General features: G+C 33.6%; 1 long non-coding RNA gene across 2 annotated transcripts; it reads right to left on the bottom strand.

Moving 5' to 3' along the window:
* Positions 1-86,581: 86,581 nt before the first annotated feature.
* On the bottom strand, positions 86,582-278,287 carry LOC140625560 (uncharacterized). 2 transcript variants are annotated; one of them, XR_012024913.1, is made up of 5 exons: positions 278,029-278,287; positions 145,529-145,580; positions 115,239-115,349; positions 97,945-98,036; positions 86,582-87,637 (listed from the first exon to the last, which is right to left on the bottom strand). It is a non-coding gene; the product is annotated as an uncharacterized lncRNA (long non-coding RNA). The 2 variants fall into 2 exon arrangements; XR_012024914.1 differs by having other exon boundaries at positions 278,098-278,287.
* Between the last annotated feature and the right edge of the window lie 10,071 nt (positions 278,288-288,358).

Raw genomic sequence — 288,358 nt, 5'->3', positions numbered from 1 at the left:
TGACAACTAATTGTCTCCTGTTAATAAAATGACAGATAAATTAAGCTAATTTTCTATTTTCCCCAAATAGGGTCTAGTTAAGTTCAAAGCTCTCCACTATATAGACTCTTAAAATATCTTTGTTAATTTGAGTTAGAATCCTTAGCTTTCACTTTCTTTCCCTCCCACTTCCTTTATAGTAGTCAGCTTATGATAAACAGAAATAAAGGGAAAATTTTGATCATCTTTGCCTCCTAGGAGATCTACTTGAAATTTGCTTCACAGCATAGTGTGCCCATCTCTATCACTTCCAGCTGTGCTCAAGGAATACTCCTTTTTTCACACCTGGCACTCTATATTATCACTTCAGAAGGCTGAAAACTGTAAATAACTCTTATAACTTTGAGACTGCTAAAAATTAAATATAAGAGGAAGTCACCAAAATTTAAAATCTTTCAAATAGAAGTCTTTTGCTAAAAGGTCTTTAATTCCTAAGCTATCTTTAATGCCTTAAAATGGTGAGACTACACTAAACAGTTATCAACAGCTACAGTAAGTGCCAAGAGAATCTTCAAATCCTCATCGCCTTCATACTAGACATGTATGAGCATCAGTTCTTGGGACTTTTAAGACCACTCCTCCTAAATTTTTACCATTAAATATACCACCTGCAATATCCATAAATCTGCATCCTCTGAGCTAACATTTATAACCATAGACATGAGAGGATTTGGTTAAATATTTAGCCAATGGCTCTCAATTTCATTATTTTCTCTAGGATGAAGTGGGTATTATATTCTTTCAAACATGTCACATTTTTCACCTATTGAGTGAGTGTTATATTATGGACTGGATTCCATCACTTTGATATTTTCCTGGTATTTCCTCCCCAAGCTTCTATATATAAATGGATTTCCAACTTTGGGTGTAAATAAACCATGATTCATATTTATGTGCCTACAAATGAGACACTCCTAGTTTTTATCACCAAATACTTCAACTGGTTATTTCTTCCTTTTTGCCCAGTTATAAAATCTATCGTAAGAGATGTGATACATGCACACTAAAAAAAAAAAAAAAAAAAAAAAAAAACCTCAAATAAAATCATTAATGATTTTAAAGCATAGAACTGATCATAGTAATTATCTAAAACTAAAACCATGCAACAAAGCTAAACTGCCTTACAGCAATAATATTTTCTACTGAGTCTATTCTGAAACAAAATGTATCATAGCATAGCTTTATAAACATTGTTTTTCTAATTTTGAGTTCAAATAGGTTATGGAAACTGTCATTTCAGCAAAAGCATAGTTTAGAGATTCATCATATTGATACCAGCTCTCATAGTACAAAGAGTGCAAATTAACAATTATGTTATAAATGTTTTATACTCATTCTGTTGGACAGTATAGAGGGAAGATGTATGTGTATAAAAATGATTTTAAAACTATTGAAAAGTCATTGAACACTACATCTTAACTAAGTATGTACTTTATGTTGGCTAATTAAATTTAAATTTAAAAAAGTAAAGAACTGGAGGATGCAAATTTTTTTTAAATAAACTATTAGAAGAAAATAAGTAGAATCAATGTCTTATTCATTACCTAGGAGCAAATTTCAGAGACAAAAAAAGTCACAAGACATATATGAATAACTAATTCATTTCAGTGAACAATTTATTAATATCTAATAAATTTGTAGGGAACAGTCAGAGTTATACACCCCAAAACAGAGGAGTCAGCAATGCATTTTCACTTTTTAGCTTTCCCCTCCATATTTATATAGAAAAGGGCTCTGTTATGAAATATATTTTACCACTCAAATTTAACTTATTTCATAGTGACAGTACATGCATATGGCTTCTAGAAAACCAAAAGTTCCTTGTATTCATTTAATAATTTTTAAAGATTTTGTTTATTTATTTATGAGAGACACACACAGAAAAAGAGGCAGAGACATAGGCAGAGGGAGAAGCAGGCTCCATGCAGGGAGCCCAATGTGGGACTCTATACCAGGACCCTGAGATCATGCCCTGAGCCAAAGGCAGATGCTCAACCACTGAGGCACCCAAGTGTCCCTTTCATAAATTTTCTTGTCAATCAGGCAGATATTTGTTTTTAAAAATGTTAAAACAAGTTCCTTGTGTTTAGATATTGCTTTTCAATTTGTTTCAATGAATGTATTGAATCTTGATCAATAGGAAATATTTGGATTAAGAACTTCAATATGGCATTGTGATGCCCCCAGATATGGTTTTCTTTTTTAAAATTCCCCTGGCTATTCGGGGTCTTTTCTGATTCCACACAAATCTTAAAATAATTTGTTCTAACTCTCTGAAGAAAGTCCATGGTATTTTGATAGGGATTGCATTAAACGTGTACATTGCCCTGGGTAACATTGACATTTTCACAATATTAATTCTGCCAATCCATGAGCATGGAATATTTTTCCATCTCTGTGTCTTCCTCAATTTCTTTCACAAGTGTTCTATAGTTTTTAGGGTATAAATCCTTTGCCTCTTTGGTGAGATTTATTCCTAGGTATCTTATGCTTTTGGGTGCAATTGTAAATGGGATTGACTCCTTAATTTCTCTTTCTTCAGTCTCATTGTTAGTGTATAGAAATGCCACTGATTTCTGGGCATTGATTTTGTATCCTGCCACGCTACTAAATGGCTGTATGACTTCTAGGAATCTTAGGGTGGAGACTTCTGGGTTTTCTATGTAGAGTATCATGTCATCGGCGAAGATGGAGAGTTTGACTTCTTCTTTGCCAATTTGAATGCCTTTAATGTCTTTTTGTTGTCTGATTGCTGAGGCTAGGACTTCCAGTACTATGTTGAATAGCAGTGGTAAGAGTGGACATCCCTGTCTTGTTCCTGATCTTAGGGGAAAGGCTCCCAGTGCTTCCCCATTGAGAATGATATTTGCTGTGGGCTTTTCATAGATGGCTTTTAAGATGTTGAGGAATGTTCCCTCTATCCCTACACTCTGAAGAGTTTTGATCAGAAATGGATGCTGTATTTTGTCAAATGCTTTCAATGCCAGATTTCAGGTTGTACTACAAAGCTGTGGTCATCAAGACAGTGTGGTCCTGGCACAAAAACAGACACACAGATCAATGGAACAGAATAGAGAACCCAGAAGTGGACCCTCAACTTTATGGTCAACTAATATTAGACAAAGGAGGAAAGACTATACACTGGAACAAAGACAGTCTCTTCAATAAATGGTGCTGGGAAAATTGGACATCCACATGCAGAAGAATGAAACTAGACCACTCTCTTGCACCAGACCCAAAGATAAACTCAAAATGGATGAAAGATCTAAATGTGAGACAAGATTCCATCAAAATCCTAGAGAAGAACACAGGCAACACCCTTTGTGAACTCGGCCACAGTAACTTCTTGCAAGATACATGCACGAAGGCAAAAGAAACAAAAGCAAAAATGAACTATTGGGACTTCATCAAGATAAGAAGCTTTTGCACAGCAAAGGATACAGTCAACAAAACTCAAAGACAACCTACAGAATGGGAGAAGATATTTGCAAATGACATATCAGATAAAGGGCTAGTTTCCAAGATCTATAAAGAACTTATTAAACTCAACACCAAAAAAACAAAGAATCCAATCATGAAATGGGCAAAAGACATGAACAGAAATCTCACAGAGGAAGACATAGACATGGCCAACATGCACATGAGAAAATGCTCTGCATCACTTGCCATCAGGGAAATACAAATCAAAACCACAATGAGATTCCACCACACACCAGTGAGAATGGGGAAAATTAACAAGGCAGGAAACCACAAATGTTGGAGAGGATGCAGAGAAAAGGGAACCCTCTACCACTGTTGGTGGGAATGAGAACTGGTGCAGCCACTCTGGAAAACTGTGTGGAGGTTCCTCAAAGAGTAAAAAATAGACCTGCCCTACGACCCGGCAATTGCACTGTTGGGGATTTACCCCAAAGATACAGATGTAATGAAACGCCGGGACACCTGCACCCCGATGTTTCTAGCAGCTATGGCCACAATAGCTAAACTGTGGAAGGAGCCTCGGTGTCCATTGAAAGATGAATGGATAAAGAAGATGTGGTTTATGTATACAATGGAATATTCCTCAGCTATCAGAAATGACAAATACCCACCATTTGCTTCGACGTGGATGGAACTGGAGGGTATTATGCTGAGTGAAGTAAGTCAGTCGGAGAAGGACAAACATTATATGTTCTCATTCATTTGGGGAATATAAATAATAGTGAAAGGGAATATAAGGGAAGGGAGAAGAAATGTGTGGGAAATATCAGAAAGGGAGACAGAACGTAAAGACTGCTAACTCTGGGAAACGAATAGGGGTGGTAGAAGGGGAGGAGGGCGGGGGGTGGGAGTGAATGGGTGACGGGCACTGGGGGTTATTCTGTATGTTGGTAAATTGAACACCAATAAAAAATAAATTAAAAAAAAGAACTTCAATATGCCAAATATTTGGGAGAATATCTCTCCCCAACTATCATTACCAGGAATTTATATCAGTACAGAATTTTTAGTTTATGTAATTATTGGCCTTTTATTTGCAATTCAGAATTCTTAAAAATACAAACATAAAACTGCTCATACATTTGCACAATTTCACTTCCCAGTGGTTTCAATACAGTTTAGAAACACTGACTGCTAACTTCTCTTTTTTTTTTTACTGCTAACTTTCCTTAGTGCATTCAAAATTTTATTATACCCACACATATTTATTTTAATTTTTTGTAAGCAAGTATGGAAAAAAACAGGATGCATTAATTTCTTATTTGGAAGACTTTCATTATTTTAGTACATTTTGTTTTCATTTTATTTGTCCAAGTAATTTGACTTACAACTTGCAAAACTAAACAAATTTCACTGCATCTGATCCCCTCATTTCCTTCTCATCTATAACAGCAATCACTCTTCTCCAAGTTCCAACTTCCTCTAAAATATTTCTCATCACTTTTCAAAAATGATCTAAAACATCTCATCTTAAAAGACACTACCAAAATATGGGTTCTATATCATGGTAGATACTGTCTTTGCTGAAGCCATCACTAACTCCCCCCAGTTTAATTTATCTTATATATAATTTATATTATCATTTAAAATTTTCTTACTACACTTCCACTTTATTTCACACAGGAACATTTCTTTCATTTTATAGAGGATCTTCAAAAAATCCAAAGTGGGACAACAAATCAAATCTTGATATTAATACTACTAATGCACATTTCCTTGGTCACTATCTCATAGAATCCATCAAATGATTGGACAGTGAAGAAAAACTCTTCATTTCAAGGATGAACGTAAGGAAATCACAAAATATATTATATATGCAAAATAAACTAGGAAAAAAAAGTGTGGGAAAAACAAAAGATATGATCCTATAATTGAATGTGGTATTCAAAATGAAAATTTTGATCAACATACTTTTTGAAATAAGAAAATAGTGATGAAAAAAGGAAAGGATTATATTAAATTAAAAAAAATTATTATCTTGCATATTTCTCATAGGAAAATAGTGATAAAACACATCAAAGGTAAATGCTTTTAAAATATAAATTAATAAAAACAACATTTCTATTAAGAAAGACTTGAGTCCAAAGTTTGAAAGGACAGAAATTATGAGAAAAAAAACTAATAATGGCTTATGGTAGCCGAACAAAGGAAATTCAAGGTCAATAATTATACAGGTTTCTGAGTTGTCTATCCCACCACTCCCTCACTGAAAATCATCTCTAAGAAGTAATTTAACTGGTTTAAAACTTGTATAAAGTAATGTTCAACATATTAACTTGGGAATCTCTAAGTCTTTGTGGGAAAATGGAATCCAAACATTCAAAGAATTTCAGTCCTCATTCATGTATATAAAAGGAAAAAGACATATTGTTAAACATGCAGATACAGAAAATAGTTACCATAAATTTGTCTTTACAGATGATAATAGTAATAATGATAATATTGGATCAGCTTCACCAACCCTACAGGTAAAAGAAAAGAAATTGATTAAAAGCCTGTTTTGTTTAATTCATTTAAATCTGGACCTAATATTACAATACATAATGTAAATATTATAAGCTACTGTAATATAAAAATTTAGTAACATAATGAACAAGAACAGGGAAGAGTAGAAAGCAGAAAAAATGAGTAAAAAAAAACATATAGATCACCTTCTTTATGACAGAGGAAATAAATATATATACAAAAGTAATAAAAAAACTGGTTAGATTATTAAAAGTAAGATAAACATTAGATATAGTACTATAATAGGAAAACCCACATACAAAATTGCTTCTTGGAGGAAAAGACTTAAAATAAGATGAGTATAAATTATGAATATTTTTAAAAATTGGAAATGAGAACTCAATGGAATGATTATATAAAGTTATCCATGCATCCCTGCCTAACTGAACAGCTATATGCATACAGAAAGAGAACTTGAAAGAGCCCACCACAGAGTGAAAGCCAAGTTAGTCTTCAGAATTGGTTGAACTTTGAGTACACAACCAAACCCAAATTTCAGTTCTTACATAAATAAAATGAGAAGTGAAGTTACAGACTGAAAAAAAAAATTTGTAAATCATATACCCAATAAAGCATATTTATCCACAATATATAAAAATCTCTTAAAACTCAATTGTAAGAGAAATAAAACACCTAAATAAGAAATAGGCAAAACGGGATCCCTGGGTGGCGCAGCAGTTTGGCGCCTGCCTTTGGCCCAGGGCGCGATCCTGGAGACCCAGGATCGAATCCCACATCGGGCTCCCAGTGCATGGAGCCTGCTTCTCCCTCTGCCTGTGTCTCTGCCTCTCTCTCTCTCTCTCCCTCTCTCTCTGTGACTATCATAAATAAATAAAAAAAAAAATTAAAAAAAAGTTAAGAAATAGGCAAAACTTTTGCATTGAAATTTCCCCAAATGTCTATTAAGTACATGAAAAGGAGTTCTACATCTTTAGTCACTCAAGAAATGCAAATCAATCCACTGTGCAATGCCAGGAATAACCATTAGAATGGTGGTAATCTAAAAGATTGACAGTACCAAGTATTCTCAACAATTTGGTAGGTAGCAAAAGCTAAGGAGAATTGCTGGATCATATGATAAGTCAAAGCCTATGTCCATACAAGACTTGCGTGCATAAGTTATATAAATAAATATTATTCATAATACCTCCAAATCATTATATCCAATCAAACTCGCATTGACTAATCTGTGGATGAACACAAAGTCCTATATACGTATAATGTACCCCTCAGCAAAGCAAGAAATAAAGCTATTGGGGCACCTGGTTGGCTCAGTTGGGTAGGCATCTGACTTGATTTCAGCTCAGCTCATGATCTCAGGGTTATGAGATCAAGCTCTTTATCAGGTTCTACACTCTGCAGGAGGTCTACTTCTCTTGCTCTTTCTCCCTCTCCCTCCACCCCTTCCCCTGCTTGTGCACTCTCTCTCTCTCTCTGTTTCATAAATAAGTAAATCTTTAAAGAAAATAAAAGAAATAAGCCTATTGACACAGTCGGCAAAACAGATAAATCTTAAAAACATAATCTCAGGTGAAAGAAGCTAGACCCAAAATAATATATAATTTAGGGTTCCATTTATAGGAATTCCAAGAGGCAAATCTATAGAGAATGGTGGTTGTCTGGGTCAAGGAAGGAAAGAGAATTGATTATATAAGCAGGAGTAATGACTTAAGATGTCAGGTCGAATAGCATCTGGATAATGGAACAATAATAAGTCAACCTGCAATTAAAGATTCCTATTTAGCACATGCTGTGATAGTTATTAATGTATATTTTCATGAAATTTTATTTTTATGAAAGTATTTAGAAAACTCTGATAATATTTTATGATATATGTCACATATTTCAATGAAGTTAGATAAATAAGTCTAAGCAGCCAATAGGATAGTGGTGTAAGTAAAACAAAATATAATTTTTGATAAAAATGTAGACATACTCTTCATTCACTAATACGTTATCTTTCTCCAGACATTGTGCCAAGCTTTTACATTTGGCCATACATACATAAACTGAGTACACATACATATATGCATGAGACCATAAAAACTATACATTTTTCCTTGTGAAATGTCTTAAAATATACAGGCAATGACATTTATAATAAAGTTTTATTTTACATATTTTACTGTATATTTTACAAATTATATATTAGATTCAATTGTATATATATTTTTAAATATTTTATTTATTTATTCATGAGAGACACGGAGAGAGAAGCAGAGACATAGGTGGAGGGAGAAGCAGGCTCCCCATTGGGAGCCCGATGTGGGACTTGATCCCGGAAACCAGAATCATGACCTGAGCCAAAGGCAGACGCTCAACCACTGAGCCACCCAGGCGTCCCAGATTCAATTATATTCTTAATTAACATATGTAATATAATTTATATGATATGTTATAAAATATATTAACCTTAATTTTAAAGCCAGAGTTATCTGAAAATATAAAATAGACTGTTATTAATTTTAATAAAAAAGCAGTATTTTACTTTAAATTTTATGCAAATGCATTACTTCAGAATGCCTTTTACCTATTTTCTTTGCAATGTCAATACACTTAAACCTGGATGGAATATTAATGAGATCAAGGATTATGTCCATTTTATTCATTTTGTAATTTATTTTAAATGGTGCCTGACATACCATGAGCTCTGAACAAATATTTTTAAGCTATTTGATAAGAAGTTGCATGTGTATTTGTATATATTTAACCTGCCTGCTGTATATAATTGATCAATTTAAATACTATACACTTTTCTATTTAATCCATTCCGAAGCAAACTTCTGTTTGTGTGATACCCATTTTCTAGATGCCAAATACATATAGCTTATATGGAAGTGGAGGTTACCTCACTACTGTATAAATTAGATATAGTTAGAATATGTATCACATGATATTATAAATATATACAATTCCATATAAACATTAGAATTGTGACAATTATTTGATAGGATATTTTATTCAAGTTGTATAGTTACAAATCTGAAATTTATTTTTTTTCTGTTCTCCACTTAAAATGTTGACCTCAAAAACAGCTATTTATCATGAATTGCTTTCATTTAGATATTTTCTCACTTAGATATATTTGGTTTTCTCAGTAAGTTCAACTTATGTTTTTGTAGATTTCTTTTAAGGATTTATTTATTTTAAATAAGCTCCACATTCATCATGGAGTCTAATGGAGGGCTCAAACTCATGACTCTGACATCAAGAATTGAGCTGAGTTCAATAATTGAACACTTAACTGAGTCACCCAGGTGTCCCAGATTTACTTGAGAGAAAGAAAGAGAGAGAGAGGAAATGAGCACATGAGCATGGGAAAGGAGTAGAGGGAGAGGCCAAAAATCTTAAGCAGACTGCCAGCTGAGCACAGAGCACAACATGGGGCTATGTCCTACAACATGAGAACATGACCCCAGTAGAAATCAAGTCACTTAATTGACTGAGCCACCCTGGTACCCCTTCAATTGTGTTTTTATAGTCATGAAGTCAATATTTATATGAATTTTACTATTCAAAAATGCTTCCTCCTTCATGTTCCATGGACTATGTCTTCTAGCATGGAAGCTGACAGTTTTAATATTTTTCTCTGTCAAAAATAGAAAATCATATTAAGGAATAAAACCTGAGGGATGCCTGAGTGGTTCAGTGGTTGAGCGTCTGCCTTCGGCCAAGGGCATGATGATCCTGGGGTCCCGGGAACAAGTCCCACATTGGGCTCCCTGCATGGAGCCTGCTTCTCCCTCTGCCTCTGTCCCTGCCTTCTCTCTGTATCTCTCATGAATAAATAAATTATTTTTAAAAAGGAATAAAATCTGAGAATATCGTGTGACAGTTATTGACACTTAAAATAAATTATGTATTTTTCTGACTAGCAAGTTTTGACTAGATATTTTTAGTGATACACTATAAACTACCTTGAACTACTAGTGTTCAAACTCTTGAAAAACATCAATGATCATTTTCTTTCATTGAATGATCATTTAAAAAGTTGGCAGTGGAGGCAATTTTGTGAAATCCTACCATACATATAGAATTTATCACTCTACTTTTATTTCATATGCTTTGCATTTCTGCCATATCTAAGAATTTTAAATACCAACATGTAATAAAAACCATAGAGATGGCCAACATTGTTGCATGTGTATATGTGAAGATGGTAAAGCTATCCTTTGTTTAATAGTTAAAATTAATGTCATGAAAATTAGAAAACTTGACTAATATTTTATAGTTTATGCACTAAATGAGAAAAGGTTAATCATGAGACACATATGTATCTGGTGTGTAACAAAAATATTAAAACTAACACTATTGCTTTACTCTGTTAACAGTATACTCATTTTATTTTGGCACAATTTTTATGATACAGTGAATTTTTTATTTGTTTCTTTAACATGTGTAATTTAGCATGTGGAAAAGTGACTCTTAAAATATATTCCTAAATCAGGCATTTATTAACAACCCTTCAAAATACACTAAAAATTGAATCCTACTTATAGAAAGTACATCAAGATAGCAAAGATCTAGCCCAGTTTATTTGGAATCAAAGGACCTATAGTCTCAGTATCATTTATCAACCAAATATTTTGAGCAATTTCTGTAGAAAAAAAGTGATGGCTGTATTTGATGGAAAAAAAAAATGATGGAGTAAACTGCTCCCTAATGCACTATTGTAAAGTCATTTTTCTGCTAGCAGACTTATTCTGGACTGTGCAGAGTTCAGATTATAGAATCAAGATTTGTTAGATAGCAATTTGAATATTTGGGCCAATTGAAAAAAGTCCTACAATGTCACCTATACTTCTGTTAGCAAGCGAAATCAGTGATTTATGACTGCCTTCACATAGCACTACATGTGGATATTATGATCAGAAAATTCATGTAGGACAGGAAATAACTAGGAACCCTCAAAAGTGTAATCATTCCCAAAACACACAGCAAGATACTGAATCACAAGAGCCAACCAACAGTATATTCAGAATGTTTCACAAGATCACCAGGTATTTGAGAATACTGCTACAAAGATTCAGTGCAAAACTAAGAATTAACAGTGTTTGAAGACAAATGAGAAACTCCAGAAACAAAGGAACTTATAGTTTCATTGAAATAGTTAAAGGACCCATTTTAAAAGGCTGTTAGATATGTCTGCTCTGTTTAATGTGGTGAGATCTGAAATTATAACAAGAAGAGATAATAAATCAAGGTCAAGTCCTAAGTAGAGGAAACTGAAATCCTTAACTAGGAAATTCTTCCAAAGTATGTGGGTGATAAAAGTGTAGAATGAGTAAAGTAAAATATAAAGTCATGAAATATAGAGCTAAATGTTTGAATATCTAACATAAAAACAAGAGGAAAAAAGACAGTTGAAAGATATTTGAAGAAATAATGTAAGAATTAAAGTCCTCAAAGCTTAATAATCCACTGAAAATTAGAAGGATTAAAACTCAAAAACAGAAATCAAACAAAATTAGGATAAAAAAGGAAAGAGGAAAGAAAGGATATAGTGAAACCTGCACATTTAGTTTGATAAAAACATTCAAAGAGGATCACAGAAGAAAAAAACTGTCTATAAAAAAAGGATTTACAGTATATTTCTCATTACCTACACGGATATTGATAATAGTTCAACATCTCCAATTACAGAGGGAAAAATATAAAACTAAAATACAACTGCAAAATAACACCACTTATGAACATTTATGAGCTTCTAAGGATAAGGAGACTAAACTCAGGTACTTTCTGAGGGTACACTAAAGACTTTGCATTATTTAAAATGAAAAATTAAGTCAGAAGGTCACATATGCTTAGAGTCAAGAGAGAATACCAAGTGCTTAGATTTATTCTCCTCTCTGAACAACCCAAAACGTGACACAGTGATTTGGGGATACTTCACATTGGCCACAGAGTGTAGCACTCATTGCGAGATGGGGGAACATGAAAGGAATTTCATGGGCTTACTGTCTTGTACAGGAGAGCTCCCTGCCCTGGTTGCCAGTGGACATGCCCGGAGAATGCATCTCTGGTGGAAAGACAGAGCAGTGTGTCTGTTACTAGGGCGGCTAGAGGGCACAGGACAGAAGAACAGAGAGGGGAGAGCTCCACAGAAAGCCTCCTAGAGTCTGCAATTAAGTACTAATCAGAAAGTTTGATATGAGGAAACCACTCAAGGTAGGGGAAGAACCACATTAAAAAATTAGTGCCTTTTATCACCCAGACTGGAACGATTCCTAATTCAGGAGGGATGTAGAAGAGTACTCAGGAAGGTGGTGTTTCCCTGGTAGGTCACAGTTAGCCTTACATGGGGCACTGCTCTAGGCCTGCAGGTCCTACCTTAATACAGAAACCCCCAGAAAAATCCAAGAGAAAAATAACTAGCAAATGATGTCTCTCATGTACCTAGATATAAAAATTATTAACAAATATTTAGCAACTAGAATCCAACAATATATTAAACTAATAGTATATATTATAGCCGCTGGAGTTTGTCCCAGGAATGTAATCTTGATGTTACATCAAAAAAAAAAAAATCAGTCAATGCTAAATTCTATGTGATGTCTGCATTATTTTCAAAGAGTAAAATAAAAATTAATGGAAGAATTAGAGAAATCTCTGTGAGGTCCGTAGCTTAGGTAGTTGCTACATACCAAAGATAATTTCTTACTTTTTACAAATATACTGTGGCTATATAAAATGTTAACATTAGGGATACTGGTGGGTGCTGTACTAGAACTCCATAATACCTTTACAACTTTTTTTCTGCTTTTTTTTTTTTTATTCTTGAATAGTTTATTTAAAATCAATCAGTGCAATGGACAATATTAACAGACTATATGTGGAAAAAGAAAAAAAAAAACAACTTATGATCTTTTAGGGTTTTTGCGTTTTTTTTAAGGCACCTTACAAAAATCCCGTATAAAAGCTCTCAGCAAACTTGGCATAGATGTGAGGTTTCCTAAGCTGAATCAGAGCATCTATGAAAAGTTTTCCATCTTTTCACCAAATGGTGTTGGAACATATTGCTATCCACATGCAAAAAAAAAAAAAAAATCTAGATACAGACTGTATACTCTTCACAAACATTAATTCAAAATGGATCACAATGAGACTGAAGAAAGAGAAATTAAGGAGTCAATCCCATTTACAATTGCACCCAAAAGCATAAGATACCTAGGAATAAACCTCACCAAAGATGTAAAGGATCTATACCCTCAAAACTATAGAACACTTCTGAAAGAAATTGAGGAAGACACAAAGAGATGGAAAAATATTCCATGCTCATGGATTGGCAGAATCAATATTGTGAAAATGTCAATGTTACCCAGGGCAATATACACGTTTAATGCAATCCCTATCAAAATACCATGGACTTTCTTCAGAGAGTTAGAACAAATTATTTTAAGATTTGTGTGGAATCAGAAAAGACCCCGAATAGCCAGGGGAATTTTAAAAAAGAAAACCATATCTGGGGGCATCACAATGCCAGATTTCAGGTTGTACTACAAAGCTGTGGTCATCAAGACAGTGTGGTACTGGCACAAAAACAGACACATAGATCAGTGGAACAGAATAGAGAATCCAGAAGTGGACCCTGAACTTTATGGGCAACTAATATTCGATAAAGGAGGAAAGACTATCCATTGGAAGAAAGACAGTCTCTTCAATAAATGGTGCTGGGAAAATTGGACATCCACATGCAGAAGAATGAAACTAGACCACTCTCTTTCACCATACACAAAGATAAACTCAAAATGGATGAAAGATCTAAATGTGAGACAAGATTCCATCAAAATCCTAGAGAAGAACACAGGCAACACCCTTTTTGAACTCGGCCATAGTAACTTCTTGCAAGATACATCCACGAAGGCAAAAGAAACAAAAGCAAAAATGAACTATTGGGACTTCATCAAGATAAGAAGCTTTTGCACAGCAAAGGATACAGTCAACAAAACTCAAAGACAACCTACAGAATGGGAGAAGATATTTGCAAATGACATATCAGATAAAGGGCTAGTTTCCAAGATCTATAAAGAACTTATTAAACTCAACACCAAAGAAACAAACAATCCAATCATGAAATGGGCAAAAGACATGAACAGAAATCTCACAGAAGAAGACATAGACATGGCCAACATGCACATGAGAAAATGCTCTGCATCACTTGCCATCAGGGAAATACAAATCAAAACCACAATGAGATACCACCTCACACCAGTGAGAATGGGAAAAATTAACAAGGCAGGAAACAACAAATGTTGGAGAGGATGTGGAGAAAAGGGAACCCTCATACACTGTTGGTGGGAATGTGAACTGGTGCAGCCACTCTGGAAAACAGTGTGGAGGTTCCTCAAACAGTTAAAAATATACCTGCCCTACGACCCAGCAATTGCACTGTTGGGGATTTACCCCAAAGATACAAATGCAATGAAACGCCGGGACACCTGCACCCCGATGTTTCTAGCAGCAATGGCCACGATAGCCAAACTGTGGAAGGAGCCTCGGTGTCCAACGAAAGATGAATGGATAAAGAAGATGTGGTTTATGTATACAATGGAATATTACTCAGCTATTAGAAATGACAAATACCCACCATTTGCTTCAACGTGGATGGAACTGGAGGGTATTATGCTGAGTGAAGTAAGTCAATTGGAGAAGGACAAACATTATATGTTCTCATTCATTTGGGGAATATAAATAATAGTGAAAGGGAAAATAAGGGAAGGGAGAAGAAATGTGTGGGAAATATCAGAAAGGGAGACAGAACATAAAGACTGCTAACTCTGGGAAACGAACTAGGGGTGGTAGAAGGGGAGGAGGGCGGGGGGTGGGAGTGAATGGGTGACGGGCACTGGGTGTTATTCTGTATGTTAGTAAATTGAACACCAATAAAAAAAAAAAAAAATAAATCTGTGTACTAGTTCAGCAAAAAAAAAAAAAAAAAAAAAAAAAAAAAAAAATGGATCACAGATCTAAATATAAAACACTATAAAACTCCTAGAAGGTAGTATAGAAAATCTAGAAGACCTTGGGTTTGACAATTACTTTTTAGATATAAACCAAAGGCATGATACATGACATAAATGATAAACTGGATGTAATTAAAATAAAAAAAATCTGTTTTGCAAAAAACAATGTCAAGAGGATGAGAAGACAAATCCCAGACTGGGGGGGAAATATTTGCAAAAGACATACCTAATAAAGTAATGCTATCTAAAATATACACAGAACTCTTAAAACTTATCAATAAGTAAATAGACAACTCAATTAAAAAATGAGCCCAAACACTTAACAGAAACCTCACAAATGAAGATATGCAGATGGCAAATAAACACATAAAATGATGTTCCACATCACATGTCATTAAGAAAATTCAAATTAAAACAATGAGATACCGTTAGACACATATTAGAATGGCCCAAATCTGGAACACTTACAACCAACTGCTGGCGAGGGTGGGGGAACAACAAGAATTGTCATTCATTACTGGTGGGAATGCAATGGTACAGCCACTTTGATAGGTGTCTTGGTGTTTTATTTTTAAAAAAGGAAGAAAAATAAAAGAAACATACTCTTATTATACAATCCAGCAATTGTGCTCTTTGGTATTTTCCCAAAGGACTTGAAAGCATATGTCCACACAAACGCTCACAGTACCTTTATTCACAATTTCTAAAACTTTGAAGGAATCAAGATGTCCTTCAGTAGGTGAATGAATAAATAAACTATGCTTTATTCAGACAATGGGATATCATTCGCAAAAGAAGTGAGCTATCAAGCTATGAAAAGACATGAAGGAAATTTAAGTGCATATTACCAAGTGAAAGTAGCCAATGTGAAAAGGCTAAATACAGTATTATTCAACTCTTTGACACTCTAGTAAGAGCAGAACTTATGGAAATGGTAAAAAGCTAGTGGTTTTCGGCATTAGTGGTGAGCAACAGATGAATAGATGGAGTACACAAGATTCGTAGGGCAGTGAAACTACTCGGTAGGACACTATAGTGATGGCGACATGTGATCATATATTGTCCAAATCCATAAAATGCAAAACACCGAGAATGAATTCTAATGTCAGCTATGGACTCTGGGTGATAATGATGTGTCCATGTAGATGTACGTTCCATCAATTGTAACAGATGTACTATTTTGGTGGGGGGTAATGATAATGGTGGAGGTTATGCATGTGTGGGGTCAGAAGTCTCTTTAACTTCCATTTAATTTTTTGTGAACCTAAAACTGCTCTAAGAACAATCTATGAAAAACAGAATAGATCTTAGAAGTTCTCTTTGCAGGAAAAAAAAATTGTATAACTATGTCTGGTGACAGATACAACTAGACAAACTAGACTTATAGTGATCATTTAACAATATATACAAATACCTGTTGTGTTGTATATCTGAAAATGTTTTGTGTCAATTATACCTCAATAAAATATGGAAAATGCATATCAAAATATATAACTGAAAAAACAAAGCCAGAAATCTTCCATTAACATCACATTTAATGGTGCAAGACTGAACTGTTTGCTTCTAAGACAGAAACAAGACAAGGATTTCTATTTTCACTACCTTTGTTCAACATTGGTTTCGAAGTCTAGCCAATATAATAATGCAAAAGAGGTGTACAAATTGTTTTAAAGATTTATTTATTTATTTTAGACTGGGGGAGGCAAGTGGAGAGAGAGAATCTCAAACAGATTCCACACTAACTGCAGAGCTCAACTCAGAATTTGATTTTAGGACCCTGAGATCATGACCTGAGCTGAAATCAATAGTAAGATTCTTAACTGATGAACCACCCAGGTGCTCCAAAAAGATATACACATTTTAAAGGGCAAATTAAATGTAGTCTTTACTAATAGACAACAGGTTCTTTTACAAAGAGAATCTAGTAGAATTTACAAGAAAACTATTAAAAGTTATAAATGAGTTTAGCAGGATTTCACAATGCAAGACCAATATACAAAAAACAATTATTAAAAACCAATAATTGGAAATTTAAAAATATTTAAGTCCATCAATATCATCCTTTACAATAGCATCAAAAGTTTAGATGTACTTAAGGATAAATCTGATAAATGATATGAAAGAACTCTGTCCTGAAAACTACAAAAAACATTGTTGAGAGAAAGTAAATATTACCTCAAGAAATGGGCAGATTCTTTCTGTCTGGAAAAGTAAAAACTTCCTGAAATTGAGTTTTATCTTTTTTCTTTTTGAAATTGATTTTTAAATTCATGATTTTCAATCAGATTATGTTTTCTTTTTAGAAACTGAAAAATTAATTATAAAATTCATCTGAATATTCAAAGGACCTAGTATAATCAAAACAACATTTAAATAGATAAACCAGATTTGGAGGACTTGTATTCTTGAAGCTATACTGATCAAAATAAATTATCAGTCAAGACAGATAAATAGTTGAACAGAAGTGAGTGCAGAAAGAAAAGACACATATGGTCAATTATCTTTCAACAAAGGCATAATAAGGTCAATTTGATGGAAAAAAGATACTCTTTTCCATAATTTAAATATCTATAAGCAAAAAAATAACCAGCCCATAACTCATAATATACACAAACATTATCTTAAAATGGTCATTGATTTAGATGTGAAATTTAAAAATAAAAGTCTAGAATAGATTATGAGGGAAGTTACTTTTTTACTTTGGGTTAGGAAAAACGTCTTAGATAAACTCATAGAGGGAATCCAAAAGAAAAGTATTATAAATATGACTTTATCCAAATTAAAAATATTTGCTTTTAAGACAGGAAAATGAAAGGACAAGCCTTTATTAAAAACTTATAGTTCACATTTTTCACAAAGGACTTTATTCAGAATATATAAGGCACTCTTAAAACTTGACAATAGAAAACAAAATAAAAAGCCTAGCAGAGATCCTAAAATTCTAAACGGACACTTCACTAAAGCAGCTGCATGCAAGGCAATCAAACACATAAAATATGTTCAAAATTATTGATAATTATTGCAAAACATCCTATTATGATGTCAAAAAGAAGAGCCACATTGTGAAACCTATTAGAATGACTAAAAAAAAAAAAAAAAAGATTGGCTACATCATATATTGGCCAGGGTGTTGAACAACTTGAACTCTCATATATTGCTAGTGGAAATGTAACATGATACCAAACACTTTGTCAGAAAACAGTTTGTCAGCTGCTTCAAAATTTAAGCATGTGATCTTGCCATTCCATTCTTAAACAAAGGAAAATAAATGTCCTCACAAAATAATGTACATGTACATGTTATACAACTTAATTTGTAGCAGACCAAAACTCAAAAGAACCCAATGACCAATAGGTAAACATATATAGATTTTATGTATCAGCAATTAAAAAATGAACAATATGTGCAACATGGATGCATCACACAGTAATTATGCTTACTGGATGCTATTCAAAACACTACAGAAAACAATGTGCTTGAATGTAGAAAGTTTTTTTTTACATACTTTGGAGTCATTTGAGGCTATAAAAATACACCATTTTTGTAATTGTCTAACCTTCAATGATATATCTAAGAGAAAAAATGTTAAAAATATCTTTACTGTTGTTTTAAGAAGCAGTGACACAATATTTTTTATCAGGTTATTATGGCTAGAAGTCTTCTTTGGCATGCCTTTCGTACATTAAGCACGTAAGGCTACATAAAAGTTCTTTATCATATTTGTAATCTACTCTAAAAGGGTTCATTTTAGTCTCCAGGAGATTCACTTTTTAAACCTGTATTATGATATAGTAGATATAAATATTGCTGAAAAGTTTTACATTACTTTCAAATAATGTCATATTGAATTACTTATCTGGAATCATCTATCTATTTTATCTATCTATATCTTAAACTTTGAATAATTGAAACTAAGACAATTCTGCATCTTCGGTAGACCATTCTACACTATAACAAAGCAGAAGGTTAAGATTACATTCCCTAGTCTTTCTCATTTAGGTAGGTCCAGGTGACTAGTTTTAGCTCATGAAACTTTTTTATTCTTGGGAGAGAGATTGAGAGAGAGAGAGAGAGAGATGTGAGTGCAGGTTGGGGGTCGAGGAACAGAGGGCGAGAGAACATCTTAAGTAGGCTTCATGCCCAGTGCAGAGCTCAATCTAAGGACCCTGAGATCATGACTTAAGGTGAAATCAAGACTCTGATGCTCAATGGACTGAGCCACCTAGGTGCCCGGAGCCAATGAAACATCTAAAAGTGATGTATCACACTTCTTAAACTGCCCCAACCCTCAACCAGGTCATCCATGTGCAATTTTCTTTCCTCTTTTTGTGGAGATCTTATTGACCACCAATAAAAATAAGTCATCAGAGCTATAATAGAAAGTATTGGTATTTCTGAATCACTTCTTGTAGAAATTCTGCCTACAAGAAATATCTGCAGTGTGTTTTGCATGAAGTAAGAACAAAATCATTCTTGTGTAAATACGTTGCGATTTTATTATAGTTTATTAAAGCAGGAGGCATTTTTACTAGATTTTGTAGTATTTATCCTGAAAATTTTGTAGATATCTTGAAGCAAACAAAAACTCTGCCTTTGCCCACAAGCCTGGAAAGGGATAGCTGCCTATGAAAACATTTTGATTTTGAATTTTATTTTTTACATAACCTTTTAAAATAACAATAAAGGAAGCAAAAAAAGAAAAATTAAGCTGTGTGCCCTGGGAGTGAATAGCCTCTTTTCATATTCTACGTGAGGTAGGGTTAAGAGAAGGCTAAAAAGCTATAGGAGACTATAATATTATGTCAGAAGTGAAAAATAAAATGGGGAAGTATACCCACAAAGTACAGTAAACTTGTAAATTGAGGGGTTTTTACTTATTTATTTGCCTTTGTTGTGGTAATGACTACCTTGAGGAAAATGGCTAACAAATTATGAATTCTTATATCTGAGTAGTTGAAAAGAGGTATGGGTCAATTTAAAAAGTTGCATTGTATTTTAGTAACCTGTTTTTTTGCCCTGATTGATAATTCTTTAGAAAATCCAAATCTATTTATTCTGATAGTGCTCCAAATATGTGTCTAAATGATAAATAATACAAAACCGGTGTTATTTCTGACTCTTAAAACTATTTATAACTCAACCATCTTTCAACTCTAAGGTGCCAGTTCCTCTATGTTCCTCTTTGGCATGGATTTTAATGTTGACTTTAAACTGATTTTACTATAATAAAGAGCATTTTTGGGATGCCTGGGTGGCTCAGTAATTGAGCACCTGTCTTTGGCTCAGGATGTGATCCTGGAGTCCCAGGATCAAGTCCCACATTGGGCTCCCTGAATGGAACCTGCTTCTCTCTCGCTTGTGTCTCTGCCTGTCTCTCTGTGTCTCTCATGAGTAAATAAAATCTTTTTTTTTTTTTTTAAGTATTTTTAAGGCAGTAAGCAAAAAAGAAAGGATATGGTCTGGCAACTTTTTTTTCTGATAACTTCTGTGATCTTGATTTGAACAAAATTTTAGAGGATAATAATTTAATAAGAGTGAAAACAAAACAAATGTAAAGTGTTAAATGCATTTTTTAAAGATTTTTTTTTTTTTTTTTAAGAGGGAGTGAGCCAACAAGGAAGTAGGGGCAGGGACAGAGGGAGAGAATCTTCCCAGTGGACTCCCCACTGATCGGGGCTAGCTCTCAGGATCCTTGCAATCACAACCTGAGCTGAAATAGAGTCAGATGCTTAACCGACTGAGCCACCAAACACCCCTATTAAATGTGTTTTTAAAATAGAATATATGCTAAATAATTCCAATATTAGTAAAAATGGAATTTTAACTAATTGCCTTATGTTGGTCATAGACTACAAGTTAGGTAATATTGCAATATACAGTGTTGTGAAGCAATTTCCATCTAAAATAGAACTGGAAAATATAAAATGGAAAATCTCATGTTATTCAGGAAAACAAAACTTAAGGGCCAAGAAACTGATTCCCTTAAGTGCTTGATTTATCAAAAATGGATAATACTGGAATTTTCTTAAATGACAGTGAGGTATCCAGGGGTTGCCTTATATCAAACTTGGGAAGTTTTTCATAACATTTCCAGAGGCATAAACAAGAAATTACCCAGGTCAGGTTGACCTTGCAAAATGAACCAAATTTGTTTGTATGACTGGACTGGTTTTGTCTGCTCAGGCAATCTTCAAAGTGTTTTCCATTTGTTTTCATTTTAACAGACTATCTGAACTCTCCTCTCTTTACATTCCCTGTCCATGAGTATAAACTACCCCAAATCCTCTGCAGACTCACCTGTCACTTCCTACATACAGTTTGTGTGTATGGAATTATGATTTTTCTGCTATTCTGAATAAACTCATTTTTTTCAATGAGTTTTAGCTTGTCTCTTTAGATAGGTTAACAATGTAAATAAACTTAAAAACTTGAATATCCACATTCAAATTAGAAAAAAATAGGCCTGTGACTTAAATGATTATTCTTAAGTCTAAAGTTAAAGATTTATTTCTTTTAATTATAGAAAAGCTAATCTTATCACTTGATTTTGAAAAAAGGAAATATGGACCATGAAACCTGATTACTTACTAAGTGATATTTTGTAATTCTCAATTTACTCTAAACATCAGCAAATATTGAATGTGTCACCACCTAGCTAGAAAAAATGTATTTAGAGTTTCTAAGTAAACATTTTTGTAAAGTGGCAAACATGATCACATTTCAGGAGGGAACTATGTCACTAAACATCTAAGCTGTGCTTGGTACAATATACAAGAAATCCAAATTAACACGCAACTAGTAAGGTTGCTCTTTCCTGATCCTTATCATCAGAGTCATATACTCCTGACTTAGTCTTGGCTCAATTGATAATTAATAATAATATTTTTGAAAGATGATAAATTGTTTTTAGTTTCTCTTCCTATCTATCCCTAAGCCCATTTCTGGAACACCTATAGTAAATAACTGCTATTTCAGTTTTAGAAGTTGAATAACAGTTTACTAACTGAAAGAAGCTATTGCCCAAGTATCTTCATTAATAACATGATTTATATTTTTCAAGTTATAAATATACAATGTCAGAAAAGGGAACAAAGTAACTATCTTTGAAGGGAAAAACATGTATTGTGACAGTTATAACAATCCTTTCTAAAAACAATACATATTTTCTAAAATTCTATGTGCATGCACATGTAAATATTACATATTTTTCATACAGACTCCAAATTCCAAATTATCAAAGAAAAAATATTCAACAACCTTTGTTAAAGATGGTAGGGCAACCTTCTTCCGTGATGTCATGCTACTAGGTACAGGGGCCTCTGCAATGGGATTTCATGGTGGGAGAAAGAGATCAATCAGACTCAACTCTGAAAACAGCACATGCATGTGGGAATTTATAGCCAAAGAGCAAAATGGAGGTCGGTGGATGGAACATTATTAGAAGAAAACATGAGGGGTGAAAGGCATTCTGGCTAAACCAAGCATTCTGGCTAAACCAACCTAACAGGATTCTTGCCGAAGAAAGGCCAGGGTCATTAAGACATCACCTGAGGGATGATGAATGATAAGAATCCCTAATCAAATGTGATCATATATCAAGGGTACATGCCTCCAGTTAAATGACTTAGCAGATTTCTTGCTAAAATTCAATTTTTTAAGGAAGTGCACAGATGAGTCCAGCAGAAGGTTCAGGAGACTGTTAGGTCAGGTGAAGAATCTTTGACAAAGTGAAGGGTCATGTTTTAGCTTAAAGTATAATTTTTTATCTTGACTTGTTCAATTGATGAGACATTTATATCAAATATTAGTCTAAGAATGCTTACAAGTGTTTAGAAATTTAATTAGATGTGAAGATACATTAATCCATATAAAGATAAATTAATATTTACTACTGAGTGAGCTAAAAAAAGTAATAGGAAAAGGATAGATGAGAATACAAAGACAAGGCTAGAACTGGGAGAGTCAAAGTTTGGTCAGAGAAGTAGGGGATGTTTATGCAATTAGGGAGAGGTTATTTATATTGTGTGGTGGGAAGCATACTATGGAGAATAAAAATCTTATTTCAAATAGAAATAGAAATCAGAAAGAAGTAGTAATGCAAAATCAATAGTAAAATGAAAAAGAAAATTAAATCCCTGGAGAATAGAGTAAAATAATACACCTTTAGGATACATTTGAAAGGCAAATGAGAAAAGAAAATGAAGATGGAGAACGTCAATTACTGTCAAAGTTCAATCACTTGAGGAAGGAAATAAGAACATGAATAGAGTGTGAAGCCCACGTAAGAATGGTGGTATATAACACCAAATCTATTCAGTAAAATTGGAAACTAGAAACCTGGGGATTTTTTTTTTTTCTGTTAGAGTTCTAAAACTAACACAGTTTCTAAGTATAAAAACTTTAACCCTCTATAATAAAAGTTGCCAAGTTTGAAAATATATATATATATATACACACAAAATTAGTCTAGAAGGTTATCTGAATGCAGCTAGCTTACAATCACAACAGGTACAGGAGGTAACACCCAAAATTTCACTTGAAGTATACTGACACAGAACTGCTAATCACGTAGTTGCCCAGAAACAAAGGTAGATATATGTGGGTACTGGGTTATTAGAATAGCATTTTTAAGCCATACATGTGTAAGAAAGTTAAATGCATTTACTAATTTATAAATTTTAATTAAAAGAGGTGGCTTTGCTATCTAATAGGTAGGAATGACATAAGACATAGGTCTGCATGAACACTAAATTATTTTTATTTTTATATCATGATATTTTAACTTTCTTCAATGTTCCTGCAGCCCTATTTCTTTGGCTTCCATACTGCATAGCCATTATTTTCATATTATATAAGAATCCATTATAAATTATAGAACATTTGCCTGTTCTGCCAAGAGAATGATTTGATTAAAAAATAAGCAATGTCTTTTCAAGAGAAATGTCTTTTCTTAAGTTTGCAAAACTTTTGAACTCTGTTAGAAGTTTACTGCGTTTATTTAAACTAAACACATGGATAACAAAAACATTTCTTTAAATAAGTCTATTTGTCCAGAGGTCAGAAATAAGATTCAAGTCTAATTGATTTTGTTTCATTTTATACATATAACTACGTTACCATCAGAATAAGAAGTGCTCAAAGGCCCTAGGTGATGAAATATTTCAGTAAGTAAGAGCTAATGTACAGACAACTAATGCACAGAATCAATTTTATTTAGCTTAGAATGAAAGACAGCAATAAAATAACACTGAAAAATAGGACTTTACTTCAAGGTAGTACAGTTTACTGAAACAGTAAAAACATTTCACTAAACTATCCTTCCATCCCATTTTTCTGCTAAGTATAAATAGAAATATATGTGTAGAATGCCTCATTTTGTTTGTTATATAATTTATTTTCTTTATAAATATATGTAGGGCATCTGTATTTATATCCCTATCTTTAAGTAAAATAAGGTTGCTGGCATGGAATCAGAAAGTAGAGCAAGCTAAAGTGCAATATGAGAAAGTAATACAAAGAGGCACCACAAGACTCTAAAAAATGAGAAATATGTATGTTTGTAAAACATGTATTTTGAGGAATAGGTAAATGTAAATTTTATAAATATAGTGAAAGGAAAAGCCGATAATGTACACAATTTCTAAAATCTAAAGGTTTTTTTTTTTTTTCCAACACTCTGATGGAGAATAACTTCCTGATAATGGCTGAAAAAAAATGATATGATCTCATAGAAAAGGCACTATGAAATTATCAAACAGAATCTCAGAAACTCACATATTTCATAGATAAAAGAATGAAATTCATTGTTTCTTATGGGACTTCTAGCTATAAATTCCAGAGAATTTTTAGATGACAAAAAGAGATCTACCAAAACAGTTGCCATAAGTCAAAGAGAATTTTCATTTTCCACATGCAGTTGATAGACACAATAATGAGGAAAACTGGAGAGAGTTACTTGTGAAATTTGATGGGAGGAACCATGAATATACTGAACATCCTAAGGCATTAGATCAGTCCTTCTCAAGGGAGAATTGTCTCACTCAAATTATCAATACTGCCTTGGTGAGAAACTTGATGTCTAAACCCTTCCTTGACCATTCATTACCCTTTGGACTTTGAACAACTATTAATCCATAATTTCCACATTTATAGATTGAGAAGTAGTATGTCAGCATGTTTTACAGTGTTGATGCACTATTAATTAAATTATATAAAATATTTGAAATCCTATGAAACTATTCCCCACTGTACGTTATATTCTAGAATTACACAAGATCAGAAGTCAGTTAAGTCTCCTCAATCTCTCTCAAAGTATTCCTTTAGTAGCAAAACTATAATTTAAAATTAATCTTGAAAAATCCAATGGAGCCTAATCAGTAGTGATTCTGATAGGATATCCTGTAAAATAAACCAAATCTATCAGGTTCTCTTCCACATATATAAAAGGCTTATTTTCTTTTAAAATCATAACTTATTTAAAATAATCCCTGGTTATGGGATTCAAATACTGTCAAGCTAATTAAAGCTTATTTTATATCTCATATCTGTTTGGAACAAACCACTTTTTAAAATTAAATTGTTTATTTTTGTGAGAGAGAGAGAGAGAGAGAGAGAAGAGGAAACCATGAGGTGGGGAGGGGCAGAGGGGGAAGCAGACTCCCCTCTGAGTAGGGAGCTTGAGGACTCCATTCTAGGCCCTGGGATCATGACCTGAGCCAAAGGCAGATGCTTAACCAACTGACGCATCCAGTCATCTGACCAAAACATTTTTAAAAGGACAGAAAACCATTAAACTCTGTGAAACTGTGAAATAAAACTTTTTTTTTCCCAATAGAGTACAAGATTATCCATTAACCATAACAACTCTACTGTTTAAAAACAAAAAACAAAAAAAACTTCACTGTTTCAAGCAATCTGTAGATTCAAAGATATCTATCTGCCTTTGCATCATAGGCATCATGAAAAAATAATTTGAGGTAACTAAGGCTTTCACAATTAATTCTAAACTTCTAACTCCAGACTTCATGAAGTGGCATTCTGTCTCCATTGGATAGCCCTGCAGTCTTGCCCTCAGCTTAAGACAGTGAACTGCTGCACCATCGCCATTCAGATTTAGTAATGAAGAGTGTGATGATTTAGTGTGAGTAACAGATCTGAAGGGAAAATAGACAGCAATACAACAAGAAACAAAGGACTTCAGTACCTCACTGTCCACAATGGATAGATCATCCAGACAGAAAATCAATAAGAAAATAATGGACTTAAACTATGTTAGACCAGACAGACCTAAAAAGCACATGCAGCATGTTCCATCCAACAGCAGCAGAGTGCACCTTCTTCTCAAGCACACATGACACATTCTCAGGATAAATCACATGTGAGTCCACAAAACAAGCCTTAATAAGTTTAAGGCATTGAAATCCTATCAATCATGTTTTCAAAAGAAATCAATTATGAGAAGAAAACTACAAAAATCACAGAAATAAGGAGGTTCAACCGCATGCTCTTAAAGAGATGATAGGTCTAAATAAAAATCAAAAAGGAAAATGATAAAATATATTGAGATGAATGAAAATGGAAACAAACATACCAGAACGTGGAATGCAGCAAAAGCAGTTCTAAGAGGAAAGTATATAGTGATAACCTACTAAGGACAAAAGAAAGAAATCAAATGACCTAATTTTATACCTCAAGGAAATATAAAAAGAACAAGCAAAGCCCTGTTAGTAGAAGGAAGGAAATAAAGATAAGAGCAGAAATAAATGAAATGGAGACAAAAAAGACAAAAGAGAAGATCAATGAAGTTAAAAGCTGTCTTTTTGAAAAGATAAAATTGACAAGATTTTGGCTAGACTTACTAAGAAAAAAAAAGACTCAAATTCATAAACTTAGAAAACATTATACCTGATGCCACAGAAATACAATGATAAAAAACTACCATGTAAAAGTATCTACCAGCAACTTAGATAACCTAGAAGAAATAAATTGTATCTACATAAAATCCATAAAGATTGAATCATAAAGAGAAAATCCCAACAGATTAATAATGAATAAAGTACTGAATCAGCAACCAAAAGCATCCCAACAAAGGCAAGTTCAGGACCAAATGGCTTCTTGGCGAATCCTACCAAACATTTAAAGAAGAATTAATGCCAGTCCTCAAAATCTTCCAAAAATTGAAAAGGAGAGAATACTTCGAAACTCAATTTATGAGGCCAAGATTACCCTAATACTAAAACCAAACAAGAACACCAGAAGACAAGAACATTACAAGCCTGATGAACTTAGATGCAAAAATCCTCACCAAAATACCTGCAAAGTGAATTCGACAGTGTAATAAAAGGATCATACGTGGGATTTATCCCTGAGATACAAGGATGGCCAAATTATGGAAATCAATGAACGTAATACACCACACTAAAAAATAAAGTATAAAAATAACATGATTACCTCAATAGACTCAGGGAAAGCATTAATTAAAATTGAATACTTTTTCATAATGAGAACTCCCAATAACCTGGATATATAAGGAATATACCTTAAAACAAAAAGGCCATCCATGACAAGTTACAGTTAACATCCAGCTAAATGATTAAAAGCTGAAAGTTTTTTCCTATAAGATCCAGAACAAGAGGATACATGGTCTCACAATTTTTGTTCAACCTAGTACTGAGGTCCTCAGCAGAGTAATTAGGCAAGAAAAAGAAACTGCTGAAAAAATATTTAAAACAATGTTGTAAGTTTCTTCTGTTGTTTAGTATTTGCGAAGGCATAATACTAGACCCAGTCACATTCAGCAACAATATCTTAACCCTAAAGAGAGACATTCAACACTTCCTCACAAGACTTGCTAGCATATTCCCAAGCACATCTTTGGGCTGTCAAATACTTTGTTTGCCTGAGATAATTTCAGTTCTACCTGTGATCCTAGTGTAACCTTTAATTCCATAGGTTAGTATAAATTATCCTAATTAAAGAAAAGTGGTAGAAGAATAAAAAGATACAGAAAGTATTTAATAAAGAAGTGGGACAGAGTAAAAGATTGAGTGTGTGTGTGTACGTGTGTGTATATATATATATCCCAGGAGGAAGGGGGGTGGGGATCAGACATAGAGAATTATTTACTCTTTTTTAAACTGGTCTCAGCCCACAGAAGTAAGGAGATTGGTAAACTTCAAACAGGATCAATAAAAATAAAGTCAGACACATCATAATCAAACTGCAAATCACTAAAGTTCAAGTGGAAAAATATTATGAGAAGCCAAGAAAATAGACTTGTTTTCTTTTTTTTTTTTAATAGACTGTTTTCATAGGAGCAAGAATAAGACCTTTCTCTGATAGCTTTAAGATATTATGAAAGTCAGAAGATAATTCAATGGTATATTTAAAGCGCTTACAGAAAGGACCAAAAAAAATCCTAAATTCAGTGTTAATGTGCTTCAAAATTGGGAGAGAATTGAGAGTACGTTTAGACAAGCAAATTGAGATAATTGTGTACCAGCAGACCAGCACTACTACCACTAGTACTCAACTTCTAATGCAAAAACAATCAACACAGAGGAAAAACGAAACAAAAAAAAATTGCATTAAGGAGTGTAGAGGAAAGAAAAAATTTTAAAAAGATATTTGGTAAATATTAAAAAAAAAACTTGACTGTTGACTCTACAAAACAATGAGGTTATATCTTGTAGATCTTAAAATACATAGAAACAAATGTTCAACGACAAAAGCAATACTTTATATTCAACCATAATAAGTACATTATGTGTAATCGCAAAGGTAACAGAAGGTTTATAACAATCATTGACCTTAATACAAGTAATGAATAATAGTATAAATAGAGGCACGGATTATACATTCTCATGTGTACATGCTTCTATATATGTTTCAAAGTTTAGGTAAAATCAGTTTTTTGATAAAGAGGTGCCTCCTCAAGGAACTGAACCTGAAGAAGTTCATGGATATTGATATCTGATGATAATTAAAAGATCAGCGGTTTTAAATTTGATGGTGTAATTGGGTGAAGCTTTAGGGATTATTGAGAGAGGGTATGAATTCTCTCCATACAAGAATAATGTAAAGCATTTTGCTCAGAGCATTGGCTGGTAAAGAATGGAAAAGTAATGGTCAAGATCTTCCCAGATTTTTTCAAATGTGACTCCATCAAGAAGTGAAAGCCAGGTCTCCAGCCCTTGAATTTAGACTTGGTCAGGTAAATTAATTTGGTTACAATATTAATAAATGAATGATGTAAGTATAATCATGTGGTATGTTCTCATCGGAACTGCTGTAGAAACCCACATGCCAGGTGAAGAAGCCCATGCTAGCCTGTTGGATGAAAAGATGTAAAGATTCATAATCCCCCATTGCTGCTATTGTCCTAAACTACTGTTGGACACGTGAGGGACCCCAGTGGGATGAGCTAGTCCCCATCTAACCTGCCATGAGACTGCAAACACTTTGAAGTTTGGTTGGTCAGCACAAAAGACAGTAGATGCGGTACATTCTCACTGAACCATGCCTGAGGTTCCATCCCAGATAATCACAAGCCAGTAAATAATATTTTAAAACACTATGGTTTGGGATGATTTGATCTGCAGCAAGATTGGATTTAACAAGCACCATTTGAAAATTATCCAAAAGTTATCACAGGGACTGAAGAAACTGGATTTATATCATGCAATTCATGTTGCCATGTATATGAATAATCTGCAGCTACAGAACAACGTTGAGGAAATTTATCTGTCTAAGATACAGGAAAGAAGTCAGGCACCAGAAAAACAAACAAAAAAAAGTGAGTACATAAGGTTAAAAATAAAACTCAAAAAAATAGATAAATCTAATCTTTATGATAAAAATAAGAACAGTAGTTGCTCATCAGGAAAAACTAACTAGAATGATCATAAGAAAATTTTCAGGGGCAACAATCATATTTAATATTAAGGTTTGCAAACTTTTCCATCAAAAGTCAGATAATAAATGTATTAGATTCAAGGCTCAATTGTGGTTATCAGCAAACACCACCAGGCTGCCTTTAGAAGTACAAATTTGGAATCATGTTTCCTCTTCATTTTTGTTTTATTAATTCTTCCTTTTTTTATATCTTCTCCTATATATGTAAAGTTGATCCTTTGAGATCCAAAATTACTAGTTAGGTAAAAGTTACCTAATCATTCATATTACATATAATAGAAGTCAATTCTTTCATTTCTAAAATCAACCACTTCCTCTTATCTATCCTTGTCTAGAACCTCTAGGACAGCATGGAAACTACTGTTTTCACAAAGATCTTTGTATTTTATTTTGATGGATTTTTTAAAAATATTTTGCCCATAATTGAGATGTTTTCTGGATATTTCTTATTCAACTTTAAGATATTTTGAAATTGGTAATGTCTACTTTTGTCAAGACAGAGTATAGGAGATTGACCCTAAGAATAAATATTTGTGTCTGTAGGTTTTTCAATACATATGTGTGTAGGGGAGAGTATTAAGGGAGGGTATTGAGGTTCTATGGGTTCTAAGGTTCTATGGGTCTCATCAAGAGGAAAAAGTCAGGGAGTTGAACTTTCAATTCAAATGAAGGTTGTTTTTTTTTTTTTTAAGATTTTTATTTATTCATGAAAGACACAGAGAGGGGCAGAGACACAGGCAGAGGAAGGAGCAGGCTCCCTGTAGGGAGCTCAATGCAGGACTAGATCCCAGGATCGTGGGATCACTACCTGAACCAAAGGCAGATGCTCAACCACTGAGTCACCCAGGTGCTCCATCAAATGAAGTTTCAAAGGAAGGAAAAGTAAGTGTACGGCAACAATTGTAGTCCAAAGATCCTTATTATTCATGCAAATTGCCAAAAATTACAAAATTTAAATCTTAAAAAGAATCCATTTTCATCCCTGGGTGGCGCAGCGGTTTGGCGCCTGCCTTTGGCCCAGGGCGCGATCCTGGAGACCCGGGATCGAATCCCACGTCGGGCTCCCGGTGCATGGAGCCTGCTTCTCCCTCTGCCTGTGTCTCTGCCTCTCTCTCTCTCTCTCTGTGTGACTATCATAAATAAATAAAAAATAAAAAAAAAGAATCCATTTTCATCTAGTCCATTTAATTACCACAAGCATTGAGGTCTGAATGCTTTATGTGATTTTATACTTACATATATCGTATTTACATATGTATTCACACACACATCGTTCTCAGTGATTTGTGAGTATATTTTCCTTTTTTTTTAATTTTTTTATTTATTTATGATAGTCACAGAGAGAGAGAGAGAGAGAGAGAGGGGCAGAGACACAGGCAGACGGAGAAGCAGGCTCCATGCACCGAGAGCCCGATGTGGGATTCGATCCCGGGTCTCCAGGATCGCGCCCTGGGCCAAAGGCAGGCGCTAACCCGCTGCGCCACCCAGGGATCCCTGTGAGTATATTTTCCTAATGGTATTCCTCACAAAGATATTTTTTAATAATCAGTTCCCTAAGCTTAAAAAGGTTTATGATTATATCAACCTTCTATTTAATAGGAAATTAGCCCAGTGTTATGATGATATCATGAAGCAAGCATTCCTTCTAAATAGGAAACAAACAAAAATACTCTGGAAAGTGTCCTTTATAAATTCTACTTCTGTATTCTTACAAGTAAGTATTTTTTTTGATATTATATAAATGTCTTGGGTGTTTAAAATGCTCTTCTATCCATTGGACAAAGTGATCATAATTATGTAGTATGTATTTTACATACTTGGAATGGTTCTTTTCAAAGAAGGATAAAAATTCCTACCATTTTATAAAGGGCAAATGGAAAGAGAAATAATTGTGGAGCTTTATGTATAGGATATGTAGACAAGTCATTCAGTTCCTGTTCTTCTTCATATGTATTAACTTTGAGGTATCGCCATTAAATACATCCAAAATTATCACAGCTATTTGTGTTTGAAAACTAAGACTAGAAAATCAGTTTATGAGGCCGAAAACAGACTATTTTCCCTTTCAATTGTACTAGCAATGGATGCAAAATTTACCTGAAGGAAATGATGTTTTGAAGTAGCCAAGGCCTATTAAATTAGAACAATCTAGGACCAAATTCTAACACCTTCCCTACAAACTGTGTGATGTCAACACATTGATTTGTCATGCCTTGTGTACTTATGCTTTAAAATATGACAATTAATTGTTACTGCTGTTATGATGATAAGGACAAACTCTGTGAAGAGCCTAACAAGAATGTGGGCCTTCAACAAATTTGTTTCACTTCTGTTATGTCACTATGGCATTTTTGTCACATGGTATTCTAGATCTTCCTCCCATATTTTCCACATTCTGAAAGATTAGGTCATGATGATGTCTGTTACATATTTTCTTCTCTCTTCTTATTTGTCCTATGTTATTTAATTTTATATATATTACAAAAATGAAACTTAAAGGAAATTAAACCCACTTTAAGTAATAGTTTTGTTTTCTTACTCTATTCAGATATCCATTCGCTAAGTTGTGTTTAAAAACTCTTTACTGAGTTAAATGGACTGGAAAGTATTAAAATCAGTACAGGGATCCCTGGTGGCGCAGCGGTTTGGCGCTTGCCTTTGGCCCAGGGCGCGATCCTGGAGACCCGGGATTGAATCCCGCGTCGGGCTCCCAGTGCATGGAGCCTGCTTCTCGCTCTGCCTGTGTCTCTGCCTCTCTCTCTCTCTCTCTGTGACTATCATTAAAAAAAAAAAAAAAATAAAATAAAATCAGTACAAATGCTAGTAACCCTGTTCAGTAAAAACAAACAATGTTACCCTTTGTTCAGGTCAAATATACAATCAATTTACACAAGATTCTTTTTTTTTTTTTTTTTAATTTACACAAGATTCTTGAAACAGATCCTACTGTTAAGGTCAAGCTAAAATGTCTGCTTTCTGTCTAATATATGTTATTCATGAAGATAATATATTATGTGTGCAATTATTCATTATATTTTCTTCAGGAACTACTTTTATCTGGAATCTATTTTCCAGTTTCTATATAGGAAACATTCTAAAAATTCCTGAATTAATAAAAATTGTTAGGAATATGTTGACATTATTTTTAGTGTGATAATTTTTACTATAATATGGATGTCAATATAAATGATAGAAAAACAAGGATAACCCTCTAGTCATATACTTCTGTTACTAAAAATTCTATTAGGAAGTTGTTTCTCTTCTCTCATTTACTTGTGGTTTATTAATTTAATCCAATTTGAATTTCTGGTCACCCTTTGGTTATTGTTTATGTTGCTTAAAAGTAACACACTCCTTGGATTTCAAAAGCTTAGAAATAATCAAAGAAAATCTGATTTGAAGAAAATTGTGCCAATCCCATCCCAATATAAACTTCAATCAACAAATGTGTTGAATAACCAAAAAGATATTTTTAATAATGTGTGTGTTATAGAAACCTCCAAAACTTATAAATCCCTTTTTTACATTGCATTTTACTTATAAATCCCTTTTTTACATTAAAAAGCTCTATTGTAAGTTAAAAATTTACAATGATGGCTAGTCTCCCAGGATATCTTTCAGTGAATCCTGTACTGATAAATGTTTAATGATTGGTTTTCCAAAATATTACAAAATAAATTGAAAATTCTTAATTTGTGATGTGTGTGGATTTCTGTGGTTTATTTCAGATGGTATCACAGAACCCAAAACTGGGAAGACATTATTATACATATATTGTTATATGTATAATAACCTCTAGAGAGCCAAGAGTACTTTTTTTTTCTTTTTTAGGTAGACAGTGCACGTGTTGAGTGGAAGGGTGGGAGCCAGAGGAAGAGGGAGAGAGAGAATCTCAAGCAGGCTCCACACCCAGTGCAGAGCCCATGTGGGTTCGATCTCATGACCCTGAAATCATGACCTGAGCCAAAAAATCAAGGGTGGGATGCTTAACCAACAGAACCACCCAGGCACCACTACATTTGATTTTTAATTCATTTAGTGAATAGTGTAATTATTGCTAGTATATTTATTTCATGTAACATGTAATTATTACTGGGTTTAGCTAAATAGCACATTACAGATCCAGTACTCGTAAATTGATATGCACTTTTCCGTCAATAAGGGAGTTATCAAAGCCTTTCTACAATTGTATTTACATAGCTAATGAGATTTTAAATGAGTTTAATTGCCAATAATCTCTAGAGGAACAATACTTTAATGTGTCACTTTGAATAAGGCTTTTTCAGAAGCAGTTTTCACTGCATTCTCCAATAATTGTTTTAAAATTGATAATAATTAAAATTCTTAAATTATGGTAACAAAATTACATGATACAAGGTATTAGAGATTATTGATTAGATGATTAATTACATTGGTTTTGTTAGATATCTATGGTTATGTTTTTTTTATCTATTTTAATATCATGTCCGTTTCTCTAGTCTAGGGTTCTAATAATAGAGTAAGTACCATATTCCCTTATGATCCTTAAAATGTTAACATAACTTAAAATACTCAAATAGGAACAACAATTTTATATTTCCATCCTTAATATTCCTATGTTTAATCAATTCCCATCCCATTTCCTTGAAAGTGTTTTTGATATTCAAACTGTATCATTCATTGTCTATTTAGGAACATAGAAGTTTCTCTAAATATTAAAGATAACACAGGTTTAATGTATGTAATAGGATCTTCCAAGCCTTGGCAGACCTGGGGGAGCAAAAGTTAAGGAACCCAACACTGAAGTCCTCAGTCTGAAACAGAAAATTCTCAAAAGCCAGAAGAACATCTGTATTTAAAAATATATATTTTTTGTTTTGAAATAAGTTTAGACTTACTGAACAGTTGCAAAAATAGTAAAAAAGAATACAGGGTTATTTCACTTAGCTTCCACTAATGTTAACCTCTCATGCAATCATACGATTACTAAAACCAGGAAACTGACATTGATATAACACTAATGACTAATCTATAGATCTTATTCAAACTGTACCAGCTTTCTAACTCATGTCTTCACCCCCAACCCCCCCTGCTCCGGTTCACAGTCCAATCTAGGATTTCACATACCATTAATGTTGCTATGTCTTCTCAGTGTTCTCTACTCTTTACATATCTTCAGTATTTTTTGTTTGCTCCTTGAGACATCTTGAGTCTTACAGAATCCCAACAGAATGCCTCTGAATCTAGGTTTGCCTGATGTTTACTCATGATTATATTGAGGTTATACGTTGTTGACAAGAACATCACAAAACTCTCAGTGCATCACACCAGATGGTACACCATTTTGATAGGTGTTATTGCTGGCAAAGTTAACAGTGTGCTACAATTCTAAAGCAGCTCTGAGAAGCATCCACCAAATGCCTTTCTTTGCACCGCTGAAATGACAGATTCTCAGGAGATCATCAGGAAGCTGCTGTTAATTTCATGTCTGCTCACAGCAGCCTGCAAATGCTTTTAAATATATATATATATATATATATATATATATATATATATATATATATAATGGCATTTCTCCTTTTTTGCCGTTTCAAATTTGTACACGTTTCTCACTGGGATTTTAAAGTAGAATTATGTGGTAAGGTGATTTTGATATATGTAATGCCTACATTTTCTCATGTAATATAATAGAGAGAATCTAGAATAGGTAGTGATGGGATCCATTTTTGACAACAAATAAATCAGAATGAAGCCCTACTTATGTGTTTACCCTATGTACTAGGAATTTTAAATGGGATATTTTGAGCTTAAATGATAAGGCAATAATTTTTAAAACCCATGCACACTTTTAAATTAATATCCTTGTTTATGACACAGTTTGAAATTAAGACAACATGTTCCCTATATATTCTTTAATGAACCACTGCAACCAACTTGGAATTTAGGCAGCAAAAGGATAGTTCCTCCTATCTTCCCAAAGAGGAGGACTGTTAACACAATATACTTAGGAAGTGGGATAGTTGTAAATTCTAGAATTAATCTAACACCAATCTAGTGCTTTTTTATACTTTGTTACACTTCCTCTAACTCTTGTCACATAGTGACACTTACTTTAGAAAGCCATGATACCTAATTTCTCTTTCTTACCAAAAAAAATAATAATAATAATAAGATCTATAAAAATAACTCTCTATATTTGGAATTACAACATTTTTGGAGGCACTGAAATTTACTAAAATGGAAGGATACTGAAAATGAAAATCCTAAGCCCATAGAGCAAACGAACTTACAACTTTTTGTGCTACTTAATACAAAATATAAAATGGTATAGGTTCTTATATAGGATGTGTCATATATGAGTGTACATTATATAATGTATAGGTATATATATGATATATGCATCTATTAAATATGTACAATTATAAATTTAAATATATGCTTATTCAAGAAAACTTTAGTTCTACATAATGACCATGCAATGAAGCAGAAAAATGAAGCTCAATAAGAAGATTGAGGACAGGGATCCCTGGGTGGTGCAGCGGTTTGGCGCCTGCCTTTGGCCCAGGGCACGATCCTGGAGACCCGGGATCGAATCCCACGTCGGGCTCCCGGTGCATGGGGCCTGCTTCTCCCTCTGCCTATGTCTCTGCCTCTCTCTCTCTCTCTGTGTGACTATCATAAATAAAAAAAAAAAATTAAAAAGAAAAAAAGAAGATTGAGGACAAAAAAGGACAAAAGAGAATAGAAATGGAAAAGTGAGTTGAAGAAACACAAACCGAATGCAAAAGACAAAAGCAGGATATAAAGCTTACTGAAGAAATCAAAGGCACACAACTGAAAAAGCATATTCTGTGTTCTAAAGACAACCTAATTCTTCTTACAACAATTTGTAATTCATCTGCATGCTAAGCTTCTAATTACCATTATTGTTTGTTTCCCACTGCTATAGTAATGGCTTAAACGTTGCTGCTATTTCCCATTGATCATCTGCCTGGGTTAACAGTAGGCTCAGGGCAATAAAAATTGCTCAAGAGGCTAGAGAAGCTGTCAACTGAATGCCTTCATTGTGAAAGGGTTAGAAAGCAAAATTCAGATTTGTTTCCATCATACAGTGTTATATCAAGTTGGATACACAAACGTTATCATTAAGATATTTTCTAAAGCTACAACTAACTTCATCAAAATTAGATTTTCTGGTCTTTTATTTATATCTGTACATTTACAGGAGAAGTAAAAAAGATAGTGTGGATAATATATATTTTAAAAGTACTAATTTTGAAACATGCATGACTTGTCTTCACTAATGACTTTAAGCTCATATGCTGTTTTAGACCTGCCATTTAGTGTATTTGTTTGATGGGTATCTAATTATTTTGTATTCCCAAATAAGAGTTATGTATTCTTCAGTTTCCCCTTCAAGCACACAGTGATTCCTTAGTATAAGTTTTAACCTATAGATAGAAGGTGTATACATTTGCAGAAATGGATTAAGATATAAATTACAAATTTAAAATATATTTAAGATTACTAATATATTTTGTTTATATTATAAACAAGATAAGAGAATGCTTTGTGTGTGTAGCTAAAATTTAGTGACCTTTGTCCATGCAAATTATTTAATTGATACCACTTTTAAGTTTGAATATTCATATCAACACATAAATTTTTACATGGAATAAATGATTTATAAATTTAAGAAGCTATTATGAACATAAAGATACTACATCAATTATTCTGGTAAATACTGATAAACATTTTTATTATGTCATCCAGGAAACACTACCAGATGTATTATAATAATAAGTAAAGAGAGAAAAATAAAATCTAAGTCTCATAAGACTATAGAAACACTTTTAAGAAAAGATTTTGAGGATACAATCCTAAAGGGATGAATAAATCAGGGTGGGATATTAATAAGAACTAATGATATGAATGTTAGTACCTAAAATGAGTCATTAGAACATATTATACTTTGATTTGTTTAGCTATTCTGATCCACTGAATTAAATTTTCTCTTCATATTGAATTACTCCAATGATGAGTAGTACAAACATTTAGTATGGCAAATGTTTAATTGTTAAATGTCATTGGCATTAGTTTCCAATTAATATTTTAATAAGCTTTATCTTATTAACCAGGCATCAGCCTTATGTTAATCTCATTTATAGTAGCTCCAGTTTTCATTCAATTGCTCTTAAATTTTAAAATATTTAAATAGTCTGAGGAGAGGTTGGGAAGATGGAGAATGAGGATCCTGAGGTCACCTCATTCCAAGGACACAGCAAGACAACAACTATGTCTGTACAACTGACTCTGAAAATGACCTAAAGACTGGCAGCACAGATCTGCAACTAATCATAGAGAGGTCAGAGAGAAAAGGAAAGCAGGGGTAGAGACATGATTGGGAAGCAAACCCCCAGTGCAACTAACTGCAAACAGGAGGGCTATCACAAGTATGAAGAAGTAAGAACAAACCCCACACAAAGCACGACCAGCTCTGAGGACCCACAGTGGGACGACAAGTCCCTATAATGTCTGGAGTTGAAGATCAGCAGGACTTTAACTCCAAGAATGTTAAAAATCACAAGGGCTTAATTCAGAAAGTTTAGAGGACAGAGAGGAACTGGAGTTCCCACTCTTCAAGAGCCAGTGAGCTAAATAACTCAGCTGAAAACACAGCCCAGAGAGAGCAGTTTAAAAGGCACCAGGAGTATAAAGGCAAAATCAAAGAGAGAGACAAACCATAAGAGACTCTTAATCATAGAAAACAAACTGAGGGTCACTGGAGAGGAGGTGGGTGGGGGATGGGGTAACTGGGTGATGGGCACTGAGGGCATGAGATGTAATTGAGCACTGGGTGTTTTATAAGACTGATGAATCACTGACCTCTACCACTGGAACCAATAATACACTATATGTTAATTCAGTTTATTTATTTTTTTTAAAGATTTTACTTATTCATTCATGAGAGACACAGAGAGAGAAGCAGAGACACGGGCAGAGAGAGAAGCAGGCTCCACACAGGGAGCCCGATGTGGGACTCGATCCTAGGACTCCAGGATCACGCCCTGAGCTGAAGGCAGACACTCAACCACTGAGCCACCCAAGCACCCCTTCTAATTCAATTTAAATAAATAAAAGAAAAATAACACTCCAAAGGAAAAATAAATTAATTAAAAAAGAAAGAAAGAAATGCACCAAGAGTATATGTGAGGGGCACTGATCAACCAATATTAGGATGTGTGCATGAAGGGTAGGGATATGCAGGAGGTTTTTCCAAGAACAGAAGGGCTGGCAAGTACCATTTTTCTTACTCTCCCCCAGCCTAAGTACCCAGATGCTTGTAAGACTCATAACACTCTCCAAGAGTTATTACACTGCATGCTTTCCTTGGTGTTACCTTGTACACCCACCACACCTAACCATCCCACCTTGGAAGGTATCCCTTCAAATTGGCTCCTGCCCTGCTACACCAGGCAGAACAAGTTTCACTCTAAAATGACTCTTGCCCTGGGGAGTTGGGGAGATCTACTCTCTATATCAGCCAGCCCACCCACAGCTCCTGCAGCCAGGCCTGTTAGCTGGCTGTGGAATGAACAAGCCCTGCCTTTGGTATACCTCCAATTGTGTCAGAGGCTAACTTCAGACAGTTAGATTAATAGTAAGCCATGCTCAGCAACAAGTCCACAGTAGACATAGCTAAGTCTCTCAACAGTACTGGGAGCAGATCCTGCCCAATGTGGACACAGTAAGCATAGTAGATATTATAGGTAGCTGGACTGAAGGCCAGCCCCATCCACCAGCATGCCCAATAGTCATGGCTCAGCCACAATAGGAGGATGACCATGGTCCACACAGGGAACACCCCTGATTCTGTTGATCAAGTGGGATTGCACTGTGGTGCACCATGGGATCTCTCCCACACAAAGCAGATGCTTTCAAGACCAGGATATATAGACGACCTACCTAACCAAAAACCCAACACATGTTAAGCAAATGAAGAGACAGAAACATATCCCAAATAAAAGATTAATACAAATTCAGAGAAAAAGAGCTAAATGAAAGGAGATAAGCAATAGGCCTGAGCAGAAGTTCAAAGTAACAGTCATAAAGCTACTCACTGGACTTGAGCAAAGAGTGGATGAACTCAGTGAGAACTTCAACAAGACAAAATAAAAGAAGAATCATAAATGAAAAATACAACTTAAATTATAAATACACTAGGAGTCAACAGATTTGAAGATGCTTAAAAATGGAAGACAGGGTAATGGAAAGTAATCCAGCTGAACAACAAAAATAAGTAAATAAGTAAATAAATCGAAATAAAAAAAATGAAGATAGGATAAATGAATTTAGAAATATTGATAAGCATAACAACATTCCCATTATAGAGATCCCCCAAGGAATGAGGGGCAGAAATTTTATTGGAAGAATAATTGTTAAAAACTTTCCAAGTCTGGGGAAGGAAGCAAACATCAAAATCTAAGAATCAGAGAGACTGTAACAAAATGAACCCAAGATGGTTCACACAAAGACATGTAATAATTAAAATGAAAAGTAAAGAAAACAATTTTAAAGCAGCATGAAAAAAATTACATATGAGGAAACCCTGTAATACTATTAGCTGATTTTTCAGCAGAAATTTTAAAAGCCAGATGGGAATAATATGACACATTCAAAGTGCTGAGATAAATTTAAAAAATAATAAATAAATAAATAAATACATACATACATACATACATACATAAATTATAACCAAGACTACTCTACCCAGCAAAGTTATTATTCAGAATTGAAGGAGAAAATTTTTTTTTAGACAAACAAAAGTTAAAAGACTTCATAACCATTAAACTGACCTTACAAGAAGTGCTAAAGAGAATCTTTAAGTTGAAAGAAAAGGCCAAAACTAGGAGTAGGAAAATTGTGACAGGAAAAATGTTCACAGGTAGGAGCAAACAGATAATAAAGGTAGTAGATTACTTAAAAAGCCAGTATGGAGGTTAAAATTCAAAAGTAATGAAATCAATTATATATAAAAATAAGTCAATTAATACACACAAACACATAGATGTAAAATGTAACATATATGTAAAATGTGGGGGCGAAAGGGAGTAAAATTTCAGTGCTTGTAGAATGTGTTCAAATGTAAGTGTCCAACAACTTAGTATAGATAGCTATACACAAGGGATGTTATATATAAATGCAATGGTAACCAGAATAAAAAAAATGTAATAGAAAAATAAAAAAGAAAAAGAAATACAGACATAACACTGAAGAAAGGCATCCAACCACAAGAGAACAAGGAATAGAAAAGAACTAAAAATAGCCAGAAAAATATGAACAAAATGACAATAAATATATATTTCTCAATAAATACTTTAAATGTAAATGAAATTAATGCTCCAAATACATAGAGTGACTAAATGGGTAAAAAACAAAACAAAACAAAAAACAAAAAAACAGAAAAAAAAAAAAGACCCATCTATTTGCTGCCTAGAAAAGATTCACTGTAGACATAAAGACACATAAAGACTGAAGATAAAGGGATATAATGACTGAAGATAGAGGGATTAAAACAAATCATGCAAATAAAAGTGAACAAAAAGCCAGAGTAGTGAAATTTATAACAGACAAAATGGATTTTTAAGCCAAACACTATAGCAAGAGATAAAGAAGGGCATTGTGAAATAAGAAAAGTGTCAATTCAACAGGAGGATATAACTATTGTAAATATCTATGCACCAAACCTGAAGCACCTAAACGCATACAGCTAATATTAATAGAAATTAAAAAGGAGAAATTAACATTAAAAGGAGAAATTAACATTAATGCAGTAATAGTAAAGGGCTTTAGCAGACTATTTACAAAACAGGACAGATTATCCAGAATGAAAATAAACAAGGAAACAATTCTTTAGACTAGCTAGACCTAAGAGATATATAGAGAACATCACATCCAAATATAGTAGATTACACATTCTTTCCAAGTGCACTTGGAACATTCTTCAGGAAGATCAGATATTAAGCCACAAAATTTAAGATTTGACAAGTCAAATTTAAGATCTGGTGGCTCAAATTTAAGATGTAAATGGGGGATCCCTGGGTGGCACAGCGGTTTGGCGCCTGCCTTTGGCCCAGGGCGTGATCCTGGAGACCCGGGATCGAATCCCACATCAGGCTCCCGGTGCATGGAGCCTGCTTTTCCCTCTGCCTATGTCTCTGCCTCTCTCTCTCTCTCTCTCTCTGTGACTATCATAAATAAATAAAAATTTTAAAAAAAAGATTTAAATGGACCACAATGTTATAAAATTAGAAAGCAATTACAAGAAAAAACAAACAAAACCCCCCACAAACATTTGAGGGCTCAGAAAGAAAGAAAAGAAAAACATGCTACTAGACAATCAGTGGATCAACAAAGAAATTAGAGAGGAAGTAAAAAAATATGGAAATGAATGAAAATGGAAACAATGATTCAAAATCTTTAGGACAAATAAAGGAAGTTTTAAGAGGGAAGCTTAATAATAATATAGTCTACCAAATAAAAAATCTCAATCAATAATCTAATCTTAATATTACACTGAAAGGAACTAAAAAAAAAGAACAAAGCCCCAAACTAGTAGAAAGATGGAAATAATAAAGATTGGAGCAAAAAATAAATAAAATAGCAACATAAAACCTATTAAAAAAAAAGTTTAATGAAACCAAACAATATTTTTGGAAAAGGAAAATAAAATTAAATCTTTAGTCAGGCTCAACAAGAAATTATTTGCAAGTGATATATTTGTGTACAGTAAATTTAAGAAGCCAAACAACATAAAAACTATAGCATAAATGACAGAGTTCAGTAATACAGACATAGATAGTCATTTAGATATTAAAACCGTTTTGAAAAAGAATTTGAAGGATAAATGAAAGAACAACTGCAGAATCAGGAAGCAGAATTTAATATCTGTTAAATAAGATGTTTTAAATTGTTGACCAAGAAATAAATTAATAAATAAATTTCACTGTACTAATACACTAATATCTTCAAAAAGCTAGATCTCTATTTCACAAAATATAAAAATTTTAGTCTGTATGAATTATGGATTAAAATACAAAAGATAATATACAATATAGAAATATTATTTTATAATATTATGTGGAGAAAAGCTTAGTATGATGCTATATCCATAAACTATAAATGAAAAAATAACTTCATAGCCACAAAAAATATAAACATTTTATAAACTTATAAAAAAGTTTTATACTTTTACAAAGTAAATTATGAATGATGTAGGAGTAAAATATTCACCATTTCAAGACCAATAGATGCCTAAATTCATTATTATAGCAGGACTTTTGATAAATGAATCACAAATATTATCAACATAAAAAAATGAGAAAGTGACCCAAATAAAATAAGAAATGAAGGAAAATAACAACTGACACTAAAAGAAATACAAGTAACTATAAGAGTATATGATGAGAAATGATATGCCAACAAATAAGATGACCTAGAAGGTATATAATTATTTCCAAGAAATGTCCAGTCATCTAAAAATGAATTAAGAAGAAATAGAAAATTTGAATAGATGGATTACTAGCAATGAAATTGAATTGGTAATCAAAAACTTCCCAATAAACTAAAACCCAGCATTAGATGGCCTTAAAGTTACATTTAAAGAAGAGTTAATACCTATTCTTCTCAAATTATTCCAAAATACAGAAGAGGAATTAAAATTTCCAAATTCATTCTACGAGGCCAGCTTTAACCCTGATACAAAATCAGACAGACACTACATAGAAAGAAAATTATAGGACAACATCCCAATGAACATAGATGCAAAAATCCTCAATAAAATGTTAGCAAACTGAATTACAATATATTAAAAGTATCATTCACCATGATTCGGTGGGATTTATTCTAGGGATATGAGGGTGGCCCAATATGATATGTAAATCAATGTGATATATCACATTAATAAGAGGAAGAATAAAAACTATATGATCATCTCAATAGATAACAAAACTTTTAAAATAAAATAAATATTTGACAAAATACAGAATCCATTCATGATAAAGACTCTTAACAAAGTGTTTAGAGGAAATACACCTCAACATAATAAAGATCATCTATGAAAAACCCAGAGGTAATATGTTCAATAGTGGAAAACAAGGATGTCCCCTCCCAGTTTTATTCACCGTAGTACTGGAAGTCCTAGCTGCAGGAATCAGACAAGAAAAAGAAAAATAGTGCTTCTAATATTTTAGAAGTAGATTGTCACATGACCACAGTATGAAATATGGAAAACTCCAAAGAATTCACCAAATAATATTCCAACTAATAAACTAATTCAGTAAATTTGCAGTAATTACATTAACATACATACATCTGCTTTTTGATTTTTGTTTTTTTTTAAAGACAGACCATGTTGAACGGCCAGATCCCAGGAGGCTAAGATAAAAAATCAAGGTCCAAGCATCCTTCCCTTCCCTCCCCCTGGAGAGAATTCATCCCTGAAGGCAACCAGAACTGAGCAGCCCTGTGCTGGAGGGTGGGTAGTCTATACCCACCGGCAGTAAGAGCACTTGAAACTGGGGTGGCCCTGCAGCACAGCCCTGGGCTGCACCCCACCCCCAAAGTCCAACAGTTATAGCATCCCTGCTGGGGACACACACGCCCTCAGCTGCCTTTATGAGCTCGCTCTTCCACATAGAGCTCAGTCTTTAAAATGTAGCAGAAAGAGAAATTAAGAAAACAATCCCATTTCCAATTGCACAAAAAAGAGTATATCTAGAAATAATTTTAAACAAAGAGATGAAAGACCTATATTCTGAAAACCATAAGACACTGATGAAAGCAAGTGAAGATGGCAAAAACAAATGGAAAGATGTACCATATTCACAGACTGGAAGAATTCATATTGTTGATTCATAGATTCAGTGCAGCCCCTACCAAAATTCCAATAGCGCTTTTCACAAAACTAGGACAGATAATCCTAAAACTTTGTATGGAACCACAAAAAAATCTGAATAGCGAAAACAGTCTTAAGAACAAAGCTGGAAAAAGAAAAAAAAAAAAAAAGAACAAAGCTGGAGTTGTCACAATTCCAGACTTCAAGTTATACTACAAAGTTGCAGTAATCAAAATAGTATGGTACTGGCAAGACAACAGATATATAAATTATTGAGACAGAGTAGAGAGCCAGGAAATAAGCCCAGGATCATACAGTCAATAATCTACAACAAAGGAGGAAAAACTATGCAGTGAGATAAATACAGTCTCTTCAATAAATGGTGCCGAGAAATCTGAACAGCTGCGTGCAAAGGAAAGAAACTGGATCACTTTCTTACACTGCACCTAAATGGAAATTCGAAATGGAGTACTGACCCAAATGTCATACCAGAAAGATTCCTGAAAAAGAACAGACAATAATCTCTTGCACATCAGCCTTAGCAACGTATCTCCAGTTATGTTTTATATACATATGTACACACATATATGTATAAATACATATATAATATTACTCATCCTTAAAAATAATGAGAACTTGCCATTTGCAATAACATGGGTAGAACTTAGAAGATACTACATGAAGTGAAATAAATCAGAGAAAAACAAATATGTGATTCACTTACATGTTGAATGTAAAAAAGCAAATAAAACAAACGGACACACAAACAAACAAACAAAAAAACAAAGCAAATGAACCAACAAACAAAAGCAGACTTTTATATACAGAAAGTAAACTGGTATTTGTCAGAGGGGAGGTAGGTGGTTAATGGGTGAAATAGGTGACGACGGGGGTTACGACACACAAACTTTAAGTTTTGAATTAGTCACAGAGATAAAAATATAGCATAGGGAATATGGGCAATTATGCCGTAACAATGCTGTAGAGTAAGTAGGGTTATTATGATGAATTTGAGGAAAATAGAATTATAGAATCACTGTTGTAGGCCTGAAAGTAATGACACTATGCTTTGATAATCAAAAATGCAATATTCTATACTTTCAAATATAGTGTAGACAATTCTGAGTTTATGGGCAAACATATTTATCTGGACTCAGCTCTTGTTTGTGTCAGAAATATCCCCACTTACCAACTTTTCCTTCACAGTTTTATACCCACAGTGAGAGTCACCATATATATATATCCAACATGGTTGTGAAAGTTAACATAAATCTCAGTAGTATTCCGCAATGGTACAGGTCATTTTTAGGATGCTGTTTGCCTAAGGGCCACTGCATATGTCTTCATAAAATAAAGCTTTGTCCTCTTCTCCCCAGTCAATAATTTTGCTGGAAGATTGAAATCAACTAGCCTAGAGAATGTTCTTTCAGGACACATCTAGAGAGGAAACTGCTGGTGAGCATTACTGAATCTTATATTACATTTCTTATCTTCAAAATCAGAACACATAGGAAATATTTATTAAAGGATAACACATATCCTTCCAGAAGGGCCAGAGAGGCTCTGAGACTGCTCCTTTGGGACCAGCATCCAAGCACCCTCCAGGGCTGCACTGATACCACTTGCCAGAGGACACCGGGAAGCTTCCAGGGCTGCGCCAGAGGAAGCATCATGTCCATCTGGCACTGCACTGGCCAGAGGATTGATGCTCCAGCGGGCAGACTGCTCCTCACTTTTTCCCTTTCTGAAGTTTCAGACAAATTAGTCTGATTGGCTAGGCCTACAGCTTCTTAGATGGAGGGTAGTCTGGAAAAGACAACTTTTCTATTTCTACCTTTGGGTGATAAAATCCAAAATGCAGAGAGGGAGTTGAAAGGGGTTTTGGTGTCTTCAAATCATCACAATCCCTACAGCGAGAGACCACAACTCTGAGACAGATGCAATGCGGTGTGTGTGTGTGTGTGTGTGTGTGTGTGTGTGTGTGTACGGGCAGTGAGGTGTGTAGGGGGTAGGTAGTTATATTAGATTCAGGTGCAAAGGGTCTCTTGGAGAAACTAGACAATTTGGAAGTGATTCCAGAGCAAACTGAACACACTGTTTTATTTTTTATTTATTTATTTTTTTTACCTCTTACCTAGCAAGTCTCCAAGAGAAATGCTGGCATTTAGCCGGAAAAGGAAAATGAATAAAAAAAAAAAAAAAAAAAGAAAAGAAAAAAAAAGATGAACGACCAGGCATAGTGATCTGACATTTGAAAGTGTGCAGAAGGCTACAGGTAGTTGTCAGCTTCTCAGACGTAGGATAGAATACAAACACTGGAGTTATTAAATGTTTCCGCGTGTTGACTCTAAAGCCTCAGGAGCTAAAGGAGTAACTAATATCATATTATCTAGGAATTTCAAGCATTTGTTTTAGTATTAAAATTGGTATTAAATGGCACTTTCCTCATATTAATCATATTAAGCAAAATTAATGTAAATATGAGACTCATTAATATTCATAGGTCAAATCTATCACGTATAATTACTATCCCTTAGGATATTTTCTCACTTATTGGAAAGTATTTTCTATATCCCCTCTCTTATTGTGATCCCGGCTTTATTTAAAGTCCTGCTCATCTTGCTTCTTGAACCTATTCCTAACAAACTTTTCTATCTCCAAGGGTGGATATCTATTCCGATTCTCACTTCATGGTAGAAAACCTTTCTGACCTCCATTACCAGTCTCCAATTTTTGATTATGCGGCTCAGCCCTCTCTAGAGGCAGGTTCACTATATCACACAAGAAGATGATTCCTTTGTGTTTACTAATCATGAAATTAGTCTGGTTGATGTCTTCTTGGCTGTTTACATGCTTGAGCACTCAAAAATCTGTCTTAGGTGGTAATCTTTCATAGAGAAATGCCAACGTACAATGCCTTGTGCAGAATTAAGCCATATTACCTAATTTTTCCAGGCAATTATAGTTACAGGCATATTGCTCTCAACAAGATCTGCACAGCCTTTCATAAGGTAAGCATTTGGGGACTTGAATGACTTCATAAAGATACTTCACTTTCCAAATAGATAAAGTTTTGTCTTTGATGTGTAACTAATGTGTCTGAAAGGCATTTCTTAAAAGGATCTCTAACCAACTCAGGGCACCTGATTTTTCTTAGCAGAGCAATAATGGTATGTTCAAGTTTCAAAGGCTGTTAAATGTAATTTGGAGGCAGAAAAGTTCCAAATATCCTGGCTTATTTAAATAACTAAAAACAAAAAGGCTATTATGGAATCACATGCAAATAAATAAAATAGATCACCTCAACCCTTTAAAAAGGTATGTCATTTTGGATGGTCTCTTAAAGAGTTGAGGGGGGCATTGTACCTAAACATATCAGAGACCCTAAAAATGTTCATTACTCAGTGTTTCAACAAAGACCACCTTTTCCACAACAGCTGCTCACCTTAATTTTCCTTTTTCTGTTCATTTTCTCATTACTCTCTCCTTCTCTCCCACATTCATCCTCATGCAATTTCTGAATATTCCTCAGATCTTTCTCCTACAGTAGATTAATTTGCAACCTTGGTTCTTTTGTCATGTTCCTGAGACTCACTTGATCACAGATTAAAATCATGAATGGAAGGAGAACTGCAAGCCCATGTACACAACCTGGACAAAATTGTCTATCACCTGCTACATACTTGGATTAAGGATTAAACATTCAGTTATTCATCATTCTATCTTATGCATATAACTAGTTATGTGTACATTTCATATTCTGTGTATTTACTATTTGTTTCATACCATTAACCCCCAACATATTGCTTTTTAACCTAATATTAACCAATTATGAACACTTTATAAAGACTCATCTTATTAGTAATTCTTTTCAATTTTATATATTTCCATTGATGTTAAGTAGCAGTCTTCAACACTCGAAGTGTCACTTGAAGCCAATTATGTAAGAACTATTTAACTTAATTGAAATTCGTACACAGAAATTGCTCAAAATACTTTGTTCTTTATAAGAAGAAAACAGTTTTAATTTTATAGTGTCCTTTACCATGTGAAGGAATTTACAGAACATTTTAATACCACTACGTAGAATATTGTGGATGAAGATAACAGTTTTTAAAGGCGTGTATGTCAGAAGCAACAAGGATATAAAAAGTTAATAGAAATTGCCTTTTCTTAATATGAATTTATGATTATTTAATCAAACATGGAATTCTAGGTGCCCTGAGGCATAGGTGATCAAAATGTGCTTGATCTTCAGAAACATCTAGATTATAATTTTTCTTATTTAATGGCGATTTTATGATTGTACTCTAATACAGCAGATATGGGACTCAACAATCTTCCTAGATTTTCAATTTCCTAAAAGATTTTTATTAGCTATGTGACTTGGTGATGCCTGTGCAACAGTGCTGTTTTAGCCCTAGCTGCTCATCCTTCTGACTTGTCAGATTCACAAAAAGCTCTTGCTGCCGGTGTGCTGTTGCAGTGGAGAATCTTCCTGGGCACTTGCTCCTATTTCCACTCCTCAATTTTCTTTCATTTTGCTGGTTCTTCATTTTGATCCTGTCCTTATTCTCAGAGCACATGCTTGAGTGGATACTCCTACCTGCTCAACACACACACACACACACACACACACACGCACAAAATGCTTTCCAGTCTATGCATGCCTGGAAACTGGATGTTTATGTTACATCCAATAATCAGTCTACCACTCACTTACCACACCCAACTGTAAGTCACTGCACCAAAAAGTGAGCAGATTCCGGTCTCAGTTTAGATTAAGTACTTCAATGTTTGAGGTTATTTTTTTAATTTATCCTGATTATCTGATGTTTGAAAAAAATAAACACATAGGTTTCTATGGACTGAATTGTGTCCTTCTAAATTCATACATAGAAACCCAAACTGCAATGTGACTATATTTGGAGATACAACCCAGGAGGTGATACAGGTTAGTCATAAGAGGAGTAAGAGACTTGGAGCTAGCTTTTTACTATGTGAGGACACAAGCAAAAAGGTGGTCATCTGCAAGCCAGGAAGAGATTCCTCACCAGAATCTGAATTGGCTGGCCCCTTGATTTTGAGCTTCTTAGTCTCTAGAATTGTAAAAAGTACACTTTCACTATTTAAACCATCTAATCTGTAGTATTTCGTTATGGCGGCCTTAACAGACTAACACATAGTAATATATGCAATCCTCTGATGTAGAAATTCTCTGTAAATAGAATAGGTATGACCTTGGGAAGATTATTAATTTTACTTTTAAAATACACTTTATAGTGTATTTGGGTGGCTCAGTCAGTTAAGCATCTTTCTTTAGCTCACAACATGATCCCAGGGTCCTGGGATCCCACCTTGTGTCAGGCTCCCTGTTTAGTAAGGTGTCTGCTTCTCTCTCTCCTTCCACTTACACCCACCCCTTCCCATGGTCTTTCTCTAATAAATAAAATATTTTTTTAAAATAATCAACTTTACAGTGTGAGTCACATATGTGAGTGTACTATAATATCTTTATTTGGGGGGAATCAGGCAGATTATACAGTATTTTATCAGCCTGAAGTCTCTATATAAATACCTCCTAGGCTGAAATTATTCAACTGGACTTTTTCATTCTAATTTAGACATGAAAATAAGTAGGTCAAGATATGTTCTTAAGCAATCTCTGAAACTGGACTAAGGTCTAATCAAATAAACACAATCATTGACCAGTCTTCCTTTGTGGTAATGTAATAACTGAGGTAAAAAATGACAATGTGGAGGTAGGTTATATACGTATAATTTAAATATATGTTGCATTTATTCATACGTATACAATTAAAGTCTAACAAGATTATTTGTCATTATTTAATATTCACCCCTTTCTTCTTTAAACACATTTATAGAACATCTAATATTTGCTTAACATAGAATGATACGTTGTGCATATCAAGAGGAATCAAGCAGTAGTCTGTGACCTCAAGGAATACAAGTTCAATTGAATAATATCCAAACAAGTCAGGAAAGGTGTAGACAGGGCAATCACAGGAATGCATGGATGAAGCCCTGAATCCAGAGTAGGTTTAGCAGAAAGAGAAAAAAAAAAAAAACAGAAAAAGCTATTCACCATTCACCAATAGAGACAAAGAAAGTCATGCAAAGCAGTAGAAGAGAGAAGGAACAGTACAGCTACGCCAGGATTTGGAAGGGCAAAGCAAGATAATGAAAGACAGAGGGAATTATAAACATATCAGGAATCAAATAGGTGATAATTGTCTGTAATATGCAAAAAGTCAATGGGGAGTCTTTGAAAAGTTTTAAGTCATTATATTGTCAGATTTACACCTTATGCTATTTACTGTGATCACTGTAGAAATTGATAGCAGTCTGATTATGCTGGAGGAAAAAGAGTCTCTTGGAGCTACTGTAATAGGATGGGTGAAAATTAGTTAGGGCTTTATATAGGAGAATAATAAAGAGGATAACATTAGTCACATTAATGGTCATGGAATAGATAAAATGTTAGAATCAATTAGAAATATAACAGATGGAAAAAAAGAATAGTCAATGACTAGGTAACTCTTTTGTGGTTTCTGTGACATAAAGAAAGCAGAAGAGAAGAAAATTTCATGTTATCAATAATTGGTGTCTTGTACTTTTATGATGTTTGAAATTTTAATTGATATTTCAGTCTAACACAAGATATTTAAAAAATCCTATATAGTGGAATTTTCTTTCATGACATCTTCCATGATGTGTATATTGAATTGTTTGATTTTTGTTGTTAAATGTTTATATGCCCCCACCTTTAAATATAAGTACCACACTTCCCCCTTTACCATTTCCATTTCTCAGAGGCAAGATTTTCTAACCTTTTCAGCTTTTTTTTTTTAAAACCAAAGATTTCTAAGTGTAGCTGTCTTGTAATCACACCCCTAAAAAGAGCTATGATTTCATCTCATCTCTTGTCCTTTTGAAACCGTGATGTATGGAGAAATTTTTGTTTTCCAAGGAAAACTAGAAGGAAATCAATCCGATCAGAAATACTATTAGAATCACCTCAACCCTAATTAGACTCTCCTCAAAGTCTTCAATAATTGAAAAAAGGGGTGACAATAAGAATTGAGGACCAAGGCCCTAAGCGACTCAATTATCAGCTCTTATGTGAGTCTATATCCAGTACTTTCATGACTGTGACTATGTAAGTGTTGACAGCTGGTCAACTAGTAAATTAAAAATACATTTCCTAAGTCTTGTTGTTGTTCTTGTTGTTAAAATAACGCAATCATTAATTTCAAGAGCTCTCTTAATCCTCATCACCTATGTAGCCCATCCCCCCACCACTCATCTCCCCTCTGGTAACCATCAGTTTCTTCTCTATATTTGACTCTGTGTCTTGGTTTGCCTCTGAAATTGTTTTTTAAATATCAACACTTAATTCTTCCCAATCAATTATATGAATAAGACATATTTTAATAAATTTTCGTATGACTAACCATAACAGGGAATCTCTCAGATTCCCATAACCCCCTCTCCCCATATCCTGCTCTGCCCTCATACTCTAAGAATTCCTTCTGGGCACTCCATCTTCTGGCTCAAGTCTGGACTGGTTTCTTTCTGAAGTGGTTTCTTTCACAAAGGTAATCTTCCTATGTTTTATATGTATAAATATCATGTAAAATATAGTCAATTTAAATTCTTCAGTAGGCAAACTCAGATTTTTTTAACATGAGTAAGATTTCATATATTCAAGTATGTAAGTGAAGATGGCACTATGCATTTTGAATGGCAAAGAAACATTTATAGCTAGTAATTCTAAGCATAATGAACTGGAGTTACTGTTTTCCAAAAGACAAAAATCAAGTGCAGTCTCCTATATGCCCCATCTTTTCTGAATTTGGGATTAGACTTTGATGTCTGTGGAAAATACTGGCTCTCAAGCATCCAATGGAAGGAAATCATTCTTATCTCTCTCAGGTAAGAATGAGAATTGGAACCGTCTTTTATCAGACTCTACTTGGGGACTCCAATAATTGAGGAGAGCCAATGAGAACTGAAGTCTTAAGTTGCCAGATTCATTTAGAAGCTAGAGAAAGGAGCATGTTGAAAACATACCAGTACTTAAGTAAATAAGAAATCAATAGAAGTCTAGAGTTTCCTAGAAGGAAGAAAGAGAGCATGGCCCTTTGGAAATGAAAACACAAGGCAACCCAAGGTGTGAGAAATCTTAGGAGAGAGATTTTAAGAGATTTGTTAAGAAATATCAATAAACCCTTTATTTATTTAAAGTTCTAAGTCTGTACTATATTAAATGATGCCCCCTGCCCCCAAGGTATGTTGAAGTCCTAACACCTAGTACCTTAGAATGTGACCATATTGTGCACAGAGTATTTACAGAGAAAAATTAGTTAAAGCCAAGTTATTAGGATGGGTCCTAATATAATAAGACTGGTATTCCTATAGAAAAGAGAAATTTGGCTATAGAATCAGATATGAGTAGAGGAAAGAATAAGTAAAGAGATGGGGAAAGTGTCACGTGAAAGCAGAAGATTGAGGGACATATCTACAAGCCAAGGGATGCCAAATATTGCTATAAAAGCACCAGAAGTTAGGAGAGAGACATCGTACTGATTCTCCACCACGGCCCTCAGAAGTAACAAACCCTAAAGACACCTTGACTTTGGACTCCCAGCCCTTACAACTCTGAGACAATAGTTATTATTTTAAGTCACCTGATTTCCAGTACCAGCCCTAAGAAATAAGTCTGCAGTGTATCCTCCATCTTGTATATTAAAGTAAGAATATTCTTGAGGTTTAGCTGATTCCTTGATACCTGCAATCCCATTTCAAGTAAGACCGCTTTTAAACAGATTTAAAGATTTTTCTGATAGTTTCATAATTTTAATACAATTTTCTTCAACCATATTAATTTTAGACAGTTTATTAATTCCAGCTATAGAAAATGTGTAATTAGCATACAGTGCTCTTTCTTCGTTTCTCCCTAGAGTTTGCTTTACATATTATTATATTCATTTTAAAGTCAATTACCTTGTAAGTATTTTTGTTCTAATAACTTCAGGCTTGTCAGCACATATCAGTTTTCTTATCTTTCCTTCTAACACTCTTCCACATGTTTTGTTTGCATTTTCAGTTAGCTATATATTTATTTTACAATGTGAAGATTAGTATCACTTATGTTACAACAAAATCTTCTTGGTTTTCCGTTTATAGAAATATAAATTATAACATATACATCATTTTAATGTTGTTACTATTATAATTTGGGGCCTGAAAAATATGGTATATATTTTATATATATAAACTTATTTTCTGCTGGTTCCAGTGACTCTATAGTTTTGCCACTTAGAAGAAGCACATTGGTCCTAGCATCAAGACTAAGTGGGTTCAGGAAACAATATCAATTACAAAAAGATATAGCAAAATACCACAAGAAAAGTTTAGAGGGAAAATAAATCACAGAAACTATATACAACATAAAAATAGTCATGTTTACAAAGCCACAACCTTAATAAACAACTGGCCATAGACACAGCATTGCATTTATCAGTCCTAAATCCCCTCACCTGTGTCGGAAGGGCTGGCTTCCAATGGTATTACCATTCATGAAAGCTCTGCCCTCATAGCCTAACCATCTTCCAAACAACCACTTTCTTCCTTTTTTTTTTTTTTAAGAGTTTAATTTATGTATTCATGAGAGACACGGAGAGAGAGGCAGAGACACAGGCAGAGGGAGAAGCAGTTTCCTCAAGGGGAGCCTGAGTGGGACCCAATCCCGGAGCCCGAGGATCATGACCTGAGCCAAAGGCAGATGCTCAACCGCTGAACCTCCCAGGCGTCCCCAAAGGACCACTCTCTAATTCCTCACTGAGCATTAGATTTCAACATAATACATTTTGGGAACAAATACTCAGTCTCTAAGATATATTTAAAAATGATAAATTTGCCTTTTGGTGTCTAGGTCATTTTATACAGGTATTTTAATCACATAGGTCAGGTGCTCATAGATTTATCTTTTACATACATCAAAAACACTAACCAACAACACATGATGAAAGAAGGCCTAGTTGCTGAAACTCAGAATCTAATCTCATTTCTCTTGAAACTATTCACTTAAATGAAATAACTACTGCTTTCTTTCATCTCTCATTTTTCAAATAATTTCTACAGTAAAAACCTATGCCTTCAAGACTGATATAGCTAAAAAGAGAAAGCTCACTAATGTATTGATTTTTTTTACAATAAATACTTATCAAAAGTCATTATGTACCAAGTACTGTTAAGCACCACAAATAGAGAACAATTAAATGTCCTGACTTCATGAACATCACAGTTTAGTACTGTATGACATTAAACAAGCAAAAATAAATGTGATATTTAGAAGAAAACTCTAGTTCACAATACTATCTGACTTAATGTAGGGACAAACCTAAGGGTGGAGGTTAGATAAGCTTTCCTTGAGGAAGTGATTTTAAGCTCAGATTGACTACATAATTATGAGTAACCTTGATGAATTTTCAAATGGTGGATCTTAAGTAAACAGAGAACTTGTAGACATTCTCACAGCACCTATAAACAAACCACAAAATGCAAGAGAAAATATTATTTGTTGTAGTGATTGCCCTATTAAGATACACCTCTGATTCTTATTGTAAATGTATTGTCAGTGTAAATCTACATTGATGGAATCACATTGACGGAATTACCATCTTTCTCATTTGTGCAGTGAATGGGTGAAAAGTCTACAAAACCACACTGAAATAAGAGAGACACACAAGACCCTGACAAAGCAAAATTTCAGTACACTACATTGAAGTTGCGATATTCAACCACAGAAAATATGGGCACTTCCTTTTTCAGTCTGCAAAATAATAAAAGGGTTTAACTGACAGAAAAATATATATATATACTTTGTATGATAGGATTTTATTGAAATTAGGCTTGAGACAAATGGACTTACTCTGCTAGGAACCTAATTAGGAAATAAACTCAGAGCAATTCAAAGGCTGTAGATAGATTTATACTTTTGAAAATGCCACTCTCCCCAGATAAAATTATTGCATTGTCTTACTAGGAGAAAATAATCTTTACATAAAGCCTTATGCGGCATTTCCCAGAAATCGGAAGGGAAAAAAAAAATAGTTGTTAAGCTATAAGAAGGGAGTTGAGAATTTGTTAGGAAAGTTGAAAATGAGACAGCAGATTATAAAGATGACTTGGCAAATAACTTTAAAATTAAGCACTCACTGTAAAACTGAAATAGGCCTCCCAACTTTCATGAAACATATGTGACCAAAAAAAAAAAAAAAAAAAACCACAGAAAATGACCCACTTAGAATAAAGAAAAGACGATCTGCAATGGTTCTTTCATTTAAGATCTTTCACAACTGAATTTTAGATTTTTTTTTAGAGTTACAGTGAGTTCCCCTGAAACCCAGCTCCCCCATTAGCATATTGCTATTGTACATTCATCAAAACTAAGTAACTGACATTGATATTACTAGGAACTAAATTCCAGATTTTATTTGTATCTCAGTTTTCCATTATATCATCTTTCTGTTCCAGAATCCTACCCATGTTATCAAACGTTTAGTTGTCTGGTCTCTCTAGTCTCCTCTGGTCTGTGACAGTCCCCCTTTCCTTATTTTTCATAATCTCTGTGGAGCACTGGCTGAATGTTCTGTACAGTGTCTTTCCATCTAGAATTGTTGGTGGTGTTTCTTATGTTTAAATGGAGGGGGTATGGGTTTTGGAGGAAAACAAACAAATGAAAAACTTAGAAGTGCCTTTCTTTTACTACCATATCAAGGAGGAATATCTCCATAACATCATGGGTGATATTAACCTTCATCTCTCAATTAAGGTGGTACAGGAACTAACCAAGGCACTTTGGAAAAATGGTGTTTAAACCATTTACACCAATGGTCTTTTGATCACATGTTGTAAGATTCAAGGAAAAGTAACTATAAACAAAACAAAACAAAACAAAAAACTATAAACAAACACTCTAGTTAAATTTCTCAAGGAGGTTTGCTTAACAATTCTGAAAATACTTTATCTGTTTACTGGGATTGAAAAAATAAATGGTGAAAGTAGGAGTTGGGTTTCTCAGGGTCACTTAGAGAAGACAACTAAGAATGGATGATTCAATGAAATTTTTGGGGATGATTAGAAACAGAGACATTGTGTAAACCAATATACTTATGATATCCCACAAATTCTGGTATCAAATGATTTTTATATAATTAAAATACTAATTTCTCTTTTGATTTATTATTTGTCACTGGGGTCAATTATAAGTGTTCTAATTCCAAATAGATGAGAGATTTTCCAAAGTTCTATTATTTATTTCTAATTTAATTTCACGGGTGCTCAAGAACATACTTTAAAATTATTAAAGCTGTGCAGATGGTGACCCCTGGGCGACTCAGTTGTTTAGCACCTGCATCGGCCCAGGGCATGAACCCGGGGTCCCGGGATCTAGTCCCACATCAAGCTCCCTGCATGGAGCCTGCTTCTCCCTCTGCCTGTGTCTCTTCCTCTCTCACACTGTGTCTCTCATGAATAAATAAATAACATCTATAAAAAATAATAAAAATAAAAAAATAAAGTTGTGTGTGCAAAATATATTTTATCCTGGACAATGTTGCAAGTGCACCTGAAAAGAACATGAATTTTGCTGTTCTTGCTGGTGTATTATAACAACGTCAATGAAGACAAGTTGGTTGATAATGTTATATTCTTCCTATCAATTTTTGAAAGATGTATGTTAAAGTATCTAATATTAGAAATTTGTCTATCTCAGCAGTTATATCAGTATTTTGAATTCTTACTATGTTCATAAACTTTCAAAATTATTACATCCCCCTGATAAGTTGAGCCCATCACTGTTTTGAAATTTTTTTTTTTTTAACTCTGATAATGTTCTTTGGTTTGAAATCTATGCTCTCTGAGATGAGTATAGCTATTACAGCACTTCTTTTAGTAATCTTAGGGTGATACAACTGTTTTATCCATTTCTTTAAATTGTAGATGATTTTATATTTAAAATGCATGTGCTATATGCAGATGTAATAAAATGTTGCTTTTCATTCTTAAAGTCTGATTTTTAAATGGAGGTTTTTGAAATCATTTACATGTAATGAGACTATTAATGTGGTAGGTTTAAAGCTACCATCTTAATATTTCTTTCATACTTGCCTCTGCTCCTTCCTTTTTAGTTTTCTGCCATTTTATTGTTTTTTTTTCTTCAAATTATATTTAATTTCATATTTAATCTATTAGCTATAACTCATTCCATTTTAGTGATTCATTTGGGAGGTTAGAGTATATAACTTTACTTTTATTAAAGTGTACTTTGAAGGATATTTTACTGGTTTATGGATAGTATAAGAATCTTAAAAAGTCTATTTTCATTTCTCTTCGCCCAACACTATGCTATTACCTAGAGTAAATGTCAGACATTTTTCTTATATAGTTTGTAGAGACACAAAACACATTGCTATTTTTTCCACTTAAAGTCAATTATATTTTAAATACATTTAAATAATTTTACATTTTTACCTAATATGCCATTTCTAATGCTAGGTAAATGGAACAAATAGGGAAAATATAGACAGGTGAAATATATCAATGGAATAGAGCTTCCAAAGGTAGAACCATACAAACATAAACAACTAACACTTGACCAAGTAAAAAGGTACTTTACTGGAGTTTGTTTGTTTTTCATTTGTTTTGTTTTAAACAAAGGCCATGATTTTTGGCTCTCCATATGCAAACAGAGAAAAAGAAAAAACTTTAATCCATACCTATACCATACAGGTTCAAAGTGTTCAGGGATATGAATGTAAAACGGAGATATAAAACTTTCAAAAGGAAACAAGACAATCTTTGTGATCTTTGGTTAGGCAGATTTCTTAGATACCTCGCCAGAATTATGATCCATAAAATAAGAAACCAACATGTTGAGTTTCATTGAAAAAAATAGTATATTCTTTCAAATATTGATAAGGAGAGAAAGACAAAACATACATTAAGAAATATTTGAAATGCAGGGGATCCCTGGGTGGCTCAGCAGTTTGGTGCCTACCTTTGGCCCAGGTTGTGATCCTGGAGTCCCAGGATCGAGTCCCGCATCGGGCTCCCGGCATGGAGCCTGCTTCTCCCTCTGCCTGTGTCTCTGCCTCTCTCTCTCTTATGAATAAACAAATAAAATCTTTAAAAAAGAAATATTTGAAATGCATATTATTTTATAAAGACTTCTATCCACATATATAAATTTTTTTATATTCAATTTAAAAAATAGTAAACCAAGTAAAAATGGACAATATATGTAAACAGACATTTCAATAAAAGATACATAGATGACAAAGATGCACCTAAAAGATATTTAGTACAGTAGTTAGGAAAAAAAATTAAAACCAAAATATGATACAACTCCACATTAGAATGACCAAAATTAAAAATCTGCCCCTATCACATGTTGGTGTACTGAGAAGGAAATGAACTTTCATTCACTGCCAGTGGAAACTGAAAATACTACAAATATACTAGAAAACAATTTGGTAGTTTCTTACAAAAGTAATTACAAATCTATCATGCATCCCAGCCACTCAAACCCTAGCATTTACCAAGGAAAAAGAAAGCTTATGAGCACTCAAAAACTGGAAACACAAATATATATAAACAGGTGAACAAAGAACTTGTTGTATTCATACAATGCAATACTGCTCAACATTAAGAGTTAATAAGCTCTTGGCGTAAAATACATGTGATCCTGACTTAATCTCAAAATAATTATTTCGATCAAAAGAAATCAGATGCCTCTACTGCTTCCAAAGTACGTTCATACTATATAATTACATTGACATAAAATTCTAGGAAATCCAAGTTGATCTATTCTGATGGAAGACAAATAACTGATTAGAAGGCGGGGGGAAAGATGGAATAGGAAGGGGTTGGAGGAAGGAATTATAAACTGATCCTAGAAAATTTTAGGGAACAGTCTGTATGCTTATTATATAGACTAAGTTTTAAAACATACATACACCCAGGAAACTATCAACTTTTATACTAGAATATATGCAAGTTATATCAATTATAGCCTAACAGTTAAATAAAATCTATTGAAAAAAAGCATTCAAGTGGCTAACTTGTTATTTTCAACACTATTATCTACTGTGCTTATACAAATATTTAATCAGCCAAAATATAGAAAGATAAGTACTAATGACTGTTATTATTTTTTAAATATTTTATGTATTTATTTGAGAGAGAGAGAGAGGGAGCATGAACAGGCAGGGGAGCAGAGGGAGAGGAGAAGCAGGCTCCCCACTGAGCAGGGAGCCCAATTCAGGACTTAATCTCAGGTCCCTGAGATCACTGACCTGAGCCAAAGGCAGATACTTAACAGCCAGAGCCACTGAGGTGCTCTGCTAGTGACCTTTAGATTTAATAAATGATACCATCAACTTGGGGAGACTTCTCAGCTCCCCAGAATCAATTTAATCATATCAGAGATAATAATTTTAGGCAAGGAACACAAAGTCTTAAAATCTTTTTTTTTTTTTAATTTTTATTTATTTATGATAGTTACAGAGAGAGAGAGAGGCAGAGACACAGGCAGAGGGAGAAGCAGGCTCCATGCACCGGGAGCCCGATGTGGGACTCGATCCCGGGTCTCCAGGATAGCGCCCTGGGCCAAAGGCAGGCGCCAAAACGCTGCGCCACCCAGGGATCCCAGGAACACAAAGTCTTAATAAGATTTCTAACAGATTTGATATTTGCAAAATTAGAAATTCACACTATTATCAATTTGTAAAATTTCAACTGTTTCCATTTAAAGTCAGTATGTAATTTTGTGCATGCATCACAGAAAACTAAATATATATTATGGCTCCCAATTAGATTAATTCAGGGGGATATAAAAAGAGTAAAAAGTATGTATCCAGTGCATTCTATCCTAGACAAAATCAATATAGGGGACAAAGTTTGGCATTTTAAATTCTCCCCATATGATAAAGATATTCAATCAATATTGAGAGGTATTGTGCAGCCCAGGTAGCTCAGTGGTTTAGTGCCTCCAGGACCTGATCCTGGAGACCCGGGATCGAGTCCTACATCGGGCTCCCTGAGTGGAGCCTGCTTCTCCCTCTGCCTGTGTCTCTGCCTCTCTCTCTGTGTCTCTCATGAATAAATAAATAAAAATCTTAAAAAAAAAAAGAAGATTGAGAGGTATTGATGGAAGTTGCTTGGCTCAGTCATCTTTACTCCTGCGCCTACTTGTGAATCATAATCCTGTTGCTAATGTGGCTTGGGAAAGTAACTTGATAATTTGGTAAGGTAATAGAACAGCCTTTCAATATGTATAGTAATAGAGTATGCACAAGACAGTTTTGACTATTTTGAATAATGTACACAAAAAATACAAGCACCCTGTCAGCCTTGATCTTGAAAGGTTTAATCAATATAGTTCACATCCCCAACTAAGTACAGTTAACATATATTCTAATATTAAATGACAAAGAAATATTTTAAATATTCATTATTTCTAAAATTCGCATTTACACATGCATTTAAACTGCTATCAAATAAAAATTATTCTAATCACTTTAAAATGCTCTCAATGTTATAGTTTGTTATTACAGTGTCTATAAATTGAGTAAAATTAACTATATTGCCAGTAGAACTGTTCCTCAGGCACTATCTTTAGCTCCATAAAAGAATTTTAATTACATTTTTATGTGAAGTTGGTTTATTTTGACATCTACAAACTATGATTTTCATGTAATCATTGGGATAATCTTCCAGTTCCTAGTAACCACTTATAAAACATGTTTCAATAATGTCTGTCTAGACTCTCCAGAAAGTAGTATACCAAATAAAATCATTATGCAGCCAAAGTTTGGATGTCTTGGATACCTCAGGGTCCTTCTCAACATATGTTGCACGATAAATAAATAAGAGTAAGCTCATGATTAAGGCATCAAATTATCCCAGATGCCACGGAGATCTGGTAATAGCCAATTACTCATAATGCTTTTCAAATTTACCAACATAAGAAAAACATTTTATTCTCTCCCAGTCTCACAAGTAAGGTTTTAAGTACTATGAGGAACCCAGACAAGTTTCACAGTAGTTTACACAGTTACCAAAAATAAACAAATAAATTATTTATAAGAATGTAAAAATTTATGATGTTTCTTAATTTGAACAACTTGGCATGAGACACTTCTAGGTCAAAGACAATAAGATGATTTGGCAATTTTAAATTGCAGATATTCCAAGAGACTAAAACAGCACAAGAACACTCCTAGCAAAGAGAAACAATGAAAGAGCACTCAGCATTTCCATAAATTAGCACGATTGAAAAAATAACTCACACAAATAATACTAACCCTGCTGAAGAATAAATCAATTATAATTTAAAAATTCAATATGGGAAACCTGTTTCTTATTTGATAAAAAGAGAAATGGGGGTTGAAATAAAAACTTTTAGGGAATTGAGAGACATGGGGGAGGGAGATATGCTCTGCTTAATTTAAAGAAAATGGTTATTAGAAAAATATGTTTTTGTTTGCTTATTTAAAAGTAATATAATTTTGGTAGAAATTATTTTAATTGGTCGTAATAACATGCTGAGTTTCTCTCAGGAAGTTCAAATATCTCTACTAATTTTTGCATTTCCACAAAATCAAATTTACCCTTGTACTACAGGACATAAAAGGAACTACTACTCTCTGTATCATGGGTAAAAACAAAAACAAACGTTTTTAGATACTTAGCTGAAATATATGGAAGTATTACTCCATTGAAATAAGAAAAAGGATGTACTGATGTATGATTAGCTTATCTGCTAGTAATAATGTTATTCTAAAGTAAATATATTTAAACTGAACTGGTTGAATTATGATAAGAATTTTTATGATGACATTCCTGAAAATGCCTACACAAAACAGTTTACTGATTCAGATGATCATATGTGGTATCATAGCTTCCTATTAAAATAACATTATCATTAATTTAATTAACTGAAATTTATTGAAATAAGAACAGCATTCAACTTAAATGAATGCAGTAAAACTCACAGAGCAGCAACCATACACACACAATTTTCCTTTGCCTTTTGCCAAGTTATCATGCTAGAGTTAAATGAAAAAAAAAATACCGAAACTTGAAATTTACTAACTTTTCCTCACCCCAGCAGAAAACCAAAATCAAAGGGAAAACAAGTAATCTGAAACCTGGAGAGATGGGCCTTTGCAGAATAAAGCAGGATCCAAGCATTTACTTCCAAGGGATAGACACAACTGAATACCTTCTGAGCCAGTAAGAACATTATTTAGCTTGAGATTTTTAAAGAATTGCTAACAACTGAGTGTAGGCTAGCATGAAAGTGGAGTACACAAACTTAAGAGAGTGTGTACCTTTGTACAAGCTTCTTCATGAATCCTATGAGGTACTCGCAGAGAAATTCAAAGAGAATCCCAACAAAGCTTCCCACACAGTCCAGGGTAAGAAAGAGAATAACAGCACTCCCCTAACTCTGCCCATCCCACTTCCCTATATCCACTAGAGAACAAAAGTCTTAATATGCAAGCAGAGAGCACAAGAAAGTTGCAGGTGAGTGATTGTGGAAAGTCAGGATAGCTAGGTTTAAGAATCTGCTGTCAAAAGCTTTAAATTGTGTTCCCTCATTGGTGAAAATCTGCACCTGATTGATGGGAATAGGCTCTAACCCTGAGGGAGAGGCTGCATTAGGTGCTAGCTTGTAGAGGAGAGGTGGGAAGCCTTGTGAAGGCTAACATTCTCTAGAACTAAGTTCTAGTGATGACATAAAATTGATGCGAAATCAGAACTTCAAAGAGCGTCTGCATCCTTGTCCCTCATTACCAGTCAAACATGTGTCAGGTGGGAGAGCTTCAAGAAAAAATAATCTTTCTTGAGAATAGCGTAAAGTAAAAACTCTAAGGTAAGTAGGGAGACTCAAAGCTAAATGGAAACGTACTTGTATGGGAATCCATGGCTTTGAGCTTATTAGTACCATCTAAATGAGTAATTCTAATTTTAAAAAAACATTCTTTCACAAAAATTTTACACGGATGGCTAAGCAGGGACAGGAGGAGATGGGGAAAATTGGTTGCATGTCATTATTATGAATTATGTGGAACTTTGTAGGTGGACAAAGGAAAACTGTAAAATTTAAACAATTCAATCCCTAAAAGATTAACACAAACTCACAATAAAGGCCTCATGGAAGGAAAGACATGCTGCTATTTAAGCATGAACATACTCACCTTACTTTATTTACTATCCAATAAAGCAAGTCCAACTTTCAACAAAATGTTTACAATACATACAAACAGGAAAGAAAAATCACAGTGTGGAGAGAGAAAGCAATTATCAGAACTGACAGATCTGACACAGACGGGACACCGAGACAAGAATTTTAAATAACAATGTTAAAGGTTCTAATTTAAAAACTAGATCACTTGCAAGATCAGATAAGTAGTTTCATCAAAGAGATGAAGTCTCTAAGAAATATTCAAATGAAGTGCTAAAAGCAAAGTACAGTACTAGGGATGAAAGCTGCCTTTCAAGCATTCAGTACACAACACAGCTGACGAGAGATGCCGTGAGCTGGAATAGAGGTCGGGAAAAATTACTGAAACTAAAACACAAAGAGAGGGGCTCTTGGGTGGCTCAGTCCACTAAGCATTTGCCTTTGGTTCAGGTCATGATCCATGATCTCAAGGTCCTGGGATGGAGCCCCACATTGGGCTGCCCATTCAGCAGGGCTTCTCTCTCTGCCACCCCCCCCACCCCCCACTCACACACACTCTCTCTCTCAAATAAGTAAAATATTTTAAAACAAAATAAAATAAAACACTAAGACAACAGAGTGGAAAGCACAGAACAGGGAATCCAAGATATGTGAAAAAATATAAAATGGTCTAACATATGCGCCATTGGATTCCCAGAAAAAAGAATCATGTAAAATTAAATTTTGAGTAAATGATAGTAAATATTGTCTAAAACTAGTGACCAAAATTAAACCATGAATTCAAAAGCTCAGAAAACATAATAGTGGATAGATATTAAAACAATGAACAGGGGGATCCCTGGGTGGCGCAGCGGTTTAGCGCCTGCCTTTGGCCCAGGGCGCGATCCTGGAGTCCCGGGATCGAATCCCACGTTGGGCTTCCGGTGTATGGAGCCTGCTTCTCCCTCTGCCTGTGTCTCTGCCTCTCTCTCTCTCTCTGTGACTATCATAAATAAATAAAAAAATTTAAAAAAAACAAAAACAAAACAAAACAATGAGCATATTTATGACAATAATAAAGATGAATAATAAATAATTATGCATGATAATAACAGGGTCAATTAAAAAAAAATGTGCATGCGATAGTCAAACTCCAGAAAGCTAAAGAGAAAGCCTTGGAGTCTGCCAGAGTAAAAGACACACAACATGAGCAAAACCAGGATATGAACTCTGGGAGTCTTCTCATCAGAAATCATGCAAGCAAGAGGATTATATAATTTCATTTTTAAAGTGCTGAAAGAAAAAAAAAATCAACCAACTATTCTACAAACTCAGCAATAATATACTTAATAAGTAAAAAGCATATAAAGACTGAGGGAATTAATCTCTAGCAGTCCTATATTACAAGAAATATTAAAAATTTCAGACAAAAGGAATATGATATAGCGAGAAATGTGAATATACATGAAGAAAATGAAGAGCTTTGGAAATTGAATTAATGAAAGTTGGATAATTTTTTAAATTCTTCTAAACGCAAGAAACTTTAACAGTATAGATTTTTTGTTTTTTGTTTTTTTTGAATCGGTATAGGTTTATAGAATACGAAAATGAGAAATTTTTGACAATAGTGCCACAGAATACAAAAGGGAGAAATTGGAAATAATCTTGTTATGAGGTTTTTATATCACACATGAAGTGATAGCATATTATTTAAAGTTACCCTCACATCGTTTAAGGTTGTACGTTGTAGTTACATGTTATTAATGGAGAACATAGATGGAAGGAATTATAAGGAATGTACATAGAAAGCAGAAAAACATAAACAGAAAAGATGAACATGAATATAATGAGGTGATTCTAATATAAACATATCAATAATTGTTGAAGTGTGAATAGCTTAAACACACCCTAAATCAATTAAAACCAATGACAGAGTGAATAAAAAGGCAGGACATATAATCTGCTGTGTATAAGGAAACACTCTATAATACCTAAATAAGTGAAAAGAAATGAGATGGAGAAAATACACACTAACCAAAATAAATATAGATGAGCTATATTAATTCAGACAAAGTAGACATCAGAACAATGAATATTACAAGGCATAGAGGAATATTATATGATGATAATGGGGTCAATTAAAGCACACACACAAAAAAAAAGAAAAAAAATTAAAGCACACACACACACACACACACGTCACACACATACAAAAAAAACACATAAAAAAAAAAAAAAACTAGCAATGTGTGCACCAAAAAGCAGAGGTTGAAAATACAGGATGTACAATCTGATAGAAGGACACTAAAATAAACAAATCCACAAGTAGAGTTTGAGGACTTCAAGAGTCATTTCTCAGTAATTGATAGAGAAAATAAGGAGAAACCCAAAAAGGATATAGGTGACCTGAACAATACTACCAATTTAACTGACCTAACTGAAATTTATAGAACATTTCCCCAACAACTATAGAATATATATTCTTCTCAAGAACATATGGAACTTTCATCAAAATGCATATTCTGAGAGGATGCCTGGATAGCAGCTCAGGTCATGATCCTGGGGTCCTGGGATGCAGCCCCACTCCCCACGGGGATCCTCCTTCTCTCTCTACGTATGTCTCTGCCTCTCTGTGTCTCTTATGAATAAATAGATACACACTTAAAAAATGTATATTTTGAGTTGTAATAGAAACATCAATAAATTAAGGTAATAAGCTTTACATAACTTATGATCTGAGACCATAATAGAATTAAATTACACAACAAACATCAATATTTTGAATAGCCACAAATGTTTAGAAATTTACTTCTACACAACCAGTGAGTCAAAAAGAAAATTTCCAGCCTTGTGTCCCAGGAATAAATCCTACTTGGTCATGGTGAATAATTTTCTTAATGTATTGTTGGATCCTATTGGCCAGTATCTTGTTGAGAATTTTTGCATCCATGTTCATCAGGGATATTGGTCTGTAATTCTCCTTTTTGGTGGGGTCTTTGTCTGGTTTTGGAATTAAGGTGATGCTGGCCTCATAGAACGAATTTGGAAGTACTCCATCTCTTTCTATCTTTCCAAACAGCTTTAGGAGAATAGGTATGGTTTCTTCTTTAAAAGTTTGATAAAATTCCCCTGGGAAGCCATCTGGCCCTGGACTCTTGTGTCTTGGGAGGTTTTTGATGATTGCTTCAATTTCCTCCCTGGTTATTGTCCTGTTAAGGTTTTCTATTTCTTCCTGTTCCAGTTTTGGTAGTTTGTGGCTTTCCAGGAATGTAAAGGATCTATACCCTCAAAACTATAGAACTCTTCTGAAAGAAATTGAGGAAGACACAAAGAGATGGAAAAATATTCCATGCTCATGGATTGGCAGAATTAATATTGTGAAAATGTCAGTGTTACCCAGGGCAATGTACACGTTTACTGCAATCCCTATCAAAATACCATGGACTTTCTTCAGAGAGTTAGAACAAAATATTTTAAGATTTGTGTGGAATCAGAAAAGACCCCGAATAGCCAGGGGAATTTTAAAAACGAAAACCATATCTGGGGGCATCACAATGCCAGATTTCAGGTTGTACTACAAAGCTGTGGTCATCAAGACAGTGTGGTACTGGCACAAAAACAGACACATAGATCAATGGAACAGAATAGAGAACCCAGAAGTGGACCCTCAACTTTATGGTCAACTAATATTTGATAAAGGAGGAAAGACTATCAATTGGAAGAAAGACAGTCTCTTCAATAAATGGTGCTGGGAAAATTGGACATCCACATGCAGAAGAATGAAACTAGACCACTCTCGTTCACCAGACACAAAGATAAACTCAAAATGGATGAAAGATCTAAATGTGAGACAAGATTCCATCAAAATCCTAGAGAAGAACAAAGGCAACACCCTTTGTGAACTCGGCCACAATAACTTCTTGCAAGATACATCCACGAAGGCAAAAGAAACAAAAGCAAAAATGAACTATTGGGACTTCATCAAGATAAGAAGCTTTTGCACAGCAAAGGATACAGTCAACAAAACTAAAAGACAACCTACAGAATGGGAGAAGATATTTGCAAATGACATATCAGATAAAGGGCTAGTTTCCAAGATCTATAAAGAACTTCTTAAACTCAACACCAAAGAAACAAACAATCCAATCATGAAATGGGCAAAAGACATGAAGAGAATCTCACAGAGGAAGACATAGACATGGCCAACAAGCACATGAGAAAATGCTCTGCATCACTTGCCATCAGGGAAATACAAATCCAAACCACAATGAGATCCCACCTCACACCGGTGAGAATGGGGCAAATTAACAAGGCAGGAAACTGCAAATGTTGGAGAGGATGCAGAGAAAAGGGAACCCTCTTACACTGTTGGTGGGAATGTGACCTGGTGCAGCCACTCTGGAAAACTGTGTGGAGGTTCCTCAAAGAGTTAAAAATAGACCTGCCCTACGACCCAGCAATTGCACTGTTGGGGATTTACCCCAAAGATACAGATGCAGTGAAACGCCGGGACACCTGCACCCCGATGTTTCTAGCAGCAATGGCCACAATAGCCAAACTGTGGAAGGAGCCTCGGTGTCCATCGAAAGATGAATGGATAAAGAAGATGTGGTTTATGTATACAATGGAATATTCCTCAGCTATTAGAAATGACAAATACCCACCATTTGCTTCAACGTGGATGGAACTGGAGGGTATTATGCTGAGTGAAGTAAGCCAGTCGAAGAAGGACAAACATTATATGTTCTCATTCATGTGGGGAATATAAATAATAGTGAAAGGGAATATAAGGGAAGGGAGAAGAAATGTGTGGGAAATATCAGAAAGGGAGACAGAACATAAAGACTGCTAACTCTGGGAAACAAACTAGGGGTGGTAGAAGGGGAGGAGGGTGGGGGGTGGGAGTGAATGGGTGACGGGCACTGGGGGTTATTCTGTATGTTAGTAAATTGAACACCAATAAAAAATAAATTAAAAAAATTTCAAAGGAAAGCTTTTAAAATTTTAAAAATGACAATGAAAGTTCAATTATCAGAGTACATGGGATACCCCTAAATCAGTATAAAATGTAATATTATCTTATTGCTCCACTAGGAACATTCCAAAAGCAAGATTTCACCAGATGTTTTTGGTTTTCTGAGGACCTAGCACAGGTCCTGAAAGAAATAAGTATTTTTAACTGAAATCCTCAAGCAAACCACCAAACAAAAAACTAAATGCTGTATGTATATTCAGTACAACTGGTGTTCAGTACTTGTGATTTTGTAATTTTGTTTTGGAAAGCATCACATAAAATGCAGAAAAATATTTATTTATTTGTTTATTATTTTTAAATGCAGAAAATTTAAAACAGATCTTCACATCTTTTTATAAAAAAATTTTGCTCAGTTCTTTTCTTAAAAACTAATATAATGGCATATTTTGTGCTCAAATCGATCAATGAAAGAAAAACAGAAGCACAGATACATGCCCTGATATTTTGTCTAACTCCTGGATAGTATGCAAAACTTCATTTATACTGCATAGTGAAATAGACAATTTGAATAGATATCTCAAAAAAAAAAAAAAAAAAATGAATAGATATCTCTACTTAAAAAAAAATTTAGTCAGTAAGGTCCCCTAAAATTGGCACCATTTCATTGTTCTTTTAGAAGCAAAGGTAATGAAAACTTTGGTAAAGTTCTAGCAAATGCAATTATGAAAAAATACATTTCTATGTTCAATAGAGCAATGACAAGTAATTAGTTGATTCTAAGAAAGCAAAGATTTTTTTCTAAGACTGAATAAAATGGTAGCTACTTGAAACTAACAGAATCTGATTGATAGAAATAACTATTAGAAATTTTAATTGATATAAAATATAAAATGACACACCTTATTCATTTATTTTTTTCAAGTATATCTTTTGCAAGAATAAATTTTATTTTATTTTTTAAGGACTTTATTTATTCATGAGACACACACACACACACACACACACACACAGGCAGAAGGAGAAGCAGGCTCCATGCAGGGAACCCAATGTGGGACTTGATCCCAGGACTCCAGGATCACGCCCTGGGCTGAAGGCAGGCACTAAACCACTGAGCCACCCAAGGATCCCCAAGAATAAATTTTAAATAAAATTTCAGATTCAATATTGGGCATTTAATTATGCATATTTTCCAAAATCATTTTATTAAATTCAAAACAAATACTTATCAATGCTTAATAAATTCATATGTTTACTTTTTATAAAGAAGCTACACGATGAAGTGCGTTTGGTTATAACGATAGATCTATTGAATCTATTTTCTATTTATTTAATAACATTAAAAATTTGGCATGATTCAATAGGTAAAGAAAAAAGTTAATTTATCAGATTTTTTGTTAAAATAGTTTTTATTTTTTATTAAAATAACTACATATTTTAGTAACACATGTGAAATATCTACACAAAAATATACCATAATTTTAATTCACTTTGTTTTTTTTTCATTTGCTCAATTTTTTTATTTTTATTTTTTTAAATTGAAGTTCAATTTGCCAACATATAGTATTACATCGAGTCCTTAGTTTTTAGCATAATAACCATTGTTACTCTTGGTGCATAAGAGAAACAAATTAAGAAATGGCATGACTGTGCAGAACTTCTTCACTCTGTGAATTATGATTTGAGGCTTCATTAACATCTATTGCTTCATTTCTGCAGTTAAGAATCTTGAAATGTTTACCATCAATATTCTAAAAGCACTTTTTGATATCCTCTTTGTGGTCGGTTCCCCCACCCCCCACCCCACCCCATTATCAGAAGGAGAGCATAAAGCATGAGTGCTCCATCTGAATGGTGGTGCAGGTAAGAAAAGATGAAGGAAGACAAGGTGTGCCAAACCTTACTTGCCAATACAGTTGAGAGAAGGATTCTTTTTCTATCAGATACCCACTGTAAGTGGGTAAGTGCCTGATATCACAGAGTAAAATTACATTGAAATACACAGGATGCTAAGAAGATAAATAGTTCAAACTTGGTCTAAAATTCGCCTCTCCCCTTAGATATTTTGGAAAAAGAAATCTGCCTTGAATTTAAAAAATTTACATATATTATGTAAAGCATTTACCTATATTACATATAATTATTATATATAACACATAATAATATGCAATACATAATACACTTCTGCAATATGTTTCTTTAGCAACATTAATCCTTTATATGAAATAAAAGTAATTACAGATAAAGGTAATCTTTAATATAATCTGCCTTCGGATATAAAGTATTTAAAACTAATTTTTAGATAAGCATTTAGGTTAAAATTTACATAAATATTATCCTTTCATTTTTTCCTCCTATTTTAAAATTCAACTAATATGTTCAACATGATTTGAAAATCTTATATCTTTATAGGATGTTTCAAAATATGCAATAGTATTACTTTCTATGCAAGTAAATGTGAAGGGAACTGCCTTCCAATTAATTTTTTTAATATCAAAGATGAAATCTTTATTTCACTATATGCTCCTCTTTCTTCTAAGATGAAGCAATTTAATCTTCATTAAGTTTGCTTTCTTAATCAAATGCCAGAAACACAATTAGGAGATGCTGACCACAATCATCTCTGAATAATTAAGTAAATCTCAACAGGGGAAGTAGCAATTTGTAAGGAAAAATAATTTCCAGAAAAATCTTGTTGAGGCCATTGCAGAATATTCAGTTAATTTTAGTAAAAACTAAAACAATAAAATTTGGCCTAGAAAAGTACTATAGAGACTATATATATATATAAGAGCAGTTTTATATATATATATATATATATATATATATATATATAGAGAGAGAGAGAGAGAGAGAGAGAAAGAGAGAGACTATACATGTAAATATATATATTTTATATATATATATATATATATATATATATATATAACATTTTTTCCCTTACACTAGAAGGCCACCCTTAAACATATAGGAATGCCTGGGTTATTTTGGTTGAAATATTTATAGCAGAAGTGAGAGAAACATGTGAAAGAAAGAAATTGATAGGTTAGTTCAATCAGTATATTTCATAGTCCCTTTGTGCTGCAAGTAAGCTCTGATTTGAATTTTTATAAGCTATTATATCTTTAAAAATCTTAAATCTATTATGGCTGGTGTTTGTTTTACACGTCCTACATTAATTAATTTAAATTCTATTTATAGAATGAATAGTATGCTTGTTTAAAATAAAATAAAATTTGGAGCTATATAATGGACCTCTATAAAGTATATTAAATACACAATGATGACAGACTATAGATAACTAATTAAGGCATGAATCTTTCTCAATAATAAAATATATTATAGATAGAAGAATAAATTTACATAAGGTTTTAAAGTTATGAGCATGCTATATTTTTCTATACCTGTAGTTCTCTGTTCTTTTGTAAAGGCCCTTAAAGTACATAGTTCTATATGTGTATATAAATCATAATGCATGATATAAATTTCTAGTAAAATACTTCATATCTTAATGCTTCTTACAACATTTTTTTCTTTGTGGTACGCGGATATTATAACTTCTATTAGGATTATTTCAGCTAAAATGAAATGCATTACAGTCAGCCTCCTGAAGGGTAAACATTTGAACTGACCCACAGGTTTATTTATTTTTTATCATTATTATTTTTTTACCCATAGGTTTAATGATGACACTAGGTTGTTTTGTATTATTGGCCTAACTTGTATCCTGAAGAGTCATGGAAGTTTCTTTCCCCATTTTAAGATTATTGTCATGGCAGTTAGGTTAGTAGACTTCCCTACTGATGTCCAATTACAAAGACAGGATCACTTCCTGTGGCTTCTTTCCCCAAAACCCCCTGCAAGACTCACTTTTTCACTGCTCAAATTGAATTAGGCCCATCCATTCCTAACTAATTTATTTGATCAATGGCATTCATGAAGTTCCAGACCGTATTGTTTAAGCCAAGAACATAAAAGTGACAAATTAAAATTCCTTTGTTCATGGAGCTTACTGTTTTGGGGAAATCAAACAATTTAATATATATATAATACAACATGTTACCAATAGGTACAATGAAGAGGGAAGAAAACACACACAAGCGCACACACACACGAAGAGGTATTCAAAAGTGACAGCCATGAGGATACAGGTATCATGGATGAACCCTCTAAGAAAGTGATCTTTGAGGACAGACCTAATGGAGTCAAGTGAACCCCTGGCAGTAATTCTTTATCTTATGCATCCACTCCGAGGAAAGGAACCCCAGGACATTCATGCCTCACAGATACTCATAAAATTAAGGTCACACATGTCTCTGCACATTAAAAGGACTCAATAAAATATTTCCAAACCCCTTTGAATTTCCAACACTCTTGATGGTGACTAAGACACTCTTCACATCACAATTTACACAGTGCTGGCCTCTCAATAGAACTTTTCATCTCCCTTTTCAGCCTCAGGCTAATGGGCTTCTAGGGTACTTGAATGGCTTACTTAGGTTCAAATTCAATCTAATTAACTCCCTTCCATAGCAGTCACCAGTCTAATCAAAGACGAGTTTTAATTAAATTTTGACTCTATAATTGACATTTGCTGACAGGTGTTAAGCATCACCCACCCCTCTTCCTTGTTGCCCCATGTCTGGGAAAACCAATAAGAAATCTTTATGTTCCTTTACTGTGCATTCAACAGAGTTCAAACCACTCAGCCCTAGCCAGTGTGGAAACCCTTACCCCTACCTCAAGACTTAAGCACAATAAAACCCAAGCCAGTATCGTTTTCCATTCTCTCAAGTTATTTTTTTCAGATCTGCTTGGGATCCTGCCCTTCCCTCTATAGAAAATCTTATTACAAAACAAATCACTTCAAACCTGATTGGTCTATGTATGGCATCATCCAAAATCAATCCTATATTTTGAGAGACTATACTAATTCTATAGAATTCTGTACTAGAAAAATAATATACACTAAGCTGTTTTCGTTATAATTTTCTTAACTTTGTTCTCCCAAATTTTCTTTCCTTGTTTTCAGCACCACTTCTGTGCTCATTCAATTTTGACTTCTGAAAAAACACATCTTGTTATCATTGCTTTTGATGTGCATTTGATATATTACATCCTTAAATACTTTTGTATATCTTTTGCTAAAAGATACAAAGTATTGGGATGCCTGGGTGGCTCAGTGGTTGAGCATCTGTCTTCCGCTCAGGGCATGATCCCCATCCAGGGATCGAGTCCTGCATCAGGCTCCCTGCAGGGAGCCTGCTTCTCCCTCTGCCTGTGTCTCTGCTTCTTTCTCTGTGTTTCCCATAAAATAAATAAATAAATAAATAAATAAATAAATAAATAAATAAATAAATATCTTTAAAAAAGATACATTAAAAAAGATACACAGTATTTACACATTGGATTGCTTACAAAAAGGAAGTCATGAAAAACCCAAAATATTAAAACTCTTCAATAAATTGATATTCCTCTCATTATTTCAGTTAGCCATACTCTATAATGTCTCAAAATGTCCTGCTGAAATATATGCTGAAGGAATTTTTATATTATAAACTACAATATTCTGTAAGATTATATTTTTTCTATTTTCTTATTTGAAGTCTATTCAAGATTTATAATGAACAACAAAACTTTTATAAAGACTTCAGGGATCATACTTATATTACTTATTTTAAATACTTTAGGGATCATACTTTATTTTACTTATTTTAAAGTTGTGTTGCCATTCACAAAATGTTAACAGTTTCAGAATAAGATCCCCTAATTATTTTAAATGTATAGATAAAATTCAGATAAAATGACCCTAAATAAATTTTGCTACACAATATATTTACCTTCCATGATTGTCCATTGTAATACTTTCATAGTCCAAATTCCGTTCTTGATTTTATTAATGCATTCACACACACACACACACACACACACACACACACACACACACAGAGGCTGAGACATTGGCTGAGGGAGAAGCAGGCTTCCTGCAGGGGAGCCAGATTTGGGACTCGATCCCAGGACCGGATCATGCCCTGAGCTGAAGACAGATGCTCAACCACTGAACCACCCAGGTGTCCCTCATAGTCTAATTTTCTTAAGCAAAACTAACTTTAACTTACATATTTTAAAGTAAGTTAAGGGATATTGTAATACTGCTTATACTGTCAGTTTGCTACAATTAACCCAACAACTTAAGCAAATATCTGGTTAGATAAATTGCATGACCAATTAAAATATGAATTTTGTTCTTTCTTATTTTTGTCAGATTTTGTACAATTGTTCAACTCTACAACATCCTGGGAAAATTCGCCTTTTAATCAGGTATGTGTCCCAATCCACCAGTAGAGACAGAAACTAAACCTAATTTATTCTGCATACAGATTTTTCAGTATATATATATTTGGGTATAGTTTTCATATAAGAAAATCAATGTGCCCAAGTGTCCTCACATAGGGAGTCAACCATTAGTCTCTTAAATCATGTGAATAATATACTCACATAGAGGCTTAAAGAGTTAGATTTAAGCTCACTTATTTTAAATGATTCTATTCATTTTCTATTCACAACAAATTTGTCAGAAAATAAGTACAATTATTAAATGATAGAATGTTATTAAACTTTTATTTTTCTACTGTCTTCTTTTCCTAGTTATCCTGATGTAGGAGAGATGGTTGGAGGAATATCTCAAACTGGAGACTCTTAAATTGTGGTAAATCCAGTAACAGTGACAATGACTAGAGAGAGAAAGTAATGTAGAAAAATTTGGCAAATATACTATTTTCAGTAAAATATAATTTATACAGCAACCAAATTAAGGAAACAATAAGATATTGATTAAAAATAAATCCTGTTTCCTTTACAGAATATATATTATTAGTAGTAATTACTTTTTATTTTCCAATATGACAAGTTTTGTGCAATAAACCCAATAGACGAGTTAATATATGCAATATATATTAATATCTGAGTATGAATATGCAAAGTATTTTTAAAAAGTGATATAAAAATGTAAGTCCTTGAGCATATGTTGGTAGATCATTTGTCTATCATCTCATATTGAAAATAGTTATATAAATGTTAAAAACATGATGATTTCCTCCAAATCTTCCATAAACATTTTGACTTATTTTTAAATTCCATGATTTTGCTTCTGAACTTTTCCAAGAACTATAATAAGAAATACAAACTTAGACAACATGAAACAATAGTTCGGATGCCAAAATATAAAATACCCTTTTGAAACTATCTTATATTTGAGGGATTGAGGAACACTCACATCTCACTGGGGGTTTCCCATAAGCAATGTTGAGATGCAGAGATTACCTCAATGTAACCTGTGCCCTCCTAGGAGGTCACAGATTCTGGTAGGTCCTGGGCACAAATACTTTTTTTAAATCCTCAGGGAATGTATTTAATTAAATATCATCATTCGTATTTAACTGATGTGGAATTGATATTTAGAGAAGTTAATGCCTCTTGCCTTTAAGAAGATATCTCCATGTAACAAAATTGCAACTGGGCACAAAAGAGTGTAATGACTGAAGGTCAGAGCTCTGGAGCGCCCCGACATCCTCCAGCTTAGTCTGCAAGGAGCCCAGTTCTCATTGATCTACTTACCACGCAACTAGGTTTGCCTGGATTCATTTGTTCTTGTCAATTCCCTATTTTTCCGCAAATTTATTATACATTTTAACGTGATAAACAATGTAAATGTTCTGACTCAGAAATCCCTCTGAAATATCTCAATAAACTGCTGGATCAGCTATGTAAGCCCACATGTGTGTGGCATTGCCCATGCCCTTTATGCCTGACTTTAACCTACTATCCACACATCATCCCAAAAGGCGAGAGCTACGGCCAAACACACAGCCGGAACATGTTGTCATTTTTTCTGTTCCATTTTGGAGGGAACTGCACTTTGAAAAAATGAAACTTAGGGAAGTTGCAAATATAGTATAATGGATCTCCAAGAATTCTTTACCTAGATTAACAATTTGTTAATATTTTGTCACATTTAAGCTTTTTACTTTATTTTCTTTCCCTCTGAATCATACACAATGTTGACAGCAAAATTATGGTTGATTTAGAAGGCTAGAACAGTGTTCCTACTCCAAAAGGTTTCCTTGGTTGAAATAAAAAATGCATTATGTCCCCTTGATGCAAAATTTTATTTTTGTACACAAATGCCTACAACTATTCATCATTTTCAAAATGTCATAAAAGTAGTAGTCATTCTCTGCTTGAGAAGTTAAGTCTGAAATAAAATCTCAAAACAAGGTGCTAATTATTTAGCTGGGAAGATTATGTTCAATTTAAATAAATGTTCCATTGGTTTTATTTCTTTTATATAACCTGTGGCAATCATTTTAAAAGAAGACAACTTAATAGGTACCAAACTTTTATAGACCTATTTAGAAAGAGGTAAAATTTAAATTACTACACTAAGATTGATGAATGGAAAATGCTGATGCCTTGTTTTCACTGATGCTTTTGGAATCCTAGAGCAATCCGTTTCTTTATAAACAAAATATATTTAATTAGCCTCCTGTTGAAAATTAAGTGTGGAATAAAAAAGAAAATGAAATAGAAATCTTTGCTTGACTCTCTAAATCATTTATATGTGAGCCATCCAAATTTATTTCCAACTGGGCTCAGACGTATTTAAAAACAAATAAAGCAAGAATTCATCATATGGTGAGGTCTCCATCATCCTAGGAACCACAGGAATGTCCAGACTGTAAGAATTACTTAGAAAAAGATTGTGGTTAAACAACTAACAACAGCTGGTTAACACATTTTTTTTCCTCCAGTATTAAAGAATTTAAAACAAAATATAATTTTCCAAACTTTTCACTCTTTCACTCTATTTACACAGGAAACAAAAAGTCCTCGGTGACGGAATAATTAAACCACCCATTTGCAGAGAGCAAAATGGTTTGGAGAGCACTAGAAACAATGGTATTCACTTTATTTTCCTCAAAGAAATCAGGTGGAAAATTAACAAGATGTTTGGAAATATTTTTTCAGGGCAAAAAAAAAAAACTCAACCACAAGTTGAATTAAATTTCAAATTAACAGAAAATTACTGCTAATGAGTGGCAATAATTCATCGTAAAAAGCATTATTATTAGTTTACTAAATATTTATTAGAGACTTCATAGTTCTTATCAAATAATTACCTGGTACTAGAAAACAAAAATTCGAGAGAAGTCTGCAAAAGAACCTGATGAGCTAATTTTAAGTGTACCACCCAGTGATTTGAAGTGAATAATGTTGGAAGTATTTTGGTCATAGTCCCCAAGTACATATTCTGATTCCAAAGAAATGTACTCAGAGATCTTTCCCTGTCATACAGTCATACGTGCATGTTCAGGCACATATATGTACATGTATGCACGCATACCAATACACATGATAGAGAGAGATAATCTGGTTTCATTTAATGGTAATAAGTTAAAGTCATGTGACATGATTAAAATATTGCCGGCATATATTCACTTTCCCTATGCCCAAGATAGAAGAAAATAAGCCAATAGACTAAATACAGTATTTTTTTTTTCCCCTTTCATGAGCTGGATAAGACTGGAGTTGGCAGATACAGAGAAGTAGGATTTAGGTTGCTGAATTAGACAAGAAAAGTATACCTGTCCAAACTAAGGGTACAGGGTTAAAAGAGCAGCTCTGATTCATGGGTGAGCTGGAGCTGGCTTGTGTAATCTTGTGAGAATCCATTGTTCATACCTCTTCCCACCTCAGCATTCAGAGAGGTAGCTAGCCATTGGCCATGAGGAGAGTTTCTGCAGCAGGAAAATCAGCAAACGCTTCATAATCAGACACCTTTCCCAGATATCCCCCGCCCCAGCTAGTTGTTAAACATTTATGAACACACCAGTGATTTAAGCCAACCTCTTTCTCTTTTTGGTATAGAAACTGTGCTAATTATTTTCTTCTTCTCTACATAGCATTCATGTGAAGAATACACTTATCTTGATGAGCACTAAGGAATACATGGAATTGTTAAGTCACCTTAATTGTACACCTGACATTAATATAACACTATATTTTAACTAAAATGGAATTAAAATTAAAAAAAAATAAATGAATGTATAACAAAGTACAAGTTTTTGTTTTTCTTCTCATTTTTGTTTAACAGCGACTGTAGATTTACGTTGTTTTATAAGAAATGGGAATGCAAGAAAGATTCCATATATTCCTCACACAATATCCCCCAGTGTAAATATCTTACATAAGTATAGGAAGACAGCACAACCAAGAACTTGACATTAATGCAATCCACCACCTTATTCAGATTTCATCAGTTTTACAATGCATACGTGGGTATTTGGCTGTGTGTAGTTTTAACACACAGGGATTTGTGTGACCACCGATATTGTCCAGAGGCAGAGTGGTTCCATTACGATGGTCCATTTTGCTACCCTTCCATGGTCACAGTCACATCTCTCATGCCCTCCCTCCCTGTGCCCTGACGATCACTAATTTCTTCATTTTTGTAAACCTGTCATTTTAAGAACAGTATGTGAATCTAATCATATACAAGAAACCTTTGGAGATTCTTTCGTCATTCGGCATATTTATCCAAATCGTTGCTTGTATCAATAGTCTTTGTGCATAGTATCTCATGGTAGGAATGTATGAGAGATTACACATTCCGCCATTATAGGGCATTTAGACTTTTTCTCATTTTTAGCTATTATGATTAAAGCTTCTATGAACATCTATATTTATTTTGTGTGAACATAAGTTTTATTTCCTTAGAATAAATGTCCAAGAGTGCAATTACTTAGTTATAAAATAAATGCATGGTTAGTTTTGTAAGAAACTGTCATATTCTTTTCCCAGGTGGCTGCAATATTTTGCATTTCCACCAGCAACTTAAGAGTGATCCAGTTTTTCCACATCCTCAAAGCATTGTCGTCGATTTTATTTTTACATTTTCAGCCATCATGAGAGGCTCCTGTAGCAATATCTCACAATGGTTTTAATTTGCCTTCCTTTAATAATTAATGATGGTGAGCATCTTTCATGTGTTTATTTGCTATCTATAAACTGTTTTGGGTATAATGTTTCTTTATGTATTTTGTTAATTTCCTAATTGGAATGATCTTTACTGTTTGGTTTTAATCTATATAATCTATATTCTCTTCCACTTTGGAGCCTATCTTTTGGTCTTTTAACAGGGTCAACTCTGCAGGCCAACAATTTCTTAATTTTGATAAGGTCTGATTTGTTGATTTTTTTTCTTTTAAGGATAGTGTTTTTGGAATAAAGTAAAAACTTCTGCCTATCCCTTGATCCCACAGATTTTCTTGTATTTTTTTCTAAAAAATGTATAGCATTATGCTTCACATATAAATCCATTATCTATGGTTCCATGTGTAAGGGTGAGATCCAGGTAGTTCTTTTAGTTCAATCAGTCATTTGCCTTTGGGTGATGGATTGCTTTTGCACAATTTATTGAGAAGGCTACCCAATATACATCACGTACCGTTTGCACCTTTGTGAGTAATCGGCCAGGCATATTGTATGCATCTATTTCTGAGTTCTGTTGATCAATATGTTAATCCCTCTAAGAATACCATACTCTTGATGGCTACAGCTATATAATAAGTCTTAATGAGGAGGATAATTCCTCCAATTTTAGTCTTCCCTTTGTTACCTGTGAGACAGGAACTGGAAAGAATCTGGCCACTCCATCTTGGCTGAAATCAGAAGTCTGCACAAGATTTTGTTAATTAATGAGAAACAAAACCAAATCCATTTTAGGAATTAAACCTACATCAGATGTTCTTTTAAAATCAAGTACTTTCAAGTTAGTCCTGGAATTTAAAATTTTTTTATCTTTTCCTAAACATTAAATTCCAAATCATGTTTTTCTGCATAGCAAAGGCATTTTCTACAATATTACATTAAAATATATCTACATAAATGGCTCACATCTGTGCAGTAGGTATTCAGTTAAGAACAGAAGGGTTCAGCCTCTATAAAGAGATTTTGGAAAATTCCTTGCAATTAAAGCCGAGCTATTTCACTTCATGTTTACTCACATAATGTTTCCAGTGTATTTCACACATTTCATACCTATTTAGTTAAGCAGTTAAACAAATTTTTGTTTTTGATAGCCCAGATATTATTAATTGTCTGATTTCCTTAGTATTTTAGTGGACTTAAAATATTAATCAATAAAGTGCAGTTAATAAGTGTGGAATGGTCTAGGATTTTATTATGATAATCTGGAATATTTAGACTGGAAGATGACTATTATTAAAGGTACAATATCAGATTGGATATTAGTTTTCAATATTAGCCTAATAATATTCTGCAGTATTTGAAGAACTGGTAAATGTAAAATTTATGTTTTTATAAATATCTTAGCATATAAAATTTTTATGAATTATATACCAAGATAGACCTGTTAATATACTACAGATTATTAAAAAAAAAGTCTTTATACTTAACCAATAGTCTGGAAAGCCATAATTTTACTATATAACAATAGGAAGATGATTTTATAATCTTTGTTAAAAATATTCTGTGGTAAGTAATATATTAATTCTGAGGGACATGAATATCATTAAATGAATAAAGTTAGCTATTGGATATGAAGTCATTGTTGTGCACATTCTCTAATTCAAATTTCCTTAAAGAAACTGTATACCATCTAGTGATCTAGTGGCAAAATTACAACTTTTAATTCAGCATTTTTTTATGCAAGTATCCTCATTATCAAACTGATGAACAACAACAACCAAAACAACTTAATTAAGTTTGAATTGAACATGTTTGGTAAAATAACTTTCTGGGAAAATTTCCAAATGCTCAATTATTCTTATTAATTTGCATCTTAGCAGATGAGGTGAATTCAAAAAACAGGGAGGAGTCACCATGAACCCCTGTAACTTCACTATTTAAAAGCAATACTCGTGTAAATACTACAACACATGCTCATTTTTGTCACCTAGACTGCCTAGATTTGTCACTATATATTATATATATAATATATATATTATTTCATGATCACTATATAAATATACTAGATTTAAACACATTTGATATGCTCATATGCTTCAATTTCTGCTTCATATATATCCATATAAGTATAGATTGGGTAAACTATTTTCTAAACAGAAGAAAGGTTGGAGAGTTGATATTAAAAACATAATCAGAATAGTGTAAAAAATCAAGGTGATTTAATGTATTCTTACTTCCATCTTTGTCTTTTACATAGTTTTAGTGGATGCTCTATATTGGCTGCCAGAGATACATCATAACACAATTCAGATTTCCTTAGGGTTTATTTCAAACATCCTCAGAACCTAACAAATTATTTTCACTCTTTTTTTTTCTAATTGACTTATAAAATATACCTGGATCCAGAGTTCCCATACAATTACATTTCTCAAATTCTTAATCTAATCCTAATCTCTTCACTTTCAATAAATTGTCTAAAAAAAAAATCAGGTTTCTATGATAAGGATGATTATTCAATTGCCAGCCTCTTCTCAAAATGTCCCTGTGTTTTCATTCTTTAGATCTCCACTGTAACATGGGGAAAGAATACCAACTCTTCCTTCTTTATGAAGTTATCATCTTTCTCTATTCTGTTCTCTCCCTATACTCTGAACCCTAGTTCTATCAAATTTCCCATTTCTCTTTATAGTAGCAATTTCTGTTTCTTTATGTTCTTCACTTGGATTCAGTCTTCAAGGAAACAATATTTAAAAATAATAACACACTCCTTGATCATGGTACCCAGTATTTTTCTATTTTCTCTTAATCTATCAGAAACTCTCTAGATAAATTATTTCTGGTAAGCAAAATCTAGTGTATCATACAACCCCTTAATTTTTGATTTTCATTTTATTTCTGGGGGATTGCACTCTTTATATTTAAATTAGATAGAGAACTATTCAGAGATCTCTAGTTTTATCCTATTATCTCCTTTCTATTCTGACTCTCCAATTCAACCTTTTTTTTTTAATTTATAAATTGCCCTTCAATATTTTAATTTAAAAGTTTATGCTGTTAACTATTGTTCATGTCCTGCCTGAAATACCATGAATGTTCATGAAAAGTTTCTTTAATTAAAGCTGGTTACAGTTTAGCTTGGGGAAAAAAAAAAAAAAAAGAGTGTATATGTGTTTCTATGATAGAATTCACATTATTCTCCTTCATCAAAATTTTCATTTAAAATTTTATCCTGGTGTTGATATCATAGCAAAGAGTTCTCAACCTTGTCACTACTGACACTTGGGGCTGAATAATAATTTATTTGGAGAGCTTTCCTATTCATTGTAAGGTAACTAACAGCATCCTTGGCCTCTGCAAAACTGTGTGTCAGCGGGAACCCCAAGTCATGACAATAAAAATCATCTCCAGATATGAATCCTGATGTGGACAAATATATTTTAAAAGTGCTTTTAAAATTGATTTTTAGAAATGACTCTAATAAAAAATACAATTATGCAATGTTGCTAGATGTTGCCAAAGTACCCTTCATTTTGCATTCCTACCAGTCATGCATTGTTCAGCAAATGTTGAATGCTATAGGTTAACTGAAAAAATAACAACCTATTTTCTGTTTGAAAACAATGATCCTTCATCCTGATTACACCCCTTTCTTTCTTGTCACACTTTGATGAATATAACATTTATTTTCAAAATTCTATATTCTTATTGGTCTAATATTTTAATTTATAGCTAATTAATAAAAATATATGTTTAGAATCTATGTTAATGCTGCAATAGAGAGTAGTTTAGTTCTACAAGGCCAAAAAAAAAAAAGCATTAGTAGTACTACACAAAATAAAAGTACTCATATCAATTGCCATTTCCTATTTGTAAATTTAAAATGACCAGTACAGAGCATGAGCCATGTAAAATACAACTTATCTTGGAGCCACTTTTCTATTACCCAATTCATCTTTTCCTTTATGCTCTTTGTCACAAAGAGAAAAATATACTAGCTTACAGAAGTATACAAAATGAATATGAAGATCCAGATAGAATTTGCAACATGAAATTATAATTGGAAGATAGTTTGGCTTCTAATATGTCCTCATGCTTTAAGTTTTTCTTTTATTTTTTTTTTAAGTTTTTCATTGTACTTTTACATTGTATAAAACAGTACCTCTTATCTGGAGGAAGTTCTTAGGATTTCCACCATAAGATCCATTTAATAAAAATTTTACTAACTTATTTACACAGACTTATTTTAATGCAATTAGCATTCTGTGGGGGCAAGCTTAGTAACTTTTACTATAATCCAAAGCATTTCAAAAGAAATAAGAAATAAATTCTTCTAACCTTTTATTTTTTAAAGATTTTGTTTATTTATTCATGAGAGACACAGAGAGAGAGGTAGAGACAGGCAGAGGGAGAAGCAGACTCCCTGCAGGGATCCCGATGTGGGACTCAACCCTGGACCCCGGGGTCATGCCCTGGACCAAAGGCAGATGCTCAACCACTGAGCCACCCAGGCATCCCTCCTGTAACATTTAAAGCAAAATAAAGCAGAATATTGAATCTCTAAGACAAGTATTGCTTAAGATTTCTCTTCTAAATGTAGATTTTAGCTTTAATTTCTTATGAAAATTAGTTGAGATATCCTCAAGCATGCTGTAAGACAATTATTATTTTGAAAGTCCTAAAAATAAATAGCTAGTGAAAAATTATCAGGTTCTTTTGATAATTTTGGACAAAGTACAAAATCACTTTTGCTCTCTATATTTTCATAAGCATTAGTATTTTAACTAAAATAAATTTTGATTTAGTCAAAAACATGAAACAACCCTAGGACTTTAAAATGAGAGCATCAATACAAGAAATTGATAATGTGGGATGGAACAGGTGAAGCACAGTTAGGATACTCCTATATTGTCAACAAGGAAACAGCTCTCAATCACACTGGACTGAAGAAATAATGAGAGAAGGAGGTGGACATAATCCAAAAGCCTGTGCCTTCCTGGTACTGTGGGACCACAGCCATATAAAACACTGCTTCAAGAAAGCTAGAAATGTAAAATATGTTCTCCACTGGCAACCAGAACCACAGAAAATAGAGAAACTGCTATGTTAGAGACCATACTCTTGATTTTCCCTTCCTCCACCTCCCAATCTTCCACCAATCCCTTCTCTCTGCCAGTCCTCGTTGGTAAGTGCAAAGATCATCAAGCTCCTCGTTCAACACAGTGGAACCAAGAAATGAGAAAAATATCCAAAATCAATGAGGAAAGTGACCTACAGAAAATTCTTTTTCATTCTTGTTATTAATGGTCATTAATCAGCAGAGAGACTCTTAACTAATTGAGAAGTAGCTTCTTTGCTGCTGTTGATGTAATTGAGATTTTTTTTTCTTACCATGACATATCACTCAGCAATGAAATTCCATGAGAACAGATACGATCTTTCTGTTTGTCCACTGCATGTGTCCCCCGATACTTAAAAAGAGCCTAGACCACATCAGAAGGTCAGCACAATGTAGTGAATAAATAGATGAATGAATAAACCCTAATTCATTAGTGCAACAAACCATGGGCAAAATATGACATTCTAATATTTAATTTAAAATAACATGTTCTGGCTGGCTTAGTTTTTTGTTGGAAGTTTAAAACTCATTATTTCAATGAGGATGAATATCAAATAATCAGAAAACTCATATGGCATGCATATATCTCAATATTTTAATCACCAAAAATATTTTACTTCTAGGTTTATATCACCTTCATTGACGTCAATGTATATTATCTATCAAAATTTATCCAAAATATTTTCAAAGTAATAAAAGTTTATGAATCAAAGATCCTCTGTATGTCTTTAGCCTTTGTTGTATTAAGAAACTTAAGATTCCATTTAAATGTTTGAGATTATGCATAATACGCAAATAGCTGAGTGACCAACAGATGATCTATATAATTGTTTTTCATTTTAACTAAATAATGATATGAATATAATTAAGGTCATCGTATTCTGAAACATATACTGAGGATAAAAGAAAGATTTTCTAAGTAGATTTACAGATAATACTAGAAAGATGAAAGAGACATCCAAAAAAATAAAAATAAAAATAAAAATTAAAAAAAAGAGACATCCATATGTCCAAAATAAAATAGGATATTTCTAAAAGCTTTCTGCAGAATAATTAAAGTAAACAGCAACTTAATCTTTAAGTTACTGAATTTAGAGCAGAATAAGTGGTAACAGTTTGGCACGGGAAGACTAAAAACAGACTCACTGCAATATGAACTCAGAAGCGATGTGTGTATTTAACATGATCGTGTCGACTATGTTCAATTGAATTTTGAGAATCATGTTTTAATTAACAGATTGATTACCTCTGATAAAGCTACAGCCTTGAATGCCAAATTCAGTTTTTCTGTCCATGACAGCAAGATATTTTATAGCAAATGTAGTGCTGAACAAAATGTGATGTCTCATGGCTATACTTTCTCCATTATCTCTCAGAATATTTGGAACAACATTTTCTAACCATAAACAATTTGAGAATATTTATATTTTCCTCTTCTTCGCATTTTTGCAAAGGCTGCAGGACACAAATATACATAATTAAGATAGTTTAATTTAAAACACATTAAGTTACCTTTTATTGCATATTCAAATAGAAGAATTATGTAGTTAACTTGACATTTATCTAGATCTCTGTTCCTAAGTGATTAGTAGTTATCAATAATTTTCACAGTAATTCAGTTGCATTTAAAAAAAGCTGTTATGACTATTTCACTTGATCTGACTGTAGCAAATCAATATTAATCTAATTATAGGGGGAAAGACTATTTGACATAGATTGTTAGTCTTCCAAGATAATATTTAGCTCAAATACTAGAAGAAAGTAAACATTAAAAAATCTAATTTTAACTAAATTAACCACCTTTGACTTTGACTATAATTTAGCCGGCACTGATATAATGAGAAACTATAATGAATTTCTTTCTCAATTTGATTGTATTTCAACAGATATTCCTATCAATAACTCAGCTCTTTTTTTTTTTCTGATTGAAATGATTCTTTTGTCAGAGAACAATCTATTCATTTCGAACTATCTACAAAAAAACTGATAATAGTTCAGTTGTCCTTTAGAGACAGCTTGGTACTCATTCATATTCACAAAATTGGCATTTTGTGTTTTATTCTTGAGTTTCAGAAGGCAGATGACTTTCTGACTCATGTTCTTAACAAAAAATAAAATAGAGAACAAGTTATAAGATAAATTAACTGGTGTTCTTTTCAAACGCAGCCACTCCAGCCTGATGTAAAATGTATCTTAGCTTTATGGGCTGACGTATAAAATATTAAATAAATCAACCTGATCAAATGTGATATAGGTAATGAAAAACTTTTCCTAATACATGTATTCTTTTTCATTTAAACATATATCGATAAATTAAAAATAAATTTCCTATTATCTACCCTCAAATATCTTATCTTTAATTATCATATTATCATTACTAAATGTTATATTTTCAAGTACTTGAATATTTTTTCATATTTCTGCCCTCAGGCAACGTTGAAAATAAATCTCAGATCACATTAGCCTGTGATAACTTTAACAGAGTTCTCTGTCGTCGTCTTCAATGTTCATGCAGGCAAAACTCAACCTTAAAGCAAAACAAAATAAAATAAAAAAAATTAACTGTGACTTTCTTAAGCTTTTAGAAACTTAAAGAAGAAATATTAGTAGCCAAAACAATACATGAAAGAGTGTTCTATCTCACCACAGTGCAAAGAAAGAAAAGTCAAATCAACATTGTGACATGATTCCTTATTTAAACTTAGGGCTTAGAAAACGACTCCCAGCTTTTTGAGACTACAGGGAATATTAACTCCTTTTATTGCTGGCAACTCTGCTAAGGAGAACAGTGTGAAGACTTAAAAAACTATTTATACCCTGATAAACAATTCAAACTTTAAGAAGCCACAATAAAAATAGTGTAGTTTACCTAAAAAATGTTGGCAATGTTGTTCATTATAATATTATTTATGATTAGAAGGGCACCTGGGTGGCTCAGTCAGTTAAGCATCAGACTCTTGATTTTTACTCAGGTCATGACCTCAGGGATCTGGGATCGAGCATTGTGTGGGACCCATGCTCAGCAGAGTCTGCTTGAGATTTTCTCCCTCTCCCTCTCCATCTGCGCCTCCCCCTGCTTGTACTTTCTCTTTCTCTCTCTCTGAAAAAAATACGTAAATCTTTAAAAATATATATTGTTTATAATTACAGTGAATAGGAATGTACATCATTCATATTTCCAAAGTGTCTCAGTTTGCACTATAGATTCATGGTTACAATATTTATAATGACAATACTTTAAAAAATGTAAATCACCTAAAAATATAGGTAATCTTAAATGTCAATTTACATTTAAAATCAAATTACCCTGATAATTTGTTCAGGGTAATACAAAGTACTATTAAAATAGCTATATTGTATCAAGGAAAATATTAGCATTATAGGCTAAATTATCTTTTAAATGTGCATTTGTACACAGTATAATAATATCTAGATAATCTCATTAAAATAATAATCATGGTTAATCAATTATTGAAGTACAAAAATTAGGTCATTTTTTACCATTTTTACAAACTACGTTTATTATCTTTGTAAAAGATCAATTTTACAAAGAAGGACAAATAGGAGAATATTTAGAAATATTATCTGTTAGTTAATAGTTGTGCTTAATAATGATTGCTCAATTAAAATTAAACTTTAATAAGAATTAATAGAAAACTATTTGCATTCCATCCTGAATTGATGATTTGGGTACCAAATAACCGATGTTAACTGATGTTCGTATTAACTCCTGCTACATTCATGTATTTAAGACATGCCATGTACTTACTTTACAAAACTAGAAGGAAATAAGAATTCAAAGAATGAGCAAGACTTATGTCTTCAAGTATTTCAAGAAGCAGACTTTGAAAGACATCTTTCATTGAGATAACATTTAGTTGAGAACTGGAAGACATACAACCTCCTCAAATAAGAATTCCATGTGGGAAAACAGCTTAGTCATGGCTATAGCAAGTGCAAGGTAAGTTGCAGGATTGTTGAGTGAAATACAGACTGTGTTTTCAGGATGTGGGAAGAAAGACATTTGGCAAAGTGGGTCTAGGTTCGCTCTTAGGGAAGGTCACCTATATACTGATGATTATATAAAGGAAATGTACACCCTGGAGCTCAGTTAGTAGAGTGCAATGGAAGCAGAACTGATTTAATGAAGATGGGTCAGCTTCTTGCATATCATGGAGGAAACTGAAACAGAAGAGTCTCCTTGGACAGCCTTTTAGAACTTTGACAAATGTTGAGTCCCTAAACCAGGAGTGTGGAAATTAAAGGCAGGGCATTGGTTTCAGAGACAATGCATGGATGGACTATGAGATTGTATAACCATCTCAATTTTGGAGATTAGGGGAAAAGAAACAAAAGCTCGTCCCTGCTTTTTAAACTTCAAGAGTCATTTGAAAACCTAGGTGTGATTTAGTGTCTGCAGTCATAAGAATGAGAAGGATTTGTAACGAAAATTAGAAATCTGTCACAAGAAAGCGACGGTTGAAGATATAAAATTAAAATTATATTAAGAGAGATATAGCCTGAGAAATGCTGGAACAAGATAGCCAAGTATTGAAAATAATAGTGACCCGACTTTAGAATCGGTAGCATGCACGACCTATTCCCTCCCTAAATAATTCTGAACTCTTTTGCTCTCTATTTCTCTGCTTACAAACTGGAGAAACACTTTATGGAAAAATAAAGGAAACTGATGAGGTTGGTCACTCCAATTAGTTGAAGGTTTCTTTAAAAGTACCTGATGCAATGGTTTTGTGTAACGATATGCCTGCCACCATATAAATTTTTTTAAATCTAATGAGTCAAGTTTTATTTATTGTAGTGTGCGTCCGTGGACACTCCAACATTTCTATTGCTCTTTGGGGTTATTCCTGGTTACTAAATATCTCATGAGTCAGAATGCAGATAAAGGAATCGGTAAGTAGAAAGTAGTTTGAACTTTGAGTCTCATGATTTTATTATGGTTCTCAATGTCTTCTGTTGAGCCTAAGAAATTTCTCTAGGTTATTCCTCCTAGAAATTGTGATGTTCTAGTATAACGAAAGCAAAGTTTTATTCTTTTAGTTTCACCAGGGCTGTCATGCCAACATTTTTTTTTGTGCCAACATTTTTAAAAAGCTCCTAGTTTATTGTTGCTGTTGTTTTTCAGTTTTGTATGCTCTTAATGGTACTAATTACATATTCTACTTCATTGCTTTGGTTCAAAAAATTGGAATTCATAATTATAAATCTTTTAATGTGTGTGTAACTTGGCATGCTTATTATATTTTGGATGCTTTTCTTGGATATTTTCTGTCACCTACCTAGAGCTCCATTTTTAGTAATGAAAGCAGAGATGAGGATTATTTATTATGCATTCAGGTATCTTTTATAAATTTATTTTTTTTCACAGTGGATTCATATGTACAGAATATAGTCTAGGCAGCATTTTGATAAGTTATTTTAGGTCTATATATGGCTGTTTTTGTGAGACAAGTTAGTAGTAGGCCTTTTGAGCCTATGAATAACAAAAGGTGTGTTCTGCAAAGAAAGATGTAGTTTGGAAAATTCCAGGAACATTTTATTATTAAGTATGGATGCAAATTCCTGAATGACTCTTATCTTAAAATATCAACTCTTCCCTGATGGCACTGGAAGTTAGTCATAAATACATATAATGAGATATAAAAATGAACACAATTACCTATTAGAAATAGCATAAATTATGCCAAACCAAGACAATGATTATATATACAGTGATTTTTTACTTCATATATATGTATATATAAACATTTATGTACACATATATTTTTATATGTTTATATGCATGTGTACATTTTTATAATAAAATACAAAGTGTATATTTTGACATAGGCATATGAAAAATATATTTTTAAATAAATTAAAGCAATAATCAAAAATATATTTGTAATTAAAAGGTCTTAAATAGACTGAAAATACATAGAAAACTAATAGTGGTGGCTTTTGATGTATGACTGACACAAATATGACAGAGGATGGGGAACAAATGATATCTCATGAAAATGAAAAAGATTACCACTCAATATTTTAGAGTTTACATGTAAATATATCCTTTAGGGTATCTAAAAAATAAAATAAAAATTTATTTTCTCTTAAACAAATTAAGTAATATGTATCTAAAATTAAAGTTTTATTCAAAAAATAAACTTTTATTCTATGTATTTAAAAGTAACATGCATAATATATTCTTAAGATATATATATTAACTTTACATGGAATCTAACCATCTCACTCTAATTTTAAGATATCAATTTAATGTGGAAGGAATTTAAAAACTATATTTTACTCTCAGTAAATCTTGAACTTTTCAACTAATTTTGAGTTACTGTTTTCTGAAACCTCTGCCATGACAAACTCATTATCTTGGGGATTTACAGCACGTTATTACAAACTTAATCCCAAATTCCCAAATTTCTTTATATTATATATTTATTTACATAAAATAAGGTTGAAAATAGTAATACATTTTATAATATTGTAAATTTTATCAATCTAATATCTTAAATCCTATTCAAATAAATCACTAAGCCTATTATAATAAGTATCCATTTTTGCTTATTTCTCACTTTCTTTTCATTCCAAAGATTTACTGTGCTATAATTTACTTGATATATCTTTTTATTCAAATATATATGAATTAAAGCATTTGCCTCTATGCATTTACAAAGAGTAAAATATACCATGAATGTTCTATTTAGATATTTGTCAGTTTAATTTTTATATATCTATTATTTTGTTTTTGAGAATTTTAGTGATTATTTTCTCGCAGAACCTATTTTTATATGAGTTATAGTGTAATAGATAATAATTGGGTTCTTGAATTAAACAACCCTGTTCAACTTTTGCTTTTCTATGTGCTAATAACCATGTAATCTTTAAAAGATATTGTGATGATTGAATGAAATAATCTGTGAGCCATTTAATATTATTTCAGTTTCAGTATACATAAAATCAGTGCCCTTATTTTTAGTAATAATAACATTACTTTCAATTCATGAGTATGATTTCCATTTAAAATTGATATTTCTCTTTCATGAGTTATTCATGAAACATATGTATGTCTGATTAATGGCTACTTTAGGGTGGAGACAAAAATGACATTATTTATAGGAAAAGGTGAATGCACTACTTTTAAAACAAGACAATTACTTTAATAAAACTCTAAGATATGTCAGGAAAATAATTCGAATTGTGCTTTATCATTTGTTTTTATCTCTTAAGTATTTCCATGATGGGTTACAATGAGAAACAGTATAGCAATGAGAAAATGTTTTAATATTTACTTTGTTACTAGTCACCTAGAAGATTATTCTTGGAAACCATGATGTTGGACAAAAGTTTTAAAGAACAGGGATATCATCCTACACATCTCTGAAATACATCATTGCTTTTTGGCTCCTTATCTGTTTGGGGTTTTAATTCTTGTAATATTTGTATAATTTCTTATCCTGCTTTTTGATCAGTTGGAGAGTTTTTTCTTGCATGTTATAGATTAGCTTTTTTTTTTTTTTTTGACAGATTTCTCTGGCAAAAGATTCAAATTTAAAGTCACTTGTGTGGACAGAAAGACAACAGTTGACAGAGCAACAAACTATTGTGTTTGTGCCTAATATGTACACATTGAGATGAAGACTGTACCTGCTTCCCTAAACCAGCATTATTTTCTTGTTACAACAAATCGTATAATTCTTGTACTTCCAAGTCTTGATGGTGGCTTCCTATATAAAGAAACTGCATAAATGTAAGTTGTGGAAATGACTAAAATCTCTTGTGTACCTTTGAACAACTATTTAACCTACCTAAGAAGCAATTACCTCATTTGTAACTGAATTAATTTGAGTTAAAAGATCTGTAAATTCTTTTTTGGTTCCAAAGTTCTAGAATTAAAAAAAAATGGATTAAAGGGCTGCTCTTATGAGCTAATATGCTGATTGGCCTCTGTGGTCCCATTCTAAAAGATAATTATTTAAAAAGATAATTTTTGAACTTCATTAGAAAGTATGCATAGGGAATGAATGTGAAAGTTGAGTATACATCAAGTTATAATCCATATCTACATTGCTCTTCCTCAATTCTCTTAGAGCCTTTTGAGTATATACTAGCTCACTATGTAAATAAGAAAAATAGGATTCTTCAATCTTAGTGAGGTCTTTTAAGTGTGTATGTTTATATTTTTAATACAGAATAATGCTTATTTTTGGAAAATATTTACCTTTACCATTTCTTCAAATAACAGACCACAGACCATCAGTTTCTCCTAATCACCACAAAGTTGTGTAGTGGGAATAATAAGACAAAAGATGTCAAACAAATGCTTCCAATAAAATTTCTTCTAAAATTAATGAGAAAGACCCTCTGGACTCTGGAGCTATGATACTGAAAGAACATGAATCTGGTTTCTGTTCATTGCTCATGTTGTTTTTGTCTTACAAGAAATTTTTGGAGTATCAAATATAAGGCCAATAAAAGAAAAGATGAGCTGGAAGAGGAAACAACAGAAATACATAATTGGGATAATCACATTTAAGCTCTGAATCCAATTTTTCTTAAAAACAGTCACATCAACTTCTATTCTTCCATGGTATATTGAGATAAGTTTTTAAATTTTATGGATTATTTTTTAGCATGAGTCCATTTGGGTTAGAGCTCCAGTAACTAAAGGAATTATAATTCTCCCTAGTATAAATATGTACATGTACACCAGGTATAAATTTTGTTTAAAAGTATAATTTGTTAATTTCAGTCTTTCAGTCCATATGAGCATATGTTTAGAAGTTTGTTGAACAATTATCTATTAGGACAACAATCTTAAATATTAGTTTAAATAGACAAGTACTCATGTTATGTGGAGGGTGTAGAAGGAACAATGTACATTTATATAGAGATGATTTTTCAAGTTGTTCAGGGTTAAAAAAAAAAAAAGAATCAATCTCCCGTGGTATCTTTCACCTGTAATAAATCTAAAATTGTATTTAAAAAAATAACAAGAAAAATTTAATATAGATAAACTTTTCTATCCTCCACAAATATTTACAGATCATGAAGTAGTTGCAGTAATGAAAAACAATGCTCTCCTAGCTACATAAATCACACATTCCTTCAGGGAAGAGAGACATACCACTATTTAGTAGTCTAATATCACCCTCTACATTACTGATCAATTAATTATTTTATGACCACCATGATGGAAATAATTGCCCAAAGAAATTATAGCAAAGTATGTTGTACATTTTCATAATATAGCAATTTGAAAAGGTAGACTCAGCTGTTTACTGAGTGGTCTCCCAGGTGGATAGTACCATGTGTCTAAATGTATCAAAGACAACAAACACATTAATTGATAAGTAAGTTAATATACTCTCAGAGAAACATGGAGAGCACAGCATGTTAATATTAAAGAATATTTATTCTGCTCTCCATCTGTGACTATTTTCTTAGTCTTTATCCACATAAGTAATATATTGAGACCTCATAAAACAAAATGTCTCTCTTTTTTTTTGTAATTTACCCCCTGTGTGCCTTCGAAATAGAATATTAATTATGATGGTTTTACAATTCAGAGTTTTAAAACTGAGGAATCAGAATATGTAACACTTAAAGCATAATTTTTTCAATAATCCATATTTAAATAATTCAGTAATGAAAAACTGCAATGAAAATTCACAGATAAAAAAAAGAAAATTCACAGATTATGTTTAAGAAACTACACATGTCATAGGTTAACAAAGGAATTCATAATTAAGTTAAAATAGCTGAAATCAATTAACTAAAGAGAAATGAAAAATGTGGTTACTAAATCTCTCGCTAAATTAAAAATAAAAAAATAAAGTGACAAGTTGATTGAAGGTCAAATTATTCATAGAAAAGATTGTTGTGGGGTTTTTTAAAAGATTTTATTTATTCATGAGAGACTCAGAAAGAGAGGAGGAGACATAGGCAGAGGGAGAAACAGGCTACCTGCGGGAAGCGTGATGCAGGACTTGATCCCAGGACCCAAGGATGATGACCTGAGTCAAAGGCAGATGCTCAACCACTGAGGCACCCAGGTGCCCCAACCCTTTATTAAGCATAGAAAAGATTGTTAAAAATAAAAAGGTCTGTATGATAAAGAACATTTAGCGTAGCAATCTAGAGAAAAGAACTGGATTATTATATTTAGACAAATTTTATCAGGGTTTTTCCTTTACTTAGAAGAAGGCTTGGAAATTCCTGGTTCCATCACACCACAAAGAAACCCCATCCCTGGTAAGCAGTCACTTCCTGCATCTCCCTACCCTAATCCTTTGGAAGCTACTAGTCTGCTACAAACTACTAGTCTTTACAAACATACATTTTCTGCATATTGCATTATAAATGCAATCACATAATATGTGCTCCTTGATGTCTAGATTATTTTACTTAGCATAATGTTTTCAGGGTTAATCATGTTGCAGCCTGTAGCAGTATTTCATTGCTTTTTATGGCTGGATAATATTCCACTGTACCACCATATTGTTATCTGTTTATCCATTTATCAACTAGTTGATATTTATTTGGCTTGTTCTAGCTTTAGGCTATTGTGAATAGCATAGCTATGAACATTCTTTTACAAATGTGGGATCAAAAATCTACAATTTTTTAAAGCATAGACTAGAAAGAAAATTGCCAGGTCATACGGTAATTCTATGTTTCACTGGCGGATTCTAGAGTGGCTATGCCACTCCCTCTCCCTCTGCCCCCTGCTCCTATTATCTCTCTCTCATTCTCTCTATCTCAAATAAGCAAATATTTTTTAAATACTGGTATAAATTCTTCTACAAATGATTTAAAAAATTGTAAACCATCTCATCCTGGATTTTTTTTTATTTTTATTTTTTTTTGCTGGGGATTCTGAATACTGATTCAACCATTTTAATTTTTATAAGTCTGTTTAATTTTTTTCTTTTTATTCTTAAGACAGTTCTGACAGTTTATGTCATTCTACATCTTTTATTCTGTTTCTTCTAAGATATTTAGTTTGTTGGTATACAAGTGTTCATAGTAGTCTCTTCCAATCCTTTCAACTTCCATAAGGTTAGTGGTAATGTCCATATGACTATTTCTGATTTAGTAATTGGAACCTTCATTCTTAGGCAAATCTATCTAAAGCTACAACAATTTGTTGACCTTTTCAAAGAACAAACTTTTGCTTTCATTATTAGTATATTATCTCTACTGTTCTAGTGTCTATTTCATTTAGAGTCTTTTATTTTATTTTATTTTTGCTACTAGCTTTGGTATTAATTTTGCCTTTCTTTTTATAGGTTCTTATGAAGTAAAGTTAGGTTATTGATTTGAGCTTTCTTTTTAGAAGATTTTATTTATTTATTTGACAGAGAAAGGAGAGAGAAAGCAAGCATAGACAGAGGACTGGCAGAGGGGGAGGGAAAAGTAGTCTCCCCACTGAGCAGAGAGCCTGACCTATTGAGGATCAATCCCAGGACCCTGGGATCATGACCTGAGCTGAAGGCAGATGCTTAACTGACTGAGCCACCCAGGTGCCCCTGAGATTTCTTTTAAATGTCAGGGCTTATAGCTCTGAATTTCTCTCAGAGCACTACTTTTGCAATGCTCCATAATATTTGGTATATATTTTAGTTATTATTCATTTCATAATCTGTCTTTTGATTTATGCTTTGACTCATCGTTTGTCTAAAAGTTTAACTTCCACATATTTGTGACATTTTTCAGTGTTTCTTCTGTCCTAGATTTGTAGTTTTATTCCATTGTGTATGTTTGTGTGTGTGTGTGTGTGTGTGTCCTATCCTATGGTCTACCCTGGAGAATGTTCTATGTGTACTTGAGAAAAAAAAATGTGTATATTATCCTCTTGTTAGGTAGAGTGTTATGTGCATGTTTGGTAGAACTGGTTAGTTGGTGGAGTTGTTCAAGTCCTTTATTCTCTTAGTGATCTTGAGTCTAGTTTTTCTGTCCATTACTGAAAGTGGGATGTGGAAGTCTCTGAGTATTATTTAAATAGTCCATTTCTCCCTTCAAGTCTGTCAACTAGTGCTGCATGTATTTTTTGGCTCCATTGTTTGTGTACAAGTTTAGAATTATTATATTTTCTTTATGGAATGGCTCATTAGAAGTATATAATATCCCTTTCTGTCTTTTATAACTATTTTTAACTTAGAGTCTCTTGTCTGATATTGGAATAACCATTGCAGGTCACCTTTAGTTACCATTTTCATGGAATATCTTTTTCATTCATTCACCTTCTATCTATTCATGTCTTGGCATCTAAAGTAAGTCTCTTGAAGACAGCATAGCTGGATCAAGTTTATTTTTTGGTGTTTTTACTTTTTTTACCCCAGTCAGCCATTTTCTAACTTTTGATTAGTTTATTCCACTTGCATTAAAGCAGTTGCTGACAGGGAAGCTCTTATTTATGCCATTTTTATATTTTTTCTATATGCCATTTTTTGTTTGTTTCTCCATTCCCTCATATTTTCCTTTAACTGATTTTTAGTTGAATTTGATTTCCTCCTAATTTTTTTCTATATATATTCTGCATAATTTTCTTAGTGGTCATCTGGGGGTTACAAAACACATCTTAAATTTATAATGAGCCACTTTAAATTAATACCACCTCGCTTCAATAGTTCATAAAATCTCTGTTCCAGTGTATTTTCACACTCCCCTGTGTACCACTGTCAGAAATTACAACTTTATATATTGTGCATGTAGTCACACAAACTCATAATTTCTATTGTACTCATTTGCTTTCAAATCATGTAAAAAAGTCACAAACCAAAACACAACAATACTGGCTTTTATATTTACTTATGTAGTTACCTTTATCAGGGTTCTTTATTCCTTTGGCTTTAAGATTCCATCTTTGCTCTAGGTCCAAACATGAGGTTCATTTTGCTGAATATACCTGTGTACTTAAAAAGAAGGCATGTTGTTTTTGTTAAGATTAGTGGCTCATAAACATCAATTCACTAAAATAGTTGGATATTTTTGTTCAGTTATAAGGTATTAATAATGTGTTATTTTGCTGTTCTATTAATTGCTAATAGAGACATTGAAATCTCCAACTAGATTATTTAATGGTCAATTATCCCTTTGGCTTTCTTAATATATTTTAAAAACTCTATTGGCAAAAACACAATTATGATTATGTTTTTCTAATGGACTCAGGTTTTATCTTTATAATATATACGTTTTACTTCTAGCAATTACTGCCTTGAAACATAATTTATCTCATATAAATTCTTCTTTCTTATACTATCTCTTTGCATGGTATAATTTGTCCATCTAGTTTTAGCCTATATATATGTATATATGTATATATATATATACATATGCTATATTAAATATAATATAAAATATGTAAAACATATTCTTACATATGTATAACATAAAATATATAAATATTGAAAACATAGAGCATATTATCAATGCCTCTCTTTAAATAGTCTAGATCTATATTTCATTTTTTTAAATCAATTGTTTAATTCTGCCTTCATTGCCATATAATTTTTAATATGTTTGGTTTCAGGTCTACATTTTATCGTTCATATTGTACTTAACCCCTCAATTTCATGTTTCTATAGTCCTCACTCCTTGTCCTCTTTTGGATTAATTTTTTTTTTTTGCTGTTCTTATAATTAAATTTTGAATTATCTTTAGCATTTATCTATATGTCTTTGCACTACTATTTCAGTGACTGATTTAGGGATTATTATAAACATTCTAAATTCTCATAATTTCTCTAGAGTTAATATTTACCAGTTCACATAAAATTTTAAAAATTTTAAGATTCTAAAATTTTAAAAATTCTGTGCTTTATAAGTCTACTTAATCTCCTCTCCATTTTTCATTCAATAGTTATTATATGTATTAAACCTGCATGCTGTATGTACCTTATAATACATTGCTGTAATTTTTGGTCTTAAAAAACTTCCAAAGACCAAAGACTTCCTTTCTTTCCTTTTGGTCCAAAGACCAAAGACTTTTACTTTCCTTTCAGTCAAGATCTCCTTTAAGTAAAAAAAGAAAATATATTTTAGTGCTCTTTATTTTTTATGAGGTTTCAAGTGTCCATCTCATTTTATTTCTTGGCACCACAATAATTCTCTTTAACATGTGTTTAGAGGAGCTACTCTATGGGAATTCTAAGCATAATCCTTATATTTCATTTAGTCTCGCAAAAGATGATAAAAGTGATATTTTAAGGTCTTATGCTTATAATGCAAGTGTTCTAAAATTCAATATTAATATTTTAATATCTTTGGCATTTCCCACCAAATGTGACATGCAACCTCAATAAATATTTGTCCTCTTCAAAACATAGGCATGGGTGCACATATATATTACTAATCAGAAAGCACTGTCTATGTCTTCATTTACACTCACTTGTTAAAGTATTGACAAAAGTTTTAGTTGGAAATGTCCATAAGGTCTTGAACTGACTATATAAGGCATGATTATTTACAAGTATAATTTGTAATATGTATCAGAATTTTTCAAATTTGATTTGCAACTTTTTTTTCTTTGTTTAAAGGATTTCATTTATTTATTTGAGAGAGAGAGAGAGAGAGAGAGAGAGCACAGGGAGAGAGAGAGTGGGAGAAGCAGACTCTCTGCTGGGTAGAGAGCCTGATGTGGGGCTCAATCCCAGGACCCTGGGATCATGACCTGAGTGTAGCTGAAGGTGGGCGCTTAACCCACTGAGCCACCCACCTTCCCTGATTAACAACTTTCTGATAAGCAAATAAAGTAAAAGAGCAGGGTAAGGATATCTATATCTCCATGGTTGTTTGGCATATATTAGTGGAGCAAAAATTCCTAAATGACAATGACAAACTTGAGGTCAATAACTTTAAAAGCAAAATAAAGTATTGAAAGGAAAAAGAAAATTTAGGGAATGGGGAAATGTATTGGTAGAAAATAGAGTTCTGATAAATGCTTAGTAGAAAATAGAGTTCTGATAAATGCTTAACCACTCACTGAAAAAAAAGTGCATATTTTTGTGCAAAGTTTATTATAAATGTTTCCATAAGGATATATGGTGCATAATTTTAAAATATATATAACCTTCATTTTCCAGGAATCTCAGACTCTCTTTTCCATTCTCTCACCATCCCTCCTGACATGAACACATGGATACACACATACCCAAAATAAAACTTAATTCCTTCCTGTCAATAATAAACTTATGTTCTGAGGTGTATAAGGCTGTAATCAATGTGAAAAGTAACTGATTGCCTTGTACCACGATGCAGATTATGGAAGGGGTGTCAAAATGGAGAAATGATTCATCCTCAGCAACATAAAACTTAGAAAAAAATATTTTCTCTTCCCATATTCTGTGAAATAATTATGTCCCATTTCTGTCGTTAGTTTTGATGAATCCTGGGTTCCTAGTTCAAAAGTAGAAGTCTTGTACAAGTCATACCTCATTTGCTTACTCATGTTTCATGTAGTCCAAACTCATTCAGAATTGCCTCTAAATGGCAGAAGAGGTCACCGTGTTCAAATTCTTTCCTTCTTTATTTCTTTTTAAATCTATTTTCTTTCTTTTTTTAATACTTAGTTACTTATTTGAGAGACACACACACATACACACACAGAGAATGCACGAGCAGGGGGAGAGGCAGAAGGAGAGTAGAGAAAGAGAATCCCTAGCAGACTCCCCACTGAGCAGGGAGCCTGACTTAGGGCTATCGACCAGGACCCAGAGATCATGACCTGAGCCGAAATCAAGAACTGGACAGTTAACTTACTGAGCTATTCAGGTGCCCTATTTTAATCTATTTTCTTCAAGGAAGAAATCCTTTTCAAGGAAGAGCAATGCCACTGAGCTCTTGCATTTGAATGTGGACTGAAATGACTTACAAACTTTCCAAGTCAGTCTTGGAAACTGATTATTATTAATTTATCCTTTTATTTTCATAGTGTAAAAAATTGTATTTTTAAATATATACAAAAAAATCTTCCGTTCTAGATTTTTATTTTTTGTATTATTCCATGTAATGTGCCCAACTTTTGCTTTTACTTATAATAGAGATTTTCTCAATGTTTATGATTATCAGAATAATATCTATGAAATTATTAAGTGGAATATCATCATTTTTTTTCTATCACAATCGATCAGTTTTATATGAGCAGAACAAAATAGAATGTTAGGTTTACTAAGTTCCTGGAATCAGTGCTTTTAAAAACCAGTCTAGATTAAATTTTCACTATTAATAATAAATCAAGAAGAGAACTGAATGAAAGTATTCAAATAAAATCAACATCATTTTGACCATGGTTTGTTCATTGCAGAAGATATAATATATGATTTGGGCTATAGTTATTCATCACAGCAAAAGAGCACTCAATAACACACACTACCCATAAATATTAGAGAGAAACTATTATCATTGCCTTATGTATAACTAATATGCATAGATATGTGAAATCAAGTAAAACAACTCCCCAAGGAATGAACAAGGTTTAAATTTTCTTTTTCAACTACATATAATACTTACTTTGGCATGACCTTCTATTAAAGGAAAATATTTTTCAATGAGATATTTATTTCAAATTGGTTATAAAATCATATGAAATGGCAATATTATACACAGCCAATGAAGAGTAGTCACTAGTCAAAGGATCTGTTACAACTTATTTAAAAGTCTTTCCTTAATCTTTTTCAGTGTATATATTTTCCTTTAATCTATCTTAGATAACCTAATCTTCTTAGCTTGTAATATCTACAAAGTAAACTGTGGTTCAAAAATTTCATTGTTTTTTTAACATAAATCAAAATGTGAAATATTTCAAAAACATTAGTGGGACGCCCAGGTGGCTAAGCCTTTGGCTTAGATTGTGATCCCAGAGTTCTGGGATCTAGTCCCTCATCGGCCTCCCTGCCTGGAGCCTGCTTCTCCCTTTGCCTATGTCTCTGCCTCTGTCTCTGTCTCTCTCATGTATAAATCAATAAAATCCTTTAAAAATTAGCATTTTTCATCCCCACAGAACTACTGAAAAATAGTAATTCATTTAACCAAATGAATATATAAATAACATTCAAATAAACAATCATGATGCCTTGTCTAAAACACTTTATAACTAGTCCAACAATTGTATTTTCCAAAATATAAATATAATTTAAGGCTGAACCATCATTCCAAACTCTTTATATAAAGTATCAAAAACTGGGATCCCTGGGTGGCGCAGCGGTTTAGCGCCTGCCTTTGGCCCAGGGCGTGATCCTGGAGACCCAGGATCGAATCCCACGTCGGGCTCCCGGTGCATGGAGCCTGCTTCTCCCTCTGCCTGTGTCTCTGCCTCTCTCTCTCTCTCTCTGTGACTATCATAAATAAATAAAAATTAAAAAAAAAAAGTATCAAAAACTCTCAAAATTTGGAAGCAATTTATACTTGAAAACGTGAGTTCTCTAGGCAGGTTTTGAGAAGGTTACTTGTAAAGTTTTTTGGACATACAAATGAGAGTAAGTATAATGTATTGCAGCTTTGCCCTTATATTTATTGACAGCCTGCTGGGCGAACATTTTAATAATTAATAATAATAGTAATAATAATAATAATGATGATGAAGGTAATGGCATTTCACTATAAATACCTAAATAATTTTCATTGGACTAAATAATTAAAATATTCATTATTAGAATGGGGTCGTGCAGGGTCCATTTATAACAGAATTATGTCAAAACAGTTAAGAGTAAGTCTTCACCCCTCCAGTAAGAGTGGCATTAACTAAGATGGAAACATGAAAGCAATAAAAAATCTAAGAAAGAAAGATTATATAAGAAAGAAAATGTGTGATGAAGAGAGAAATAAGAGAGAAATGTGTTATGAAGAAATCCTATGCAATGATCAATGAAAAAAATAAATATATATACCAGAGAAAAATTGCAAATTATCTCACAAGAGACCTTATCCATACAATATTAGAGCAAAATTTTCTCAGTTAATATTTTCTATGGCGGCATAAGGTGTGTCATAATGAAACAACATTTATGTTCACATTTCTTTAATGGAACACCAACTTTTCTATTTTTTTTCATCATAATTCAAAGAAACATTTGGATCTGAATGAAATAGTTCTCCCAATATATAGCAGCACAGAAGAGAAGTTGACTATGAAATCGGAAGCCAGTCAATTCTGTTTAAATTCTAGTTCCACCATTTCTTTCCTTTGTATGATCTCCAGAAGTCATTTACCATCTTATACTTCAGTTTCCTCTTTTGCGAAATGGAACAATAATTCTAACTTCCTGTTGGCATTATGATGAGCAAGATATAAGGCAATATTTATGAAGGATTTAGAGCAGAGCCCAAACCATAGTTAGGGTTCTGGGTTATATAAGTTGTATTTTTAACACTGAGAGCAAGATTACATATCTACATATACTAATGTATGTGCCAAACATACACATCAAAATTAGATCTGCTCTAATTCATAAATTGGAATGTATCTGGCTAATTTGTTCATTTGTTTGTTTGTTTTTTCCTGAAAGTAAATATCAGAAGAATTTGAATTTCAGTGCCTGAAATATCCTGATGTATATGTCTTGGAGACTCTTTCTATATTTCCATTATCACCAAAAGAGTAACGGAAAAAATTATATTATGAGATAAGCCAAAGTTACTGTAATCTTAAAGTAGCACAGAAAACACAAAAAGTCCTGCAGACGAATATATGAGACAAAAAGGAGTGAGAATTAGTCACACCCCTGCTTTGCCATGTTGGTAGGAGGCAAGGTCAAGATGACTATATCTATTTTGAATATCATATATCAATACTCTATATGCATATACATTATACACGTATCACATTGTATATATATATATATGTATGATACCGAATATACCCTTAAAATATGAAACTTTTCATCACCGTTTTAAAAATTCTCTGCTACCAAACCACTTGCTTTATATTACATGCTTCCATAATCCAGATAGAAGTAGCTCTGTGCTTGTAGCCCACATTTCAAGCCCTACTGCTAACACTCCTAATTCTTGCAAAATCTTACTCTAGATCTCACTGGTATAAGGGGAATTAAATACTGACCCTGCTTTAGAGACCAAAGTCTGGCTTTGAACTATTAGGACTACTTATGGGCTTTAAGTATGATATGATATATAGATCTCTATTAATTTTAGTTCTTTTGCACCATATTTTAAGAAATCAGAGCCAAGGGCTACATAATTCTTTTTTAGTTTTGATTTTCAGATCAGAATTTTTGACAGTGTCTCCCAGCTTTTGCTTGACACATAGCTAAAAAACGTCTGCAAACTTTAAAATTGATCTATAATGCTGAACAAGTTTTACACAATATAGAATATCTACGTTTCTGTGTCTCCTGTTGTATGGATACTAGAGCTCCATATATATGTATACTATCCTCCATATAGTGTGTGTGTGTGTGTGTGTGTATGTCTCTAACAATGTCTTTGTGTTTATTCCTCTAGCAGAGTTACTGACAAATTGTACTATGTAATACATACAAAGTTACAGTAATAATGCTGTGACCTAATCATATACACTATTGTTTACAAATTAACCCTGTAACTTGGGAGATAGGAAGGACACATGTGATAATTCCCAGTTAAGGGGTGTTTAGAAGGCTCAGATGGTTAAGGGTCTGCCTTTGGCTCAAGTCATGATCCTGGGGTCCTCAGGCTCCCTACTCGGTGGGAAGCCTACCTCTCCCCCTTTCTTTTCCCTCCACTGCTTGTGCTCACACTCTCTCTTGCAGACACTTTCTCTCAAATAAACAGACAAACAAACTCCCAGTTACATAGAAATAAAGCTAAATTGACATATTCACAGATTTGTAAATATCATACTTCTTATTTACAGAGTTGGAACGCAAAAGAATTCTCTCGATGTGAATTTACGTAAACATCCAATCTATATCTATCAGTCAGGGCTCAGTGTAAAGAACAAACATTCCTCTAGCTCTTAAGAAGTGAAAGAGTTTTATCTATTTAGAAATGAGAGATTATCAAAGCCCCTTGACCATGAAAGTCATCTTTACCAGGAGGACAGGGATTTTCTCTCTCTGTTTCCTCAGTTTCCAGAACATGGAATAGTGCTTGGCAAACAGGAAGTACTCACCAAAAATTTGTTAAATGAATGAATGTGTAGCTAGCTATAAGACACCTAATACTATCTGCTAACTGAAGAACCTGCTTAACGTCAACTGTGAGAGTTGCTGGATGGACATTATCTGACTTCATGCAAAAAATGTTTAAGGCGGTTATTATTAGCAACCAAAGCACAGATAATTTAAATGATTCTAAGACAACTTGGTTAGAAAATGAAGGTCTAAATGAAGCCAAAAGTCTTTCTATTTGCCAGTGTTTCTTGCTGACTCTAAATTAGCTTTTTTATATATATATTTACACATCAGAGGATTTTACTTTTTAGGGTAGCTTTAGGTTTAGAGAAAAATTGAGTAGAAAGTAAAGGGAACTCCCATTATTGTCTCAGCATCCCCTCTTCTAGTTTCTCCTATTATTAACATCTTGCATTGGTGTGATACCTTTGTTAGAATTAATAAGCCAATATTTATACATTATCATTAACTAAGGCCCATAGTTGACATTAGGGCTTGCACTTTGTGTGGTACGATGTATGGATTTGGACAAATGTAGAATGCCATGTGTGGACAATTGCAGTATCATACAGAATAGTTCCACTGCCCTAAAGTTTTCCTGTGCTCCACCTATTTATCCGCCTTTCCTGTACCCCCAATTCCTAGCAACTAATTGTGTTTTTAGTGTCTCCATAGTGAAATTAATTTTTTCTAGCAATTCAGTTACTGCTCTTTATTTTATTAAATTCAGAAGTAATTGGGGGTCCCTGGGTGACTCAGTGGTTTAGTGCCTGCCTTCAGCCCAGGGTGTGATCCTAGAGTCCCAGGATCGAATCCCACATCAGGCTCCCTGCATGGAGCCTGCTTCTCCCTCTACCTGTGTCTCTGCCTCTGTGTGTGTGTGTGTGTCTCTCATGAATAAATAAATAAAATATTAAAAAAATAAATAAATAGAATAAATTCAAAAGTAATCATTTAAGGAAATGCACTGTTACATTATACCTTGGAATGTCTAGAAAATATTAAAAGCACTTTTTTCTGTATGTGACCCAAGTTTTCACAAAGTTCATGTTGAAGATAAAAAAGATAATGTAAATACATATGAATTCTCTTAAAATATAGCATGAAAAGTCTTAGCAAGTATATCATGAATAAAAAGGTTAATTAATTCGAAGATCATTATCATTCATGATTCCTGGTAGACTGGGAGAAGGTCTTTTGGGTGATGAATATTCTACAATGGAGAATGCACAATATGGCAACTGTGTAACTGTGAAGGCTTAATGGGATCATAATTTATATACACCGTAAAGAAAGAAGGCATAAATACTGGAACAAATTGAATATTCTTATGAAGAAATAGCTAGCAAATGATCTGAACAACTTTAAGCTTATTTTTGGCCTGTATACTTTGTGCAAAACATAACTCATGAAACTAAAATTAAGGGAGAATTAGCCACCAGAGAAAGTAGTAAAATAATAAAAAAGAAATTAACCCAGCATAGTCAATATATGCTCTGTTCTCTATCAGCAAGAACATAAAATAAGTGGCATTTAAAAAGTAATTTACTTCTTTAAAAAAAATTCTGCAGTTTTACATGACAACATATTGTAGGTTATGCTGCAGTAAAGAGTGCATCATAATGTTTATAACTCTGTAGGGTAAAATATAAAAATACTTTATTCTCAGCAATCTAAAAGTGACCATATTCTATAAGTGTTATGTTTGTAAATTGACAATAATCCTTAAGTAAAACACTCCAATGTTTAAGTGTATAATAAACTTGCACCCCCATTTGCTAGTATTCACTTGTTCCTCAACTATAGCATCTAAGTTAAAAATACTTTCAATGCAAATTAAGTAAGAGTTGTTTGCTTTGTTAGACAAAATTTAAAGAAATAATACTCGGGAGATTCTATAATCTCTTCTTCAATAATAATAATAAAGTAGACAATATTATAGCAGTATGCAGTTAAAATTTAGCTATCTTTTCTCATTAAACCCTGTTCTACAAAGATTACCCCATGTAATTCTATGGCAAAATCAAAATCCATAGTATACCCCAATTGTAGTATTTACAATTTAAATTCACATCTATTCTTTACGGTTTAAAGAAAAGTTTCCAATGAAACTATTGACAGATGTATGAATATCTGACTTACTCTTAATAGTTTCATGTAAGTAAAGTGTTATCTCCTGGGAGAAACAAGTGCCAGGATGTGAAGAATCAAACTGCTACAACCGCAGATTTCTCTATCTCCATCACACAGTATATTTTGGAACTTCTTTAGTGCTTTAGGGGCATTAACTAATAATTCCACTCAATAGCTGAAGTTCTTAACCCTTTTAACACAACTAAAAGAAAGGGCAAGCTGGCACTGTAAATCAACAGAAGGCCAGGCTAGGAGTATTTGATGTCAGTGATATGATTTAGATGACTAGACTTGGTTTTTCCAAAATGATGTCCCCAACGGGGTTACTTACTGATGGACTCTCAAGGAAAGGGCCAGGCAGTGGAGGTGGGAGAAACCCCAAAGAAAGAGTTGACTTAGTCACTAGAAATAATGCATCATTTCTCAGTAACATTTCATCATTTCATCTGCTCTATGATCACTAAAAACGGTTGGAAATTGGGAGGTATTGGGAGGTACACTCCAGAGTTTATCTAGTCATGTAAAGTTAGTTTAATGTGCCTGGGGAAAATGACCTATTTTTTTTTACTGGATGTAACACTTAGTAATTGCTTCTGACACTGGTCAAAGAGACACTTGTGATCATCTAGGCTTTGATACTTAACAAAATATGAAGAAGTTCACAATCATTATCACTCTGTTGTAGGATCTTAGGTTGCCTTGATTTAATGGTCCCTAATCATTTCTTTGAGACTCCAAAAGATAAATAATTTATATTGGAAAAACTATTTTGGCTCTTACCCCACATTTTGTATAGTCACATCTATTCTTAATGTCTACCAAGTTTAGGAACATTTTCAGTGTGTAGGAGTTTTGCCAAAGGAACCAACTTGTAGGATTCAATCTCTGTCCGTCTTCTCCTCTTATGCTTGAATGGATCAGACATAACAAGCATAACAAGAATAACATTAATTTTATTCTCTCATATTCTATTTTTCTGACATTTTTCCTGTGTCTTAGATTGTACCTAAATACGTGCTTTAATGGTTGAAAATAGTTGCTCTAAAATTGCACCACTTACATATAATTATGGTTCCATCCTTTATGACATGGTTAATCTTGGGAAAATTAACTCAATTCTCTGGGTCCCTCATGAATGAGATAAAGAAGTTCATTTCTTGTGCTGATTAAGTAAGGTTTTATATATAGATTGTTTAGAGTTGTGGGTTTTTTCTTTTAGTTTAAGTTTTTAAATTTAAATTCCAGTTATTTAACATACAGTTAGAACAGTGTTTAACATGTAGTAAGCCCTCAATAAATATTAGCTAATATTACTAATTCTATTATAATTTTAATTAATTTGATCTTATTAAGTCAGTATTTTCCATATTTCTTTTGTTGAGATTTTGATACATTTTTACAAAATAATCACATTTCATGCCTAAGTAAAACTCCAGTTTGGAAAATGAAAGAACTAGTTTCTAGTTTTGCTTCTAACCCACTACTTTACCATGAAGAGATCATTTTAACTTCTCTAGTTTATTATTCTGCAAATATGTAAAGATAAACTATGTTTTTCATAAGTCCTTTTAAGTCTAAAATTCTACCAGTCAAAGGCATTTATTTGGGTTATAACTGACCAGAGGTTTGAATATCTCCAACTAAATTTCTTACTCTGAAATAATCTACATGTCAACTATTTCAGTTGCATTACAATATGTTGTCTTACTGACTTTTAAAGTCATTTCAATGTTTGAATATAATACGGGTGAAACTTTTTAAACATCAGAGATTCTGTATATTGTCTTGGGTACTAGTCTACATATAGATATATTCAAGACAATATCCTGGGTTAATACAACCTCCTCAAAAAATATTTGGCATTCAACATCTAAATTGCTAAAAATACAATTCATTAGTGACATAATTTTTCTGGGGATATTTTTTATTTTGGAGAGATTATAAAGCATAACTGGTAAATAATGCAGGTAACCAAGCACATAAAATTGTCTAAACATAATATGTTCTGACAAATAGGTAATACTCTGTGCGTATGTGTGTGTAGTTTACATATGACTCTAAGAGCAATTTCTGAAGGTTTTTCAGGAAAAAAAAAGGGGGGGAGGTATGATTAATTACAGTGACAATGAATTTAACCTGTGAAAGTTTGCAATGTTAAAAAGCAAGAATGAAATCAACTCTCTGAATGAGAGAATGAATCTCATCCCTTGTTTTTATCTGTAATGTGAAGCATAGTAAGAACTCAATAAATGAGTGAAAGTATGATAACAGATTTGTTTTACATTGATGATTTTATGAACCTATTTCCACATGAAAGAAAAATAATAATATCTACTTAATACATGTGATTGATTTATTGAATCAGTTATATCTTATGGTATGTATTATTTATCTCTATCTGATTATTTCATACTTATAGTAAAAAACTTTTGGGGTGAGAAATTCCTTCATGGGTCTCTCAAGCTCCTACATATTTTACTTGACAAGTCTTTTAGCTGGCATACTTCTTAGTATGGAAGTAAATAATTTCCATCAAGTAATCTTGAAGAATAAGATAATCTTTGCCTCTGGAACAAAGAACAAGCTTGCTTCCTAAATGGTGGATTCATAACTCTTGATGTTTCTCACCTGCAATACAAACCCTACCTTCCTTTGGGCCCATACTGCTTCAACCCTGGGCAACTTTCAGGTGACCAAATCAATGCAAACGTAGATTTACCTGTTTACTTGCTGTGCTCTGAATATTAATCTTTTGTCTCTGAATCAGAGCCTTTTTCTCCTGACATCATCTATAAAATATTAATAGGTTAATGTAATGGCTTGTAAGTAGGCTTAATTCAAGACCTGACACATGTGATGTTTTTGAGGACTTTTTTCCTGTAAAACTTTGAAGTGATATTTTACTATCTAATGCTGTTATCTATGATACAATGTTTAATTAAATTTATGGATCTTATTAAATTTATTTTAAAAACATAATAAATAATAAAAGTATAGGATTATAACAATTATTATACAGCTTTAGAGTAAAATATGCTTTATTAATTCTAAATTGGTATCTGCAGTTTTATGATGGATTTTAGGAGACTAAAGAGTGAAGGTTAAAAGTACATTTTGTGATAAGGACATTCTCCACATGATGTCTAATGATAAAGATGTAAATATTTGTACTTTTAGCCTCAGGCTCTGTCTTTATGACTGTGAATTATCTAGTCCATTTAATAAAATAAATTAATTAATCTGTCTCATATCTTGTTTTATTAGCCCTACAATGAAAGTTTTAAAACCATGTCAAGATTAATAAAACTCTTTTAGAGATAAGAGTATAAGAAATATCAAGACATAAAAAACAAAATTAAATATATCTACAATAGGAAAATTTGCAATTTTCAGAATAGTTTAAAACATTCACCCCACCATCCAGATGTTTTGCTTCCCAAATTTCAAAAATATGCTGTTTCAAGGCTACAATTCTTGAAATTTAAGAGAAACATTCTATTGAAAGGACCCAGAGATTGACCTCATTTGTATCTGAAGCCTATTGTTATTGGGTGGTGAGAGATGGGTCCAGCTACCACAATAGATTCTGACAGGTTGAAAAGATGTTCTCTAAATAACTGTGTCTATATAGTGGCTTGTTTCTTTTTCTCCAAGCAAGGAAAGGATAATCTAGATAGCAATTACATACTATATAAATCTTTTTCTTACAAATACAATTGATATCGATTTGTTTGGAGGAAACATTTTAATTCCATTTTGAGCAACACACAATCTCCTTCCAATATCATGTTATATCATCATGTTCTTTTATATTCCAATTATTCTGCTTCTCAGAGTATTCTATTAAAATCCTTTCTGATCATGAAAATATGCATTGGTAATGTTGTAAACGCTATTTAGAGACTCATCAATCATGGTATTGAATAATAATAGGTTTATCATATTCCCCTGTGAAGTGCCATTTTCAAGCATAAATTCATTAAAAATATTAGCTTAAATTTCATTTTACAGAAGAATGTCAAACCATTTGTTAATTAAGGACCACTTAAAATAAACTAAATAAGCACAAAGTGCCTCAGGCTGATGAAGGTACATAAACATGATGACATGAAAAGAAAGAGCTAAAAGCATTTATCTATGACAGGAATTTGAAGCTACCTGGAGAGTGCACTTCTATTAACTTAAGAAACAAATCATCAGTAATGATGTTAGGCTGCATAAAAAACACTTCAGGTTGTCCCTAAAAAAGGCTGTTTTTCTTTAATTAAGATGTCTACAGTTTACAATATTGTGATATTGACTAATACATTTGCCTCTTCTCCAAACTCTATTTATCCAATTCTGCATTCATAGTCTTTTAATTACTCTAAATTAGAAGTAATATGTACAAAGGGAAATAGTTTCCAGTGTTGGAAAAATATATACAACTTAAAATGTTCTTTATTATGAGGATTTTTTTTATTTGTTTTGACTTCACAGCATATATCCACTTTCCCTCTAGCATGAATATCTAACATTTCCTTAGTCCTACATGTTCAGTTGTGTGATTCAGATAAGACTTATTATATACCCAACTCCAGGCACGATGTGGCTGTCACTGCTGGCTATGAACATATTACTCTACTTTGTTACTCCCATTAGAGTAATATTTGAGGGGTATGTTATAGGAATTAAAGTTTATAGAGTCATCACAAACCAATTACATTCCCAGTAGTTTTTTCTTTTTTCTCCATTTATTCATGTATGTATGTATGTATGTATGTAAGTAAATTAGTTTTATGGCCAAGGTGGGGCTTGAACTCATGATCCTAAGATCAAGAGTCATATACTCTACTGACTGAGCCTCCCAGGCACCCCTCCTTTTTTTTTAATAGATTTCAACAAGTGATTATGTTCTGAGGAAAAGCAAATAAATAAGAGAGACAACATAAAGATAGACAACTCATACTCCTGGAGTTCAAGACCTAAAATAAAGCCAGGGTTGTCAACATGTTATAGTATTGATGAATGTATAGCCATGGACTGTACATTGCAAACCTTTATAAAGTATCACATATATGATCAATTTATTTGATATAAATATGCCAAGAAACCCAATGGAATAAATACATTGTGGTCAGCTAATAGTAATGGAACAATTGAGTATCATGTATAATCAAATGAGCCTCAAACTTATACATTGTGCTACATTAAAAGAATTACTAAAAGTGGATCATCAACCAAAATGCAAAACTTCAAATATAAACATTCTACAAGAAAACAATGAAGAGATTCACTGTGACTTTGAGTTAGACAAATATTTTTTATTAGGACACAAAAGTGTAATACACTAAAATATTTATAAATTGAACTTCATCAAAATAAACACTTTTACCTTTCCAAAGTCACTATAAAGAAATCAAAAAGTCACAAAAAAAAAACTATTTTCAAATACTTGTCAGGTAAAGTATTTATATGCAGAATATGTAAAAACTCGAAGCTTGATACTAATATTTTGATTTTTGTCATGGCTAGTTCATATTGGACTGTTCATTTCAGCACTTCTGTGATGTCAAGCTAACATAGGACTAAATGTCAAGTGGTAGAGGAGATGAAGCCACCCACAAATTTGAGCAAACTTCAAAGGTTGTTGGAATCAGGGAAAAGTCTATTGAAGGGAGGTCTTTGGTTCCTAACAATTCTAAAGATCTTATGGAAAAATTCAAAGTTTACAGATGCCCATTAGGCAGGAGAAACAGGCAGGACCGAGGAAGTGGGCTTTGGGAGCAGATGGTCTGCAGCACGGACAACTGGGCTGGAGACCCCTTTTCCATCCATCCATGGGATGAGGCTGCTTTCCTCAGACAAGGATACAATATTTACAAATGGCAGATGCTTTTTAAAGATACTTGATCAAAGAATATATATATAAATGGGGAATAAACAAATCAAAAATGCTCATCATTATTCGTAACTAGAGAAATTAAAACTACAATGAGATACCATGACACACATTATAGAATAACTGGAAAAAAATAAGAGGCAATTTGAAAATATCAGTTAAGGAACAACATAAACTCTCATAGTTGATACTGGGAATTTTATAGTAACTTTAGAAAAACAGTTTGGTAGTTTCTTAAAAATGTAAACATTCCCTAAATGTATGACTCAGAAGTCTCAAATATCTTAGATATTTGACCAAAATAATGAAATATATGTCCTCAAAAACATCAGTCCATGAATAGAAACTTTATTCATAATCTTCAAGGCTGAAACAACCTGTATGTCCTACAGTAAATATATAGAGAAACTGTAGGTCATCCATATTAGGGGATACTAGTTAGCAATATAAATAGGTATACTACTGACACACAATCAAGTGGTTAACAACCAAATGCATTATGATGTGTAAGAGAAGCAGGATCAAAAGGATTATGCTCTACTGTTCTATTTATATACACTTGGAACAGGTAAAACCATAGGGACAGAAAACAGATCACTAATTGCAAGAGAACATAATGGGAGAAGGTTTGAATGCAAAGGGCACAAGGGAAATTTTTTCATTTATGGAAATAATCTAAGCAATGATTGTGGTTGCAATATGACTTTTTTGTTGTTAGAATGCAGTGAACTACACACTAAAAATTTGACATTTACTCTATTTTAATTTGAACACAATAAACCTGACTTCTGAAAAAGGGCATGCTCTGGACTACAGAATGAATAGGAGACCATTGTCCCAGAAGATATCTGAGTTTAGTGCAAAGGCACATGGCTATAAACACACTATTGAGCTTAAAATGTGGTAAATGCCACAATAAAAATATAAGAGCTATTTAGAAGAGGGAGCAATTAAATTTGCTTGGAGAAACAAGGTGAAAATCTTTAAGACAGGAAAAGGGACTTAGAAATTTTTCCAAGAGGAAGAAATAAAAAAAGTAGCATTGGAAGAGGGAATAGGATTTACAAAAAACAGCAAACCCTAGAAGATAGGTTTAAATAATATTGAAAAGTTCAGAGCAAATTGTGCACAATCAGAAGTGGCAGTAGAGATGGTCGACAACAGGTATTTGGTAATAAAATTTCAAAAAGCATTTTTGATTCTAACCTTATCTTGTACCTGCTTACTGTTGCCCACTATCCTCCACAGAAAATGTCCTTCCATAAGTTCACAGAAACTGTTTTTTAACATATTTTTTACGTGCTGCTCCTATATCTGCAGCACTGTGTCCTCTAAACGGTGCAAAGCTAGATCCTTCTCATTTCCTATTTCAGCCAAAATATCACTTCCTCAGAGAAATTCCTTTTTATAGAGGTGAGATCACATGGCTCTGTTTATTCTGTGTTTTAGTAACTCATTTGGCTCCTTTCATAATATTTGCCAAATTGGGTAATATCTCATCTGATTGCTTACACTTTTTGTTTTTTTTTCCCTCACTAGAATGTACATTAAAACATGAAGTATGATGGTTTTGTTCATTGTTTTAGCCCTAGTGCCTTGAAAATAAAGCAGTTAAAGTTCAATCAATATTTAAAAAGAAGGAAGGAAAGAAGGAAAGAGAGGAGAGAATGAAGCGGGAGGAAGACAGGGAAGGAGAAAGTGTAGAAGGAAAGAACAGAGGAAGGAAAAAGTGAGGGAAGAAAGGATATACAGAACTTCTGAAATAGGGCAGCCCTGGGTTTGAATTCTGCTACTAATTATCTGTTAACTAAATTGAAACAATGTGTCCCTCATCTATGCAATGGGGATAATAATGCACCTATTTGATTTTATTGCAAGTATTAAATAAACTAACACAAGCAAAAAGCTTTCCATGCTGTACCTTTAATAATTTATACTGAAAACTATTTTACTGAAAGGAAAACTATATTAGAATTACTTGGCCACGAAACTTACCAGTTAAGTACACAGTCCCTGGAGTTAGGCTGTGTGGCTTCAAATTCAACTTATTTCATGTAACTTCTATGTGATTGAAGGCTAATGTCCCCATCTTCATGGAATTTATACCTAGAAGGAGAGAAAAAAATTAAACGTATAAATCACCAATCAATCAAATAATATATTTGCAGGGGGGAAATTCCTCCAGTAAATAAAATTAATTCACTATGGGGACTTTCTTGTTCCAGGAAAATTGTGGACTAGGCAATTCTCAAACTCTCTTGCTAGAAGTAATTAGAAATAAAGCTGAATTAAAAATAAATAAAGAAGAATAATTAATTTGGCTGCCTTCCCAAGAAAAATGGAAAACTCTGAAGTATAAGGAAAAAAAAGGGGGAGGGGACGGATTTGCTCAAATAAGCAGAGAAGTAGACAGATAAACCAATATGGTACTAGCCCTAGGGCGATTATTATACCAGTGTTTGGGATCTAATATCTTCAAAGATGGTACAAAAAGTCTCTGGTTCATATCACTAGATGAGTTTGAAATGAAACTCTTTTTTAAGTCATAGTCTTACAATCCCATTGTAAATGATCCCTACTGCCTAGACCTGTATCTCTAGATCCCTTTTTTCCTGAAATTTTAGGAAAAGGCACTTCCAAAACCCAGCAGTCCTTCCTGAGTGGTGGGGAATTAGCCATCCCTGGGATCAGCCTCAATCAATAGAGACTGACTAGGCATACCTATCTACGTATACAGCCTCCATCTCCATCGATTCATGTGGGATAACCCTGCTGCTTAGAGTTTGGGTGATACCAGTTCTTTGCAGAATTAAGTTCCATTGGCCCATAATTGATAATGCATTCTTGTATTGGCTGTATTTTCTGCAGTGGTCACATTACTTTCACTTGAATCCCAGTCTCAGTGTCTTCTGGGAAAGCAGAAACTATGAAAGCTGGAAGAGACAAATTAATAACTTTTTTCCTTTTTAATTTTTTCTTTCTCTCTTTCTTTCTTTCTTCTTCTTCTTTTTCTTTCTTTCTTTCTTTCTTTCTTTCTTTCTTTCTTTCTTTCTTTCTTTCTTTCTTTCCTTCTTTCTTTCTTTCTGGGTTCTATTTGTTTTATCAAAATTTGCCATAGAGGTTTCAAAAAGCTGGACTCAGCCCTGGCTAATTTCTATAGTAAGGATCTCATAAAAGTATGCCAAAGGAAAATATTCATTTTATTCAGTTAAAAGAAAAAAATGTGTATTTTGAGCCCCACCTTGTAATTTTCAGGCAACTAAATCCTTTCTGGCAGCAAAAGATATTTTCACTTGCTTTTCCCTCTTTAAAATGTCCCTGTGGGGATCCCTGGATGGCGCAGCGGTTTGGCGCCTGCCTTTGGCCCAGGGCGCGATCCTGGAGACCCGGGATCGAATCCCACGTCGGGCTTGTGCATGGAGCCTGCTTCTCCCTCTGCCTATGTCTCTGCCTCTCTCTCTCTCTCTCTCTCTGACTAACATAAAAAAATTAAAATAAAATAAAATAAAATAAAATAAAATGTCCCTGTGGAGCTTTTTGCAGTACCGGGCAAAAATATTTATTTGCTGAATTTATATACTATTCACCTAGGGCGAGTATTCTTTGCAGTGGAGGTAGAGTGTTTCAGTTTGCATTGTTCTTCTCCACCTGCTGTAAATATCTCTGTGCACTCTGTTCAGTGTATTGCTTGAAAATGCTTCAGATATCTCGGGAATAATGTTGCTGAAGAAAAACATAAACAGTCTAGAAACGATGTGAATTTTAACTGTGTTCTGAGGAGATACACTATGTAAAATACGTAGGCTAGAGTCCATGTGATGTACATCATGCCAGATGCAGCACCCCAGCTAAGGTTCTACCATGACCGAATAATTACCTTAGTTCAATGACAACTTGTTTCCATTCTTCAAACAGCCCTGACAAATGCTGAAGACCACTATAGAAAATATTTAACCTTCTCTGAAATAGAGGCCACCCTTTCAACTCAGATATTGCATTTGGCACCTAAATGCACGATTATTTCACTTCAGCAGGCACTTAGGCATGAAAATGGGTATGTGCTTTAGCTAAATGTCAACAGGGGAACTCGAACGTGCAATTTTTGTATACCTTTTTGAGGCCAGGTTTTGAAAATTTCAGCCTGAATCTATTGACAAGTTGTGAAGTTTTCCATATATATATATATATATATATATATATATATATATATATAATGCAGTGATTTGATCAGGTCAAAAATATCTTTGAACATTGTGAAATTTTATTGAGACAACTCCTAAAGGACTGGCACAGGGGAAACACATGAACGTTAAAATTAAACACTCATTCCAATAGTGAGAAATCTATTTGAAGAACAGATTTATGACTTGACACAGACTAAATTGATTGTAAATTACTGCACATTGTGCCATTTTATTTTCCCATAATTTTACATTGTATAATTCGGGTCTCTTTATAGTCCCAGGTTCCAAGGTAATAAAACATCAGAGCTATTTTCTCATCCTTTCATTTACTCATTTAAAAAAATGTATAGTACAATTCTTACAAACTGGACTGTATTCATGTTAGAATTCCTAGGGGGAGATTAAGTGCCCTTTTTCATAATAATGTTGATGATGATGGTGATGATGATGATGACGATGATATTAATAATGCCTTTTTGGCTGCCAGAAGTCATACAGCATTCTAGTTGAATAATGGTGTGTGCTTTTTCAGCCAAATGTGAAGTTCCTTTGAGTATTGCAAATGGCACTTCAAATGAGAAATCCAATACATTTGCTGCTGTTTAAATAACTTCAACTTTTTTCCCTATCAATCCAGCAAAGTTGTTACTGGATCTATGTTGGAGTTAAAACAGGCTTGAAAAAATTACAGCTTTTCTGAGTCCTTGGATAAATTATGTTTTTGATCCTTGTCTCATATCTATACTATAAAGAAAAATAGGTTCATTTATTATTTTTATATCACAACTTCTCCATCCTGCTTTCTCCAATAATATAACAGCACATCAATAGGCATTTTCATTGTTAAGATAATATAGGAATTCCTAATGAATATTTCTCTTTTAATGCTTAATATCTTTTGGAGAGTTTGAAACACAAGAGGAATATGTAATTCACCTTGTTTCATTATTTAAGAATACCAATCATGCTGACCGGTATTAGTACAGGTGATTTTAATTTTCTATGAAATTATCTGGAGGGAGAGGAAATTTGACTAATATTGACCCAGATCTTAATTTAGATACTTACATATGAGAGATAATTGATTCAAATAGTGAAATCTATTCATTCCTTGGCAATCTGCAAACAGGCACTTGAAAGAATCAATTACTTAATTTTGATCAAGATCATTGGTTAACTTAACAAATATTTATTTTGTGCATACCTGGTCTCAAGACTGTGCTATGCCATAGGAGGGAGGTGAAAAATCATTTGTTCAACTTGGCAAAAATGAAATGAAATATCATTTAGAAAAATATTAATTGTACTTGTGGTTATTGCTTTTTAATGTAACTAATTGCAGTACAAGGATGTTTTGGAAAAATATGGTAAAAAAAAAATGAGAGATTTTGAGTATAACAGTACATTTTCCAAAGACCGAATGAAGTTAGAAATGTGGAATTATTTAAAAGATTTTATTATTTATTTGTTTGTTTGTTTGTTTCCAACAGTACATGAGCGGGGATGGGGTGGTGGAGGGGAGAGGTTGAAGCAGACTCCCCCCTGAACAAGAAGCCCAATGCTGACCAATCCCAAGACACTGAATTCATGACCTGACCAAGGGCAGACACTTACCTGACTGAGCCACCCAGGTGCCCCAGAAAGGTGTCATTTTTTAATGATTGCAGAATTTTGATATTTTCAATGAATTCCAAACACCAGTGCATTAATTATAATTTAATTATCAAGCTAGTCAATAGTACACTTTACCTGAAACATTATTGCCAAAAATTAAAAAGAAATTAGACTAATGAAAATGGTGAATATCTAGCAATTTCTTTTTAATCTGCACTATTGCTATCAATTTTAGATGTCATTTTTCTTCAGATTTATGTATTATTTTTAAATCACCATTGATATCCTTGAGTATTTTAAGAAACTATAAATTGGTAAATATCAAATATCTCAAAAAGCATGTGCAATTATTGAGAGACAAATCTAAACCATTGGGTCCTGAGAATCCAACAGCAAGTCACACAATTTGCTTTAAGAGAATTGGTTTTGTGCCACAGGGGTTATGTCTACTGCCAAAATTATTTGGACAATAATAAGTCAAAAAAAGTATTATTAAAAATATTTTTGAACCTATCTAAGCCCATAAAATTCTAGTAGGCTGTATAAGTATTTCTAATTTTTTTGAATCTCTTCATCGAAAGCACTATATATTTGGAGACCCTTATAGTTTTTCAGAAATACTATGTTAGAATGATTGAAATACAGTGAATTATTTAAGAAATAAAATACACATCTGATACAAAAATGTCAGCCCACTTGATTAATTTTTCTTAAGAATCACAGAGAACTAGACTAGTAAGGAAGTAAGAGGTTATCTACCTCAAAGTTATGTTAGACATAAACCACCTAGGGCTGATACAGATTAATGTCACTATTTAAGTTTCAATCACTACATACATGGCTATTATTTGTACTTATTAATTTCATTCATACTGATTTTTTTAAAAATAAGTCCTCTTTTAAGAAATTTAAAGCAAATTGCAAAGTAAGTCAGTTCACAGCACAATAACATATTTATGACAAACTCTTACATTCTTATTTATTGTCTTGCTGACGTTGTTACTGAACAAGTTAAACTGGAAGTGCTCTCATTTACTTAAAAGAAAATACAAATATTAGTGATATGAATTGGGTTTTATTGAAGCTTAAAGACAGATGTAAATGGTTACATGTTTGAACTATTCATCAAATCTTATTGTTCTCCCAGGACCCTGAGATCATGACTTGAGCAGAGGGCAGATGCTTAACCAACTGAGCCACCCAAGCAGCCCACCTCCTTTGTTATTTGTAATGCTACTTGGGTATAAGACAACATAGCCAACCTATGTACCTTTTAAGTTTCTCCAACTGCAACACTTTTTCAGAGGGTTCTACTCAAAACTTTTATTTTCTCACATGAAATTTCAGTATTTCTCAAATTTCTAAGCATTTTGTAAAATTCTCATTAATATTTTGGTTTAAATTGCATTAAAAGTGTTAAAAATAGGTTTTTTAGCAATATTCAGTATGCCTAATAAGGAGTATGGTATATTTATTCATTCATTCATATTTTACCTCCTCATGAAGGACAGAATTTTCATATTGACTACTTATGGATAGTTTATGTATGTATATATGCTAATTTTAACAAGACTGCTTTTTATTCCTATTTTTTTACCCAGTCCGGATCTGAAACAGAGTATTTAAGCTCTCTATTTTTATCTTTGCCAAAAAATATTGTTAACATTTTTGGGGTATTTACTGTCTTCTTTGCTCTTGAGAGTGGGACTGTAAATATTATGTGAAGATGAAAAAGAATTCAGAGTTGAAATAATTTACACATAGTCTGATGTCTAGTAATTTGCAGGACTAAAATTCATACCCTGGTTTGTTTCATTACAGAATCCTTTAAGAAGGAATGGATATTGGTTCTAAGTATTCTTGAATTTTCTAATTCTTCATATGTATCATTTGAGAGGAGTATAACAGTATCATGTTATGTTATCATTGCCTCCTTTAAAATATTTTATTGCTTATTTTGCTCATGTATATTGTACTGCCATACTTCTAAAACAATGTAATTTAATTTTTATATATACTGAATGACATGGATAAGTAAACAATAATCTAAGAGACTGAAAGAAATTGCTGTAACACATATAACCAAAAGGTAATATTTTGTTTTCTATTAACTATAATACTATCTAATATAAAAATGATTAAATAATATAAACAATTAATAAAAGATAAAATATTCTCTCTAATACACTCAAGATTATGAACATACAACTAGAAATTTAATAATAAAACAAAATAATCATAAATATTTATTAATTATGAGGCTATGAAAAGTGGTAAAATTTAAAATGATATTAGTGGTAATATAATTCTCCATAATATTTTAATGAGTAATTTCATAGCAATATTTGTATATTAATTACCTTGTTGCCTGTCATTCTTGCTTATAGAAAACTATTCTACAGGAAAAGCAGAGGCAACTAGATATATCAATATTGTATCAATGATAAAGATATAATTATAGATTTGTATACAAGTACAGTTGATGATAAAGATATATACATATATAATTATAGATGCAGATATTAAATTATTTATTGCCAAATAACTTTATAAATTGGAGATATTTTGAAATTTCATCATTATGAAATGGATCGACTATCCTAATACTCTTGCAATAGATAATTATAAAATTAATAAAATGAATAAAAGAGAAAAAATTTTCACCTGTATTCCTTTAGGAGAAATGCACATGTAAAAGATAAAGATACATTCCAGATATATGTAAGCAATATAGAAAGATATATATTTTTGTCACCAGGATAACACAAGGGAATGAAATTAAATGGACAGAGTTTAATACATTTAGTCCTTGAAAAAATTAAAAAGAAAATGTGTATGACTAGATGCTTTTCAAAAAGATTGATTTTTTTCAATTTTTTAATTTAAATTCTAATTAGTTAAAAATAATGTAATACTCAGGACTAGAATTTAATGATTCATCACTTACATAAGCATCCAGTGCTCAACACAAGTATCCTCCTAAATACTCATCACCCACTTAGCTTATCTCCCACCCACATCCCTCTATCATCCCTCAATGTGTTCTCTATTGTTAAGAGTCTCTTACGGTTTGTTTCCCTCTTCTCTTTTTTCTTCTCTTCTATATTTCATCTGTTTAGTTTCTTAAATTCCACATGTGAGTAAAATCATATGATTTTCATGTTACTGACTTATTTTCCTTAGAATACTACAATCTAGCTCCATCCACATCACTGCAAAGGTAAGCTATATAAAAATAAGGTAAGCTAATAATAGTATTATTATATATATATGTAAGATACATCTTTATCCATTCAATAGTTGATGGACAGTCGGACTGTCTCCATAGTTTGATAATTATTGATAATGCTGCTATAAACATTGGGAAGCATCTATTCCTTCAAATCTGTATTTTTGTATCCTTTGAGTAAATTCCTAGTACTGCAATTGCTGGGTCATAGGGTAGTTTTATATTTACCCTTTTGAGGAACCTCCATACTGTTTTCCAGAGTAGCTGCATCCGTTTGCATTCCCACTAACAGTGCAAGAGCGTTCTTCTCTCTTCACATCCTCACCAATACCTGCTGTTTCTTGTGTTGCTAACTTTAGCCATTCTGACAGGTGTGAGGGGATATCTCATCATGGTTTTGATTTGTATTTTCCCGATGATGAGTGAAGTTAAGCATCTTTCCATGTGTCTGTTAACCATCTGGATGTCTTTGGAAACATGTCGTCTATTCATGTCTTCTATCCATTTCTTAGCTGTATTATTTGTTTTTGTGGTATTGAGTTTGATAAATTCTTTATAGATTTTGGATACCAACCCTTTATCACATATGTTATATCCTCTCCCATTCCATAGGATGCCTTTAGTTTTCTTGATTGTTTCCTTCATTGTGCAAAAGGTCAAATAAGTTGCTGCATGTGTTCTACTCCAGGATTTGGATGGTTTCCTGTCTCACATTGAGGCCTTTCATCTATTTTGAGTTTATTTTTGTGTATGGTGTAACAAAGTGGTCCAGTTTCATTCTTCTGCATGTTATTGTCCAGTTTTCCCAACACCATTTGTTGAAGAGATTTTGTGTATACCATTGGATATTCTTTCCTGCTTCTCCAAAATTAGCTGGCAAGATAGTTGTGAGTCCATTTCTGGACTCACATTATGTTCCATTGACCTATGTTTTCCATTATGTTCCATTGATCTATGTTTCGTTTTTGTGCCAGTGCCATACTGTCTTCATGACTATAGATTTGTAGTGTAGCTTGAAGTGTAGAATAATGATTCCTCCAGCTTTGTTTTTCTTTTTCAATATTGCTTTGGCTATTCAGGGTCTTTTGTGGTTCAACACAGTATTTAAAATTCTTTGTTCTAGCTGATATTATTATTATAAATAATACTGGTATTATTTTGATAGAGATTGCATTATATGTACAGATAGAAAATTTTTCGCATTCAGCACTTGAATATTTTATGCCACTCTCTTCTGGCCTACCACATTTCTGTGGATAAATCTGTTACTTACCTGTTTTGTCTTCCCTGTTAGGCTAGGGACTTATTTTCCCTTGCTGCTTTCAGGATTCTTTCCTTATCTCTGTATTAAGGAAATTCTGACTGAGATATGTCTTGGTGTTGCCTGCTTTTGTTGATTTTGATGGGAGTCTCTGTGCCTCCTGGATTTGCATGTCTGTCTCCTTCCCCAGTTTAGAGAAGTTTTCAGCTATAATTTGCTTAAGTAAACCTTTTGCCCTTTTTTTTTCCTTCTCTTCTTCTTCTGGGACTCCTATAATACAAATGTGATTATGCTTATGGAATCTCTGAGTTCCCTAAGTCTACATTCATGATCCAATATTGTTCTTTACCTCTTTTTTCCAGCTTCATTATTTTCCATAATTTTAGTCTTTGATACCACTTATTCATTCCTCTGTTTCTTCTATCCTGTGGTCATTACATCCATTCAATTTTGTATCTAGGATTTTATATTTCTGCATTGTATCTGCATTTTATATTTCAGCCTGACTAGTTTTTAGTTAGTTTTTTTTTTTTTTTTTTAATCTCTGGAGTAAAGGTCTCTGTGGTGTCTTCTATGCTTTTATCAAGCCCAGCTAGTATCTTTATGACTGTTTTTTTTTTAAATACTGGATCAGGCATATTACTTTTATCTATTTTGATTAGCTCGTGGCCATGACATTTCCTTGTTCTTTCTTTTGGGATGAATTCCTCCATCTTAACATTTAGTTTAGATCTCTGTCTTTTTAGGAAAGTTTGTGCCTGGTCCTATTTCCACTAGAGCTGAAGCTTCACCACATTCTTGATCAATAGATCTGGTGCATGCAGTGGAAATTGTGCTGGTCTTTGGGGGGATAGGGGGCTTGTTGCTGCTCTAGCTCTCAGTCACACTTGTCCTATTAAAAAAGGTATCTGCATAGTACAATGAGGTAGGGTTTGGTGTTAGAAACTCAAGTCTTTACTGGGTGCACTGTATCAGGCACTGAAGTTCATCAGTGCAGATGGGAGAGGTGAAAAATTGAGTCAGCTAGCTCTCTTCTAAGAAGAGGACAGTTCACACTTACTGGTATTCGGGTAGTTCAGGTAGTCCTCACAAAAGAGTGAACAATTGCCCATCTTGTGTTCCAAGCCCCTGTGACATTCTTGCTTTCACCCTGTCTTCAACAGAACTATTTGCCCATCCAGCAGTGAGTGCAGTGCTCCTGTGTTTTATCTCAGGCATCAGAGGTTTCAAAACTCCAAATTTTAGAGACCCTGTGTGGCATGGACCTGCACTGATCCTCTGGGGGATCGTCTCACCATGCTGCAGCTGATACTAGTTTGTTCCAGAAAAGCAGTCATAGAACATGTAGGGAGTTGGAATGTATGGTAAAGCACAGGAAAAAAAAAAAAAAAAACAGCATCCAGGTCAGCTATCCCTAGGCAGGTGTCTCTGTCCTCACTAATTGGGGCAGGTCATTGTCACCACTATCATTTTTGTCCCCAGTGCTGCCTTTAACAAATGCACTGCTTGAAGAGGAACTGGTTCTTCCAGCATGACCCAAGGAATCCTCAGAGCATACTGTCCACTCCTGAGCATCTGCCCTCCTTCTCCTCCAAAAGCACTTCTACACCTACCAGGCTCCACTTGACAATGGTGTGGATCCTAAAACTTCAGACTTTCAGCTTTGCTACTTTAAAAAAAAAAAAAAAAAACTTGCAATGATCAGTGCCTTTTGTTTTTTCAGTCAATCATTTTGGGGAAGTGTTTTTCTTATGCAATCCCCTGCATGCTGTTTTTTCTCTCTCTCTTTCTCTCTCGACTCTTGGTGACCAGGCTCCTTCTTCTCCACAGCACCTGTGATTCTTTTCTCCCCCAAATCACATCCCACACCTCCTACCTTCCACAATGTGACTCTTTCTCTCTCTCTAGTTGTGCAATTTGTTCTCTCAGTCATCAGATCAATTTTCTGGTTGATCAGAATGATTTGATAACTATCTAGCTGTGTTTAAGGGATGAGGAAAGCATAAGGTCCTCCTCTCTCTGCACTCTTAACTCTTCAAAAAGATTATTAAAGAAGCATTCTATAAAATCTTGATTGAAAAATTAAAGGGAAGAGTAAGTCCATTTGGGAACATAGAAGATGCTCCATTCAGGAAATAGATTTCAGTAAAATCTAAAAGCATCCTGAAATTTGAAACTCCATACCAAGTTGAAGTTACCGAGGTGTTCATTGATTATATGCATATGGTCTGCTCTTAAAGGTAATATTGTAAACTTAATTGTGTACTCTAAAGGCAGGATTACAAATCTCTAAACTTTTAACTAGCTTTGGCTTTGCCAACACAAAAAGTAAAATTCAGATTTTAAAAATATGATGTTATTACTCTTTTATCATTTAGTTTCCAAGCTGTAAATTCTTTTTTCCTTTCTTATATCTAAGATTATAGTTCTCTACAATTCTCAAAGTAAGTCATTTATTAAATATGCATGGTGTAATTCTCATGACTCTGGAATATAAACATTCTTTCAGTGATCTTTTTTTATTTTTCATCTAATCTATTTGGGATGCTGGACGGATACTAGGATTATATAAGTGGGTAAAACCATGATCAAAGTGACTTATAGTCTAACAATAGAAACATGATCCAGTATAAAGCAAAGTACTGTGTTTTATAATAAAATATATAAGAATTACATAAGAACACAGAGCCAAGATCACATAGAAATCAGAGCATAAAATGGAGCCTGGCTACTTCCAGTTTAAATTCTGGCTCCATCACTAATCCATTATGTGATTCTGGATGAGTCATTTAACCTTTCTGTGCCCCCAAATCTTTGTCTGTAAAAATCATTAGAATTGGGCAGCCCCGGTGGCACAGCGGTTTGGCCCCGCCTGTAGCCTGGGGTGTGATCCTGGAGACCCAGGATCAGGTCCCACATTGGGCTCCCTGATTGGAGCCTGTGTCTCCCTCTCCCTCTGCCTGTGTCTCTGCCTCTCTCTCTGTGTCTATGAATGAATAAATAAAAAATCTTTAAAAAAATCATTAGAATTGAGTAGCATGGCACATAAAATAACTATATGTCACAGCTAAAAACAATAACAACCAAAAAAGTAAAACATCAAATAAAACATCACTTACCAAAAGGATGTAAAAGGGAAGACTGAGCCTTGTGTTATTAACATAAGTACTGTTCTTATTTTGTCACATTATTTCCTTAAACTACTGACATTTCAATTTTTCAGTGATTTTTATGTTAATAGTTAAAAAGAATGGCTTAAACATGATTAATTTCTTGGGACACCTGGGGGGCTCAGCAGTTGAGCATCTGCCTTCAGCTCAGGGCATGATCCCGGGTTCCAAGGATGGAGTCCCACATCGGGCTCCCTGCAAGGAGCCTGCTCCTCCCTCTGCCTATGTCTCTGCCTCTCTCTGCATGTCTCGAATGAATGAATAAATAAAATCTTTTTTAAAAATGTTTAATTTCTTCTATTCGTTCATTGCCATTAATGAGAACTCTTTCCTGGTCTCTGAACAACAAAAGAAACAAAAAACAAATGTTTATCCCTCATTCCTTGTACTTTCAGCCATATTCCAAACTGAATCATGATCCATACCTAGGCCTATCTACAACTTATTAATCAATGTTAAATTCACCATTCTGGTTTAGTTCAAATTAAGTATAATTCTAGAGACCCTTAATTATAAGCCGAACATAGTGTTATTTTTGCATGAAATGTCATTCTGGAATGTCATTCAGAAAAATCTTCAATAGGTCTTAATTTTTGTGATATGTTAACCAGAACTGAGTTCCCCTGAAGCATAAGATCATTTATCAAGCTACCTTGTTAATACTGACTTCAGGTATCTCAAATTCCATGTGTCCAAAATTATTTTTTTAATGTCTTGCAGAAATGTCTTTCTCCCTTTGTTACCTACATTTCAAGAAATAGCATCAGCATTCATTTAGCTGATTAGGTTGTCTTTTTTCTTATCCCCATAACTATTCTTTAAATACATCCTTTAGTTTCTTTAAGATAAAAGTTACATCCAGCTGCTTTGCATGACCACATCCACCTTCAGCCATTGTTCTCTTTCACTCAGAATTCAGAAAAATCCAACTGTTTCCCATGGTTCTAATTTTGCTCCTCAAAATCAATAGTCCATATTGCATCTTGATGATCTTTTTAAAATGCCAATAAAATTGTGTTGTTTACATCTTTAGTCACCCCCAATACATTTGGACCTATTACATTTGGAATAAATACAAATACATTTAACCTTGGTATAATGAACTCTGTATCAATTGACCCCTGAATAGCTGACTTAAACTGCGTGCTCCTGCAGTATTAGCTTTCTTGCTATTAGTTAAAATTTCCAAGTACAATTTTGCCAAGCTCTTCCCTTTATTCCAAATACATTTTTAATTTTCCCCTCAGGAAGCTCTTTCCTTCAATCTATGTTCTGGTTTCGCTTCTTCTTCTCCCCCACCCCACAAAAAAATATATCTTTGAAGAAACCTGTTGGTTTACAAACTGGTTCCCCAAATACCAAAGGTAAGGAGAGATGGAACAACAAGACAGACCACTCTCGATTGGAAAGTGGCAGTTTTAATAAGCAGGGGAGTTTCTGTACAAGGCTGGTGTTGGCAACTACAAGACAAGTAGATCTCCACAGCCTCCACAGTAAAGGATTTTACTGAGGCTTGACTGGGTTCAGTCAAGTACATCATCCAGATGATCTCAACATCACTCTACTCTCTCACGGTTGCCTTCTTGAAAGAGCTCCCACTGTGGAAACAGTGGGTGGAACTTTAATTCCAAGGACGGGGTGGAGGAGGAACCTTTAGTTGCCCAGGTCTTGAATTAACCAGAGGTTACATCTTCTCAATTACCTCCTCCAACACCTGCCCAGATCAATTTATCTAAAATAATACTTCCTGCAGTTCCCCCTGCCTTCTTATTAGAATAATAGTTCTAGTAAGGCCAGAACTTCTCTCTAGATACTAAATAAATACAAGTCAATTACATGAAACTAATAATTTATACTGTTTCTATGTTTATAAATAAAGGTGGCCATTTATTCATGTTTAATATTTTAATAAAGTAATAAAGAAAAAATGAGTTATATTCACAATGCTTTTTTTTTTTTTTTTAGAACATTTTACCTTCCAATTCTCTAAGGTTATGTAGGAAGATTGACTTTTTCAATTAATGCCTTTGGCATTTCAATAAATGCCAACATTTCATGGCATTTCAGTCAATGCCAACAGGGAAACACTGATAGAAAATGGAAATGGAAATAATAGATTTGCTAATTAGAGATTTTATCTTTTTAAATATCATTGACACTGTGTTAACCCTTAAAATTATGCTTAAGATTGAGAAGCTGGAAAATAAAAAATAATATGTTTTGTTTAGGGAATAAATATTTAAGGAGTTTCCCTTCCTCCTTTTCCTTATGTAAATAAAGTATCTTTCAAGTTCTGCTTTATTTTTATAAAAACTTCTTGTTTTTAAATGGAATAGTTACTGGATTTCATTTTATTTTTAAAGATTCTATTAATTTATTCATAAGACACACAGAGAAAGAGGCAGATACCTAGGCAGAAGGAGAAGCAGGTTCCCTGTGGCAAGCCTGATGCAGTACTCATCCCAGGACCCCAGGATCATGACCTGAGCCAAGGTAGATGCTCAACCACTGAGCCACCCAGGAGCCCATTATAAATTTTTAAATCTAAGTAGACAACCACATTATCCCTCACAGACTTATTACTTTGATTAGCTACATAAAAAAAGATTTCCTAATTTTGAGGAATTTTCTATCTTGGGATAAACTTCACCTGATCAGATTTAAATATTTTAAGTCTTTATAGCTAAATTAAATTTTATTTAAGATATTTTGCACCAATTCTAGAATGATCTGGTCTGTATTTTTCACTGTTTTGTTTTTGTAAAGATTTCTTATAAGTTATTCTGATTACACCAAGATAACAAAAATCTCTCCTTTTATATCTTCTTGAGGAATTTAAATACCATTAGAATTAGAGTTTACTCAAATATATCACTGAATACATCTATGAAAATAGTCATGCCTGGTGCTTTAATGAAGAAAAATAATTCAATACTTTTCTATTATCCTTTAACATAATTTTAAATTGCTTTATCTCCTGGTATCTGATGATTGTATTTGTTAATATATTTTCATTAAAGATTTAAAAATAATTTCCATAAAGCTGAAAACACCAATTGCATATAATTATTTTATTTGCTTTGTATGTATGGCTATATATTTTATATATATATAGAAAATATATATATAAAATATATATATAATTTTCACATATAGTTTTGGGTCATTTTGCCTATTTTTATTGTCTTTGTGATGATCGCCTAAATTTATGCTTATTAATTAGTGTTTTTAAATGAATCATCTCTGGGATCTATTTTTCAATTCTACTTTTAATTCAATATATTTTTTTATCACTTAGAGCTCAACTATTCACAGATCTTTCTGTGTTTGCATTTTGGATGATTTAAATCTCATTCTTTTCAGTGGCTGTGATCAAGAGCTGAAGTGCTGCTTGCCAAACATCATTTCTCTTCTACATGTTCCCTAAGTATATATTGCTTCTAGGAAATTTGCTATTTCTGAAAAGCAGGCTGCAAAAGTTTGGCTGAACACTATTTCTTAAGGATTATATTTGCCAAATGATTAATTTACTTTACAAAAAAACATATTTAATCCATAGGGTCTATGGTAATTTAAGAGTTTGCTTTGGATGGGATTTCTTTAATAGTTTTTATGTCTGTTAAGTTTTTGTTTTTCTATCCTACATGGATGATATCAACAGATTCCTTTGCCTTCTAGCTTTTGGATAGAAGTTGTGAATGAGGAGGTTTGCTACAAGATTGGAGAGAGGTATTATGGCATCAATATTTCTTCCTTTAGATTTTTATTTGTGAGGAAGTATCCTTGGGATAACTGTTTCCCTTGATTAAAGGCCGTTTTTCTTCTCAAGAAGATTGACATTAAGGTATTCTCTCCTTCTAGTTTCTGTAACCTTTCAATATTTTTGGTACCAAATATCTAGTTAAGGTAAAAACAAGAAATCGAATGCCAGAAAAGCGAAAGTTATGCTGCTCTCTGAAAAGGAAGAAACTTATCCATTGGAAAGGGGTTAGGATTGAGCATTTGCTGTGCTAGAATTTGTGTGTGTCTCTTAACTTGGCTGGGTTATGGTAATAATTTTATCAAATTAATGAAGTTGTATGGTTTGTAGTTTATGCATTTTCAGTGGGTTTTTCGTTTATGTAAAACTGATTATACGTTAAAAATTATTTAAGTAAAAGTAGCTTGTGTATAGTAGAGAGGAATTGTATGGCAAGTTAAATATAGTTGCAGAGTATAAGTTTAGTGGGCCAAGAATGGAAATATTTTAAGTCTAGAAAAATCTAATTGCTTTTATAAACTACTTTAAAAAATATCTTTCAAAGTATGTATCTTGATTTATTTGTATTATGATCCTGTTTCATTTTAATACATTATGTATTCAGATATACTATTTGTTGAGTTTAGTATAAAAAGCAAGTATTTTCTAAAAATTATAGGTGTTCAACCTGTAAATATAACTTATAGGTGATGATTTTGAGAATTGCAAACAAAATTATTTTTAGGTGTAATATAATTTATACTCTGTATAAAGAACAAATCTATATTTTTTGTTTTCAATATTGAGTGTTTAAATTGTAACTTTTAAGACACCAGCAGCAGTAATTTGGTAATTGTAACTTTAACGTACAAGTGATTGTGTTTTATATTTTTTGTGTGTGTATAAGTAGTCTGACATAGACATCCTTTCTGACAAATTTACAGAGATAAATGCATATATGAAAATATAAGTATAATATTAAGCAATGGCAATAACAATCCAAAATCAGTAATTACAATATTTATGTTGTGTAAAATTACCTATCAAAAACTTGAACTCTCTTGATAATATAATTCACAGACATTATTGCTTTGCATACAGGCAAAGAACAATCTGGTCAGGCCCAAGCAATGGCTCATGTATGCTAACAGAATGGAATAAATGTAGAAAATCATGAGAGGCTTCCTACAGAATGTTACCTACTGTCAGTTTTACTTCATCTGTATGTATATATTTTTTCTATACTTCTGTTTATGAGAAACTTTACAGTCTTGACTTTCCACATTATGTCTCAGTGTCTGTGCTGAATACTCAATACTCTGTATATTTAATGAATACTAGTACACAATATGCATGTAAAATAACTTAAGTCATGGTACAAAAATTAGAAACAAAAATTGATTCATATCATATTTATGAGTTAGGCTCATAAAAATACAGCATTTGGGTACCTGTATGGTTCAGTCAGTTAAGTGTCTGCCTTCAGCTCAGGTCATGATCCCAGGATCATGGAATGGAGTCCAGTATTAGGCTCCCTGCTCAGTAGGGAGTCAGTCTGTTTCTCCCTCTGCCCTTCCCACTGCTCATGATCTCTCTCTCACTCTTTTAAATAAATAAATAAATAAACAAACAAACAAACAAAAATACAGTGTTTATATATGACACAAATAGAAAATTGCAAACTAGAACATATACTTACATGACAGTATATAAAATATTTTCTTTCACGTATCAGGAAATTTTAGAAACCAAATGAAAAATTGAAAGAAAAATGGAGAACATGAATAAGCAATTAAAACAAAAAGAAGAAATAAGTAAATTAAAAAAAAATAAAAACCTTTCTAAACTAACTTATCTTTATAGAAATGTGTATTAAAGCATTGGAACATATTTTTATATATCAGGAGGAGGGTTAAAGAGGAAATGATTGTCAGTATGGAGGAAGGCATGGGGAAAGAGACACGTATGCATTACTGATAGAAAGATCCTTATAACAATTCTAGATAGTAATTTGGCCACTTGTATTAAAGCACTTAAAATGTAAATACCTTATAACCTTCCATTTGTGGCAATATGTAATAGGCATATCATTACAAATATGCATGGATTTATCTCCTTCCGAGTTCTCTTTAAAATAGCAGCCACAGGGATCCCTGGGTGGTACACCGGTTTAGCGCCTGCCTTTGGCCCAGGGCGCGATCCTGGAGACCTGGGATCGAATCCCACATTGGGCTCCTGGTGCATGGAGCCTGCTTCTCCCTCTGCCTGTATCTCTGCCTCTCTGTCTTTCTCTCTGTGACTATCATAAATAAATAAAAATTTAAAAAAATAAAAAAATAAATAAATAAATAAAATAGCAGCCACAATCACAAAAAAGAAATAGTCTAAATGAAGATAGATTACATTATTGGTCATAAATAGAAAGAGCTTCACAGTATTTTATTAAGAGAATTATTATCTTATTACCTTAAAAAGATGTAAAGAAGGAAGAGAAAGGGAGAGAAAAAATATTTTCTATAAATATCATGAGTATAATCTTTAAACATTTTGTGTGTCTGTGTGTAATTTTTATTTCAAGTAGGCTCCACACTCAAAGTGGGGCTTAAACTCATGACTGTGAGATCAAGAGTTGTATGTTTTACTGACTGAGCCAGCCAGGTAAGCCAACATTTAAACAGGTTTATGTTTCTATGTTGTCTTTAATGAATACTGCAAAAAGTGTATTTAAAGTAAGTATTAAAAGTGTAAGTTTAATACTTACACTTACTATGTAAGTATTAAAGAGCATAGTTACTTTGATTGTAATGTATGAAACTTGTGCAATCTTTAAGGGAGTGACATTACAACTATGTTGACCTTTTTCTCTTTCTATTTTTGTGTAAAGTGGTAAATACTAATAATGGTTAAAAATAAGATGATGCTCTCTTTTGCACACAGTTCTAAGAGTACTAAGATATATTTTAAAAAAATAGAATGAAAAATGATCATACTTCTCAAATTAGACTTCTGCCAGAAGTCTTCAAATTTCCAAATTATTATTCATAGTAGAGAATTGGGAAACATCATGTTAAATATCATCCATGTGATCTATATTTTATTGAATAAGTGGGAAGGCTTATGAAATATATACATGATACTAGTTAAAATACATTTAAAAGTTACTAAGTACCAGAAAAACTTCACTCATTCAGTTATTTAATATTCACAAGAAGCCAGGGGATTGATATAGTTATTACATCCATTACACATTTCAGAAATATGAAAACGGATAGGTTAAATAATTCAAAGATCACAAAGGCAAGAGTGGCCAAATCAGGATTTGAACTTGAGTCTGACTCAGTAACCCATTGTCTTAATTATGGCAACTCTATGGCAAAGCTAATTTATTATGAAAAAAAAACAGAAAATCAATTTCAAGGAGTAGGTATCACTTAACAAAATACATTGGAATAAATTGGGTGGTGAATGGAGGACATTTTTATGCAGAAAATAGAAGTAAAGTACAATAAAATGTCGATTTCAGCTTCTGGCTGTGGCAGATTGGCTTGCTTCAGTCCACTCTATGACAATAATAAGAAAATTCACATAAAATGAACAAAAAGAATAAGTTCAAGGCAGTAAAATGTGTCAAGGCATTATGGACTTGACCACGAAAGCACATGTGAACTCCTCAATCCTTTCAATTAGGCTCGCCTAACTTTGCCCAAATCCCAAAATAAACAAACAAGCAATAAAAAACACTATAATGAAAATGGGCACCAATACATCCAGGTAAACACAAATTCAATTCGAGAGGAACTGAATAAAAGTGAATAGAATAAATTTTATTAGAACAAAAATGTGAGGTAAAAAATATATTGAATTAAAGCTAGTTGTATATTAAAAATAACACTTCTAAGAAAAAAGTGATAATTTATCATGAAATATATTATGAATATTCAGTATTCACTCCAACATTGATATATATTGGAAAATCACCTCAATGCATTCCAACTAGACATTTAGAGAAATTCTGAATAAATGATTAAGCAAGCTCACAACTGATGCAGACTTTCTGGATTTGAATATAGATATCTAATAGAAATACACTGGATTAGTGTTCTAACTAATGCATGAGCCTACACTATTAATTAGATAAAATATTTTAAAAATTGATATAATAAGCAAATTTAGATTTATTGAGTGATTCTAATTTATGTAAATCAACTTGGTTAATGGCATTCTTTTTTTAAAGATTTTATTTATCCGAGAGTGAGACAGAGATGGCAACAGAAAGCATAAGCAGGGAGGAGAGAGAGAGAAAGTGGGGAGCCTGTGATATATTTCACTTAATATTTATTGTGATACTTCTAATACTAATGCATCACAATGTTTTCTTGTTATAAAATAATCTGCCTTTGATATGACATGCGGGAATGTAATACATATATCTTCTCTTATAGCTTCTGCAATGTTTGTGGTAATACCAAAATTGGTGCATGTTAAATATATAAAATCTATTTTGAATATTTCCTTCAGAGATGAGTCATCGGTAAGGCCACTAGGCATGAATATGTGTGTGTGTTTCTAGTATTCCATGAGTTTGTGTTAGTTTATCTCTTCAGTATAATAGTTAAATTTATCGGTAAGCCAATTTTGGAAATTCCTAGATGTACCAATTCAACATGTCTGAAAGTTGAAGCAATACCTAATCAATGAAAATTTTGAAAGGGGAGTATTAATCATAGGAACTCTAACTTCAGATCCCAAGTAAAAAGCCCTGAAAACTAGCTCCAGTTTTGATTAATGCACCCTTGAAGCATTCTCATCCAAATCTTTCAGTTTACAGGTAAGTAAACTAAAGCAAAAGAAAATTAATGAACTGCTTCAGACTAGAAACCTAAATTAAAAAATAGTATCTGGAAAGAATATGTTTTCTCTTTGGTGATACTGTTCAGAAGGGAAATATATTTTATTGAAGAAGTTAATACTTGGAAATGAACTCAACAACTTAGTAGGAGGTATTGGATGAAATATACTACATAAAGAAGAAAAAGGCTGCAGTGCTTAAGTCTTATGGAGATGCCTGCCCAGAACACAGCTCCCCAGGGGGGTGGGTGGTTGAGACAAAACTGTGCAGGTCTCGTAGTAAAAGATGAATTCTCACCGGGTTAAGGATATGCTGAGAAAAGCCATTTAAAAATAAACTGCAAAGACCAACAAATTAATGACCTAACTATCTCAATTCTGGAAGAAAGCCCAAAAAATGTTTGGTAGCAGTTTGTATTACAGAAATAGGTAATAACAAAAAGGAATGTAGCTAGGCTATAAATAGGAAAAAAAATGTACTTAGCCCAAGAGCACTTCTTGGGTTTTGTGGTCTGTTTATAACCCCCTGATAAAGAGGTAGTCTGTGTAAAAACTGCCTGTTAAAATTGAGATTTTTATGGGCTCAATAATTTTCTAAACAATACATCGTACTACACATCACATTAATAACAGTAGTATTATCCTTCTCCAGCTAAAATTACAGTGACATAAAATGGATGTTTAGGTTCAGAATGACAATCCAAAGGACTGTAAATGTTTGTTGTTCAATAAAAGTACCATTTTCTTTATTATACTGAACTATCCAAGAGAAAAACTGAATAACAAACACAAAAAACGAATGTCAAAAAATTAATAAGCATTATTTGAAAAGTATATCTTTCATTTTCATCAGTATCGATCATAATGACATATTTATTAAATGTTTTAGTTGATAAAACAATGATATACATTACCTTAATATCGTTCAATTCATATCCTCTGTAAAAGATAATTCACTAAAACCTTATTTGATAGCAATGGCAACATCATTATTGACCCATTTACACAGCCATTTACACAGCCAAATGATATATTTCAAATACTACCATTTGAAGTTTTTTTCCCCTAGTCTCAAAAGTTATGCCACGCACAGAAAAGTATGGCCAAAATAATAAAACTCACGTAAAACTAACCAGAAATTCAGCAGGAAGAACCAATAAGAAATAGATAATCTGTGGGGAGCAGCTACACAATAGGAATCAGAGACAAGCAAGGAGTAGAAATTGAGAAAAATCCTCTGACAAACTAAGTCACATACTCTGAAAACAGGATAATATTATGAGAATTTCAAGCTTTGGTACAATGCAGATAAACAGATTTCGAATCCAGTTCAACCCTGACTCTATTCAGACAACCCACATAGTACAAGTGTAGCAGAGAGATGTGTGCATGTTCAAGAATATGCATTTACTTCAGCTTCAACTCTCCAAAACACTGTTTGATTTTCAATTAAAAAAAAAAAAAACACATGCAACACGAGACACATTTTGTGACTCCAAGACACGTACAAACAATAGCAAATACTTATTTATGTTAGTTGTACCAGATTCTGTTCTAATTATTGTTTTTTTTTTTTCTTTTTCTTAAAGGTATTTATTTATTTATTTATTTATTTATTTATTTATTTATTTATTTTTAAGAGACACACAGAGAGAGGCAGAGACACAAGCAAGAGGAGAAGCAGTCTCCATGCAGGGAGCCCAATGTGGGACTCAATCCCCAGGCCCCAGGGTCACCCCCTGAGCCAAAGGCAGATGCTCAACTCCTAAGCCACCCAGGTATTCTGATTTAACATTTTTAAAATATTTTATTTATTTATTTGACAGAAAGAGAGAGAAAGCACAAGCAGGAGGAGCAGGAGGGGGAGAAGCAGGCTGTCCGCTGAGCAGGGAGCTCTACATGGGGCTCGGTCCCAGGACCTTGGGATCATGACCTGAGCCTGAGGCAGATGCTTAACCTGCTGAGCCACCCAGGCGCCCATCATTTAATACTTAGGATACCTGTGTCAACTACCAGTGATTATCATCTCTACTTCGCAGATGGGAAACCTGAGGCAGAGAGAAGTGAAGCATCTTGCCCAGGGGCCCAGAGCTGGTAAACTGCCTATATGGAGTCCCAATCTAGGTTGTCTGTACCAAGAATGCACGTTCTCAGCTGCCATGCGATCCTTCTTGTCACTCCTCCTAAATATGAAAACATTAAGTATCCAACCTTCTGCCATAATACAGTCACAGAGAGAACATCATGTGACATCATTTCTGATATGATAATATAGAGGTAACTGGCAAAAGCCTTTAATCAAAGTATACATTATATTAGGTTAATTAAATGTACCTTAAGAAGGAAAGGTGGTACTGTTTTCAGTACAAAAAGAGGAAATCAGTAATGGGCTAAATAAAATATTTATGAAGTTAGTATTAAACTGTCTTATTTAATTGTCTTCACTGACTTGACTAATTTTGTTTCTGGTAAATTACACTCTAAACTGTTGTTATTTTTAGTAGCTCTTAAATAAGACATCCTAATGAATGAAATCTGGCAACCAACACGAATAAATAAGCACATGTACCTCCATATTTTTAAACAGTTGAGATGGGTTTCTGAGATATAAATTTAACTATATTTTGAGTTGATAACATACAGGGACTTTGCTCTTAATCCAAAAGTATATACCCAGATATACTCCCTGTATGTGGCATGGGATCAAGAGATATTCCGGAAATGTTAAGAAAATTCCATTATTTTAAAGATTTTTTTAGCAACAATGCCACAGACTCTAGCTTTGAAATGGGCATCAAATAACATTCTAATGCACCCAGATTTCACAGCCAATTATTGGGATTTTATTCGAACGTCTCACGATATTCAAGGAAGCTAGTTTATTTGTAATCACACTTAAAAAATAATTTTTTAAAGATTTTATGAGGGGAGGAGCAAGATGGCGGAAGAGTAGGGTCCCCAAATCACCTGTCTCCACCAAACTACCTAGAAAACCTTCAAATTATCCTGAAAATCTATGAATTCGGCCTGAGATTTAAAGAGAGACCAGCTGGAATGCAACAGTGAGGAGAGTTCGCGCTTCTATCAAGGTAGGAAGACGGGGAAAAGAAATAAAGAAACAAAGGCCTCCAAGGGGGAGGGGCCCCGCGAGGAGCCGGGCTGAGGCCGGGGCGAGTGTCCCCAGGACAGGAGAGCCCCGTCCCGGAGGAGCAGGAGCTGCACCGACCTTCCCGGGGGAAAGGGGCTCCAGGGAGGTGGAGCAGGACCCAGGAGGGCGGGGATGCCCTCGGGCTCCCCGGGACAGTAACAGCAACTGCGCGCCCAGGAGAGTGCGCCGAGCTCCCTAAGGGCTGCAGCGCGCACGGCGGGACCCGGAGCAGCTCGGAGGGGCTCGGGCGACGGCTCCGGGGAGGGGGCTGCACGGCCGGGAGCACGAACCCAAAAACACAGGCCCGGGAGCACTGGGACAGAACCCAGGATCCGACCTCCCCCCGGGACAGGCAGAGGCCAGGAGGGCCCAGGACAGCAAGGACGCTCCTGCCCCAGCTGAGCAGATCAGCGGCCCCGCCCGGGAGCCTCCAGGCCCTGCAGACGGAGAGCTCCGGAGTTCCTGCCGGAGCTGAATCCAGGTTTCCAGAGCTGCCCCGCCACTGGGGTTGTTCCTCCTGCGGCCTCACGGGGTAAACAACCCCCACTGAGCCCTGCACCAGGCAGGGGCAGAGCAGCTCCCCCAACTGCTAACACCTGAAAATCAGCACAACAGGCCCCTCCCCCAGAACACCAGCTAGACTGACAACTTCCAGGAGAAGCCAAGGGACTTAAAGAACACAGAATCAGAAGATACTCCCCGGTGGTTCTTTTTTTGTTTGTTTGTTTTTGTTTTTGTTTTGTTTTGCTTTTTGATTTGTTTTCTTCCCCCACCCCCTTTTTTTCTCCTTCCTTTTTCTTTCTCTTTTTCTTCTTTTTTTTTTTCGTTTTTTTTTCGCTTGTCTTTTCTTTCCTTCTTTCTCTCCTCTCTTTTTCTCTTTTTCCCAATACAACTTGCTTTTGGCCACTCTGCACTGAGCAAAATGACTAGAAGGAAAACCTCACCTCAAAAGAAAGATTCAGAAACAGTCCTCTCTCCCACAGAGTTACAAAATCTGGATTACAATTCAATGTCAGAAAGCCAATTCAGAAGCACTATTATACAGCTACTGGTGGCTCTAGAAAAAAGTATAAAGGACTCAAGAGACTTCATGACTGCAGAATTTAGAGCTAATCAGGCAGAAATTAAAAATCAATTGAATGAGATGCAATCCAAACTAGAAGTCCTAACGACGAGGGTTAACGAGGTGGAAGAACGAGTGAGTGACCTAGAAGACAAGTTGATAGCAAAGAGGGAAACTGAGGAAAAAAGAGACAAACAATTAAAAGACCATGAAGATAGATTAAGGGAAATAAACGACAGCCTGAGGAAGAAAAACCTACGTTTAATTGGGGTTCCCGAGGGCGCCGAAAGGGACAGAGGGCCAGAATATGTATTTGAACAAATTCTAGCTGAAAACTTTCCTAATCTGGGAAGGGAAACAGGCATTCAGATCCAGGAAATAGAGAGATCCCCCCCTAAAATCAATAAAAACCGTTCAACACCTCGACATTTAATTGTGAAGCTTGCAAATTCCAAAGATAAAGAGAAGATCCTTAAAGCAGCAAGAGACAAGAAATCCCTGACTTTTATGGGGAGGAGTATTAGGGTAACAGCAGACCTCTCCACAGAGACCTGGCAGGCCAGAAAGGGCTGGCAGGATATATTCAGGGTCCTAAATGAGAAGAACATGCAACCAAGAATACTTTATCCAGCAAGGCTCTCATTCAAAATGGAAGGAGAGATAAAGAGCTTCCAAGACAGGCAGCAACTAAAAGAATATGTGACCTCCAAACCAGCTCTGCAAGAAATTTTAAGGGGGCCTCTTAAAATTCCCCTTTAAGAGGAAGTTCAGTGGAACAGTCCACAAAAACAAAGACTGAATAGATATCATGATGACACTAAACTCATATCTCTCAATAGTAACTCTGAATGTGAACGGGCTTAATGACCCCATCAAAAGGCGCAGGGTTTCAGACTGGATAAAAAAGCAGGACCCATCTATTTGCTGTCTACAAGAGACTCATTTTAGACAGAAGGACACCTGCAGCCTGAAAATAAAAGGTTGGAGAACCATTTACCATTCGAATGGTCCTCAAAAGAAAGCAGGGGTAGCCATCCTTATATCAGATAAACTAAAATTTACCCCAAAGACTGTAGTGAGAGATGAAGAGGGACACTATATCATACTTCAAGGATCTATTCAACAAGAGGACTTAACAATCCTCAATATATATGCTCCGAATGTGGGAGCTGCCAAATATATCAATCAATTAATAACCAAAGTGAAGAAATACTTAGATAATAATACACTTATACTTGGTGACTTCAATCTAGCTCTTTCTATACTCGATAGGTCTTCTAAGCAAAACATCTCCAAAGAAACGAGAGCTTTAAATGATACACTGGACCAGATGGATTTCACAGATATCTACAGAACTTTACATCCAAACTCAACTGAATACACATTCTTCTCAAGCGCACATGGAACTTTCTCCAGAATAGACCACATATTGGGTCACAAATCGGGTCTGAACCGATACCAAAAGATTGGGATTGTCCCCTGCATATTCTCGGACCATAATGCCTTGAAATTAGAACTAAATCACAACAAGAAGTTTGGAAGGACCTCAAACACATGGAGGTTAAGGACCATCCTGCTAAAAGATAAAAGGGTCAACCAGGAAATTAAGGAAGAATTAAAAAGATTCATGGAAACTAATGAGAATGAAGATACAACCGTTCAAAATCTTTGGGATGCAGCAAAAGCAGTCCTAAGGGGGAAATACATCGCAATACAAGCATCCATTCAAAAACTGGAAAGAACTCAAATACAAAAGCTAACCTTACACATAAAGGAGCTAGAGAAAAAACAGCAAATAGATCCTACACCCAAGAGAAGAAGGGAGTTAATAAAGATTCGAGCAGAACTCAACGAAATCGAGACCAGAAGAACTGTGGAACAGATCAACAGAACCAGGAGTTGGTTCTTTGAAAGAATTAATAAGATAGATAAACCATTAGCCAGCCTTATTAAAAAGAAGAGAGAGAAGACTCAAATTAATAAAATCATGAATGAGAAAGGAGAGATCACTACCAACACCAAGGAAATACAAACGATTTTAAAAACATATTATGAACAGCTATACGCCAATAAATTAGGCAATCTAGAAGAAATGGACGCATTCCTGGAAAGCCACAAACTACCAAAACTGGAACAGGAAGAAATAGAAAACCTGAACAGGCCAATAACCAGGGAAGAAATTGAAGCAGTCATCAAAAACCTCCCAAGACACAAGAGTCCAGGGCCAGATGGCTTCCCAGGAGAATTTTATCAAACGTTTAAAGAAGAAATCATACCTATTCTCCTAAAGCTGTTTGGAAAGATAGAAAGAGATGGAGTACTTCCAAATTCGTTCTATGAAGCCAGCATCACCTTAATTCCAAAGCCAGACAAAGACCCCGCCAAAAAGGAGAATTACAGACCAATATCCCTGATGAACATTGATGCAAAAATTCTCAACAAGATACTGGCCAATAGGATCCAACAGTACATTAAGAAAATTATTCACCATGACCAAGTAGGATTTATCCCTGGGACACAAGGCTGGTTCAACACCCGTAAAACAATCAATGTGATTCATCATATCAGCAAGAGAAAAACCAAGAACCATATGATCCTCTCATTGGATGCAGAGAAAGCATTTGACAAAATACAGCATCCATTCCTGATCAAAACTCTTCAGAGTGTAGGGATAGAGGGAACATTCCTCGACATCTTAAAAGCCATCTATGAAAAGCCCACAGCAAATATCATTCTCAATGGGGAAGCACTGGGAGCCTTTCCCCTAAGATCAGGAACAAGACAGGGATGTCCACTCTCACCACTGCTATTCAACATAGTACTGGAAGTCCTAGCCTCAGCAATCAGACAACAAAAAGACATTAAAGGCATCCAAATTGGCAAAGAAGAAGTCAAACTCTCCCTCTTCGCCGATGACATGATACTCTACATAGAAAACCCAAAAGTCTCCACCCCAAGATTGCTAGAACTCATACAGCAATTCGGTAGCGTGGCAGGATACAAAATCAATGCCCAGAAGTCAGTGGCATTTCTATACACTAACAATGAGACTGAAGAAAGAGAAATTAAGGAGTCAATCCCATTTACAATTGCACCCAAAAGCATAAGATACCTAGGAATAAACCTCACCAAAGATGTAAAGGATCTATACCCTCAAAACTATAGAACACTTCTGAAAGAAATTGAGGAAGACACAAAGAGATGGAAAAATATTCCATGCTCATGGATTGGCAGAATTAATATTGTGAAAATGTCAATGTTACCCAGGGCAATATACACGTTTAATGCAATCCCTATCAAAATACCATGGACTTTCTTCAGAGAGTTAGAACAAATTTTTTTAAGATTTGTGTGGAATCAGAAAAGACCCCGAATAGCCAGGGGAATTTTAAAAAAGAAAACCATATCTGGGGGCATCACAATGCCAGATTTCAGGTTGTACTACAAAGCTGTGGTCATCAAGACAGTGTGGTACTGGCACAAAAACAGACACATAGATCAGTGGAACAGAATAGAGAATCCAGAAGTGGACCCTGAACTTTATGGACAACTAATATTCGATAAAGGAGGAAAGACTATCCATTGGAAGAAAGACAGTCTCTTCAATAAATGGTGCTGGGAAAATTGGACATCCACATGCAGAAGAATGAAACTAGACCACTCTCTTGCACCATACACAAAGATAAACTCAAAATGGATGAAAGATCTAAATGTGAGACAAGATTCCATCAAAATCCTAGAGAAGAACACAGGCAACACCCTTTTTGAACTCGGCCATAGTAACTTCTTGCAAGATACATCCACGAAGGCAAAAGAAACAAAAGCAAAAATGAACTATTGGGACTTCATCAAGATAAGAAGCTTTTGCACAGCAAAGGATACAGTCAACAAAACTCAAAGACAACCTACAGAATGGGAGAAGATATTTGCAAATGACATATCAGATAAAGGGCTAGTTTCCAAGATCTATAAAGAACTTCTTAAACTCAACACCAAAGAAACAAACAATCCAATCATGAAATGGGCAAAAGACATGAACAGAAATCTCACAGAGGAAGACATAGACATGGCCAACATGCACATGAGAAAATGCTCTGCATCACTTGCCATCAGGGAAATACAAATCAAAACCACGATGAGATACCACCTCACACCAGTGAGAATGGGGAAAATTAACAAGGCAGGAAACAACAAATGTTGGAGAGGATGTGGAGAAAAGGGAACCCTCATACACTGTTGGTGGGAATGTGAACTGCTGCAGCCACTCTGGAAAACTGTGTGGAGGTTCCTCAAACAGTTAAAAATAGACCTGCCCTACGACCCAGCAATTGCACTGCTGGGGATTTACCCCAAAGATACAGATGCAATGAAACGCCGGGACACCTGCACCCCGATGTTTATAGCAGCAATGGCCACGATAGCCAAACTGTGGAAGGAGCCTCGGTGTCCAACGAAAGATGAATGGATAAAGAAGATGTGGTTTATGTATACAATGGAATATTACTCAGCTATTAGAAATGACAAATACCCACCATTTGCTTCAACGTGGATGGAACTGGAGGGTATTATGCTGAGTGAAGTAAGTCAGTCGGAGAAGGACAAACATTATATGTTCTCATTCATTTGGGGAATATAAATAATAGTGAAAGGGAATATAAGGGAAGGGGGAAGAAATGTGTGGGAAATATCAGAAAGGGAGACAGAACGTAAAGACTGCTAACTCTGGGAAACGAACTAGGGGTGGTGGAAGGGGAGGAGGGCGGGGGGTGGGAGTGAATGGGTGACGGGCACTGGGTGTTATTCTGTATGTTAGTAAATTGAACACCAATTAAAAAAAAATTAAAAAAAAAAAAAAAAAAAAAAGATTTTATTTATTTGGTCATGAGAGACACACACACAGAGAGGCAGAGACATAGGCAGAGAGAGAAGTAGGCTTTCTGTGGGGAGCCCGCTGTGGAACTCGATCCTGAGACTCCAGGATCATGACCTGAGCCAAAGGCTGGCAACTGAGCCACCCAGGTGTCCTTTAAAAAAAATAATTTAGGTTAAATTACATATTCATGAAATTCCTTTCTTAAAAAACAACTTCCAACTGTAAGACTATTCCGAACAATAAACTGAAAATTTTCAAGTAATTACAACATTTTATGAAAATGTAAAATCTTATAAATATAAGCAAACAAAATTAACTTATTCCTTCAATTTTGGCTTGGAGTTCAGCTCTACAACAAGGGTTCTTTTTGTACTGCCCAGAACATTTTAGATTTAAAAAATAGAAACCAATCCAAGCCACCCTTAAAGAAGAAACCAGATAAAATGAGTGCACACGTACACACACACACATACACAGTGGGGCAAAGCAAAGGGGAAAGGTGTGTAAAGATACCTTGTCATCTCATGGGAAAAAAAAAAAAAAAAAAAAAAAGGGCTATGGGTGGGAAATGCAGTGGAGCCAGCTGAGATACTTTGGGTGGAAAGCCACTGGGACCTGACATCTAATTTCTCAAACATTCTCTGTGAAATGTCTCATCTCATCTACATCATTCTCTCCGCAAACTGGATTTCTTTTCTCTGTAATCTCATCAGGAAATGTCTATTCCAATAAAATTCAGGATTGCATTTTCTCTCAAGTTTAATATTATTAGAGAATGACTAGGTTCTCAATCAGCAAACCAAATTCCCAGGAGACAATATCTGCCTGGCCAACGTCGCTCATTTGTCCACTTGAATTTCAGCTCTCAGGAGAGGGGGGGGCCTCTCTGACATGGGTAAACATGAGGACAGAGGCCCTGCCTATGAGGGTAGGGGCAAAACCACACATAAAGTCTTTCTTAGCTATTAACATATTTAAAAGAGCTTTTTCACTGTTTTGCAGTGTGATATGCATGGGGAAACTGAATTAAAAATGAATTTAAGTCAGTTTTTAGAATAAATAGAGGAGGAACAATTAGTTGATAGAATAATTTGAACATTTCAGTGAAGGTTCTTTAGAGAACTTGGGAAAAAAATGAAATTTAAAATCCGCTTACCGTAAACAAGGAAAATGTGTAGCAGTTGCTAATCACTTTCACTTCATTGTACCTAAAAGGTGATCAATAATATTTCTTAATGAACAGAATTTTTTTAATTTAAATTCAATTAGCCAACATAAAGTACATACTTAGTTTCAGATACAGTGTTCAATGATTTACCAGCTGCGTGTAACACCCAGTGCCCTCCTTAGTGCTCCTTGTCACCTAATTACCCCTGCCCCCCACCCACCTCCCAAAGAACATAAATTTCATTGGATTTTATTCCTCAGGAATTTATGGGCTCCTTTACTGTCGTTCAAATAGGAAGTAATTGAAGTCAATGTGAAGGTAAAGGTATTTTAAAGTGACCACTAATTGTTTCACACCTTCTTTGTTACACCTTTGTCAAGAAATCAAATGAAATATCTACTGTGTGTCTATAAATAAGACATAAGAAGGATTTGTAGTTCAAGTTTTTTTATGTTTAATTTCTATTTTATAGATTTTATAGTTTTTTTATTTTATAGTTTTTATTTTATTAATTTATTTTATAGATTTCATCATGAAACGGAAAATTTCAAATCTAGAAAATTAAACTACAAGAATTCATTGATATAAAACTTTTTTTTTTTTTCCTCAGTGAGTGGAGATTCTGAGTTGACTTAGGCTTTCCTTACCTTACAGGGGTTTAATTAATATTTTATTTGGCTACTTCCAAAATTTTCATTTAAAGCCATTTCTTTTCTATAGCTAAAGAGCTATAAATTGTTCCTTCTGGTAAGCAAAGGAATATTCAAATGTGTATTCTCCCAAACTTTGTTTGTAAAATATTAACACATTTTACTTCAAAAGAGAAAAAAGAATATTCAGAAAATAATGGATAGTGTAACTGAAATCATGCTGGAAAAGAACTGTGTTGCAATGATAGACAACTTCAACTCAAATTATCTTCAAAATGGCCTTTTAAGTATGATGGGGAACCAAGGGCTAGCTGAGGACAAAGCACAAGCTGATATCCCACAAAGGACCTCCACGGGGTGGGTTAAGTGTGAGTTCCTAGAAGCTTCCAATTGTCTTAAAGTTAATGCCTTGCTAGAGGGAAAAACAATCTTTAACTTGACAATGGCAAGGCCTCCAGTACCTGGAGGTCTTCCTTTGCAGATGAAAGTCCTTTTGAAATCTCCCTTTTCCTTACCTCCCCCAGCCCCCAGGTACACAATCAGCCACCCCCACTAGCCCTGGGCAGCAGCTCCTCCTGACCACGGGTCCTGTCCCTGTGCTTTAGTAAAACCAACATTTTGCACCAAAGACGTCTCAATAATTCTTTCTTGGTCGTCAGCTCCGGACCTCACCTATATTCCAGAACTTCATCAAGTGCAATTATGATATAATACAAATAAAACACATACACAGGATACTTATTTCAGACATATAAACTACATCTCAAAAAATAGCATTTCCTTTTGTTATAATTGAGATTTTATTTCTGTTTCGATCTGTGTTTTGCAAATTTCTTATAAGCAAAAAGAACTTTCGGTAGCCATGCTGATAAACCTTTTGATTAGGGTATGGAGTCCAGGTAATTTATCAATATATCCTATTAATTTCTTCTTTTTATATCTTTAATTCTATAAAAATCCAGTCTGAATATAAGAGTCTCGCATTATTGGGACAAATCTAGTACCTTCCATTTGTTTGAACAAATAACTCATTATACCGATAGAAAAACAGTCACAACTGCTATGATATTTTACTTGCTGGATCTAAACCTTTCAGTCATACCCACCTAATGTTAGGTCAGTGCCACTGCATTGCTGTCAGGTCACCTCATTTATTCAATCCTCTTAAGTTCTAGCCTGTATTTACTTACATATGGGACAAAACTCTATTTGGCTACATTTAGAATCATTGTGGAGCTTTAAGAAATGTCCCTGCCTGGCTCATAGGCCTAGAATTTCGTTGTTTTTTTTTTTTTCTTTTTTTTTTTTAATTTATTTATGATAGTCAGAGAGAGAGAGAGAGAGAGAGACAGGCAGAGACACAGGCAGAGGGAGAAGCAGGCTCCATGCACCGAGAGCCCGACGTGGGATTCGATCCCGGGTCTCCAGGATCATGCCCTGGGCCAAAGGCAGGCGCTAAACCGCTGTGCCACCCAGGGATCCCCATAGCCCTAGAATTTCTAAGTGATCTCACATGTTTCCTGACATTATGGTTTATAAACACTCCGAGGGTGAGTCTAATACGCAACCAAGCATGACAATCACTTCAACACTAAGCAAAATGCTTACATTTACAATATGAATTTTCAGAATATGTTTCAAAATTCCACTGATTTTCTAATTATTCTTCTACATGTGAAACAAAGGAAATATTTTTCATTTTTTTAATTAACAGCTTTATTAGATATCAGTCATATACCATAAAATTCGTGTTTTTGAAGTATATATTTATTTAGTAGTTTTTAGTACATTCAGAGTTGGGCAACCATTACTCCCATCTAAGTTCAGAGTAGTTTCACCACCCAGAAAAGAAACCCCATGCCCCTGAGCAACCACTCTGCCTTCTGTTCCTCCCCCTACCCTCTAGCAAACACACATTCATTTTTTTGTTTCGGTGAATTTGCCTATTCTGGACATTTTATATAAATTAAGTCATGTAATATGTAGTTTTTTGTCATTTGGTTGTTTCATTAAGGATGATCTTTTTTAAGATTAATCTTATTTTAAAACATGCCAGTACTTCATTTAGGTGTTTATATAATTTGTCAATGTATAGATATATTCTATTTTGTCCATTTGTTGGTTGATGGCCATTTTGGTTAGTGGCAGGTTTGCTGTTTCAAATAATGCTCCTGTTGACATTAGTGTACAGGTTTCTGCATGGACATATTTTAATTCGCTTGCATATATACCTAGGATTATACTTGCTGAGTCATGTGGTAATTCTTTATAAAACTTTTTGAGCAACTTCCAACCTGTTTCCTCCAGCAAATAAATAATTTTGTATTCTCATCAGCAATGTATGAAGGATCCATTATCACCGCATTCTCTTTAACACTTGGGATTATCTTTTTTTTTTATATTATCCACTCTAGCAGTATCTTTTTAAAGCTTTACCTTACATTCCCTTAATGACTAATGATATTGAACATCTTTTCATGTGCTTCTTGGTCATTTCTACATCTTCCTTAGAGAAAAGTCTATTCAGATATTTTGCCTATTTTTTCTTTATTTTGCCTATTTAAAAGTTATTTATCTTTTCATTTTTGAGTTGTAAGGGTTCTTTATGGAATCTTGATAAAATCCTTATCAGATGTGGGATTTGCAAATATGTTTTCTCATTCCTACAGTGATCTTTTCTTTCTTCATGATGTCCTTCTAATCATGAACATTTTTAATTTTTAGGAAGTCCAGTTTCTCTATATATTTTTGCCATTTGTGATTTTTGTGTTATATCTAAATTCAATCTAAAGTAATGAAGACTTAATTCTTGTTCTTTAGTTTTAGTTTTCTTTCCCCACCCCACAGACCTTAATGATATATAAATTACATGCAACATTGTGACAAATAAATTTAAGGTATACAACATAAATATACATATATATTATTTTATATATTTATATAAAATATATTATTTTATATATTTATATATTTACTTTATACAAATATTATATATAAATATAATATAATGCTATTTGTATGAATATTTACATATTTATATTTATATATAACAACTTATATATAAATATATAAAATAACATATATATAAAATCCCACTTAATTATGATCTATTAGTAAACACACAAATGTCAATAGTTACAGTTTTTTATGGTGAAAACTTCTAAAATCTACTCTCTTAGCAACTTTCAAATATGCAATAAATATACTTAATTATAGTCATCATGCTGTACATTACTTCACCTGAATTACTCATCAGATAGCTGGGAATTTGTATCCATTGACCATCTTCATCACCCTATTCCCTTAGCCACCACAATTTGTTCTCTATATGAGTTAGTTATTTTATATTTCATATAAAAATGAGATCATAAAGTATTTGTCTTTCTTTGTCAAACATTTCACTTAACATAATGCCTTCAAGACTCATCCATGTTGGCACAAATGGCAAAATTTCTATTTTCATGGCCAAATAATATTCCAGTGTATGCATTTGTGTGTGTGTATCACACATTTTTTTTTTTTTTTTTTTTTTTTGCTTATTTGTAAGTTGAAACATAGGGGACACCTGGCTGGCTCAGTTGGTTACACATCTGCCTTTGGCTCAAGTAGTGATCCCAGGGTCCTGGGATGGAGCCTGCATCTGGCTCCTTGCTCAGTGGAGAACCTGCTTCTCCCTCTGCACCTCTCCCTCATCATGCTCTTTCTCTCACTCTGCTTTCTCTAAGTGTTAAATAAAATAATAATTATATATATAAGTAAATTGTTTATATATCTTGACTATTGAAAATATGTAATGCTGCAATGAACAAAAGGATTCAGATATCTTGAGACAGTGATCTCATTTGCCTTGGATATAAATACCCAGAAGTGAGGACTCCTGGGTGGCTCAGCAGTTGAGCATCTGCCTTTGGCCCAGGGTATGATCCTAGAGTCCCGGGATCAAGTCCCACATTGGGCTCCCTGCATGGAGCCTGCTTCTCCTCCGCCTGTGTCTCTGCCTCTCTCTCTCTGTGTTTCTCATAAATAAAATCTTTTAAATAAATAAATAAATAAATATCCATAAATAAATAAATAAATAAATAAATAAATAAATAAATATCCAGAAGTGGAATTGTTGGATCATATGTTAGTTCTATTTTTAATTTTTTGAGGAACTGTCACATTGTTTTCCATAGTGGCCACGTCACTTTGCAGTACTACCAACAGTGTACAAATGTTCCCTTTTCTCCCATTCCTTGTCAGCATTTATCTCTCACCTTTTTGATATTAGACATGCTAACAGGCATGAGATGATATCTAATTCTGGTTTTGATTTGTATCTCTCTAATGATTAGTGATGTTGAGCACCTTTTCATGTACTTTTTGACCACACATATGTCTTTGGAAAAATGTCAATTCATGCACTTTGCCCATTTTTCAACTGGATTCTTTGTATATTTGCTATTGAGTTCCCCAAATATTTTGGATATTAAACAATTGTCAGATATGTGGTTTACAAGCATTTTCTTTTATCCCATGAGTTTCTTTTTCATTTTGTTGATTATTTTACTATGTATGTGCTTTTTATTTGATATAGCCCTACTTGTTTACTTTTGCTTTTTATTGCTTGTGCTTTGAATAGCACATCCATAAAATCATTGTTAAAACCGGTGTCAAAAAGATTTTTTCTCCATATTTTCTTCTGGGAGTTTTATGGTATCAGGTTTTACATTTAAGTCTTTAATTCATTTGAGTTAATTTTTGTGAATGGTAAAAGGTAGGAGTCCACGTTCATTTGTGTGTGTGTGTGTGTGTGAGAGAGAGAGAGAGATTTTTTTGCACACCATTTATTGAAGAAACCGTTTTCTCCACTGAGTATTCTTGGCTCCCTTATAAAATACTAGCTAACCATACATTCATGGGTTTAGTTCTGAGCTCTCTATTCTGTTCCATTAATATATGTGTTTCTACACCAGCAGCATAAGATTTATTACTATAGCTTTGTGGTATAGTTTGAAATGAGGAAGTGTGACGTATCAAGCTTTGCTCTTCTTTTTCTGGAATGCTTTGGCTATTTGGGGTCTTTTATGGTTCCCTATGAGGTTCAAGGCTGTTTGTTTCCTCCCAATTTCTACAAAAGACGCCACATTTATCTTGATAAGGAATGCATTGAATCTATAAATTGAGTATCATGGACGTTTTTACAATATTAATTCCTCCAATCCAAGAATAAGGGGTATTGCCCCTTTTATTTGAATCTTTGATTTCTTTTATCAATATATTATAGTTCTCAGTTTATAAATCTTTCACCCTCTTGGTTAAGTTTATCCCCAAGCACTTTATTCCTCACTATGATAATGTGAATGGGATTGTATTCTTAATTTCTCTTTCAGATGTTTTATTGTTAGTTTATATATATGCATACTAGTTTTGTATACTACTTTTGTATTCTGCAAATTTACTGCATTCAATTTTTGATGGAGTTTTTTAAACTCTTGGTATATAAAATCATGTCATTTGCAAACAGAGACAAATTGCTTCTTCCTTTCTAATTCAGATGCCTTTTATTTCTTTTTCTTCCTGAATTTCCTAAGACTTCCAGCACTCTACTGAATAGGAGAGGTGAGACTGTGTACTCTTATTCCGTTCCTGATCTTAGAGAAAAAGCTTTCTGCCTCTCATCATACTTAGGTATGATGGTAGCTGTGGGCTAGTCAACTTTATTATGTGAAAGTATGTTCCATCTCTACCAAATCAATTGAGAGTTTTTATCATGAATGGATGTTGAATTTTGTCAAATACTTGTTTTTCATCTATTGAGATCATCATGTGCTTTTTATATTTTATTCTAGAATATTATTGTGATGTATCACATTCACTGATTGCATATTGCCTTGTATCCCATAGGTGAATCCCACTTAATTATGGTATTTAGTCATTTTAATACGCTGTTGAATTCAGTTTTCTAGGAATCTGCTGAGAATTTTTACATCAATATTCACCAAAGATACTGCCCTTCAGTTTTCTTGTAATATCCCTATCTGACAGTATCAGTGCAATGCTGGCCCTGTAAAATGAACTTGGGAATGTTGTTTCCTCTTCAATTTGGTATTAGTTCTTTAAATATTTGGTAGTATTCACTAGTGAAACTATCTGGCCCTGAGCTTTTTTGTTGGGGAAGATTTTTTAATTCAATCTCCTTACTTGTTTTAGTCTGTTCAGGTTTTCTTTCTTTTTTTTTTTTTTTTTCATGATTTGGTCTTAGTAGACTGTATGTTTCTAGGAATTTATCAATTTCTTCTAATTATCCAGTCAGCTGGTATATAATCTTTCCTAGTAGTTCTTATCATATAATCCTGATTTTTTATGTGTCTCTGTGTTTCTGGCAGCTCAACTTGATTGTCCATTTTTTCTTTTCATCTGCCTACATTTACGTCTTGCAATGAAATTCTATTCTTCCTTTACTCTTCCTTATGTCCATTTAGCTCATTTAAAATGTTTGCTCTGATTATTTCATTTTATTTTACTCTTGTGACTAATATTGTTTGTCATTGGCTACCTCTCAGAATATTTCAGTGTTGTTACCCTGAATACCTACTAAAATCTTGATGATCAACTTTAAATATGCCAGTCTAGTAATTGTTTCGCTTTTCTGTTTAGGCTTTGTTTTAATTTATGTAGAAACAGAATTTTGGCTAATCTTAAAGTAGCTTTTTTCAAATTTACTGATTCCATTGTTGTTTGGTATATATCACTACCATATTTTTAGACCCTTTCTTTTTTTTTTAAGATTTTATTTATTTATTCATGACAGACACAGAGAGAGAGAGAGAGAGAGAGGCAGAGACACAGGCAGAGGGAGAAGCAGGCTCCATGCAGGGAGTCCAACATGGGACTCGATTCCGGGTCTCCAGGATCACATCCCAGGCTGAAGGTGGCACTGAACCAGTGGGCCACTGGGGATGCCCAGACTTTCTTCTTTAAAGAGGATCTTAACTATTGTCTCCTTGATTATAGACTGAACTGAGTCCTTTCGAAATAACAGAATATCAGAAGGGAAAAATAGCGACTTTGAAATGGAGAAACCTGGCAGATACTGAATCAAATGATCAGGTTAACGTTAATAGTATTGTCATGTGAATTTCATTTGCACATTGCCTCTGTAGTTTTTTTCCCAAATTATGACTTCAATATATTCATTTAAAAATATCAAACAAACCAAAAATCAAAGGACATTCTACAAAATATCTGACCAAAATACCAAAAGGAAAGGAGACTGAAAAATTATCACAGCTCAGGAGAGACTAAGAAACATGATTACTAACTGCAGTGTGGTATCTTGATTTGAATCCTGAAACAGAATAAAAATATTATTGAAAAAGTGCTAAAGTATCAAAAAGTCTATAGTTAGTAGTAGCATAACGATGTTAATTTCTTAGTTTTGATAAATAAGACATGCATCTGTTGATAATAGTATTAGAGGAAGCTAGATGAAAACTGGAAGGAAATATTTCACACTCTCTGTAACATTCATAAGACCTACAATGATCTAAGCAAAATTTTTTATTTTTATTTGTTTTTATTTATTTATTTTTTTAAAGATTTCATTTATTTATTCATGGAAAACACAGAGAGAAGGAGGCAGATACACAGGCAGAGTGAGGGGGAGAAGCAGGCCCCATGCAGGGAGCCCGACATGGGATTCGATCCTGGGTCTCCAGGATCTCACCCTGGGGTGAAGGTAGGCGCCAAACTGCTGAGCCACCAGGGATCCCCTAAGAAAAAAATTTTAAAGTGAATAATACCATATCCACAATTGGATATTCTTTGATTTTTAAGGATTCGACTTTTTACTCTAGTATGAATGCAAAAAAGTTTAAGATATACATATGATAGAATTTGTGGTAGAATTTGAAAGTTGGTTATAAAAATTACATGGAATAATAAATCCCAAGACTTTGTTGAGAAAAGGATATATAACCTATAATATGCATATATGTGTATGTATACCCATAAAGATATATTAATCTACTCACATATAATGTATATTCTACAAAGTACAAAATTATAATTACAAAATTACAATATTCACAGAAATATATACAATTATCAATTATATATTTAATAATCATATGTAATTATGTATGTACACAAAAGTTCATACAATATTTGAGACACTAAAGTATAGTTATAGGAAAGGTTGATTATATGGGATTTGATCTCTGCTGACTAATGCAACTTTAGCTTGCACCATTGTCCTCTTTATTTCCTACTCTCCTGGCCCCTGACCTTAGAATTGGCCAATGTCTTTCCCATCAACCTTGTTTAGTATTCCTGGAATAATTACTACTTCATCTTCTTAAATCCAACTCACTCTTCCAGCTTAAAATAATTACCAATTTCTAATGAGTCTTTTTCTAATATCTGGTTGGATAAGGACTTATATTTTATAAACCTATTATTTTTCCTTTGTAATACTTGCAAAAATTGCAATTTTGTCCTTATTTATGTAGGTATCTTCTAAAGATGTAACAGCCCATATTAGTTTGTGAGGACTGTCACAACAAAATACCACACACTGGATGGCTTAAATGGCAGGGATGTATTTTCTTACAGTTGTGGAGGCCCAAGATCATGATAGGTGTGGTCATGTTTGGGCTTTTGGACAATCGCTTTCTTGTTATGTTCTCACATTGTCTTTCCACTGCATGCAACCTTCATATTTCTTTATCTTCTTCTAAGAACACCAGTCATATTTGATTAAGGCCCACCCTAATGGACTCATTTTAATTTGATCACCTCTTATAGAGATTTTACTTTACCAAATATGGTAATATTCTGAAATACTAAAGGTTGGAACTACAGCATATAAATTTTGGAAGGATACAATTCAGCCCATAACATTCCCCATTTTATTTAGCTTTATGAGATGTGGTCCATGCCTGTCTTGTCCATATTTTTATGCAATCTTTTTAATGAATGAATGGAGAATGTACAAATGAACATTGCTACATAGGTGGAAGTGAGTTACGACTTTACTTTTATTTATAATATGGTCTAAATCAAGCTGAATGCATCAATCTATAAGCAATTGAACAGCCTAATCAGGTAGAAATATATTCACAATCTAAGGTAATGATAGTCATTTTGAGGTTAACTATAATATTAATGTCACTAAGGTGACAATTTCCTCTGTCATTTCCAATTTTCTCTACTTACACTTTTTAAAAAGGAATGTTATCAAATAGAAAAATTCAATATGATTAGATTATGCCAACCCATATGTTCTTGAACTAGGTTTCTGAAGCTGATTCCTTAAGAGATTTCAGTTTATGCTCTTCTTGAGCTGTCTCTTTGTTAACAGGCAATCATTTTCCTGACTGAATTTTTTATAAAAGCTCTTATGTAAAAATTGGCTCTTTGAAGATTTTCATATTTATGTCTTGTTTTAAAATACAGAAAATGATTTATTTTTAATAGCATATAGGCATGCTTAAAGAATCTGAAACCATCACTTAAGGAATATATAAGTTACATGAAATTTTCGTCTGTAAGTCTATTTTTGGTAAACTTTTTGTTAAAGTACAATATTCATACAGAAAAATGTTCAAGTGTTAAGTGCACGGTTCAATGCATTTTAATTAAGTAAATCACCAGTGTAACTGGCACCCAAATAAGAAATAGAACCAGCTCTCCCTAATGTCTTCTTCAAGTTGATAACCTCAAGGTAACACGTATCATAAATTCTACCTCCATAAGGTTTTCTTTAAAGGTTTCAAATTTTATACAAATTAACTTAAACATTATGTACTCTTTTAGGTCTAGCTTCATACAAACATTCACTCAGGAATATGCTTATGAACTAATCCATATTATTACACACCTAAATAGTTTATATACTATTCCATTCAGTAGATATATTTTAGTATTTATTTATTTAGCAAATAAATAATCAGAGTTTTAATCAAGCCCAAATGAAGACAGCTTAGTAAATATAATTTGTCTATTTTATTGTTGAATATTTGGGTTGTTTCCATTTTTTATTTTTCTTTATTAGACAAAAGTGTTGCTATTAGAATCCTTGTATATATGTTTGGCATAAATATATATCCATGTTGGACTTACACCTATTAGTAGAATTTCTGGTTCACAAAATATACATATATTCATTGTTACTAAATTCTACCAATCATTTCTCAAAGATGGCAATGCAGTTTCCATTTGGTTCCCTCTCTTTTGAGATAGTTACCCTTGAAACCTAGCTACCATACTTTGAGAAAGTTAAGAAGCTATAACTTTAGTTGAGATCTCACCTGACAGCATAAGTCAACTACACAACATGAGTGAGAATGCCCTGAGATGACTCCAACTCCCAATCTTCATGCCAGCCCAATTCATGTCAAGTGGAAACGAGAAGATTTATCCCCACTGAACATGCTCAAATACCAGATTAACAAGTAAATATATATGTTGCTATTGGTTTGACCCATTAAGTTTTAGAGTGATTTCTTATACAATAATTGATCATTGGAAAGGGAGAAAGCTTGTAGATAATACGATGATAATGAATTATTGAAAGACATGATATTTTTTATCATTTGGGACATGTCTAGATAGTCATGTATTTGGTAATTAAGTAACCATTGACATTTCCATAACTATCTATCAATTTTAGGCTTTATTCTGATAAAGAATAACATCATTTTATGTCACATAATTTCTTACAGTAGACTACCTGTATCAATCATCATTTTTTAAATATTTTATGTATTTATTTTATGTATTTATTCATGAAAGACATATAGAGAGAGACAGAGACACAGGCAAAGGGAGAAGCAGGCTCCTTGAGGGGAGCCCAGTGTAGGATTGGATCCCTGGACCTGGTGACCACACCCTGAGCTACAGGCAGATGCTCAACTGCTGAGCCACCCATGCATCACTTCAATCATCATTTTTAAGAACAGATTGAAGGAGACATATAATTTTTAGCTTTTACCTTATAACTTAAAGAAAACACAGAAAATATATATGGCCATTTGTGGATCTTATTTCATGAAGCATCTCTTCAGATAGTTTGCACAATTTTTTTTTAGTTGTTATCTTTTTATTATTGAGGTCTAAGAGTTTTAGGTATTTTAGATGCTAATAGTTTGTCAAATACCTGTATTATGAATATTTTCACCCTTTCTACAGCTTTTTTTCATTTTTTTTAAATTTAACTTTTTTGGAGAGGGTGTTTTGTACTGGTGAACTCCTAGTTTTATTTTCTTATTTTATGGTTTAGAACTCATTTTGTTTTGTTTTATTATTTTGCTTACTCCACGGTTATGAAGAGATGTTCCTATGTTTTCCTCTAGGAAGTTAATAGTTTTAGCTTTTAAAACCATTTTATGTTTTTTTTTTCTTTTTTTAAGGATTTTATTTATTTATTCATGAGAGACAGAGGGAGAGGCAGAGACAAGGGCAGAGGGAGAAGCAGGCTCCCTGCTGGGAGCCCAATGTGGGACTTGACCTCAGGATCCCAGGGTCACAACCTGAGCCAAAGGTAGATGCTCAACTGCTGAGCCATCCAGGCATCCCCATTTTATGTTTCATTTTGAATTTTTGTTGGAATATCAGGCTTTTTAACCACTATTTATTTAAAACACTAACTTTTGAATTGCCTAGGTACTTTCTAAAAAATCTGTTCAGATTATAGGTCTACATTGGATTCTATTCTGTTCAATCAATCCATGTTTACATCCTTAATACAACCAAATTGTATTGATTACTATAGCAAAATAATAAAACATTCAGAAAGTTTTTGACTATTCAATATCTTTTGCATTCCTATATAAATTTTGTTATCAATTTGTTATTTTCTCCATTAAACCTGGTGAGACTTTGAACGAGATTGCATTAAATCTGTACTTCAAGTTGGGGGCATTGCAATCTTAACATTATCAAATTTTGCAACACTTATTTATGTCTTCTTTAATTTCTCTCAGCAATGTTTTGTAATTTTCAAATTTGGGTGTTTGATATTTGATATGTGTCCTGTGGCCTTTCCCATTCATTAACTCACTTCTAAAACTCTATGATTAAATCTAACAGTCATTGCTATTGTTGTTACTATTTTCTTAGGAGTTTCTACATACTCATTTGTCTCTGGGCATGTCTGGAAGCTTTTGATACCCCAAATTGTAAATATTATGTTTTTAAAGGGTTAAAAACATTTTGTTATGTTTTCCACTATTAAAGGAAATTTGGGGCTTTGAAGGCAACTAAATTATTTGCAAATCATTTTGATTCCTTTGGGATCTGGTTTTAACTGTTGCTAACATATGACTAAAATAGATGTTACTCCAGGGGTAGATATTTCAGCCTTAAATTGAAGTGGGCCTCTTTGAGGTCATTACTGAATATCCCAGTTGATGCCCAAGGCTCTCCAATCTGGCTGGTCAGAGCTTGAAAGTCTCTCTGACCTGTGTGAGCTTTGGGAATGACTCAACTTAAAACTTCCTGTTTTAAGTGTGTGTTTGTGTTGCAAGGTTGTAGGTTGAATTGCACTTAATGCACGTGTAGTACAATATATAGCAAAGATTATCAGCACATCTCTGAGGCTTTTGCTACGTATCTTCTTTCTAGAACTCTGCCCTATAATTCCAGCTGCCTCAGCCTCCCCAAATGCCAATTATCTCTTAACTTAGTGAGACTGTCAGTCTCTTTCTGAGTACTTGCTCCTTGTCCTTGAATTTCTGAAATTGCCTTCAGGCATGAAGCCAAGGCTATTGGAGAGCTTACTTCCTTTGTTTCCATCTCTCAGGAATCACAATCTGGTGCTTTCTCTGTCCAAAGTCTGCTAACAGTTGTTTCATAGAGCTTTCTAATTGTGTATGGTGAGAGTTCAAGTTGTAAACATTCTATTCCAGCATGGCCAGGAAGTTAAATCCCCAAATGTAGTTTATATATATAAAGCAACCTGAAAGGAAGTGTGCAAGTTGTCTAATTTAACTGAATTATGTTAAACTAATAAATATGAATTAATAGTCCAATATCAGAACATCACCTTAACTGAATATGTCTGTAAATTTTAAAATAATTGGTTGATCATGCTATTTACTGAGAGAGAGAGAGAGAGGAAGAGAGAGACAGAGGTGGAGAGATAGATACAGATATGCTTGCAATGGAAGGAGAATATGATATTTTCTCATTTTATCCAATTATTGCCTACCAAAAACAGTTTAACACCATGATGATGACAAGGAATATATTTTGAAAAGGTGTGCTGATTATAAAAACACAAAACAAAGGACTAATAATCATTTATATTGTATATTGAGGAGAACTTAAAAATTCATATTGCATCTCAATGATAGTGACATAAATCATGATAAAAGTAGTTTTCTTTTCTTTTTTCTTTTTTTTTTTTTTTTTTCAAAAGATAGGCTGTCCTTTCGGTGGCATGTGCTCCGCAAATTTATTTGCCGATTTTTTTCCCCATTATCTTCCTGTCACTATCCATATTTGTATTTCTATAATCAATTAATGCTTAACTCTCTTATTTTAAATCAAGAACATATGTTAGTTGTCCTCTAACTGGGGATATATAGGGTATAAAAAAGTGAGAGGCACCCTGAGCTATATTCTAATTACATATAATGCTATAAAATATCTGTTTGTCTAGATCAATAACTGTGAATTAGACAAATATAAGAAAATTATCTGTTCAAAGTAAAATTGGAAAAATTTCCTCTTGCTTGTGGGTATAATCATCAGCTGCAGAAATGCCCCCCAGACTAATCTTCTCCTTTCTATAGACTTCACAACATTTTATCCGAGAGAACTCTTTTTAATAATCTCTTTTGTTATAATACCAGAGAATATTATTTACTGTATTCACAATAGCAGTCAAGCCAGCACAGAAACAAAAAAATGTATATTTCAGTAGTTATATATGGTGACAAGGTTTAATACGGGAGTTTTGATCTGAAACTGAGCATTTAAATACACAGTATAATTTAGTTGCTGTATTGATAGGACTGTAGGGAAATTAAAATATTAAGGTGGATTGGTGTGAGAAACAAAATTGTAAATATAAATAGGAAAAAAAACCCATGAATTGTTTCAACAAAACATAAGTCAATTTATGATGTATTCATGCTACATATTAATTCATTATCTATCATTCTATTTTGACCTAACCAAAAGTATTTGAAATATTTTGGGGAAGTTGTATATCATGTATGAAGAGGGGTGTGTACAAACATTAGCACACTATGCAAAGAAGATAAAGATAGTGTATGTAAGGGCACCTGGGTGGCTCAGTCAGTTGGGCATCTGCCTTTGGCTCAGGTCATGATCCCAGGGTCCTGGGATGTATCCCCGTGTCAGGCTCCCTGTTCAGTGGGAATCCTGTTTCTCTCTCTCCTTCTGCAGTCCCCCCACTTTGCTCTCTGGCTCTCTCTATATGTCAAATAAATAAATACATTTTTAAAGGATTGTGTATGTAACAGTAAGCAAATGGCATTTCTCATTCTGAAGATTTTTTTAAGTAATCTGTATACCAACAGGGGCTCGAATTTATAACTTCAAGGTCAAGATTTGCAAGTTCTACTGACTGAGCCAGCCAGAAATTCTTGAAGATTCTTTTTATCTAAGCATTTTAGATATTTCCTCAAATATGTTAAATTTTTTTTCTTAGAAATAATGGCCATTTCTATCCATATTTTTGTTGCACAAGAAGAGCAATGTAGATAGATATAAAATATGCTAATATAGGTTGTTAGTCACCAAACTGTGTCCTCCCTATATCCATATGTTGAAGTTCTAACCCCCCATGTGATCTGTACTTTGGAGATAGGGCCTTCGAAAGATAACTAAGTTTAAATGAAATCATAAGGATGGGGACCTAATCCCACAGGGCTATTGTCCTTATGAGAAGAGGAAGAGATATCAGAAATCACTCTCTCTCTTTCTCTTTCTCTTCTCTACTTTCTCTCTTTCACCATGAATACACACAGGAAAAAAAAAAAAAAAACGTGATGATATATAAGATGATATATCAAGAAGACATGTCAGGAAGAGATCTCACCAGAAAACAACCATGCTGGCACCTTGATTTTGGTCTTTGAAACTCCCGAACTATAAGAAAATACTTTTTTTTTTCATTTAAGTTACCCAGTCTGTGATATTATTTTATGACAATCTGAGCAGACTAATATGCAAGGCAATGCTATCCTTATGTTCAAAGCATTGGTAAATAAGTCATCAATATTAAATTTGCTGTCAAATGATTCCAATCAATGCAGAGGAAAATCTATGATATTTTCAAATATAAACTACAATAGTTCATCTGGCAATTAGTTACAATACTTTAGCACTTTCTTTTTTATTTCTATCCATTGTGTCCTTAAGATTGGTATATTTTTATAGGAAATTACATCTGAAACTAAGCTTTGCCATTGATAGTGTTATATTAATTGAGGCAAGAATTGGACACCTTCACTTTCAAATGATCATCAAATTTCTTAACTCAAGCAGCTTTTCTTCCAGAAATAAGATGGAGCATGTTTCATGAGCTACTAGCCCACTTATTTTTATACGTATATGTGTTCATATTATTTTAAAAGCATCATTTTAAATATGAATAAGTTCTATTACTATGTATGATGGGGACTGATAGTTAAATATGTTCTATGATGGCTGTTCTAAAAATTAGAAGTATTGAAACAAAAAAAGAGATTTATTTTAAAATATATTAAGTAATAAATTTCAATCCCTGAGCTTTGTGATTGTTGGTAGTAAATTAACAATATTTTGAAATAATCTTATTGGCCACTAAAGATTTATCTTACTTAGATAGAACTTAGATAGTAAATTCCTCAAAATTACCATATTGTGCTGAAGTATATCATTTGGAGGGAAAAAGAATAATTAAACAAAAGACAGTTTCTGCAAAACACTTATTCCAAAGAAATTCTTAAAGCTGCATTAGGATTAATCCAGAGTAAAAATTGCCAGTCCTGTTGACCACTCACAGGCATTCAAGATCCCATGGCACTCTCTGAAACGGCAGAGGAATTAACCCTGCATTTCTGGCTTTACTCCAAATCTATTCATTAAATCCCCCCTACCTTATATTCCCCACATATTTCCAATTAGGAAAATTATTCTTCATTTCTCTTTGATACCGCTACTGGGACATGTTCTGGCACAAATCTCCTGTATCTGCTCTCCCTTGGAATTTAAGTTCAACACAGCTTGAAATTTGGGATGAATGACATCTTTATACTTAAGGTTTGCTGCCCTCTCATAAACGGTGGTAACATGCACTATCAGACATTTCATAGAACACACTGCTCCGATAAAACATAGCATCTTGCGTATATATACATATATATTTTTTTCCTTTAAATTCTTTAATCATAAAACATCAGAAGAAAAGTAAATGGCAACTTCCAGGATATTTTAATGTACAGGGAGGAATTTCCTGACAAGAAAGCAGAAGTTATGCTAATCAAAACAGAGCTAGGAATTGCCAAGCTTTTTCTTTTTTTCACTTGAAACCTCTACAGCTGGCTATGTGGGGGAATGAACAGATGGGACAAATTATATATTTAAACAGCCTTTGACATCACGTCAAACACCTTGGCTTTTGCTCTGTAAATGGAACTTAACTATTTTTCTATTTATTGCAGTCATAACACTCTGCATTTTATTAAAATGTTATAGACTAGACAAGCAATAAAATGTATATTAAAGATTTTAAGTTGTGTATTACAATGACAAGGTGATATCTAAATGTAAACAAAAGATAATACTAAGCAGTCTATTTTAAATTAATAAATGAAAATTTCACTTTTTATTCTCTGAAAAATGTATTATCCTATGGCACTAGTTGAAAATTATTTGAAAATTATCCCTTTTCATCTCCTAACACTAGGACAGTTTTTAGTCAATGCTTATTTCAGGAATTTATTTTCTATTTGTGATGTGGGTATGGTAGAGAAGCTGCTTCCAGCATGAATCTTCTTGGATTTCTGACAGGCTTAAGTTGTTTGCAAGTGGAGTTTGATTGTGTATTGTGAAAAAACCTGAGATGGATTTATCCATTCATTCATTAACCCAACAAATATTATTTAAGTACCAGCTTTGTAATACATACAGAGTTAGGAGTAAAACAAAGTCCTTAGCCTCAAGATTCTTATATTTTACTGGATAAGAAAGACAGTAAACAACAACAACAAAAAAATAAATATGTGAGATTAGGTGGTTATAAGAGCTGGGAAGGAAGGACAAAAATAGACAGTTGAAGAAAAATATTTGCTTAAGGTGCTCAGAGATGATCTATTTGAGCAGTTGCTATTTGAACAGAAACATGAAAAAAGTGGAAGAGTGAGCAATGTGGAACATATGGAGAAAGATGCCAAACAATGAAGCAATAAGTGCAAAATACCTGAGAGAGGGGAATCCCTGGGTGGCTCAGTGGTTTGGCACCTGCCTTCAGCCCAGGGCGTGACCCCAGGCTCCTGGGATCGAGTCCCACGTCGGGCTCCCTACAGGGAGCCTGCTTCTCCCTCTGCCTGGGTCTCTGCCTCTCTCTGTGTGTCTCTCATGAATAAATACATAAAATCTTAAAAAAAAAAATACCTGAGAGAGAAGAATGTTTTCTGAGCTCAAGGAACTGTGTAGAGAGCACTGTATTAAAGTGGGCAAGGGAAGAGAAGAAATGTCCCATATGCCATTTTTAAAGTATTAGCTTTTCTCTGAGTGTGTCCAACATAGAGTACAGGGGCAAGGTTGACAAGGAGTTTAGTTAGTAGGCTTTAATTCAGATGTGAAATGATGGTGGTTTGGACCAGAACTAAGCAAAGGCAATGAATGGTAAACAATGGTTAGAATCTAAAGGCAATTGAAGGTAAAAACCACAAGTGATCTGAGGGATCAAATGTGTATAGAAGAAAACAAGAAGAGTGAATGGTCACTCAGGCATTTTACCCTTTGCAACTGAAATAATAAAATTATAATTTAATGAAATGGGCAAAAGAAATAGAACAGTTTGAATAATCTTCCCCCCAAATTCCTGCCCTCCTGAAATCTCAAAATGTGACCTTATTTGGAAACAAGATCTTTGCAGATTCTTAAGATAAATGTTGAAATGAATTAATATTGAATTAGATGAGCCCTGAACTTAATGGCTGTCGCCCTATAAGAGATAAAGTACAGGAACACAGAGAAGCAGGGAACAGAAAGATGGAGGCAGAGACTGGAGTGATGTGTATACAAGTCACGGGACACCAAAGATTTCTGGCAACCAACTGAGGTTAGGAGAAATGTATGAAGCGGATTCACCTTCAGAACCTCTAGAAGAATAAACAAACAACCTGCCAACACCTTGGATTCAGACTTTGTGAGAGAATGAATTTCTATTGTTTTTGGCTACCAGGTTCATGGTAATTCCTTATGGTAGCCCCAGGAAACAGGTCCAGATGGGGAGGACAAATGAGGAGTTTGAGTTTTTGCTTATCAATTTGAGATACTCATCATAGATCTCTGGAGAGATGTCAAATTGGCAAAGGTAGTCATAATTTCAGAGGTGAAATTAGGCCAATATAATTATTTATGAATCATTAGGGCATAGTTGATATTTACAGTTGTCAGTGGATGAAACCACCTGTGGGATGAGGGTAACTGAAGAAAATTGAGAGAAAGACTAAGTTCTGAGTTGCTGGATATTCCAACATTTATAATTTGAAGAACTAAGGAACCAGAAAAAGAGTGAGAAGGGATAACACAAGTGAAGAGTTTGAAGAAGATTCTTTGCCAAATGATAACAGGCCAAGTAAGATGGATGATGGGAATTGGATATTGAGCCTAGCAATGTGGAGATTGCTGCCGACCTTTTCAACAACTATTTTTAATGGAGTGCTGGCAGGAAAGACCTTAATTGGCTTGGATCCCAAAGGGAAAGACCAAGAGTGAATTCAAAATTCAAGTTTTGAAGCTTGGCAAGTTGGGGAGTTTGGCTTGAAAGAAGAACAGAAAAATGGGAAGAAACTAGAAGTGGATAAAGATGTAAAATTTTACATATTTAAGGATTAGATATTCTAGTTCACAATAACACAAATAAATAATTGCCCTATTACATCTTTGAAGCCATGTTAATATGTACAGCAAACCACGGATTTCTTGGGAAGTTAAAATGTTGACATAATTGTAAAGAGTAAAATCTGTCTCATGACAGATTTGGCTACAATTAAATAACAATATAACTTTCTATTTCAGAATTTTGTCCAATTTCATAATAGGTAAATAAATTAAAATAATAAATAATAGAAAACAGAAGTAAATAAAGTAAAATTAATAATAATAAACAAAATAATAAAAACATAAGCAAATAAAGTAAACTAAAATAAAATGAAAAATAAGAGGCAAAATATTAAAATGTCTTCTAGTATGGCTTTAAAAAAGAAAAAAAGCTCAAGTATCTAAAATTCAAATTAGCAATAATCACACCTTGGATAAACCTCATTGGCTACAATACTGTCACTATGCAAAGCTAAGTATCTAAAGTTTGATACAGAAGTGTATGAAAGATAATTTCTTAGTTCAATATTTCTAAATAAATGGAGTATTTATTTTGTATCAATTTCATTACAATATTTCTTTATATAAAATTCACTTAAATTTACTATTTGATTCTTCTTTATTCTTTCTAGAAAGTATAATTTTTCTCATCTCAATTTATTTTTTCACTACCGGTAGAAATATTTTTTATATTGTCTTTTTATTTCTGAAAAAAATTCTCTGCAAAAGTTTAGGCAATATCAGTTGCATTGCATTTATGCTGTTTTTGTGGTAAAAATAAATATGTATGGAATGAAAAACAGTAATAGATTTGTTCCTTAGAAAATACATAAGAAAATCATAGTCTGAGCTCTAAGATATTTTTAGTATTGCACTATTAAGAGTAGATCAGTGTATTTTTTGCTAACCAATTGTTTCACATCTTTAATATTTTATGAACCATATACTTTTTGTGCTTGTTTTGACAGATCAAAGAATAAGTAGAGTACAACAAGCAATGAAGTAAAAATTGTTGAATAAAAGTGGAGAGTTAAAGAGAAAATGGACATACATCTTTTTGATTTTAGTAAAATAGACTTTGCTCGATTCCATAAAATTAAAATGTATAAGAGCTTGAAAAACTGGTATAATATGTACTGTTTTCTGCCAAATAATTGAATATCTAATTTTAGAAAGCCATTAGTATAAGAGAAAGAATTTACATTACTTATGAAGAGCATAACTTCTTCCATTTTTAATTAAGGTTTTATTATTAAAATTCATTTGTTAATTTTTAGGTGGAGGAATTACATTTAACCTCATGCACTGCACTTAAGTAAAAGAGAGCAAAACATAATGATCCCAAATAGCCAGAGAGGCAAAATTCTTATTGGCATAGGTCCTTCTCTCTTAGTAATATGCCCTACATATTTAATAGGCTAGATCTCCTCAAAGTCTGGTATTTGTCTCTGTAACCACTGATATTCTCAAATCATGCTTGGTTTCCTCCTCCCCTGCCATAATTGGAAAGTATCTCCATACAGAAAGTGGGGCTATTTTAGAACACATCTTCTCCTTTTAGGGATCATTATTCTTTATTGGCTATTGTCGCATTTTCTTTTCTCTTTTTTCTTTTCTTTTCTTTTCTTTTTTTTCTTTTCTTTTCTTTTCTTTTTTTTCTTTTCTTTTCTTTTCTTTTCTTTTTTCTTTTCTTTTTTTTTCTATTTCTTTAAGATTTATCTATTTATTTTAGAGAGAGAAAATGGGGGGGGTAGGGAGAGGGAGTAAGAGAATCTCCAACAGACTCCTTACAGAGTGAGGAGCCAGATGCTTGTGGGGCTAGATCCCATAATCCTATGATTATGACCCAAGCTGAACTCAAGAGTTGCATGTTTAAGCAACTGAGCCACACAGGTCCCCTTCATTTTCTAAATAAATTTAATTGTAAGAGTAGGGAAAATGCCGAATCAACAGAAATTCGACACTGGTTAATTTTCTTTATCTTCAGATCTGTACATGCCCCACCTTCTCTCTTCATTACATTTGTATCGAGATACATTTATCATCTATATTAACAAAAGACCATCCTTAAAATGAATAAGGAATCTAATTATTTCAGCTTCTTTAATTATCACACAATCTTCCTTCTATATATTTTCAGATAGATTTTTGTGATGTGTAGGATTAACTGTAACTCTTTAGTTTTAAATAATTTGCACATTTGTTTACTTATAATAGACTAACACTTCCTAAAAAATCAATGAGATATTTTATATATAGTTTATATATATATATATATATATATATATATATATATAGTTTAAATAATAATCTGTCCTTAACTCAAAAAGAGAGAAAGGGAAAGAATAAATTATCAAGAAAAATATTAATTTTACTAAGAAGTAAAGATCAGAGAAAGAAATTGAACAAAGCAAACAAATTTAAAAACAATTCCTGTGCAAATAACATGTTATACTCATGTTTCTTCCTCTGTATTGCCTTTGTAGAATCTCTCTTCCTGAAAAGTCCTGCCCATCCCTTATATGGATCTAAAACCTGCGTTTATTTATGGGGCCTTTATTTCTTTCTCTCTATGAGTAGTTCTTGAAATCATCAGTCTCCGTGATTTCCCTTTTCTGAATGCTTATAGATCTTGAAGTTGTACCAATCCATCTACCACCTGACTACATGTTACCTTGTATTGTTCTTTAGTTCTTTGTATCGATTTTAAGGTGTTTCTTGAATGTTTACTGTTAAATTGTATGTGCCTTCAAGTGTCAGGTACACGACAGGTGCATAAAAAATTCTCAGTGATTTCAGAAGAAAGAAAAACACGTAGAAAAATTAAAGAATGGTTTTCAATCAACTGAGATTTTGGTGAAGAGAGTAACAGTCAATTTACTACTATTATACCATTTTGATTCAAAGTCAAACTCTTGGTATGAAACATAGGTAAGACTCTAGGAAAGCTAAATATCTTGTCTCTGGCTATATCTGAGTATTCCTTTCTTACTTATTCCTGCAACTATTCAGAATTCCACCGAAGGCTGCCTTTCCCTGAAATGGCTCCCTATTAGACTGCAGCCACCCCTTACTTTTCAAACCCACAAACACTCTACTCCCTCCCTCACCTGAGACATTTTTTTTTTTTTTTTTTTTTTTTTAGTTTCAGAGAAGAAAATAAACAAATGAAGAGGTTAAGTTAATTCAGAAAACATGAGTGGCTGTCAGTTTGTGTTCATTCTAGTTGTGCATTTGCCTTGAGGTGACATTTACAATGGTGTCACCTCAGAGCAGAGTCCTCTCAGTTACATGTGTTTTCTGAGTGCACGGTGCTCTGTCCTCACCCTGGGTTTTTTGGCTTTCTGTTTTTAATGCCTGGAATACACTTTCCCTTATTTCCTTTCATAAATGTTTTTTTGATCAAATGAATACATTTCTCTTGTTCTATATGTGTGCATGTATATATATATATGAATACATCTCTCTTGTTCTACATATATATGTATATATATGACATATATATCATTTACATGATAAACAATGGATTTATATCTGGGAAGGTTTAAGGTCCCTTCTAATTCTAAAATTCTGTGATAGGATAGCTACATTGTGGTGACTGCTTGTATGTTCCAGGAGTTCTAAGTACGTGTTACAGGCAAGTACTATGAGGAACCTGAAATTCAGAAAAGACAAATAAATGATGTAATTATAAATAGTCCATGGATTGTGAGCTTTCTTTTCACTGGAATACATTGAATCCTTTTATCTTCCACACCATTCACGTGTCATCCAAATACCCAAATACCACATTTCCTCTGTTTGCAAGGATGTGAGTGTGTGTGTGTGTGTGTGTGTGTGTGTGAAAAATAAAGCCAGATCGGACTGTAGCCAGTATTGTTTTGCAGAGGATGGCATAGATATTTAAGTAGACAACAAAATTTCCAAGGTTCTTCTTCTACTGACACTAGAAAAAAAGAAAGGATCACTAACATTCTAAAGACACTGTCAATCACTGCCAATTTCCCTTTTTTATAGAGTGGAGGTCTGAGTTATGGTCTTATTTTATGCGTGTATGGTTGTTTTGCAAAGCTATGCAAATTAAATCAGGATTTAATAATATAAGGATAGAAAGAATCCAGAAAGTGAAGTAGAAATGCAATTAATTTATTCTGCATAATAATACAAATGATAAACTTAAAAAAAAAAAAAAAAAAAAAACCTGAATCTCCAGGGAGCCTGAAGTTAGGAAGAGTGAGCAAAGTCTTAAGCAAGTAAGGACACAAAGCAACATTGAAGCTTGTGATCAGACGCACTGCATAGTAAGTGAAAGAATTTCGAGAACAGAGATAAATACTATTCTTATAATAGTATGGATCATTTTGGGTTTGGATCATAAAAAACCCAGATAGTGAGTGAAGCATATCACACACTCAAGTGTCTCATGGGAACGCTTTCAGAGAATCCAGGAAAAGTGGCTGGTTTCCATGTCTCAGGTCATGATAGAGGAGAAGAAAAAAGAGTGCAATAAGAGTAAAGTTGAAACAAGGACAGAGGTTGTAAAAATAGGAATTTTTTTTTTGTAGGTCATAAGGATAATTGGATTGGAGCTGTCCAAACAAAACTGTCTCAGAAGATGGCAGAGGATATAAGGAAGTTGAGAGAGCATAGCCATATTTGCATCCAGAAATAACCTTTCATGCAGATGTAACTTCTGACTGCTGTATATTTGTATATTTGGCAGACTCTTCTCTTTATTTGATCCCTACCATTTTTTGCTCGGATAAATTTAAATAGATATATTTAACTTTATATATGCATTTATATAAAGTAAAAATTAAAAAAAAATTATTATATATATATTTAACTTTATAAATATATATAATGTATAATTTATCTACTTAACTTTATCCCAGAAATATATATATATAATATACGCCATATTGTAATTTGCATATATATTCACTATATATAATATGTTATACATACTATGTATTATATACCATATACGTATTTACACATGCACACACTTATATACACATCGTAGGGGGCAGAAAAACAGACCAAATGCTTGCTTTCATATCTTAGCTAATTTAAATTTATATTGGAAACTAGCCAAAAACTCATGTTTCAAGGCCAAAGATCAAATGATGATTAAGTAAGGTCTGAACTGACATCAGGTCAAGAATCTGTGCTATAAGAATAAGTCAGGTTTCAAGAAACATTAGAAAATAATGCTTTTTTATAATAGAGACAAAGGCCCAACTAGAGTCATACTTGCATAGCTATTTTCATTATTATTTTTTAAATATCATTTTTGTTTAAATGGATAGTACATCTACTCTTTCTCCAGTATGTAATTGTGTCATTAACAAATAATCATATTGGGTCATGCTTTTCGATTTCTTGGTCTCTCAAGAGGTAAAGCAATTTTTATTCTGAGACTTAGATTTATGTATGTAACTTAGGATACTAGGTGGTTCGCAATTATTTTACCCTTCAGAGACTGAGTTTAAAAAAGTTCCTGAATATGGTATTTTTTATTATTATCACTAATAGATTAAAATGTTTATCATTTATTTGTGTACATTGTGCTAAACACCATGTCAGAAAATTTATGTTATTTTTATTCTTTTCCACAAATATTTTCCAAGAATCAGAAACTGACTCCAAATTCATACTTATTCCTTTTACATGTTATTTTTTTAAATTAGCTTTTAGATATCCATCAACCATTTATATGATATTTCCACTTATTTACTGGTTTTGTTATATAATTATCTGATATTAAAGAATCCAATTGGTAGAAAAGTAGATGATAGATGTCAATAAAATGCACTTGTAATTATGTTAAATTGACTTTTTTTAATGTTCAAAGCTCATTTTGTGAAAATAAACAATTATTTTGTGTTACATTTATAATTCACTATTTGCAATCACTTGACAATACAGCTTTAATCTCGTGATTTACTTAAAATTAAGGTTTATATTCACTAATTGTAAATAAATCTAAGTCCCAAAACTTTATAATAAGTTTGATGCCATCCTACAATGTTTCCAAAGAAACATTAAAGAAAGCCTATAAAGATACCAACTATTACAAGTATTATCTATATCAACCAAAGCATTTGCTTCAAAATCATTAAATATTGTTAATGCATATTTTAAAATTAATTTTAAAACCTTTATATACATCTCAGTTTATTCTACTTGTGTGTAATAACTCTCTGGGGTCTCTGTTGCACAACTATAGGCTGTAGCATATATGTAGTATTCTCCAGCCTTGAAAATATATTAATTTGTAGTAAAATACATCTTAATTCAATAGGATATACTGTATGATCTGTGGCCAATTATTAAAAGATATCGTTGATTTTGGAGTATTTGAGCGCCGAAATAATATAGCGTTTATCTATTCTGTACAACACTATACTATTAAATATAAGAAAGTTTTATCATTGGAATAATATAGCATGTATCTATTCCCTTCCATACTCTACTATTATTAGAACAGTTTTTTGTACAGAAACCTAGAGGCAATAAAAGAGCGTCATACCTACAGAATAGCCAGGTATATTGAGTTAATATTCTTCATCTTCTATTATTCGAACAAATTGCTCTAAAAACAAGTTTGAAAATTAGATGAGAATAAATACTATATATTTAATGTAATATCAAGTTATTGGGAATTGGCCTAATGGTCTTATAAGCAGCATCATATGGAGTTTCGTTCATAAAGGAAAATGAAGAAAAATCCAAAAACAATGAGACAGACGACAAATATATCTGAGAGATGGAGTGAGCTGAGGGACTCAGAGGGGCAAAGCAGCAGTACCGTTTCATAAGGTGGTTTGAAAAGCTAGATGTGGAACACACACTATAATCTCTAAAGTATCCTAAATTACTTGTAATTAGATGATGGCATTTAAATTTGCACCAGTTTATTCATAGAATTAATGGAGGACAATGGTATTTTTTAAAGAAAATTTGGATGAAATATTTTGTCCAAATTTGAGTATTTCTGTGATAGCTTATGCCCATAGATATGTTTTACTTTTTTCTAAAATAAAATCATTCTTTCTTTGCACTTAAAATAATAGGTAGGTGTACAGTTTTGTTTGTAATACAAATTAATTTCTCTTAGTTTAGGGAAAGAAGACATGTAAGTAGAAAGTAGAAAAGTTTGTCGATGAATTTTGGAACTTCTGCTTAAAGCTCTTCTCCCTTTTGTGAGTGGCGTGCCTATAACTCCTAATATCGAATAGTGATATTAGTGTCACTCAGAATTGAGAGCTGATAGGAGGCCTTTCTGAGGTGACACGAAACCACAGGAATAGTTTGCACAACACTTGTTACAGCCACAGTTAGAAAGACTTTGAGAACTTCTGAAAATGGTTTAAAGATCAGAAAATTCCGATTTGGAGTAAGCTCTGATGTTGAATCCATATATGACTGAAACCAAGTGGGTCTTGTATCAATGACATCAAATTTACAAATAAAAAATTAAATGGGACATACGTCTTGAACATTTACATAAGTAATTCAGATTTGAATGCTCCAGTCAAGAGTTTCAAATTTACATTGGAGTGGTACTTACTATATGAAGTTGTTTTACCCCCCAAATATTATTGTCCTGAGTTTCAGGAACATTGTGGATTGGCTAGAGTTGATGGGCAGTTTTTGGTAATTCCTATTTCACCCATGGAGTCATTTAGAAATCTTCTATTCTGTCCTGATATTTAAGAAGGGGAATATGTAAAGATGTTCCCTATGTTAGAAATAAACTCACAGGGCAGCTGAAATCTGATCCAGACCTCTCCTGTAATTCTAAGTCTCCAACAGCCTTCACATGTAGTAATACAATTGCAAATTAGGATAAACTGGCTTCTTTTCAGTGAGACATTTTATAGCAATGGTCAGCTGAATTGGAAAAAAAAAAAAAAGAAAAAAAAACTCTTTTGAAATTACTGTCTTAATTTATTCTTTTCTATCAATTCAATCTCCTATTTGTCCTAGAAGATATTATCTCTCTTTCAGAGAAGGGCATTTTCCTTCTCTCACTGTAATCTGACTTTTAATACATTTGAAAGCAATCTGCCTTTGGAAGGAATATATATGTGCATAGAGGGATAGAGACAGAGAAAGAGAGAGACGTTAGGGATGCTAAGAGCTAAAAGAAGCCTGACCCTTTGAATTAGTAGCTACAGCAACAACTTTGTTACTTTCTAAAGTCCTGGTATTTGTGGTGGAATAGAGTTCGCTTGCTGCAAAATAAGACAAAATAAAAAGAAAACAGATTTTAAATTATTTTAAAATGCTATTATGTGCATAAACATGTTTAAAAATATTTATGTGCAAAAGTTTGAACACAATATGTGTTTATTTATGGAATGTATTTTCACTTTACAAAGGGAATCTTCACACAGTAAAGGCCTTCTCATATGCTTCCTCTGAATAGTAAATTTTCCAGTTTATTTAAAATATCCTTTGAATATACGTATACATGTATATGTGTTTGCATTGGTAGATGGGTGCATAGGGATATAGAAAAACGAGTATTTTTAAAGGATATGTGAAATGAGCCGGAAAATTTTCTAGACATAGTGTTACACATGTGCGTCAACATTTGCTCACTACCTTATAATCACATCCAGTCATCAATGCTAATTCTCAAACAAAGTGGTGAACAAAACAATGACCATTCTCTTGATTGGTCTGATGCAAGAAAGATTCACATCTGCGTATCATTTCAATGCCGAACCCTGCCAATATGTATCCAGAAAACAAATTAAGCCAGGAAAGAAAGGATTGTTTCTGGCAGTATTTAAACTTATTGAGTTTAAATAGTGGAGGTGGAGTATATGACTATATAAACTGTTCTAGTTTGGAAATGTTGTTACAAATGAATATTGTAACCTATAACAATTTTTCTTTATGTTTTCTATTGTATTATGCTGATTCTACTTTGCCATAGGCTAGTTTGAGCAGCTCGTTGTTCTTTATAGTAGAATACTTTAAAATAATAGTAGAGGGAAATGGAAATCATGAGAGAAAACTAGGTAATGAAATTAATTTGTCAGATTGTGCAGTTGGGGTCATGGACTAGGGCGTCAGCTGCTCATACACTGGGTATAGAAAGTGACAAAAATTCTTATTCTGACATAAGAATGACTGCACTCATATCAACTACAAAAATTATACTTTTAAGCCTATCAGCGAGCTACATATCTTAAACTGATGAAGTGCTCCTAGGAGAGAAGAGCCCTTGGGACTCCTTTTACCCCAGGCAGAGAGCAGCAGGGGGAAGGGAAAGATAGTGTAGAGAGAGGCAAGAAAATAACACATTTCCACCAAAGCTTCAGAGGGTAGGAAAACAGAGACCCTCCGGGCATTCCAGGGCTCACCTTGAGCTGGAGGCAGCAGCCTGGGGGAGAGAGGAGAGCAGAGGGAGATGCAGGGTGTTTCAGTGAGCACCAGGTAGGAGTGGCCTGTGGCTGGGCCTGGAGACAAATTGCCAGGACCTACCTCACCCCAGACTGACAGACAACCACTGAAGCCTGCTAAAATCTGAGGGCAAGGTGGGAAAACTGAGAGAAAATCTCCTTGGAAGTAACGTCCTGTAATAAGGAGAGTCGTAGGAGCACAGAAGCCCTCCCAGAGGCACAGGTGTATAGGGTATATAAAGGGTAGAAGCAGGGCAGGAGAATAATATTTGGCTCAAGGATAACAATCTCTGAGGGAGGATATAGAGAAAGGTTATTCGTTTAAGTTGCTATATGAGAATCTAAACAGCATTGCATCTAGAAAAACATACTATTTTGATATTAAGGTGCTATTAGTAAAATAACATTCTAATTGCAAACAAGTATCTGCAATGTACATTCATATAGACGCAGTTTATTACATCTATGCTATGTAATATTTTGTGCTTTTATTTTTTTAATTTTTTATTTTTATTTTTTAATTATTTATGATAGTCACACAGTGAGAGAGAGAGAGGCAGAGACATAGGCAGAGGGAGAAGCAGGCTCCATGCACCGGGAGCCCGACGTGGGATTTGATCCCGGGTCTCCAGGATCGCGCCCTGGGCCAAAGGCAGGCGCCAAACCGCTGCGCCACCCAGAGATCCCTATTTTGTGCTTTTAAAAGGGAATTAAGAAGTTCTGTATGTTTGACCTGGACAACCTCCCACGATAGGTTATTGCCAAAGCTAGAGCGGATTGTGGGCATCTCCTACCAATTCTGCATTCAGCGGACTTACCTGGAAAGCTCACAATCAACTATTATAGGACTATTTATACCAGAAAAACCAATAACCATTATAATTAGCTGTCAAACATGCCCACCACCCAGCTGGGGGGGTGGTCAGTGATTATTTTGGCATATTATCTATGAAACAAGATTACATTTTTGTTAAACACTACAAAACATTTTATATTCTTCTATTTAGTTTAACGAACAAAAACAAAAAGACTGAGGAGGGCAAGACAAGAGTGATGGCATTCGATGTTGTGTTGGAAAATACTGGATATTTTTTTGGATAGATTATTCAGATAGACAATTCAGTCTTATTTAATTATAAGACTGGGAACACTTTTTTATTTTGTAATTTGAGCAAGAATTTTAAATGTTTATTTATTTATTTATTTATTTATATTTTTTTAAAGGCACATTTATTCAGCGTCATGATCAGACTATTACATTTAGCAATCAATAGCATGGGTGTAAAAAAAAATCTACATTAAAACCCTTTATTGGGCTGCTTTACACTTTCCACAAAACAGAAACTAAAATAACCTGTTATACAATTAGTCACAAATACAGTCGTTGAGTTTTTTGTGCATACACATGAGTATTGTCTAAAACATGTCGTCTTTGTAGCAGTGAGGCCCTGCCACCACTGTGCTTGGCTGAGTTCACAAATCTGTTGCAACCTGTAGCTTCCCTGTCACCTCTCTGGCTCTCCTCTCCTGCTAAGCTTTGTTTCCTGGCACTAATTAAAACTTTCCGCCCCTGCCATAGCTGCTGCTGCTGCTGGAACCATAGCCACCTTGGTTTTGTGGTTTGGCAAAGTTATTGGCCTCCACCTTAGAGGGGCCAGAGCTCCTGCCTCCAAAATTTCCTCCTTTCATGGGTCCAAAATTTGAGGATTGATTGTTGTAATTGCCGAAATCGTTAGAGCTTCCTCTACCCCCCAAGTGGCTTCCATCATCACTAAATCCCTTCTAGCCATCCCTACTGCCACCGTATCCACCACCACCTCCACTGCCACTGAAGCCACCTCGACCACTGAAGTTCCCCCCACGACCAAAGTTATCTCCACCGAAACCACCTCCACGACCACCACCAAAATTTCCAGAACCACTTTGTCCTCTGGCTGGACGAAGCACTAGCCATCTCTAGCTTAGATAGGGTTTTCCTTCCTTCACAGTTGAGGCCAGTCACAGGATGGTATTTTTGAATGACAGTCTTGTCTACAGAGTAGTGGTCGTCAAAGGTCACAAAAGCAAAACCTCTCTTTTTGCCACTGCCTCGGTCAGTCATGACCTCAATCACTTCAATTTTCCGATACTGTTCAAGATAATCTCATAGATGATGTTCTTCAGTGTCTTCTTTAATGCCACCAACAAAAATCTTTTACAGTTAAGCAGGCACCAGGGCTTTGAGAATCTTCTCTTGAGACAGGCCTCTCTGATTCCACAACTCTCCCATCCGCCTTTTGTGGCCTTACATCGTGGTTGCATCCACCTCCTCCAGGGTGGCCTACCTGATGAACCCCAAGCCTCCGGAGCGCTTGGTGTTTGGATCTCTCATTAGCACAGTCCGTAAGCGGTCCCCATCAGCTGTTTCAAAGCTCAAACCTTCAATGAAGAGCTTCTGCAGCTGTTCAGGCTCTTTGGGAGACTCTGACTTAGACGTGACCGTGGTGGGAGGGGAGACTTCAACGATGCTTAGTTGGAGGCATCCAGGGGCAGAAAGGAGTAATCTAACAAACATATCTCTTAAATGTTCTTTTAAATGTGACATTTGTATACTTCAAAATACTCTATTAATTTCTAACTTACAGTTATATAATTACATACATATATATGTATATATATACATATATATATACTTTAAACATTTATTAAGTGTGATCAGTACAATAACCATATAGTGACCCTCTAGGCGTTATCAATGACTTGCATCCCTCTACATTCTTTTTTATTCCATCCTCCTCCAGTGCAATAGGCACTGTTCAGAGTTTAATTACGTATATGTGATTTTTTAAAAGTTCTTATTGTGATTCCAGTTAGTTAACAGACAGTATTATATTAATTTAAGATATAAGACACAGTGATTCAACGCTTCTGAATATCACCCAGTGCTCATCGCATGTGCCCTCCTTAGTTCCCATCACCTGTTTAACTCATCCCCCTCCCTCCTCTGCTCCAGTAGCCACCAGTTTGTTCTCTAGGTTATGAATCTGTTTCTTCATTCTGTTTTCTTGATTGCCAAAGGAGCTAAGCATCTTTTTAAAAGCAGGTGGCCATATGTACCTCTTCCACTGTAAAGTGTCTTTCTGAATTTTCCCATTTTAATTTGATTTTTGTCTTAATGATCTGTAAGAGTTCTTTTATATTTTGTACTAAAACTTTGTCAACTCCATTAAAACTTTCATCTCTAATTTACAAAACATATTTACATTTTCTATTTTTACAATCTTTGTTTCTAATGTCTTTGCTTAAATAGAGTTCTTAATTTTAATGTAGCAAAATTTATTCACACATTTTAGTAAGGTCAGCATTTTTTAAATCTCATGTAGGGAATCTTTGCCTGTCACAATGTCATAAAACTATTTTCATGGCTTCAATATTTTTTTTCTGAATTTTGAAAGTTTGTTTTTTTTCAAATTTAAGTTCTTAATCCATCTGGAATTAATATGTATATATGGGCTATAACAGGAAATTGTAGTAGGGAACAGACATAGGAGAGACAAATTATCTAGCATCATTTTGGTGAATAATCTTTACCTTGCCTGCCAACTTGTGTCTGTCAAACAATCCCATATAATCATATCCTAGTTTTGTGCTTTCTATTCCATCCAATTGGTTACGTTGTCTCTCTTGGTTTCAGTACCATAATTTTATTTATCATAACTTCATTTAAAACTCCTGAAATTTTTTTCAGAAGCTTTTTGTTTTTTCTGGAAACTACTTTTCTGCATAAGTGTAAAAACCAATTTGCCCATGTTTCATTAAAAAAATCCTGCTGCATCTTGATAAAATTGCATTCAGTTGGGTGAAGATGAGTGGGAGATATAGGCTTCTATTTATGGAAAAAATAAGTCACAAGAATAAGAAGCATAGCATAAAATATAGTCAATAATGTTGTAATAGTGATATATTAACTATACTCAAATTTTTAAAAAGTGCATTGAATCTTTTGCTCAATCTGAAAAGAACTGATATATATACAATGTTAAATCTTTCCCAAGAATATGAAATACGTTTCTCATTTTTAAGACTTTCTAGACATCCTTAATATTTAACAATCTTTATTAGTTATATTTATTTTTATATTTATTGATCTAATACTGTCTGCAGTTTTTAAATACTGCATTTTCAAATTTTCTCATTTGTATTGCTACAATGTAAAAATGCAACTAATGTTTATAAAATACTGCTATAAATAGTCACATTAACAAATTATAATTATTCAAATAATGAGCTATATATTTTGAATTTTTCTTTTAGAATGATAGTTTTATTTCTCCCCCTGTGATCCTTTGCTTTTGATTTATTTCTGTTGTCATGTTCCTTTGGCTTGGACTTGAATACAATGTGGAGTAGCACCTGTGATGTTACCTGTGTCATATTCTTTGTTTTAAAATGAATTATCTCCATAGATTCTCAAGGAATGATGATATTCACTATGAGTTTTTAGTAGATAGTATTTATCACATTTGCTAAAGGTTTACATTATCATCATGAGGTGCACTGAATTTTAACAACTAATTTCTCTGCATCTGTGAAGTGATCATATTTTTCTTCTCCAAAGCTGTTAGTGTGGTGAATGGCATTTGTAAATTTCTATTATAGCACTCTTTCATTTCTTTTATAATCTGAATTTAATCATATTATGTTCATTTATTTATTTTTTTAAAAGATTTTATTTATTGATTTTATTTATTTATTCATGAGAGACAAAGAGGGAGAGAGAGGCAGAGACACAGGCAGAGGGAGAAGCAGGCTCCATGCAGGGAGCCCATCGTGGGACTCAACCCCAGGTCTCCAGGGTCACACCCTGGACTGAAGGCAGTGCTAACCCACTGAGCCACCTGGGCTGTCCATATTATGTTCATTTAAAACTTTTAAAAATATTTGTTTTTTGAAATTACTCCTGGACTCTGGTTATTAATACTTTTAAGGATCATGGAGTTTGTATTTATTACTATGACTGAGGTAGAGTTGAAGTTTTCCTTCAACAAAATTGGACAAATTTATGTAAGTTTTACCAGTTTGTTTCCTGAGGTTAAAATGACTTCCACAGATGACTTTGATAATATGCACCCTCCTTATCAGTTGCATAGAAGAGTTGATCTAACAATAGAATGGAACGTTCCTTGAAATTTTGGTAGAATGTGTCTATCTATCATCAGTATATATATTTTATTTATTAGAATCTCTTAACTATTGCTTCAATTTCTTTAACTCCTTTTTTATGAGTCCATTTTACATTTTATTAGTCTAGGCATTGAAGGCTTTATCTATGCTTTTATGTGCCTTGGCGTAAAATTTTCCATGAAATTCTTTTATGTTTTTCACTTCTCTTTTTGTAAATGTTTTAATTTATGTTTATGTTTTCCTTTTCTTGTTTGTCTTAATCTTATTAAGAACTTATTTTACTACCATTTTTAGATAAGCAACTATTAGCTCTGTTTATCCTCTCTATTGTATCTTTTATTCCTCCATTCTGTTGATATTTGTTCTTATTCATGGCAGTTATCCATCTATTGCCTCTTAGGTCCTACTCCACTCTCTGTTGCCCTGCTTGTGATACTGGATCATCTCTCTTCTTCCAGCTGGCTCAATGTTAAGCTCTGTGAGCAGAAGATACAGAAGGGACACTTCAGATGGAAGGGAATTCTGAGGATTCTCTGTGATTTTTTTTCTTCTGGCTTCTATGGGTTGCTTGGTTGATATGTATGACACCCGGGGGGTCTCATATTCACCTTGTGGATGGCTTCATTGCAAGTTCCATAGGTGTTCCAATTAGCTTCCCAGTGAGCCCAGCAGCACTCTCCCGACTGACTCAGTGGGTCCAATTGTTGTTGGATTTCGAACAATTCAAAAGCATCCTTTCCTCCAGTTTCCTGTTGAATTTCACTGATACCCAATAGGAAGACCCAACCCCATGGCACCCTGACTGCAAACATAGGTCCGTAGCCAGCGGGCCAGTTCTGGCCAGGGACAACCTGTCAAACTTCTCTGCCATTCAAAGATGGTTGCTACTACACCCTCTCCAACAAAATCTGAATTGTATCTGGTAGAGGGACCCTCTTTCAAGGTTGTTCCTTCCTTAGGTCCACATCTACTGTCCTAGAGCATTCTCATTATTCTCTTTTACTTCCTAAGAGAATCTAATTTCTTGTAAATACTTAAGAACTCACTATAGTCTAATTTATAATATTTTCTGTGTGAATTCCATCTCCTAATAGTCATCTTTATTGTGCAATTACTGCTTTCTTTGGATTTTTATAATTACTTTTCTTAACTTCTATGTGGATATTTGGCTCATTATTTTTTAGCATTTTTGTCCTTTGTATTCATTTAATGCTACAACAGTCCCTTTAAGTACCAGTTTAGTACTTATCAAATACTTTGAAAACAGATGTGTGTGTGTCTAATGTGAACAAACTAGATAATTTCAGCTAGTTATGGATAAGGATAAGGGCTAAGATGAAATTAAAATGATGTAATACATTAGAGAGTTACAGAGAGGCTGTTTTATCTTAGCTTGGGTAGTCAAGGACAGTGTATCTTCTGTGTTGACATTTGAACTAGTCAAGGATATATTAAATTGTGCCTCTGGTATTAATGGAAGGAGGCTGAAATGTTGGGTGTGATGACCTGGTTAATCTGCTAAAACTAAGATCTTTGAACACATCTTTTCTTTTTTTTTTTTTTTTTAAGATTTCTTTTATTTATTCATGGGAGACACACACAGGGACAGAGGCAGAGACATAGACAGAGGGAGAAGCAGGCTCCATGCAGGAAGCCTGATGTGGGACTCCATCCCAGGACCCAGGACCATGCCCTGAGCTGAAGGCAAATGCTCAACCACTAAGCCACTCAGGCATCCCTGAACACATCTTTTCTTCTCTTGGAGCACTGTTATCCTTATTCTGCAGTTGCCTAGTTTCCTGTTGCTCAGTGACCCTCCTTGCATATAGCCATTTGGTTATTTTCCATATTTCAAATGCCATAGCCATAGCACCACCTGGAGAAGAGAAAGGACCCTTTGTTCTGCATCACCTAAGTGAAACAGACATAATGGGTAAAAATAAGTCAAATGATGAGTAAAATGTGATATCTCAACAAATTCTCATAAAGGTACCCTTTAGCAATCAGTATCTGTCACCCACCTCTGTGTCCCTGGAACTATGCCTTAAAAAAAAAAATCTTTCATCCATGTCTGTGCACATTTAAGCCTCTGATTTATCTTTATACATAATCTCCTCTGACTCCCATCTTTCATGGAGTAATCATAGTTTTTAAATCAAGTATGGAGGGATTTTTGTTTTGAGCCATTTTGCATTTTTAGGTCCTTAAAATGGAAGCTTTGGGGGAGCAACCATATTTGTGCAGTGTGCCCTTTCTACATGTTCTTTGTTTAAACATTTTAGACCTTTAAAATAATTTGATTTTCTAGTCAAGAGAAGACCCTTATAAAGAATAGACTCTAAATAAGCCTTATTTCACTTTGAATTGCATTATCAAGTTTATTCAGGTTTTTTGTATTTTTAATAACCTGACAGAAGGACTCTTCACTGAACTCACGATGTGTCGCTTTCCTTTTGGAAACCAGCAATTGCCCTTCTTGAATTTAATAGATGGTTTCTTCTCCACAACTGTTATTATACTGGCCTTTACCTAGTTAGTTCTATCTTCTTTCTTCTATTCATAAAGGACACTTTGAATTCTAATCATCTTATCCAAGGTGAAAACTGGCCTTCCTAATGTCGTATGATCTACAAACAGAATTTTTATATTTTCCATTCCATCACTTTGGACAGTGATGAAAGCATAAAACTCTGAGTTTAAGATTAATCCTGCAGGACACAAGTTGTTATATCCCCTGCCTCCAGTCTGACCCTTGGTTATTGCTTTCTGATTACAATTTAGTCAGTTGCCTGCTGACATAATAGCTGTATAATCTAAACTATATTTTCCAAGTACATTGATAAGGATATTAAGTTCAATATACTATGCACTAAGGACTCAAAACCCTGCTAATGCTACATTAATGTTAATACATCACAGTGGTATTTATGAATACCCCAAATCCCTTGGAGCTACACTTGGCAGTAACTCAAGGTATAATAGTAAGGAAGTTACCAACCATCTGTCAGTACAGCTGGTGAGGGTAACAAGTTCATATCAATGGGAAAACAAATTTAAAGCAGTGGGTGATCATTGGTGACGTCTCAAGAAAAGGTTTGGTTATAATGTACCATTTTAAAAAAACCTAAACACTTTTTCTGCGATACTCAAAAATATCCGTTTTTTTTTTTTTCTGTTGTCAGTTAATGACCTCAGGGAATAATACCAGATTATTACCATTGTGGCAAATGTTTTGCTGCCCTTATCTTTTCAATGCAGAAGAGCAATCTTACTACTCAGTAGGCATTCTGGTTGTCTCAGAAGTATTGATAAGTAAGGGATTTCCTCATCTGTGTACACAGAGTAATATTTGAAAGTGTAGTGGAGAAGTACCATCCTGGTTATCATTTCCTGATTAAATGATTGATACTGATTAAAATGATTAGTAAGAAAATAGTTAAGAAATGAGCTATAAAATCCCCCAAATGTGTACTAGTAGATCTTCTTTTTTTTTTTTTTTACTAGTAGATCTTCTATATGTCTAACCCACTCAAAAAATGAAATACTTTGCATCTGTTAGTTTACATATGTTAGAGTCATCAGGATTCCTAAAAGACATAATAAAAATAATTTGTAATTTACAAATCATCAGAAGAAGAAATCAGGAAGTGATCACTGAATATTAATTTCAAGATCATACCATCATGACTGAGTTAAGGTCAAGAATCTGCTTCTGTTTTCTCGATTGCACCACAAATGTCTTTCACTTTCACATGGTTAGTACTACCAAACGGGAGCTTGAATATTTGTTGCCTTAGAAGTGCTTGTGTATTATGTCTTAGGTATGTACTTTTGGGAAAGAAACTGATCAAATGCTGCTCTTCTTTACAAAAATAGTTAACATTCTGAGTTGTCATTAAGTACTCAATACGTATTCTGTGACAAGTTTAAGTTGGTAAATATTAGTGAAATTGGATGGCATATTTACTTATGAAGGATGCTTATAATTTCTAAGCTTATTTTAAAACAGCTGTGATAAAGAATACATTTTAAGTATATGATTTTAATTGTAACAATTGATTTGAACCTAAACAGAGCCATTAAAATAAAATTTATTTAAAACATTTCTTTCGCATGAATAAAAATTGTTTATATATACTGAGAGCATCTTGAGGGGGCATCTTTTTGACAGCAAGAGCCCCGAAAGGTAAGGAGAAGATTAACTTATTAAAAAAAAAGAAGCTGGAATTGAAGACAAGAAGACAGAGTTGAAGAGTGATTTCAGCTTTTCTCATTCTCTATACAACTGACTAATTTCGTGAATCACAGAGCACAGTGCAGCTCAGCCACCGAGTGAGTGATTGCACTTACAGTTACGGAACATCCATCAGGAGAAAGGAGATAGGAGAAACTCTACATACGGAAGACAAGCCCGTCACTCAGAACCCCATGTGAGTTGCTGCTTTTGAGTTTTTTAACTGACTGGAAGGATTTTGTGGGCAAAATGAGTCAACAATCTACCTGTGAGGATTGAAGTTTTTCTTTAAACTGAGATTCTAAGGATAAAATCTTTTGGAAGATTTGAAAAGTTTAAAAAATGTAAAAACTTCCCTCTAAATTATTAGTATTGATTGTCTCCATGTATTATTAAATTTTTCTAGTGTTAAAAGATAAGTTTGAGACAGATTTTTTTTAATTTGATAGAGGCCATAAACCTATTTCAAAATAAGTGAACTTTATTGTATTGAGAAAGTATCAAATGTTCTCTAATCCCCACTGATAAGTGCATTCATTTCATTCTACATCAAGCAAATTTACATGCTGACTCCTACTACTCTCCTCTTATTTTTTTTTTTTAACATACCTTATATCTGATGTGCTGGTACAGAATCATTAATGGCACTAATCTACTAGGCTGGGCAAAACTATTGGAATGATCATTTATTCCACATATTAAAAAATCATAGGAGAATAATGCTAAAAACAATCTTAGAGACAATCTAGTTGAGGTCCTTTATTTTAGGATAAAGAAATTGAGATTTGCTTATACTATCTTCTTTATTTTTTTTCAAGACATATATTTTTATGTAGGTTACTTTTTGAGGCCACTTGTCCATTGTCTTGAAATCAGCCTTATTTAAGTGAAATGTAAACACAGAACAATGACTTCATGTATTATTCATATTATTTTTTTGCTCATGAATCACATTTTCCCTATTTTTTGTATATTCTATTCTTTAGTAATATTCTACTATCTGACATTCTGAGTGATACATTAGAAAGACTAGATTATATTTTCTTCCCTGAAAGGATATTGACTTTTATAATGGCAGGCATTTAAAATAACTGAGGATCAAAAAAATAAAAAATAATAAAATAAAATAAAATAATAAAATAAAATAAATAAAATAAAGTAATAAAATAACTGAGGATCATCTTGCTTCTCTCAGACTTGGGTTAACGCTGTTAGGGCTACTATTGTCTGGTTAGTGCTAGGAAATAGTTCTTACTCTAGAATTTACTATTTACTTCTAATATCTGACCTTGCTGAATTCCTAGCTGGAAGTCTCAAAGGGCTCAGCAAGATCTCTCTTCTGGAATTGGGAGAAACTCCAACATATCCCAGCACAGAAATATCTCACTATTTTTGATAATCTCTAACTCTATACCAAGTATTCCTGCTAGGCCTGCAGGACTTTGCTGTTGCCTGACATGGCAGCTAAATCATTGACAAGAACCCAAAGAACCCCAAGTAAACTTCTGGAGATGTCTCCCAAGGGTGGTCCCCCTTCTGTCATTTGGCCCACAGCACATTTTCTAACTACTTCAGGAAAACTGAATTTTATCTCTTTCTTCTCACCTCAACAAGACCACAGTTCACTGCTTGAGTTCAGCCTTTATAAGCCATGTCTGGAAAATGTTTCAAAGCAGATTGCCAGGGTGAAAAGTGTGCTTAACTCATTCCTTTCCTTGTATTCGATGACCACAGTCCTAGTCTGTTGTCCAATGACTTCATTTCAGTTATTTTCCCTCATTAATAGAAGTCTATAATATTTATATGAGAGTTTATTTGCAAGTGAATTCAGTAAAGGTAGTGAAATCTTTGCAAAGATAGAGTACCTCCTAAAGAGAATTATTTCAAATATGTTTTCATTTCAAAATATGAAAAATCAAAAAGGTTAATTTTGGCTATTACTTTTTTATTCCCCCTTTACAACAAGAAAAAGATTTGAATAAGTTCATGAGTTATACTACATTCCTATTCTCTAACACATTCATGTAGTTTTGCCATTTTATTGTACCACAGTATTAGAATCACCACAAAAGCATACCTTTGTGAATAAGTTAAATATAAAGTGACTTCTTCTATGATAAAAATGTAATTAAGGGTACTATTTTATCTTTGTATCAGAACCACTTAATATTATTTTCATATTTTTATTTTTTATTTTTATTTTTATTTTTTTATTTTCATATTTTTGAGATATTAGTGATTATAAGTGCATTACATACTCACAAAAGTATTTGATATAAATGAAAATAGAAATATATTTAAAAACTCACAATAAATGTTTACAATGCTTCTCACTACCTTATTCTTGTCTTTAACTCTTCATACAGAATTCCTAGCAAAATTTCTGTATTCCACACACCCTAGTAAAAATGGATGTCTCCACATCTCTAAAGATGTTTCATTAGTTCTCAGGACAAACCCATTTCCTCCGTATTCCTGCTATACCTTTATATGTCACAATGACTCCTGTGGCTCTATCTGGCTTAGCCATCCTGGCCTGGTATATTCACCATGATTTTGCCCATATGTTAGGTTTTAATGCTGTTTTAGCCAATGCAAGTTCAAGTAATAATACAAGTTCTACTCAAAATTACTCCTTCCTGGAGCACCTGGGTGGCTCAGTCAGTTAAGCATCTGTCTTCGGGCTCAGGTCATAATCCCAGGGTCCTGGGGTGGAGCCCTGCACCGAGTCCCTTGCTTAGTATGGAGTCTGCTTCTCCCTCGCCTGCTCTTCCTGCTTGTGATCTCTCTCTCTCTGTCAAATAAAATCTTAAAAAAAAAAAAAAATCACTTCTCCCTCAGTTAACTCTTAACAGTCCTCAGGAATCCAGCACAATTTGACTAGATCTCTTTCCATTCTTCGTGTTTACTGCACATGTCAGTGGAGAACTATGTCAAAACTCCATGTACAGATTGTGTTCATTACCAATAATAGTCCCAAACAGATTATCAAATAGACTTCTTCTAAGGCCAACAAAACCATTTTGTTGGACAACTTTGGATTTGTTGAACCCTGCAAGAGAATGTGTGGAATTTAAGGCTCACATTGAGTTTCTGCCACACTATTTTTAATTACCATTTACAAAATGAATCTGATGTGTTTATATTTATTGGAGCTAATAAAACAAACTGACAGAACAATATATCATAAAGTTTAGGAGCAAGCATTTGACTTGAGAGAAACCACACTACAATGTCCGGCTTATTCTTCTCGTATATATCCTTTGACAAATTGTTTCCTATTATAAATCTGTGATATTGTGATGTAATGAAAATTATATATTTTGGTCTTCATCTTTGGCTTTTGGCCAGACCTCCTAAAATCTTAGAAATTTCCTAAGCAATAAAGTTACTAGGAGCCTCTTTTGATATTTGGTCTCTGACCCTGGTTCTAGACATAGAGCTTCTAAATCCCTTGGGATTTCCTGAATCATAGGAACATCTTTTATTTTATGAGATGACTCTTAGTGGGCTCCTGGATAGTATCAGGATAGGGATGGTCACCAGAAAGATCACATCATAATCAGAAGTTTGGAAACCTCTGCATCACTCATAGGAGAGAGGATCTAGAGATTAAGTTAATCAATCATGTCTCCATAAAAATTTCTGGACCACAGCATTCAGAGAACTTCCAAGTCGTAGAACACAATCATATGCTGGCACGGTGGTCCACCCCAGCTACATGGGGACAGAAGCTCCTATGCTCAAGACTCCTCCAATCCTCACTAGGTACATTTTTATCTGATTGTGTATGTCCTTTATTATATTCTTTATTATATAGTAAACTGATAAATACAAGTAAGTGCTTTCATGAGCCCTGTGATTGTTTCTAAAATATTATTGAACCTGAAGAGGACATCCTGAGAATCCCACTCTATAGTCAGTCTATCAGAAGTACAGGGGACAACCTGGAACTTGCATTTGGAATCTGAAGTGGGTGCAGTCTTGTGTGACTCAGCCCTTAACATGTGAGATGTGACGCTAACTCCAGGTAGATAATGACAAGGCTGAATTTCAGGACTCCCAGCTGGTGCCAGAGAGTTGATTAGTGTGGGAAAAAATGGACACATCAGGTTACGAAAATGTTTTGTGTCGTGTGAAGAAATAGTTATCTTCCTTACAAAGTTCTAATCACTTCATTTGGAAAATATCTTACAGAGTTGATATAAGCAATATATGAAATAATGTCAAAGTAATGAGTCAATAAACAGTTTTGGAGGTGGTGGTAATCGTGATGGTATTACAGAGGCAATAGTAATGGTAATAATAACAGTAGTGTAATAATAGTGACAGAGATTGTCTACAGTTCAATACCAAATGTTAAGGAATTTGAGGTATTTTTCCATCACAAGATATATTCATTCTCTAAACTCTTACTTTAACTATAGCCTAGTTATGAGAAAAGGCAGTTGGGGCATTTCTACTCAACGAAAATGAAGCTTTGTAACTAAAACTATTAAAAAAATAACATTTAAAAGGCTTTAAATTGGTAAGAAGTAATTTAAAATACCAGAGTAACTCTTTGAGGAACCTCCACACAGTTTTCCAGAGTGGCTGCACCAGTTCACATTCCCACCAACAGTGTAAGAGGGTTCCCTTTTCTCTGCATCCTCTCCAACATTTGTGGTTTCCTGCCTTGTTAATTTTCCCCATTCTCACTGGTGTGAGGTGGGATCTCATTGTGGTTTTGATTTGTATGTTCTCATTCATTTGGGGAATATAAATAATAGTGAAAGGGAATATAAGGGAAGGGAGAAGAAATGTGTGGGAAATATCAGAAAGGGAGACAGAACATAAAGACTCCTAACTCTGAGAAACGAACTAGGGGTGATGGAAGGGGAGGAGGGCGGGGGGTGGGGGTGAATGGGTGATGAGCACTGGGCGGGGGGGGCACTTGACGGGATGAGCACTGGGTGTTATTCTGTATGTTGGTAAATTGAACACCAATAAAAAATTAATTTATTAAAAAAAAAGAGAAAATAAAATAAAATACCAGAGTAAGCACAGGATTTCATCTTTAAAGGAAAGGGTGAAGTTTCTTTGATAAAAAAGGAGTGTGGGAAGGATTAAGGTTATGAAATAGTGGAGAGAAAAGCAAAATTCACAAGATTGAACTACAGAAGGGCATTGGATGTATGACATCGTACACGACATATGGCTCTTAATACCAGGATGCCTCCTATTTCACTACTGTACTTTGCATTTAGCTGCTACTACTTGGTGTCCCACAATATTAACATGCTAGAAAATGCTATATGAAAACCAGGAAACATCAAGCAACATGTTAGCTTTGTTTCCCTATTTACCAATCACAAATGAACTAAAAATGCATTGTACCACAGGAGATTATTTTTAGTGCTTTAAAATTTGATAAGGCAGTAAATATTCTGGTTTATAGCAAGCCCAGAACAACAGTGAAGTGTGCTCCCGCTAAGACATCTACAAATAACATAAATTATTTGTTTTTTTTTTTTTCTTGATGCACACAGAAAAAAATTCCTATGCCTCATCAACTTAGCACCTTTTTTTATACAGGGGCGGTAAGAAATATTTACTAGTCTCTGTCACAAAATTTGCATACACTTAAAAAATTGATAATACATTAACTTATACCAATTAGAATTAATAAGAATTGATTTGGACTTCAACATATATCACAAAAATTTGGATTTAAGGATAAAGAATTAGTAATAATGTAATTTTTTATCTTGGATAATCTGGGTTTCTCCCCATATGGTTAGGATATCACTAATGTTGGATTATTGTCTATAATATATTATGAAGTTTCCTTGTTACGTTACAGAATGTCAAATATTTTTAGCAAAGCACACTTTAAAAATATAATGCCATATAGGAAAAACTAATTTATAAGAGAATTATGAAGTTCATCAGGTAATTTAACTATTATTTGACAGAAAACATGTATGTTCTAAAACTTGAAAGACACTTCCAAGGAGATCTAGGCTTTAAAGAAACATAATATGAAAAGTAATCCTTTATCTCATAATTATATTTAATCATTAATCATATAAAATAAAAATGAAGTAGTCATGATCATACTTTACCATTTTAATTTATAAAGCAGAGGAAAAGTAAAATAAAAATGGACAGGTTATATTTATTTTTGTCCTTTCTATTTCAAAAAAGTATTTAAGGTGACTTAAAATACAAAATGTGAGGGGTGCCTGGGTGACTCAGTTGGTTAAGCATCCAACCTTTGATTTCAGCTCAGGTCATGATCTCGGGATCATGGGATCAAGCTCCAGGTCGAGCTCCATGTTCAGCTTCTTCTTCTTCTTCTTCTTCTTCTTCTTCTTCTTCTTCTTTTTCTTTCTTCTTCTTCTTCTTCCTTTTCTTCTTCTTCTTCTTCTTCTTCTTCTTCTTCTTCCTCCTTTTCTTCTTCTTTTCTTCTTCTTCTTTTCTTCTTCTTCCTTTTCTTCTTCTTCTTCTTTTCTTCTTCTTCTTCTTCTTCTTCTCCTTCTTCTCCTCGTACACTCTCTCTCTCTTTCTCAAATATATATACATACATACATACATAAAATCTTTTAAAAATGCAAAATGTGCACCTTCAGTGATAAATCAGAGAAGTGACAAAATGAAGGGAACATATATAGTTGTTACATGAGGAAGCTACTTCTGAGTTTCCTTAGAGCCAATACAGAATAAAAAAGAGAAAGAGAAACATACTGACCTATATATGTCCCATTAACTAATAAAAACAGTAATATACTTTTGCAATGATATGCTGTCTTCCTGTCATATTAGTTGGGACTTTTGGTCAGGGGCATCAAATAATTATTTATTTGATTAATTAAGGTAAAATATGTTTATATCATAAGTACAATGACAACTTAGAGGATTAAAGAATGGCAAAAACTCAAACATGGTATGGCAAACTCTAGGAAATAGAGGAAGTGTTCTCTCTACCTCTTCTCTCTGCTTCCCTGTTTTCTGCATTATTTCTTTTTCTCAAGAAATAAGAAAAGTGAAGCAAAAGGTGAAGGTAATAATATAATCCTGTATCAGTAAAATAACATAAACTTCCATGCAAATACACCCTGAAATATGTAATGGCTCAAACATACTAGAAGTATATTTCTTATTCTTGTATAGGGAAAGAAAATGAGAGGTTTCCTAAGACCGAGGATCTAGCTGTCCTGTGGTTTGGCCATCTTCCAGATTTGTCTTCTAAGCACATCATGCTCATCTACATCTAGATGGCAGAAAATGAAAGTGCACCGACAGAGGCAGCATGCATGATGGAGTCCTCTCAATGCACAAACAGCCTCCACTCCTGGTCCATTGCCTGGAATTCCATCACATGATGAAATTGGAATTAAAAGGATCGGGAGTGTTACCCAGATGTATTCCTGGAATGAAGTAGAACACATCTTGTGAATATCTCCCAAGTCTCTGCCACAAGACCTAATAAAGTAGGAAGTCAAGATGTCTGTCTAAAACTAAATGAAAGGTAATTAAGGTTTAATGGTATATTTTAGAAATACAATGGTAACCAAGAGAGTGTCAACCAGATAAATGAAAAATTAAAAGAGAGGAAGAGTGTAGTTGGATAGTGTAACTAAACTAAAGCCTTTTATTTCACTGGAGCTCTGTGGGGATGGGTGAAATAAGATAGAGGGGATTAAGAAGTACAAACTTCCAGAAATAAGGAGATGAAAAGTAAACCTAGGGAATACAATCAATAACATTGTAATAACATTGTAAGGTGACAGATGATGACTTCACTTATCACAGTGAGCAATGAGTGAACACAGAATTGTCAAATCAATATGTTGTACACCTGAAACTAATATAGGATTGTATGATAATTATACTTCAATAAATAAATGAACCAGAAAAATCTAAGCTTGAGTTGTAACTCTCCCCCCCCTTTAAAAAAAAAAAAAAAGCAAAACCAATGTCTATAGTCATTTGGAGAAAATAAATCAGAAAGTGTCAAAAGAATTTCCCCATGGGAATTGGAACCAAATATTGTGAGACATATCCTGGCAAATGGAGTTTTGGGTGGTTTCTTCCTAAGTCTCTTTGATTATTTTTCTTTACATGATGTAGCTGTTAAAAATAAAAATGAAATAGTAAGACAACCCATTAGGTTTCTATTGCCACCATAAAAAATCACCACAGACTCAATGGCTTGAAGTGACACAAATTTATTATTTCATATTTCTGTAGGACAGAAAACCAATACAGGTCTCAACAGACTACCATCAAAGTGTTAGTCAGTTGCACTCTTTTCCGGGGATTTTAGAGGAGGATTCACTTTCGTCCTTATTTCAACTGTTGGCAGGATTTGCTTCCTCGTGGCACTGACACAGATGGCTATAACCTTGCTGGCTGCTAAATGAAAGCTGTTCTCAGCATCTAGAGGCCACGGTCATTCCTTGGCTCCTGTTTCCCTCCCTCCTTTATAAAGCCAGCAAGGGCCAGTCTAATCCTTTGAGTGTTTCCATTCTCTCTTCTTTTCATTTCTCTTTTCCTTCTCCTCCCTCCCAGCTTTTCCCTTCTCTCTTTTATCCTATCCTATCCTCTTCTTTTTTCTACCCATCCTTCTGCTTTCCTCTTCTACTTTTAAGGAGCCATGTGATTAGACTGTGCCTACCCAGAAAATCTAGGATATTTTAAGGCCCATGATTTTTTTAATATTTATTTATTTATTTATTTATTTATTTATTTATTTATTTATAAATAGAGAGTGTGTGTGAGCATAAGCCAGAGGGGCAGAAGGAGACTCTCAAGCAGACCGTGCTGAGCACTGAGCCTAACATGACCCTGAGATCACGACCTGAGCCAAAACCAAGAGTCAGATGATTAATGGACCCTGCCACCCAGGCGCTTCTTAAGGCCCATAATCTTAATCATATCTGCAAGTCTTCACCATAAAACAATGCTATTCAATGTTCAGCTAATAGGAATTAGGGTATGGGAATCTTTGGGAGAGTACTACTCAGCCTACTGCAGAGAAATCTTTCTATTCATTGAGACTTAACTCATTAAAGACAGACATTGATTTTTGAATAGTAAAGAAAAACTATAATTAAAATACATGAGAAATTTTCCAACTTGAAAGAGAACACAACAAAATACAAAATATATTAAATGATTAAGACATGTCAAAGAAACTAAAAGGTTAGGATAAAAGAATCAACAATTGCAAAAAAGGGCTATGAAAAAGTTTTTAAGCATAATAAAATTAATCAGTAGCAAAAAAATTAATGGAATAGTACATAATAAATTGGGTAAGGATATGGAACAATAAAATTCATAAGCTTGAATATTTTAAAACAATGTTAACATATAGAAAGTTAAATATTTTACAAGTGAAACAAATATATCCTAAAAATTCCTAAAGATGAGAAAAAAAAATCAAATATCATAATCATAAATAAACTATAATCATGAACATTTCTCAATGATCTATTTGTAACAAATATCAATATAAACATTTACTATTATACTCACCAAGGCTTCTCAAAACAGACAATATTCTTTTTTGGCACTTCCTTAATATTTATAAAAGGCAACTTAAACCCAAGTGGTTATTCAAGCTTGTTCATTGACTTATAAAATGAAAAGCTACCTTGAACCTTAAATATCTGTGTAGCCAGAGAACCAAGAAACATATTACTTCTTTGGTGAACACTTTCCTGAGTCATCAATTCAGCTTTGGAAATTAATAAATTATAGGAGGAGTGAAAGTTATTATTTTATCTTGGACAGATAATTAATAAACAATGAGGACTACAATAGGACAAAACTGTACATATTATCAACTTAAATGATTCTGTCCAACTTCTCCATCAGCATAGCATCCAGTTTATCTAAAAGTCATCAGGCTATTTGAATATCTTTTAAGATATGCGACTATTTTAAAATTGGTAGATTTTTCTCACCTTCACTTCAATGTTATTATTAATTTTACAGTTATATAAACAAACATAAATAAAATAACAACTTCTGAATATGAAAACAGATATACAGCAGCACTTAATATTCTATCTTTGAGTATGGAATACCTAAGGGAATTGTGTGTGTGTGTGTATTTTTAAAGATTTTATTTATTTATTCATGAGAGACACAGAGACAAAGACATGGTCAGAGTAAGAATCAGGCTTCCTGCAGGGAGCTGAATATGGGACTCAATCCCAGGACCCTGGGATCACGACCTGAGCCAAAGGCAGATGCTCAACCACTGAGCCACGCTGATGCCCCAATTTGTGTATTTGAATCAACAATTATTATTTAAGCTTATGAGCGTAATCAATTTCCCCTTATTTTTTCATATGCACACTATAAACCTAAAGAATTTCCTAAAGAATTTCCTTATAATCTTGTGTGTTTTTAAAATTAATATATTTAATTCCTTTCTCCCTTGACTGATACACAATGAACTTTCAAGTTTGGAAGATATAATTCAATTGAGCAACTGATACCATTTGTAAATCTAGTTAAATAAATTCTCTTAAAAACATTTTAAGGCAGCCCGGGTGGCTCAGTGGTTTAGCACCGCCTTCAGCCCAGGGCGTGATCCTGGAGTTCTGGGATCCATTCCCATGTCGGGCTCCCTGTATGGAGCCTGCTTCTCCCTTTGCCTGTGTCTCTGTCTCTGTCTCTCTCTCTGTGTCTCTCATGAATAAATAAATAAAATCTTAAAAAAAATAAAAACATTTTATTTTTTTTATTTTTTTTTTAATTTTTTTTTGATTTATTTATGATAGTCACAGAGAGAGAGAGAGAGAGAGAGAGAGGCAGAGACATAGACAGAGGGAGAAGCAGGCTCCATGCACCGGGAGCCCGACGTGGGATTCGATCCCGAGTCTCCAGGATCGCGCCCTGGGCCAAAGGCAGGCGCTAAACCGCTGCGCCACCCAGGGATCCCAATAAAAACATTTTAAACTGTAAATCGCAAGTTTAAAATAACTGAGTCTCTAAGGCATTTCAAAGACCACAAAACATAAACCAGATATAGTCATATTTAAAACAAAAAATTTAGCTTGTATAATTGAGTGCCCTATACTTTAATCCTAAACAAAAGTTTTGAAGCCTCTCTGCCTAATCTCTATTATGCTTATATTATCCTATAATTGCAGATAATTTTATCCGTCGTGGTTCTGAAAGAAGAAAACAAAACATCTGGGCTATTTCATTAAGATACTTTAATTAAGGGACTACTTACAGAGATGAGATCAGGGCTAAATGACAGAATTTGGAATCTGTAGTACCCAGAGATTGTACAGCTGGAAGCTCATACCACTCCCACAGTGGGAAGGACAAGGGAAGGAAATGGTAATTACAGAAGCTCATTAAGAGCTGGCAAGTGAGAAGAATGCGCTTCACTGTGGCAGCTGAAGCCGTGGACAGTACACCTAGGCACATCTTTCTTTCCTCATACCCAAACGTGGGCAAAATGCAGCTCCTCAAGTGGGCCTGCTTCCCATTAGTGTATAAAAGTGTTAATGGATCAAATCTGGGCACCAGAACTACACTCTATTATTGATTGATCCCCATGACTCATGACTACTGGTATATACAGAGTAACACACTGCCAGACCCATTTAATGAGGTAGCTGGAAAAGTTAGTATGTTAAATGTTCTCATGCTATTTCCCCTTCATTTTGGATATATATCTCCATATATATGATGGATAAATACACAATATATTTAAATATGTAGAGTTGAATATATAATATATGTAATATATATTCAATATACAACATATAATATATATTTTATATTCAATATATAATATATATTCAACTATACATATATTTAACTTTATAGATATATTCAACTCTCTCTATATATACATATTCCACTTTTAGAATACAAATTTGAAATATAAAAAAAAAAGAAAAGAAATATCATTGAATGAATACCTATTTAAATTTAGAAATTTTCAGCTGGGGCTCTAATTATACTCCTGATCTTTTTTGACCCCCTGTGTTGCATTGCTTATTCTTCTATTTTTATTCACAGCAGGCATTCTATTAAATCTTTGGGCCCCTTGGTTTTACTGAACATTCACCAGGGAATCTGGGTTCTTTCATGATTTTCTGTACATTTTCATAGATTTGGGCAATACATTTTGGGATTAAATGTTGGCCTTGAATCTCTTGACCCTGAGCTCAAAGCAGCAGCAGAGACTGGTTAGCTGATATTCCCTTAATCCTTTAGGTGCAGGTAGATCTGATTGTTGAACTATCACCCTGTAATAAGGTGAACGGTTCCTCCTACGAAAATACATCCAGTCCCAAGTACAGAACCTGTGGAAGTGATTTTTCTTGGAATATCTTTGCAAGTGTAATTAAGAGTCTCGAGATGAGATATTCCTGGATTATCTGAATGGTCCTAAATACAAAGACGAAGATCCATATAAGTGAGGTAGCAATGATTCCATTGAACTGAAAGTTAAGCTTTGCCACCTGAGACTTTGGGTTCTCATGCTTTGAATCAAGAGACAGAAAAAGAGGCAACAAAAGAGACAACTTCATGTGAAAACAGAGGTGGGGAATTGGAGTGGTACAGACAAGGAATGCCAACAGCCACCAAAGGCTAGAAAATGCAAGAAAAGATTCTATGATGCAGCTTTCCAGAAACCTTGATTTCAGACCTCTGGATGCCAAAATTGTAAATAATAAGTTTCTGTAGTACAAGCCCCCCAGATTGGTGGCAATTTATTGTGGCAGCCCTTGGAAACTTGATAAACATCCTGTTTAAATTCTGCATTTGGAAGCCAACCTATCTTCCTAAGATCGTTGACATCATTAAACTGAGTAACCCCTAATTTTACATGGTTCAATTTTGTCTACCACGCTGAGAACAGAATTTTCTCTGGCCATCATGAACATTCTCAATAGATCCAAACGTTCTCTTATTCAACACACAGAAATTCTGCTGTCAGCTGAAAATACTCCATGGTTTCCTGCTTACATGTGTTCTTTTTATACAAAATGCTCATTATTTTAGCTCCATCTCTGAGTATTGCTATTCCACCCATCCTCCAAAATCTATTTTAAATATTTATTTATCTATTTCAGAGATAGACAGAGAGTGAGAGAAAGGGGGAAGGGAGAGAGGAAGAGAGAATCGAGCAGACTCCCACTGAGCACGGAGCCCGACATGGGCCTTGATTTCATGAACATCATGACATGAGCCAAAACCAAGAGTAGAATGCTCAACTGACTGAGCCATCCAGGTGCCCTCCCCCAATTCTTTGAAATCTTGAGAGCCATCTTTTATAGTTTATGTGAGAAGCAGAACCTAAATCAAGATTATATGTGCACATGATATACCAGGAAAGTTTTCTCAAGAGAGACTAGTAAAGAAATGGAAGAAGCGGGATCCCTGGATGGCGCAGCGGTTTGGCGCCTGCCTTTGGCCCAGGGCGCGATCCTGGAGACCCGGGATCGAATCCCACGTCGGGCTCCCGGTGCATGGAGCCTGCTTCTCCCTCTGCCTGTGTCTCTGCCTCTCTCTCTCTCTGTGTGACTATCATAAATAAATAAATAAATACCTTAAAAAATTAAAAAAAAAAAAAAAAAAGAAATGGAAGAAGCAAGTTGGGGAGAAAGAAGAAGCCATGAGAGTGTGATTTCATTCCAAAGAACTATAGAAGAAAGGATTCAAGAAAGAGAATAGTGAAAATAATAAATAAATAAATAATAAGAGAATAGTGGTGTGTAAATTAGCCTCAGAACTGTCTGTGGAGGCAATGAAGCTGTGCTCACCTAGCTGAGCTCACTTGGGCTTCTGCATCAGCAGGCAAAGAGGTTCCACTAACCCTTTTAAAGGCTGAGGAAGTCTTGAGAAGAAAAGCTGTAGTGCCCCCAGGAGAAAACACCACACATGGAAGTAGGACCTCCACTCGTGGACTGCACTGTACTCCAGGCCTGGATCCTGGCTGTCTCCCACCTCCTGCCTGAACTTCTCACCACCAAGTGATAAGCAGTCATGAAAGTTTTATATATTACAATTGACCCCTGAACAACACATGTTTGAACAATGTGAACCCACTTACACATGGACTTCTTTAAATACATACATACATATGGATGGATATTACTTTAAGTGTATGTTCTCATCCTTATGATATCTTAATGCCATTTTCTTTTCTGTAGCCTACCCCATTGTGTTGTATATGAATATAATATGTAATATATATAGCATGTAAGATATATGTTAATCGAGTATGTTCTCAGTATGACTTTCAGTCAACAGCAGGCTATTAGTGGTTATGTTTTGAGGGAGTCAAAGTCATACATGGATTTTTGACTGTACAAGCATCAGTGCCTCTATCCTCTGCATTGTTCAAAGGCCAACTGAATGGCAAGCGTCATCAAAAACTTTCAAATACAGCGTCTCTTTCCACTTCAAAAGAATTTGTTTAAAGCAGAGGAAAACTAGGCTTCAATCAGATAAAGTTTTCTAAGTTCAGTTATAAAAGATTTCTCTCCTTTTCTCTTCATTATGTATCATATATTCTTTCTCAATTGTACATTTTTTTAACTCCATTGAAGTATGTTTATTTTTATATATAACTTAGCTGCTTCTTGTTAGTCCTAAATTAAGCCCCTTGTGTGAAGGAGTTTTCTCTTACAATTTCTCTTTATATATTTTCAAGGACCTAAAAATGTCTTATAGGATTTTAAAAATATTAATGATTTTCATTTAATCAAATCAACATATCGTTCTTTCTCCAGATAGCCTCATATGATTTCCATTTTTACTTCTAAAAAATATTGTTGATTTTAGCTCTAACAAGAATAGTTCTAAAAAATAGTTCTTTTGTATGTAAATATACCAATTTTGGCCCACTTGTCATAATTAATTAAATATTTGATAACTAGTCTTTGTCAGATGCTTCTGGATTCTAAGTGAAGACATCTTACTATAAACATTGTTAGTAGGATATAGATGATCCAGCACCAACTGACTATGAAAAGTGAGACTTTAGGACCCTTTACATAGTGCATTTTATTGGAATCGTATTTAACATTCTATTTAAACAAAAGCACACATTCTTTCATGTGCTTATAAATTTTAATTGGCCTTCATTCTGTTGTTGAAGTTTTTAAATAAATGATAATAAATATAATAGATTTGCCATCCATATTATTTATATAATATCTATTAGTCTTACATTATGGAAGAAAAATTAGCATAGTGGATTTATGTGCACACAAATCCTAGACTTATTAGTTGTATACCTTTGAGTAAGTTACTTAGCATCTCTTACTTTCCTGACTTGTGAAAAGGAGAAGTAAAACTAGCTGCCCCCTGGGGATCCCTGGGTGGCGCAGCGGTTTGGCGCCTGCCTTTGGCCCAGGGCGCGATCCTGGAGACCTGGGATCGAATCCCACATCGGGCTCCCGGTGCATGGAGCCTGCTTCTCCCTCTGCCTGTGTCTCTGCCTCTCTCTCTCTCTCTGTGACTATCATAAATAAATAAAGAAAAAAAATAATTAAAAAATTAAAAAAAAAAAAAAAACTAGCTGCCCCCTAAGATAGTATTATAGTATATAATTAAGTGTATATTTACATAGTAAATAGTATGTAGTAGTGTAGTTTTATAATTAAGTGTATATTTATTTAAAAAAATCAGTAGGATAGTATGGCACACAGCACTTAACAAAAGTTAGCTATTCTTTGGATTGAAGACTAAATTTGAGACCTGAAACCATAAAAATCCTAGAAGAGAGCATAGGCAGGCGAGTAATTTCTCTGACATTAGCTTTAGCAACATTTTTCAAGAAATGTCTGAAGGCAAGGGAAATAAAAGCAAAAATAAACTACTGGGGCTACATGAAAATAAAATAAAGCTTCCGCACAGCAAGGGAAACAATTGTCAAAGTAAAAGACGAACTACTGAATGGGAGACAATATTTGTAAAAAACAGATTAGATAAAGGATTAGTGTTTAGAACAAAGATCTTATACAACTCAACACGCAAAAAAAAACAAATAATAAAATTAAAAATTAGGCAGAAGACATGGGCAGATAATTATGCAAAGAAGACATATGGATCACCAACAGACACATGAAAAGTTGCTCAACATCACTCATCATCAGAGAAATGCACATCAAAACTACAATGAGATATCACCTCACACCTATCACGTGGATAAAATAAAAAAACACAAGAAACAGAGGCACCTGCTTGTTTCAGTTGGTAAAGCAAGAGAATCTTGATCACAGGGATGTGAATTCAAGCCCTGTGTTGGGCATGGAGCCTACTTTAAGCAAGATTTAATATTTTAAAAACATATAAGAAACAATAAGTGTTAGTGAAGATGTGGGAATGAGAACTGGTACAGCCACTGTTGAAAATAGTATGGAAGTTCCTCAAAACATTAAAAATAGGGTCACCTAGGTGGTTCAGTCAGTGAAACATCTGCCTTTGGCTCACATCATGGTTGGGGAACCTGCTTCTGCCTCTCCCTGCCACTCCCCCTGCTTGTGCTCCCTCACTCCTTCTCTCACTGTCAAATGAATAAATAAAATCTTATAAAAAATTAAAAATAAAAATATAATCCAGTAATTGCATTACTAGATATTTACCTTGAGAATACAAAAACATTAATTCAAAAAGATACATGTACCCTATATTTATAGCAGCATGATGTACAACAGCCAATTATGGGAGCAGCTCAAGTGTCCATCTATAGATGAATGAATGGATAAAGATGTGGATATTCCATTGTGTGTTTATATGTGAATATGAATATGAACATATGAATATTTTCAGCCATAAAAAATAAAATCTTGCCACTTGTAACAAATGGATGGAACTAGAAGGTATTATGCTAAGTGAAACAAGTCAGTCAAAGACAAATACCATATGATTTCACTCATATGTGGAATTTAAGAAACAAAACAAATGACCAAAGAGAGAGAGAGAGAGAAACCAAGCAACAGACTCTTAAATATAAAAACAGGTGGTTACCAAAGGGGAAGTGCGGGGCAGGGTGGAGGGGGGGGAGGGTATGGAAAAGGTGATGGGGATTGAAAAGTACAGGATGAGCACCAAGTAATGTATAGAATTGTTGAATCAGTGTATTGTATACCTAAAACTAACATAACACGGTTTGTTAATTAACTGGGATTAAAATTTAAAACTTAATGAAAAAGTTAGCTACTCTTAGTTTTTAAAATAATAACAGGGGAAGACTTCGGATCATTTTCATTGTTTAGATTAGAAGATATTAATTAACCATGCTAATGATAAACTATTTTATGATTGTATTAAATGACTTTCTCCATAAAAAATGGTGGGATATAACTTTTGTACTATCTTATTTAATTTCTTTTTTTTCTATTTCATTTCTTAATTAAACTTCTGAGATTCTCGTAGAATGACAATCAGGATATTGAAATTGATAGAGCCAGGAAAGCAAGTATTTCCATCACCCTAAAAATTCTTTATGCTGCTCTTTGTAGCCACCCACCTGCCTCCCACTCTTTCCACTTCTAGCCTTAATGCCTGGAAACCAATAATCTGTACTTTATGTCATTTAAATTTGCTATATAAATAGAATCACAGTATGTAACCTGGGAAATTGGTCCCTCCCCACCCCCCAACAGTATCTTTCTCTGGAGATCCATCAAAGTCTTTACATTTATCAATAATTTGCTCCTATTTACTGCTGAGGGGAATTTCAAGGTACAAATGTACCACAATTTGTTTAATCATTCACTTAAGGACATCTGGGCTGTTTCCAGTTTTTGTCTGTTACTAAAATATTTATATACAATTTTATGTGTGCACACATTTTCTTATTGCTGATTCAAACAACCAAGAATGCAGTTGCTGGGTTGTAGGGTAGCATCATATTTTTTTAAACAAACTGCCAAAATGCTTTACAGATAAACTGTCACATTTTACATTTCCACTGACAATATATGAGTGATCCAGTTTCTCCACATCTTCACCAGCATTTAGTGCTGCCCTCTTTTTTTTTTTTTTTAATTTTAGCAATTCTAATAGTTTTATAGGATCTCTCATGGTGGTTTTCAACTGCAATTCTCTAATAGCTAATGATGTTAAACATCCTTTCACTTGCTTATTTGCTATCTGTGTATCCTCTTTAATGAAATGTCCCCTCTCAGTATTTGAACATTTTCTAACAGCATTTTTTCCTCTTGAGTTTTGAGATTTTTAAAAATAATTCCAAATACTAGTCCTTTGTCAAATATATGGTTTACAAATATTTTTGCCCACTTTATAGATTATCCTTTTATCCCCTTAACAAGTCATTTCACAGAGTAAACGTTTTTAATTTGGGGAAATCCAATTTACCTATTATTCCTTTTATGTATTATGCTTTTGATATCAACCTTAAGAGATTTTTTGCTGAATCTTAGATCCCAATGATTCTCTCTTATATTTTCAGTGAATTTTACAGTTTTATTTTACATTTAACTGTGATTTATTTAGAATTTTGTATGAAGTGTGAGGATTAGGCAAGTTTCATACTTTTACTATGAATGTCCAATTGCTAAATCATTATTTAAAGGCTATCTTTCCTCCGTTAAATTCCCTGTGCACTTGTGTCAAAAATTTTGTATTTTTCGTATTTTCTGTTCTTTTCCTTTGGTTATCTGTCTTTCTCTCCACAAATGCCACACTGTCTGAATTGCTGTCACTATGTACTAGGTCATGAAACAGGGTAGATGTATCCCCCTCTCTTTATTCTTTTTAAAGTCATTTTACCTATTCAAGTTTCTTTACATTTCCATATATATTTTAGAATAATCTTTTCTCTATCTACAAAACTTCTTGCTAGTATATACCTAGTAATTGTATTAAACCTATATATCAATTTAGGGAGATGATACCTACACTGTGTTGAGTCTTCTAATCTATGAGACAGTGTATCTCTCTATTTACTTAGAAATTCTTTAATTTCATCAGCATTTTGTAGTTTCCAGTGTGTAAATTCTGAATATGTTTTGTTAGATTTGAACTGAAACATTTCACGTGTTTTGAGCAAGTTTAATGATTTGCTTTTTAAAATTTTGTTATATATCCATTGCCAGTATAGAAAATATAATATTTTTTTTGTTTATTTTATCTACTCTGACCTTTCTAAACTCACTTATTAGGTCTAGGAGTTTGAATTTTTTGTAGATCCCTTGGAATTTTCTGCCTCGACAATCATAGCATCTTGCAAGTAGGGATATTTTCATTTCTTACTTCACAATCTCTATGTTTTTTATTTCTCTCCTTTCCCCATTGCACAGGCTAGAATTTCTGGCCCTACACTGAATAAGAATGGGGAGATCAGACATACTGGCCTTGTTTGTGATCTTAGGGGGAAAGCATTCAGTGTTTCACCATTATTACATTAGTTGTAGGGTCTTTTATCAAGTTAAGAAAGTTCCCCTCTATTCCTAGCTTCCTGAGTGATCTTATCATGAATACATGTTAGATTTCGTGAAGTGCTTTTGTGGCACTGATTTTTATGATCATGTGATTTTTCTTGTTTTGCCTACAGTGGTGGTAGATTACATTGATTTTCAAACGTTATACTAGCCTTACATTCCTGGAATACACTATATTTGGTTATGCTTTATAAATCTTTCTATACAATGAATTTTCTTTGCTAATATTTTCTTAAGAATTTTTTGCCTCTTTGTTCATGAGGAATAATTGATCTGTAGTTACTTCTTTCATATTTTGTAGTCTAGTTTTCATACCAGGGTAACACTAGTTTTATGAAATGAAATAGAAAATGTCCCTTATAAATGATACCATAAATGATATGTTGTAGAATTAACATTAATCTTCACTTAAACGTTTGACAGAATTCTCCAAACGATTTGGGTTTGATATTTCTATTTTAGCAATCTTGTAATACAAATTCAATAGTTACAGGGCTATCTAAACTATTCACTATTGGGTGAGTTGTGGTAGTTTATGTTTTTTGAGGAATTAGCCCATTTCCACTAAGTGGTCATATGTATGTTGTTTGTAAGAATTTTTAAAATATTCTTTTGGTACATTGAAGTTCTATAGTATTGGTGATTTATGTCTTGTCTCCTTTTTTCCCTGTCAATCTTCCAGAGGTTTGTCAATTTTATTGATTTGAAAAAAGAGCTTTAATCTCATTGATTTTCTCTATTGTTTTTCTGTTTTCAACTTCATTGATTTTGCTATTTTTATTATTTATTTTCTCTGCTGGTTTTTTGTGCTTATTTTGATCTTCTTTTTCTAAATTCTTGAGGTAGAAACTGATAATTTACATGAGTAATTTTCTACTTTCTAATGCAAGCATTTAGTGCAATAAATTTCTCTCTCAGAATGATTAACTTTGTCCCTTAGATTCTGACATGCTATATTGTCATTTTCATTCAGTCAGGTTTTTTTGTTTTGTTTTGTTTTGTTTTGTTTTGTTTTGCTTTGTTTTGTTTTGTTTTGTTTTGTTTTGTTTTTACTTTTCCTCAAAACCTCCTTAGGGACTCATAGGTTATTTAGAAGTGTATTATTTCAAATGTTAGGAGACTTTCTTGTTATCTTTCTATCATTGATTTTCAGTTTGAGTCTGCAGTTTTATTATATCAATTCTTTTAAATTTGTTGAGGTCTATATTAACTCACATATAATCTCTCTTGATATAAATCTGTACTTGAAAAGAATGCATATTCTATTCTTTTGAGATGGAGCACCATATAAATGTTGATTAAACAGTATTATTGGGTTCTTCTATATACTTGTTGAATTTATGTCTAGTTGTATTGTCAATTATTGAAAAAAGGGCAATGGTATATTCAAGATAATTGTGGATTTGTCTATTTCTCCTTTCAGATTTGTTAGTTTTTACCCATTATAGTATGCAGTTCTGTTGTTTGGTGCAATTTTCTTACAGGATTGACTCCTTTATCATCATGTAGTCTCCTTTTCTTTTCTTTGCTCTGAAGTCTACTTTATTTTACACGATATGCCACACCTACTTTCTTTGTTTGCAGTTGCTTTTTCCATTCTTTTTCTTTCAACTTGACTGTATATATTTGAAGTGAGTTTCTTGTAGACAATATACACTTAGGTCACATTTTTAATCCATTCTGCCCATCTGTTTTTTAATTACTGTATTCAGACTATATACATTTAACTTAATTATTGTGTTAGAGCTAAGTCTGCTATATTTATCTCCTGCTATATTTTTCTTTCTGTTTTTCATTTTATTTTATTTCATTTTATTTTAATTTTCCTGCATCTCTATGGGTTATTTGAACATTTTTCAGAGTTTAATTTTTATCTATCCATAGTATTTTTGAGTATCCGCTATATAAATGTTAGCATGTGCTCTAGGTATTACATTCTTTCTACCTATATCTGTCATCTATTCACCTCCTTCCCTACTTAACTACCTATAGACACTGATAGATATTCATAGGCAAATTCTAACCGTTTTATCAGTGTCATCATTTTACCACTTTGGGTGAAGTATAGAATTCTTAACTCCCTTTGTGTACCTCTGCTGTCCTCCATTTATATTATAATTATCTTAATATTTCCTGTTTGTATGTTTAGAACCAGTATATTCAAACATTGTTATAACTGCCTAATTTGGGAATTTTTCCACTGTTATTTCTCTGAGTACTCCTTCAGGTCTGCCTACTTTTCCCTCTTCTTCCAAGGCAACGATGACACAAACGTTAAACAATTTTATAGTTCCATAGGTTCCTGAGGTGGTTTATTTTTTTGTAGTATACTTTCTCTCTGTTGTTTAGAATAAGTAATTTCAGTGGTCTACTTACATATAGTTCACTGGTTCTTTTTTCTGTTCCCTCAATCTTCTATTGAGCCTATCTATTGATCTTTAACCCCCTAGTTATTTGATTCTTAAGTTTTAAAATGTGCAGTTGGTAATTTTTTATATCTTCTGTTTCTTTGTTAAGAGTTTTTCTTTTCATTTTTTCTAGCATGTTTATTACTGTTCATTAAAGATTCTCTGTAACACAGAAAGCTCCAATTTCACATTTTTGTCAGATAATTCTAGCATATCTTTCATCCACTACTATGTCTTTTGATTGTCTTTTTTCATTTACTTTGTGATTTTCCTTGTTCTTGGTATGATTTGTAACTTGATTGAAACCTAGACATTTTGAATATTATCTTATGAGACTGGAGCTTATTTAAACCTTCTGTTTCACTGTTTTTTGTTTTTTTTTTTTTTTGCATTTTTTGTTTGTTTGTTTTTTGTTTTTTTACATGGCTACAGAAGGTGAAATGCAGCCATAATCTTCTTATTACCAGGTGGGATTAAAAATCCAGATTTTCCACTTGTCCTCAGTTGACAATCAAGGTTGGGAGATAAGTTCTGTGTTATTGCTGTGTTAGGATGAGAGTTTGAGAATTCAAACTCCCCAGTAATCTTCCATTGACACTTCTTTGTGAGTGTAAGGGTGACTCATTACTGCTCCCTACATGGTTTTCACTGACACAGCACATTAGGAGTCATTTATTACCCCTAAATGTTGATAAATGTCATCACTCACTACCAGGCATCTAAGAAGATGAAATAAATGTATTTTTCTCCATTCTTCCCACTAATTACAAATAAAACCCCTGGAGAGTATAGGTAAAACAAACCTAAGAAAAATCATGAGAGACTGGAAGGACAGGATGTTTGGTTCCCTGTTTCTTCTTTGTTGTTGTTTGTCTTATGTATGACAGAATAAGAGTTAAAGCTGACTAACTAGGACATCAATGACAGACAGCAAAATATCCCAACAAAAGCCTACTCTTCCAGTCAAAGTGACAGGAAAGGAGGAGCCTAGCAATGCTTTACTCTACCCGTGCCATCAGGGGAGCCTGACATCCACTCTTAGCTATATGGAGGACATTCCAATCACTTTCATTCTCCCATCAGCCTAATTCCTAACACCAACCCCTTCAATGGTGTCAGTGAAGATCATCTCCATCTAGAAACAAGGGGAAAATTATTATGGAAAATAATTTTATTTTTAAAATACATATAAAGCATGTTAACTAATAGCATATATAATTAGTGAATTTTAAAATGGTTTAATTCCAAAGTTCCTGGGAAATAAACTATAAAGAAAAATGATGGATAGCTGAGAAAAGAAAATATAGCAGCTCTTCAGGAAAAAAAAAAAAGATGCATATGTAAACTTATCTCACTTTAAATACGTATGTCATTATGCACTCTATGAAATATGATAATATTACCATCACTTTGCAAAACAAAGTGGACTGGGAATTATTAAATAAATGTAGGAACATCAAATATATTTAGCAAATGTAATATTTTATCAGAAATACCTGGTCTTTCCTGTTATATTTCTGATTTACTTTATATTTCTAAGAAATAGGAGAAAAAATTTGGAAAACCCAGATTTTGAAATAGTCTGCACATTTCTCTATGATCTCATATTCATTATATGCAGATGTGTTAGCTATCCATCATTCTCCTAAGATCTGCACACATTTAAATCATGGCAGCTTTAATTTTACTACTGTGAATTCAAAAATATCCTTTGAATGCTACTCATGTCCATAGGACCATTCTTAGCCAGAAAAGAGGGTATTTTAAAATTAAATGACATATTCATGGGCCAGCATAATGATTTCTTCCAAATATGATAAAGTCTCTTTGGAAGGTCTGTGCAAATAGAATGAAATTACTTGAACTATGGACATAACACATTCATTTGTTCCTCTCTACAGAAAAACTTTTAATCATTCCATGCAATACATATGAAAAGTGTATTTATAGCATAGAAATCATACTTTTTAAGCAGAATTTAAATTAACAGAAAATATTTCTTCTATTTTTCAATATTATTGATAATTATTTGATTAGTCAATTATATATAAAATGAATATTTTTATAGAATCGACACATCTGTTTTTTAATGTTTATGCCATCTTTCCAATTTATATAATTTGTCAGTTTTAAAAAAAATCATAGCCTTTTCATCTAATCATTTCCTAGCATCTAACAGGCAAGTATAGCAAAAAAAAAAAAAAAAAAAAAAAAAAAAAGGGTGTCAAATATAATTACTTTTTTGAGAAGCTACAATTTGCCATTTTTGAAATTTAGGAAATTGGGACATGAAAAACATCATTTAAAGTATCTAATGGATGAGATTTTCTATTGAAAGAACTCTGATTAATTGAAGCCTGGAATGATATATATTATTTTTTAAGATAGAGAACTTGTCTTTAAGATTTTAAAGATTTTATTTTCCATACATCTTACTAGATGTGCAAGGTAATAGTGGATTATCCAAGCAATATATGATTGCTGTGTTTCTAGTATATGTTTTGAAAGAAGAAATGTAGTGTTCAGAAAAATCAATTCATATGCAAATAAAAGTAAATTTTCTCCATGGCAAAAATATCATTGAAATGAATCAACCACAGTGGAATCATAAAAACCTCTAGAAGGGGGCAGATTATGACCAATGAATCTCTATTATATCATCTTCAGAAAATAAATATGTGCAATTTGGGATGTCATTGATCTGTTGACCAAAAACAGGACAAAGACCCAACATCAGTCTACAAATATTTTTTAAGGTACTTATATGCATTGAGCCTATAATGTTGCTATTGTCATAAATGTAAGAAAAGATGATGGCAATAATTTTTCAAAGATCATACTTTACAGAAAGGCCAGGAAAGTTTGAATCCATTACTCACTGAAGTGAAACAGAAGGCTAAAGATAAGTACATTAGTTTGAGAAAGGTATGCATATTTTCACAACTAATAATACTCATAATAACCTACTCAACTAAACCAATACAAATTTGTCAAAATAAGCTATAATGTCACACACCCACATACACATATATAACAAATACTTAAGGTTTATAATTCATTTTTCCCAAGAAATGCCCTTTTGTAACTTGAAATTCATAAAAAAATAGGATGAACTTGGTTTATCTTTATTTATGTATAGAGTCCAGTGTTTGACTACAAGTATTGTGTGTGCGTACATGTACCACTTCACATGTGTCTGAAGTGATTCTTTCATTGGAAAATGTTTTAAAAATAACCAAAAAAGTTGAATTCTTTAATTCACATTATATGAAGTTATATATTATTTTTCATTGTTAGTTTACATACTTTTCCCTTTTCTTCATTTAATAAATAAATATTGATACAGTACTATGACGTGCCCAGTACTGGTCAAATGCTCTACATGTTAGCTCACATCTCCTTCCTGTGAAGCATGATAATTATCCACATTTTAAAAAAATGAAGAAGTTGAAGAAATGGAGCAAGTCCATTACTTGTGGGTGGGTAAGGTAACTTGTCCTAAAGAAAAGTGTCTTTGTTTTTGTAGTGGATGTCTTGGTTGTTGTTACTTGACTATTGTTAAACTTTCTCAATGGACTGTAATGCCATGAGGCAAGGACTACATTTATCTGTACTGATGACTGCATCCTTAGAATATAGTGCAGTTTACGTTGGCTAGTAAATGAACAAGATAATCACTCTGTAAATGAAGATAATATTGTATGTAATGTAATTCACACATAACAGTTTGGGGTTTTGAGTAATTGTTCTGTATTTTCACATAGCAATTCCTATGGTAAAAATGGTTTTAAATGTTCTTTTTTAAAGATTTTATTTATTTATTCATGAGAGACACAGAGAGAGGCAGAGACACAAGCAGAGGGAGAAGCAGGTTCCCTGTGGGGAGCCCAATGTGGGACTCGATTCCAGTACCCTGGGATCATGCCCTGAGCCAAAGACAGACGCTCAACCACTGAGCTACCCAGGAGCCCCAGGTTTAAATGTTCTAATAAAAAGCATCATTTAAAATGCCAACCTAGTTTCTTTAAGGTATCAATAATTTTGGAATAAGTGATTTAGTCAACTTTATTAAAGACTATATGCCCACATGTGCAACATTTTGTTAGAAGACAAGGAAAAGAAAGTAAGTGCATTTGCCTATAGAGGTGGAGTAGGCAATAAATAAAGAACATTATGAACAAAACCTGTTCACTTTAGATGTAATTAACCTCCTTGTGCCATCTGCATTATTAATGTGATGGGATTATTATACTGTCCTAATGTATCTGAATTTCTATTCATGTTTCCTCCACTAAATAAATAAAAGTGGTTGAGTAAGAGATGACATTTGCTTTAACTGTTCATTATAGAATTTTTTTCTAAAGCTGTGGTAGTCTGTTAAATACAAACTGTTTAAATGGATGGTATTTCATGAGAGGTTTTGAACCTAATTATACCAAATGTCATCGTTTTATTTATTAAAAGGATTTGCAAAATTGCTCAGGAAAAAAAAAAGGAGGTGAATTTCTGGATTCTTATCATATTTAAAATATTCCATTAATTAAAAATAATTTTATAAGGCAAGTTGGATCAACACTACACTCACCTTATATTTATAATCAATTTACATCATTAATGGATAGTTTGGAATCCTATGGGATTTACTCCTATGTACCATTTTGTAAATTATCTTGTTGAAATAGATGATTATGGCAAATAATGTCAGTTAAGTTAGAATGCAGATATTACTATACAATTTCAATCTATACATGTAAATTGAACAATCTAAACAAGTAGTTAACAAAACATGCTTCTTAAAATAGATATCCTGGTATTTTAACATGTAAATCTTCAATTTATAAAATTTACCTTCTATTATATTATTTACTCCTCTGGTTATAGTCCTAATATTGCCATAAATCCAAAAATTTTGCAGTATAATTGCAAACACAATTTTTGAAATATGATTACTTTCTAAAAATATATTGAATCAATAACATTATAGGCTAGATGACAAAGTAAAACCGATGCCACAACAAAGTAGAGAATTATATCTCTGAAGCGCATGTTTGATATAGTACCAACAATTAAGATAACCAATTATGAGCAAAGATATGGGCATTTATCCTATATCCAGATCACATTAAAGAAATCCATAAATATTCAAAGAATGTTTAAGTCTTTAAATCTCTTGACTTAGTTCATAATTAGCTCTTTGAGTTTCTTTTTCTGAACCCAAACCAAAAAAAGTTAGATCCTAACATCCTTCTGAAGTAAATTCAAAGGAAATAAAATACAATTTGTATTTTTCTGAATGCAGAAATACATTTTCTGTTTTTTTTAATAAGAAAATAGATTCACTCTATTTTATGAAAATTTTCTACATCTTGCCATAAACGAACAATAAACGTTAAAGTCTAATGTGAATGGGATTAGGTTTGAGTCTTACAGAGTTTAAGGAAATACCTATCTGAAGAATCTTTACATAGGTTTCCCTGACTATTCAAAACTAGAATGTTACTATGAAACCTTTTGTAAGCTAAATGGCATAAGTAAAGAAACAATTATCGTTAATTTATATGGAAAAATTTTTGAGCATTCTTAGACCCCAAAAATAACTTCTCTTAGACATTTCTGACACCTTAGGACATATCTTGCTAACAGATACACAAAATAAGTCAAGATAAAGCACAGATGATCACAGACATAGTTCAAAGCTGGCTATGGCAGCTCCATGCTAAGATGCTGAGTGTGGTTCCCAGGGAAGGAGCTTGGTGGCACTACCTGTGCTGCTAGAGGGGCATAGCGTGCTTGCAAAACAAACACTGAACACTTTTATCTCTTTTCATCTTTTAAAAAATATATATTTTGGGATTCCTGGGTGGCGCAGCGGTTTAGCGCCTGCCTTTGGCCCAGGGCGCGATCCTGGAGACCTGGGATCGAATCCCACGTCGGGCTCCTGGTGCATGGAGCCTGCTTCTCCCTCTGCCTGTGTCTCTGCCTCTCTCTCTCTCTCTCTCTCTCTCTCTCTCTGTAGCTATCATAAATAAATAAAAATTAATATACATATATATTATTTATTTATTTGAAAAAGAATGAGAGAGGATAAAAGAGCACACAGGGGAAGGGAGAGGTAGAAGCAGACTCCCCACAGAACAGAGATCCCAATACAGGGCTCCGTCCCAGGACCCTGAGTTCATGACCTGAGCTGAAGTCAGATGCTTACCTGACTGAGCCACCCAGACATCCCTTATATATTTTTAAAGCAAAAATGCTCTTCAGATTTCTCTTGGTTAGTGAAATAAGTATAATAGCCCTCCCTCTTTATTGGTGGGGTATACATTCCAAGAACTCCAGTGGATGCCTGAAACTGAGGGTAGTACTAAACCCTAAAATGTTTCTTCCTCTATATACATACCTGCATTAAAGTTTAATTTATAAATTAGAAGCAATAGTAAATTAATAATAATAATAATAATAATAATAATAAAATAGAACAATTATAACAGGTGCAGGTGCCCCTTCAGATCACTATTTGTAGCCCATGAGTAAATACCCAGCAGTGCAATCGCTGGGTCATAGGGTAGCTCTATTTTTTACGTTTTAGGGAAACTCCCTACTGTTTTCAAGAGTGGCTGCACCAGTTTGCATTCCCACCAATTGCACTGCGGTGATAGCAGCAATGTCCACAATAGCCAAACTATGGAAAGAGCTCAGATGTCCATCAATAGATGAACGGATAAACAAGAGGTGGTATACATACACCCATTACACACATACACACACACAAAATGGAATACTACTAGTCATCAAAAACTGAAAGCTTACATTTACAACAACATGGATGAAACTAGAGAGTATTATGCTAAGCAAAGTAAGTCAATCGAAGAAAGACAACTATGATCTCACTCATATGTGGAAATTGAGAAACAAAACAGAATCATAGGGGAAGAGAGGGAAAAAAAAGTAACACAAAATCAGAGAGGGAGACAAACCATAAGAGACTTTACTATAGGAAATAAACTGAGAGTTGCAAAAGGGAGGTTTGGGGAAGTGGATGGGGGTATGGGGTAGCTGGGTGATGGGCATTAAGGGGGGCACATGATGTGATGAACACTAGGTATTATATGCAACAGATGAATAACTGAACTCTATCTCTGAAACTAATGATACACTATATGTTAACTGAATTTAAATATAATAATTTAACAATTTAATAATAAATATAATAATAATATAACAATTATAACAATATACTGTAATAAAGATTATAGACATATGGTCTCTCTCAAAATATCTTATTGTACTGTACTCACCCTTTTGTGTTGCTATAAGATGATAAAATGCCTACATGATGAGATGAAGTGCGGTGAATGTAGAGTCAGAATGAGGATCATCTACTTCCCAACTGTGGCTGACTGTGCTTTACTGAAACTGCATGAAGAGAAACCACATACAAGGGGGACTACTGTTCTCAGGTAGTTACTTTATAAAACACAATGACATAGGGCAAACTTTCTTAAAGTGGGAATTAACTATGTTTCAGGAGTTGTGTTCCTTGAAAAATGCATAACAATCTCAACTAAAATATTCCTATACTTTAAGCCAAATTTGTATAATGGACATATTCAGCTCTCCAACTGGTTCTTACTTTTGATTTGACTTCTTTAAGAAAGCCGTCAATAAAGGAGGTTGTGAGATGTGTTTGAACAGGCAGTACTTACACCCCATTCACGTGTCTTTTATCAACACTGATCTATACATGCTATTGACCAATATAAATCAGATGTTTCTGGCACTTAGATAACATTCCATGGATATTCTGTTGTTACTTAAGTTCCCAGCTTAGGATTTATTTGCTCATTCTCAAACGGAGATTACCCTTTGCATATAATTACAGATCATACATTCAGTTTTCATAAACACAAGACATACCTACCCATTCCCCTCCTATCCTTTCTGATCTTGGCAGTTTTTAATTTAAAACATAGGTTGTAGGTAATGTTTTTGTAACTCAGGAAAATACTTATCTCTCCTCAAAATTTGGAAAGAAATTAAATAAAGCAAAAAACCCGAGCTTGTTATTGCAAATATTTTCATTTAATGAAGTCATAAAAGTGAAAATTTGATATTTTTCACTCATTTTTTACTGTAATCAACAAAATTAATTGCATTCCTTCATAATGGATATATTAGTCTGCTATCCCTAAGTTGCATTTAAGTGTATCTGAATTCAACGTATTGTGGGTCTTAATAGAAATAATTTAAGTCTATCAATGACCCATGTCAATGATCATAAATCATTAAATAGTACATATGTTCACTTATCTATTTTCAAAATAGTCTTCAAGAATCATTTAAACCATGGATTTTCTTTTGTAAAATGATGCATTTATAGATAGTAAACTTTCTACACTTTGAAAAATATTAATGTTTATTTTTTACTTGGATTTCAAGATTAATTATTGGTTTGTTTAAAACAAAACAAAACCATATAGCTGTCTGAGTGCTAACAGTCTATAGGGAGGAAGTCAGGGTGAACAAAGAAATATAGAAATATAACCTCTTAGTTTATTATCTTTAAGGGACATCATCTAGTGGAAGTGTTTTAGCTGGAAAATTCCTGGCAATTACTATAACTACAAGCATGAGAATGAAATGCAGTCTAGCTATAATTACAGTTCCTCTACTGCACAGCAGCATGATGTCATATGGCTTCTGAAAATACTACATTCCAGGATTCTTAAATACATTTGGTTTTACATGATGATAAAATTTTGACTCATTTCTTTGTGATGAATCTCATATGTATAAAAACGATTACCTAAATAAACTAAGATTTAAAATGATCTATGGAGATTGTTTGTCTTATTTAAATTTGGTGGGGGTGTTAAGTGGTGGGATGATCTCAAATGATAAAGTCAAGATGAGTAATTTTATAATTTTTATAATAATTATCTTCTGTAAAATTAATATTTTCATCTATTTTTATTTTATTTTTTCATCTATTTTTATAATTATATGGCCAATATGTGCATGATTTCACATTTTTATATACACTTGCATATTCAATGCTATTAATTCTGATGTCTAATTATTCAACCTATAAATGTTTAATAAATAATAAGCTGTGTACTGTGGAGAACATGAAAGAAAGAAAGCCATGATTCCTTGTAAAAATCACATTTTTAATGGAGGAAAGTCATATTTTTAATGGGCATGTATACTAATACCATTTATTTATGCCAAAAATATGAAAAATTAGATTAGTGCAAAAATATTCTATAGACTACTCACAACATGTTCTGAAAAATAAAATTATATATTAAATTTTTAAATTGGATGATTTGATGGAAATCTACCCCCAAAAATCTTAGAATGCATATCCTTTAGATATGCATTTTTCCTAGGCAAAATAATGTGGAATTTAAATAATATATTAACAGTTAACCAAAAAATAAAAGTATATATTCTACTTGCATGTAACATTGAGTCTTTTTTAAAAGATTTTATTTATTTATTTGAAGAGAGAGAGAGCACAAGCGTGGGGAGGGGTGTAGGAAGGGAGAACACACTTCCCTACAAGCAGGGAGCCCAATGTGGGGCTCAATACCAGGACCCTAGGATCATGACTGGAGCCAAAGGCACACATTTAACCAACTGAGCCACTCAGGTGTCCCAATAATATTGAGTCTTTATCATCATTAATTAACTCTTACTTTCCAAAGGTGTTAATGAATTTCTCATGGTACCTGGTACATACCTGAAAGAACTTGCATATTCATTATTGGGTCATAATTGTGATCACGGTCAAGCTTACTAAAGTTGTTACTTTGTAATACCTTAATTACATGAAAGAATAAGTATCAGAATAATATTAACACATTGACACATTTCCACAGTGCCTAACTTACACCTAAGGAGTAATTCACAATTAGTAAGCATCTGGATGAGTACAGATTAAGCTCCTTCAGGTGGATGCTTTGATGCTTAGTATTACTTAGACACACTTTTAAAGACATGACACCTGTTCTATAACAGTTTGTAAAACTAAATCAAACACTCTGATTGATATAATCTATGTTATAATGAAGCATAAATAAATTAGAAAATCTGGCAATTTCAAATTAGGAAATAAAGACATCATAGAACAGCAATCACATTTTTATACTACCATTTTTTGTTTATATACACACACATCTGAACATACTTTTTTATAAATGAAGTCTTTTCTACTTTTTAAAATAAATTATTATATTGTTCACTACAAGGTAGAGATATTAAGAAGACGTGAGATCTTGGGCACCTGGTGCCTCAGTGGTTGAGCCATGGCTCAGGTAGAGATCCTGGGGTCCTGGGATCAAGTCCCTCCCCTGCAGGGAGCCTGTATAACTTATTGTATAAAATCTTTTTTTTTAATTGTGTTTTTTTAAAGATTTATTTATTTATTCATGAGAGACACAGACTGAGAGAGAGGCAGAAATTAAGCAAACTAATCCAGTCTCATCACCATGCCACTTCTCACTCCACTATCAGCTTCTTGAGAGTCCCTAAATTCTCCTTTTTTCTTATCTTTGCACATTAGTGTTCCCTCTGTTTGGACAAACTTACTGTTATTTCCTTCTTCCAAACTCTTATCTTTCTTTTAAAACATTATTTAATTACTTTCCTTTCTATAAAGCCCTCCTTGAAACCTCCAAGTTTAGTTTATTGCACATTCTCTAAGCTCTCCAAGCACTTATATTATTAATATGGATATGTTATTCTAAATACCAATTGTTTTCCTGCGTATTATCTTTTTTATTATCTTCTGTGCTCCTTGAAGCAGGTTAAATGTCTTGTTTGCTTTTAAGATACTCAATTCCTTACATTTTTATGGGTTTTCCTTTAATATATGAATAAGAGATATTTTGGGGTAGAAATGGACAGATTGGATAAGATAGTTCAGTCAATTTGTTAAAAGCTACTTTCAATTACAAAGCCTATTTCACATACTTTAAAATTTTATTATGTCAGCACAATACTTCAAGGGACCAACTTCCAATATTGGTCTCAGTGGACCACACTATTACAGATCAACCATATAAACACCCAAACTGCAGTGATTTAACACCACAACATAATACTTCTTGCTTAAAGTTAGATGTGGGTCCATTATAGTTCTTCTCTATCTTTCCTCCATTCTGATGCTGTCAGCTTAATATTTCACTTCCCAGACTCAGTTACAAGACTATTGTCCAATTTTATACTTGAAAAAAGACAGATTTTTATGGATTGCCTCTGACCACTCATTAGTAAGTGGGAACCCAAGCAGTTTAGCTTCAGTTCTGATGCTTAATCACCAAATTAGACTGCCAACTAAGATAACACATATCAAAAGATTTCTATTTCCTGGCTCATGGCGGGCTCTGAATACCTCTTCTTCCCATTTCATGTACCAGAATGAAAGCCCTTTGAGTATAAATGTGGGTTTTTTTTTCTTATTAGTGTTTTTCTTTTCAGTACTTAGCACAAGAGCTGGAAAGTAGTAGGCAGTAAAAAAATTAATTTGGATTCAGATTAATTTGTTTGATGATGTTATCATGTGAGAGCTATGGGATGCCGAATAAATGGGAGAGGTAGAGTTTTTCTTTCTTAAGTGTATATTTCCTGAAAGCAATAAAATATACTTTAAAACTATTACTTGATAGTGAAATGAATTTGGCATTGAATATTTCATTCCATACAGTTTTAATATAATTCTGCACATAATGAACTTATTCAGTTCTAAACAGTTGTGAATATTTGTGATTAGTACAGTAGTCTGAGTTGAAGCATAAAATTTTAACTGGGGGAAAAATTAAAACATATCTAGAGTTTGCTATTAAGGATTCAGAGAGAATTATAATTAGAAAAACACTTTTAGAAGGCTAAAAATTAAATTTGCATGCATACGTGCATGCATACACACACACACATACTCACGCTGCTCAAGCGTAATTTAAAATGGCTTCGTTCTGTTCAGAACTGATGGTGTCAGAAATGCTATCAAATTCTGCTACGTTACAGAACAGAAAACTCTGGGCACTATATTTAATAAGCTGAAGTTATAATTATATAAACCCAGCCTTGTTTGTGAAGCATTGAAGAAAAGACAGTGTTTCCAACTGGATTTCTTTGTTTTTATTTTTGTGTATCTCTGGTTGTTTAGTTTCAAAGAATATGTGAACAGATTTAAAGTTAAAACCTTGAGCTTTAAAGTTATGTGTTCGACTTCAGATATTTGTTCTCATCTGGAAACATGACAGAACTAGTAAATTCATGATATAGTTGTTGTGTGGGTTAAGGAAATACCATCTAGTCCACAAACAATATTCCTGACATATATTTATTAGTAAGTTAAAAAGTAGTCATTATTTTACTATCACTTGATAATAAAATACTTCTAGCACCAACTATTGTTTAAATAATTTTAAATATTTTTATTTAATCTTTTGCTTATAAACACAATCTAGTTTATCTTTGCTTTTAAAAGAAGAATTAAAACAAAAATGATGTTTCTTCTTCTAGAATTATCACCAATCTTATTTTCTCAAAGCACTGCCTATTACTTTTTTCTTTATTCCTTTTGACTTGCTACTTAGCTGACAGGTTAACTGGAAGAGAAAAATGGAGGAAGAGACAAGGCATTAAGATAAGGAAATGAAAAAAAACTTGAAAAATAGAATAAGAAAATGGACTGAGAAAGCTTAACAGCATTTACCATTAGCATTGGCTTGATTTTTTTTTTCATCTTGTGGAATTTATTAAATGTTTCTTCTGAGATATCATATTTTAAGCAAGATTATATATTCCTATTAATTCCTACATATATTATGGATACTTTTGTAATTTGTATGAAAGTATATATTCAACATGGGTGCTATTTAATAGTATATTTTTGTACTATAAAATTATAAAAACAGTTTATTTTTAAGTATATTGATCTTATTTTCAACTCCTATATTTAGGTCATTTGTATATTATATTTATATCACACTAAATCAGAATTATTTTCACACTACACATTTTTGGAATATAATTAAAATTAGAAATATAACATACACATCCTAATTTTGAAATTGCTATGATATAAAAGGTCATCATGTTCAAATTATTGATTCATTAATTAAAGATATTTGTTTGGTTATACCAACAAAAATGACTGAACACATCTTCATGGCATAGAATCTACATGAATAAGATTTACAATTCATTAAGGCATTGTCAAGGATTTAACATATACAGTCAAATCAGAAACAAAAAAAGCACTGAACCTGAATTCACATTGGATTCTACTTTAATTTCAGGATTATATAGTAGAATATTTTCTTAAATTGACTGAAGTGACGACTAACTGGAGGTTGCCAGGTATGCAGTTTCCCGTGTATAAACAACTGAGAAAAGATAACAGTTTTTCCAACCAAAAAGACTTTTATCATAGGAAAAGAAAAGTTACAAAATTAGAAACAAAATATTATTATTCGATGTTGAAGAAAAAATAATCTTTGCAACTGATCATTATTGCAAGCTGTAAGAGAATGTAATCCATACTTTTTGAAATCACTCTTAAATCCTGACTTCACACAAATATGTAGGAAAATAACAAACAGCTATGTGAACTATTCAGTACAAATGACCTTAATTTGCCCTATGTGAAGTTTACTTGCAGAGATATAGTTCAGTTAGTTGATATATAAAAGGCTACATTTAGAATTATCAATAGAACCTTAAGATCTGGAAGCCACTAACATTAAGTCCTTTTCAGTATGTTTATTTTATGAACTTTCTAGGTGGAATTGAAAAATGAATTGCTTTAGGATGAATTTTGTCATCTAAGAACCTGGTTCCTGTATTGGAAGAAATGCTAAAATTTCACTAGCGTGAAAGAAAAGAAAATCTGTTTTAACTTGATATATCAAAAGGGAGTTGGATTTATTTTTAATCCATTGACAAGTTGTCTTTTTGCATAACTTGCCTATAATAAGAATTTGGAGACCAAAGTTTTTTGCACCCTCCTACAAAAAAAAAAAAAAAAAAAAGGTAGAATTAATATTCTAGGTCGATTTTCTAATCAGAGGGAAGATATCATGTTTTTGACCTCCAACTATGAAAGATTATTTAATTCTGCCTTACACCTGTTAGAGTGATGTAATAGTAACACTGACATCCATGGGATCCACTCAACTATTACAAGACCAATGAACACAGCAACAGAGAAGATAATAAAGAGAGTTTCATGTGTAAAGAAGAATTTATTAGTTTTCTAGGTTGAGATTTGAGCCAGAAACAAAAACACTAAAGGCTAGCTAGGGGAAGCAAGTGTGATTTAATATATTCTTGTCCGAACACACATAAGAGAATACTCAGATGCAATTACAGGAGATGGCATCTGTTATGACTCAGAGTTTGTAGAATTCATTTGTAAAGCACTGTTGAGAATTTCTTTCTCTCATAAAAATTGTTTCTTTTTCACACCATCACCAAGAACAAGTAAATATTAAGAAAAGATTAAGGAATCAGACAAAATTTAACTTTTGATGGCACAAGATTTTTGAAATTCCAAATTTTGTTCAAATTAATTATGTTTTCATTAGGACAAGCCCGGAGGAGTGGTTGTGAAAAAAATAATTTTTGTCCTAAAAAATAAGTAGCAGTCTTTTCATTAAAGACATAGGCCATTTATTCAATAGTATATTGGAAATATTTCAAAATTCAATCTGCTATAAATTAATTAGCTAATTAACAAAACTCAGTCTGTATCTATCCATGCAGAGCAGAGGCAGGAGGAGGGAGGTAAATTAATTCTGTATTTCGGTAAAAAATGAAGTACTTTCATCTAACTAGAATAGTGAATTTATACTATTCCTCATTGGACAGTTTAGCACTTTTTTTTTTTTTTAGGAGAAAATCTAATCAAGCAGCTAGGGACATGATTTGATTGAAACACATTTCAAATCCTAAAAAAGGATGAAGATACAAAGAAATATTAGACCACTATGCAAATTTATGAAGGAATTTCTTGGAAGTAGAAAAATAATTGAATTGTAAACATATAAGAAAAAGGTGCTCATAACTTAGATTTTGCTACTCAAATTGTAAAGTTAAGCAAAAATGATGCAATGTTTGGGAATCTTTAACCTATTTCACATACTCTGTTAGAGGGGTAGGAATATTTTAATGAATTTTCTAGTGGAAAAATATATATAACTCCAGCTAATTAGGTAATAATTAAATGCAGTATCTAAAAATGATGATAAAACTCTTCTTGAAATCTAGCTAATTCTCAAAAGTTTCCTGAAAATTTAACATGAGGTATTTACTATATGTAATACTTATTATGAGTTGTATTAATATATGTCTTACTTCAGGCTGTCATAACAAAATACCAGAGATTAAATGACTTAAATAACAGAAATTTATTTATCCCAGTTCTGGAAGCTGGACATCTAAGATTAGGGAGCCAGCATGGAAAGGTTCAGGTGAAAGCTCTACTCCTGGTTTGCACACAGCAGAGAAAGAGCCAGCAAGTAAGCTCTCTGGTATCTCTTCCAAGGGCAGTAATCCCATCTTTAGGGCCAAACCATCATGAACACATTTAATCCTAATACCTCCCAAAAACTGCATCTCCAAATACCATCATGTTAGGGAGAATAGGTTTTTTAATATGTAAATTTGGGGGGGACACAGTCAGTTCATAACAATATAATTGCACCCCTTTGAGCAAATGGAATATTGAAAAAAGAGCCATTTACCTTATCTGATCTTTGCCTACTTTACAAGAAGATACATTGAAATAACCCACTAGTGAATATATAGTATTTTGCACTACAGTTTTTTTTTTTTTTTAAGATTTTATTTATTTATTCCTGAGAGACACAGAGAGAGGCAGAGACAGTGGTAGAAGGAGAAGCAGGCTTCCAGAGTCAGGAGCCCAATGGGGTATTCAATCCCAGAACTGTGGGATCCCACGGTTCTGGGATCCCACCCTGGGTCAAAGGCAGATGCTCAACCACTGAACCACCCAGGTGCCCCTGCACTAGAGTTTATCTATAATGAAGGAGAGCTCAGGCAAGGGGATGGGTAGGATTTCCTCAAAGGAAGACTATAAAACTATGTATTTTTAAATAGCAAGTTGACTTCGTAGAACAACATATCCAAGAACCTAACTTACCAGGTTTAGAGAGTTAACATTTTGGGAGAGAATCCTGTTGCAATTATACCAACTGCAGTCATATGGATGCCTCTAAGGACTGAACATACTCAAAATCTATTGCGCAGAGCAAACCATTAGGAAGTTATGGTTAGTTATATAAAACTTAGTGGGATTTGTCAGGAGAAGACTGGGCAAAGAGTGAATATATTGAATATATTTATCCTACCTGTTTTGCTATGAAAAAAAAGTTACATTGTGCCTAATTGCATAATCCCCTGTAAAAGGGTGGTAATTCTATGAAGTATAAACAAATGCTGTGTTTTGAATATGTTAACTTTGAGCTTTTTCCTTCAAAACTTCTGTGACTCTAAATGTCATACTTTTTTATTATTTTCCATATTTGTCACATTTCTTTTATTTTTGTTAACTATTTGCAATTAATACAGATAACTTTGGACTGGTTTTGCAGTTCATAACTGTTGCTGCATTTTTTAGATTAGCCCCCAATACAGAAGTCTTTTCTATGCAACATTGTCTGTCTATTGGTAATGAACTCAGAAGTGGGTATCTTATTCAAATGGGCTAATCAAATTTTATGTAAAGGTTAAAAAATATTTAATATTTGCACTAATAAGCACATAAATGAAATATCACTGGATCTGAACTTCATTTCTGCAGATTCTAGAGACAAATTTCTATTGAAGAGTTCCCTAGGAGAGCTCTGGTTTTACCACATCCTTAACCATAATAATTCAACCATTTCTTATAATATGCTGGGTACCTTCAGAACACTCCCAATAATTTGTTCATCAATCAGAACACTCCCAATAATTTGTTCATCAATTTAATTTGTTCAGCCAAGTTAAGCTTCTGTTACCTACATCAAAATAAATTTAAGTAACTCATAAATTAAGGCCAGTTGTGTTGGCCAGGGTTCCACTGGTCTGTCAAGCCAGATGCTTCAGGATGGTAGAGAACATCCGATTAATAGAAACAGAACAAGAACTTCAGGAAACAATTGTATTTGAATTAGCTATTTAGCTTATGTTGACAATAGGCAATGTGTCTCTTCCTTAATTATAAGGTGGGAAACTTTTTGACAGAAAGGATATATAGCAAATCACCTTGAAACATGAGCACTGTAGGGTAAGCTAGAGACAGCATTTTTTTAAGATTTTATTTATTTATTCATGAGAGACACACAGAGATAGAGACATAAGCAGAAGGAGAAGTGGGCTCCTGTGGGGAACCATATGCAGGACTCAATCCCAGGACCCTGGGGTCACACCTGAGCCAAAGGCAGATGTTCAACCACTGAGCCACCCAAGTGTCCTGAGACAGCAGATTTTGTAGTTAAATTGTAATGCTATGACTGAACTGTGCCCCCCACCCCCAAATTCATATGTTGAAGCTCTAACCTCTAATGTGACTATATTTGGAGAGAGAACATCTAGGAGTGAGTTAAAGTTAAAAGAAATCATATGGATGGGATCCTAATCTAATAGGATTGATGACCTTAAAAGAAAAAGAAGAGAGAAGTTGAGAGAAGAGAGAGACAGACAGAGACAAAGAGAAAGATCTCCTCTTCTCTTCATGCATATCCACCAGAGAAAAGTCATGTAAACATATGGCAAAAGGCAGTCATCTATAAGACAGGAAAAGAGTTCTCATTAGAATTGAGCCATGCTGGCATCTTCATCTCAGACTTCCAGCACCAGAACTATGTGAAAATATATTTATTCTTTTAAACCACCCAATTTATGGCATTTTGTTGTGGCAACCCCAGTAGACTAAGACTTGCAGTAAAGTAAAAAAACAAAAAACAAAAAACAAAAAAAAAAACAAACAAAAAACAAACAAAAAAACAACAACAAAAAACTCCAAAGAAAGAAAGTGTAGAATTCTTAACTGAATAGAACTGCATTAACTTGAGTAAAGAATAATGAAAGACAGACAGACAATCCTCTATTGAAGATGATGACTTAGGGCTAAATAATGTGTCCCAATAAAGATGGTGCACTATTTTACCATCACACATTTTTTTAAGTTCCACTAATAATCAGAATTACTGTGTATTCCTTTTGTTCCTTTTACAGCAAGATAAATGTCTATTTTAATATATAAATCCCAAGAAGCAAGAGGCACCAACATTTCATAGACTCCACTGTCGTCTATTTTGGTACTGGCTTACCTCGGGCTCCCAGGTGCCGACTGCTGAAAGATGCTAACCAGTTGTCTATAAAAGTTTGCTTTGCCGCTTTCTAAAATTCTTTCTCACAGAATATCGTTCCAATAACCAGAAGATAATAAGCAAGGATAGTCTTGACTCTAGGCTAACTCCATGATAAATTGGATATAACTATACAAATTTTAAATAACAGCAACACTCATGATGAATGACAAAATTAGTTGTTGAACTTTAAGAGCAGAATATAGGAAAGGGAATGAAAAAATAACAATGATGTGGAGTAGGGGTAGGTTAGGAAGACCTATAGCAGGCATTTGTTGGTAAGAATCAAGACTTGTTATTTTTTAAAGCACAGACATAATTTTATGTCATCCTTAGGTACAAGGATGTACCTAAGTAAATACTATGTTGTGAAAATATTTAATCACTGTCTAACAGTGCTTGTTAGATAGCATTCTCATTGTCTTATTCATAAAATAAGTTTCAAATAGCTTTCATTGCAACTCTTTTTTCGTATCTTACTTACATTTTCAAAGTGCACCCAATTGACATTTCAGAAAATTCTAACCTGGGTGATATGCCAAAAGTCAGTAGCTGTCATTATCAATAAAGATAGAATATTGCTTAAGTCAATGTCCATTTTTATGATGAGAGAAAATAAAATCTAGATGGAAGTGATAGAATTAATGGGCCCATGAAAATTACTTATAAAGGAAATAAATCCACTAAGAGATGTTAAATACATATTCCATACCTGAGATATGGAACTTCTGAAATGAACTATAAAGAAAAACAATCACGATTGAGAATGAAGTCCACCATAAGTTATGAACTTAAACGGATGGAAGTATAATTAATAGATTACTGCATGTGTAGCCACAATTTATTTTTTATACTAGATTTATTTTATTTCATGAAAAGATGAATTGAAGTATAATAAGTTACACCAATTCCATAGCAAAGATGTATGTCTCTCCTGGAATTTATTTCTTTCATTACTGTGTGAATATGAATTTCTATTTTAGAATTTGCAGCTTGTTGTCTCTTAAAATTATATAACTGGAGACACCATCATATATTATATCTCCCAGAAGCAAACGTCAGATATGAAGTATAGTTTTTGTAGTGTTTAATTGCAAAGCTGCGATGGATAACACTTTTCTGGATTACTATGAAATTACTGCATCAAATTTAATTTTAGGAAAATATAAGCAAAAAATTCCAAATATTTTCTATTATTTATAATTTAATATATCAATTGTTGATATATATTGAATTCAATTACCTTTAAACTACTTTTAATATTTGATCTTTTAAGGTAAGATAGCAATCAGTCTACATTTTAATATTATTAACAATGTGTTAGTAACCAATCCTGTAGATGAATATAAGTAAGAGCATACATTTGGAAAAAAATTTGTGATCACTAAAATTAAAAATGGAAAGTAACTTCTAATCTAATCAAGGATTAAATCATTTTTAGGACGCTATTGTTCAGAACAGTTATTTGGCATTGAGAACAGAACTTGAGTAAGTGTTCTCTGTTCATTATTCCTAAAACTCACAGGGGTGGTCAGTCGTGGACAGCCTTTGGTGCTAGGCCAGGCATCTAGAGTTGTTAAAACCCACATCTACAACTGATAACTTTCTAGAATCTACCTTCCTCTTTATAGTTAGGGAAAATTTATGGACTTTATTTTACCACTTCTACCCAAGGGACAAATAATGACAGAGGTAAAATTATACTAAGTCATAACAAAAATCAATAATGTAGGTGAAAATGGAAAGGAAAACATTTAAGACAGGCAGGTGCAGAAGAAGAAATGCAAAGGACAGGAATGGCCCATGGGGCATTCTAGACAACAGGGAGCAAACCGCCTAGACCACCATAAAGTGCACATAACATTGAATGGAGAGACCTCAAAATACTAGGCAAACATTTATTTTTATCCTATGAGCATTGTGGAATTATTTAAAATTGGGACATGGAGCTCAGGAAATAAAAGATTCAACTTTAATTTTTAAAAATTGCACCTCGTATCTTAGGTATTATTCCTACTTAGACTGCTGTTCTTCAATTTCTTCTGCCAACATTTGCATGGACTGGAAGAAGGAGAAACTGATAGTGCAGAGATTAATTTAAAAAGCTATTGCCCCAGGCCTACTGTGAGGGATTAAAGAGGAAGACAAGAGGAATTGTTACAGGTAATGTGGATAGGAGGAAGACTCTCTGGGAGTGAGAGAATCAGCACATCTTTAGTAGAAATGACGTCATGAAGAGAATAACAGTGAGTAGTCAAGGGAAATGCGGAATCCATTATGAAGATGGAGAGAGAATGAGAAATATACTTGTCAAAGACAGAAATAAGTGTTTAGTTTAGAAATTATAAAGTTTCCAATATGGAACTTGGATTTCATTTAGATATACTACTACCTCAGTGACCACTTCAGATTGAAATATTTGGCCTAGAAATGCAACAAGGTTTGTGTAGGAGGGGGTTGGTATGACAGGTGACCATGTCATTGAAAACAATGTGTGAGAATTTTCCTACGGCAAGAATAGTCAGAGACTCGAACCACAGGGAAGTGTAATATTCAGCCATTGACTATTTGTTATGTTCTTCGACCATTGTGATGCCTCCCTATACTCTCGAAATAACTAACACTTTTTGGATACAGTGCACTCCTGAGGGAAGTGCCCAATCTTGGGAAATTGTATTTAAACACGAGGGGTACAATATAAAAGATCCAAGATTGAAAATTCCACAGAAGCAAGATCCTTAACCTCCAGGATTTGAACATATAGAGACCATCAGGAACCTTAGAGACCCTGGAACATGGATATGGGTTCCAAGAGCTGAATTGTCAAATGTGTCAACTGATCCCAATACTTCTGAGGATACTACAAACAACACTTGGCCTGGAAGTTAAAGTGAAACCTTAGTCCTAGACCAGAGAATATTGATGATTTTGAAAAGATCACAAATTGTTGAGTGGTACAAAATGCTCACAGAAAAGTCAAGGACAAATTGCTTAGGCAAATTTTATAGGAGTTAAAATGAGTAAAGGAGACATATCCCATAAGCGTGAGGTTTCTGTAAGAAATGTGATCAAAGGGAGCAACATAGGAGATCCACCGCTCTGAGATGGGAAGCCAATCTCTGGGCCCTATTTTATACCATAGACTGAGGAACACTCCTTCCCCATTGGGTTATTAAATAGTCAAATATTGAACTAAAGGCTTGATTGATTTAAAACACCAGGGTGATGAAACCTTACAGAGGTGATTTTAGGGCATCAGTAATTTAGTTTGTGGCTATAGACCAGAGAGTGATGCAACACGGGAAATCCATTGTTTTTGTTTTGTTGTGGTAGTGCTTTAAAACACAAATGATTTAGGGCATCCCTGGGTGGCTCAGTGGTTTAGCACGGCCTTCAGCTCAGGGCCTGACCTCCGGTCCTGGGATCGAGTCCCATGTCGGGCTCCCTGCATGCAGCCTGCTTCTCCCTCTGCCTATGTCTCTGCCTCTCTCTCTCTCTCTCTCTCTCTCTGTCTTTCATGAATAAATAAATAAATTAAATCTTTTAAAAAGATTAAAAAATAAAACACAAATGATTTGAACATAATTTTCATAACTTATTCCTAAAGAATAAAGGATTTAAATTACTTTCTTTCTATATGTTATGATCCAAAAGCAAGTTAAGGTTATCATTTTCTTTATGGTACCATATATGTAATTCCTAACTCAATAAAGAATACCTTCGGTTTTCGTTAAAGTGGATTAAATACTAAATAAAACACATCAACTTTTATGACTTTTACATTCACTTTGTATTATTATAGAGCTTTTATAATATATTGCATTAATGTGTCATCAATTATAGCTTAATAGTAATATGTTCATCATTTAAATGTTCGATCCAGATAACAGCATATAAATACAATGAAAAATTGATATTCTAATAAAGTAAGTTCCCTCATTCTCTTAGATCAGTGGAATGGTTATGTTTTATCCATGATTTCTTCCTCATTGTTTATGTGACTTTGCTGAAGATTTAATAACCGTGGACACATATTTTATTGCCATTTTCAACAAGGCATATGAGGATGATATATAAGTGAAAAGTAACATTATAGAGTCTAAAACCAAACTACCCACTAAAATCTAGTGATATGTGCTTTAAAATTATAGGTTATTGCACTTGAACAGAAATTTAGGAATATGGATTTCTAGATATTGTGACCAGGAATCTGTATTTTCATAAATGTCTTGTTGATTTTTCTGCTGCTTGCCACACAAAACTGGTATTTATAAATACCAGTGATAAATACTAAGAAATTTGAAGGAAAAGCAACAGCATATGCATTTTGGCCATAAGCCATATTGCTGCCACTCTATTTGTCCACATTACAAAATTATTGTGATTTTTGAAATATTGAAGCATATATTAAGCATATAATCATAGAGCCTTAAAACTGTTATCTGTAAACTGAAGATTTAGAATGAACTAATATTAGGTTCATTCTCAAGCATAAATTAAAAAAAAAAAGGGGAATCATAGATGTATGTAACTGAGAGGAATTATGGAAAACTAAAACGTCACACATTCGCTCAACATCTAGGTGAGAAACCTGAAGACCAGACGAGTAACTTATTTATTTTGGTAATACAGCTAAATGGCAGGTCTTCACTTTCATGGCAAAACACAGTGTTAAAGCTGCATGGTGATACATGTTTCAAATAGAAGAGATGTTCAAATGATAAAGTTTTAAGCAATACATTGACTTGTAGATTTAAAGGTGAAAACCAAACGTTTAAGACAACTTTGTTATTTAATATATTATTTATTATGGGGCTAATTTTCTACTAGTTATTTAAGAAGGTTTTCTTCTGTGTCCTCACAGTGCAATATGCATATTATAATCATAAGTGTAGCTGTAATCACTAAAAAGTTTGTGTCCTGCTACACTTCTCCACTGGCCACATTCCACTCCCCTTCACACACAACCATACACACATACACAGTCAACCATTTAGTTTTAACACACTAAGATAAGCACTTACTGTTTATGAATATTACCTTAGGGTATCATCCATAATACGGCAAGTTCTTAATAACTGTGGAATGACTTGGTAAATGGATAAGATAAAATTTTGATTTGTCTGATTTTCAACTCTAACTTGACTACATTAGTCAAGTACTAAACATACTTGTACTTGTTTCATGTACTAAAACATACTTAAATACTTTTATATAAGAGCTCCACTCTGCTTTTAAGCAGAGTTTTGTGATATCTTATTTGTGGAATAAACAAGATGCAGGAAAACCCAGGGAACAAATTCATGTTATGATATGTGGAAAAAAAAAAACTGGTTTAAAATCTAGATTTCTTTATTTCCATACGATTAATATCTTCTAAAATTTACACAATGTAAAAATGTAACAAATTATATTTACTACCTAGAATCTTCCAACTTCTAAAATTTTCTGGATCAAATTAAGTTACGTACCAGATCAAAAGCACAGATTCATCCACTCTGTCCACTGTGAATATGTTTCTTAATAAGACTTATATACTGTCTCTTCAGTACATGTACTTACTCTTTGAGTAAATGACTTTGAAGCAAACATTCTGAATGTACCCATTTGGGTCCTACTTTGAAACAAGAAACTACATAATATCGTAGCTGTAGATACTTTAAGAGGAATTAAGAATACTTGAACGTTAGTCAGGTAGGAGATGATGCCTAGAAATAGATGTCAGTTTTGCTAGGTGTAACAATGGAATTGCAGTTAAGTATATGTTGACATTTCTTTTAGGGATTAGACTGAAATATTATGGGGCGATACAATATGATGCTTGAGTATTGCTTTAAAGCTCTCTTCAGAAGATAAATTTAAATCTATATGTTGCAAAATATTGATATTTGTCGAATTTGACTAATGAGCATATATATCTTGTTTGGATGCTTAGAATTTTTCATAAAAATAATGTGGAGACATTAGAATGTGGGACTAACAATTATTTTCTAAAACTTCAATTCATCAAGAAAACTAAGGAAGAATATTTTTATATATTTATTTTATGACCTTTGACTTTCCAGGAGATCTGGAACCAGTTGAAGTTGGCTTCGTTGCAAACTGGAAAGTCTGACTTACACCCGATACTCATGTATTTATTCAAAAAATACTTATTGGAAATTCAGTTATATGTCAGGCACTACTCTAGTAACATCAAAATAGACAAAATCTTTTGTTACGATGGAGTTCACGTTTTGAACAGAGATTGTCTGCTCCATTTATCTTCCCCATAATCAGTTCCTCCCAACATATCTCTATTGTCTAGACTCATAATTCTTAAGTTGTTGTTCATGAATCCTCTATGTCTTATTATTAAATCAGGTTGGATATTCATCAATTTTAAAACAAGGAAAGAGATTTTATTTCTAGTTGGTATGTAATATTTATTACAAAATAGAATTCTTTGAGGAAAATTAACATTTTAAAATTTTATTGAATTGTAGCTTGCAAATAAAATAATTGCTATTTCTTTCCAACATGGCTATATTTTTACTTGCCTTCAAGAACAAACAAGTGCAGTTATTACATTCTATCTTGGTCTATAACGAATTGCATTTAAGGACATGAGTCCTGATAAGTAATAGAAGACTTTGAGAAAATACACTTTGGGAGAAATGTACTAAAGTAAGAATCAACTTAAAACCACAAAACTATATATTCACAGGATTTTTCCAGAAAAGTATTGAAAAACGCTCCTTTTATTAGTTTAATAACTAATTCTCACATTAATGAGAGTGATACATATTTTGGGCTGCATGATTCACATGAATAGTATATGCTACAAACTAGTTTAATATGAAACAAATATACCTAATATTGTCACTATTGGATAAAAATAGCATTAGAAATATGTAGATATAGGGACGCCTGGGTGGCTTACTGGTTAAGTGCCTGCCTTTGGCCCAGGGCATGGTCCTGGAGACCCGGGATCAAGTCCCACATCAGACTCCCTGCATGGAGCCTGCTTCTCCCTCTGCCTGTGTCTCTGCTTCTCTCCCTGTGTGTGTCTCTCATGAATAAATAAATAAAATCTTTAACAAAATAAAAAATAAAAAAGAAATATGTGGATACATACCTACTTTTATGAAAAATAAACTTTTACTTTCTTTTTTATCTTATATCGAAACATGGAAAAACTATAACTGCAGTAATAAAAATGTGCCTATTATTCTTTCACTCAGAAAATTGAATTATTTAACAACTGAAATTAGTGATTTTAAAAAATAAATGAAAAAGAGTTCTGATACTGGTTTGATTTTTTTTTTTTCTGGTCACACCTGCCTAATCCGTATAAAGAAATAGTACATTTCTGTGGCATACATGGGGGTTAGTGGATATAATGGGGAAAACCAGCTACTCACATGATGGTAGGTTGTTGCAGAGGAATACTTCTACCATGAAGGACAGAACTTTGTTCTCAATGAAATAAAATTACCCTTCATATGGATTTGCCTTCCTTACCTTCAGCGCTTCTGCCAAAACCACTTCCCGTAGACTTCAGGATACATTATTCTCCGGCCTCTTTTCCTACATGGGCATTGCTTCTGACCAAAGGATGCATTTTTAGTAATAGAAGTATAACTCCACGATCATGAAATTTACCATCATTCACTTATTTATTCTATGTAATAACTTATCTCAAACTTACAAATTTAAAATGACATTTATTTTCCTACATATTTTCTGGAGGTCAGAACCTGAGGAACTGCTGATGGTTCTGGTTCAGGGTTTCTAACAGGTGTTTCTCATGAGTGTCACTCTAGTGGATCTGCTTCAAATGCTCATTCTTTGCTATCTGGGACTCTCCACTGGGCTGCTTATAACATGACTTCTCCCAGATAAAGTGATAGGCCAGCAGGAAGCCACAGACTTATATAAGTTAATCTTGGACAAGACATGCCATCACGCATGCATATTCTATTTTTTTATACAGAATAACTCTGGCCTGGTACAACAGGAGAAGGAACCATAGACAGTGTAATACCAGGAGGCAAATTGATTGGGGACGTCTTGAAAACTGGCTACCATACTGGTCTTACTTTGTTCCATGCATCCTGTAATAGTTGGCCTTTATAATATGGCTTTGAGAAGACTTAGTTATGGCCCTAGATGGGTAGCAATACATTGTGGGGCAAAATTAAGGCCCTCTGGAATGCAGTATATGTTCTGCATCCATAACCAGCACATTGTGCTTCTAATGACATTGATGGGATTCATGGATCTAAGGATCGAGGGTGGGAAGTGGAATGTCTTATTTCACTACTGCCTCTTACAACCCACTAGGAGATGTTTGCTCCATAACTTTGGTGTCTGTAAGCACCAGAATTAAAAAATCTAAGTACCAAGAGCCACAGTTTCTTAGGGCAGGAGCAGATAGATATCCTAATTCATGAGGAGAGAGAGAATTCATGTTTCCTCTGCCTTTTTTTGTTTTATTTGGGTCCTCAAACTAATAGATGATGCCCACCCAGACTGCTGAAGGTGGATTTTATTTACTCGGTCTACTGATTTATTGCTAATCTCTTCCGGACACACCCTCACAGACACACTGAAATCTTGTTTTACTACTATCTAGACATCCCTCAGACCAATCAAGTTAACAAATAATATTATCCATCAGAGTAATTATGGAGTTGTACTGAATATATTTCACAACTTTTGATTCCTTTCATTTTTAAAAAATTGTGTATTACTAAACTGGGGCACTTCAACAGGGAATTAAAGTACCATAAAAGTGTGACTAGAACTCTTAAGGCTACTAAAAGTGTCTTTTAAGATCTGTATTATCTCACTTAAATTACAAAATACTTCCAAATGATGAATGCAAATAACAACCTTAATTCCTACAAGCAATACAATGTAAAAGGTACAATTTTCACATTAATTATTTAAATACGAGCTGTTAGAATTAACTTAGGTCTGTTTTTAGTTTAAGTTTTTTGCTTGGAATACCAAAAGCGTATTTTCCTACAGCCTTCTTAACCATGTAAATATTTTAACATGTAAGAATAAGGCAGATACTAGTATTAGTGATGAATATTTTTAACACTCTTATATTTTTCTTTTAATTTATAGATTCTTTAACTCTCAGTGGGTCATATCTCTCCTAAAAGCTAAGAAATATGTACGAGCCTTTCCAGAAACAAAAACTGTTTTGTTAAAAAGTGCACATATATATTTAGCTCTCACTTTTCCGACTTCCTTTCTGGACAGGCATACAGAATTATTAATCTTTCATTATTGAAATATTTGCATTCACCATTTCTGTAAGGTTCTAGAGTAATTCATTGTTCAACTTTAGATATATGATCAAGTATAGCTTATTTTTGCAATGTCATATTATTTTATTTTATTCCATAGAGATCCCGTGTTTTAACAAGTTTGCATTATTTAAAAATGTATATATTTCAAATAACAGTTGGATCTATTACAATAATTACCTGAAAAAATTCATTATTTTCATATGAGTAAAGATTTAAATGTTGTCACTCAGATTATGTGATCCATGATTTTGCAAAATAATATGAATTAGTAAAGTACATGTTACTTAAAAAAAACAGGGACACAGACTTGTTCCTTATAGAGAGGGATTCCCTTCCCTCCGGAGAGAACAAAATGGGAAAAAGAAGAGAAAATATCTTAGAACTAATTAAACTATGTATAAATATAGTACCACTACTAATAAGAATAATAAATGTGACATTTTTGTTTGTTTACTACTTGCACTTACTCCATATTTTCATGTTTATGTAACAAGCCAACTGCAGGTTGTAGGATTTATTCCTTCGTTATACTGGTAAGGACATTAAAGCTTAGAATGGTTAAAAAATGCTTTGAACCTGTAGCTCAACCACTCCAGAACTTTAACTTTGAATTCCAACACCACCCCATTTTTTACAATAATTGTATAGGGGTTTATGTTTTGCAAATCACTTCCAATAAATTGGTTGGTCATCACAATATAATCTCGAGCTAATATAAGAGGTATAATTACTACCATTCTATAGATGAAAAGCATTAGTCCTAAAGAAATACTCCTCAATCCTCTCCTCAAAAAAGCATGGCTTAAACGTAGCAAAACCACTAATGTAAAATCCTAATATACTGACTCTTCTGTCAGGATAACATTTCAAAAAGCACTTTAAAAAATAACAATCTACACTTTAGATTCTCACCTTCAGATTTTTTGGAAGATGGGGAGTAGGGGAAGTTTCCTGTAAACAGATAAAATCAAGATATCCCATGTTAAATATAAATACTTCCTAGAGCAAGGACAGTCTTCAGTGGTGTTCTATCATCTACCCAGAGGAGAAAATACCAACAGTACTTAATTTCTTGTAAGGTTATTCACTACCTGACCTTGGCTATCTTCCTACCCTTGTCTGCTGTCACTCTCACAAATCTGTGCTTCTTAAATATATTTTCAGCTTATTCTGCAAGGTTTCAGATTCATCTTTAAGGTTTTAGAAACTTCTCACTGGCCTGAAAGCATCTTGAAGATATGGACGGCATCCTCATAAAAAAGAGTCTAGTAAAGAGTGACTGATATGATAGGAATTCTTACATTTATTTTTCTATTTGAACTTATTCAGAGTCATCATCTATGCCTATATCAAGAGGTATAAAACAAAATAATTTTCCAACTGATTTAAGAAAATAATCTAGGTGGGTTCAATAATAGATCATTTGTATCTATCACATTGTGAAGTAGATTAAAAAAAGAAGACGAAAATCGACAAAAAGAAATTTATAGGCAGCAATAATACTTAGGTTTAAATAAATAGGTTTAAAAACATGGAGCCACGAGAGAAGTTAGTGATTTTGACAGTAAATACTTTAGAATGAATGTTTAGTGTTTGGAACATGAATGAGATGAGACAAGGAAACCGAAATACGTTGACTTGAAAGGCATTGTATTCAGTGTTTATTCTGTAAATATGAATGCCATTGAAATGTAGTTAGTCTATAAACACTATATTTTTAGATACACTCAATGATAAGGAAATATAAATACCATGACACCTGCCTAAAGAGAGTGAAATGACATTATAAATAATAATGTAACATTTCCAGTTATAGATTTCATTTCCAAAATGTAGACTTTCATACCTTAGAAACCAAGTCTCTAAACATTGAGAGAATATAGCTATATATAGCTACAAACACATTGTGCTTTTCTAGATATAGCTAGTTTTCATTTAAGCTCAGCAATTAACTCAAAAGAAATTCAAGCACACTTGACTTTTGTGAATTCTATGCCGCAATAATTCTACATTAACTCTTTGAACAGTGAAGTGTATATTGAACGTATTTTGGAAATGTAGTCAATGTTTATGTCTAAAGGTTAGCAAACTAAGAAAATTATGACATATCTAAAGATTTAACCTATCATTTGCCTATTAGACCAACTTAAATACTCAAGATTTAGAAGCACATTGAGATTATGGGATATAATAAATCAAAATAATTAGGATCAGAATTGTTTTTAGTGTAAGAGTGAGACTCAGATTTATCCCTAAAACGCTTATGAAGATCACATGGAATTAAAGGAGTATTATTATAAAATGTAAAATTCGACAAAGATAAGAATAGCTGAAAAGGAATCTTTTACTCTACGGTGAATTGAAAAAGTAGTGTTAATTAAGAAGCAAATTATATTTCTATGTTCTTTTGCTTTCTGATATTTCAGAAACCAATTTTATGATTCAAAGATGGACACTAAATTACTACCATTTGCACGTAACATTTATTACCTGTTTAATAGAACTTAGCATAGTATTCAACACATTGTAGTGCCTTAGTTTATATTTTGATATAGTTTTGTATTTTTTGAAATTTATACTAACATATCATTTTAATATCTACATATTTGAATAACAGACATCTATTAACCATTATGCCATGATGCTGTATTTTGTTTGGCACCTATTTTAGAGGCATAGCACTTACTAAGTTTTATTACTAGGCTTGAGATTCCCAGTTTGGAGCATATTCATTAAAGAGAAAATTCATCAGTTTAAGCACTAGTGTTGGGACACCTGGGAAATAAAGTTACTCTATGTGATAGAACCCAAATAAAATGGCATTTATTCAGTCACCCATTGATTTATTCAAGAAATATTTACTAACTACCTACTATGTGTTAGATATTGTTTTAGGGACTGTGATTAAAGCTGTTAATAATATCCTTACCCTCACTGAATTAGACAAATTATGTCAGATAATAGACACTTCCGCTTATTAGATGGTAGTAGGTGTCATAGGAGAACTTACAGCTGAAAGTGGGACAGGCAATATCACGATGGCACTCATAACATGTTAATTAAGAAAGCTGGTAAAAGCTGTGCTAAAAAGGTGATGTTTAAATAAAGGCCTGAATTAGGTGAGAAAGTAAGCTAGGTAGTTATCTAGGAGAAGAGTATTTTAGAGAGAATTATCAAGAGCACATGCCTTAAAGTAGAAACAATTTTGTAAGAAACAAATGAGGGAGAAGATATGGCAAGTTGGGGTCAGAGAAGTAAAATGGAAGAAGACCATTTAGCAACACCTTCCACCGTGGTTTTATTTGTTTGCTTGCTTTTTGAGTAATTTTTACCTTGATTTCACTCCAATGGGGCAGGAAGCATCAGATGGTTTTGAGCAGTGAGTTGATATGGTCTGATGGACCATATCATATCCATCCTCAAAAAATGATGGACATTTTAATAGGATCACACTGTGATTGTGCTGAGAATAGAGTTCAGGGGATAATGGTGGAAAGAAGGCAGTTAGGAGGCAATGTGCAGTTTCCTGCCCAACTGCAGTGAAGGATGATAGTCCCACAGATAATCAGAGAAATTGGTAGGAAGTGTTCGGTTTATGGGTTCAGTGTTCTTCTGCAAATATTCTTATCATACACTATGTTCTATTACAATAACCACATGCAGGTTTTAAAGCAAAAAACCCAGGGCGCCTGGGTGGCTCAGTGGTTTAGCATCTGCCTTTGGCTCAGGTCATGATGCTGGAGTCCTGGGATCCAGTTCCCCATCAGGCTCCCTGCATGGAGCCCGCTTCTCCCTCAGCCTATGTCTCTGCCTCTCTCTGTGTCTCTCATGAATAAATAAATAAAATACTTAAAAAAAATAAACAATAAACCCTGAAAATACAAAATGTCAAATTGCTTGATGATTATATTAATTCAGGCAAACTTTAAAGGTTTTAAATGTAAATGTATGCTTACATTCATATTATAAAGTCATTGTAAAATGAAATGTCTTGTACCATTGATTTATGGATCTCTAAATACCACATGAGTATTTTTAATAACCAACTTAGTAATTCAAATATATTTTTCTTAATTAGTCAAAATTATTTTCTGTCTATTGTTTATGGTTATCCACACAGAATAAACATTTCATTTAGAATGAAAATAAAAATAATATACATTTTTATTCTAAACACAAACCTATATGAAATGAGGAATATTAACTGGAAAATGACATTTTTATAACAGATAAAATAATTTTGTTAAATAAAATGATATCCTGAGAAACTGAATATTCAGCACACATCACACGTAAACAGGAATTTTGCTGGCTCATTCATGACTCCAAAACACAGTTTAAGGATGTCATGTGCTTTAAATGGAAAGGGTGTTCCTATGTTACTGTGACAGCGACACCCACCCTGGGCCTTCAGATCAAAACAATTTGTTCTGGCTCTTCCAGTTAACAGCAGCCTAGTCTTGTCTCCACAGTAACAGAAGCACCACGTTTCACCCTGGTGTCTACTTACACTTGTTTTTGCTATTGCAGGTAATATATTTATTTGTTTTTATTGTTGGTTTAATCAGATCCAATCAATGATTTTATCTTGCATTGTTGCTTGACAGACTGGGTTCTCTTTAATTGACATCTGGCTCAGGATGCTCTAGTATTTTAAACATAACCCCCAAAATGCAGAAGTGGCTTATTACAGCTTAAAAGATTAGCATAGTCCTTGCCACAGGGGATTTTATTTCATCTGGACTCTAGGGAATGTAAAGGAAGTCACTTGAAAAACGAGGCCTATCAGGTGCTGGTTCATGTCATCATAGAGCCAAGATCATGGTCAGACCAGTAGAAAACCCAGGACTACCTCTTTGTGGGCCTGTGGCCAATCAGAATAACCAAAAAACTTAATAGTCTGACATACAGTAAAGGATGATTGCCTAGACATATTTATGGTAGAGTCTTGGTGACTAATTGAATTTAAAAAAGACAAAAAAAAAAAAAAAAGACACAAATACAGAATGACACAATACCTGTACTCGTATTTCTACAAATTGGTGGTGTTAGGTAAATAATTCATCCTCTCAAAAGGGGCAATTTTACCATGAAAATCTTTCATTGTATCATATGTACTAAAATATATCCATACAAAAATAAATAAATAAAATAAAATATATCAATACATACTAAAGTCATTGGTAATTTATTAATAAGAATTTATTGTATTTACTGTAAGTGCTAAGATATCAAGCTATAGAATTCATTCATCTGGTCATTCTCCTCTTATCACCCTGTCTCTATCAACAAATATGTTTCCTTATATTTTTATTACATAAGTGTCTTATTTTTACTCGCCTTACCCAACCACTCTGTATCCTGAGAATCCATTTATCATTTAATTGAAAGGAAAAAGAAATAGAAATTCGAAAGATAATTTGTATGTAACTTGTCATAAAAACCTGATTTGAATTAGTTCTTATAATAAAATGGTATGAAATATTTCAGAGAAAGTGAACATTTATGTTGATGTCAATTGCAGAATCATTTCAAATAAAATTAATAAAGGAACCAGTATTCTGCATCTGCTCACTTTAACCCTAGTTTGTTTGAAAAGGAAATGATAGCTATTTAAATACTGTTAGGTCATCGAGTACACCGAAAACAGGGGTCAATGGGGAGCAAACAACAATTCATTTTTAGATCAAGGTTCTAACACCAGGGAATGTTCCAAGAAGCATTTCATTTTCAAATGAATTCCTTCCACTTGGAGCCAAAGGTCAGCAAGCTAGCATTAGTTAAAGAGGTCTCAGCTGCATCAAAGTTAAATAACAACCAAAAGTCACCCACAGCAGTGTCTCTCTAATCCATAGATGTGTCCCCAAGGGTGTCAGGCCAAAGAAGAAAACAGAGATTTGTTAAAGGTGAGAACAATAATGCTGTGATCAGCGAGCATCTTAGCTGAGGGCTGAGGATAAGAAGCTTTTTTGTTCTCCACACAGAAAAGAAAATTCTATTTAAGCACAGCTGCCTGTTGGAAGTAAAGGTATATATTTGGAATTGATCAATCTATATAATACCACATAATCAATTAAGTAATGCTTAGAATCGAGAACTAAGAATACAGGAAACGTAAGAAACTTTATATTCTTTTAAAATTTCTAGGGTCACGATGTAATTAATAATCAACCTAATGCATACACTGACTTTTAGGTGTTTTTTTTTTAACAAGTGAAAAGTCTTTCAGTGAAAAGCTTTTGCATCCTGTTGAAAACATCAATACCACAGCTTGGGTTGGTATTCTCAGAGAAATAAATATTGATTTCCCTCCTCCATCCCTTACCAATGGCAGGCAACCACACTGATTGCTCTGAATATTTTATTGTTAACAATTGACAGATTCTGTTAGCATTGAATTTTTATTGTTTCATTGTGCTCTCTTCTCAAAAAAGGCCTTTGTGTTATTTTTATCATAGACAAGACAAAAGTGAGGCTGAAATTAATGTGGCACCCTTATACCATAACTCCTTTTTTAAGTATATTTTATCTAATTTTGACTGACTTCGCAAGGTATCGAAAAGTAGGCTGTTTTCCTATTTCTTTTTTAGCAAATCAGACTATAAAGTTATACACATTTATGCAATCACGAATTGGAACCAAAAAGCTGCTCAAAAGATTTCATGTGAATGAGTTTAATCATCCTATTCCTTACCGGATTATTGACAATTATTACATGGTGCCTGGCCTAGTCGTATGTTGTGACTTCTTTATTGTTACCCATCTTTGGACAAATTAGCTAACACAATCCAGTATGTGCACAGACGTTGACCTGACCTATTGGGTTTTATTTTTCATTACCTCTGTATGCAAATCTGACTGAATAATTTAGAATAAATATTAAAACAATATTGATCTAATTCACCAGACTACAATTAATTTCTGTGTCAAAATGGATGAGTTCAGGAACTTATTCAAGGGGTGCCTGGGTGGCTCAGTCAGTTATATATTTGCCTTCGGTTCCAGTCTTGATCCCAGTGTCCTTGATTCCCTGCTTGTGTTCCCGGTCTCTCCTCTCTCAGTCAAATAAATAAATAAAATCTTAAAAAAAAAAAAAAAGGGGAATATTCAAGTGCAAAATGACCTAAGGAAATGACCCAAATACAGAAAAACATTGATATATTGTTATAAAAATAGGTTTTAAATTTCTAGGCTTTTTATTTAAAGATTTTATTTATTTATTCATGAAAGACACAGAGAGAGGCCGAAGGAGAAGCAGGCTCCCCTTAGGGAGCCTGATGTGGAACTGGATCCCCGAACTCCAGGATAACTCCCTGAGCTAAAAGCAGAGCTTAACTGCTGAGCTATCCAGGCATCCCTTAAACCTCTAGTTTTAACAATTCTAAAACACAAACGTAAACACTATTCATGAAAAAATAGTTTACGTTATTGTTTATCAGAACCTTTCGCCAAATAAAACTGCTTGAAGACTATTCTAAAAAACACTCACTAAAAATGTGTCTTCAAAGATTCAGTTTAGATATTTTAATAGTTCATTATGCTTTGCTGGCTTCTAAGACTCTATATACATACACAGACACACAGCTAATGCAAAATCAAGACTCCATTATTACTTGCTTTTATAACTTGTTGAGAAAGTCATAGAATTTTGTTTTAAAACTATATTGAGATTTTTGCTGAGCATGTGTTAATTTATCAATCTTCAAAGGATACAGATGTAAGAGCAGAGGGCAGGCCCCCAAAGATGGGCCACACCAGCATGAAGATGATTTTGACATGAAGCCAGTCGAAACCCTGCGGGCTCAAGAGAAACTTGTGCCCCTCCCTTAACTACACAGAAGAATCTAAACTGGGGGCTTCCCAAAATAAGGCTTATTAGCAGAGATCAATTTTATCTGAGTGACCCATCTGGATGGCAGGGCAAACACCTATTACCAAACATTTACTCTCCTCAAACATTGCAATCTTCTCCTCTGAAGTCCCAGCTCCCTATCCTTCTCCTTAGGTCAGGATGAACATATATGCCTCATTTTGTCAGACTGTCTTTGAAATTTCCATATCTGCATGGATTCCCTGGACCTAAATTATTAAATTTCATTTTCTCCTATTAATTTGTCTCATGTCATTTTGATTCCTGTCGCTTGGAGGGGACAGGAGTTCTTGCTCCCTGACAGGAGTGTTGTACGAATTAACCAATTTAAGGTTTACATAATCAGTTTATCTTACAGCTTTAAAAGGGGTCATAGAGTCTAGAATGTACTTCATGATAGTCTTGACTGAACAAAACACTGATAGCCACAGAGAATTAGACAGCAAGTGACTGGGAAGGTAGAAAATCTTAACAATTTTGTGCATCGACTGTCCTGTGTGGAAAAATGGAAGTGGAGGAGAAAAAAGTGATGAATCATTCCACAATATTTTTGGGGGGGGGGGGTAAATATATATGCATGTATGTATAAACAGAACTTTTCCAGGAGATTAAAATCTCAAAATAATTAATGTGCTGATCCAGACTGAGAACATTTGCTTATGAATATATTTATAATTATTGTGCAATTTCAATAAAAAAATTACTGTATACATTAGAAAATATCTAAATGGTCAATTTATTTATTAAATATTATATACTTAAATAAAGGAGTTTATTTGTAAACATAAACTATGCACAAGCATTTTTGTCTTTTTCTTATCATAAATATATTTCAACTGTGAATTCATCTATAAGGCAAATAAAGTGATCAACGATGCTTCAAATTGCTTATTAATTTTGACAGCAACACTTTCTCTTCATCGAGTAATTCATCAAGTTATATTAAGGATTGAATTGTCTAATCTATAGACTTTCAAATGTTCTTAAAATAAAATATACCCTGCGATTGCAATTTAATCTGTGCACAGATTCATAGATCAAATAAAAAAAAGATTGAACACCAGTTAAAAGAAATATATAAATATAATAATATATTTCTTTTAGAAGTTGAGTTATCTTAAAACACTTTATTATATACTAACAACCTCAGTCCTGTATCTTCTTTTAGCTGGTATCCCATCTTTGTAATTTTATTACATATGTGGACATACAAGTTCAATATTTATCCATATGCATGTAACAAGTGGTTCAAAAGTAGTTAAAAATTGCATCCAACTTCACTATAAATAAATATTAATATTTTAATATTTATAGATTCAAGTTAAAATTTTAAAGTTGTGATCCCATGGCATTCACAAACATACCTAATAAACCTGTAAAGTGTGCACCAGATGCTTGAATTTACCTAATCATTAAACTTGTTAAGGGATCCAACAATTTGAACATCACTATTTTTTAAATGCAATCTAGTCATTGTAGGATTTAGTTAAAGAGAACTTTTAGTTAAAAAAAAAAAATCACACAGTAAAATATGTATAAACTATATAGATCACATTTTATGTTTTCATGTTAGTCATGTGTTAATATTTAGATTTTTGTTAGTTTATTCACTCTATAAAGCATACCCTTCCAAAATATCTATGTAAGCATGGGATCTAGGTTATAATTCATATATTATTTTATTAAAGCATCTAAACCAACAGAACACCAAATGTACTTCAAAGAGTACAGTGACAGAATTTTCTAAGGTCATGGTTCAGTAAATAAATATACCTATGGAAAAATGATTGACCCTCCCAAATAAAATTTTCACTTTTTGTAAACTATCACAATTTAAACTTAGATCAAATCTAAATCCAAGCAAGAAGTTTCTAGGATATTTTTTTTCATGTTACCATTGGTGTTCAGTGAGTTATATAAACATTAGCTAACTTTTGCTTAATGGGCCAAAAAAATAGTCATACTAACCATATTTGCTTGAACTTAGTTACTGCTTTTTTAAAAATTTTAAATTGAATTTAGTAAACAATTTAGTAAACAATATGGTGTATTATTAGTTTCAGGGGTAGAATTTAGTGATTAATCAATTGCATGTAACACCCAGTGTTCATTACAACAAGTGCCTTCCTTTTTTTTTTTTATGATTTTATTTATTTATTCGTGACAGACTGAGACAGAGGCCAAGACACAGGCAGAGGGAGAAGCAGGCTCCATGCAGGGAGCCCGACGTGGAACTCGATCCCAGGACTCCAGGATCACGCCTTTGGGCCAAAGGCAGGCGCTCAACCACTGAGCCACCCAGGGATCCCAACAAGTGCCCTCCTTAATGCCCATAACCTAATTACTCCAATTCTCCACCCACCACCCCTCCAGCAAGCCTCAGTTTTGTTTTAATATTTGTCTATTTCTTTTTATTTTATGTCATTATAAATGAGCATGTTGAAGATACCAGGAATGGAGTAGGATATAGTAACAGAAACATAGTGGGTTCTATAAAAATAAAAGTAAATAGATTTCCCCACTATGGAGGAAATAGCATGACTATTGCAAAGCAGGAAAAGAATACTAATTAGATTTGAAATGAGCCCTTCATAGAAAGCTTTAAAGACCTTGATGGGAAGATTATATTTAATTTGTGAAAAGATATGCTCCCACTAAAGGATTTGGAATTGAAAGTTTATCCATTCAATATTATACTGTGATCGATGCTCTCATTTTTTTTTTTTTTTTTCATGGAGAGTATATTACGGAAGGAATAGGAAGATTAGTGAGAAGTAATTTTAAGAACATAATGCTAGAATGATGACTGTGGCTTTTGAATTTGAGAGGAAATGCAGAATTATGCAAGTATTATCTATAACTACCAAATTATTTTCTTCCCTTTTCTTGATGAATAACTCATATTTGTAGTCAGAGAGCTCTACTAGATGATCCTGTAGAATCCCAAAAGTTCAACAGTCTTCCTTCATTTTGTCCCATTTCTGTCCTCTTCAGGTCAAGCTAGAAGTGTTCCTACTGTTACAAAATTCTCAAAAACCTTGTTAGCTTCCCATGCAAATCAGAGGGATTTCAAACCATCAGACTACAGTGTTATCCACAGTTCTTTTCTGAATAATCTCATCTCTATTCTTGGCTTCTGCTAAGGCGATTGATTGGTTCCATGAACCACAGTTAAAATCTCTTTGGCAAATTAGCTAGGACACGACCTTGGTGTTCTCCCTAGAACATGCTTTCTCCCTTTTCACAGTATGAATCGACTGTGAATTTTCCAAGTCTTCAAGTTCCTTTTTGTTTCACAATTCTTCCTTCAATTTATTTCTCTTCCGACACCTTTTACTATAAGCAGCAAGGAGAAACCAAGGCCAGGTCTTCAATGCTTTACTTAGAAATCTCAGCTAAACAATCACATTCCTCTCTTATAAACACTACTTTTCACAAAGCTCTACAACAATTAGGCTGAGTTCTTTGCTACTGTGTAACAGAGGTCACCTTTCCTCCAGTTTTCTAGAAGGTATTCCTCTAACATGCATTTCGAAACTCATCTAGGCTCTACTCATTACCCAGTTCCAAAGCTGCTTCCACATATTTAGGTGTTTGTTACAGAAAAACTCCACTTCCCGGTACCAAAATCTGTATTAGTTTGCTATAACTACTGCAACAAAGTACCACAGACTGTGACTTAAATAATATAAATTTATTTTCTTATAATTCTATAGCCTAGAAGTCTGAGATCAAGTTTTTGGCAGGGCTGGTGTCCTTAAACTTCTCTCTTTGGCTTATAGGTGGCTCTTTTTCCCTGTGTCTTCATATCATCTCTCTTCTGTGCATGTATGTGCCCAAATTTCTTCATCTTATAAAACCACAAGTCATATCAAATAAAATCTATATTAGTCAGAGTTCTCCAGAAAAACAATGAGTATAATTGCGATTTAATGCAATGTACAAACAGTATATAAATAGTTAAAATAAGAATTTTGCTTCCCCCACAAGTAGTATTTTTCTTGACTTTTATGGATGGAAGTGTGGAAGAAAATATTACTTTTGGAGAATGTGCTACTTGCTAGTCATTGTCCTAAAAGTTTTAGACAATTTCATTTCTTATAATCAATCTGAAAAGTAAATATTCTTTTCTTGTTTTAAGGGTGAAGAAATTGAAGTTTAGCAAGTATATACACTTTCCCCAGCACCAAACAGGGTGATCAAATAGGTTTTTTTTAATTGACGTCATCATCATTATTGCTACAAATAATTCATAACTCTGACTAACTTTAACACAAGGTATACGAAGGAAATAAGATAACTCATAAAGCAGAAGGGAATGGGGAAACATCTCTCCATTACAGATGGGAGGTTAAACATATACATAGTTAGGTAGACAGAAAAACCCATAGATACCTGTCTGCTACAGCTGGTAGGTGTAAAGATAGAATTCTAACCAAAGTTTAGATGAAAAGTCTGTTCAATTTTCACTCAATTTTTCTCATGATCAACAACTACTAATCAGGTTTTTTTTTTTCAGTTGAGAATTAAGAATTTTGTATATCACCCACAAAAGCTCAATTATTTTCCACATTGATTATTTTTTATTGAGGCATAATTGACACATAACATTATCTTAGTTTTGGTGTATGATATAATGATTCAATACTTGTATATATTATGAAATGTTCACCACAAGTCTAGATAATATCCACCACCATACACAGACACAGTTACAACCATTTTTTCTTGTGATAAGAACTTATTCAATCTACTCTCCTAGCAACTTTCAAAGATGCAGTACAATGTTATTAACTACAGTCACCATGCTTATTTATTTTATAATTGGAAATTTGTACTTTGACTCCCTTCACTCATTTTTACCCATCTCCTCCTCTTCACCCCTGGCAATCTGTTTTGTATCTATGAGTTGTTTTGTTGTTGCTATTTTTAAGATTCCACACATGAGTGAGATAATATGGTATTTTCCATATAGATATATGGCAACTCTTCATATTAGAGTTGCCTTTGTCCACTCTAAAGATTTGATATCAAAATATGTTTGAATCTTCTCGGCAGTAAGAATTTTAGTTTCTGCAATAAATGAGATACCAATAGTTGTATATTTTTTTATTTAAAAAAAACTAAAAGGATAGCAAACCACTGTCAGAAGAAATTTTCTAAGAACTCTCTTTATGAAAACATTAACCTTAGCATGTTGTTAGGAAAGAACTCTGATTAAATCCTTAATCATCAAGTACAATATTTCATTGGAAAACAGTCCTTAAGATGTCATTGAAATGAATAACACTTACAATTGTAATTTAATCACCATTTCTTCAATGTCATTCTACCTATATAGCGCCTAGTTTAGGAATCTTCATATTACTCATAAATACAGATATACCTCGACCTTACATTGTCATTTTATCTCATGAATAGAGGTTATAAAATAATGTCATTTCCATTCCAAATTTATAAGCCAATATTTTTCTTTCAACATTATCCCACCCATAATGTTTATAATCTACTTTAGTTAGATGTTTACAATACCATTCACATGTTTGCAATTAATTATGTTACAATAATTATCATGAAATTCAGCATGACTGAGAGGGGATTTAAAAAAACAAACACTTTTTATGCTACTTGGATTCATTGTTTCTAGTCATATATCCAATAGTTTGTAATATAAGACATTCTAGCTCCTGTCCAAGCAGTCTTTCTAAAACTGAAACGTGGTACATCTATATAGTAGCTATTATAGTCACAATAGATCAAGAACAGTATGAATAGATATAATGGTCTTACTGTTATGAGTCGAATTGTGTCCCCCTAAAAAAGATACGCTGCAGTCTTAATATAAAGTACCTTGACTTATTGAATGTTCCTTATTTGAAAAGAGATCTTTGCAGACACAATTAGGTTAAGATACTAGAGTTGGATGGGCACAAATCCAACATGACTGATGTCCTTAGAAGAAGATGGTCATGTAAAGACACAGAAACACCTGGGATGAACAGCATGTGACTATGAAGACTGAAATTAGAATTATGTGTCTGTTAGCTAAGGAACAGCCAAGATTGCTGACAAGGAGCCAGAACGAGGTAAGAAAGAAGTCCTCTACAAGTTTCATAGGGAGCATGGCCCTGGTAACACCTTGATTTCAGACTTCTAGCCTCTAGAATGTGAGATAATACATTTCTGTCATTTTAAGCCATGCAGTTTGTGGTACTTTGTTATAGCAGTTCTAGGATGCTAATACACTATTAAAGAGAGCATCAGAAATACAGGACCTGAAATTCAACCTGGCATGATTCCTTTTAAATGTATATCTTGAAAGTCAGTGACTAACAAAGCTTTTTAGATTCTCAACTAATAAAACTAATAACTGGAAGAGTTGGATACAATCTGTGGTACAATGGCAATGCTCATAAAAAATCAGAGAACATGTTGAAACAAACATAGCATCATATTATAACTTTCAGTAAAAAATCTCTCAATTTTTTTGTTTTAGGATGTATTCCCAGCTTCTCAACATGATTTATAAAATTATTTAGTGCTTGGCTCTTTTGGTTCTCTATTCTCACTTAATATCTTCCTGGGCTTTCTCTCTAGGACTTCGCCATGTTCCCTTTCATTCCTAGACTTTAAATCTTTTTTTTTCTCTGAAACCGTCTTTGTTCTCTCTTCATTTGGTCCCTCTTCATTAAAGATAATAAGGCAGACTTTGTTCAAGGCCATTGTGATAGGTAAAGTGACTCCTGCAATGAGATTTCACAGTGGGGAATATTGGGCTCAGCCCCAAATACTGCATGAGCAAGTGGGAATTTAGAGCCACTTATATAGGAGGAAACAGGGATAATGGGGTGCTTGCTAAACAGGTCTACCAGGATTCTCGTTGAAGGCAAGCCTGGGAGATCAGAAGTTGCACAGAGGTTGGTGAAGGATGGAGAACCTGATCAGATATGGAAGGTGGGCAGATATGGAAGACTGGGGGTCTATCTAGTTAAAATGATTTAGCAAGGTTCTTGCTAAAACTGGGTTTTAGAACGAATTACACAGATGGGACTAGGAGATGGTTCAGAAATCTGACTAAACTTTGACCAATCAAAGAATTGTCATATCTGTGCATCCAACAAGTCCTTGCTTAATTATTTTTCTCTCAGGCTTCCTTAACTACTTCTTCCTCCCAATTCAGACTGAATTAAGTTATCTTGTTATATTTTCTCCTTACATACCTCTCTTGTAATTCTGTCCTTCATCTAATAATGTTCATCACACTACACAGCATACAAAAGACAAGGACTTTTTTCTTTTTCTTTTGGTCTTAGGCATTGCTGAAAACCTAGTATCTTGCAAAGTTCTGGGCACAAGCTTATACACTCAGTAACTCTTTATCAGTTTAATGAAAACTGCAGTCCTACAGAGTGTCCCCAAATATTTTTAGGGAAATGTGAAAAATCCCTAAATATCTATTAATAAAAAAGATCCGTATGCATGAAAACATGCATTCTGGCACATAAAACACCTGGGGTCTATAACCTAACAATGACAACCTTCAACACAGTGATATCAAATTCCGGAGGCTCACGGATTTTTCTCCTTCTCTTTGTATCTCCTTTGCTTGACAGGACCATAAAAAAATAATTCTATGTTTTCTATAAAGCTTAGCTTAAATATAATAAGGCAGAGTGGATTATTCCATTCTTACTGGAAATGAAACCTATGCTTCCTCTTCAACATACTATAGTATGCTAGTTTCTGATAAGCATGTTCTTTAAAAAAGAAAATAAATCATTTTTATGGGAGTTGGCCTCATGTTTATTTCAGATGGCAAAATGCTGAGAAGAACCCCATGTGCGGTAATACAGTGTGGTTACATGGCTAAAATTGAGGAAAACCTCCCTTTGCTTGACAGCAAATCACTGTAATATGCATTACTGTATGATTCTCCCTAGCGTATTCCTGGATCAGATTTGTGTAGTCAATGTGGTGAGTTAATGAACTAAACTCTCACATTAAGAGATCAGATTTCAAGTTATTTGTACAGTGTATATTGTATGGATAAAATAAACAGATAATTGTTCCATGCCATTACATTTTCCCTTCATTATCAGTCATCTTTAGATTTAGGTGATCATTCACATTAAGTTGTAATTGAACCTATCACCTTGAAATTTTTAGCCACATTTAAGTATTTGTGAACTTATATGGATGATACCTAGGGAAAAGAGGCTTGGAAATAAAAAAAAGATTATTTTTAGTAAGAGATTTTCAAGGCTATAAAATGGTTCTGGAAAATAATATTTAGATAATATCCACATGAATACATAGTGAGAAATAAGTAGTCTTTATTGAAAAGTTCTTTTAATTTGAATCTGGTGATAAATGGTTAGGAAATGGTTAAGAATTTTATGAACACAAGTGGCTCAAAAATATTTTCCAACATATGCTGATTAAAAATATATATTTCTTTCACTAATAGGTAAAATTGTGTATGCATAAATATCCTTGAAATTACCAAAAATATTACTTCAATATGATGTCATTAACTCTCTAAGAAAAGTCCATTGTTTTATACTTTTTTAAATATAAAAGAATACTGGTATACAGGGTGGATAAAATGAGGACAAAAAATTATAGATGATTATTCTTAAAAATAGCATTCATGCATTATAGTTATAGACGTTGGATAAACGAGGTTGACAGAATTCAAAGTCTGTTTTTTAAATACTAAAACTCTATAAACATCAATTTACCAGATTCTGTCTCCTTTAAAATATACTCTCTATGTTTTGGCAGTTATGATCTATGGGACTTTACTGGAGGAGAAAAATGGATTATAAGAGTCACAATTAAAAAGAAAAAAACCAGGATCCCTGGGTGGCGCAGTGGTTTGGCGCCTGCTTTTGGCCCAGGGCGCGATCCTGGAGACCTGGGATCGAATCCCACATCGGGCTCCCGGTGCATGGAGCCTGCTTCTCCCTCTGCCTGTGTCTCTGCCTCTCTCTCTCTCTCTCTCTCTCTCTCTCTCTCTCTGTGACTATCATAAATCAATAAAAATTAAAAAAATAAAAAGAAAAAACCACTCATTTTCACGAAAACTCTAATAAAGATTAACAAGTATATTTAAAATCGACAAGCAAAAACTTAGCACCTACTATGTACTATGAAATATATGAAAATGAATGCCAAAGAAAATCTGACAACTCTTCTAAGCAATTCACAATCAATTTGAAAACAAAAGACAAGATTACAATAGCAATTCAAGATAATGAATGATTAAAGTCATGCAAATAATTGCAATAAGTGCTAGATGTTTCCAAAAGAGAGGCAAATTACTCTGGGCTGAGATTTATATAGAAAATGTAATGAGAATCAGATCTGTTTTTAATTGGAAGGAGAGAAAATTGACTTTGGGCCATGAATCTAAAGAGAAAGTCTTTCAATTGAATAAGAATATATGTGCTATTTATTTATAACCAGGTCTCATAAATTTTAAACTTTCCCCTTTTATAAAAGAAGGAGTCATTTTTATAACAGTTTTTCATTTATCTGTATTTATTTCTTTGTCATCTATCTGGTTTAACTCATGCTGATTCCTTCCTATCCAGAAATCTTTCCACAATTAAATATAAATTTTTTTTTGGGGGGGGGGGTTGTTTTGTTAATATCGATTTTGAATTTAAGAAAAGTTAAATTATTTAAAATCATTAAAGAAAAAGTTTACTTCTTGGCTTTCAATTTCCAAATGGATAAACCTCATTTTAAAAACATGATTCTAAAAACCAAATCTTAATGCAAGAACCAGATCATATAAAAGGGAAATAAGGTTTCAATTTCTAAAGTTGAAGCATGTCAAAATCTCCCTTCACAACTTTTATATCATAAAAAAAGCATGCATGATGATCCAATGTCCAGTTTTTAGTAAGCCTCAAAATATAGTCGGTAATATCAACATTACCCTGCAAAGCATCTTAGAATTTGTCACTATAGAAATTTTTCAACTGGCCATGTCACAAAATACACTCCAAACTGTTTTAAACAGTGTGGACAAATTATTGGGGCATAGAACTGAAAGTCTGGGTAAATGTGGGTTTCAGGCAAGGATTCATTTAGACTTTCACTTTCTCTAGCCATCTCTCCATATAGAATGTATGCTTCATCTCAAAACCAACTCTTTTTCTTGTTAGAGGTTGGCTGCCTGAAGCTTTTGAAGGCTGTATGCTTTTGTGAGAAATAAATAAATAAAATAAAAGCTGTATTTTTTAATTCTTATTTATTCTTATTTAGCCAGCTATAAAGTATAATTGCTCTTTTTATCGGTATTTTAGAGCTGGAATTGGGGACCATTTCCATCTTAAATACATGTGATGCAGCTGGAAGTGTACCATGGTGTGGTGGAAGCAATTCCTACTAGCTCATGAAAGCTAAGTATTCCGAACTTTTGCTAGCCAGCTGAAGTAAACCATGTTGGAGACATTTTATAACATGAAAGTCAACATGCACTATAAATCAGAGCTTTAAATAATTTTTGAATTATTTATTATTATTTATTATTATTATTATTATTATTATTGGAGATTGAGTTTACCAAAATATCAGTTTTAGGGTACCACCAATGCATGAATATAAACATATTGTGGTATATTTATACACTGGCATACTACTCCATAATAAAAAAGCTATCAGTAAACTCAACTATATGGATACATTTCAAAATATAACAAATGAAAGAAACCTACTCTCCCCCTGTTAAAAAAAAAAAAAGATGCAGACACTGCATGATTCTATTTATATAACATTTTTGAACAGACCAAATTTATCTATAGATAGTAATAGAAAGCAGATTAATACTTGTCTTGCATTGTTGCAGGCCTAGGGAATGAAAAGATTACAAGGAATCATTTGGAGGGTGATGCATAAATTAATTATCTTGATTGTGCTGATGGTTTCATGGGTGTCTACATATTTAGACTTATCAAATTATACATTTTAAATAAGGCCAATTCATTATATGGCAATTATACCTCAATAAAGCTGTTTTTAAAAAAAACAGTGAAAATAATTAAACAGCAGAAAAAAATGACATCATTAAGAAATTATAAAGCCATGCAACAGATTGGAAGAAAATAATTACAAATCATATACCTACTATATTCGTATTCCAAAATCCAAAAAAAAAATTATAACCCATTATAAGACAAACAACCCAATCTTATTTTATTTTATTTATTTTTTTAAACAACCCAATTTTAAAATGACCAAATGTTTCAGTATATGTTTCACTAAAGAAATTTTGAGTGGCTGACAAGTACATGAAACGATTCTCAATATCACAAATCATCAGGAGAATTCAAAGTAAAACTGCAATGAGCTATCATGACAAACCTACCAGACGGCACCTAATCAAAAAGACTGACTGTATTAGTTTACTGGGACTGCCAAAACAAAGTACCACAAACAGGTGCCTTAAGAAAAAGACATTTATTATCTAGACGTTCTGGAAGCTAGAAGTCTGAAGTCAATGTTTCAACAGGACTGTTTTATTTTGATGGCTATAAGGGAAGATTCTGTTCTAAGCGTCTTTCCCCCACTTTTAGATCTCTGCCTTCATCATCACATGGTTTTCTCCCAGTGTGTGTCTGTCCTGTGTCCAAATTTCCTTTTTTATAAGGATATCAGTCACACTGGGTTAGGGATCATTCTCGTACCTCATTGTAACTTGATTATCTCTGTGAAGATCCTCGTTGTAACTTGATTATCTCTGTAAAAGCCCCATCTCCAAATCAGTCACATTCCGAGTTACTGGCAGTAAAAATTCCAACATATTGTTTTTGGAGGGACTCAATTCAACCCACAACAATAATATAAAATATTGGTATAGACATGTAAGATTTGGATCATTCATGTATTCTTGGTTGGAATGTAAATGGTATAGCCATGTGGGCAAGTATTCTTTCAGTTTATTAAAAAGGTAAATATAATCTTCCTAACTACCCAGTAATAGAATTCCTAAGAATCTACCTAAGGTAAGTGGAAATCTATATCCACACAAAGAAATTGTATTTAAATATTCATATCCACATTCTTCAAATCATACATAAATTTTTATAGCAGCCAGAAGTGGATATTATCAAGTGTCCAACCAAAATGTGACATATTCATATAGTGGAAAACTATTCATAATAAAAATGAACAAAAGGCAACATGGAGGAACTTCAAAAACTGTGATACATGAAACAAGTTAGAAATAAAACACATAATTCCATTTATGTTTAATACAAAATAAGCTAATTTCATAGAAACAGGAAGAGGATCCATAATCGGCTAAGCTGGGGCAGGAGTGAGAATTGTCTTCAAATAGGCACATGGGAAACAAGGAGTGATGGAAATATTTAAAACTAGATACTAATGATGGTTCTAGAACTCTGTAAATTTACTAAAAATCAGTGAGCTATACACTTAAGATGAGTCAATTTTATGCTTTTTAAATAATAGTTTTATAAAACAGCTAGAAATAAATCTAGTTGAGTATTCCCAACAGTGGGAGTTTCTTGGACAAGGATATTGACAGAAGAGATGCACACAAGTGTATAGATTTCAAATATGTTTTGGAGATAAAATAAATGAAGTCTTCTGAAAGCTAGACATTGGGTAGTAATGAAACATATGACATAGAGGTGTCTGACTTGAGAAAATGGGTGACTGGTGATACTTTCTCAGAAAGGAGAAATAATTATGAGGAAATCATTTTGGGGGAAGAAACTCAAGAGTTCAGTGGTTTTGGTTTATCTTGTCACTTGATGAGATGTCTGTGAGACATCCAAGTGAAGACAAGATGGCAGCTTGAGCTCCTTTGTGATGTCATGGATGGAAATATAAATTTGAGATATATCAGCATCTAGGTGGTATTTGATGCATTGAAAGAAAAATAAAATGCTTAAGGAGACAGAATAACAGCAGAAAACACCAGGAAAAGAGCCTGGAGGAACTCCAGATAGAAAAGTTAAAAATGGCAAAAAAAAAAAAAAAAAAAAAAAAGCAGGGGGTGTGCTTAGGTGGCTCAGTCAGTTAAGCATCAGATTCTTGATTTTGGCTGGGTCATGATCTCAGGATTGTGGGATCAAGCCCTATGTCAGGCTCTACTCTGAGCTTGGAGCCTGCTTAAGATTCTCTCTTCCTCTCCCTCCGCCCCTCCCCTTCTCTCGCTCTCTCTTAAAAAAAATGGCAGAAAATACCCACAGAGTATGAGTATAGAATTATCAAGTATAGAAATAGAGAGAGAAAGAGATAGAGATTGGGAAGAAAGAAATTATCAAGTATAGAAATGGAGAAAAAGATAGAGATTGGGAAGAGAGACAGAAATATAGAAAATCATAGAGGTAAAAATAGAGAAATAGCAAGAACAAAATTCTTCTGAGGGACTATGGGTGGGTTATTGTGTAGGAGCACTGTTCATGATGCTAACTGGTGGTAAATATTTTTAGAAAAGTAATTTTCCAGTGGTAGCTCTTGAATGCCACAGTAAGTTTTTGAGCTTTTTCCTCTGCATATTTGAATCATTTAAGTATTTCCAAGTAAGGAAGTAGTACTCTAAGAATGGAGGTTTAAGAAAGTAAATTTAAGGGGCGCCTCATGGCTCAGTCAATTAAGCATCTCACTCTTGTTTTCTGTTCAAGTCATGATCTCAGAGTCGTGGGATCGAGCCCTGCATCAGGCTGCATGCTCAGTGCAGAGTCTGCTTGTCCTGCTCCCTGTGCTCCTCCTTATGCTTTCTCTCTCCCTCAATCTCTCTCAGATAAATAAATAAAATCTTTAAAGGGAAAGAAAGAAAGAAGAAAGAAAGAAAGAAAGAAAGAAAGAAAGAAAGAAAGAAAGAAAGAAAGAAAGAAGAAAGAAAAAGAGGAAAGAAAGAAAGAAAGAAAGAAAGAAAGAAAGAAAGAAAGAAAGAAAGAAAGAAAGAAAGAAAAGGAAAGAAAAGAAAAGAAAAGAAATTCAATAGAATAGTTTAGAGGATTGGACTTTAAAAAAAATCATTGTATGTATTTATTGAAGTCAAATAACACAGTGTATGTATTTGTTGAGGTTCAGTCATTGCAAGCAAAATCTCCCTAATATAATCCTCTTTTTCAAGCTCAGAAAGACACAGCAGTTTTCTCCTTGGTATCACAGATATGAGATCTTAGATTTTCTATGAGAAAAACGCATTTTATAAGAAGAAAATATAAATATACATTTTTTAAAAGTTGCGTGGTCACAGAATTTCTACTATATCATATAGCTACCAAGTGAATGTGCTGCCAATGTCTGAAACCCAACGGTAGGCTGATGGTCACCATCAAATACTATTCATCTACTCTTGGCAAGTCTTACAATTAGGAAGGAAAGTCTCTACCCATCTGTAATTAATTTCCCTTGGGTATCAAAAATAAACCTAGACCCTCTTGTCCATGACAGCCACACAGATAATGCAATGTCCCATTTTCTCCAAAAGTCTTTCTGTGGATTAAATAGTCCCATCTCTACTAAGTATGTGGTATGTGATTATTGCCCTCCTTCTTCACTTGGAAATCTGAATGCACTTAATTTTTATTATTTCATGTCATTTAGATTCTTTCTGCTTCCTCATAAACTTAGGCAGTGAGTTGAGTGGGTCAGTGGTGTTAAAACTGTTCAACAGCCATTTTAAGCCAGGGGATTCAGATACCTTAGACATTTAAAAGCAGGGATATGGGAATGTGACACAAGCCTGGCAGCTACTTCCTAAAGGAGGCTACGAGAATCCTTAGATTGTAAGGATCATAGTTTGAGTATCATTTTGACTAGATAATAAAAAAAGCTAGTTTTAAGTTCCAATGCAGTGTGTGTGTGTGTGTGTGTGTGTGTGTGTGTGTGTGTGTGTGTTTAATGATTATCTTCTGTTCACAATTATCTGCTATTCTGAATCAGGCAGGCACCAATTCTCTTCCTTCACCTCTGGTTAGCATAGACAAACCATTACTTGCAGTGCTAACAAAAGGCTAAGAAACAATATCTTTGCAAAAGAAAAAAAAACTTTATGAAATCCCGCTGATATAGTTGTAAAGTTGGCTAACACAGGAGTAAGAAGAGAAACAGGGCCAAGAGACTATAGAAATGGCTCCCAGGTGGCCACAAACAGCAAGCATCTGGGGTGAAGCTGATGTGTCTAGACAGAAAAAGCTGGACACAATTACCTTTGTCTTTTTAGAAACGTCTAAACTCTTGGGGTGTCTGGGTGGCTCAGTTGGTGCATCGGCTCCACACTCAGTGGGGAGTCTGCATGTCCCTTACCCTCTGCCCATCCCTCTTGTGCTCTCTTTCTATCTCTGTCTCTCTCTTAAATAAATAAATAAAATCTATAAAAAAAAAAATCCAAATTCTTGATATGACCTTCTGTTTTATTTTTTTTATTTTTTTTTCAGGTTGACCTTCTATTTTATATTTTATCAGCACCTTCTAGTGCACATGTGTGCAATAATTTTTCTATAGGGTAGAGAGCAGGATTACAGAATAGTTGAGTATGTGCATAATTGAATATGTGCACATTTAACTAAAAATACCAAATTAATTTGATATTTCTCCAAATTAGTTGATTCAATTTTTTCCCATTAGAATATAACTTATCACCTTTCTTAACATTTTGCTAACGCTTGTACAACAGTCAGAATATATTTTTTTCCAAATTTATGGGTGCAAGAAGATGCCTCATGGTTGTATTTTTTCTGATTTTTCAATTCTGATTACTAATAAAAACTAAAAATATTTGAATATATTTATTCCAGTTTATTTTATATGATTTGCTTGTTCACATATATTTGTAATTTGCTATATTCCTTATTGATTTTTCAGTTTTATCTTATTTTTTATATCATTTGTATGTAGGGTTTATTCTGTAATTCTCTCAAAATTTGTGACTTGTGTTGTGGTTTTGTTCCCTATTCAGGCATTTTCAACTTCATCATAATCACATTTTCCAATAATGTGCTCATGATTTTGTCTTTGTTTTAAATTCACATTCCAAAGTTATAAGCTTATGCTTTCTTCTGAAATTTTTAAAGGATTCTTTTGCATGCATCTAATTCATACAAAGTTTTATTTTGTTATCTAGTTGGAACAGAAACATGGTTGTAATTTTTCTTTGGGGGGAGAGGGGAAATGTCACAGCTAAATTAATTTAATAATCAATCTTTCCTCAATGATTGATGGTATCTTCTCAAAAGTCACTTTATTTTATATTTGTGCATGTATTCTTTGTCTCTCTTCTTCCATATATCTGCTTACATATTCATGAGCCAATACTAAACAACCTTAATTATACTTTACTATATTTATACTGATTCTGAATGATAAAATATTTGTAAGCTTTTTCTCTCCAACTATGTTATTAGATCAAGAAAGACAAACACTGTATCAATATTTTTAAATATCTGTAATTAGGGGCACCTGGCTGGCTCAGGCAGAGAGGTATGTAACTCTTGATCTCGGGGTCATGAGTTTGAGCCCCACATTGGGTGTAGAGATTACTTCAATAAATAAATTTGAAAAAAAAAATATCTGTAATTAACAAAGTGAGAGAATTTTTAAAATAGAAAATGGAAGAAAAAAATGAGGGAAGAGAGAAAGAAAGAAGAAAATTGTGTTTTTTACTTGGTTTAATGCTTTTCTAAATAAGTAGGTATGATTCCAGAAAATTGAGTTCAGAAACCACAGAAAAATCACAGAAAATCAAAAGCCAAGAAAAGTAATAACAGTGTATTTTATTCCCCAAGTAACTATCTATAAATCAAGGTAAGCTATTACACATTCTGGAATATATTTAGTGTAGTTATAAGGTTGAGATAAGAATTCAATTTGCTTTGGCAACAGAAAAGCCTGTCTCTACAACTTTCTAGCTTTGCAAAATGCCCAATGTATTTAATCTCTATATGCCTCATTTTCCTCTTCTATTAAAGAGAGTAATATTTGCTTTATAGGATGGTTGAAACAGTAAATAAGATAATGAATACAAAATATTTACTGTCTGGCACACATTACAAAATAAATATACTCCAGTAATTACAAAATCAAATACGTAGAATTGTGAGGAAGAGGATTTCTCCTGGTTAATTTTGAAATGCATAGGAATTTGAGAACCACATATCAGTCAACGATTTTCTAGGTATGAATTTATTTTAATGTTTTTAATTTTAATTATTTTGAGAGAGAGAGAGAGAAGCATGTGAGTGGGAGGCGGGCGGTAGGGGGTACATAGGGAGAGGGAGAGAGGGAATCTTAGGCAACCTTCAGGCCCAGCACAGAGCCCAATATAGGACTGGATCTCAGGACCCTGAGATCATGACCTGAGCAGAAATCAAAAGTCACAAACTTAGCTGACTGAGCCATCCAGGTGTCCCTCTAGGGGTAAATTTAAAGTGAAAATGGTCCTATATGTTGGCAAATTGAATTTAAATTTAAAAAAAAGAAGAAAATAGTGATATTTAATAGGCACTTTTTTAACCAATTAAAAATGAATATAGTCTAATTAATTCATTTTATGGTATATATGTGTTATTTCAGGGTAGGAAAGTTTTTTAAAATGGTATTGTAAGGCGAGTAAAAAATCTCCATTTTAAGCTTCCTCTCCAATTACATGTTTCCTGAACAGATGTAGATTGACTCCAACTTACCCTTTCTGGAATAATAAAACAAATTTCAAGAAATAAATTGGTGAGTACATAGCTCCAATGTATCACAGAGCAGTATAGATACTCTAATCTGCTCTTTTCAGAGAGAAATGTAACCTATAAAACAATTAATCAGAGATATTGCTGTAGAATTATATAAGTGATTGTCCAAAGACTAATGTATTTTTCAGATATTCAGGACTATTTTAACCTATTCTGTACCATAGGAACTCTTGTGATATGTAGATGAATACATATAAAAGAATTTTTTTCCAATATAGTAGTTGGCTTTGTATAATATACTGACTAAATTCCTTTTGATTCCTCTCTTAGTTTAATAAGATTTTTTAAAGCTACTATTAAAATGTGTTTAATTTCATTTGATATTACTTTTGTCTATTTTGCTACTTTTTACTAGTTATTTTGCTAACAAACTGAGCCATTACTTTAATATGTAAGCCCTGGTGTTTCTGTCATTCAGAGGATAACTTCTTCACTAGATAGATTCTAGAGCTAAACATACCATTAAAGGGGGCAAAGCCTAGAACTTCTGGAAGTCTCTTATCATTCTAGCGAGTTTCTCCACAGCAATTGGAGTGCTAGCAATGTACTGAGCTGACTTGAAAAATTATTTAAATACACCAAGCTGCATACATGCTTTTTATAGCTGCTTTATTCATATTGCCAGATATCAGAATAAACCAAGACACCCTTCAATATGTCAATGGACAAACAAATTGTGGTATATCCATACAAACGAATATTATCTGGCAATGAAGATGAATAATCAATTCACACAACAACATGGATGATCTTAAACGCTTGTTGCTGAATGGAAAAAAGTCTGAAAAGGCAACATACTGGAATGATTCTATTTGTGTGACATCCTAGAAAGGGGAAAACTAGAGAAGTGCAAACAGATCAGCGATTGCCGAGGTTTAGGAAGGAGAGTGGTAATTGAATCCATGAAGTATAGAGGATATTTTAGATAGGTGAAACTATTCAACGTTATAATGTAGTAATGGTTACGTGGCACTATATATTTGTCCAAACCCATAGAACCTTACAGAAAAAAATATAGTTAAACTTAATGTATGCAAATTTAAGACATCAATTAGGGCATTCCAGCATGTCATGTAGGCTGCAATAAAATAACTAAATTACAGACGTGTGATATAACCTCACTGACTGAAATGGGGAGTGCTGACATGAACCTAGAGTTTAAGACTAAAGATAAAGAATTATACATAAGTACTATATTATGGAAAAGTTGTCTCCTGTGGGGTTATGGATTAACAATTCTGAAACCACTATCCATGTATACTGGGGATAAACAAGTAAATGGATAGAAGATATGGGAGCCAGCCAACTCTTACTGTTAGAGTGTGAGATAATAAGTAAGCAAGGAAGAAGCCTAGAATAAATCATGGGGTACTAAATCAGAATTGTTGACATCGATATGAATTTACGTTTAGCTTAATATAGACCTAGACACATATAACATAGAGAGAAATCACAGATATATGTGTATACATGAGTTAGTATACACACGTATATCTCCTAATGTTCACTGAGGGGCCTAAAAGTAATGGCACTCCCATGGCAATGGGAACATCCAGCACAGAGATCTTGTTTTTTTTTTTTAATTTATTTTTATTTTTTTTATTTTTATTTCTCTACAATAGTCACACACAGAGAGAGAGAAAGAGGCAGAGACACAGGCAGAGGGAGAAGCAGGCTCCATGCACCGGGAGCCCGACGTGGGATTCGATCCCGGGTCTCCAGGATCGCGCCCTGGGCCAAAGGCAGGTGCCAAACCGCTGTACCACCCAGGGATCCCGAGATCTTGGTTTCTTATGCCACTTTTTAATAAAAGGAATCCAGGCTTATTGGAAAAATGGCTATTTTTAGGGTTGGGGCAGAAAGTATATGAACCTTGTAGTGCCAAAATGTAAAGAAGCGCTCAAGAAACAGATTAAGGATATGTTAAAGGAACACAGAAACTAACTGAAGGAACTTACAATGGCTGAAGCTAAAACAGTTGATACAAAATAATTAAAATTTAAAATAATAACAATATTATACTATATGTTCGTAAATCGAACTTCAATAAAAAATATTTTAAAAATAAAAATAATAACAATAACAAAGGTGATATTGGACTATAACCCAAACATAAATGATCTAGAATTCCATACTGATACAAATAAATAATTGAATGAATGAATAAGGTGGCAAGAGGGAAGAATGGATGAATTACTACCATCTCGAGGAAGTGGTTCATAATTCTCCATGCTTTTTTTTTAATTTGTTTTTATTGAAGTTCGATTTGCCAACATATAGTATAACACCCAGTGCCTATCTGATCAAGTGCTTTCCTCAGTGCCCATCACCCAGTTACCCCAACCCCCTCACCTGCCTCCCCTTCTACAACCCTTTGTTCATTTCCCAGAGTTAGGAGTCTCCATGCTTTTGTATAGGCTGTGCATAGTGACTTGCTACCAGACACTAAAGTATAAAAAAGAAAAAAAAAAGTAACTTTACCTGTTAAGTACTATCTCAGTCAGGTGATCAAGGCTAATGCCAACAATGGTAAGTCATGTTGATAGTACATATCCTTGCTATGATGTGATGAGAATGACACTTTTTCTTCAAACCCCCTTCCTCCAGTCTAGTCATGAGAAAAATATCAGACTATTCAAATTGAAAGATACTCTACAAAATAGGTGACTATTACTCTTGGAGACCTTCAGGGCAACAGGAGCAAGGAAAGTCAGAAGGACAATCATGATATAGTGGGGCCTAGGTAGGCACGCCAGCTAAAAGTAATGTCGTACCCTGGATGGAATCCTGGGTCCAAAAAAAAAAAAAAAAAAAAAAAAGGCTATTGGGTAAAAACTCATGAGTTTCCTTAATAATAGCAGGCCAGTGTTAGATTTTTGGTTCTCACAAATGTACTGTACTAATGTAAAATGTTAATAGTAGGGGCAATTCAGTGTGGATTGTACAGGATACCCAAAGATACATTCATTATCTTTGCAACTTTTCTGCAAATCTAAAACTATTCTAAAGTCAAGTTTATTAAAAAAAAAAAAAAAAAAAATCTGTGGACAAAAGAAGACGAGTGAAATAGTTATGAAGGTGATTTTTTTTTCCCTTATATTGCACCAAAATGTAACTGATTGCGTTTATCAAGTACAATTAGAGGTTTGAAATCACTTCAGAAAAAGGCCTGTGAGGTTAAACACTAAATGAGGGAAATCAAATGTATTCCTGTTTTTCAACTGATGGAAAACAAAATATTCAATGAAAAAGAAACTTAAAGTCAATACCTGAAAGTAAAATAAAGATTAATCTTTCCTGAGAATATTGGGTCAGTTTAACAATATCAAATTAGCAAAGGAAAAAAAAAAAAAAACAGAATATACAGACAGATTTGATGGTAGCATTCCAATATAATTAATTGTTATAATTCTCAATCATGAGCCATAAAATAAATATATCACTAAATATGTTCAAATTCTAGTGCATAAGTAATTCATGTGTGATAACTGACTAAAGCAGATTTTTTTTAAAAAATCATATATTAAAAATTGTTTCCAAAGTTTATAGTATAAATTTTGCTAAACCATATATTTTGAGAACTATTTTTGTTTTGTGTAACATATAAAGATATATTAAAGCTCTGAGTGAGTTTAAGCAATAAATATATCTATTATTGAAAAATCTCAAAGAGAACAAAAATCTGTGATATAGTGTGTCCTATTTACTGTAGGAGTGTTTTTAGATTAAGATGGGTGAACAAATCAATTCAAAACATCTCATATGGTACGACACTTACTGGAAAGCCTTATTATTTTTCTCTATATTAATGATTTCACTACAATTTAAAATATGCTTAAAGTAACAGTAAAGTTGACATCAACAGCAAAGTGAGATTAATTGATATTGAGTGAAAATGATTATTGAAGTCTTCAAAGTGCATAGATCTGGGAGCCTTTACTATTATAACCTCCAGCCTTCCTAATAAGCCACAAATGCACCAGACAAAATAAGCAAAAATCAATTTAATAATTTAAAATGAGTGAAATATTCTAACCACAGTTCTTATGGTTACATTAATTGATTTTTTTTTTTTAATGGCAAAAACGTAAACTTGAAGCATTAACCCAAAAGGATCTGAGGTCATTTCCAAGTCAATGTGATTAAGGATTTCAGGTTCATCAGAACTTAAATTTGCAAATTGGGAGTGTTGTGCTGCAAAATAAGAAAGGCTAACACTGGTCACATTTCACCTACTGTTTTCAGCCTTCATTTAGGACATATCTGTTTTTGTCCTTCTGTTTCTTAAATAGTTCAATGACTCCCCATAATCCATAGACTGATGTTTCAACCAGGTTTCAAAGACTTCTGTTGGTTCATGGCACTATTCTCAGATGTTAAAAAATTATCAAAATGATTTCTGTTTTGTTTTCACATTTGAAAAACTATACAACCAACCCACACATACATGCTTTATAAATGCTGCCATATAATTCCCATGCTTGAGTTCATAGTAATGTTTAAAAATCACATCGGCATGAAGTAGTATTTTTTTTAATTGGCAAGGCATTGAAAATTAACATAGTTGAACTTAAATATTTGAATGGCACATATACAGCATATTATTATATTAGGCCAAATAAAAATTGGTTTGACTGATTAGGAAATGTGATTTATAATTGAGGAATAATATAAGAATGCAGAAATGTACACATTTCATATTCTGTTAGATACTCATATTTTGAAAACATATGTCATAGTTATTGATTTGTAGGAATTCATTAATTCAGCAATGAAATCCGAATGACAAATTTCCTGTAAGTGACTTATTTAATGTATGCTGTTTGGAGATTGCCCACTAAAACAATGGCTTAGTTGTTAATAACAATTTTGTCAGTGATAATCATACCATGTCTAGTAATAAAATAAATTGATGGCAGTAAAAAATACATCTCTACTTTAAATCTAACATCTGTGACTTCGTTTCTATAAATCAACATTAACTATTATAGTAAATCTATGTTGCTGAATTCTGTTTCATTTGAAGCATCCTTTGTCTTTAATTTGTGATGTATATTTAGTTTATTATTATATAAGGACTTTACATGAAAACTTTAATTAAAAATGTAAGTGTGTATATATTTATGTAAATTGTAATGCAGTATTATGACAATATTAGAAAGTCTGTGAGAAATACTATTGAGGTGACTAGGGAAGGAGAACGGTGGCCCAGAGTGAAAACCTTATAGAGGAGGGGACTGGGGCTCTGAATTCATTGCTATGTATATGAAAGGGTATTGGCAGGCAAGCTGTTTACCATCTCTAGGAACTGGCTTACCCTCAAGGAGTCGTGCTTCCAGGGTCAGCAAGGCCCCATTGTCAAAACATCAGAATATAGAAAATAAAAATATGGTTAATGGAGGATGGGATCAGAAAGGAAGACATGGGGGATCCCGGGGTGGCTCAGTGGTTTAGCACTGCCTTCAGCCCAGGGTGTGATCCTGGAGACCCGAGATGGAGTCCCATGTCAGCTCCCTGCAGGGAGCCTGCTTCTCCCTCTGCCTCTACCTCTGTCTCTGCCTCTTTCTCTCTCTCTCTCTTTCTCTGTGTCTCTCATGAATAAATAAATAAAATTAAAAAAAAAAAGGAAGACATGGTTAATTCTGAATTGGGTAAATAATGGGAAAGATCTTCTAAATACATGATCCCTAAAATATATTGAGAATTGATTAGGATTTTTCCAGGCTCACAGATAGCAGTTTGTGTCTGATGGAAAGAAATCAGTTAGGCAAAAGTAAAAAAAAAAAAAAAAAAATTGGAGACCCTGGGAGCCATGGGCTGGGGTGTCAGTTTGTGCCTAGAGAGGAGATCATGGACAAGAGCATGATATTATAATTCCTCTATAAATTAGAACTTCTATCTTCAGAAAAACAAGTTAGGAGGAATATGCATCACACATCTTCCTTGGAGTTTTCCAATCTCCTCCACCAACCTGACTGCTAATCTTTCTGAATTACGATCTGATCCTGCGGAGAACTCCTAGTTCCTAGTTTGGGCACATCAGTGACAGCAGAGCTAAACTACCCTAGTTTGTACATTGATGCCATTTTCCTATGTGTCCTTCAAATGTTTATCTAATGCAGTGACCGAACCATTCTCTCATGAATTAGGAAGAACAAGTCCAATTATCTCACAATCAATCCTTCCCTCTAGACTTTCACTGACATGGTTATATGTGGAAAACACTGTCCATGAAACTGGATAATTAAACAGAGAAATGCTCCAAAGGTACTGCATGACTTAAAAAGGAACAAGAAAAATATCTATAACAAAATCTCTGTCAAAAAAAAAAAGGAATTAAGAAATAATACTTAAATTAAGTATGGATTTATTCTCTACTACTCATTTTACCAACATTATTTATTTCTTATAACAAATCTATAAGTAGGCTTCAGTCCGGAATGTAAAATAAGGATACTGCAGAAGGATCACCTGAATGCTTGCAGACGTGCACATTATATCACGGGTTGCAGCAAGGAATTCTGATCCTCTGAGCCTGTCATGGGGCACAGGAATCTGCATTTATTAACACACATTGGAGATGATAAAAATACAGGTGCCTGTGGCCCATATTTTGAGATACACTGGATTCATCACTCATCAGTATCATATAAGAAGTAGTGGACTTCATTTGAGTCCAATATTCATTCTTTTTCTCCTCATCATAATCCCAGAGAAAATATTTGATCAGAATATTCCAAATAAGTTTATTTTTATTACAAGTTCTGAAATTATTTATGAAGCATGTTCCTTTATACAAGAGTAGATATAACAGGGGTCAATTGGTTGATGGGTCAATTGGTCTTTGCTCCAAATAGGAAGATTTATCAAGGTTATCCTCTGAACTTAAAACATCTAATTATTCTCATTTTTTGGCTTTCTTCCCTGTTACAGATCTAGAAAATTAAGTTAACTTTTTTTTTTCTAGAAATGTATAGAAAAGCATGAGATATAGAAAAGTGGTATTATTCCATATCAAAGGTTATATACAATTCGGTATAGGATATTTTCATAATAGATTTGAAAGTTAGATTTATGAAAATATTTGGTTGTTTTGACTGTTATCTCTTACTCATTTCACTTAGAAAATTTGAAACATTTAAAATTTAAAAATTTTAAATTTAAACTTAAAAATTCCTTAAAAAATTTAAAACAATTTCTAGATACCCAGAAATGTAAACTGCATTAAATCTCTATGGTGAGTAAAATTTCAATTTAGTATAACGTGTCATTTCTAATGATGTATTAGTAAAATAAATAAAGCCATAAAAATAACAACTTTCTATCGTATAAAGTAAATTCTCTGTTAAATTATTTCATTCATAAGAAAAGATTTAAAAACCATTTAAGCAGACAGAATTACTTCTTTGGGGGTTTTCCTCATTTTGCTTTATTGTAAAACTATAATTAATTATTTTAGTTCCCCCAAAGTCCCATTAAGTAGATAATTAGAATTTTTCTGAGTGGATTTTTCAAATCCTTATTTTTTGGCAACAGTAAAATGCCCATTTGTTTTGTCCTAAATAGAAACAATATATGCAAACTCCTTTGCTTTTAGTAAAGTGATCAGGTCATAAGAATTCAGAATGATGTACATAATTATGCTATTTGAAATAATTAGCAAATAGAATTTATAAGATAAGAAATATCTAATGTTAAAAAGTAAAAATTCAGCAACATTAGCATATTCACAAAGTTACTTGATCTAAATTGTTCCTCCTAGTCTTTGACCATTGTGATTCTACTTGTAGGAACTTATGGAAATAAGAGTTCAAAGAATAGGAAAAGCCATATGTATGTTCATCATGTACTTATTTAAGCCAACAAAATTTAACAATATAGAAATAGTCACTTAAAAATATAGAAAAGCACCCAATGACTAGAATAGTTATTGGGCGGTAACTCTAATTCATGTGCCTATCCAGTAAAACAGTTAAGCAAAAGTAATTTTTTAAAGCAAGATATATATGGGTATGTAATTAGTGATTATAACCATAAAGAATATATACATACATATTAGTAAAAACTAGAGGGAGTTAACAACAACAACAACAAAAGGTAAGTGTTCTTTTAGGGAAGGAGGATTACAGGTGACTTTCCATACTTTTATTATGTTTGTTGTAATGTCTATATAATTTAGAGTGAGAGAGATCCCTATATTCTCCAAATTAAAAATCTGCATTTTAAAAATAGTAAATAGATGATATAGTGAAACTATATATGGTAAAACTAATTTGCTCTTATTTATTTTCATATTTATTCTCTCCTCTCCTTATGATAAAACAAAAAGTTGTATTTTCTTTACTTGTAAGATTTGTCATAACGAAAATATGAACGGCCAACCAATGCACCTCCACTACTGCAAAAAATAAATAAATAAATAATAAATAAATAAATAAATAAATAAATAAACTCTTACACATCTTAAGAGAAGCTGCAAACAAACAAATCATTAAAAAATAAATATATTGTGAACTTCGTTACCAAATATGACTGGAGTATAGCAGAAACTGAAGATCTCTTTGATTGAGTTTTGAGCAAGATACCCACACAAATGTGAGATAATGCAAGGGAAAAGAGAAATCAACAGACAGAAGCCAAGAACATACGCACCCAACCATTCACACTTCAATTACTCAACCAACACAAATTCACAGAGTACTATTTAGTAAGATTGGGAGGTGAAATAAAGGACTACATCAGCATTTATTAGGTTTTCCTTAAGTTCCTACTTCACAGAATGACACTCTTGGTTTTCCTAACACTCTTAACAATTCAATATGCAGCTTTTGTCCATTTATTCCTGCTTATAATTCAACAGATACTTAATGAACACTGGCTGTGTTGAGTCACTACCCTGAATATGGGTATATTGCAGTGCATACATTAGATGTGGTATCTATCTGTCCTCAAAGTGATTACATTTCAATTGGAGGAGAAAGGCAATAAATAAGTAAGTAAGTAAATAAATACAACATGGATGTTAATTTGTATGATGTAGGAAATCAGTGAGATGATAAAGGACCTAAGGTAGCTGGACAGTGGCAAGTTGAGTCTATGTGAGATGATAGCATTTGAACTATGACTTGAAGCATTTTTCTACCATTCTAAAAAAAAAAAAAAATCTTAAATGAGTAAGCCACCTGCACTTATATAAGCATTTAAAACCACACATGTATTAGAAATACAAATAACGTGGATTTTATTCACAGGTTACTTGTAATAATGTCCAATTTAGATAAGAAGCTCATTTACCAGTTTTGATGTGGAGCTTCAGGTGAGAGACTAAAGAAAAGTAGAAGTGCCTCTTTTCATCAATCAATACTCAGTTCCTAAAGAATTGAAGAGCAAGTCATTAACTGGAACATAGATTTGAAATTTCAAAATCAGATACAACCAGCCAGTGTCTGGTATTGCATACCTTGGCAACGTTTATCACTTCATCATTCGTTTCCTGGGCTTCCCACATTTATATTAGCAGGCCCTGTAATATTACTGAAAGTCAACTAATCTGCTGTCTTTACTAAATCAGGTCCTGAATCTCACATTGCTGATCTCCTTGTAATAAATATTGGGTGTCCTGGAGATGATATTTGATTCCAGGCTCCACATATTTATAGCAATCTAGGGTGTTTCACATTTATTCTCTGGTCAGACAGTTCCTAGAAAGCAAATCTTTTGATTGCTGCATGCTTCCTCTGAGCAAAGTGAACAGAATTGAGGAGAGATAGTAAGAAAAGAGATGGGGTTGTAGATGAAGAGTCTCAACTCCTATAGTTTAGAGTAACAAAGATGACTGAGTTATCCAAGGATAACATATATATATATACACACACATATATATATGGTCTACTTAATATATATGTAACTTAATGTATATAACTACTTAATATATTATATATAAAATATATAATCACATATTATATTATAATATATAATAGACACAATAGAAATATATAATATTAATCATTAATCATTAAATATTAATATTAAAATCACTAATTACCAATAAATTGAATTATTAATTATTGATATAAAATATTGATATATTAAAATATAGTATATTGTGATATTATAAATAATGGATATGGTTATAATATATTTCTATGTATTATTAATATAATAATGTCATATAATAATATATATATTATATATTACTAATATAATAACATATTATACATATGTATATATATATATTACTATATATATATATGTAACTATATTTGAGTGCTCTTACAATTTTCCATAATAGAGAAAAATTCGCCAAGAGGGACCTTCAGTAGCAAAGCCCACTGCGGATATTAGAGAAAAGGTACTACTAAATGAAGGAAATAGGCTTGTACTATATTTCTCACATTAAGCCATAGTAGAATGATAGCTCTTTCAAGAATCTGCATGAGGTACACATGAGACAGATGACATTTTGGTGGTACCATGCCAACTGGCATGGATGACAAGACAATGGCCAGATCAACAACTGATAAACTATTAAAGCACTAATTAAATGACAGACATCTGTCTTTTCTCTGTTCCTATTCTAGAGTAACGAGACTCTCAATCAGCTGAAGGGCAAGGAGATTTCCCAGTGGTCTCACTAGTCCCCTTCCCATATTTTACAACAGAGCAGGACAAGGTATGAAAGGTGGACTGAAGCCCCACTACACCCTATTTATTTTCAGAGCTTTCAAGTCCCAAAGCTGTGTGCAGAGAGACAAGAGGAGCAGAGATTGGTTGTGAGAATAATTCTTTAAGTGCAGTAATTTTTTGGGTCAAATGGTTCAAATTTGAACATGACAGATTTTTTATTTTTAGGAAATATATCAAATATTTTATAAAATGCACCTTAATTAGTGTCTAATTTTCTCTCTATATATCTTTTAAAAAAGTTTATACAGTTCTGATTCCAGCTATTTTCTTGATTGCCATAACAAACAAAAGGCACTGGGAAATCCTGAATGCCAGAAGAATAATTTTAATGCAATACTCTAAAAAGCAAATAATTTTAAGTGATTCGAAAGGACAGATGCATCCCAATGTTTACAGCAGCACTATCCCTAATAGCCAAAGCATGAGAAGATTGCAAATGTCCATAAAGTGATAAATGAACAAAGAAGATGTGGTGTCTGTGTGTGGTGTGGATAGATGATAGATGATGATAGAGATAGATAGATAGATGATAGATAGATAGATATGGATAGAGATATATCATGGAATATTACTCAGCCATCAAAAAGAATGAAATCTTGCCATTTGCAAGGATGTGGATGTTCAGAACTAGAGTGCATTATACTAAGGAAAATAAGTCAGTTAGAGAAAGATAAATACATATTATTTCAGTCATGTGTAGAATTTAAGAAATGAAACAGATGAACATAGAGAAGAGCAGGAAAAATAAAATAAGATAAAAACAGGGAACCCTGGGTGGCACAGCGGTTTAGTGCCTGCCTTTGGCCCAGGGCGCGATCCTGGAGACCCGGGATCGAATCCCACGTCGGGCTCCCGGTGCATGGAGCCTGCTTCTCCCTCTACCTGTGTCTCTGCCTCTCTCTCTGTGTGTGAGTATCATAAATAAATAAAACATTTTAAAAAAATAAAAAAAAATAAGATAAAAACAAAGAGGGAGGCAAACCATAAGAGACTCTAACTATAGGGAACAAACTGAGGGCTGGGGGAGGGGAAGTCAGGAGGGGAATGAGACAATTGGATGATGAGTATTAAGGAGGGCACTTGATGTAATAGGTGGCTGTTGTATGCAGATAAATCAGTAAATTCTACCCCCAAAACTTAAACATTACACTAAGTGTGAACTATGTTGAATATAAATAAAATTTTGAAAAAAAAAAACAAACAACAGATAACTCTATTTATTTATTCTAAAGCAGGGAAATGAGGGAGTTTTAAGAATGCAGGCAAGAAACCTTTAATTGTTTTTATTTTTCCTCCCTGGAGTCTTCTTTTTTATAAGATTAAAAATTTTAAATAAAGGTTTAGAGGATTCACTTTGGGGATGACAGGTGGATATGTAATTGGATGTCATGTTCCTGCTTCCTCTGGCTCAGATTTTTTAACTCCTTTCACTCACCGACTTACAGCTCCAGCCTCCTCATACTTCAAGGTCTGACTCAAAAGCGACCTCCTGCATAGAGCTCGCTCTCCTCCATCACCTTAGCAGAATCAATTCTGACTCTGAACACCTACAACTCTTTGCATTTCCTTTGAAATCACTAAACTAATGTCAGTGATAATAGAGTTATTTTGTGAATGCCTACTCTGACCTTGGAAAATGCATTTGATTTCTTTACCTCTTACTTTTCTCATTTGTAAAAAGGGGGCAATAATATTATGTGCTTCAAAAGTTGTTTGCATAAATTGTGATGACACAATGACAACACTAAGCATGATGCCAAAAAATAAGAATAATAAGCAGTAGATGGATGCTAGTTACTAGTATTTTGTGATGGGACATATAACTACTGAGTATCTGCTTTCATCTTCCCTAAAGAATTGGAAGAATTGGGAAATGTAATACATTTTCTGTTCTCATGAATTCATTTTAAATAGCTTTTTCCTCATATCTTTCCTTGAACTCACTGGTAGGTCAGCTAACATTACCTTATAACTATCACCTTCTTCAAACTCTTCTGATTTGATGTTTCTACTTTTTAGGAAACAGGGATAATTTTTACAAAGAAAGAAAAGTATAATTAAGCAACGAGTGGAGGACCCAGGGGTCCTCCTATTAATAGAAGTATCTAAGAATCGATGCAAATTTAGCACACCTTACACGGGGCATGAAATCCCCCTACCTTATCATATGGGAAGAACATGTGTTTTATTTACCTTGAAGGATATTTGAAAGTATTATGAGAAAAAAAAAAGTCTATAAAGACCATACTTTCCAGACTAACACAAGTTACTTATTCAAAATACATTAGCTATGTGTAGCTGCATTACCTGATAAAAAATGATAGCTACTGAGAACATTTTTTTTTCCTGTAACACAGGAAGCAGTCCGCATACTCATTCTTGACAATAGGAGGAAAGGTTTTATCTTCAATGTGAAAAAAACTTCTTGTAAAAGGGAATTTGCTATTCCTTGGCTCCCGCAAGGCAGAAATCCTGTATATAATGTATAGTAGGGTCAGTTCTCGGCCAGTCTGAGGTCCAACATCTCACTAAAAGAGAAAGCCGTGTCCGGACTGATGAGAAATTAGCAGTTCATATTTTGAAAAGGATATTGAGGGAATAATCAAATTTCTGTAGCGAGAGCAGGCTTCAAGAGTATATTTTGATAAAACTTTGAGTTTATAGCAAATACTGAGAACTCACTGCAAATATAGAGAAAGCCTCAAATGAGAAAAATGATAGTGTGGCCGATAGCTCTGAGTAGGGAAAAAGATTAGAGGAGGTTGGGTAAAATGTGGATAACAAAAGAAAAATAACCGGTAAGAACTTAAACCTGGCAAGGAAGGAAATTATCCTTTCAACCAGACTCGCAGAGGATATATAAAAGCAACTTAAGGAGAAAATACTAGAAATTCACTTCTAGAATACAAGTACTGAAGCATCAAAACAAATCTTTTTTTTTTTTTTTTTGAGTTTTTGTTAGGGTACTTAAGGTAATAGGATGCGTGCTTATAATTATAGATTTTTAGTAGGTTACACTGCATAATAGTATTGTCAATTATAATTGCTGTATTGATCTCATAAATTCTTCCACAAACTGTACAAACACTTTAGTGAGAGTATATTACGTATGACTTACAGGAGATGGAATTGAGAGGAAGAGAGATTATTTTTTCAAGAGCCTCATAGATAATGTTTATCTCTCCCATCAGCAAAATTCCAAGTTCTTTTCAAAGAGATACAAAGGCCAAACAGTCCACACGATTCTTACAAAACAGAATTGGTAATTCAGAGTAAGCAAAACTTGGGACGGCAACATTCCTTATAAGATGCTATCTCAACAACGCTCATCTCTGACTGGGACATCCGCACATTTCATGTGGACTTGGGAACATTTATTTTGACAATTTTTTTTGTTTGTTTGTTTAGTTTACTCCTTTTTTTAAATTTCTGAATAGATATATTCCAGAGAAATAAGATTTTCTTTTTAATTTGGGGGGATTCCTAGAGGAGTGTAGTTTGTCTTCCAATTCTATTTTAAATATAAAATACTTATCACATTTATATGTATTAAAATTACAGTCTTATTCACTTGCGTGATAACAAGAATGCGGAGGATGGGAAAACATGAAATAATTGTTTCCTTACTTATAACTGAATACTATCTCTAGTGTTTAAACAAAAGGCATAAAAAATAATAAAATAAAATAAACAAAAGGCATAATTTATTTACCTAGTTTTAGTGATTCATTTATTTTGAGAGAGCAAGGGAGGACCTGGTGAGGAGAGGGGTAGACAGAGGGAGAGACCAGACTCCCTGCTGAGCTCCTAGGCCGAGGCCCTGAGGTCACCACCTGAGCTGAAAGCAAGAGGCAGATGCTCAACTGAGCCACCCAGGTGCCCCCCCAAGGACTACTGATCCCTACCCCCCAACCTGGGCTCAGTTTAGGGCTCCTATGTTCTCTCTTCGGGGCACTGACCGTAACTGAGATACCTGTGAAATCAGGGAATACTGGCGTTGCCAGTTAGACTGCAGATTCCACATGCAACACATCCCTGCTACAGCTGTAATGCGGGCCTTGCAGAGGATGAGCTTCACTCCAGCCCCCCCACCCCCCTGGGATCGTGGAGGAGCCTAAGACAGAAGCCTCACATTCTAAGCAGGCCCCAACCTCAGCTTCCATGTGGTCTATTTGATCCCCATTTGACATATTCTAGAAAACAGCTTGAAATCGCCTACAAAGGAGCTGATGGTGATCTGTGGCTGTGGCTGAAGGGGGCGGGGGGGATGGCAGCTGGTGGGGGAGCAGTTAGGAGAGCTGGGGTTGCAGACCTTACCATGCAAATAAAAATACGAGACCTGTGTTGGGAGGCTGGCTCCCCGTGTTCCTCGCAGGGCCCCTAGGCAGGGGCAGGGGCTGGTGGGACCTGTGGCGCCCTCCAGGGACCCCACCTGCCCCTGCACACTCCCCTCCCTGCCCTGGGACACCCTGCGGGCCTAGGACACCTGTGGGGCCTGGGACACTCTATGGGCCTGGGACACCCTGCAGGACCTGGGACACCCTGTGGGTCTGGGACACCCTGCGGGCCTGGGACACTCTGCTGGCTGGGACACCCTGTGGGGCCTGGGACACCCTGCGGGGCCTGGGACACCCTGTGGGCCTGGAACACCGTTTGGGCCTGGGACACCCTGTGGAGCCTGGGTCACCCTGCGGGGCTTGGGACACCCTGCGGGCCTGGGACACCCTGTGGAGTCTGGGTCACCCTGCGGCGCCTGGCCTTCCCCCAGTTCCTTCACACGCCAGTGGCTCTGACTTGCCCCTGTCTTGCCCATGGTTCCCTTTAATCACGTGTCTTTGCAGAAACTAGTAAAATCAATTTTTCTTGGTGTGTGTGTGTGTGTGTGTGTGTGAATTTCAAAAGAAAGAAGAAAAAGCAAAGCTTCCATAACTAACAGTGCCTATTATTATTCCGGATACAATGGCAGTAAAATAATATTGCCATTGAATAAATCATTTCCATCTCAGACCATCTGCAGGTGTGAATCTATTAACGTAAGACTGAGGCACGATAAGTTATTTTTATTCCAAGGGAAGTTAGAGCTTAAATTATTTTCTAGACATTAGTTTACTGTCTTTAATACTTTTAAATACCTGTCACTTATGTCTATGATAGAGTAATGATAAAATAACTTGCACCTAAAAACATATTAATTTTTGTGATATACTTGCAAATGTTATACATTTTATTTTCCTGATAAATAAACCCTGATTGAGGACTATAAAAATTAGGATAAACATCATAATATAAAACAATTTGATCAGACACCTGAGTGTTCAGCGATTGAGTGTCTGCCTTTGGCTCGGGGCGTGATCCCGAGTCATCAGCTGGAGTCCCAGGAGCCTGCTCCTCCCTCTGCCTGTGTCTCTGTCTTATTCTGGGTCTCTCATGAATAAATAAATAAAATCTTAAAAAAATAAAATAAAACAACTTGCTCCCATCTCCAAAATGAATGTTTTTTCATAATAAAATGATAATGATTTAACTGATCATCACACAGTGTAACTTGTCCTTACCACATGATTAGGAACAAAGAAGATACATTATTTAAGTGTGGACCTATGATGTCAGTTTTCACTAATATGTAAAATTCTGATGGTGTGCTAGGGAAGGTAAACTTTCTTAAGGGAGGAAACTTGCAGGACAGTTGAAATTTGTATCTTCTCATGGAAGCTTTGCTCAAAACATATTCATATGAGTGAGTGGAAACTTGACATGACTTGCTCAATTTATGACTATGGTTCCCCTGTCCTCCAAATTCCATTTCTCAGTGAACCTGCACATGCTTTCCTCCAGAGAGTATATTTTATGTCTGAATATCTTGCCAGTTTTTTTTAATTTTTTATTTATTTATGATAGTCACAGAATGAGAGAGAGAGGTGCAGAGACACAGGCAGAGGGAGAAGCAGGCTCCATGCACCGGGAGCCCGACATGGGACTCGATCCCGGGTCTCCAGGATCGCGCCCTGGGCCAAAGGCAGGCGCCAAACCGCTGCGCCACCCAGGGATCCCCTATCTTGCCAGTTTTGAAGCTGAATAACAATAGGTAGTAGGCTTTATTTTTATTTTTCTTATTTTATAGACAAGGCAACTGAGGCTTAAAGCAACTATGCACTATGAATAGGCCACACAGCCCACAACTGACAAAGGCAGGATTTTGAACTTCCTCAGTAATATTCCCACGGTTGTAAGGTGACTAAAACATCATCATAAAATAATTACAAATACTCCATGAAAATTTACAATCAAGGCACTTTTAAAAAAAAACATTTAAGTAGGCTCCGTACCCAATGTGGGGCTTGAACTCAGGACCCTGGGATCAAGAGTTCCAAGCTCTACCAACTGAACCTGCCAGGTGTGCCACAATATTTACTTTTTAAACTGATATTTTTCTGGAACTCAGACTTTACAATGAAGTAAAGAATCATTGGAACACAGGAATTGTTCCCATGTTCCTATGTTCAAAGGTTTGGAAGCTTTGATATCCTTCCTATCAATGTTAATTTTTGTCACCATCTTGGCAAATAAGGAACAGATTGAAGCAGATAAGGCATATTGACATTTCTCTTCATGAATCTATATTTTGTGTAATCTCTTTGTTCGGTGTTTCTCTTTGTTCTGGCGTACAAATGTTTTGTTATTCAGTGAATACTTCATAAAATTATACAGTTGACCCTTGAACATCAGTTTCAACTGTGTGGGTCTACTCATATGCATTTTTTTTTTTTTTTGCTAAACACAGTACTATAAACATATTTTCTCATAATTTTCTTAACTATTTATTTTCTCTAAATTACTATATTGTAACAATACAGCATGTAAAACATAGAGCATGCAAAATATATGTTAATCAACTGTTTTTGTCATAGGCAAGGCTTCTAATCAACAGTAAGCTATTAGCAGTTAAGTTTTGTGGGAGTCAAAGTTATACATGGATTTTTTTTACTGCAAGGGCATCAGCATCCCTAACCCCACATTGCTCAAGGATCAGCTATAATAGTAAATCAGAGGAGGATGCTGTATGCAGTTGAGAAATACAGGTACATCCTTTAAAGTCTGATTTTGTGTGTATGATGAAAGTAATAAAAGATCAGAGGAATTTCTATGATAGACAAAACCTAGAACCAAGGAGTAAGATCAACATAGTTGGAGATCAGGACCTCTTTAATGCAATCACTCTATAGATGTGAATGGATAAAAAGCTTCCTTGCAAGAAGATGCTGCAGAAATATACGCTAGATGGAGTCTTGTTTCTGAATAAAACTAAAAATAATTCAAAGTCTTTGAGAATTTCCAAACCACACTTTTATGGATGAGGGTCTTGATCTACCGTATTTGCTTTTCCAATTCTCTCATTCCAAATACCCCCAAAACAAAACGAAATCATCCTAAATTGGTTTCTAACTTCATGCTTAACGGATAATTATACTTGAAACCTGGCCTTCAAAAAGTTATCTTAGATGAAGCTTCAAGAAATACAAATTAATAGTAAGACTAGTCCTTCAATTTATAAGGCAAAATATAAATTACAGAATCATACTATAAAAATTGAAATATTGAATGACTGAGGTAAGATTATGAGTTTTAAAATTAAAAAAAAAATGCCTAATGAAGGAACAAGAGACTATCAAAGTTTTTAGAAGGGACGGTGCACATAGATGTAGATGTGCACACAATTTTGCACTAAAACTGCAGCGCGTAAAGTAAGCGATTGATGTCCGCCTTCTGTGATGTCTCAAGTGACTTCAAGGAGAAATCAAAAATAAGAGGAACCAGAAAATCAGCAGAAGCATGCAAACAATATTTCTAAATAACCAGAAATGACCTAATGTAATGTACTAAGATGTACTAAGAAACATAATGTACTAAGATGACTTAAAAGTCTTTTTCGTCTCTATGTGGGAATCAGTAAACCTTAATTTTTACAGCTAGCAAATTATACTTTGTGACACACAAGTATTTGGGGAACTACTTGTAAGCACAAATGCCCTTTCCCCCCCTTTGTATATATAATTCCCTGTGGCTAACACACATGGAGCAATTCTTTAGAGCAATCTGAAGATTGTCCCCAGGCTATACTCCTTAGTAAAGGCAACAAATAGTGTTTACTGACTTTGAGGCTGGTGTTCTTTGGTGGACGCAGAGGTGGCTTGCTGAGATTCTCTGAAGACTTACTTCCTACCTGTAGGGAATGAGATCAGTAGACGGCCTCCAGCTGAGGTCTGCTCACCTGCAGAGAACAACTTCACCTGAAATTACAGCCTTTGCAGGTTAACTGGAGGCTGCTGACTGGGCAAAGTGCCAGTATAAAGGCTCACATTCCTGCACCTTGTGGGGTGCTCCTCCATCAGGCAATACTCGCTCTGGCTCCAGTCAGAAGAGCCTGTGACTCTTGATCTCTGAGTCCTGAGTTTGAAGCTCACATGGGGTTAGAGATTACTTAAAAAAAAAAAAAAAAAAAAAAGTTTCCTATGAAGGTTGGCTGAATTTTCAACGGGCCTGCACTGCAGCTCTATTTCTTCGGCTGCCCAGTGCAGATCCCATCTCCTTTCTTTCAAGAATATAAGACCTAATTACCATGTAAAATACCATTTTGGTCTTCAGTTCTTGAGGACCCAACCTGGAACAGGAATCAAATGTAATTTTTAAAAATGAGAAAGAATGTGTGTTTGTGTCTGTGTTTGAAATTATGAATGTAAAGGCTGGGTCAAAGTATAGATTAGATTCAAGAGGAAACACTAAGATTCTGGAAACTCACACAATTCTCTAATCATAATGTAAATTGAATAAACTCTTCGGCTAAAAAACAAAAATTACTAGACTGAATTGAAAAGAAATTGAAAAATCAAGGCATATTCATCAATGAGAATCACATCTAAGCATAAGGACACAGAAGGATGAAAAGTAATAGGAAGGAAACGCTGAGGTATGGGCTATCCTTACCAAACAACAACAACACACCCAAAACCCATGACTATGCTGAAGCGGCTCAACTGCTATACTTGAAATTTTTTGGAAGAAGGTATATTATCCTGTATCAGTCATGCCTTTATGTGAACTCACTTGTGTCCAAACTATTTAAGAAAATGATTGTTGTTTGAGAACATGGGCAACCAATGACAACATATTCTACATAGTCCTTTTGTTTATTTATTTTTAAGATTATATTTATTTATTTGCGAGACAGAGCTCAAGCAGAAGGAATATTAGGCAGAAGCAGAAGTAGAAGCAGACTCCCCACTTAGCAGGGAGTCCTACTACAGGGCTGAATCACAGGACCCTGGGATCATGACTTGAGCCAAAGGCAGGTGTTTAGACGACAGAGCCACCCAGGCACCCCCTACATAGACCTTTTAGACACAAATCTTAGCGAAAAAGGAAATGAGAGACTTAGATTCTGTAGTGGGGAGGAGAAGAGACTGAGGGTGCCTTTTGATGGGGGACACAGGGCTAGCTGAGTCCAAGGCATGAGGCTGGGGAAGCACATTGACAAGTCCTTAAGCAGGCAAAGCACCATTCCTCTATGGACTCAACTGCCTCCATGTTCATACTTTGCTAAGGGCCAGAAGGCAATCTTAGCCCGACTCCAGGAGCCTGTAAGTCTACTTTTACATATAAAAATTCCTTTAGAAATCTCCTTTTATCTCTAAACCCTCAAGATACATGTTGGCCATCATCCCCCCAAGCACATGGCCCACCGATATCCATCTAAAGGGTCTCATGACTCAGGTTTTATTGGACGGTAATATGTGACCTTTTCCCAACAATAGCCAGCCCCTCAAAGTCCTCAAGGTGCTTCCAAAATTCCTTAGAGAAGACGCTATCCCCAAACCCCTCCCAATCTGAGGTATATAATCAGCCACCCTCACAGGCCTGGGGCAGCAGCTCTTCCTGCCCACGGGTCCTGTCCCCATGCTTTAATAAAACCACCATTTTGCACCAAAGACATCTGAAGAATTCCTTCTTGATCGTTAGCTCCGGACCTCATCCCACCAAACCTCACCTATATTCCAAAACTTCATCACTTCTGTGGTACCAGCACTTGTCCACCTACCACTGGGGCTGTCGCCTCCTATCCTCTGTGTCTGGTGTGTGCTATATATTAATGAAATGCTAAAAATAATGTACAGTTATCTAGGTAATCTAAGTAATAAAGATGGAAGGAAAAAGAAAAATCACAACCAGTCATTGTTCATGTAGGAAGGTGAGACCTGTTACAAAACTTGAAAGTACTTGTATATCAATTCTCCCAAATTTTGTGCATTACAGCTGTTTACCAATAACAGCAGTCACAATAAACACAGTATTTTAAGAGAATTTGTTATTATCTTTGCTTCCAAGTAAATTATATGCATGGTGATTAATATTTCACATCAAGGGTAGGTTATGACGAATATTGGTAAATGGAATTTATTAGAAGTGGGCAGTCTCTTTTAGTTCATAATTCTGAGCCTACTGGATAGAAATGAAGTTTGGTTATTTTATTTATTTATTTGTCTTTAAAGTTTTAAAGAACTTTCATAACCAGGGTCTAGTGTAGAAGCCAGAAATATTTTGTTTGAATACCTGGCTTCTAATTTCCAATATAATTTCATGCTTTGCTTTGTTTTTCCAAAAAAGTTATTTATTCCATTAGTGTACAATTTCTAATGTCAAAGGCCCACCCTGCCTTGCCAAAAACAAGTTCAATAAGATTCTTAGAGTAGTAAAATGAGATTAAGGTTGAGCTACTAATGTGTGAGAGCTACTAATAGAAAATATTATTTCGGTCATGATGACCTTTTCTTTTTACTGGTAAAGTTTAAATTAGAGAGAAGAAAAAAAAATAATGAAAGCCAAAGTAAATATTTTACTCAGACCTTTGAATGTAGGCATTTTCAATTCTTGTGTAATATGTAACATCATTATTGTGTTGGAATTGCAGCACAGAAGCATCCTCTTTGTAAAGAAATACTAGTTTTTGTTCAATGACAACAAAAAGCATGCAATTCAATATTTTGAGTGGAAAGTAGATGTGAAAACTATATATATATATATATATATATATATATATATATTTAAAGTGTAGACAACTAGGGTGTACTTTATAATTGCATCAGAAGTGTTGTAAATAATTTACACATTCATTTAACAATATTTTGAGTCACTTCCATGCTGTCATGCATTTGGCACGCTGGGCGCTGAGATTACCGTGATGGAGAAGAGACACTGCCTTCTTACTCCTGTGAAGCTTCAAGTCAATACATTTTTAAAAATATTAGTGTGTAGGAAGTGCTCACTACTTTCCATTCTCATTTCCCTTAACAGTTAAAAAATAGATATATTTCTTTTTCTTCTCCAACTCAATTATTTTCCAACCCATGTCAGACAGGCTTTATCCTTTCCTTCTGCTAACATAGTTTAAAGCTCACAATTCATCTTTCATAAGACAATGTCTACAAAACTCGCAAAGATGTTTCTAAGGATTAACTTTGGGTTTGTCATGGTTATCTAAGGAATGAGTTAGTTATAGCTATTATATAGATTTAAGTCCTTACCTCCTCCAATTTATTTCTCTCTCTCTCTCTCTCTCTTTTTTTTCTTTTTTGGTTTTGTATTTTTAGTTTGGTTACATACAGAAATTGCCTATGGTAATAGCAGTGGTGCATGTGGAGAGGGAATTACGGGCAGGAAAATAAGAAGTAGCCAGGGTCAGAATTGGAAGAAGCATGAAGTGTGAACGTCATAATTAATTGCCTTTGGGGAATGGATCTCAGACAAATCATTCAATGGGCTATAGAGCACTCTTAAACAGGGAGGTTGCAAGGGCAGGATGGGTGCCTGATGCTTAGCTTATAAATGTATTTAAATAGAGCTTACCTATGCAAAAGTCTACATACATTTTATCAAGTCTAAATCTGAAATCTTTTGTATAGAGTACTCACTGTCATATCTCCACTCCCTTAATGAAAATCAGTAACACCTTCCTTTGCTCACAGCCTTTTGTAAATATCCTAATCAGAGTATCTATCAACTGACTATATATATTTTAGTCTTCTGTCCATGTTTCTGAATTCTACAGCAATTTGTGAACTTCATACATCAAGAAACTTTTCATTTATAGTTAAATTTCTTAATAAGTGTCTTCCTACATCTACAAGGATAAATGTTAGCTTAACCAAGGTTAAATATTTATTTCATTTTTGAATCCCAAGAGTTAACACATTATCTAGCATGTAGTAAATTATTCACTAAATTCATGCTAATGAAACAAAAGACACGATGTGATCATAATCATGAATTCATAGTATTTTTAGTTAGAATCTCAGAAATCTTTAGCCCGTAAGAGTTTTAAATGTTTGTGATATTAATTGCTAAGTTGTTTATTAGGCATTTAACAGTATATTATCACCTCCTGGTACAGCAGATGATTTTATTTCAATCTTTGGTTTAGAAGTAGTTTGCATCATAAGAGATCTGGTTCACCAACACAACAGAACACTATCTGTCTGTAATAGGAAAAGAGGGAGACGTTTACATGATAATATGGAACCATCTCAAGTACATATTTGTATTTGTGAAAGAGCCAATGACAGAACAATATTTGTAATATTTTACCATTCTTAAAACACAGGTAATCTTATGGACATATATACTTATAGAAATATATGTGTACATTTTTAATTTATAAAAATAAATAAATGAAAGTAAAACACCAAGAATAGGAAATAAAAACTAACTTAACAATAGTTATTTACAGGAGACCTGGGTGGCTCAGCCAGTCAAGTGTCCAACTCTTGGTTTCCATTCAGGTCATGATTTCAGTCAGGGTGATGAAAGTGGACCTCACCGGGCTCTGAACTCAGTGCAGAGTCTGCTTGAGATTCTCTCCCTCTCCCTTTGTCTTTCCCCCTGCTCATACTCTCTGTCTGAAATTAAATAAATAAATCTTTTAAAAAAATTGTTATTTAAGAAAAGAGAGGGAACAGGGCTGAAGGGACGGGATGGAAGACTAAGATCTCCTTATACACTTGGACATATTTTGCTTTTTTGATAATAATTTTTAATATACAGAATGTAAAATTTTATTAAAAATCTCAATCTCAAAAACTTGAAAATAAAGTAAAAGGAAAGATCCTTGCTCTATACCAAATAACTGACATAAACACGCTGAAAGAATATTTTCTTCTAATGACTTTAGATATTGTTTTAACCAAATACTCTAATAAAATTTGTTCAAAATACAATTTCTGCTGCAAAGAAAACAAACCTAATGTATTAGTCTGATCATTGGAAGTAATACTAATATTAATATCCTGAATAATTTTGTAAAATAAAAAATATAAATAAAGAATCATGCTAATATTAATAGAAACTAACATGCACTTTCAGTAAAAAAATGGAAAAGGCATAAATATCAAATAAAAATGAAGGAACATGCTGTGCTATTAAATTTGAATTAGTAATTTATTAGCTGTTTTATTTTCAAAAATACATATTTTCTAATTTCACCTACTTAATAAGTGGAGAAGCAATGGAAGCATAATACCAATGTGTACACTTCACATAGAGAGTGTTTTCTCTATCATTTAGCTCTAAAATAAACCAAGACAGAAAATAACCTGATCCAGCTGGAACAGGAAAGACAAAGAGACCCAGAGACATTTTGCTATACCAGGAAACAAAGTAAGCAAGGACAAATGGGGTAAAATTTTAAAAATGAGTCAACTCAGAGGGGTTCTCGTTAACCAAAGATTTAAAAAGTAGAGAATCAAAATAATAAAAATGATGAATTTATCGCAATGCATTGAACTAAAACAATCCATGAGCTCATATTAATACACACACAAGAAAAAATAAATAAATAAACAAACAAATGCAATGAGCACCATTTTAAGTAACTATAATTATATACACTAATATTTTCAATTAAATGGAAAAACTGAAGCATTCATCTTGTCTACTATATAAACTTGTCATACAGTATAAACTTCACTTCGTTGAAGAGTAAAATTCTGTTATAAACACATTCCAAGTAATAAATATAAAGAGCATAAGTTAGAAAACCTACATTTTACAACCCTTAATAATAAAGTTCAGTAATGACTATCGACGTATGAAGCTGCTTGTTGAAAGCTGAATGGGAAACTTTACAATGGACAATGACTGTCACCACCTAAATTCACCGATCCACTCTAATCTAACCAAACGTGGGATAAGACTTACATCCCTGATGAAGTATACAAAAAGAAGTATATTGCTTAGTGGAACCTAAACCTAATCAGGCCTTTAGGACAAATGTCCATGCTTTTAGAGATGTGGCTAAAGCATGTATCAGCAAAATGACATGACATAATGATTGGTATTTGTTATAGAGCAATTCAGCAGGAACGAAGGGAAGAGAGAGATGAAGAAGGAGAAAGGAGAGAGAAGACTGATGAAACAACAGCCATGTTGAGTTTGGGTGATGGGTATTTTGGAGTTCATTGTATCAGTCTCCCTAATTTACAGTGTATTTGAAGTACTTCACAATTTAAAAAAAATCTGGTGGGAATGCTGAGAGTAAAAGAAAACCTATTTTGGTTCAGAGTATGGGTAGAACAGGAGATTTCCCTTTAGAAATACCGAGTGTGAGATTCCAGTAGAATTTTAAATAATGGCAGGCAAAAGATTTAAAAAGGTTAGCTGAAACTTATCAGTGAGTTTCAATCTTAGCCAATAAATAAACATACAAACAAATGCACAGAAAGAAAATTGAAGACTCCTAGGTAGCAAGCACTGTGTTAGGATCTGAGGTTACAAAAATAACTATTTCTTGGTTCCCACCCTTGGAAAAAGTATAATCTAAAAGTTCCCATTAGGTCTAAGAGTAGAGATTTGGAAGTCTTCATCATAGGAGTCATAGTTAAACACTTTTAAGTCTTTGTGTGTTTTTTCTTTCTAGTTTTGTTTTTATGTTTTAATAAATATCTGAAACTATTTCCTGCTATTGTCTTATGATGCCATTTTATTCACTTTCAAGTAATAATTCAAGTAATATTCACTTTATAATAATAATTTAAGTAATTATTCACTTTATAAAAAATTATTCACTTTATAAGAAACTTTTTGATAACTTTTCTTTTTTATTCGGTGGTAAAAGAATACCGAGCCAATATTTTAATGATGATGGTTCAATTTCTCACATTATTTAAATATACAGATACAAAATGGACTTAGAGTTTTCTGTAACAGACTTCACAGAGTCCTTATCAAATAGAATAAAAATAAATTATATTAAAGCCTAAACATGATAATGAATGATCAAAGTCAGCCTTGCACTTTTATAGAATGCTTTTTGTTATACTTACGGATATGGAAATTTGTCTGCCACTTAGGCACCTAATCAAACTGGCAGTTATGTTTTTCAGGGTCTGCTTTGATAGCAAAATGAGCCTAGCCATTGCATCAGCATTATAATAGTTACTGAAATGAGACCTCTCAGTGACATTTCATACTGGATAAGGCTACAGTACAATGGCAAGTGGTAACTATAAAATTGTGACCAAACTGTAAGTGTTGAAGGTATCTTTGAGAAAACATAGTAGAGGAAAAGGAAGCAAATGTTATTTTCATATGTATTTAAGTTTCCTCAAAATGCTTGAAACTTTTCAAAATATACACAAACCAGTGTCCATTAATTGTTGACAATAAACTGACATCAATTTTAAAGTAATAATCCTAGACCTTTGTTTCAAAATACTTTGTAATTAAAAAATAATACTCTATAATTTTTAAAAGCCATGAATTTTGTACCAGGTAATATAATACCTTCATAAGTAAAGGAGGAGGAGGGTGCTTTGAGTAGTGTCTAACTGACTATTACCTCACTGTAGAGTACGGTCCGTGATATCATTGTGTTTACATGGATTGCAGTCAAGAGCAACTACACTAAAGAGTGGATACAGGAAGAGAGAAGAAACCTCAGGTGAGATGGGCCTTAAATAGGATTTTCACAGCTGACGATTACATACTCACGATCAAGGTCCATGGCCTGTTTGGGGAAGGTAAAGATGCAAAGAGTCAAATTTGTGGACAGTGTAGATCACTCGAACAGGGGAAAGGAATGTCTAGACACATAGGCTGGATCGTATGGAAAAGGATCATAAATAATGAGCGTGCTCTTTTTAGTTTGTTAATCAATGAATAGCCAATGATGCTTTTTGTTTGGGTAGGTGATCTCATTAAAACTCTATTTTATTCCACTCTAAGTGTGATAATTTGAAATAGGAGAAATAGACCACACAACCGGTTAGCAACTTAGGGAAGAATGAAGGCCAAACCTGGGTGGTGTCACTGGAATTTTTCAGGTGCAAAGATAATCTGAAGTTTGATTGAACTGTTGAGTAAAGAAGGAGGAAGGGGAAAGGATCAAAGATGGTTCTAGACTGTGTAAATAGGAGGACTGTGCTATCAATAGGAAATCATGATAAAAGAGTTCTCTTAGAGAAATCTGATGAGTTTTGGAAGTATGGGTAGAGCATCATTGGCAATTCACTGAAAGGAACTGGAGGGGCACCTGGGTCGCCCAGTGGTTGAGTGTCTGCCTTTGGCTCAGGTTGTGATCCTGTATTGAGCTCCCCATGGGGAACCTGCTTCTCCCTCTGCCTATGTCTTTGACTCTCTCTGTTTGTCTCTTATGAATAAATAAATAAAATCTTAAAAAGAAAAAAAGGAATTGGAATGGATGGCATAGCTGGGACTATGAAGTCCAGGTATAATATTCTGAAACTCTGATCTTGAAAAAAAATAAAAAATAAAAAAAATAAAAAACAAAACAGAATTGGGAAGAAGAATATGAAAGAGCCATAATTTATGATTGGCTGATGTTCAATTAATTTTCCCTATTAAACACTACTCTCCCAAATTATCCTTGGGTCTCTATAAAAAATATAAGAAGAAAAATATGCTAAAAACCAAGCAAACAAACAAGTAAAAAGAAACTCAGCTGCAAAGGGTTTTGAATTTCAAATACATAATGTAATTATATTCAATTAGGATATTAAATATCCTAATTAAATAAAAAGGATCATATTTTATATAGCTTCTATATTCTCTACAGAACCTAATTCTGAACATTTACACTAAATAGGTGCTTCATAAGAAACTAATTAATGAATTGTAATTATATGTGCATATATTAATGAATAGAGATTAGTGGTGACAAATCAGCTTACAATAGATAATACAATAAAAAGATATAATTATTTCTAACAATATTTACAAATACATTAATGACTTTTCTAATACATCATCAATTTGAAGGTCCTAATATAATGAAGCCGATAATATTGAAAGTAATTATTATTATTAATAGCTACCGATGCAATAAAATTCTAAGAAACATAATTAAACAACATTCTATCATTTTAAAAGATTTTAAAAATAAATGCAGAGTACCTGAGTAGCTTTATCAAAGTAAATGAATGTTTTTTTTTCACATTCAAATCAAGATTAGGTCAGATATATTTCTATTTAGCAATTTTAAGGCTCTGTCTTCAAAGCAGCTTCCACTATTCTGCATCTTCAGCATCTAGAACACTGATCAGCATATTGTGGACAGTACTCAACAAAATCTGTTGGAAAAAATGAATGAATAAATGACTAGATAATTTAATCAAGTGATTTCTCAATAATACAAGTCATTATCTATTATATATTTATAGCCTTCTGGTCTTGTGCTAAGCAAAATTTATTTAACTGTCTTAATTCTCACATAGCTTTATGAGATAAAGATCTTTAAAATAGGGAAACAAAGTCTAGAATGATTGTGGAATTTCTTTAAGGTCTTAACAGATAGTATAGAGTGGAGTTGGTATTGGAGCCTGTCCGTTTCTTCCCCAAACCCTGGTTTTAAAGTGCTATCTTGTACTACATTTTTCTTTCTTTCTCAAAGTCTTTCCTTTCCATTTACTATTAATTTATTTTCTGAAGAATCATCTTAATGGATATTGCTTTAAATTATTGGTGTAATTAACGATTTCCACTCATAATATTATTTTAGTCACTCCACTTCATAGAAGAATCTGATCGGCTCACTTGAGGTGTCTCACTGTCATTCAAGAGTAAGATTGAACAAGTCATTTATGTTTTCTGAGTCTGATATTTTCCACAGCTAAATTTGAACTGTGCTTTCAACATACACTGGGGTGCTGCTAGGATCTGTAACCAGTAGGAAATATTTTATTATTTTATTTTATTTATTTTATTATTTTATTTTATTTTATTTTATTTTATTTTTTAGTAGTAAATACTTTAATCAATGTGAAAAAAAGGAATTTAAATATTATTTTAAAAGAAATATTTAATATGTTAATTTACGAGTTTTGCTACCAAGAATTCAACAAGATATACTGATTAAATCATAAACATTATAAATATATTTATATATACATAAACATGTATGTATATCCACATATTTTTCT

The sequence above is a fragment of the Canis lupus genome, chromosome 36 (genome assembly GCF_048164855.1).
Source record: "Canis lupus baileyi chromosome 36, mCanLup2.hap1, whole genome shotgun sequence".
Taxonomy (NCBI): Eukaryota; Metazoa; Chordata; class Mammalia; order Carnivora; family Canidae; genus Canis; species Canis lupus.
This window is presented reverse-complemented; position numbering and strand designations above follow the sequence as displayed.